We start from the raw sequence: 214086 nt of genomic DNA on the forward strand, positions 1-214086 counted from the left end.
ATCATTAAGCAGCGACGCGAGGCGCTCGTCAACGATCAGCAGCAGCAGCTAAATACTGGCGATGAGGGCAACGTTCCGGGTCAAAAGCGTCGCTTGGCGCTGCTAGATGTGCTGCTGCAGGCCACCGCGTTGAATGGTGCGCCGCTGAGCGATGAAGATATACGCGAAGAGGTGGACACGTTCATGTTCGAGGGCCATGACACAACCACAAGCGGCATATCGTTCTGTTTCTACGAGATCTCACGCCATGCGGCCGTGCAGCAGCGCCTGATCAATGAGATTGACGAGGTGCTCGAGTATTTGGAGTGTGTAATCAAGGAGGCGTTGCGCCTCTATCCACCCGTGCCCATCATAGCGCGCACCTTTAGCGAGGATGTGCAGATACGTAAGTGATGTCACGTAGGGCTATCAAATTTTGATATATACTCAACCTTGGCAGGCGGCAAACGCATTCCCGCCGGCACCGATTTCTTTGTGGGCATCTTTGCGCTGCTAAGGGATGCTCGCGAATTCCAGGCGCCCAATGAATTCCGGCCCGAGCGCTTTGCCAGCGACGTGTTCACGTCGACGACGACAGAATCGCAACCACACCAGGTGCATCCATATGCCAATGTGCCCTTCTCGGCGGGTCCGCGCAACTGCATTGGCCAGAAGTTCGCCATGCTCGAGATGAAGTGCACCATTTGCAGGGTGCTGCAGCATTTCGAGCTGCTGCCGTTGGGCCCACAACCGCGGCCCATGCTTAGCCTCGTCTTGCGATCGGTAAATGGCGTGCACCTGGGCCTGCGTCCACGCCTGGATAAATAGTTAAGCACCATTAATTAAAGCAATTGTAAAAAAATTCAAAAAACTAAATATATCGAAACGCGCCTATTTGTGTTTTTTTCCGCATCAGCTGGCGAGGCAAACATCGGTTATTGTTGCTGTCTCTCATTCTTGCTATCTCCGTCTGTTTTGTTCTCTATGTAAATATACCCTGGCTGCTTTCATTAAACGGGGTGTAATGATTTTCTGTTATTTTAATATTAAATGTTTGTTCTTTCGGCTTTTATCTAATTGGGGGAAAATGAAATCAGATGTCAGCTTGGCAGTGTGACCGTATATATATATATTTTTTAAATACACATATTGCCTATCGATTTTAATATCGCGCCAATATATATCTGCAGTGCTTAACCTTTATGCAGCCTCGTGCCAATATATCGCTGCAGTGCTTAACCTTTATGCGGCCCTACGCATTTTAACCCAGTTCTCAACGTCTCAACTTGGTTATCGTAATTATGAAGTAAGCTTTTAATAATCTATCGGACAAATGCGATGCGGCTGTTGACACTTAATCCAAGCATTGCAATTATTTGTATGTTTACACAATATATTACAGGGCATTAGAGAGTCGACTATTACAGAACCTTTGTCGTCGGTGTTATAAAACAGTTTGTACATATACATATTTCGTGGATTGTCATAGTTACATTGAGTACAACTTACTGCATATCTATTTGCCAAACATGTATATAATTTTTGTATTTTCATTTTACACGGATTCGTTAATATGGTAAGTGCGCGCTTTTTGAATAAGCTCTCCTCTGTTCTATTGAAGCACTTTTAATTGCATTTGAATAATTCAATAAAATATTTGTACAATTTGCGAATGCAGAACGGCCATAAAACATATTATATGAGTGCATAGCTATCTGAGAAATCAGAAATATCTTAAGGTCAAATAAAACAATTTATATTCAATTATTAACAACTTAAGTTTCGACTTAGTGTTGGAAAATAGCACAATATTGAATATGTTTGGCAACAAAAAAACTTCAAACATTACAATTATGCGAATATCTATGATTCTACGATAAAGCACTTTTGAATAAACCAAGTAGTCAGAAAATGATACAAATTTTATATTTGTATTTGGTAAATGAATGCAAGTCTTTCTTTGCAGAGTATGCAAAGATGTTGCTCGTATTGTTAGTGACTGCTTTGGTAGTTTTTTTGTTGCGCTTCCTGTTGCAACTGTTATGGAAGGAGCGCAGGCACCGCCAGCAACTGGAGGGCGTGGCGCCCAATGTGTCCCAAGTGCCGCTCATTGGCACGCTCTGGCAGATGCGTGACTTTCAGCCGGATAGTGAGTAACTGACTGACCCAATACCCTGGGCTGGGCTGGGCTGGGCTAACATATATGTAGTTGTCAAATTGCAGATTTACACGAAAAGTTTGCGGCTTATGTGAAGCGTTACGGGCGCAGTTTTGTGGCCACAACATGCGGCCGCATGGTGCTGGTCACCGCCGAGCCGAGGCATGTGGATGCGCTGCTCTTGAGCAAACAGCAGCTGCGAAAGAGCGTCGTTTATGGCGCCCTGGGCGGCTGGCTGGGCAACGGCTTGCTGCTCAGTCGTGGCGATCGTTGGCATGCCATGCGCAAGATTATAACGCCCACATTTCACTTTAGCATCTTGGAGCAGTACATCGAGGTGTTTGACAGGCAGTGCAATGTGCTGGTGGGCAAACTGAAGCCCCTGGCCGCAGACACCGATCAGCAGGCGTTCAACATATATCCGTATATGTGCCTGGCTGCACTGGACATCATCAGCGAGGCGGCGATGGGCGTCAGTGTCGATGCGCAGCGGAATGTGGATGCGCCGGTGGTGCAGGCTGTTAAGGAGTATAAATTAGTTGCTGTTTAACTAATCAATTGCCTAACATTTGTTCTTCTTGCATACTTGCAGCGTGACCAATATACTGGCGACACGTTTTATGCGACCGCATTTGTTGCCACCGCTGCTGTTCCGCTTGCTCTGGCCCAGCGGCTACCGCAAGCAGTGGGACGGCGTCCAGTGTCTGCACAGCTTCACCGACGACATCATCAAGCGGCGTCGTCAGCTGTTGCTGCATGAGCAGCAGCTGGGCAAACGGTCCGCCTTATTGGATACATTGCTGCAGGCACGCCTGGAGGGCGCACCGCTGACAGACGCACAGATACGCGATGAGGTGAGCACGTTCATCTTTGCGGGCCACGATACGACCACATCAGCCGCCTCCTTCTGCCTGTTTCTGCTGTCGCGCCATGCGGCAGTGCAGCGACGTTTGTTTGAGGAGCTGTATGCCCACTATGGCCCGGCTGTGGATCGTCCGGTTATCTATGGCGACTTTGCGGATCTGCCCTATTTGCACTGCGTGATCAAGGAGTCGCTGCGCCTCTATCCGCCCATACCAGCGGTGGGCCGTTGCCTGGAAAGCGATTTGGTGTTGGGTAAGTGTGCAATAATACATTACAATATGTTTCGACTGGCTGAGTATAATTGGGACACACAGCAGGTGAGGCAGGTGAGGCGCATGTGCCCGCGGGCACCAATGTGATTGTGCTGCTCTGGCAGCTGCTGCACGACGAGCAGCTGTACGAGGACCCGCTGCGCTTCTGGCCGGAGCGGCATTTGGACAGCCATAAAGCGCCAGATGCTGGCGCCGCCAGAGCCTGCTCCAGCTATATACCATTCAGCGCTGGTCCGCGCAATTGCATTGGCCAGCGTTTTGCGCTGCTGGAGCTGAAGACGATTGTCATCAAAATGTTGCGGCATTTCGAGCTGCTGCCACTTGGCGCCGATGTGAAGCCTTCAATTAAAATTGTGCTGCGCTCCGCCACGGGCGTTAATTTGGGCTTAAAGAAGCGTTCGTACGCGAATTGAATGTGATTTAGTTGTTTCGTGGCGTAAACAATAAATACATATGTTTGGTTTAGCTTCAAAATTGAATAACATTATCGGTCATCGATAACTCATCGATTTATAAGTGCAGCAGTGCAACGGTTTATTGATTGCATGCAATACGTGGGAGTTGCCACATCTTTTGCGTATAATCAAAACTGTTCCCGGGCACAGTTTGTTAAAAACAAAAAAAAAAACTAATTGTTTTTCCCCAAACAAATATTGGTACTTTGTTGTTGTATAATTTGTGAAAGCACATGCACATTATTTTGTGTCAATTATTTATTAATTTCTTTTTGTGGCAATTAACAAATACAAGTATTTACCATTCTGTAGATAGTTAACTTGCTTTGCCTTAAAAGTGTTCACACGTGTCCGTAACATTTAAATGGATCTACTTAGTTATAAATTATTATGCGCACAAGCACGTATTTTGTATGTATGTATATATAATTTAAGTATAGGTACACAAGTTTATTTCACTATTTAATTAGTCTAATAGTTAAATTGAATTACAAAAAAAAAAAAAATTTAAATTGGAAAAAAACGAAACGAAAGGCAACAAAATGATATAGAACAAATGCGTAACAAACATTTAACAATTGTGTTTACATTCTCTTATATTATTTGTGTTTACATCGAATTTAATTAGTTATATTGTTGTAAATTGTACTTGGCGCTTGTGAAATTGTTGCCCTGAGCTTAACAACAATTCATATTTGTAGTTGAGGTTATGAAAACCGTTATTGAATTCAAATTGCGCTCCAAAAATTGTTCACAGTGTAACACTAACATTCATTTATTCACCTAACAAATTGTTTATTTAGAGGGGGTTGGGCGAGGGGCGGGGCGAGCTGCATGCAATGCATAACTCTTGCCCCCTCTCTCTCTCTCTCTCTCTCCCTCTCTCTCTCTCTCTTGTAGAGCATAAAACATTTAAAACATTTTAGATTTATATATATATATATATGTATGTATATTATCGTATATGTTTAAAATGTTGGTAAATCGTAAATATTCATTTAAGTGTGCCGTTTGTATTAGACCGTTTTATAAGTGTGTATATATCATATATGTATACATATATATAGATATATATATATATAGTTATTGTATGCTTAGGCTAAAAATTAATTGGTAACAGTCTTTTATCACGGTTAGTTTGTAGTTTGCCAATGCCAATGCCTCAGAGCCATGGTCAGCGGCACATAATGTATATATATATATATATATGTATATATATGCTATTTAAATAAATATACCCAATATATGTAGGGTATATACGGTAGCTAATAATTGTATTCTCTGTATGTGAGTGTTTGACTATAAATTTTAATTTAAATTAATTAACTAGTTGCTTATGCTTGTAAGTGTGTGTGTGTGTGTGTGTGTGTGTGTGTGTGTGTGTGTGTGTGTGTGTGAGTGAGTGTGTGTGTGTGTTCCTACATACAAATTACATTTAAAAACATTATATATATATATATGTATATATATTTATATAAAAATGTTTAGTTATCATTAAAAAAGGAAGAAAATGAAAAGAAACAGCCGCTGGGCGAGTCCAGGAGCCCCAACTAACTAAAGTAGGTTTTTGTTGCATGCTCACTCATTAGTTCGGTTCAACCTATCTGCTCCTAACATATATACATACATATATACGCATATCTACATACATATATAAATATATATAGTATTACATTGATGATGCCCATGCACAATCTGTTTGTAAATAGTTGTTAGCACTTTAAAGTACATTATTCTAGTTGGTTGAACATTTTAAATAAAGTAGCTCAAAGTTGACTGACAAAGATTTCATTTGTGAGCCTCAACTCGCCTTTGCCGTTGGCTGCCACATTTATCACATCAGCTGAAACCCTCAATAATATATATTTGTTTATATATATATATATATATATATATATATAGATGGATAGGTGTGTATGGGCCCCGTTTAGGGTATGCCGCTGTTGCTGTTGTTGCTGCTTTGCGACTCGGCATCCGTTTTCGTTGCGTTCGCCGCCTTGTTCTGTAGCTCCTCGTATTCGCTTTTGATGTCCACAAAGAGTTTGCTCTGCTTCTGATGCTCCTCCTGTTCCAATGGAATTTTGCATTTATCGGCTTGTTTGGCTTGACATTGATTTGAACGGACTCACCAAGATCTCATCTATGCGCTCGTTGGCATGCGGCACCTCGTAACGACTGTTCTGCTCCCGCAGCTGGACAGCCGCACTCAGCTGCTGATCCAGGGTCCGCCCCATCTGCTCCAGCGAACTGCCCAGTACGTGTGTAATTACTGCTAAAAGCAAAACATTCAATCAATTATTCAATTTATCGACTCGAAACTCTGGTATTTCAATATTTTATCTTAATCTTAAACAAAAGATTTGCCCAAATAGCCGGCACAATCCCAATATATATCCCGTATACTGAATGAGAGGAGGAACCATACGAGATCCTACATGCAAAACTTATCTAGCTCTTATAATCTTTGAGTTATGCTTTAAAAAACCATTTCTCAAAATCGATTTTTATCGATGCAAGGAAAATGAGAGGAAATATCGAGAAAAAAAAAGAAAAGATAAGCTCGTGTTCTGCATATGGTGTGGAGCATATATAGCTCGACTCATGTCCTGATCCGTCCATTCCGTGCAATGTCTGACAATATCTGGTGCAGGGACTGAAGTCTGGCTGAAGATATTTAATCTGCTGGAGATGTGCCCGATTAAAAGGGGGAATGAATAGTTTATGGATGAATCCCTTTCGATAATGCGAACTGTGCAACATGCAATCCTGCGCTCACCTGTGCTCGGCATGAAGAGTCGCTTGGCCAGCAACACATTGTCCTGGCCATCTTGGGTGCTGGCGGCGCCGCTGCTGCGTTTTAAGGAGACGGATGTGCTGCCCATAACCGTTTCGGGGGTAAGCGGGCCCTGGCAATAGTCGCAGTTGGCGTCGCTGACGCCGCGGCAGCTGCAGCTTGTGGACTTGGAGCTGGGCGACTGGGCAGCTGATGTTGCGAGATTGCCGCGCAAATGTTTGGCGGCTGTCACATTCACGACGCTGACGCTCTTCGATATTGAGGACTTCACCGATGCCGTCTCCGGCGGCACCAGGGCCAGCGGCGGGGTCTTGGAGCTGCCCATGCCATTGCCGGCGCCCAGCCGCGCCTGTGACATCGTGCTGTCGAGAAAATTGTGATGCGAATGATGACCATGGCCATGGCGATGATGATGTTGATGATGCTGCTGCTGTGAATCGTGCGGTTGGCTTGCATGACTGAAGTTGGTTATGCTGGACAGGCCATCCTCGATATCGTCATCGGTGTCATTATCGTCATCATCATCGTCGGCATCCAGCCGATCGTTGTCGTGATCCGAGCCGCCGCTCTGCAGATTCTGTATGAGACAGAGCACAGCCTTTTCCAACTGTGCGGGATGCTCCGATGCGGGCACATCAATTGTTGACTGCGGTATTTGTGTATTGATGATCACCGAGAATTTCTTCTTCATCTCTTGGACGCGACGCCTGCCCTCCTCATCGCCCAGCAGCGTGTTGACGCACACAAACGAGTGCACCTTGTTCGTCTCCTTGTCAATCTCCAGATACCCCTTCGATTGCAAATAGATGATGTTGCCATTGCGCGTGAACAGGCGATACGTAGACTCGCCATACGAGCTATTGCAGTCGTACACTGGAAACAAAACAGAGTATTTAACAGATGGCAAAACAGTTGGCATCGTTGCGGGGGGCGGACTCACTTTGACGCAGGGCGACAATCACCCAGCGGACATCATCGTTGTGCATAAAGGTAAACGGATTCAGATTCCGCACCTCGTCCGTCATGTAGCCGGCAACAATGCCGATCCGCTGATCGCAATCGATGATCCGTCCATCGATCAGATGCCTGGTGCGATACTCCAGCGTGTTCGCATCGAACAGACGATTCACGATCTTCGGTGGCCTTATAATGCGCGCACACGCGGTCAGCACCTGCAAGCGGAATATATAATATATTATATTATATTATTTCGGATATATGTATATAGATACACATATGTATATCGTCTGAATGCACTCACAATATCGTTGCCGCTTATCGTGTGCAAGGGTATGGCATCGTCACGGCCGCGGGTGCGTCGTATCAGCTGCAGGCTGGAGCTGAACGTGTTCGAGCGTACGCCGCGCGGCGCCTCGTCGCTGCGCCGGAAGCAGCCATCGATTTTGACCACCTCGTAGGCGGTGGGCTCTGAGCGCGGGCCAGCGCGCGCCAAGCTGCACAGCACAGAAGAAAGTGTTTCGAAATTGAGATGGACTTTGATAACATGCATCGAGTTATCGATAAAATTTCTACTGCACATCGAAATATCGTTGCGTGTGCATATATCGATAGGCCAGTGTGGCCAATCGGGGTAGGTTTTGCTTTGCTTTGCAGCAGCTCGCTTAGCGCAAATAGGCAGCACTTTTAGTGACCGTTTTGAAAACAATTTGGGCATCAGCTGCAGTGCTGCCAATCAGTAGCTAGATCTGACTTTTGTTGACTAGCTGACTGGCTGTTGTTTTTGCATTTCCGAACAAATTGGCAGCACTTGTGGCTGTATTTATCAATCGTTTATTCAGCACTTACAGTGAAGCCAATTCGAAAATTTGTTTTCTTTGATTCAATCATTTTTTATAACTGTGTTACTGCCAGTGTTGCCAACTGAATTTTTTGTAAGGCCTTGATAAAGGCTTTTTATGAAGTTTTGATGAGATATGATTGTCTGTCTGTTTAAAGGTTTCGATAAATGGAATGAAGATGCTGGTAGGTATTTGTCTAGCTAGATCTGGCATATAACAAATGTCTGTTTTTATCGATATTTGACGCTCGCAATAGCTGTGCTGCCCATCAGGATTTTAGCTTTTATCTCTGGGTTCTTTTAGTCTGAGTTGTTTGCTTTACTTTTTTTATAGTCGTTCTCTTTGGTACTTACCGCACACGAAAGCTGCGTCGATCATCGCGCAACTTGCGATCAATGTAATCCTCCTCGGATTTGCTGCGCTGGCGCGGCTCACCATCGGCATCCGTTGGTTCCGCATGCGCATCGAAGAGATTCTCGAGCTCGGTGGGTATGAGCTGTTGCTTGAGCATTTCGTGGTCCTCCGGATGTGTGATCTGCAGTATGCTTTGGCCGTACAGGTCTGTCTGACAGTGGCCCAGGTGCTGTTCGATGCTGGACGATATTAACAGTATTTGGCCGTGACAGGTGAGCGTGAGAAAGAAGCTATCCAGCATTCCCATCAGCGTGTCCGTCACTTGGGGTCGCTGTTGATGCAACGTCTTGCCAAACACTAATTGAATAAAGATGTATGCCAATAAGTCTTATTAATAGTGCGGATCTTCAAGTTAAATAAAACGTTTTATATTTTCATTCATTTCATTTAATAAACCGTTATTTTTTTACTGAGCACTAAAATGCTTATTGATTGAAATTAACTCTCGAAGGACTAATTATTCTTTATTTTGCACAAGCTACTCAACTTTTGCAGCAGTCTGGCAGCACTTTATCGAATTCGAATTGGCAGACTGTTAAGCGTTAAAGGTTGCCAGATTGTGCAGTACAATCATTTTAATTAAAAGCTATTGATTGCAAATTGACTCACACACACATATGTATGTATATGTGCATATAAATGCTTACCGTACTTGAGCCGCAGTCCGTGCGCGGCAAAGCGCAGCACCGCCGTCTTGTCAACGCGTCGCGGCGACTCCGCCACATGTGGCACCATGGTGGACAGCTCCTGGATGGAGCCATTCAGCTTGTCCCGTCGATTCTTTTCCGCCCGGTTGCGCGCCTCGCGTCCGCTGCAAAAGACAGCAGGAAGTGCAGGGATTAGTTAGCTTCGCACAATAATGAATACACTCGAATTATACAAGATAAAGAATCTGGGGGAGGGCGGGGGTGGAAAAGGGTGCTGCGCACAGTCGAACGGTGCTAATATTGTTGTTTACTTATGCATATATGTATATAAATATGAACATATATGGCGCATGATACGGCAGTCTAGGCAAGCCCACAAATACACACACACACACACACATAAGCAGACATGACTATGCTTGGAAGCTTAAAATTACAGCGGTATGTGAGAATGTCTAACGGCTCAATAGCTGTTAAAAATTATCACTCCAAATGAGCCGCAACAATGCAACTGACTTCGACGTCGACGTCAGCGTCAGCGTCGGCGTCGGCGATCCAAGTGCACAGCCGAACATGGCGTCAACTTCTCTTGGCTCAGCAGACGTCAACGTCGCCCACGCCATGCAAGCGCATTTTGTTTTGCTAAGCCGCCCATTAAGCTTGCTCTCTCCCACTCTCATTCACTCGCTCTCTTGCTCTCTTGCGCTCTTGAACCGTCTTTTTAGTTGCACGATCGGTTCCTAGGGGGCGTATGAGTAATTTATACGGAAATATGAGAATTTTGCGTTTGATTAGCAATGGCTGCCGTTTTGGTATTGTTGCTATTGCCCGGTTGCATCCCCGGCCACTGATGTACATAAATTTAAAACGCTATTGCAAGAAAAAGAATGAAATAAATAATGTAAGTTCGTAATAGACACGCAAAGCACCAAGTGCGAAATAAAAGGAGAAGCGGCAGCAAAACAACGCAACCAACAATATCAGGCACATGCAAAATTGAAAAGGCGCAAAAACGTTTTATCTATGTAACGAATTTACTTACATACACACACATACACACACACACACACAGGCACTTACAGCAGCTGCAGCGAAATGTTTTCCATTACCCTGTAGCCCAACAAATGCAGCCGGGCATATTTATAAAATTGCACTTTAAGTTTACTTGAAGCCAAGCAATTCGAGTTGAACGTTTGTTTGAATATTCAGAGTGTGATTTATAAGCAACTAGAGTGGAGCGCGCGTCGTGACACGATTGCACGACCTAGAGCTGGAAAAGGTTCCAGAGCTGCAGAAACAAAAAAAAAACTGTCAGTGGTTCGGTTCACGGTTCGAAGCAACTCCGTGCCTTTAGCTGCGGCTCTAGCTAGCTTAAGCTGCCAGTGTTGGGTAGAGGTATAACATACAGATAACTAGCTTAAGCTGCCAGTGTTGGTTAATAGTGCGCCTTCTTGTTATGACGATTTTACATTAAATACTAATTAAATAATATATGATAACTGATTAAACTTTTAGCGGCTATGTGCAGGGTATCCTCTATTGTTTACTAAATATGCACATATGCATATCAAACACAAACACACGGATAAATGACTGCCAAATGCAATTGTGTTGCAAATTTAAATGCAAATGTCAATTAACAGCAATACTCGAAATAATACCCTAACCAAGCCATTCCAAAGTATACGCCCTGTGCACAGGGTGTGTGTGTGTACGTGTGCATAAGGGCGGCAGCAATTGAGCTTCAATATGAATATCTAAATGCATCGATTTGCCAGTGGGCAGACTTTTGCTCAAACTGAGTAGGCGAAGGGGGGTTTGTAGGGCGTGCGTGTGTGTGTGTGTGTGTGTGTGAAGTTCTTTAGCTATTGTGTTATGGGTTTTGCTGCCCTTGAAACGTTCCACTTTGTTTTGAATGGGCCAGCCCAAGTGGTCAGACGAGGAAGTGCAAGGTCTTGACGCCACTCGCGGCGCCAACTTTGTAGCTGATTGTGAGTGCGGTCTCTATCAATGCAATACATGCACACACATACAGTAGTTGCTGTGTGTGTGCGTGTGTGGGCTGTTGCCCCTTGCTCTTTAACTCTGCCTGTTGCTCACGCTCACGCTGTCCCTCTCGCTCGGCCTGTGGCTCTCACGCTCGCTAACGCAATCGCTCTCTGCTTTTCCTTTGCTGCTTCGCCCGATTGTTCTCCTCGGTATTGTTTATTTGTTTTGAATGCGCAACATTGTAACGCCGCAGCGTTATAGGCGGCGCCGACGTTGTCTCGATTACTGTACTTGCATACACTCTGGTCGATCTATTGCTCTCGCTTGCACTTCCTCTTTCCCACTCGCTCTTTCTTACTATCGCAGCCGTGAGCTTGATGCCGTGCAGAAACAAATATAAATCGACTAAAATGCAATCGAACGGATTTGTTTAGCTAAATGATATATGTACAAAGCGCGACTGTTAAATGCCCTATAATCCAATATCAATAAGCAGTATATGTATGAATATGTATATGTCCGTCGGTTTCTGAGGAAGTTAGCTTATGATTTTTGAGATTATGTACTTTTGAGGTTGTGTACTTTCGAGGTTATGTACTTTTAAGGTTATTTACTTTTGAGGTTATGTACTGATGAGGTTATTTACTTTAAAGATTGTGTACTTTCGAGGTTATGTACTTTTGAGGTTATGCAGATGCATTATGATTATCATGTTTTCAGAGCGTTTTTTTTTAGAGTTATTAAAGTCATCAATGTTGGTCTAGGTATTCGAAAAATACATTTAACCGAACGCTTGAGAAATTGTAAACAATGTTTAATTAAAATGTAATAATTTGCAATCGACCGGAAGTGCTCACAGATCAGATGACTATATGACGTAAAGCTGCCCCCTAATTGATTACCACGCCCATCATTAGTTATTAATTGAATTACAGGGTATAGCTTTATGGCAAAAAAATATATTTCAAATGCGTAACAAAGTTGAGTTCAAGTTATTGCAGTAATATTTTTAACAAAACTAATGAATCCCTTTTAATAATTATTTACAATCGCCAACGAGTATCGAGTATTGAGTATTGAGTATTGAGTATTGAGTATTGAGTATTGAGTATTGAGTATTGAGTATTGAGTATTGAGTATTGAGTACTGAGTATTGAGTATTGAGTATTGAGTATTGAGTATTGAGTATTGAGTATTGGATCTATCATGTGAATGTACTCTTATCTCTATTTATAGGCTTGTTTTGCTCCTACGTATTGTTAATGTGGGCACGGTACGTATACGTAATGTTGCAAGAAATCGTTATTATATCTAAGCAGTCATCGGGTAAATGGCGCAAGTTGCGTAAATCGTGGAATTATTTACAGAAATTTGTGAAATTGCAATGTTGATCGGCAAGTCCAGTATTATAATTGCTGGGAATCGGAATTTTCCAGACATTAGAATCACATTTTGCTAGCCCTAGAGGCCAAGTGAATTTGTGTTTTCTTTGAATTTAAATTCCCCACCAAACTGGCAAGCGATTCGAAGAGACATACACTTTCGGTCTCTGCAAATCCCTAAGAATGACTTTTCATAGTTTGTGTGCAGCGAAACAAAAAAAGAAAAAACGTTAACCGCCGATTTTCCACGCTCGTGCGTGGATCCATAGGCGATCTTTAGAGAAAGGATGGCGATTCAAGTGCAAAATGCCGCCAACAGTCCGAAAACATGCACAGAAATTACAATGCTTGTTTATAAGATGATTGCGTATACGTAATATTATAAAAAAAAACAAATCGTAATTACATCAAGTATACGTCGGCTCTATGAGAAATAATGATTGGCATATAATTATTTAGCTAGACGTTAAAGCTAATTACGAGTATAACTGTTAATATTAATAGATGTGCTGCCAGTTAATATGCCCGCTCCGGGCTTGGGGCTTGGGTTTGGGGTGTTGCGCGATATTTTTTTGTTAATATGTAAATAAGGAAATCCATTTGGTATTCAGTATTGCGTATCGTTTCTCTGTTTACGGTGCTGCCAATCAAATTGGCAGGGTGCTGACTTGTTTGTTGTTGTTGCTGTGCTTGTTGTTGACCTATTGAATTGGTGGCCTGTGGTCTGCGGCGGCGGTGCGGCGGCGGTGCGGTGCGGTGCTGTGCTGTGCTGTGCTTGTGGGAGTGACCCAGTGCACGCGTGCCATAAATTTCACTAGACGATAACAAGAATACAACAACAACAAGCACAACAACAAGCACAACAACAAATGCAGCGCATGGGTGCAGTAAGAGAGTTTATTAGCAGGACTTGTTAGTTTCAGCCCCACGTTGGGATTGGGACAGGGTTGAGAACGGGCGGAATACGACTTGTTTTCCCAATGGCCAACTGGGCAAATTGTTGTGTCGTCAATGAGGTACGAAAATAAATATGGCAAAGTCGAAAAAAACATTGATAAAAATACACAAAATAAGCGCGTCGCACGCCACAGGGCTGCGCCGTTCAATTACGTTATGTGGCAAGTGGCATGTGGCATGTGGCATGGGGCATGTTGTGCTCTGGCTGCAACGGGGGTCTTGGCCGCATCAACTGGGCCAATCAGAGCCAGTCGACGCACAGCGGGTCGCCTGCTCAACAAATGTGACCAAATTGGCTGCACGGGTCATAAAGCTGAACAGCGGGTGGGGTGGGGCAGGGGCCAGGGGGCAGGGGGCAGGGGGTTGCAATTGGAGTGTTGTTTACGGCTGCGGTTTGACTTGGCGGAAAAGTGTGCTATGTTGTTGCGAAAATGTACGTGGGAGCCAGAAAAATAGATGTCGAAGGCCATCAAATATGCACATTATACATATGTACAGCCAGATATATGTACATATATATAGTATTTATAATAATCGGGCGGACAAGCTGAGTTTTTGTTATGACCAACGTCCTCATGTCTGCCAGGGCGATTTTAAGGCTTTAAACTCTAAATTTGTTGTGCAGTTGCTTGAAAACGAAACGCAACGAAAACGATAAATATCGATTTGTTATCGAAAATGTTTACAGCACAGCCGCTGGCATAGCTAATGCACAGAACAAGTTGATTTGATTTTGCGATAAACAGTAAATCGATTAATAGCTAATCGAATACTATTATAGATCCCTATTGATTAATAAGCATATCGATTAATAATCGATCAATTTCGATTTCAGCTCCCGCGTTTATTAGTTTATTTACATAGCTCTTGAATATTTAAAAATGCCAAAATTTGTTATTCTGCACGGCAAACGCAACTCGATTTGTATTTTAGATATTTTAAAGCCAAATCGATAAATATCGATTTGTTGTCGAAAATGTTGAGGCACAGCCACTGGCATAGCTAAAGAGCCCAAATGCTCAGCATGCACAGAACAAGTTGATTTGATTTTGCGATAAACAGTAAATCGATTAATAGCTAATCGATTACTATTATAGCTCCATATCGATTGATAATCGATACATTTGGATTTCAGGTCTCACGTCTATACGCTTTATCAACGTAGCTTTTGTGGATCTTAAATGCCTAAAGTTGTTATTCTGCAAGGCAAACGCAGCTCGAATTGTATTTTAAGATATTTCTAAACCAAATCGATAAATATCGATTTGCCAGTTTTGAAGCAGATTTCCGAAAGAGCCAGAGACACAGAGCCACATTTTATAAGTAGTTTCGGGTATAAAAAAATTAACCTCCCCTACATAATATCCCCTTTTGATAACTCTACTCGTACGCTTGCCTATCGATAAATATCGAAATCGGCCCTGGCTCTGGCAGACAGCCCAGTCCAAGCACGTTGAGTTATGGGTTTTTGTGCACTTACCTATTTGAGAGCTGAAACATTTCCATCATCGAATCGTGCGGATGCGGATGATGCGTATGCTGGTGGTGCGGATGTGGATGTGGATGCGGATGATGCAGCGGCGCATGCTGATGCTGGCCATGTGGCAGCATTCCATGAGCTGCCGCTGCCGCTGTCGCTGCCACATATGTGGCGGCGCTCGTCGGCACACCGTAGCCCGCATAGCGACCGTAGACATGACCGGGAACGGTGCTGCCATACGGCGCATTTGGATACCACATGTTCGGATACAAATTGGTCGAGGACGGCGGCGGCAGCGCCAGCGTCTGGGAATGTGCATAGGCGGCATGCAGTCGCCCGCTGCCACTGCCACTGCCACTGCCACCGCCGCCGCCGCCGCCGCCGCTGCCGCCACCGCCGCCGCTGCCGCCGCCGCTGCTGGTGGTACCATTGCTACCATTGCCGGGAGCCGGTCCTGGTCCGGGCGATGAGTAGCTATATTGGAAACTGGAGTTGGATGGCGGGCGTAGCATTATATCGCTATTGGATGGCGTCGGAGATTGGTAATAGCTATTCGCGGCACTGCCGCTGGCACCATAATCGGAATCCGCATAGCTATCGTCCAGCTGCAGCTCCTCCGGTTGCGGTTCCGGTGTGCCCGCCTCCTCGGCCGGCGACCAGGCGGACTCGAAATGCTGCTGCTGGCGCTGCGGATCCGTCTCCGGCTGCTGCGGATCGTCAAAGTAGGGAATGTCTGTATTGAGATCTTCAACGTCCGTCTGCGCCGCATCGCTGGATGGACTGGAGCTCGTCCTGGTCGCCGCTTTCGTCGTCCGCTTCAGATAGGCATCGAGGGTGCTCATTTTGTTGACCGGGGCGCTGCGGGCAAGAGAAGCGTACATCAAGTTGAAGATCAGTTAATGTTATTGTTAATTCTGCTAGCCGATCAAATGTGTGAGAGCGGGTCAGAGGTGGGGTGGTGTGTGTTTATATGGGGATTGGTCAACAACAATAATAACAAGTTGATAAGATTTGAATTTGTTGTTCACGTTCGACAACCATTTAATTATTGCTACCCTGTAGCCAAAGAGTGTCCAAAAAAGTGGGTATATTAAATCTTAAATAATGCTGACTCTCTTTTCCAAAAACTTTGCCTTGGAGAGTGTGGCCACAATTAAAAGATACTAACAAATGGGCAGCACTCAAATTTCACACTTGAACAATAATTAAAACAAGGTGGCAGCACTCGAGGCATAAACAACAATTATTTTGAATATCTTAAAGAAACGCATATCCAAGACTTACAATGTGACTAACAAGATGGCAGCAATAAATTACCTAGAAATATTTTTAATAAGACAAGATAAATTAGCTAAAAGTTCGCACGTTAACTTGTTTATTTGCTTGCTTCAGCAACGTGGCGTTGCCAGACTTTAGCCAGTAGGTTATTAAGTAGGCTGCGGCTCAGCACAATCAGATTTTGTGTGTATTAAGTTGGCTGCGCCTTAAAGCAGTCCGATTTTGTGTATTTTAAGTATCTCTTTTAAAAACAAGATAATAATTAAATAAAGTTTATGCAATGTAAATTTATTTCTAGTTTGTTGAACATCTGTCTGAACTGGTCAATCTCCGTGAATAGCTTCTCCATATAATCTACATAGCTTCATATTTGTAAATAGCTCTTGATCATTTTGCATTTCCAAAAGATATGCGGCATAACTAGAGTTAAGAGAGATTGGAAAAATATATGGAATGACAGTTGATATACCTTAACAGTTTACAGGGTATCGCAGCAAAACCACTTTTAAATAGTTTTGCTTATCGAATAAAATTTGACATTGTTGTTTTATAATTTATTTGATTGTTTAATTTGTTATTGTTGTTGCTGTTGTTGCTGTTGTTGCTGTTGTTGTCGCTGCTTCGTGTCAACTAGTAAATAAATTGTTATTTTGTATAATTTTCTATAGTCAAGCGAAATGTTTTTTCTTTCTTATTTTTGTTTGTCGGTTTTCTTTGTAAATCTATTTTCGTGCAAGGTTACGAATTCAGAATAGATTTAAAACAAGTAAATTTTTGACAGTCGCCTTTTTACGACTACGCGATACGCTGCAAAATGTGTGCAAACGGAAAATGAACTTGAGTTTCCTTCTGGCGTTTATATATCCCTTGATTCTGTGGCAGATTTCTCTAGTCTTGTCTTGTCTTTCATCTTAAGAGGTTTTTGGAGTATATGGGCTTAGTTTGTTTATTCAATATCAACTTCTCATTTGTTTTAAACTGATTTAGATCGATTTTGAGTCTTGTTTTGCCCAGCACAACTCGGAAGTTATGAATAGTTTACCTTCTCCCCTCCCCGCGCTAAGAATTTCATCAAGATCGGACAATAAGCACCGAAGAATGTTGGTAATATTTGCTTGTCGCAGGGTTCAGGGCTTTTACGTTTCTTCCACTAAAACACTTTACAGGGTAGCTGCTAGTCGAGCAGTGCACGACTGCAGATTATTTGCAGATTTTATGATTGGGCTCATAAAATTTAAAAAGCGATAAACGCAACGCTTTATGTGTCATACACATAGTTCCATAATATCTCTGTATACCGATATATATATATATATATATATATATGTATATATATATGTATGTGTATATATAATTACATATATATATGTGTGCATATATAAATTTATGGTATATTAGCAAGTGCTGCCTATAAATAATATCACATGCATACCAAAAACACACACACACACACACACACACATTTATATCCAGATGATATATCTTCGAACTATATTTATATATTTACTTTTCACTCGACATTTCCTCTGCCATTTTTCTTGTCAATGTTAGTTGATTTTTCTTTCCTATTTTTGTTTTTCACATGGAAATGACAATTTGGGGCGAGGCTCTGCGGAAATTCCCAGTCAAAAAGTTTTTATTGACAGATTACTAAACGGATCGTGTATCAAGCTCTATATATATATATATATATATATGCAGGTTCTTCTTTTCGAAGGGGGACACAGGTTCAATCACCCCGAATGGAAAAATATATAAAACAACAAGTTTTGTTTTTGCTTAATGACAATTAAAATCAATACAGGTTCATCAAGTATAAATATATATATATATATATATATTTCATTTTATAAATGTCTGTGAATTGATTAAATGAAAGTTAAAAAAAAAACGTCAATGCCTAGCCGAAGATTGAATACCCTTGCAGACGGCGAATGTATTCAGATGCCAGGCTCAGGCTTTAAATGAAATAATTCTGCAATATTAGACATATATCTCTATCTCTATCTCTATCTCTATCTCTATCTCTATCTCTATCTCTATCTCTATCTCTATCTCTATCTCTATCTCTATCTCTATCTCTATCTCTATCTCTATCTCTATCTCTATCTCTATCTCTATCTCTATCTCTATCTCTATCTCTATCTCTATCTCTATCTCTATCTCTATCTCTATCTCTATCTCTATCTCTATCTCTATCTCTATCTCTATCTCTATCTCTATCTCTATCTCTATCTCTATCTCTATCTCTATCTCTATCTCTATCTCTATCTCTATCTCTATCTCTATCTCTATCTCTATCTCTATCTGTATCTGTATCTGTATCTGTATCTGTATCTGTATCTGTATCTCTATCTCTATCTCTATCTCTATCTCTATCTCTATCTCTTTTTCTTTCTCTATCTCTTTTTCTTTCTCTATCTCTATCTCTTTCCCTTTCTCTATCTCTTTCTCTATCTCTATCTATATCTCTATCTCTATCTCTATCTCTATCTCTATCTCTATCTCTATCTCTATCTCTATCTCTATCTCTATCTCTATCTCTATCTCTATCTCTATCTCTATCTCTATCTCTATCTCTATCTCTATCTCTATCTCTATCTCTATCTCTATCTCTATCTCTATCTCTATCTCTATCTCTATCTCTATCTCTATCTCTATCTCTATCTCTATCTCTATCTCTATCTCTATCTCTATCTCTATCTCTATCTCTATCTCTATCTCTATCTCTATCTCTATCTCTATCTCTATCTCTATCTCTATCTCTATCTCTATCTCTATCTCTATCTCTATCTCTATCTCTATCTCTATCTCTATCTCTATCTCTATCTCTATCTCTATCTCTATCTCTATCTCTATCTCTATCTCTATCTCTATCTCTATCTCTATCTCTATCTCTATCTCTATCTCTATCTCTATCTCTATCTCTATCTGTATCTGTATCTGTATCTGTATCTGTATCTGTATCTGTATCTCTATCTCTATCTCTATCTCTATCTCTATCTCTTTTTCTTTCTCTATCTCTTTTTCTTTCTCTATCTCTATCTCTTTCCCTTTCTCTATCTCTTTCTCTATCTCTATCTATATCTCTATCTCTATCTCTATCTCTATCTCTATCTCTATCTCTATCTCTATCTCTATCTCTATCTCTATCTCTATCTCTATCTCTATCTCTATCTCTATCTCTATCTCTATCTCTATCTCTATCTCTATCTCTATCTCTATCTCTATCTCTATCTCTATCTCTATCTCTATCTCTATCTCTATCTCTATCTCTATCTCTATCTCTATCTCTATCTCTATCTCTATCTCTATCTCTATCTCTATCTCTATCTCTATCTCTATCTCTATCTCTATCTCTATCTCTATCTCTATCTCTATCTCTATCTCTATCTCTTTCTCTATCTCTATCTCTATCTCTTTCTCTTTCTCTACCTCTATCTCTATCTCTATCTCTTTCTCTATCACACAGCACGCCAACATTTTTCGCTAGTCTTATAATTCCCAAGCAGTTCAATCAAGTGGCAGGCCTAGCAAATACCCTTTCGCATGGCTTACAGCATTTCCTATTGCGAAAGGAACAACAACACGTGCACTCGTGCTCGTAGATACTTTTGTTTGTTAACATTTCCAGAGTCAAGATCTGAGCGCTTCAGCAAAGTAAACAAACCACATTGAATTGAACAAATAATACTCCATGTGGCACATGCGATACATGTGCATTTTATGATACCCTATAAATAAATAAGAGCTGAGCACAATTATGCATGGGGTATGCCCAGTCTGTGAGTCATTTGTGTTAAAATAAAGTATTTACAGCGATACTTTCCAGAACCCACCAGATATTGGGTAAAGTCCGTAAAAGGAACTTCTTGATAGAGAAATATAATAATAAATTTGATTTTGTTTACATATAAGAAAACCTTGATAGATGGTTACCTATATATGTATATCTGAAGAGCTGTCCATTTTAAGAAATATGTACAGAAAACTAAGTACAAGAGTCTTTTCTCAATCTTAAAGTTGGCCATAGGACATTTTTAGTAATTGCGCAATTCTGGACGTGAAAAAATTCTATTCATCGAGCACAGTTTCCAGAAATGTTGATGAAAAGCAAACGTCCGTGCTCTTCTTACGAAAAACATAATAGAATTCTTGGTATTTTACAATTCCTTGAAAAATATGAGTAAAGGACTCGTATAATGATGCTTTTGTGGAATCTGCAGTTCTTGTTAAACTAGAAAATGAAACCTATTATTCTGTTTCTAAAGTATTTGTTGAGTCGTTGTTGTTGCCGCTTGTGCCGCACTGTGATGAAAGAAGCAGAGTGACAAAAACAAACTGTGCGAATCGCAGTGAAAACTGCAGATAAATGGCCAATTTTTTATTTATTATTATATTTTTTTTTCAAAACAACTAAAAGATTAGATGAGCTACAATAACAGGCTGAAGTGCCCTGCTAATGGGCGCAACTGACAGAAGTTGCCGATAAATATTAGCTGCTAAATGCTATACATATGAAATGTGAAAAATTTTATAGTAATTTAAATGATGCTCGAAAGTACGAGTCAAAATTGGCACCAAACTCAGCTGCAAATCATGAGCTGCTGTTGCGCAGCCAACTTAACTGGATGTGGGCAGCAGAGAAAGTCTGGCAACGCTGCACTTCTTGTAATGTTATAAGCACGCAACGGCTGCAAAGAGGGGCTTACAGAACGGTCGGCTCAAAAGTATGCTTTAGTTTAGTGCGCCTCACTTTATCTTGATGCAATTGTAGCTCAATAAACTAATTTACATGTTTGTTTTGTTTGTTATACTTATTTAAGTTAATTATGTTCGCCTAGAAATGCTCTGCAAAGGCGTCTATTGTGAATAGATTTTAATTGCCCGATAAAAGCATTGCAAGCCGCAAGAGAAGAGAGCGAGAGGGAGGGAGAGAGAGAGAGCGTGTGTGTGTGTGTGTGTGTGTGCAAATGTCTGACTGCATGCTTATGCAGGTCAAGCGCCTTGAGGTGTCGCTGCCCCTGTCCCTGAACACGCGCCCGCCCTCACCCCCGCTCCGTCCAAGTAAAGCACGCGTATTATGTCCATCATCAATCGCAGGGCAAGCTTTCGGTTCGTTTGCATTGTAATTATGCATATTGCTCTGTATACGTACTTGTGTGCGTGCATGTGTGTGCATGTGTGTGTGCGTGTGCGACAATTATAATATTTATACGCGTGAGCACAGACATTTTACATTAAATCGCTTTGATAAGCCTCAGACGCCGTCGTTGTTGCTCTTTGCTTTGCCTTTCATTTTCTATTTATTGCTGCATCCCGCACTCCCACTTTTTTTTCGGTACGCTCTCTCTCCCTCTCCCTCTCTCTCTCTCTCTCTCTCTCTCTCTGAGATAAGTTACTGTCACCATAACGATCCCAAGTGGTCGCCCACCAGGTACCGTTGCTATTGTTGTTGTTGTTGTTGTTGTTGCTAGAGACTTAATCCGAAACAGACGTTGCCAGACTGACAGCAGCATTACACTGACGCACAGCCCGCAAGGGGGAGAGCGAGCGGGTGCGAGTGAAAGGCACTCAGCATAAAATACTAAATATTTATGTAGGTTAGGAGTCGCAGCAACAATGGCAGCCAGCAACAAGGGCAACCACAACAATACTTCAAACATATATGCATACATACATACATATGTACATATATACTTAGTATGCATACATAAGCAGGCAAGTAAATCAGTTGTAAATGAAATGCAACCGACTGCACGATACTCTGCTTACAGTAGTATAACAAGAGATTCGTCTTGATTATGCAGTCTATCTGGCAGCTTTTTTTTTTTTTAAAGGTGACTCTACAACTGTGGCGAGACTTCGATGGCTTCTAAACTGTGGCTTTAAAACTACAGCATATAGTTGGCATACTCCAAATTCAATGAAAATTTAGGAAATCAATTGGCTTTAGATAAATGTAGGTAACAATCCGAATAAATTGAATACTTGGAAGAAGATGAAGTCAATTGGCTTTAGACAAATGCATGCAACAATCCGAAACAATTCAAGATTTAGAAGAAACAAGAAGTCTAAATCTAAAGAAGTATCTCCGACTATATGGGTATATGTTCTGGGTCATCTAGAGTTTATTAGAACCGGAGACACCAGGCTTGGGATATGGATGCTTGTAGAGTATTTGCAGACCCAGAATATTCAACATTTTGGATAATTTTACTTTTTGAATTCTACTAACACACTACTCCTATTTAAAGGCAGGGCCTTAGCTTCTGATATATAAACACAGTTGGATGCGGTATTTAAATATTGAAAAGTGCATAAGGATCATAATATATAAAAACCCCAAATATAGTTTAGAATTTTCTATTTCAATGGAAGAAGAAGCACAGGCACAGCATGAAGTGCGTAGCTTATGACGTGTCTGTGTAAAAATAAGGAAGTTCGGTATATGTCTAGTCTGATAGGGGATATACGGATCTATACGAGAGTCTAAAGTACACAGAGCGTTCTCTGTTTTTAATTAAATAATTAATTTTATAATTTAAATTTAAAGTTATTTTTATAAAACATATTCTTTGATACATAATAAACCAAATTCTTTTATAAACACACAGGTAAACTCTGTGAGGTCACAATGTAAACCTTAATTAAGGTTAAGTTCACGTTTCTAGCCTTGCCATATCCACAAATCTGAGGTTCTTACATGGTGACGTCACAAGTTTTAAGTATATTAGATGCCTAGCCTTAAGGCTAAGTAGCCGAACCTTTGAAATATTTATTTAATCTCTTATTTTTGTATAGCCAAATGAACATAAACCGCCCTTTCGCTTTGCGAACAGAGTATAAAATCAATTTCACTTACATGGTTTTTGCTGTTTCTTATTTTTCTGCATGAAGTGCGCGTCGCCTGCTTGTTATTGTTGTCGTTATTTTTTTTCCTCTTTCTTTTTTGGAGCTTTTGCTCTGCTACTGCTGCTGCGGCTACTGCTGCTGCGCTGCGGCTGCTGCTGCTGCTGCTGCTTCTGCTAAGCTTTGGCTTAGGTGCTCGCCGCAACGCACTCGCTCTTTGCTTTTTTTTTTTTTTTGTTGTTTGCTCAGCTTTGGTTTGCGTGTTTGTTGCGCACGCCGCAAATTTGTTTGTTTATTTCCTTTTACCTTTGTTGCTGTTGTTGTTTGTGTGGGCGGCAGCGTCGCTGCTTACAAGCTTTTAACGGTTGTTAACGGTTGTTCTTCTCTGTTGAGGGCTGCGCCTGCAGTTTGAGTTTTAGTTTTTGTTTGTTTGTACTTATGTGTTTTGCTGGCTTGTTCTTGTTGTTACGTATATACATATATGTTTGTATGTACATATGTAAAAATATGTAAGCTTTACGATATTTGTTGTTTATACTTTTTATATTTATTATTTGCATATAGAAAAATGCATGCAGTATTTTTAAAACTTCATAATTTGCATTTTTTTTTTTACTTGTTGCTTGTTTAAATTATTTTTGGTATTTATTTGGTTGGTTCTTTGTTGCTGTTGTTTGTGTTTTTATGTGTATTTTGTTGCTGCAGCTGCCGCTATATTCGTAAAGTTGGGAGTTTTGCATTTGTTGTTGTTGTTGTTTTTTATATATTTTTTGTGTTCTTTTTATTAATATTTGTACAGCCGTTGCGGTGCGGAGGTATTTGTTGTTGTTGTTGCTTTGTCACACTGTTTTCTGCAAGTGTACATTGTTGTCGCCTCTGTTACATTAACTCATTGTGAACTCTATGTAAACAAAAACAGAACAAAAAAAAACTTGTAACAAAAAAATGTGGCTTCATTTTGTTGAACTATGTATTTATTTATATGCCCAAGCAAAAGAAACAACAAAAGTTTTCACACACACACACACACACACACACGCACACACACAAAGAAAATACACATAAAAAGAAGTCGCGCACTTTGCGCTTGTTGTTGAAAAGCATTTAAATAGATTTTTAATTTATTTTAAATTACACTTTTCATGTTTTTTTAACTGCTTACTATTTTTTTTATGACTTTATTTAAATTTTAGCTCGCATTTGATTTTGTTGTTGCTAATTAAAACCAGCAACAAAAATGGAAGCAACAACACTTAAATAAATAGCTAATCATTTTTATATATTTTTTGTTTTTTTTTTTATTATTTTTTTTTTTGCCTGTATTGTCACCTGTTGCTGTTGTTGTTTCAGTTTCAGTTTCAGCAAATAACAACAGAAACAAAAACAAAAGCTTTGGTCAAAATGGGAAACCGGTTGAAGCTGCGTCTTCGCTTGTTAATTTAGCACCAAAGCTTGACAGCTGAGCGAGCGGGTGGTGGGTGTGAGCGAGAGAGAGAGAGGGAGAGAGAGAACGAAATACAGCGCAGAGATGGCGAGCGGGGCGAGAGACCAGGCGCTAGTTCTAATTCGAAACTTTTGACTTTCGAGTTTGACTTCGAAATTTTATTGGGCACATGCATTTCCGTGCGTGTGTATGTGTGTGTGCGCTCAAACCAAATAAGAGAAATATAAGAGCATGAAACATGAATTGTAACACTGCGTATGTTGCTTTTGTTGCTTTTCGTACACCCAAAAGCAAAGACGCCAAAAAAGCTCAACAGACAGGCAGACACGCACACGCACACATACACACACAGAAGCATACACAGAAGCATACACAGGCACACGTAGAACAGGGACATGAAAAATACATGTCTACGCAAATTGTTGCCGGCTGCTGGTGTACGGCGACGGGGCAGGGGGTGTTGATAAACAACTAATACAACACAGAATTGCGGAACAAACACGTAAAAGTAAATTAATGAGTAGTAGCAACAGAAAAGGAAGAAGCAGCAGCGCTGCCAGTCGCAGTGACAGTGACACTGGCCTGGGTCAATCACCTGGGTCGCAGTCGCAGTTACGAGCAGTAAAAGCAACAACATCGGCAAACTTAAATATTTTGTTGTTACGCGCGCTCTTTCACTCTCGCCCGCTCTCGCACTCACTCTCTTTCTCTCTCTCTCTCTCTCATTGCCTGCTCGCTTTATTTGCATTGCGAGCAAGAACAGCAAAAACAAAAGCATTCCAAGTGCCATAAAAGCTGGCAAACGAAAGGCCCAGCAATTGTTAGACGGAGACGCAGATTATCAAAAAGAACAACGACAGCCACCGCAGCAGCAGAAGCAAAAGCAGCAGCAGCAGCAACATCAACAGCAGCAACAACAACATTAACGCTATTTGCCGCGAGCGCAAAACAAAATAAATAAATTATATAATATGCTTGCTTGCTCTCGTTTATTCCCGCCGTTTGCCTGTGCGCCCAACACAGTGTTGCCAGACCCATAACCCACCCATTCTCCTCCGCCCCGCCCCATTAAACACTCCTTTGCGGTATTTGTTTACTTCTGCTTTCGGTCTAACGGTAAGGCAGTTAAGAACGGGGCGCATTCAAAACAGAGCGAATTGCTGGCGTTGCCAAATTACGTATACGCCAAACGGTATATACGTGTGTGTGTGTGTGTGTGTGTGACGACTAGTTTATAAATAGAGCTCAAGATGTGACAATTTTTTTCCAGAGCCAAGCATAACTGATAAATCACGCAATTGTGAACATTGCGAGCACTACTGCGACCCACGTCCTGTGCCACCCACACACGCACGCACGCACACGCACGCACCCACGCTCTCGCACCCACGCTCACGCTTATGATGAAGGACAAAGTGCAAGCAACGTCCTTCGAAAAACCATTTAGAAAATTGCGCGCTGTTTTTGTTGTTCTTCTTGATTTTTTTGGTGCTTTGCTGTCAATAGGGCTGCCTCTCTCGCTCACTCTCTTTAGTTTGTGTGCTCTCTGCTGCTGGGCTGCCTCGACCTGGCCTAACGACTAGCTGTAGCGTCGACTGCTACGTTGACGCCAACGGCGACGTCGACGGCACCATCAGGTGGTAGCTGCTGCTGGCAAATTACCGTCGCCGTCGCCGTCGCCGTCACCGTCACCGTCACCGTCACCGTCACCGTTGCCGTTGCCGTCGCCAAACCAAAAATAGCTTTGCACTCATACAAAGTCAGAGAGAGTACAGTACGTATACGTACGCTGGTATGCTTGCATGTATGTATGTATGTAAGTAGCTCTTGTTACTCAATTTAGCACGTTCTATCACTGTTGCTGTCGTAGTGGCTGTTGTTGTAGTTGCTGCTACTGCATAACATTGTTTTCGTTATTAGTTGTTTACATAGCGATCGTCTGCAGTTCGCAGTCCGGCTCACGCTGCGTATGCGTAATCTGTGCAACGAATTTAAGGGAACACTTGTTGTTGCTACCCATCTCTCTCTCACTCTCTCTCGCTCTCCCGCTCACTGCTGCTGCTGCTGCTGCTGCTGCTGCTGCTGCTGCTGCTGCTGCCGTTGACTTGTAGATCAGATTGCGAAAGCTCAGTTCATTTTAGTGATGCTGATAATGATAATAACTGCAAATTGCCAGCTGAGAGAATGCTTCTACTTGAGCTGAACATTTGAGAGTGGGAGAGCGCATTTGACTGAGCTTGCAGTTAAGCGCAACTCACTCGCTTATCTGCACTTACATTGCAGGCTCTGCACTGTGTGAGTTTTGTGTGTGTTTGGCAACGGGGAGGTAAGATATTTCGTGTTGTGCTTTTAGCAGCAGCAGCAGCTGCTGCTGCTGCTGCTACTGCGCTGGTATTGGTAAGCACTTGCTGTATGCGTGTACAAGCTTCGCCTCTCTCAGCTCGGCGCTCTGTTTTGTATGCGAGACGCGAGGCGACGCGCCGCGACGTCGCAGCTGCAGCGACGGCGGCAGATGCGACGTCAGCAATTATTTTGTCGTGTTCGAGGAGACAACAAAATAATAATAATATAAAAACTTTAGCTGTGCTCAAGTGTGTGTGTGTGTGTGTGTGTGTGTGTGTGTGTGTGTGGGAATGTTGTTGTATTGAATATTTTGCAACAAATGCGCAACGTTAATTATTATGAAAATTAATAACTTTTTAAACGTGCTCACTGCGTCGCAGTCGCCGCTGGCTTAGACGCTGGCGTCGCGACGACATTTTGACATGCGTTCGAATCAAAGATGATGAAGAAGAAGCAGAAACACCATTAAAAAAAAACCAAAAACTAACAACAGAAAATCGAACGAAAACGAAATAAAAAAAAATATACGAGCGGCACAGACAACACACACACACACACACACGCACAGCAACAAAAATGAAAAATAAAACCTTGAAAACGAACAACAACAACAAATATAATAAAAAACCGAAAAAACTTTATTAGACTTTTAATGAGTGCGTTTTGTTCATTGTTGTTGTTGTTGTTATTGTTACTGTTGTTACTGTTGATATTACCCATTGTTTTTAATCTCTTGTTCTTTGTTGCTTTTGATTGATTTGGCGGCAAAAATAAATAAATAAATAAATATTTTCAAAAAAATGTACAATATACATTGTATATACATGTATGTGAAGAAATTATATAAATAAATGTATGGAAAATGAAAAGCAATTCGAAAATACGAGCCGAAAGCAAATAAACCAAAAAAATGAAACTGGAAATTCATTAATATGTTAATTTTGGGCTTGTTTCTGCCATACAAAAATTAACACACACACACACACACACAAACCCGCACATGGGCACGTACAAGACACATATATATGCATAGATATGTATCATATACATACATATAAACATGTAAATTTACTGTTGCTGTTTTATTGTTTTTGTTTGTAATCTGATGGTACAGAACGAACATTTGTTGCAGCCGCTCTCAAACGCAAGATGGCGCTTTCTTCAGCTGATTAACCCCACCATCTCTCCGGCACAGGTGCATTCACAAAACAAAAACAAAAAAGAAAGGATTTTCGATCATTTCATGTTGCACATTTTCGAATTTGATACCGATTCCAATTCCAATTGTGATTTTTGAGTTTCGATTATGATGCTGATGCCGATGCGCGCGGTTGCCACTAAGCCGAAACAATAACAAAAAAAATGTAACAACGGCGACAATGACAACGACGGCGAAGACGGCGACGACGACGACGACAACGACGACGGCGACGACGGCTACGATGAACGGAACGCAGAAAACAGAAACTGAAACACAACAGTTAAAGCTGAAGCGAAGCCAGCAATCGAACAAGCGAGCGTGCGAACGGGCGAGCGAGCGAGCGAGCGTACGTTCGACGTCCGAACAAACCGCTACAGAAACAGAAATTAATTATATTGAAATCACAAACTAAACTAATCAGCCAAAGCAGCCCAAGCAGCTAGGCCGCTGCCGTGAGCGAGCTTCGGCAGAGAGCGAGTCTGAGAGGCAGAAAGAGAAAGAGAGAGAGCGAACGAGCGTGCAAACGAGCGAGCGTTAAGCAAAGCGTACCACTTTGCTGAGAGAGCAAAGTGGGCGCCAACAGAGAGCGGAAGAAACCGAAATTTTGACGCTTCGTCAAGCCTTGCCTAAAAGGATAACATGAAAAGCACGCACGTACGCACGCACGCCCACACACACGCGCGCACGCACACGACACAACTTTCATTTTGAAGTTAATTTCTTTATGTACATTTTGTAACTTTTATAGTTTTTTTGTTACTTTTTGTATTTGTTGTCTTCTTTATTTTTATAACAACAACTACGCCGCGGCATAGTGGGAGAGCGCTGCCGTTGAGCTTTCGCAACGGCAGAGCAGCGTACGCGCCAACGTCGCTGTTTTGAAGCTCGAAGCTGACGCTGCTGCTGCTGCTGCCGCTGCTGCCGCTGCTGCTGCCGCTGCCCGCACACTTACACAACAGGCTAGACATGCCGTGCAACAAAACGCACACATAAAAATACAATGTATTTACAAATGTATGCACAAGATTTATGTACACATGTATTAAGTATGAGCTGCATCAGCTGCCTACAGCTGAGTCTCTCTACCTGCGGGCAAATTGAATACGTCGTTTTTAAATTCGCGCTACTGCTGCTGCTACTATAAATGAACTGACTGCGCCGCGAGCATCTGCGACGGCAACGTCTTTGGTCTTGGACTGCTGTCGACCGACTAGCGACGACTGTCAATTGACTCGACAGGCGGCAACACAGCAATTGGCAATGGCAGCGGGACTTCAAGCCCAAACGCGGCCAAAGCAGACTTTTTTGGCCAGGATGCGGGGGCGTACATGTCAGACAGCTGAGATAATTTGGCCCAAGAGCTCACTCAAGCTTTCGGTTTCGGGTTTGCTTATGTTTTGGGTTTAGTTGTTTTTGTTTTCTGCCCAACTTGAGCGCAAGCTTTGTGAGCTTTGACTGCATGGCGTATACGCAATATTTTTGAACTTTGCTCTGGCTTCCGCGCGCGCACTCTTATACGGTGGGCGCTGTAAGAGGCAAAGCGTTGCTGCAGCTGCTGGCGCTTCAAGTTGGAAAACAACATTTTCCTAATTAAACTTAAATTAATTGCTAAATTGGCTCTAAATATTCTCTAAATATTCATAGCATTTACGTTATAATTAGTATTTTAAGCTTGTTTAATTTCCCAAAAGAGCCTAAAAAATACCAAATCTTACTAGAAACTGCCGGCCTTAACAGTTTGCCTGTTTATTTTGTTATGAATATAACGGTTTGGCGGTTTGAAAAAAATAAAGAAAAGGAAAGATCGCTTATTTATCGCTTAATATTTTTAAATATAAAATTGATGCGCAAAATAAACATAACAATTATGAGTTGACTATACTTTAAACAGTTGTGGAAGACAAATTAAAAATGTTTAAGAAATCCTCAGAAGTATGCAACGCTTTATATATATAGCTTTTAAATTTTTTTCACGCATGTTATCAATTAATGCTTTTATAACTACTTTTTGATTTTGTTTACAATTCGATTATTCAAATTTGTAGATTTGCTCGTTTTTTTTTTAACTTTGTTTTCGCCAAGCTCTTATTATGCCCAAATTGAGCGTGATCGACCATATGTCCACATTGACTTTAGTTAAATGACTAACTTATAAAACCTTATCTTGCTTTTGTATTATTTTTATTATAATTTTGCTTGCTTGAGCTTTATGTTAAATATATATTTAACAGCTCTGTTAAAGCTAATAGCATGTGCATTGGTTGTTGGTCGTGAGTATCAGTTCTTACGGCTGCATGGTCACACACTTTTAATTACAAATCGCCAAAAGCAAAGAAGCCAAAAAAATCGAGCCAAGCAGCTAAGTTTATGAAAACAGCATTTCTTATCCTATTAAGTGTTAACAACAACAACTTTTATGGTTTAGTTCGCCGTCTATTAAACAATATTAAGTTTTTAGAACATATATACGTTACATTGCGAATTGATCGTGGAAATACTTTTTGGGATTTTTAGCATGTCAGTATTTATGGCATAAATGTATTAAAACGCACTTCGGTGCAATATTCGATTGCCATAGTTATCGAAATTAAAATATTTGGAAACTCATCGAATATTGGACAAAACTATCGACATTTAATAAACGACTATTTGTTATTCAAATTAAAGCAAAGTAAAAAATTAGCCTACATTTATTATTGTATGTACATAGAATTGATTTTATCTACATAAGTCTTATGCCTCGCGCAGCACGCTAAGCTCCTCGGGCAGCGCGTAAATGCGCAGCTGCTTTTCAGTCATGACATCCTGCAGATTGCCCAACTCCTGAGGCACATAGGTAACGCCATCCATGTAGAGCGCCTTGTCCCAGGGGCACTCGTCAATTGCCATCAGCAGGCAGCGCTTGCTCCGCTCAAAGCTGGTCCGCTCTGTGGATAGGCAGCGCAAATAGAGGCGCCAATACAAGGAGTTGCGGCGCAGGATCGCATACTGTTCGGCCTCAATGCTGGAGCGATGCGGATTGTTGGGCAGAAATGTCTCGAACATGCTCAGCAAGCGATTGTGCACCAGATGCGCACGCTGCTGCCGCTGCAGATCCTCATCAATGTCGCCGGACTTGCCCGCTTGCTGGACGAAGCGGTAATGCGTCGCGATGACCAAATGAAGCAGCGCCAATATGCCCGCCTTTGTGCGGACGAGCCGTGCCCGCAGCTTATACCAGGGCAGCGTGACGAGCGTTGACCAGCGCTGCAGAAACGCCAAATTGCGTGGAAACTCGTCGAGCGACTGCTCCAGCATGCTGACCAGCTGTGGGCCACGCGTGGCCCTCGTCGTGCGCGGCAATTGGAGCAGCAATAGCTGCAGTTCGCGCAGCTGCTCCCGCAGATGACGGCAGCGCGTACGCTCCAGCTGAGTCGGCTCCAGGGCGAACAGCGGCTGGTCAAGCAGCTGCTGCAACAGCTCCTGGGCTGCCTGTGCCTTGTCCAGCACGAACAGCAGCAGGCAATGGGCGCGCAACAGCAACAACAATCGATTGGGCATAAAGTAATCCTCCAGAGGCATGGCCTGCTTCGCTTGAGCACCCTGCTCCGACGCTGCGGCCAATGCAGCATCCAACAGCTGGCGGCTATACGTTAGCACTGTGCTGCACTCCAACGCAATGGACGCATCGTCGCAGTCTGTGCGCCGCTGCAGCGCCAGGCAGCTGAGCAAGTGCAGCGCCTGTTCGGGCTGTTGCAGCGCCAATAGCATCTCGGCGCGCACCACAATCGCCTGCAGCCGCTCCACATCCATGCAGTCTGTGCCAGATGTGGCCAGAATGCGTTCGAAAATGAGCGTGCAGCGCTGCAGTTCCTCGGGATTAGATGCCATCTCATACTCGCACATGGCCATCTCCGTGAACAGGCAGGTGATGTCCCGATTGTCAGGCTGGGCCAACAGCTGTCGCATGCGCTTCCGTGCCTGGCGTCCGTGCTCCAACGTCAGATTGCCGGCCAACTTGTGCAGCGACAGCAGCAAGCGCTCGAAACGGAACCAGAGCAGCAGAAAGACCAAACGTTTCGATCTGTCCTCGGGTGTCGTAAAGGCTGCGCTGCATTTGAGCAGCAGCTGGCCCAGGCAATCCACATAGAGCTCATGCCCAATCACGTGCGGCATAAAGCTGGGACTCACGCACAGCTCCTTCGCCATTTGGAGCATGCCGCTGGTGTAATCCGCACAGCCAACGCCATAGCTATAGCGGTCGGCCAAGCCAGCGAGCAGCATTTCAATGGCCTCCGAGTCACCGATCTGATCGATGCGCGCGCACAGCCGCTCCGCCAGGCAATTGGTGCGCACAAATGGCAGCTTGGTCAGCTGCAATGTCTGCAGCAGCAGCTGCATTGTGTTATCCATGGACTTCAATGGGTATATATAGTGACAGACGTCGTCCGTGTAGATGCAGCGCTGCGGATCGAGACCCACGGCACCGTCCAGCACCATTTGGCCCCGACGCAACTGTGGATAGGGCAGAAAATTGTAAGCCTGCCGCAAACGTTCGATGCGTGTCCATATCTCTGGCATGGGCATGCCAGAGCGCAGCACCAGCTCCTCGTATTCAACCAGTGGCGTCTCCTTCGCCGCGCACGCCTCAAAGCATTCGAAATTCAGATGGTGAAAATTCAGTTCAAGCGCCAGTTTCAGCAGCGAAAACATGTGGCCATAATTCGCTGATTGGCGCAGAAAGAGGACGCAGTTGTGAAAGAGCTTCAGCATCAGTTCATCCGTGTGCTGGCGCTTATCCTTGGGTCCCAGATGCATGCGACGCATGCACTGCTCATATATGTGCAGCACATCCGGCACATTGCAGCGCGCCATGGTGCCCTGGGTGGTCATTATTAGGGCCGTCCACAGGGTATACTCGTATGGTGTGCGCTCCAGCAGCTGTTCGATCTTGGTGGCCACCTGGGAAGGCAGTAAATTGAGTCAATCAATCAGTCAATTACATATTTACTCAGTCAATCAGTCAAGTGTTATCAATCAGTTGATCAGTCGGCCAATCAGTTAGTTTGTCAGCTAATCAATCAATTAGTTGTTTAATTCATCAATTAGTCTGTCGATCAATCAATCAGTCAGCTTATCAGTTAAACAAACTGTTATCAATCAGTTAATCAGTCGGCCAATCAGTTAGTTTGTCAGCTAATCAATCAATTAGTTGTTTAATTCATCAATTAGTCTATCGATCAATCAATCAGTCAACTTATCAGTTAATCAATCTGTCTGTCGGTTTTATAATCAGCGTGTCAGTTATTCAATGAACTTAATAGTCAGTGTTCAATCAATCAGACCGGCAGGCAAATAAAGTCGGTCAATCAGTTAGTCAGTCAAATAATTTATCATTCATCAGTCAGTCAATCAATTAGTCAGGCACTTATTGGTAGATCAAGCATTTAGTCAATTAGTCTATCAGTCAATCGGTTAATCAATCTGTCAATCAATCAATATTTTTATGCTATATATATGGCTATGGAAATCAGTCTCTCATCTCATCACCGACCTGACTATCTGGATACGTGGAACTCGCTGTGTCCACATACAGCTGCAGCAGCTGCTCATTGCCGGGATGATGCTCGAGCGCTGTTTCCAGCCTGTGCAACTGCTGCTCGGCGACGGCCAGGCGATTGCTTTTGGACACATTCTGTCCGAGCAGCTGATGCAGCTCAATCCAATTGCTCAAATATTGCGGATGATTGGCCACCATTGTATTGAGCTCTTGTATGCGCTGCATTTTTGCCGCCAACTCTGCCGTGGTCAGCTTTGGCTCAGCGCCGGGCTGGAGGCTCTTGCTCAGACGTTTACGCTTTTTCACTTTGCGCTGAATTGGCCGCTGGCGACTTGGGTCTGTCAAGCGGCGCATCCTGATCATGTACTTTGGCCGCGACAGTGGCGGCAGCGTGTCCCATTTATCGTGTCGCTTATTGCATGACTTGTCCACATAGAATTCGACAGAGGCATTAAATTCCAGCGGGCGCTGTGTAATGGCATTATTCGGCTTGGGGGTAGGAGAGGAGCATCGGCTCGAATCGGCGCCAGAATGGGATCCGGCATCGGAATCGGATTTGTCGGAGTCGGAGCCACTAGTCGAGTCCAGATTATCCGCAGCTTTCGCTGGCAGCTCGTAGCTGCAATTGGTCTGCCATTTAATTATATCAACATTGACAGAATCTGTAAAAAGTGCCAGTAGAATAAACATAATTCACAATAAATAGCACAAATCACATTACCAGCTGTTTCCGATTGCTGCACTGCAGCATTCACGACATTTGGATTCAACTTTTGCTCACCATCGCCGTATGCCGGAAAAAGCGACATATTGACTACAGGAAAACACTTTAAGTCGTTGACGTTGGAATCCTTTAAGACAATTTAGATAAACAGTTTGTGTTAATCTCAAAGGAATAAAACATCAGGTTCGAATACGTTTTGAAAGAGTATCGATAGGCAATTATGAGAGTGACTGTCACTATGCAAGGCAGTATTGAAATATCGATAGCTATCGAATGTTCAAGGCATACATTGTATCACATTGTATCTTTGGTTAGTGATTGTATTTATTCGTACCACTGCAAAACCATAATAATACGGGTCATCAGCATTTATTATAACAATTATATATATTAATTATTCAATAATTGAAATCTGCATTCGCAGTTTATTAGAACACTAGATTTAAAATTCCTGAAAGAATTTTTCAAAATATTTACTCAATTATTTTTTGTTATTAACGCTTTATATATTTGCCCAAAGAAATTAATAAGCAAATAGCAAATAAAATAAACTATTTATTGGTAAATGCAGCTTGCAGATATCAGAAGCTTAAGCTAATTAAAAAGCTAATCAACGAATGAGCGACCTATTAAGAGAGTATTTGTATATATGGATATTGCTAAATATTCGATTGCAAAAAACGAAACATCGAAAAAAAAATTGCATAACAAAGTGTTCATATATCGATTATTTTCAATATATTGCACATCGCTACAGCGTGTGGCAGCGCCGGTGTTTTGTCAAATTCGCTTACTGCTCGTGCCGATATACGGCCACATTTAACCAGCTGCGGCCATTAAAGCAAATTTCGCAAAATGTTCAAAAAGTATGTATAAAGCAAGCAGCCGCTTTTTTGGCAACTAACATTTGTGGATATATAGATTCGAGGAAAAGGACAGCGTCTCATCGATACAACAGCTTAAATCGTCCGTACAGAAAGGCATACGAGCCCAACTATTGAAGGCATATCCAAAGCTGGAAACGCACATTGATCTAATACTGCCCAAGAAGGACTCATATCGCATTGCAAAATGGTAAGTTATGACTCAGACAGATCAATTCAAGCACTAAGATTCAATTGATTATGCCCTAGCCACGACCACATCGAGCTACTGCTAAATGGTGGCGGCGAGCAGGTATTCTTTAGGCACCGGGATGGCCCATGGATGCCCACGTTGCGTTTGCTGCATAAATTCCCATACTTTGTGATCATGCAGCAGGTGGATAAGGGTGCCATACGATTTGTGTTAAGTGGCGCCAATGTCATGTGTCCCGGCCTAACGTCACCGGGCGCCTGCATGACGCCAGCGGAGAAGGGCACAGTGGTTGCCATTATGGCCGAAGGCAAAGAGCATGCGCTGGCCATTGGCCTGCTGACGCTTTCCACAGAAGATATGTAAGTGTGTGCATATGGTAATCCATTGGCATTCGGCAGCTGCTTTAATCGACATATATCCTTTTTCTGTTTTACACAAATGCAGTTTAAAAGTCAACAAAGGCATCGGCATTGAGACGTATCATTTTCTCAACGACGGCCTCTGGAAATCGAAACCCGTTAAGTAGACAGCACAGCACAGCACAGCACGCCGGGCATGGCTAGTATCGGAGCTGCAGCCGCGTTCGCCATGCACTCGTTCTACTTAGTCTTCGAGAGCAAAAGAATGGTTTTTTTATTTTTTGCATATGCAAAGTCGATTGTATTTAAATAATTTTTGTAATTTAAAAACGTCAGTTAAACTATTTTAAATCAATTCGAAATACATACAATTAAATAATTGCACTTAAAAGCCAAAATGCGTGCGCACTCGACATTTGTTGCATGTTGCAACGCAACCACCTGTGGCAAGTGCCACGACGTGCAGCTAATCAGGGCTGCAGCGAGGGCGGAGTTAATGCACCGTTTTCCAAGCTATCCGATTTTTAACATAATTACCTTATTTCCTGCCGATTTTCGTATTAGCGTTCTGACTTATTCTGTGTGCACAGGATGCGTTCAATTTAACATGTGAATATCGATTTTTCAATTAATTGGCCAGCACAAACAAATCAGCTGTTGAAAGTACAACGTTTGACATTGCAAACATACTGCGCTGCTCCTGCTGAAACAAGAAAACGTGACGTCACAATTCCTGCTGCTATGCTGGGACAAAGCTAAAAGAATATGTATATACATATGCTCAAGCGCCCCGTACATGTATGTATGTTATACAAAACGATAGATTGTAAAATCAAATTGGCAGCTAGCTAAATAAAAAAATTGGCCACAGCACACAAGCATTGTGACGTAGGCACATAATTCTCACAGAGCATACATATATTTTTTTAATTAAACCTTATAGTTTGGGGCACGTGAGAGCGCGCGTTTAATGTTCAAGTCGCATGCGCAAGTAACGGTTCATCTGCAAGTGCGTGTGACGTACGTACGCCTAAATGTGTGCATGTATTGTACGTCAGCAGCAGCAGCAGCAACGTAAAAAGAAATTGTTTTCTGTTTCAGTTGCTGTCAGCATTTGTCGCATAGCACGCAGCCGACGACAATTGCAACGCATTTTGTAAGCAACACAAAAAAAAGATAAGCAAAAAAAAAAAGAACCAAAAAATACATGGGAAAAGCATTGAAAAACCACAAGTGGTAGACAAGAATTGAACAATAGCCGAATTGATAAAAGAAAAATATGAATAGCAGCAGCTTAGCAAGCTGTCGAAAGTGTGGGCAGGCGATTGTGATAGTGTGTGTGTGTGTGTGTGTAGCATATGGAATAAAAAAAAGGACATTCAAATTCAAATTTTCGAACGTTGCAGCAGTGCATGTACTCGTGTATGAGTGTGTATGCGTGTGTCCGTTGTATGCGCCATTTAATGTACGAAAAGTTTTTCAAGGAAAACGGATACACACTGTTCGAACTTTTTTGAAGGTGCAAAGTGCAAGAGCAAAGTTTCCACTTTTCCTTTCCTTTTTTTTTTTTTTTTTGTGTTTTGTTATCGTTCAAGTGGGCGTGTGACTCATGTTGAGATTTGCAAGTGGTCGCCAAGAGCAACGGTGAAAACGTCCGCAAAAACCTGCACGCCACACACATATGTACATGTGTGGGCCTGTCGGCAATAGTATAAACAATATGGCTACAATATGCCGCTAGAATGCATTTCGTAGCCGTTACATTTTATTGATTTTACTCCAATCTTATTAGCATATTTGTATTTTTTGAGCAGGCTCTCTGGTGTTAATTGAGTTGATGTTGATGACATGCAAAGGCGAATCGTTCGCGCCTGCCGTTCGCATTTACAACTGAGCAACAACAACAACGACAGCAGCAAAGGCAAAGAAGGCGCACAAAGGCAACAATAATAACAACAACTACAGCTATACAGTTACAACTAGAAACGCGAGCAACAGCGCCAAACGAAGTTAGCAGGCGACAGACCAAACGAGCAAGCGAGTGACGGAGAGAGAAAGAGAGAGAGGGAGAGAGCACGGGAATCAAGGAGTTGCATGTGTGTGTGTGTGCAATATGGAAGACCTTTTTCTGCTAATTATCAAGGAGTCAACGGGCACCAAGCACAACGCGTTGCGACAAACGGCGCAAATTGCTTACGGTAAATGCTTGCATACATGTGTACATCAATTTAATGTGTTTGTGCGTGTGTGTGTGCGCCATAACAACAACAACCACAACAATAAAAGGCAACGGCAATCAGCAACAACGCGAATTGAAAACATTCAAGAACGTAATTTCCCTTTTTAGCGTTGTTGCTTTTACCGTTCTTCTTCTGCTTTTGTTTTTTATTACTGTTGTTGTTGTCGTGTCCGCCCTTTTGCACATCCGCTGACATTTCCTTTGTTTTTATACCCTGTGCGCATTTGAAATTCTTAGAAAAGAGAGTATTTTGAATCTGTGCAAATGTATGAGCCAAAAAGTACAGTGGTCACTCGTCGAATAGGTCAACGAGATGTTCTGCTATGCGAAAACTGTAAAACTTATGAATATATTATGCAGTATTTGGAGTTTAATAAATTCTTAAGTACAATTCAATAAGATTTTTAAGAGCACTCAATATTTGAAAATTGAGAACTCAACAGCAGAAAACAATATTTTTTAATTATTTTAGATTTAATGTCCGTCTTTGAACTATATAAAATGCATTTAATTAGTTGAGAAAGTTGAGAAAGCAACGTGCTGAAATCAATACAAATGCAATTTGCTGCAATACGTACCTACCTGCATGCATACAGGGTATCATCTAGTCGGTCACAATCGATCAAAGCGCTCCCATTTGTTTTCTGCGCAAAGAATAGTTTTTGCTGTGCACTGCATTTGCTTTTGACCGCAACAGCAGGAAAGTAGGCAACAATTTGTGAGCATTTCTCCATTTCTCCATACGCAGCATTCGTGGCGAGGCTTAATTGTTAGCCTGGTCTTAACGGCTGCGTTTTATGTTTCGATTTCGCTGACCGCCAGTGTGGCCCTTAATGTATTTGCAGATAAACTTTATCGACAGCATGGCATACACAGGGATCCGTCGCACGAGCTGCGCTCCGTTTGCTTTACGGCCCTGCAAATGGCCTTGGACACGAAGCGGCCCAAGTTCATCACGATGGGCCTTAATGGCCTGCATGTAAGTAAAAGCAAAAAACAAAAGACAGAAGAAAACAGAAAAGCAAACATAATAATTGGATGAAAAGTAACAAAATGGCGGACGAGTCAATTATCGAACGGATTCTCAGGCAATTGTGCGCCCGTTTCCGCTCCGGAAACGGAAACGGAAATGCTCCGACTGACGACAGACACGAAATTGCGAAAATTGTGAAAGGGGTTAGCTAATTGCTTAGCCTTACCATGTCAAATCCAAGGGATCTAGGGATTCCATAATTTGTAGGCCAAGGATAACAACTGCGACTCACGCAATTTGTTCGCTTCGAGTTGCTTGAGAAAACAAAAAGTCTTTTACAATTGCACTTAAAGTAATCAAAAGAAAAACTAAGCTTAGAGATTTCAAGTCTAGGTTGTTGCTTGGAACGAAATGGGAAAGGAATAACCTCCAAAGATTATATTCTAGTATTGACAAGTAGTTTCTTAATCAGCTTGGCTTGGAATAAACTGGGATTGGAACAGCTTTGAAAATTCCAAGATGTGGCTTGGAATGAAACGGAAAAGAAACAAACCCTTTGTTGTTGATTCTTGTGAACGATTGCCAATAGCATACTTTAAGGAGCTTGGCAGGAATTCGGCAAATAGGAAATCAAATTAAATATCAATTGTAAATTGTAAAGCAAAGAGCATAAGAACGTGAAGCAAACATTTCCGTTTGTTTTAATAACTGTTTTTAAGATGACATATTGTTGTTTTGCAGCGCGTCATCAAGGACGAACGCTTCTACATTGGCCTGGAGCCGGAGGATGATTCCGTTTGGCTGCCATCGCAGCTGTTGCGCGCCACAAACGGCATTCTGCCGTCGACGAGCAGCGAGGATACCGTGGTGAATGTGCTGCGCCTGTTCCTGGCCATGGCTTGCTCGCCCGCATGCACACTGAACGGGCGGCTGCTCATCGAGATACTCTCGCGCTGCGGCGAATGCTGGGAGCTGGGCTCGAGGGCCATCAAGGCAGCCTCGTTGGCCGCCGCCTCGCAGTGTCTGCGCACCTTTTGCGCCTTTCTCATCGAGGAGGCCGAGGAGGTGAAGAAGACGGCGCCAGCTGGCTTGATGACACAGACCCAGGCGTCGGCCGTTTATAATGAGGTTATACCCGTGATGCAGTGGCTCTGCAGCCGCCTGGTCGAGCCCAATGTCAACAATGCATCGCCAAACAAGAAGTGCGAAAATCCCAGCTCGCTCTACCTAACCGAGTGCATCTTGACGCTCAGCTCGGCGCTGCCACGCAATGTGCACGCCAATCCGCACTTCACCTCGTTCCTCTGGCAAAAGTTCTGCCCGACTTTGGCCGCCGCACTCGGCTCGCCTGGTCGCATCAATTTGGACAAAAAGTTTACCTACAAGTGAGTTAACGAGTTGTCGAATTCCACCCGGAAAGGGTGTTGCAAAATAGGTGGACAATTTGTGTAGCTTATGTTTGAAAAAGCACAGTTTTCCTTCCCAGACTTAGACAATGTTTATATCTGTTTTCGACAGGGATGCTCTGCACATGATTGAGAACGAGGCGCGCGGCTTTTTCACAGGACCTGGCTTGGATGGGCCGCAGGCGCGCTGCGTCTACTTGACGGCCATCCAGCTGCTGCGGATTGCCGGCGCACACGGATCGCTGCGTCCGATGCTGGAGGCGCTGTTCCATCGCATGGTGCTGCTGCCGGCGCCGCTGAATCGCACCGAGCCGCTGCGCTGTGTGCGCGAGATCTTCAAGAGTCCGGAGCGTCTCATCGATCTGGCGGTCATACTCTATGTGGACAAGAATACGGCGCAGGGCTGCAGCGATGAGATGGCGCTCTTCCGACTGTGCGTAACAAGGCCTGCAGCGAGCTAACAATCAACAAAGAAAATAACCAATATTAACTGAATCCTTTGTCTGTTTTGCAGCCTGGTCGATGCCATGGAAGAGTGCGCCTATGGCGCCAGCGCGGGCAGCGCCACGGAGGCCAGCCTGCAGGCGAGCGTCGAGTGCATGGTGGCGCTGCTGGACAGCCTGCAGGTGCTCTGCAGCGGCGAGCTGACCGAGTCGATGATCAGTGACCAGATTGTCCAGGTGGTGAATGCGCGGCACGAGCTGCTCAAGGATGCCGACTACTCGGGTCCGTTGACATATCAGAGCATGGCACGGCTGCCGGCACCGTATCGGGATGCCATTGTTGAGTTTCGTCAGAATGTTTTCGAGACATCGTCCGGTTCGGAGAGCGAATGTGAGCCGCCGCACGAGCAGGATGCCGCCTCGAATGGCTCCGGCGATACGGAGGGGCCGGAGGACGATGAGCACAGCAGCTCCAGCGATGAGACATCGCGCGTAGAGAATCGCTGGCCCTATTCGCACCTGGAGGCGCCCGTCATGCCAATACGCACGGACAGCGACAACGATCGGCAGCATGCACGCGATTTCGCCAAGGCGTTGCGTCAGGATCTGGTGCCAAAGCTGTTGCGTTTGCGCAGCTGCGTTGAACTGGACGAGGCCATGCAGGAGTTCGCATCGGCTGTGTGCCAGGAGAACAGCATGAATTTCTCCGATTTCGATTACAATCTGACGGCCATCAATGCGGATGGCATTTACTTGGCCATCTACTCCTCGCTGCTGCTCAGCCTGCAGCTAATGCGAGCCGGCTACTATGAGCAGCAATCGGTTAAGGAGAGTATATTGGTGCCCATGTCGGAGCAGCAGTTCGTTACATCCGTACAGAATACGGGCGTACTTGTCTATCTATCCTCGCCCTGGCTGTGCGAGCTCTATCAATCGGTAATCATTTGCAATGTCCTGGAGGCCATGACCAGACAGCAGCTGGAGGGGAATGGACCTCGTTGCGCCTTGGTCGATATGCTCTGCGATGCCGGCGGCTTGGCCAGCACCCAAATGCTATCCGAATGGCAGCGACTGCAGACGGCGACAGTGAAGCACAGCGATGACGAACAGCACGATAAACGACGCGAGGCGGCCAAAAAGCTGTGCCGCCGCCTGCTCACCTGCTGCTGGGAGTCCATGGTCATAGTGCTTAGCTCGGGTCTGGGCGATCTGCAGAGCACCGCCTCCAACAAGCTGATGGCCCTCTCCAAGCGCACGCTGCGCGTCAAGGCCAAAGCCAACAAGTCCAATGGCGAGGCCCTTTACGCCATGTGCCTGGATGGACTGCATTCGGTGAGGCATACAATTAGTCATATGCATAAGCTCTGGCTAATCGTTACAGTTTTTGTTACCGATAGGCGGCCACTTTGAGCAACAGCCTCAATCTGCAGCATTTGGCTGGCAAAATACTCAATCTGTTGGCCTCCAATGTGTGCCAGACGAGCGGACCGCGCATCTCGGCCAGCCAGGCCATGTCCATGGATGTGGTGCTCACCGGCGGCCTCAATTTGGGCAGCTACAGCGCCGACTGCTGGCAGAGCATCTTTGCCGTCTGTCGCCATGTCAGCCAGCTGGAGCATGAGATTTTCAGTATGCAGAATCCGTCTATAGCCGCCTCCCCGGGCAGCACACGTCGCGATCTGGAGACGGGCGAGAAGCTTAACAATGGCAATGCTCAGGATAAGCTCAATCTATCCTCGATTCCCATCGACGATGATGAAACGTGGTGAGTTTTGCGATATACACACGAATGATTCGATTTGGTTTGAGTTAGGCGACACAGGGAGATAGTCGTCGATAAGTGAAATATGTTATGGATGTCGATGTAGAGATTTATTTGGGAGTCCCAGCCAAATCGAAACAAATGTCCACAAGCTCATTTTTGCCCAGCTAACTTACTCTTTCATATTTCTTGTACAGCGTGGATGTGTATAGCTTTTTGCAGGCGCCGCTGCAGAGCCCCAATACGAATATCACGTCCATACTGAAGGTTTACTCCGGCACCAATGAGACGGTGCTGCTTAGCCAGAGCGATACATCGAAGGTGCTCTGCGCGCTGTCCCACCAGGCCGAGAATCTGTTTAGCGATGCAGCCGAGCGGCTGAGTCTGCCCTCGCTGTGTCAATTCCTGAAGCATCTGTGCCGCGCCTCACGCGATCAGCTCTACAAGAGTCAGGTGGCACGCAAGGGCGGCGGCACACGCATCTGGTGGCCGAGCAAGGGCTGGAAGAAGCTCGACTCTCTGCCCATGTCCCTGCTATTGCATCGCATCGGCGATGTAACGCTCAAGGTGTTCCGCAGCTCGCGGCCCCTGCTGCACGTGCTCAAGGTGTGGGCCATCACAGGACCGCATCTGATGGACGTAAGTGCATAGTTGAAGTATAGAGTATATAACCAACTAATTATTGTTGCTGCTTTCAGGCTGCCTGTCATCGGGATCGGATGATCTCGAAGCGTGCCATTGAGTACATACACGATATAATAACGGCCCTGCTCGTGGAGCAATCGGAGCTGCCGTATTTCCACTTCAACGAGGCGCTGCTAAAGCCCTTCGAGAATCTGCTGAGCATGGACACCTGCGATGTGGATGTACAGGATCAGATTGTCGCCTGTCTGTATGAGATTGTTGAGGCGCATCGCACCGAAATACGCTCCGGCTGGCGGCCCCTGTTCGGAACGTTGCGCAACGCACGCAGCCGCATGCTCAACATGAGCAACATCATCGACATCTTTCGTGTCTTTCTCGACTCCGATAATACGCTGGTGTTTGCCAATGCCGGTCTCGATTGCATATTGTGTTTGCTCTCCTATTTGGAGATCGGTGGTGGGGGCAGCGGCGGTGGCAGCGGCGGATCCAATAATAACGCATGCGGCGAGGATAATGAAAATACATTTAGGCCAACCGATTTTCTGCATGAAACGCTGCGTTTTCTGGAGCGCTGCTCCAGCATATTGGGCTTTATGTACAGCATGCCCAAATGCCCGAATTTCCATTCGACATACAAGATCAAGGGCATCTCGTATACGCATATCATAGACGCCAATATACCCAGCTCCATGGAGAATTTCACCTACTTTGGCAACGACTATTTGCAAACAAAGAACGAACAGTATATGATCTCATACAGATCGCTGCACATCGACAAGGACACGATTGTGAAGATCGATGAAATGGATAAGCCGTCGGGTGTGCTAAAGGTGTGGTTCCTGCTGCTGGACGGTCTGACCAATTCGTTAATTGTCTGCCCCTACTCACATCAGGCGCCCATCTTGCAGACCATATTCAAGCTCTTCAAGAATCTGCTAGCCAGTCCGGGCATCGATTTCGGCTTCTATTGCATCAATCATCTGCTGATACCGATGATACAGGATTGGTTGCGTTATATCAACAAGACGGCGATCAGCTGGCAGCTGGTCGAGAAGAATTTCAAGCATTGCTGCTGCATGACCACAGATCTGGTTGTGGAGTTTATTGAGAAATCGGTGCCGGAACAGCGACGCCTCGGCGCCAGCTGTAAGACGCGCCTCGCTCAGATCGTTCATCCCGCCGACAATCTGATCTATTCGAAGCTCAAATTTGTGACGGAACAGCTGCCCGTTGCAACGGAAACGCAGACCGCCGGCATCGCCGGCACCGCCGTCACCGCCGGCACACAGTACGACAGCAGCTCGAGCTCGGCCAGCGATGAGCACAACAATCGAACGAATAGCACAAATCCGGCCACAAATCTGAATGTCAATCACAATCTGATTGAGTCGCCCACCAAGATCTCCGGCTCGGCAACGTTGGCGCTAAAGCAGCTGTTGCTCGTCCTGATCGAGTGCGCCGCCCAGTCGCAGGAGGCAATTGCACGCATATCGGTGTCCTGTCTGAAGCACGTCATCCTCTCCACGGGCATGCTGTTCAACGAGTCACAGTGGATGATCGCCTGCTCGGCCATACATCGCGCCTGCACGGTCACAATTGCGCCGTTGCGCCAGCTCTCGTTCGCCTTCCACGAGAAGTCGAACAGCTTTTATGGCGATTGCGCCAATGTCAAGGTGGCCGCACGCCGCGACAGCACTTTGGAGGAGCTGGCACGCATCTATGCCCTCGCCCAGCAGGTCTTCCTCTCCGACAATCAGCGCGAGCCCAACCAGAGCCAGGGCGCCGGACAAACAGCGACGCCCAACACGGCGGCCGGTGCTCAGTGCAAGAGTTCGGCAGGCGGTTCGGCGCAGCTGTCCGACGATCGCAGCTATTCGTTCCTGCTGTATCCGCTGAACAATGGCTTCAATTCCAATTTGGATAACTTTGTCATACGCATACCCTTTAAGAATCTCGTGGTGGGTCTGCTGGCCAACCAAATGCTGCTGCAGCTGGTGGCCAAGCTGCTTCTGTCGCGTCTCAAGTGCGTGCCGCAGGCCGTCTCCACGTGCATATTTGATAACTATGCCGGCTCGGCATCGACGCCCAGTCACGACTACGATTTGGACTTTCGCTCCAAGGAGATCCTGTTGCGCTGTGTCAAACAGTATCTGATGTCCGCACTGGAGTTCGATTCGCGTCCGGGCCTCAAGTTCCTCATGCAGAAGGTCTCGAATATTGAGTATGCGGCCAATTTGTACAAACAAATGACCTCCTCCTGGATGATATACTACATAGCGCTGGTCGACTCGCATCTCAATGATATTGTCGTCTACAATTTGGGCGCCGAGGATTTGAATTTCATATTGGAGTCGTGTTCACGTCTAAACACGACCACCGTCAAGAAGAAGGAGAATTTTGTGCGCTATTTGTTCTGCCTGCAGGACGCCTGGAATCTGGTCTGCGAACTCTATCTGAGCAACTCGGCGCTGCACGATATCGAGAATGGAAAGCTGCGCAGCCAGCAAAAGCAGCCCATGCATCTGGCCGCCAAAACCATGTGCATTGCCATCAATGGCAACGGCGATGCGGCCAGCAGCAGCGCCAATCACACGGACTCGGGCACGGATGCCTGCAATGGCAGCACAAATTCCACGTCGCCAACCAAATGCGTCCAGCTGGAGGAGGAGAATGTGACGATGACAACGTTGATCAGCGAATTCCAGCCCAAGTGCCGCAGCAATCCGTTCGACACGAATCGCCAGGCGGCCAAAACGGAGGCGGAGTCCATTTCACCCGAGATCGAGCAACAGCGCGCGACGAGCATACTGAAGGATTCCAATTATAAGCGGGCAGCGCTCGCCCAGCTCGTGGTCGCCTCCATGGAACTGTTGCGCTCGCTGCCCAACGAGGCTGAGGAAAATCTCAAGCTGCTGATGACGCCCACAATACGGGAGGCATTCCGGCTCGTCCAGCTGCAGGGCAACGAGCTGAAGGTTAACCAGTTTTAGGCAATGCTTGTTGAGTTTTATTTTGATTTGTAGGCGCAGCTAATCGGCCCTACACATTACCTGGCTCACTCACTCACTCTCAACCTTTCAACTCTCTCCCCTCCCCTCCCCCTTCACTCTCTCTCTCTCTCTCTCGCACTCTCTGTCACTCGCTCGATCTGCATGTGTATCCTTCGTAAGCTTTTATGCTATGATGGGAATGACTCAGGTACACACTAATCCACATCCTGACTTTCTGATATTACACAAGTCCACTGTTCAACGGAAACCATAATTTTTAACAAGGTCTAACCTAACCTCTATTTTACCCAGCTCGATGTATATTTGATTTAACTTTATCTAGGTTCAGCCTCATACCAAATTAATTTCAATCAAACCTAAACTCTGTTGAGAGTAAACAGTCAAAACTTGGCCATTTTTCAAGTTTAGCCTTATTAGAATTCCATAATTTAACCAAAACTCAATTTAACCCAAGTTCAACTTAACCTCAATTTAAGTGAACATCAATTCAGTCTATAGTTAAGTTAACGTAATCCAATTCCAACCTAAGCTCAGTTGAAAAGTACACGATTTATCTTCAAATAATTCAGCTTAATTTAAGTTTAAATAATCCTAACTTCAACTTAACCTCAACTTCAATTGAAAGTTGCTTCACTGCGATCAGCTGTGTGGCTTTGCATTACGGTTAATTAAGGCTACGTTTTACGACGCACGCTCTCTCTCTCTCTCTCTCTCCTTCTCTCTCTCTCTCTCACACACGCACGCACGCACACAGACAACCAACCCCGCCCCTTACACAGCAGGCAAACCATTTCAAAGTAAAAGCTCAACATGTCGGCACAAAAAAAAAAGCAAACTGAACGAAAGTACAACTCGAATGCTGCAACAGAACAGGAAGAAGACGTAATTCAAGAAGAAGAGTTAACAATTTGTAAAATGTAGTAAGAAGCAGCAGCAGCAGCAGCAGCAGCAGCAGCAGCGTAGACAACGTAGTCTTGTACATTGTAACTATTTAGCAGAAAACAAAAGAGAACCCTTTTAACCACAACTTCAACAGCCCCACAGCACCTTCTCCCATTAATTCCATTATAGTCATATAGTCTTGCTCTCTCTCTCTCTCTCTCTCCCTATCTCTCTCTCTCTCTCTCTCTCTTATGTGCAGCACTGTAATATTTTCTCTGCCTCTCACTTATTTTAGGCGCTAGTTGCTCCAGTGTCTAGAACTTTTCCAGTACGTAATGTAAAATCAAAAAAAAAAAAAAAACAAAACAAAGAAAATGTTTTATAATAGTGGAACATGTGTAATATAAAGTATATCATCGATCGCTATTATGTGTTGTGCCTAAGTAGCTAACCTAGAAAAAGAAAAACAAAACAAAAATGAAATGAAGGGAATATCAAAAAAAAAAAGAAAAAACAAAGAACAACTTCAAAGTAAAAATCAAAAAAACCAATAATATTTTTGATGGCCTTTAAGCGTAGAGCGCAGCGCCATATTCGATTCAAAACTGTATGCCAGCATATATATATATAAATATACATACATACATACATACATATGTATATATATGTGTATATATATATATGTATATGCTAGCGATATTTGCAATATTCAACTTGAAATATCTTATATCTGGCCTAAGAGCCGCTTCAAAAACTTCTGTATAGCCTGTATATTTTCGATATCGTTAAACTAAGCGATAGCTATAAAAAAACGAATACCAAATTGTAAACATATATCGAAGTTTATATGTATTTCCTATGGAGCAAACTGTAAAAACAAAAAAAAAAAAAACAAAAAAGCTGAGAACAGTTCTTAACTATAGCTAAAGGTAAACATATATGAATCGGATTTCAGCTCAATGTTATAGACATATTTGAAAAGAGAACTAAGTGTAAACTGTATTATAGTTCATAATTTGCCTCAACCAATATCCATATACATATATATACATATATATATATTATAGAGTATATACGAATGTGTACTATCTGCTATACATATACAAATACATGCATATATATATACATATATATATATAAATTATAAATGTAAACATATAGTGAATGTTAACTAACACAAAATCAGTGCCGCCCATTAATCCACGATTACCACCATTAAGAATTAGTCAAACACACACACACACACACATACACACACACACACATATAGACACACACACACGCATATACCTATAAAGCCTAAAGTACTTTATGCATACACTTCACATACTTGTATATATATAAACGATATATATACATATATATGTATGCATATATATATATATATTTGTATGTGATCAGTAGTCCCGCGCTGCCTTTAAACTAGCATACATTTTGTACCAGTGTGCGTACCTAAGAGAAACACAAACCTTACTTACAAAATTCTCGTAACACTTTTGCACTAACTAAATCGTCATCACTTTTAAGCCTTTGTTCAAAACTTGGTCAACATGTAATAGCTTTAAAGTTCGTTTACGCCCAGCTTTTGAAAGCCCCCGATATTGAAATGAAATACATATAGCTACACCATACCATATATACATATACATATACATATACATATACAAATACATATACAAATACATATATACATACACGTATGCGTATTTAAAGAGCTAAAGAGTTATATATGTACATCTCTCTATCTCGCTCTCTCTCTCTCTCTTTCACTATATATATAAATGTACTTATATGTATTATAGTTGCCTCTTAAATATATATACTCTATGTTGTAAATGTCGAAACCGAAAAAAATCATTTTTATATATGACAACTATATGGAAGACTATATATATATATACATATATTAGCTACAGCGCTACAAATCTATACGTACATATTTACGACTATTATATATACATACATATAAACAAGTATATATATTTTTCGCTTCTTATGTTATTTATGTACTTGCCCAACTCTCTCTTTCTCTCTACTTGTATTAACATGTAACTAAAACTAATGTACTTCAGTGCGAAGAGTATGGCAACAACAAAGAAATGAAATACCAGAAATGAGATAGCGAAATTGTTGAATGGCAAACTATGTGTATGTGAACTTCCGCTCTGGAAGAGCGCGATTGTAATATGAATGAAAATACAAAATTAAATAACGCTTTCGCAACTTTACTAAAACACATGCTACCGCTTTCAATTTGTTTTCAAATTCAAAAAATGGCGGGCGCGCTCTGCAAGCGCAGCTCACTTCACTCGTCTAACGGCTGCCCAAGTGGCAACTCTGCGCGAGGACCTTTTCGGCTTCGTTATCGATAAGTCGATACATGCGTGCACATGCGACACAGTTCCAGTCGATAACAGTACGGTAGGAAATTTGTCAGTTGAATTCGATTAACTATTTTAAATGTGTTATTGGAGAATCTTTTTTTCTGCATTCCTCTGAATAATCTTTTCAATATCCTTGATCCGGGAAGTAAAAACGTTTCCAGAGTTTGTGAATTATTGACGTATGCTCGTAATTGATTAAAAAGTACAAGAATTGAAATTGGTTGTGTAATTTTTTTTGCTTTGTTTTATATGCCACAATATCGCGTTTATTAATTTGCGTGTACATACGTGCACGTACTTCATTTGTATTTGTTATATGCATATATGTATATAAATATATATGTGTGCATACATATGTAAATATATACATAGACGCATACATACATATGTGTATATGTATATTAACACCTTTAATGGCTAAGCTTAATTTATTTATTACAGTTAGAGGACCTTAATTAGAAACTGTTTGACTTTTCAATTTCAACTTAAAATTATGTTGACATGAAAAAAAAATGCCTTATCTTGGTTGCGTTAATAATTAACTCTTAAGTGTTCGTTTATATATTATGTTTAGGTTCTTTTTTTGTTTTGTTTTGTATTGTTTCTTGCATTTTGCTTTTTCTTCAACTAGCAAAAAGCTGCGCGCTGCGCTGCAGCTTTCAATTAAAAATTAAATATAAAAAAAAAAAAACAAAAAGAAAAAAGCGTAATTTAAATAAGGTCAGAAATCATATATGGGGGCATTTTACATACATACATACATACATAATAATTATAATAATATGCGTGTGTGTAACTAAAACGTATGCGCAATAAATAGTTAACATTTGCTTGCTGGCATTTCATAGTGTGTGCATGTGTCTGTGTGTGTGTATGTGTGTGTGTGTGTGTTTACTAGCGTAAATGTTAAACTTAGTTAAATTAATTAATATTTAAATCATTAAGAAAAGTCCATATAATAAGCGTTTTCATTTGTTTTCACTATATCTTTTTTATCCATGTCGTTTTTGTGTGTGTATGCGTGTCTGTGTCTGTGTCTGTGTGTGTGTGTCTGTGTGTATGTGTGAGCTAAACAGTTAGAAATTAGAAATGTCGACTTTGAGTTTCTAATAGGCTTGAAAATACATTTCGACTTATGTACGATGCGATTTTACAACTAAAATTACAAAGAATCTATGTAAAAGGTATAAGGAAAATCCATCTAAGTAAACAAAAAAAAAAACCAAAAACAATTAAATCGTAAAAAGAAAATGTAAGCATGAAATGTGAGACAACTATTTTCGCCAACTCCCTTGCTGTTATTGTTGTTGTATGTGTTTTCTGGGTAGGATGTTATTTTGGAAAGAGACAACGACATAGTCTGGATCCGTGTGTTTTTGTTGGTGGGTGGAATTTTGTGTTTTTGTTTTTGTTTCCGTTTTGTTTTGTTTTCTTGCTTTTGTAGTTAGTTTAATAGTTGAATTCCTCCTGCTTCTCGGAGTCGCTGCGCAGATCGTTCATGAGCGGCTCAAAGCATGACTTTGGTATCATGGTGCCGACTATTTTTTCGCCCTCCGTTGTCTTCATGCGTATCACCTGCATTTTGCTATTGGAGCGCGTATTCAGGATATGCTCGACACGGCCCCACACCGACAGCACGGAGCCGGCGAGCACATGATAGAGACGTTGCCGCAAGCCCACCTGCAAATCGAATGAATATATGAATATATATATTGGGATTGGGATTGGGATTGGGCATGCGTCGGCTTACCTCGCAATCGTTGCCCAGACTGACGTTGCGACAGTTGCCGTTCCAGTAGGCGTGCGAGCAGGTGTGCACCGAGGCGTCGTACTGTTCGGTCCAATGCGGTTCGGCCTCCTCGCTGGCCACCTTGCGATACTTCTTCTCCAGTTCGGCGAGCGATTCGTGTCGCACCTGCAGGCCCGTATTGGGCCTGTATATCTGGCACATGATCTCCTTTTTGGTGCGCGACTTCTTCTTTTGCGCCTTGCTGCTGCTGTCCGCATCCGTGGAACTGCGCGCCGGCTGCTGTTCGATGACAACCACCAGGATTGCGGTGCGCTTCTGATTGCGCAGCTGATGCGACGTATAGAAGCCCTCGTGCTCATTGAACAGATCCGCATATCTAGAGGAACGAATGTGCATACGAGTAAGATTAGAGCCTGAGCTTTGCATTCAAGTTGTGCGGATTTTGCATGCTCACTTATCAATCGCCTCCTGCCAGATCATGCCGCGCTCCACGCGCACCGTGTGCAGCTCTGTTGGTGCCACGCCTGTGGCATGTTTGCGCATAAAACGCATCAGACGCACACGGGTCACATTCTCGCCGGCGGCGCCCAAGTCTGTGGAGAGAGAGAGAGAGAGAGAGAGCGTAAGTTGGGATGAAGATAGATCATATATATGTATGTCCACTTTGTGGGATGCCTTGGGTGGTATCGCAACTCACCGACAATGCCCAAATCGAAGCGACCGCCACGCTTGGCCTGATTGATGATGGCCGTCATGGTGTCCGTGAAATACTTGAATAGACGATTCTGCAGATCGACGGGACAGCCGAGAATGCGATTGAGAAACTTGGATATGTTATTGTAGTCCTTGTCCAGGCTGAGCACGCCCGGATGGCTCTCGCTATTGACAATAATGCCAACGCCCACCAAGGCGCCGGCAATATCCTTAAAGAACTCGCCGCTATAATCGGTGGGCGGCGGCACCAGCGGCGACTCATAGCCCATTATGGTGCGCATGACCGTCTCCAGCGCCTGCCGGCCATACTTGTTATCGATGTTGAACTGTGAGAGATCGCGCGTCTCTGTGGCCCGACGATCGCCGTGCGTGAGTGCGCCCAGCGATTCGAGTCGCTTGGCCACCGTCGACGCGAATCGCCGCTCGCCGGCCAGATCCGAGATGAGAAATATATATTCGGGCGCGTTCACCTGATTGGAGCGATGCGTCCGTCCGAATTGCTGTATGGCCCGATCGGCGGACCAGGGCAGCTCGAGCGTGATGTGAACGCGCCGTCGCTGATTGAAGACGCGTCGATCGCTTTGAAGCGAGATGCCGCTGGAGGCGGCCTCCGAGATGATGGCGACATCCTTTTGGCCGTCCATAAAGCGCTGCTTCTCGGTTATGTTGAGCGTCTCGAGCGGCACATCCGACTCCGTGCGCGATTCATACTGTATGGAGCCGTCGTCGCTTTGGACGACACGACCGCGCCGGCCCGTCATTTCGGCCACGTTATCGGGTCCGCCCAGTTCATCGATCAGCTGGTCCAATGTATTGGGCGGCAGCCGGGCGCCGAGACGTTCTATTTTGCGCAACAGCTCCTCCTTCATGGTGCAGGCACGCTCGATCGCATCCTTCGGCGGCGGGCCATAGTTCAGCTTGACCCCATTCACGCCCACCGGCGTCATGGTGCCCTTGAGCTCCTGTTTCTTTTGCAGCAGATCCTGGATCTTGTCCTGTGTGGATTGCTGTTGTGGCTTGCGGCTTTTGGCCGCATTCAAAGCGGCAACCACTGTGGCGGACATGGTCGCATTGTTGTTGTTATTGTTATTGTTGTTGCTGTTGTTGTTGCTGTTGCTGTTGCTGCTCGCTGGAGGCGCGCCGGTGGCTGGCTCCTTTTTGATTTTCGGCTCCTTCTTGATGCTCTTCTTCTTCGTTTTGGACTTCTTTTGGGTCTTCTTGTTGGCGCTGCCGCTGGACTTTTTGCTGCGCGCATTCACCCAGGGATCGATGTCGCTGTCGCTGCCGCTCATGAAGAACGGATTGAAATCGGAGCTATAATCGCTGGCGACACTGTGCCGATCGCTGTCCCCGTCGTGCTTGTCCTCATCATCGTCGGCCTCGTTGTCGTTCTCATCATCGTCGGCCTCGTTGTCGTTGTTGTCGTCGTCGTCGTCGTCATCGTCATCGTCATTGTCGCCACCCGCGTGATCATCATCGCAGGCATCGTCGCTGTCCGCTGCGTTGTCGCTGTTGTTGTCCAAGTCGCCGCTGGATGTGTGCGCCGCCTCCTCGTCGCTGTCGCTGTACTGCCAGGAGCCGCTGCGCTTCTTCTTTTTTGTTTTGCGCCCGCTGCCCTTGCCGGCGCCCTTTCGCTTACTCCGGCTGCTGCTGCTGCCGCCGATGCCGCCACTGCTGCTGTTGTTGTTATTATTGTTGCTATTGTTGTTGTTGTTGAGCAGACTGTGCGGCTCCTGCTTGACGGGCGGCGTCTCGTCGTAGAGGCCCAAAATGCGATTGATACGATTGCGATCGGGCGCCGGAAAATGCCGTTCCACAAACGACTGGAAAACGCCTCTGCAAGGTGTAAAAAAAAATGTGTGAAACAAAAGTTTAAATTTTAATATAATTACATGCGATTCATTTTGGCTTAAGTTGACTAACTGCATTCAAAAGCTTTCAGCAGTCAATAAAAGCTCCTTAAAGCAAGACAAAAGCTGTATTGAACTGTATTGAAAGCACGCTCTACTCAAAATTAAGCTCAGCTTAAAACTTATCGTTTAGTCGATTTTTAGCTTTAGGTAAAAACAAATTAGTTGCACTTAAAAAGAAGAATTGAATTAACATACTTTAGGCTATAGCTCGATATAGCACAAAAGCTCTAATCTAACTCAAATGAAAGCACGCAAAAGCTTCAAACAATATTTGATGTTGTAAAGCACAAAAACATCAAGAAGCATAAATTGCTTTAGCCTAAAATAGGGACACAGTCGAGACAGTGAATACGCTTGAAATAGCTGACAAATACTTAACAAATATTTAACGATCGCAAAAGCACAAAAAAGCTTTAAGACATACAAAATATTTACACTTAAAATGAGTAAAGCTCATGAGCGGGATCAAAGCTTAAATTTAATTTGATGCGATAGCTAAATAAAGATTTAAAATCTTGAAAAACTAAAATCAACCTAAAGCTTTGACTTAAATCAAAGTTAAAGCTCTGGATAGAAGACAGCTTCAACGCCTCGAAAGCACATTAAAGCTTTGGACCTAGCTCAAAGCTCAACTTCAGCCTGCTCTTCACTGTAAACTGGTTTAAAATGTATGTTCAAATTGATTCGCACAAAAACTCACTTGGCTGTGGACACAAAATCGGTCAGTTCACCATCGTCACGCTCCAGCTGATCGAGGGTGCGCGCCTCGCCGGTGGACTGGAGGCCGATGACAACACACTTGCCATATTTGATGGACTCGCGGGCGACAAGGACCGCATGGTTGACCTTGGCCGCAATGCAGAGATATTTAAAGAAACGCTGATGCGAGGACCAGAACTGACCCCACATGGTCTTCTTCATGCGGCTCTCGGCATCGATGAGCTCGGCGGCCTCTGTGAATTTTTGCATGGCCTCCACCCAGAGCTCAACGCTCTGATCATAGATTCTGCGAAACTCCTTGGAGAGCGGCACCTCCTCAATCTTGAAACTGACACCCTTGAAGCTCAGCTGGCGGGCGATGTACATGCCGCGCAGCTTCATGTCCATGGCCACAATTTCCATGGCGCCGACGCCGCTGCAAATGAAACATGGATCAGCATTGGCTAGAAGATTATCGATAGGAAACTTACCGTCGCTCCACGGCGGTAATAAAATCACCGAAACTGCCAAAGGCTGTGCCCTGTCCCCAGAGGCCCAGGCGAACCATATAGGCCATGTTCTTTGGCTCTGAGGCGCCCGTCGCCGAGGCATAAACAACTCGCGCCTTGGGCAGCTTCTGCTGCAGCTCGAGCACCGTTTGGCCCGTCTTTGTTGGCTTGCCGGAGCCAACCGGGCACAGATTCTTCGCCTTGTGGCACTCATCGAATATGATGAGACCCTCAAAGTCCTCGCCGCACCACTGCAACAGCTGCCGGAACCGCGAACGATATTTGCCCGTCTTGTTGTTCGACTCGCCAATCAGGGCCGAGTATGTGCTAAAGATGACGCCACGTTTGCAATTGTTGTTCGCATCCGAGCTAATCTTCGCATATTTAAACTGCAATGCGGAAAAGGATGGTAATTTAATTACGAAGTACAACTACAAATTTGAGTGCTTCAATGCGTACAAATGCTACTAGTAATTACCGCTCAAATGCCATTTAATTACTGGGGAAATTGTAATTACCCAACAATTACTTTAATGGTTGCCCCATACAAATATTTTGGAAATTAGTTTATATAAACTTTGGGCATTCCACAACAATAACCCAATTAATTACTTGGGAAATTCACCAACAATTGCCCAATAAATTACTTGGGAAATTCGCAGACAATTACCTAATAAACTACTTATTACAATTACGACTCTTGATATTGATGACCCAATTAAATAAATTTAAAAACATTAAACTTAAGTAGTTTTCAAATATTATTACAAAATTAAAAAGTTACTTTGCCAAATTATATAAATAAACAACTAATTGCTTGATTTCGAAATTAATAAACAACATTTTCATATTTGTGCCAGACTGATTAATTACTTAAGCGCCAAATGGCATAACTTCTAAATTAATTACCTAAATTATTATATGGCTGCCTGATATTCTCAAGTAATTACATTTTGTGAACGCTCTGCACGGTAGACAATTTTTTCATGCACACAAAATTAAAATTTCCAAACATAATTACTCATGTAATTAAACTAATTAAGTTTAATTACTCTAGTAGTTATATTTACATATTCTTGTACAGTTTTGTCTAGTGCATGATAAACATACTAGCTAAGCAAACATATGAATAGTTAAATTTTCCTAGCGCAATTACTAAAGTAATTAAGATAAATTACTCGAGTAATTAAATGTACAGCTTTTCAAGATCATTTGATATAGAGGAAATTGAAATATATTTCGATAGTTAAGTGTGTCTGGCACAATTACTCGCGTAATTAAATGGGTAATTCTAATAATTGAGACCTATTTTGAAGGTAATTTAAAATGTTGCCCACCTTATTGAGCGCATGGACCTCGATGCGCGTCGCTCCAATGTCGCTGAGATCGCGCTCCGCATCGTATTTGAGATCATTGGAGACGGATATCCAGAGGGCTTTCTTGCGCCCCTTCAGGTAGTTCTCGTAGATGATGCCGGCAATGGTGCGACCCTTGCCAACGCCGGCGCCATCGCCAATCAGGAAGCCGGCACGACTGCCATCGGGCAGGAGATGATCGTGTGCCTGGGATGCGTACGTGATGGACTCCAGCTGTAGGGCGCTCAGCTGGCCGCTGTTAATTGTCTCGGCGGGTATCGACATTTTATAGTAGACATCGCACGGATCCACCGAGCTGAGCGAGGCGGTCTCCACGACCGCATCCGGATGCTTCTTGCCCAGCTTGACTGTGGATCAAATCAAAATAAGATTTAATATTCGGATGCAGCGGATTGTTATTGTTAGCGGGCCAGGAACACTTACGCTTTGCTGGCCAATAGTCGGCATATGTTTCGGCCACGCCCATCTCCTCATAGTCCACCTCATCCTCCTCCTGCTGCACATAGACGGCCGCCGAGGCAGCCGCTGCGGCTGCAGCTGCCGTTGCCGCATTCGCATTCGCGACGGCCGCATTCTGCAGCTGCAACTGTTGCAACTGCTGCTGCTGCTGTTGCTGCTGCTGCGTCATTCGCATCGGTTGCATGAACAGCTGCGTCATCACATGGTTGGGTATGCCGCTGGTCAAGTACTCCGGATTGAGGGCGATCAGCTTCTGCAGCTTCTCCAGCATCATGGTGTTCACCTTCATGCCACCGCCGCCGCCGCCGCCCGCTGCGCCCGCTGCAGCTGCGGCTGTTGCCGTTGCTGCGCTGCCGCCGCCGGCGCCGCTGTTGCTCTTGACTGCGCTGGCGGCAGCGCTTTGTGGCATGCTGCCCGGCGGCAGCTTGTACGGTGCACGCATGGGCGTGGCAGCGCCCGCATAGCTCACTGCAAGACAAGTGTGTTTTTTTGTTTGGTTGTGATTTGTTGTTGTTGTTGTTGTGGTTGTTGTTTTTGGTGTGCGTGTGCGAAAGAGATGGAATGCATGGAAAGAGTTGTATGAATGCAGACAGAGCAAGAGAAAGAGAGAGAGAGAGAGAGAGATGGAATATATTGCATGTGATTAGTAGAGCAAATAAATTGTTTCTTTTTTATTATTTTTAACTCAACTAAAAATCGCAACTAGACTCTAGACTTAATCAAGCTATCAAATGGAGACAGCTATACCCAGTATAAATCATATTTTGATTTGATATACCCTAGAAAAAGTAGGGCTAGGAGAATCAGTTGCAGCTGCCGGCGATTAGTTCAAGGCTTCAAGGCAAACACGGACTCGGCTATTGATCAGGCTGAATATACTCAGCATAGAGCAAGAATATGGCCAATGCTTTATAATTTATACTGCACGAGGTCGGCGAAGCCCTCTTTTGCCCGTATCCCAACCAAATTCAATAAAGGATCTACTTTAGACGAAATGCTATAAAGTGTTAAGCGGAAAGGTTATCAGGAGTTCAGCTGCAGCTCGGACTAGTTAGTCAGCCGCAGTTCGAGTTAGTTAATCGCTCTCTCAATTTCCTTCGCGCCTTCAAACTAGCTGAGACAGAATCGAAATTTAAACAACACAGGTTTTCTACAGCAAATTCGAAGCAACATCATTTTAGCAGTAAAAGTCAAGAAAGTAGTTTACAGTTTACAATCCACCTATGAATCCTATAGAAGCTAGAAGTTGATGCCGGGCGCGGGTCCCAGGTGAATTCCACGATTAACTAGATTTGCTCAGCCGAGCTTGGATACCAGAGAAGGGCTGGGACTTCAATAAAGCGAAATAAAGATCAAACGAGCTATAATAAAGGCCACTCATATAGATCTAGCATAAACGATAAAGGCTTGAGGATTCTCCAAAGTGAAAGTGGGTCAGCGAGAAGTGTAACAGAGAACAGGGTCAAAGTATTTAAAGCGTGACTTCTATTTAATCAAAGAAATTTTAAAAACAATTAAAAGCTCGAAGATTGACGCCGGCATAATACAGTTCTCTTCCCGACACTCCAAATCGAGATGATCAATTGTCGTCCTCCCAGGGCTGCGGCCTGAACACGTTCCTCACGCTCCGCGGCTTGCACCAGCGCGTGTAGGCGTGCGGCCAGGGCGGCGGATACTTGAACCGGTTCATGTACAGCGAAAACGAGGACTTTTTGTACAATAGATTCGTCTCGAGCTGTTTGCGATTTATTGAGTGCGCATCTTCCGATGAACCCGATCCTGATCTCGATCCCGATCCCGATCCTGATCCCGATCCTGACTTGCATTTGCCGGCACTGATGCGATAATCTGCGGCCGCCAAATGTAATTCGCTCGGTTTGCTGAAGGGCGCCGAGCTGAACGCGTGATTTTGATATATTAGTTGTACAACCTTTTTCCGGGTCTTAACCTTAGCCTTATCCTTGTCGGGCTCCGACTGTGACAGCGACTGCGACTGCGACTCGGAACGCTGCGTCTGCGACTCCGAGCCCAATGTCAGCTCCTTGGAGCCGTCAATGCTGCTCGCATTGCTGTCATTTTGCAGCAGGCAGCAGAGACTCGAAGGCCGCAAATCGGCATCCAGGCGGGAGCTACTCGAACTGGAGAGCGACAGTAGCAGCTGCTGATCCTGCCGCCGCTCCAGCTGCTTGTGCTTGCGTTGCCTTTCCAGGTCGAGCTCATTTGCCCGTTGGGGCACGCTGCTCTTGTGCCGACTACTACTGAGGCTTCGATGCAGTCCCGCCTTCATGTGCACCACCGCCGGACGCAGCTTGTTCAGCCGTCGCATTATACGGTCCAGCAGCTGTGCGTGTCCCGGCCGCGCATGACCCAGCCGCGGCACCAGCTCCTCCATTAGCAAGTGCTCCAGCTTGGCCAAGGCGCGCGCGTGCACACGATAGAAACGGCCCATGGCGTGGGCCACCTGCACTCCAATCAAATGCTGCAAATGCTCCCGGGAACATTTGATGCCAAAGGAGACGCGACTCGGCGGGCGTCGCGCTGCGCTGCAGTTTTTGTTGTTGTTGTTGTTGCTGCCGCTGCTGCTGCTGCTCGCCGTCGAGGTGAAGGAGGACGAGTTGAGGCGGCTGCAGCTGTGGCTGCTCTGGATCATTGGAGTGAATTCGCTAGGTGAACCCGTTGGCTTCTTCATCTTGGTACTCATTATGAAAAAAAAATTGTGAAATTGATAGAAAAAAAAAAACGCTAAAACCTAAAAAGATAACAAACGCGTTTTCGATGTACAATTTATCAGTTCTTTTTAAGAATTCAAATTTTTTTTTTATTTTTTTTTTTTTTTTGTACTTAAAATTTTGTAAAAATTCTCGCGTTGTTTCGGATATGTTATTGGATGTAAAACTAAATCGAAAGTAAGCGCCTAAAGTCTACAAATAAAACTGAAAAAGAACCGTACAAAGCAAGGCCTACCGAGTAAAATGTGAGGCGAGTTGGTTCGCGCCAAGCAAAGCAATGCGATCCATTCAAAATTTGAGCTTAAAAACGTCGTAACAATAACATTTACAGGCTAACAGAGCTGGCTGCTGTTATTAACAGCGCTCTGTTTAGCAGTACAAAGCCCATTGAAAGTTAACCAAAGCTCCGCTGAATTTTGCGCTATGTTTACCAGGGCTGCAAATCTATGAAAAAACGGCCGCTGGTTCGATTCACAGTTCGAAAGAGCTATCCAAATTTCGCTTGATCCGAACTTAATTTGATGCTCGACTATACAAAATTGACATCTCACAAATATGTTTGGGTAAAAGGTCCAAAGGTTGAAGTCAAAGTTATATGTATGTATGTATGGCGACCGAGTCTCCATTGAGATTTGAAAGCGTTGCCATACTGCTGCGACCGAGATTTAAGAGGGGTGCCACAAGTCAATATTCAACAATTGTATATTTATGAAGCTTCTCTGCGAATTTACGAAAATACAGTGTTGTCCTTTTTTTAACAGAGAGCTTACAGGGTGGCCATATCGCTGCAATTGAGATTTGACAGCGTTGCCATATTAGAGAAACTGTAAAAAGATATTTCTCATTGTAAGAATTTAGGGAAAAACAGTGATGTAAACAGAGGCTAAACAGTGTTGCCATACTGCTGCGACTGAGATTTAAGAGTGTTGCCACAAGTCAAAATTCAACAATTGCAAATATTTTTAAGCTTTTCTGCGAATTTAATAAAAAACTGGTTTTGCCCTTTAACAGTGTGGACATATGTATTGCTGCAACAGATATTTGACAACGTTGCCATATTGAAACAACTATATCAATGGGCGATAATTGTATAATTTTCAAGTTTTTCTACAAATTGAAGATAAAACAGTGTTGTCCATTTGTAAACAGAGGCTAAACAGTGTTGCCAGATTGCTGCAACTGATATTTAACAGCGTTGCCATATTAAAGCGGTTCTGCGCGAGTTTAAAAACAAAATAGTGTTGTCTATTTATCAAAAAGATACCACACGGTGTTGCCATATTGCTGCAACTTTAAGGAATTTCTAAAAGAGTCTACGAAGATTTGACAGTGTTTGCCAAACCTCTGTCAACTACAACAAATGCAACTAGCTACCAATATTTGTTATGGCTTTTTGCGTGAGTATGAAAAGAGAAATTCATACACGCAACACACACACACACAGGTACACACACTCTCACACACGAACACAGACAAAGAGTTATTAACGGTTATTGTTAGGCAAATTCTTGGTTGTTACCAACATTACAGGACTTACTCTGCGCCAATAAAGACGCGGCCATGTTAAAATTGGCAGCAGAGGCGGCTGAAGTTGAAGCGCCTCCGCCGCTGCCCGAAAAGTAGCTACTGTTGTTGTTGATGTTGTTGTTGTTGCTAATGTTGCTGTTGATGTTGTTGTTGATGTTGTTGTTGTTGTTGCTATTGGGCGCCCCCTTGGAGGCAACATAGGCGGCGAGGCTCATCAGATCGTTGGTGCTCAGGCTGTTCAAATAGTTGCCGGCGCCGCTGCTCAAATAGGCGCTGGCAGCACTCAGGTTTGTGCTGCTGCTGCTGCTGCTGCTGCCAGGGTTGCCACCAGCTGTGCCGCTGATCCTTGTTGTTGCGGTATTCGTGCCGCTGGCGTTGCCCAATGCGGCTGCTGGACCAAAAACGCAAAACAAAACGAAACGAAACGAAAAGAAACAAACGAAGCAACAACCGCAAAACAAAAACCAAAAAACACGACCAAACAAAACATAAATAAAAGAAAAACACAATAGAAAAAGAGCGACAGAGAGAGAGAGAGAGAGGGAGAGCGACAGAGTGTGTGAAAGAGAGTGAGTATGCAGCAGCAGCAAAGTGAAGAGAGAGAGAGAGAGAGAGAGGGAAGAGAGAACAAGAACACAGCAGCATTAATTTAAAATTGAGCTTTTGATTGACTGGCGCAGTGTGTGCGTGTGCGTGTGTGTGTGTGTGTGTGAGTGTGTGTGTGTGCATTCGTATAGAATATGGTCACACTTACCCGTCAATTTCTTTGGCATGTTGTTGTTTAGGCTCTTATCAATGGCGACTTTTGTCGTTATTGTTGTTGGCAGCGCGGTAAATTTGCCGCCCGCAATTGCTGATTTTGTTGTGTGCGTCACAATTGTTGGCCGCAATACGGAAATGTTGTTGTTATTTATGTTGTTGTTGTTGTTGTTGTTGCTGCTGCTGTTGCTGTTGTTGCTAATGTTGCTGCTGTTGCTGTTGTTGCTGAGCAGCAAGGAGGTCGGTTTGCTGATGCTGCTGCTGTTGACTTTGTTGTTGTTGTGGCTGTTGTTGTTGTTGTTGTTGTTGCTGCTGTTGTTGCTGTTGCTGTTGCCAAACTTGAGAAAGGCGGCGCTTATGTTGCTGCCGCTGTGGCTGCCACTTGGGGCGCTATTCGCTTGCTTGTTGACGTTGATGCCAACACCGCTGCGAATGTTTTGCGCGTAGGTAACTGCAGTATTCAGATCACGACCGCCACCTGCAACAAACGGCAACAAAATCAATAAATATCTCGGTTGGAAAACAAATTAGAGTGTGCTCAAGTCGAAAGTGCCGCACGACCAGATACCCTTTATCCTTACAAACATATCTAATGCATTCTTAGAGAGTAGTTTCGGTGCTTAAAGTCCGATCCCTAAGCAATTTTTAGAACTTATAGCCTAACTGTCCACTGTCAACATTTCCTACATTCTTACATTGCGAATGTCACGCTTTTATTTTATTGTGAAAAATGTGGCCCGTCCGTTTTCCCATAAGCAAACACGTTTTTCACATTTGCAAAAAATAGTCAAGCGGTAACTTTTAAATAATAATTTTCAATTTTAATAATGTCACCGATTTTAACATTTAAAGATGTCCAAATCCCGCAGAGAGTCCATTAAATGAACTTCGAGGTCGTATTATTTGACTTTTGGAAGGAAAACTTGGGTAAATCAAACCGATTAGCTGTTTATTTAGAGAAGCGATACTTTTGCCACTCACATGTTACCGACAACGGACACTGGCCAGTGGAACCGCAAAATGTCAAGTTTGAAAATGTAACATTTTTGGAGCAGATTGGTATCAGGCGAAAAATTAATGATTCTGCATATGAGTTTACTATTTTCTCTTAAATGAGATTTTGCATATACAACATATTGATATAATATTATAGATACAGATATATGTATGCACTTATATACTTCTGGAGCTGCATTTGCTGTCTTTGCATTTGCATTTGCTAATCGATTAAATTCCCTTGCTGTAGCTGTTGCCGTTGCCACAGACCAGCCCCAGGCCCAGTCCCAGCCCCAGTCCGAGCGACCTGCCCCTTCGGCGAAGTAATACCCCCATTACACACCCCATGGCTCTCTTTGTTGGTTTAGCTGCTTAGTTGCGTTATGTGCATTATGTGCCCCTTTCCTGTTATATATGCATATCTAGATATATAATGAGTACATAATTAGCAAATGTCTGTGGGAATATGCGTACATGCTTACATGAAGTAGCTGGCGCTGGAAAGGAGGCAGGAGGCTCCGCAACGAGTCTATCTTCTGCATTCACCTGACGCCAATGGGGCGATGCAATGCATAAGTTCGCAGTTCGCAGCTGCGACAAGCTCAAGACGTTGTTTCCTACCGCCCAACTCCACTTACACACACGCACACACACGCACACACACACACGCACACACACAGCCAGTGACAAGTGGACAGCCGTGTTTGACATTGAATTGAAAATTGACTCGCGCTGCCTGCGAGCGGGAACATGGTTCATTACTTATCTATATATTCATTCTATATATTCGTACTGTAAGGAATCAGGGGACACAAACCGATTTGCCAATTGGAACTTGTTTACATAAACAAAGCCATGTCTTCTGCTATGGCAATAATGTACCTAAAATATCTATAGATATGTGTGCAACTAGGAATTACATTGTTTTGCTCACAATTGTAACGCAAACAATTGAACTCTAGATATCAGGCTGCAGCTTTTTCTTTGACCCTCAAAGTGTGAAATACGCCTCAAATGAATTTGAACAGAGCTCTTTGAATATGAATTCAGGGTCCATCGGATAGTAAACAACAAGGTTTCATACAAACGTTTTTCACGATTTTTCCACATTTGCGGGTGGAAGTCAAAGCCAAATCACCTTTATATATATTTTTATATATAAAACTATATATATATATATATATATATATGTATATATATATTCTATATATAGAACTGTTTGAACCCATATAGAAGAGGAAGAAATCAAGGATGCCTCCTTCTGCCTCTTGCATGGATTTTCCATAAGTTCAGGATATAAATATATGGCATCTCTGGCTTAAAGCGTTTCGGCTTAAAACGGTTCACAGTTAAGATTTGTAGTTCAAATATATCATTTCCTATTCATGTTAAGTAAATTTGGATTATCCGACAATCCTTGAAATATTCTAAAGATAGCGCTAAGCACGAGTTTTATACATATGTATAATATGTATAAAGCGGGAAGATTTTCGAAAATTATATTGCATACTAGATTATTTTGTATACTAAATATATTATTTTTTGAAAAACTTCAAAAATGTATAACTCGGAGATTATAAGAACTTTATAATAGATGTTTATTATTTAGATTTGGAATACCTTCAGTAGGTACAGTGAAGCCGCGATAAACGGACAGCTGCCTTGGGCGGAGTTCTCATTTAGTCGACCTTTGGCTCACATTTCCTTTAAATGCAATAAGTTTTTTACCTCTAATTTTTTTGGCTGAGTGTATTTCAACTGCGGCATTTAACTTAAATGAAATTGGTTTACATATTTTTTTGAAATGCTGAGGATATGCGAAATTCTGTGGATCAGAGGCCAAATATGAGGGTCGATTGATGGGATTATTGGGTTTAATTGGCAGACGTACACAAAATGTTGTCGCTGTTGTTGTTATTGCTCATTTATAATAGATAGTTAATTAAGGCCCACTGAGGACGGAGAAGGGGGAGAATTTGCATTGAGCTGACCATCAATACTTAATGCACATATGCCCAAAACCAAATGCAATATAGACAAACAGACGACGCACAGATGGCCACAATTGGATTTATATGTATTGCACCATGTTTATGTCTAAGTATATGTATGTGTATATGTATATGTATGTGTATGTGTATATGTATATGCATATGCATATGTATATGTATATGTATATGTATGTGTATATGTATGTGTATATGTATGTGTATATGTATGTGTATATGTATGTGTATATGTATGTGTATATGTATGTGTATATGTATGTGTATATGTATGTGTATATGTATGTGTTCTTGCGCAGCGCGATACGCATATGAATATCTATCTATATCTATAGTTATAGTTATATCCACATCCACATCTACATCAACATCTATATGAAGACAATAGCGTACATATATGTATATGTATATGGACAGACTATATGTATCTGTGTCCCGGCTTGGATTGAGCTGTGCATCGCATTTATGAGCACATAAATCATATCCATATATAATACAATCTGATTATCTTCGGGTTCTCCCTTGGCCCCCGACCCGACCGCATGCAGGGCTGCACATCGAACTTGCATTTAATTATTTTGATGCAAATTCGATTTTAATTAATATTTGGCCATCGCATACATAGAACTGATTAGGCAGAAACTATGCGAAATATTTGCCCTGGCCAGTGCAAAGAAAATGAAACCTCAATAGGAGATTATTAAACAGCTGAAATAATAATAAAAATAATAAATGTAACAATAAAAACAAACAAAAAAAATGAGTAGAAAATAATCGTAGAAATAATTTAAAAAAATGATTACAAATTATAATGATAATAATAACAAAAATAAAAATAATAATAATAATAATACAAATTAAGTAATAATAATAACGATAATAATAATAATAATGATAATAATAATAATAATGATAATAATAATAATAATAATAATAATAATAATAATAATAATAATAATAATAATAATAATAATAATAATAATAATAATAATGATAATAATAATAATAATAATAATAATAATAATAATAATAATACTAAATACTACAGGTATAATAATAATTATTATTTAAAATAATATTTGTATTTATAATAACAATAATATTAATAATAATAAATGCAACGATAATATATCGAAACAAATCGATTAACTATCGAAAACTAAAGCAAAAAATAGAAAACAGATGCCAAGTAATCGAAGGCATGGAAACAGAATTCAACGCATAAGGAAACGAAAATAACTAAACTTGAAATATATCGCAACTGTAAAAGAAACGATATATATCGATATATCGAGCAAAGAACGATAACGCAAGAATACAAAGAAAAGGATGACTTTTAATAAGGGAACTCATAAAACAAGTTTAAGTCACATGAAACCAAGCTGTGGAATCTTCTAAAACCTAAACAGATACGCCCCTTATTAATGGCGGTTTCTCTCTCTCTCTCTCTCTCTCCCTCTCTCTCTGTGTGTCTGCTCGTTTTATCGGATATTCTGTATAAATTGAGCTGAATTTTAATGCAAATTTTGTCGCAAAGTCCCAAAAATGTTTGCCAGCAAAAAGTTGTTTAATTAAATTGCATTCATTCTGCGCATCAACTAAAAACTGAACCGCAGCTTGAAATATGCACAAACTTTTATGCTGACTACCTGTTATTCGGGCAAAGTTTTCACCTCAATAATCTGATTGCGTGCCATGGCAAAGAAATGTGACAGCAAAAACATATAAAAATTAACAGGGAACTATTCGTAAATACACTGTAATTGAATAGAAAGGGAATGCATATTGCATGCTTGGGATTGCAACGATTTTTATGGATACATTTACTGGAGTATTGAAGCATTGAACAATCCACATACAAATAAGTCTAAATACACGAAATGGGGAAAATGTCGATATTGATTTTCAAGACGTGAAATGTGTAACGCATAAAAGGAAACATCTCCGAGCCCCAAAAGTATATATATATTCTAGATCAGCATCAACAGCCGAGTGTCGACTGTCTGTCTCTCTCTGTCTCTCTCTCTCTCTCTCTCTCTCTCTCTCTCTCTTTCTGTCTGTCTCTCTCTCTCTCTCTCTTTCTGTCTGTCTGTCCTCCCATCAGTAGGCAGTACACATGTTGGAACCAGACCGAATCGGACCACTATATCATATAAGTTCTTGTATTGAAAAGTAGGTTCTAGTATGAAAAGCATCTCTGTTATCAAGATATTAAAGATGCAAAATCTTATCAACATCAGACTACTATGTCATAGGATGGATCGACCGAAAAGATGGTTCTTGTATGGTAAACTATTCTCTTTTCCGGAATATGTTCATCAAACTCAGCATTTTCGAGCTTCACTACGCTCACATACATATCTGCAAAACCGTAAGCTAAATGTCCACAAGGGCATTTAATCTTCGGCGTGCTAAAGATATGCCTATTTTCTCGTTTATCTTTAGCTTGAAAGCGACTGAAGTTGCCCAGTATTTAGATCTGAAGTTTCTCAACAATCACTAAACTTTCAAAATGTAATTTCTGGCTTGATTTCGTGTCAAAGTTTCTAACTCTGGCTTTAATAGTTCCCGAGTAATATCAAAGTGATAACTAAATCAAATTTTGCTGCTATTTCGGCATATGAGGGCTGTGTGGCAATGACCTTTAACCTTTTCCAGCTGTTACATATGTACAAGCTATTGCATAGACAGCTTAATTATGAACTTTCCACGCAATTTCGGAAAACTATTCAAGTCTGCCTGGTCGACCCTCTTTTCGGCCGTGCCCGGCCGAACAAAGGGGACACCGTTTTTGGTTAGCTGAGAGCCGAACGAGAGCCTGCCTAGGTTCGGGCCAAAGGTTCATTTGCCGCTCTTGTGCGCTAAAATTTCAGCATGAAAATGTGGTTTGCGTGTTTTAACAGACAACTCGAAGCATAGAAAGTTGGCACTTACCGGGCACTTCTATTTGATCTGGATCTTCATCGTCATCAAAATCAGAGCCGGAATCATCATCATCAAAATCGTCGTTCTCATCGGCGTCCAAAAGGGTTTTACGCTTCTTTGAAGTCTGCAAATGGCATAAACAAGACAAAGGGAAATCAATAAAATTGCCAAGAATTATTCAAAACTGTGAAACTGTCTCCCGAATGGATTTCAGTGTAACATATTTCCAGGTGCACATTGAAGGTTTACATTGAAGCATGTAAACTGTACTATTTTTTAGAGTTTCGAGCTCAAATTGGGACTTTAAAAGGGCGCTGTTCGTGAAGAGAATATATATATATATATATAAATATACATATATATCAAACGAACTCGCATTTTTGTGCAGTGTACGGCAGACAGCACGCTAAAGAAAACAAATGAACGGCTGCACATTTCCGGGGAATCACCAAATAAAAAACAAAACGGAATGAGGCACATCAAAAAAATGTAGCACATTTTTAAGCGTCGCACACGCACACGCACACAGATAGAGAGAGAGAGAGAGAGAGAGAGAGAGCGAGAAAGTAAACGCACGACTTTCGCACAGTTGTTTAGAAAAAACAGCACAAAAAGCACGAGCCGAGAAAAAAAAGCCACACACACACAGAGAGAGAGAAAAAAAGACGCGAAGCAGCGGAGGCAAGAAAAAAAAAAAACAGAGAATAAGGAGAGAAAAAAACTCACAATTTCGACAGTCTGGCAACATCTGGAGCACGTTGGGTCAGGCAAAGGTCAGTTTCAGATGCTCGCCACTTAACACTTGCCACGGCTTCAACTGCTGCTGCTGCTTTTACTGCTGCTTTTACTGCTGCTGCAATTTGCGACTGTTCCTGCGCTCGTGTTGGAGGCAACTACGCGCTGTGCCGACTCCAGTGTCTCTCTCTGCCCCGGCAACTAGCGAAATTTTCAGGCCAAAACAAGCTTGCAGTTTTTCGGCGCTTCCACACAGTCCACGAACCAACCAACCACCCACTTACCCACCAGTTCTGCCCATATCAACGCTCTAACCCCAATCAACAGACGTCCCCTAGCCCCTTCACCCCTCCCTCGACGCTAACCAGCTAGTCTCTGCAGTGGCAAACACCCCTTGAACGGTGCGATTTGGGGGGCTCGGGTGGTTGGCCCAACTTTGAAGCGGTCAGGAGCGGGCAGGCAACCACCATTCGGTATCAACAACGTTCAACTGGCACCAGCTGCACAGTGGTTCAAGCATCGCTCGAAATTGATTTGAAAAAATTGCATCAAAATGTTTACAATTCAATTTGAATGCATTTAAACGATAAATATTTAGCTTTAAGCAGGCAGAGCTATACGAAAAGGGAAAAGGTATTTCGGATCTGTATTATAGAGCAGCACATAGACGATAGTCCACATACCAAATATGTTGGCTGTAGGTCTTATGAGCTGCGAGATATGCTCAAAAAACAGAATATCGATAACGGTTCTTATCGATCTCATGGCAATGCAGAAAGTTAACGTTGACTTCAGGCGATGATCTTCTAACTAAAGCACACAATATATAAGAGGTAAAGTTACACAACTATCGATATATCCATTATATCATTATATCGTATATCGATACACCTACACATACAAGAGTTGCAGCTACGAAACTATCGATAAACGATATTCTGGGTATATACGATATATTGCACAATTGCACCAATTGACCCTTTTTATTGCTTTACGAGTTTTATGCTACATTTAATAATATTTCTAGAGCACTTTACCCTAATTGGCAACAAGCGAATGTTTCATATATTGTGATAACTCATTATATCATATCGTATATCGATTCACCTATACATACAGCTTCACAACTATCGATAGACGATATTCTGGTTGCACAGGTGCCACTGTGCCGCACAGTTTGTGTAAAGGGTTGAATGTGGAATTTGCTCCCCCTAGCACACGCGCACACACACGCACACACACACTTACACACACAAAGGGCAGCAGTCAAGCACGCAGTGGAAATGTTTGGCATGCAGAGATACCGAACACTACGAACTATGAACAACGAGCTGAACTGAAACTACGTAGCATGTGCAATGGGCCAACCCCCAACAAACACACGCACACACACACGCACACCCATACAGACCCCCGCTACTACTGCGCACCCCTGTGTCGTTGAAACAAAAGGATTGCCAGGCGGCCTACTGATTGAAATGGAGGGGTGGACGCTCGTGCCCAGACCGAGACCGAGACCAAGACCGAGACCAAGACCAAGACCGAGACCGAAAACGAGGCCGAGGCATAGGCAGCGGCAGCGGCAGCGGCAGAGGCAGAGGTTGTGCTAGTGCCAAAGGATACAGAGGACAACGCATGTACAGCGGCAATTAGAGCAAGATAGCAAACAGCACCGTCGACTGGGTGCGACTGGGCTGCCAGGTTGGCGCCGAGCACAACTTGGCTGAAAGTTTGCCGCTGCCTCTGTGGATGGAGATAAATCAATGAGTCGGGCACTTGGAAACTTGGGAAATTGCAGAAACAGAAATAGGCACAGCACAGCACAGCGAGCAGAGCAGAGCACAGCGGGCAGCCCCCCACCCAACCGACCACCCTTGACAACTACAGTAAAGTCTCGGTCGCAGCGACGCCTTTCAGGTGAGGCAGTTATTTGTGGCAAATGTTTCTGAGAATGATTGATTGTACTTTGAATAGAAAGAACAAATTTTGTGGTACACAGTATATACATATATAGTAATATACTTAACATATTTTATTTAACATATATATTTTAAGCTTATCGGGTAAAAGTTTCACAACTGTTTTCCAAGAATTTAACATAGTTGCGGGCGGAGTTTTTCATCATTTTTGACAAATTTCCGCTCCATGGCTCTTAGGCGCGTTGATCATCAGTCAGTCAGTCAGTCAGTCAGTCAGTCAATCAGTCAATCAGTTAGAGCTAACAGTTGTTTATACACATAGATATACCCTATTTGCATTTTAAATTGTCCCGTGCAATCTCTCTTACATTCTACATTTAAAAGTTTTAACAAACCGAACATAATTTGTTTATTTAGACAAAAACGAATGTCTTCCTAATTATTGATGACATCAAATTATGAAAATTAAGTGCTAAAAGCCTAATTAGAATACACAAGTTTCTAATAGCATCACCGAGATGATGGAAAGTCGTAGCGCCTGTTGTTCTCGCAGTTAGACATCGATTTTGAATCGAAAAGATATCTTTTTATAGTTCAATTTGTTTTATCAATATCTTCTGATCTCTCTCAAGCAAAAGACTGTGCTTTATGGGCATAGTTACAATGTTTTGTGGCTAATTGGGTATTTACAATGAAGGCGAAGGAGGACATAATACGTAATACTGTCAGGTATTTAAATGATATCTATATGCATAACGCGATAATCAGCGATCGCATAAATTATATATTACTTAATTATATACTCCTGTTTAGCACAACTTGCTGTATCTACGTATATCCCGTAGTCTACCGATTCGTAGCCCCATGTCATATACCACCTATTAGTTGTCACGATCTTAGGTGTTTTTTATTATCTTTTTAGCTTTCTAACTGTCGCTTTTTCACGCGTGATCATCGCGCTTATCAGCGCATCTATCAACGAGCAGCAACAACAACAAACTAAAGCATGTTATCTATCAATAAGTAGCGCAATATCAACGGGCATTACGACTGTTCACACACGCTTGCAGCTTAAGGTCAGGCTTTCGTTTTAGAAGTTGAACTTTACATAGGAGAGCTTAGAAGAAAAGAACGGGAGGATATCACGCCGAACACAGCCATTCAATCTTTCTAGCTCTCTTCTATGAATGCACAAAGCAGAAGGATTTTCACCAAATTTGTGGAAAATGTGCTTAGATATCCCACAATTTAAATGTTTATGCTCTAAGCACACCAAACAATGCATAACAAAACCAAGTCGCAAGCTCGATTTTGATCGATTTTGATTAAACGGCAGCTGATATCGAAAAGAGATGATATTCTATTTCTGCTTACGATATAGGGGAATGTAACGAATATTTCGAATTTCCTTGCCTAGCTCTTGTAGTTTCTGAAATTGTCCATATATACATATACTTTATACACACGCCTTAGACCCTTTTATCCCAGGCTATAAAATGCAAGCGAATTCAAAAATATTCTGTTATCAAAAAATGCTGTTGCCTGCCCAAATACAATAAATTGCATTCTTTTTTTTTTACCGCTTTTGTGACACAGAAAATAAAAGCAAAGCGAATGACCTTGCAAAAAGAAAACAAAGCTCAAATATTCGCACACACGTGTGTGCGTGTGTGTGTGTGTGTGAGTTTGTCTGAAAAGGAAATACATCAACACGTTGCCAAAAATGGGTGAAGAACAAACAACAAACAACACAAACAAAATAAAAAAAGAACAAGAAGAATAATATAGAGAAAAGATGAGGCAGAGCGAGAGTCGCTTTTAAGGGTTGCAAAATCGCAACAGAAGCGAAAATAAATATAAAAACAAAAAATGCCGGATAAAAAGGCAACAAAAGCAAACCAAATCGAACACAAAACACAAGTGTACAGTGTGTACATATCTAGGCAGACAACAGTGCAACAGTGGGACCAGTGTGTGCAAAAGAATTAGGTGAACAAATAAAATTACGTATTTTCATTACGTATTTTTTGCATTACATGTTTAAAGAATGTTTCCACCCATTTTTCACTCAGAGAAAAGGAGTTATGGATATCGATTGAACACTTATAAATTGGGTCTCTCTTTCGTCTAATGTATAAAAACTGATTAGACAATAATTAAATTATAGTTCAAACAAGCTTGCAGCCACATTTTCCACTTCAAAGTTCTGAATATTCCCAATATTCCCAATATTCCAGCCTTTTAAAGCTCAGTATAATGCATTCAAACAAGTTTGTAGCTTATCGGAAGCAAAAAATATATGAAAAAAATTGTAAACAGCCGTTTTCCACGCATTTTTCGGTTACGAATTCGCTGCAATCGCTGTATTCAGCGAAACGGGTTTAAAGACAAGAGTTTTTCACGGTGAATGAAAATTTCCAAAGTTCCAACTAGAAGCCTTGCTTACAACGCAATAGTTAAAATCCAGCTAGCTCTCTCTATATATATACATACATATATGTATGTATAACTGACTGATTGGTGATCAATGCAATTATATACAGTATACATAAATAAATGGAGAGTTGCAGAGAGAGAGAGAGAGAGAGAAGATATATATGCATATAACTTGTATGCATGCACTAACACAGACTTCAAGCAGGTGGCAGGTGGGCAGATGTGTGTTTTGTGCCTGGACGGACGGTCTGGGCAAAGGGGAGGAGGTGCGTTTGCCCCAGATGCTGACGCATGCGCCACAGGCCGCTGCAAATGCAGCGAATAGAGCAAAATGCAGATGGTAATAAATAAGCTGCGACAGCTGGGGAAATTTTATGTAAAATCGGGACGCTGCAGCAGCGCGTTGCACGTGGGAGTGGCATCAACTGCTGTTGCTGCACACCTTGCACTTTCCACCTTGCACCGCACCGTCCAGGCCTATGTTCAAATTGTTGCACATACAGTGCACACAGGCCAAGGACGAACAGCGAAAGAGAGAGCTCTGCTGCTTGTGGTTTGTGTCTTTGCTAATTGGCCAACAAGATTTGTGCTTGTATTAAGATGAAATGCGTATTGTTCAGCTTTTGGATTTTTGTTCTATATTGGCACGGTCACACTTGGACTGACGAGGCGGAAAACGTGCTTTTCGAAAACTTTGTTTGTCGTTTGCAACGTGAAAGAGAGTATATTGACTCGTTGCGAATACCCATCTAGATCTAATAAGCTTCTAGTTATGTGTTTTTGAATCAGCTTAGAGAGATTTTCATCGGAAATTAATATACCCGGTTCTAAGTGAAGTTTTCGGATTTGCGAAAAATTATATTTTTTTCAGTATTTATGAATGTATGGATGTATATGATACATTTAAAAATGTTTACATGCAAATTTAATGGGTTTTAAATAGAAAACAATTAACTAATTTTGTAGCGCCGAAGTTTGAATACCCTCCCAAGCTTAACCCCACAACCCAGCTGATCAAAACTATATATGTAAGTAGATGCATGCTTTGCGGAAAGTCCATAATATCCTTTATAAGGCTATAAAATCAAATATTCCTAATCTTAAAGAATAAACGATGAAATTCGCTCAACAATCTGGAACATTCTAATCTGTAAATGCTCACACTTTACTGAAAGTCTTCCAGTTTTAAGTGTTTACTTTAACCAGACAATCCGAGGTAGTCCAAGTTTGTGCATACCCTAGGCTTACCATCTTGAAAAGGGTACAAGAAAATGAAACTAAAAGTAAATATTACAAGTGACTGGTCAACATAATGGCGCTAGTTGCGGGGGCTAACTGCGGCAAGAGGGCGCATGGGCTTAACCCTAACCTAGCACAAGCAACGGTTAACGGTTTTCGCCCATAATCTTATGATGAAATGAAAGCCAAAGCGTTGCGGGTGTGAGGAGGAAGACAAACACAAACAAATCAAATAATATAGAAAGAACGAAGAAATGGAAACATGTAAACAAAACAATGCAAATTAATTGTGTCGCTTCATGCACTCTTCTTCCTACCCCCCCGGCTCACTGCTGCTCTCTTCCACACACGAGTTCGCAATTGTCACATTGAAATGTTTTTGTTTTTGCCTTTGCGAATTTGGTTTTTTTTTTATGGCCCCACCATGTGGCTGGGCACGTAGCTAGCAAGTGCGAGCGAGATGGCTAGCGTGTGCACTCTCAGCTGCTGCTGCTGCTGCTGCGTCGGCGGCGCGGACAGTGGCCATTGAATTTTGGCCATCAAATGTTGCGCTTTGACGACATCAACAAAGGAAATGCATAAGTCATGATATGTTCAATAAGAAACAACAAACAAAAAATAAATAAAAAGATTGCATTAACTGTGAACTTACCATTTTGTTGCTGTTATTCGTATCGCAATTTGTTGTTGCTGCTGTTGTTGTTGTTGTTGTTATGATTATTTGCTGTTAACTTCAGCGCGGCCAGGCCGGAAGAGGAAAAGCGAAGAACGCGCGCGTTTAGAGAACAGGCGACGGCAACGGCGACGACAAAGCGAATGACGACGCGCTGACGGACAGGCGGTCGGTCAGCAGCAGCGGCAGAGCGTGCGAGAGAGAGAGAGCCGAGTCGCAACGGCAATTGAACAATTGTTCGCCTACTGCTGCTGCTTCTCCTCCTTCTTCTTCTTCAGCTTCAGCCTCTTGGAGCAGCGAGCACGACTGAGCTCTGGCTCTGCCTTTGGCTCCGCGCTTCGTTTACGGCTGCGGCTCAACACGCTTTTTTTTACTCTTTTTTTGCTTCTCTGCCTTTGGTCTATTTCTTTTGTTTGTTTAAAGTTTTCTGCACATACATTGCCGTAGAACGCTGCAAATACGACTGCAGTTTGCTTGTTGGGGGCTTGTTAAGATTGCGTTATTTTTTATTATTGTCAGGCTGCGCTCAACTGCAGTCACGCACACGCACAATAACAACAACATAAAAAAAAAGAGAGGAAGGAAACAATAAAAAAAAGTTAACAAGCCGAAAACACACGTAACATACGTTCGCAGCGCACGTCGCACGCTAATAAAATATAACTTATCGATATATTTTCAAGTGACGAAAATACTAATTCGGTATTTGCGAAAATCCGTCAAAAATCCTTAGTATTTTTTGATAATTATAAATTATTTTATTGGACGAGACTGGACCTCTATAGTTGAGCTACTAAATATTACCCTTTTTTTACATACACACAAAATTTGAGTTTTCTTTAAAAAAAAAAAATAAAATACTGAATCACACATATATCGATATGGTTAGACCGCGTACCTATAGTATTATGGCTGCCAGATAGTCAAAAAATTCTATAAGTTTATGCACCAAAGTTAAAGATTTCTAAAACTACTTAATTTTACACGCATTTCGGTATATTTTGGTACAGAATCACTTGTCTTGCCTACCCAAATCTAGCCTATTTAAATTAGCGAGTGCTTAACAGTTCGATAATTTTTAACATAGTATGTTAAATTACTGTCGTGTTCTTAGAGATGCGCAAAACTCGTATCGATTATTTTTTCGCAGCACTAGCGTTTTGTTGTTGCGGTCGCGTTGACAGTGCGGCGGTTTATATTTATTAGCTATTACTCAGAATAAAAAAACAGTCATTGTTTTTCGGGCTTAATCGGCAAAATGTGCGCGCCAAGCACTTACACAGCAGCAACGTCCGTTCAATGAGCTACAGTACGGAAAAAAACACTCGCACAAAATAAAAAAAATCAATTTGCAATATTCGTGCCGCCGCTCAGCCCGCCACCGCCACCGTTGCGCCCCTTCATAAACACGCAGAGCAAAAGAAAAATCTACAAATAAAGCGATTACTCGTTGGTGTCTCCTGGTAAAGACGAAAATCGATCGATATCTGTTACAACTAATTGTAGTCAGTGGTGAATTGTTTTGTTGTGTTTTTTTTTGTTGTTTTGTTTTCTGGTAGTGTTTTAACAAAGTTCGTTTCGGTTTTGGCAGTGGGGGAAGACGAGGAGTCGCGCAGACTATAAATCGCTTGCTCGTCGCCGGGTGTGAGGTGTGAGACGAAAAGAGAGCAGCAAAAAAAATAGCAAGGCATATTTAAAATACCGAAAAATATACATACATATGTACATGTACACATACACGTGCAATTTAATATATGTGTGCATTGAATTCAATAAAAATCGCAAATATTAATGAAATTTGTTGTTGCTGCTGCAGCACGCCAAGGAAACATTGAATCTTTTGTGTATAAAAATAAACCAAACAAATCGGCGCCGACGTTGCCACAGCTAGCAACAAGAGAACAGGCAGCGAATTAGCAAAGAGAGCGAGAGCGAGCATCCGCCCAGAGTTCCCCGTTCCCACAGACCCGCGCACCCATAACGCAAACGCCTCTGCTCATCGGGCGTCATCGATATTCGTGTTGGGTTTGTTTACGCGCGGAGCGTGCAGACGAACACACCCTGTGTGCACTTCAACAAGGAGAGGTCAGTCAGCGCCCGACCCCCCTCCCGCGCTGTTAAACATTGCGTGAGTGCATGTCGGTTGGCGCCTTATCGTCCAACACACAGTAACGCCTATTGGCCGCGGACCGCTCCTGCGACGAAAAGACAAACAACACGCCATTGCCATTGTCATTGCCAGTTCCTCTTCCTTGCTTAGTAGGAAGCAGCCATTAGCGTTTTATGTGACCAACAGCATGGTAAGTAAAACAGAGACAGAGAGAAAGAGAGAGAGAGAGAGTGTGTATGTCAAAGAATCAGCGAAAGCTTTCTAACGGATCTGCACCTGCAGCTGCGTGTGTATTAGAATTAGCAATTTTTCCCGTTTGTCTATGACCATCATTCGCATAACACAAGGCCGCCGACGATGCCGGCCCATAATACATGTGCACCAGTCTGTGTGTGTGTGTGTGTGTGTGTGCGTGGACGTGGGTTGTGCCCTAGTGATGTGATTTTATATTAATTGAATATTAGTGTGAGCATATTAAATGATGGAATAAATATGTATGTATATGCATACATATATACACATTTACATGCATGCGTAGAATAAGGTGTGACCCTGCGAGTTTTTGGGGTTGTTTTTGCATTGGAGTCGTTTATGTTTATGTATGCGTTTGCAAGTAATCTCCTTCTCAATTAGCCTCCAGTGTGCCCCTATTTTGAGATTTTCATAACAGAAAAATTCAATTGGATGCAACAATGCAATTTACAGTTAACGGAAGGCGCGATTTGTTTTAAATTCTAATGCATTGGCAACCATTTTTATAAGCTTAAAAAAAACTAGGTAATAAAAGGAAAATTATAAAAACAAAATCAAAAATACAATAATTATATAACATACAAACAATTAAGAATTCTCTAGTTGAGAGTGTCCGACTAGAAGCTACCCTGAACCACAAATATTTTTATCTTTTTTCCAAACATCCACAAAAAAACACAAACAAACACATGCCTCTTCTTTCCTTAATCCAAAACTGTCTAAAATGTTTTAGTGTTTGGCTTGTGTTTATTATCCGATCTTTATGAATTTATTAGAGCATAAATATGGCATTCAGTTGTGTGGAGATAAAAAAGGCTAAACCTCCAAAAATGAAAAAAAAAATTTTTTAATTTATAGGGAAATTGTGAGGTATCCAAATAAAAATGCTATACGCGCATCTACATGCCAAATTTTCCGGTTTTAACACATATAAGCTCCGAGATATGGCTGAAAAACTGGATGTTAATATCGATTATTATCGATTTAAAGGATACGGGGCAAGCTTTCGATAATTGGAAATAAACTCGGTCTTTTCGTACACCTGAAGGGCCTACATTGAATACTTTAAGACTCTAGCTTTACTCGCATTATGAAATTAATATACATTAAGCAGAAAAGGCCAATATATAAAGTAATTATTTGGCTGCGTACTCTAGAAAAATCCGGATTTAATGGAAAATAAACGCAATCACTAAATTGGGCAATAACTAACGATTTTAGGGGCATCGATGCTCTATTTTTTTTTTCTTGTTAATCGATTATTGCGACGGACACACGCACTCAAACCGTTTGCTGAGTTAGTGTGTGTGTGTGAGTTTGTTGTGTGTGTGTGTGCGTTGTTGTTGTTTATATTACAAATGTTACTTAGGCTTTATTTGTAGTTATAATTAACGTACCTTGATTGTATACGCGCTGACGCTTATCTAGCTATATGCACACACACAGACATACATATATACATATAATGGGCAGTGGGAGTGTGCGCGTGTGTGTGTTTGCACAACCTACTGCGATAACGGGGGGCGGCCTCCTGTACTCGCTAAATGTACCCGCAGCGCACCGGCAGCGCGTGACAAAGCCAACGACGACAACAACAACAATAGCAGCAGCAGCAGCAGCTTATGTGTGTGTGTGGGGGGGGGGGGGGTAGCGGGTAATGGTGGACACCTGTTAGTCGCCCAGAAAGGAATGTTCAATAACGCAACTAGAGCCCTCAATTGTCTCTCTTCTTTATTAGTCATAAGTGCATAAATATTAAGAAAAAAACACAGGCACGCACACACACACACACACACCCAGGTATACAGTGAAAGCTCTATTAACGAACAAGCTCCAAATCTAAATAATAAACAAACGCCCCTATATTTGTTAGTGTACAAATTAAACCTAATTGCACGAATTCAAAATTGGTCAATTTTTTCATTAATTTAATCGGTCATAATACAAATATGTAAAAGTTTTGCAGGAGTGTAAAATAATTCATTTGTTTTTATTATAATTTTTATTTTTTTTTATCAACTATCCAAGCAGAACATTGGAGTTTTTACTGTATATGCATGTTTATTTGTATTTGTATGTGCCGGCATTTAATGCACAATTGAATCAAAACGGGCCAACACACAACTTTATAATCAACGTAGCGGCCGTTGTTGTACTTTGATAACGTATTTAATTTATTATTATGACTGCGGCTCACCCATACATGTGCGTCTGTCTGTACACACATATACAATAAACCCGCAGCCTGCTTCACGCACACACACATACAGAGAGTCACAGACGCACAGGCACTCAGCTAAACGCTGGCTCACTCTCTCTCACTCCCTCTCGTTTGGCAGTAGCCACTCGCCATTTTGTGCGGCTCTCTCTTCGCCACCGCCTCAGTGTAACGGCTGCCTTCGAAGTTCAAGCTTCGAAGCTCCCACAAAAAAAAAAAACACAAACTTCAACGAACGAACTTACAAATCTGAACGAAACGCGCGAAAATTGAACGAAGCAACAACAACAAACCACACGCAATGAATTGTTAAACAATAACAACAACAAAATCAAATACAAAAGGCAAAAAGTGCACGGGTGGGTAACCGAAAGAAACATCAAACTCGTAACTCGAAAAAAAGACAGTCAAGTACATACTAGTCATACAAAAATAAGTACATTTGAAAAATCTCGCACATGAGTACAAATATAAGAGGGCGGCAGTCGCGGGGTCGTCGATATTGGCCGTCAAGTACAGCACATAACAATTATTTAGGTACAAACATGTGCACCGAACATGGACTCAAGTCTCTCGGTTTTCGATTTCGATTTCGGACTTTGTGTTCTTATTAGAGTTTAGCACGTGCCATGTTCTGATTTAACGCTTCTGACACGATCACGCACGAGCTAACACGATATTGAAAATATGTCCTGCAAGGAAAATGTAAAACGTTTAAAATTATATTAAAATTTCAAAAGTAACAGAAGTTAATTATTAGAGTTAATTGAGCTCAAATAAAGTCAAGACATCTTAAATCTAGCAAAAAGATTATGATATTGTTTAAAATTCAATTGTTATCTAAATTTTTTTGGATTTGTTTTTTTTTGTTATGGTTTTTTTTTTATCCTTGTGAATAATAACAGTTAACATATATGAAAATTGCTGTTGAATTTGAACCAGCGACATATTACCTGCATGACGTCACGTTAGCAAAGTCATTTTTATATATAATGATAATCGTGTCGTGTTACGATATTGTGTGTCGCGTCGTGTTGAACAAATCGAAACACGAGTCCATCCCTAGTTCTTACCTGCGCATGTACCAAACGCATTTAGAAAATATATGAGTATATATATATATACATATATATATATATATATATATATTAGCTTTACGATCGTTGGGTTTATGGGCCGCTTGTTGTTTAATTGCTCGCCCTGTAAATTACAGGTATTCAGTTTTTATTGTGCCTCCGGGGAATGCCAGTTTTAATTGCGCTTATGCAATATCTATATACTATATATGTACAAAGCTTGTTGTTTACATCTAACAAATAGTTATCTGGACTGCATACAAATTTTCCTTCTATTTTTTTAATACAATTTTGCATTTTTTTTTCGTGCGAAAGTACTTTTCATTTGAGAACAACAATGGACAAAAATCACAAAAAACAAAAACAAAAAAAAACAGTTAAAACAATGAGTGCATCAATGGTCTGTGCTCAGTGAAGCGTCTCGTTGTGTATACCCTGCAATTGAAGAGCTTATACAGGGTATATACATTTGGCATAACCCATTTAACAAACACTTTGAACCGATGCCTTGTACTTTAGTCAAATGATAAATAAGCTCAAAGTTTTCTTTTGAAAAAGAGTATCTGGAACTTTTCTTTAAATGATTGCAATAGTTGTTTAATAAAGAAACTATTGAGAGCTCAGAATTGAAGAGAAGAGTCTTTAATTTAATAATCTTATCTTATTAAAACTTATCTTCTAGAAAACCTATTAGATAATTGAATTTAGTTTTCAGCAGCTTTTGCTCTTACACTTTCAGAAATGTTGTGAAAGATTCAAAGTTTGCAATTCTTCAGTATTTTTCTTATATGCAATCAGATCTAATATTTCACACATTGCTTCAGAAAAACAGATTAAAACGATTTTTACCCTCACTCTATTCTAGCAAGAATGACAAAAGAATCGATTGATAAAGGAATCTTAATATTTGCGAATCTTAATATTTAATTAAATAATCTTTTTAAATTAATTTTTTCTAAAGAGTATATGCCGTGGAGTATCTAGTACAGTTGGGTATTCCAAGAGCTATTCTAAAACATGTTCAACTTATTATATTACTCACGAAATAGTTGGTTAAAGAATTAGTTAGAATAGTGTGTAAATATATATTTAAGAGCTGTGCGCAATGTGTGCTAATGATTCACGCATTGATGAAACGCCTCCCTTCGAATGCTGATGAAAGCATCCACATATATTTGTGAAAAAAAAAAACAAAGAAAGTAGACCTTTAGATTGTTATACAATAGCAGCGGGTACAACAAGCACTTCAACAATTCAGGTAACAATATAATTAATGATTAGTTTCAGCACTCGAATCGCTCAGCTGGAAAAGTTGAATGGATAACGAAGAGTACACAAAAAGCAGCGAAAATGAAACAACAGCAACAACTTTTCAAATCACAAGCCATAAAAACTTTATAACTTTTCTGCGATAACGGCAAATTTCGCGCACAAGGTCACACTTAATCGGCATTTCGTTTCGAATTCTCAAGTGGTTCAAGCACGCGCGTCATCAACTAAACGGTTATGCATTGCTCATGTGCAGGGTATGCGGCAAGTCGAGCTAGCGCAATCGTGCACTTGTTGCTACTCATTTAGTTGTTGTTTAATGCACAAATGCCAAGTCGCTTGTTGGAATTATTTCTGGTTCGCACTTTGAATGGGTTTTTATTTTTACTTGCATTCGTTTTTGTTGTTGTTGTTGTTTTTTTGCGCTTATCGCAAGTGATTCAAGTTCATTACGCCCCCGAACAAAAGCACAACAACAACAGCCGACAGTTAAGGGGTGTTTTTCAAAGGGGATTGTGTTAGGCAATGAACGGGGGGAAGAGAGGGGAGGGGAGGGGAGGTCTATAGGTCTATGAGCCATTTGCCCAGCTATCTGGCCGGAACTGAGGCGCTCTGAGACGCCCGCGAAACAAGCCATGTGAATCATCGGCGCGAGAACTGAACCGAACAGCGGCTGCAGCTGAAGCTGATAAACTTTGACTCAAACGTCAAACTACGTACTCAGTACTCAATTTTAATGGCGTTTGTCTGATTAATTGTTGATCAACGCAGTGCTTTAATTCGAAAATCTGCCAAGTTTCTGTCTTTTGTTTTGTTGAATTCCACTGAAAACGGTGAAAAATTGGTGGAAAACTGCGATTGCCTGGCCATTTCATATTGGTTCTTTAACCAACTGCCATTTAACTAATGCTCGAGGATAAGGAATACATTTAATGCGAGAATTTGGTAATATCTTCGGCATGCCGTAGATTTAATGCGCTTGTATAGCTTTGGCTTTGCCTCTACAAGGCAAATCCACTCCTCAGGGTGAAAAAGGGGTGACAAAAAACAGCATGAAGACATTTTTGTTACTTCATCGATTTGATTCACGAAAAAGTTTCATTTGAGAAGTGTGTGGCCAAAAAGTAAAAAACACTTCAAGTGAAAGAACCGCGCAAAGCCAGTTAATACCATGAATACATATGTTAATATGTACCAAACATTTTATGCGCAATGTCAGCGTCATACGGCAATACGAGTGCGACAATTATTCATCATATATATATATATAATTATATATATATATATACATATATATACAGACACACACACACACACTCAAGTGCCTACTCGGCGCGTATTTATATAAATATAAGCAATTGCAAGATGTATGTACATACATATATAGTTCTTGCCGCTTATCAGGCTGGCAACTCTCGAGTTATATGAGACCCCTCATAATCGTTATCGTAACGCCCAACAAATTCCAAGTAATCGTCGCCGCCGTCGTCGCCGTCGTCTAAATTGCCAGCCAAATACTGTGCGAATCAAGCATTAGGGAACAGCCATTGCTGCCTTAGTATAATAATTGATTGATATTATCCATGATCATATGAGCTCATAAAAAGTATCGCCTGCCTGGTAATGGGGTTCAATGAGAACCCCAACCAAACAAAACAAACGGTTAGACACAACAATATTTAAGTTGTTGCCTTTTCTAAATAAATCTTTTTTTAAGACCCGACAGCTTGTTGCTATTTGCCAAATATTTAAATTTAATTTCAACTAAGTTGAATTTCTCACATAAAGACTAGTCGAAAATGCATGATATAGGCCTATATATATAGCATATATCAGGGATAAAGGCCTATATATATATATATATATATATATATATATATCTCAACTTGTAAGTCTCTAGTTTATTGAGAATATATCGGGAATATATGCATATACATTCAGAGTTCGCAGAACCTCTTGTCTGCCTGCTTTAAGATGCGCTTCTTATACATATTGATTCATAGACTTGTTGGGTTGCATAAACGATGTAATACCCCGTTGAAAGCTAGCGATAAATTTGCTCTTTGGGTTCCGACGGTTAGTCATGCCCCCCGACTCATATTTCGTGCTGCCTGCTTGCTATCACATAATGCCCATAATGTTCCTGTATCAACTCGATCACCCTAACAAAAGTTAAAAAGAAAAAAACAACAAACCAAAAGCTGAAAATACCCTCACGATTGTCAAATTTTGGGTTTTTTTTTTCTTAGATTCTATGCGGGCCTTTTTTTTTTTTTAGATATTACGTAGCGCCATCTCTTTTGGGCATTTTGGTTAATTGAAATTGTGATGAACTTGACTTGTACACTAATTGCTCGCTACCCCCTAGCCTTTACACCCCCCCCCCCCCACTTCTCACCCCCCCTTCGGGCTAGCACTGGACAGTTTTCCTACTGTGGGAAACAACAACAATAGACGCAATTATAATCAAATCGATGGCATTTGAACTGCTTAATTATTGGATATTTGCCCCCACAGAGACCCCATGTAAATTGAAATCTATTTCGATGTGTGTGTGTGTGCCTGTCTGATGTGTGTGTGTGTGTGTGTGTGTGTGTGTGTGTGTGTGTGGTCTGTGTGTGCAGATGTGGGCACATTCCAATGCCCCAATCTCGGTGCAAACAGCAACAACAAACACAATCAAAACATTTTCAGCTGATCGAAGTTGAAATGCTCTATAAAAAATATATATATATATATTTCGATTCGAACTTGAACCAAATTTAAATAGAAAAGAGCATCAGATTTGTGCACAGTTTCTCTACGATTATATTGTACAAAAGTTTTAAAGGCGGACACAATTCTAATTACGGTCTATACCCTGTTTTCCTTGAGAATGGCTAAAGCGAGTTCAATGGGAAGCCTGAAGGAAGCAACTCCGAGCCTCGAAAGTGTATAGTTTATGGATTGGGACGACGAACTGAGGCAGAAACTACAAAAAAATTAGACTTACTATATCATGTGTATTATTGGAATATAAATAATATCAATCGACTAGCTAGAAATATAATCGATAGCTTAAATAATATGATCGATAGTCAATAGGGAACTTTTGTGAAGTACTCTAAGCATCGATATATATCGGCACAAATTCAAGGAGATCGTGGCAGAGTTTTTGTCGAATATAGACGAGTCGAACGATATTGTCTACCATATATATATATTCCCCATTTGCACAATATCGATAAATATCGATTTTGACACTTGGTTTCCCGAACATCAAATAAAAGTTATTAAAGCTAGATACATTAAACCTTTTCTAACACGCACACATAGAGAATATTTCACTATTAGGAGGTTTTCCCCCGAAAATTGAAGAAAGCCTCGCAGAAAACCTACACACAGTTTTGGCATGCCATATGTGAGTCCTGTTAAGTTAAAAAAGATCGGACAATAAGCACCGAAGCTACTTGAGAATGCGTATGGCTTTAAAGGGTAAATATATGCTAAGGTGGAGGAATAAGAGAAAATTACGTGTTATATGTTGTATAGAACGAAGCGAGACGGCAACTCGACGCAGAGTAGAGGGTATTATATATATATATATTTTGCTATGTGCACATGTGCTGCCGTTTTGGTTATTAATCATTTATCGGTGCGTGCGCATATTTTATAGGGAAAATCAGAATAGAAAAGAATTATTGATCGGGCGGGGCTTTTCCAGGCACGGCCCAGAGACGTGCGTGCGTAATATAATTCTTATATAATTCTAAGTCCATTCAATGCGTCACATATGCCAACACATATTTGTAAGATCCCAAAGCCCATTAAGGGCATCGAAAACGGTTGATGGCCAGTTGGAGAGCGCTCCAGCACTTTGACTATAAGTTATACGTTATGGGCTGCTTAGCACGCGATGCCCCTGATAAAGCACTTTACACAGTCGTTAATTCTTGAATGGGGGAACCAAAGTTACTTTTTCCTCGACAAACAAAAGAAACTTTCGCAATTGTTTAACCGAACTTCTTTCTAGTAAAATGAACATATGTTGAGATCTATATTATTCAATTATATCTAAATAAAGCTCAAGTCAACAAATTTTTGTGGGTAAGCCACAGACGAGCTCCTTTGAGGATTGAGCCAAAAGAAATATATATGTATATATATTTTTTTGAGGTAAGGCTTACCTAGAGTTGGGGGAGCTGCCATATATTGTAAACATGATAGATACATGTGTCTGTTACGGCCATAAAATCTGAAATGGCACGGATAGAGCTGGTCTTTGTTCGGCTTATTTCCCGTGTCATGGAATATTAATAGAAATCCATATCATGTTTTTACGATATGTTAATCAAATCAAATCAATTGCTGAGTCTCACTTCGTTTACAATCTTTGCTCAAAAAATTTGTTTACATTTTCACAAACTGTTTGATAATATGGAGCAGACACGAATGAGATACTAGCTCATGCACTGGAAAAGTTTACCCTGGCACGGCCCAACCCAGCTCAGTTATTTTGCATATTATAGTTATAATTCTACATATACATATATGAGTTCAACTTTCTATTCTTAAATTGAAGAACATATATTTTGGGATATGCATTTATTGCATAACTAAATATTTATTTATGTCAATTTTTTTTTTTTACACGAACACGATACTTTTCCAAACACGCACGACAAATATTGATCAAGGCACGGTCGAGTAAAGAGATTTATTGCCTTCTTTTCAAAATTGAGGAACAGAAATGTCGAGATCTGCATAAAATGTATAACATTTTTCTAACTCCATATCTAATATTTAATTTTATTTATTTATTATAAATTGTTTTTCGACTTGTTTCGACAATGAATATAATTAATTATACTTATATTTTATATCAACTATAGCCTGACTAGAAATCGTACTCTTTATATTGCTGAGGCTTGCACGAATCTGCACGAAATAAAGTTTTGCAGCACGAGCCTGTCGTGTCACGAACCAATAACACGGCACATGCTCATCTCTAATGCAGAGTATTCAGTTGCATAGGCCAAAGAGCGGAAAAGAGAGAGAGAGAGAGAGAGACAGAGAGAGAGGGAAAGGAAAAGGGAAAGAGAATGAGAACGAGAGTGATATAGAGAAAGGGGGAGAGAGCGAGAGATCGAGCTAAAGAGAGAGAGAGGAGAGATTGAGAGAGAGAGCGAGAGAGTTTGACAATAAGAGATCGAGAGTGGGAGCATGAGAGAGGGAGAGAAAGAGAGTAAGTGTGAGAGAAAGACAATGAGTGTGAGAGAATGAGAGTGAAAGCAAGATAGATAAAAAGTGAGTGAGTGAGAGATACGGGAGAGTGAGTGAGTGAGAGATAGAGAGAGTGAGTGAGTGAGAGATACGGGAGAGTGAGTGAGAGATAGAGAGAGTGAGTGAGAGATACGGGAGAGTGAGTGAGAGATACGGGAGAGTGAGTGAGAGATACGAGAGAGTGAGTGAGAGATACGGGAGAGTGAGTGAGAGATACGGGAGAGGGAGTGAGAGATACGGGAGAGTGAGTGAGAGATACGGGAGAGTGAGTGAGAGATACGGGAGAGTGAGTGAGAGATACGGGAGAGTGAGTGAGAGATACGGGAGAGTGAGTGAGAGATACGGGAGAGTGAGTGAGAGATACGGGAGAGTGAGTGAGAGATACGGGAGAGTGAGGGAGAGATGCGGGAGAGTGAGTGAGAGATGCGGGAGAGTGAGTGAGTTGTCGCCTTCTCGCTGGGTTGCGCATTAAGTGCCATAGACCTTTTAATATATTTACTAACCGAATGATTCATACCCTTATCTTTGTACCGTTGTGTGCGCTGTGTTTTAATGGAGTTGCATCCGATTTTGATTGATTATTTTGCAGAAATGAGTGCCTCATCAGTGTGCGAGACGGCAACGAATTCAAGCGAATTATCAGCGGCAACAGCCAAGGGCAACAGTTGAACAAGAAGAAGAACAAAAAAAATAAATAAGAAGAGCAACTGCAGCAAATTGTGTTGCAACGAAACGAAACGACCAAAAAAAAAAAAGAGAAAGCAAGAAAGAGTTTAGCTACAGTAAACACCAGCTAAGAGATAAAAGTGATTCACACAGGCACAAAAACCAAAAAAACAATCAAATAAATTAAAGAATTAAGCACAAGCAGAGTCTGGAACGCACGACCCCCCGCCCCCCGCCCCCCCCAGCCTCCAGCCCCCCGGCCGCAACCAGCCTGGAAAAAAAAAACAAGTGGCCCCAAAAACGAAAAATAAATAAACAAAATACAAACAATTGACGAGTAGAAACATAACCTAAAATCAAAATAAAATCCCACACGCACGCACAAAGAGAAGAGAAGAAAAGAAGATAAAGGCAGTCAGTCCAGAGTACAGTGCACACTCAATATGATGAACTCGACAACGAAGCATCTGCTGCACTGCACGCTGCTCTTCACTGTGATAATTGCCTGCGAAGTATTCTCCGGCGGTATTAAGATCGATGAGAACTCCTTCACCCTTATCGATCCATGGACTGAGTATGGCCAATTGGCCACCGTATTGCTGTACTTATTGCGTTTCCTCACCCTGCTCACCCTGCCGCAGGTGATGTTCAATTTCTGTGGCCTCGTCTTCTACAATGCCTTCCCCGAGAAGGTCGTACTCAAGGGCAGCCCCCTGCTGGCCCCCTTCATATGCATACGCGTGGTCACACGGGGCGATTTCCCCGAACTAGTCAAGATGAATGTGTTGCGCAATATAAATACATGCCTCGATACGGGCCTCGAGAATTTCCTGATTGAGGTCGTCACCGACAAGGCGGTGCATCTGGCCCAGCATCGGCGCATCCGTGAGATTGTTGTGCCCAAGGAATATAAGACGCGGACCGGCGCCCTCTTCAAGTCGCGCGCCCTTCAATACTGTCTCGAGGATACGGTGAATGTGCTCAACGATAACGATTGGATTGTCCATCTGGACGAGGAGACTCTGCTCACCGAGAACTCGGTGCGTGGCATTATCAATTTTGTTCTCGATGGCAAGCATCCCTTTGGCCAGGGCCTCATCACCTATGCCAATGAGAACGTTGTCAACTGGCTGACAACCCTGGCGGACAGCTTTCGTGTATCCGACGACATGGGCAAGCTGCGCCTCCAGTTCAAGCTCTTCCACAAGCCACTCTTCAGCTGGAAGGGCAGCTATGTGGTCACCCAGGTGAGTAACAGCCAGGCGGCCCCAAAACAATTACAATTCTATTTAAATGCCGGAATTCTGCCAAAAAACTTGACTTATCATACTTCAAGTAAACTAGATTTCTATAAAAATGAATATATCTCCCATTTGGCATCTAAGTAGTATAGATAGATAATTATGGTTAGCTGCAACTCTTAACTATCTTTTTTTTTATGCACATAACCTCAAAATCTATCAACTTTTGGCAAGGGAATTCGCTTTATTTCCATCTGCTAATTTCTTAATATTCAAGTAGATCAGTTTATTCTATTGATATAACTCTAACAGGTTACAGGAGTTACCTAAAACAAGTAAGAGGTTCTAGTCGGGAGCTCCCGACTAGGGGATACCCTGAACCCTCTTCTTCCGATAGGCGATAGGAAAATATATATATATATATATATATATATATATATACTATTCTAGAAGCTACATGTCAAGTTTGGTAACTCTAGCTTATATTATTTGCCGACTTTGCTTAAAAAACAGGATTTCGATATCGATTACTTGGAAACGGGGAAAGTTATCGAATATCGGAAACAAACTTGATCTGCGCGGGGACAAGGAGGACCTACAGCTAAAATTTCAAGTCTCTAGCTCTTATAGGTTCTGAGATCCTTGCGTTCATACATACGGACGGACGGACAGACGGACGGACAGACAGACGGACATGGCTAGATCGACTCGGCTATTGATGCTGATCAAGAATATATATACTTTATGGGATCGGAGATGCTTCCTTCTGCCTGTTACATACATTTGCACAAATACATTATACCCCCTTTACCCATTTTTAATAGGTTTAGGGTCTAAATAGTTAGAAAATCAAAATTTTAGTTGCCAAAAATATGTTATTATTAAAGAATTCTAATATCTGGAAGCCATAGTTTTTCGTGAGTGAAAACAAATAAGGTTATATTCTTAATTTAAATACTTCAGTAAAATGGTAAAAAAAAAAGGATATGGTAAAAAGAGCTTGAGTTTTTATTCAAGAACTTGATTGGGCATCGATTGTTCCTATGGTAGTTATATGAGAAAGTAGCGTCGAAATGTTCAGTATTCTTAACAAAAGAGAGGGAAACATTATATAGACGTCCAATTCGGCCGATTCCGGTATATCGAATGCCTGCAAAAAAAAAGAGGGATAGCTTTAAAACTGGGAGACAAAAGCGAATACAAACTAAGGTCAAAGACTAAGACTACTTTCTTGCTAAACAGTTTAGAATAGATGACTTTATAAGAGGAAGAGCAGGCTCCGAGATATACATATATACTTTAGGTGGCAGCCGATGGTGTTGCAGTCATTCGCAGGCAAAGACTACTGTAACAGATATATGTACATACATACATATAGTATGTATAGATTCCAAGTGAAATGTGTATTTCAATTGAATTGGCATTGTCTTTGAGCATCATTTGATTTGGGATAGACAGATAGATAGATCGTTATGTATATTAAATTTGTGTTTCTGGCTTTGAACAGGTTGGCGCCGAGCGTTCCGTATCGTTTGACAATGGCATCGATGGCTCCGTGGCGGAGGATTGTTTCTTTGCGATGCGTGCCTTTAGCCAGGGCTACACGTTCAACTTCATCGAGGGCGAGATGTACGAGAAGTCGCCGTTCACGCTGTTGGATCTGCTGCAGCAGCGCAAACGCTGGCTACAGGGCATCCTGCTTGTGGTGCACTCGAAGCTGATACCGTTCCGGCACAAGCTGCTGCTCGGAATTAGCGTTTACTCGTGGGTAACAATGCCGCTGTCCACATCGAACATCATATTCGCCGGCCTCTATCCGATACCCTGTCCCAATTTGGTTGACTTTGTCTGCGCCTTCATTGCGGCCATCAATATCTATATGTATGTGTTTGGTGTCATCAAATCATTTTCACTGTACCGCTTCGGGCTGCTCAAGTTTTTGGCCTGCGTCCTCGGCGCCGTCTGTACGATACCCGTCAATGTGGTCATCGAGAATGTGGCCGTCATTTGGGGCCTGGTTGGCCAGAAGCACAAGTTCTACGTGGTCCAGAAGGATGTGCGTGTCCTCGAGACTGTTTAAGCGGCAGCGCACACTAATCTAACTGTAATTAACACAAATGCAAAATCAATTAATCAAAATGCAAAAAACCAAATGAAACAAATTAATCGCACAACAACAACAGCAACAACACCAGCAACAGCAACAACATCAACAACATCATGATCTTTTTTATTCGTAAGCTTAAGTTGCACACACACAAACACACACACTCTCACACACACACTTATTGTTGTTACGTTCTAAAAAAACACACAAAGAAAAATTTACTTTGGCCGCCCTTTTGCAACACTGTTAAAATTGCCAAAAAAAAAAAACGTTTATAATGCTAGAACAAATAGTTATATATATTTAGTATATATATATATACACACACACACACACATGTGCTATACACTTGTCTTAATATATGCACACACACATGCACACACACACAAACTTAAAGAGAAAAGCTAAAAAAAATTCTAAGTTAATAATAAATTCTGCATTAAGTGTAATTTTTTTTATAGTCATTAGTAGCGAGGTAGAAGAAGAAGCAGCAGCAGCAGCAGCAGCAACAACAACAACAACAACAGTAAAACGCTATAAAAAATATATATATATATATATATATATGTGTATGTTTATATTGTATGTACTATATTATGTAGATTTATATTATTATCATTATTATTATTTAAATTAAAACTGTGTACATTAATGTATTGTAAATTGATAAACTGTTAAATATCATTCACACCAAATCACCAAAACAACAACAACAACAACAACAAAACCGACAACAACAAAAACAAGCGCATAAACCCTCGACTGTTATGTACTTACATACATATGTTTTTATGCATGGCCCTCATATGTATGTATATGTGTATGTTTGTATAGCCCGTATGCTTGTAGGCATGTGTAGCTATACACACGCACGCAACATATACCGTTACAAGCAAACGACAACAACAACAACAACTATGAAGCCCGTCCCCGCGTCGCTTTAGTTTATCCAAAGGAGCAACAATTGCTTTTCATTTGTTAAATCATTTTGTATTTATTATACACACACACACACACACACGCACACACACACACCCAACATACTAAACTTAATGAGAACCGATCAAAGTTGGATATTCCTTAAACTAAACACACACACGCGCACGGTGTGAATGATAGCTATCGTGTTTTTCAACACTGTTCTGGTCGCGGCCCGTCGAATTTTTGCATTAATTTAATGTTTCTATAATTTAATTCAATTTTTTTTTTATTGTTATTGGTGCTTTGAAGAATACAACACACACTCGCGCACACACACACACACACTTGCATAGATAAACAGCCCAAAACGCCGCCGCCAGCAATTAGTCGATATCCCTTAAATGCAACACACACGCACACATACATACACCCACACACGAACACATTGAAAACTGCAAATGAAAAAAAAAAAAGAACCAAATACAAAACGATAATAAAATGAGCAACAAAATATCTATAATAAAAAAAAATTAAATCAAACTTTTGTGTTTTTCTCTTAATATAACATCCAAAAGGAGTTTGGCGGACTATTTAAATCAAAAAATTAAATATATGTATATATTAATAAAAAGTAAATTGATCGAGTCAGCAGTGCGTGCTTTCTCTTTCTTGTCTCACAATGCGCTCTCTTTCATTCCTGTGCACATAGATTGAAAAATACAATTTACTTGACAATGCATGAATATTTTAAATAAATATAATAAATCTCACCAGTTCTGGCAATTAAGAGTACATGAGCATAGGAAAACAGAACTAACTAATATTTATAGAGATATACACGAACAACTTTCAATAAACACAATATTAAAAATACAAAACATTAACGTAATAATTTAAAGTTAAAATCGGCCCTGTAAAAGGGTATAAGGAGCTGGACTTCGCTTAGAAGAATTTCTTTTTAGTTGAGGGCGTATGCAAGAGCAGCTCCGAGTTTCTGTAAGAGGGAAATATCTATATAAAAACGTTGTTTATGAAAATCAATTCTTAATCAGACCTGGGCAGTCGGGAGTTACGCTTCTCCAGCACAGAGTTCGGGCTGGAGAGCGGCCCGGGGTTGGTGTGATCTGTCGATTTGATCACATCCGCATCCTCCTCGACTTCCGTGACGTCGCTGCTCACCGTAACTGTCATATTCTGTGCTGTGCCGGGCGTGGAGTTCTCCTTGTCGGCATTGTTGACTGGATTCTGGCAGTTGCCCCGGCACTTGCAGGAGCTGCTGCAGCCGCTGCTTGTTGAGAAACAGCCGCAGCGCTTCGTGTTGCAATTCGTGCGGCATTTGCAGCGCTTCGCTCCTTTGCGCGTCTCATCCGTCGTCGAGCTCATGTCTATGGAGCCCTGCAGGCTGTTGTTGGCGGTGGTATTGTTGTTGACGCTAGTGCTCCCGTTGGGATTGTCGCCCTCGGCGGCTGCTTCCAGTGTTGCGGTGTCTGAATGCGACTTCTGTGTGAATAAGAAATTGCGAGAATTAGGCAAAGAAGTGCCGGAGTGGAGTGGGGGAGCTATAGACTGCACTCTGGGCATGGCACTTGCCTTGGAACGTTTCTTCAATGGCACCCAGTCGGGATCGCTGTCTGAATCCTCCTGTCCGTCGCTTAGCAGGCTTTCGTTTAGAAAGATAACTGACTTATCGGCGGACTGAGGCTTCTTTGTCGCTTTTTGTTTGGACTTGATGCGATCGAGCTCCTGCTGCAGCGCCTCCTTGGTGCTGAGCAGCTCCTCGACTATTTTCTGGCGCTCCAGATCTTCCGGCTTTTGGGACTCACTGCCACCCAGCGCATGCGAGCTGCGCAGCAGCACCGCGACCTTCTCCTCGTAACTGCGCTGCTGGCTAGCCATCAGTTGCTCGTGCTCTCGCTCCGCCTGGCGCAGGCGTTTGGTCAGCTCCTCGTGCCGCTGCTGCGCTTCGTTCAGCTGGCTGCGCTGCTCGTCCACCAGCACCTTCTGCTCCATGATGCCCTGCGCCTGTTCGCGCCGCTGCTGCACCAGACTCTTGAGCAGCTGCTTATTAATTGCACGCGACTCGCCTATGCTCTGGACGCTGTCGCATAGCGCAGCCATGCGACTGTCTAGATCGTTGGAGCAGACCTTCTGCTGCAGATCCGCTATTTGGGCATTGCGCATCTCCAGTTCCTCCTCGAGGCTGGCCAGTAGCTGAGCCTGTTCTGCGTCTGGCTGCGCCTCCTGCTCCTGCTGCTGCTGCGCTCTGATCTCCGAGCAGTGGGCATTGATGATAGCACGATCCTCCATTAGCTGTTCCAGACTGTGCTCCGCGTCGATCAGCGAGAGAATCACCTCTAGTTCGCGATCCACCAAAGCATCCAGCTTGGCTGCACCCGGCTGATCCTTGGCATGACGCTGACGTTGCGCCTGCGCGGCTCTCTGCCGTTCCAGTGCATCCTTTAGCCTAAAAACAGAAAGCAAGAAGTCAAGAGTTAATTCCTCCCTTCCTTCGAAATATTGCTCCAGCGTTCAATTTAAATTACCGCTTGTTGGTGGCCAGCGCCTCCTCGCACTTGCGCTTGAGCACCAGGCGCTGCTTTGCGTGCAGCGTCTGCTGGCGCGCCATTTCGCTCTGCATCTTGCGATCCTTGCTCTTGAGCTGCGTCAGCTGCTTCTCGCTCATCATTTTCCACTGGCGGAAGCGCTCGGACTCGCCACGCATGGCGCGTATCAGCTTTACCTTCGACTCCTTCATGGCGCGTATCTCGGTGCTGAGGTTCTGGATCTTTTCGCGCTCTTTTTCGCGCATCTTTAACATATTTGCCTGCTGCACGATCTTCCGACGCATGTCGACAATCTCCTGCTCGAGCAGCTGCAGCCGCTTGCGCCGCTCCTCGGCCAGCTTGGCGGATGTGTCCTTTTGCTTGGTGGTACGGAGCTGGTCCATCAGCTCACGTCGCTCCGATTCCAGCTGCTCGATCTTCTGCTCGCACTGCTTGAACTTCTCGTCGATGCCATCGTCTTGGAGTTTGCTAAAGTTGCGCGTAACGCGGTCGTGCAGCTCCTGCTTAATGTCCAGCTGGCGATTTATGTTGCGCAGTTCACCGTTCAGATTCAGCTGCTTCATCGTGTGCTCCTCGGCGCGCGACTGCAGCAGCTCGTGCGTCTCCTCGCTGCCAAAGTTGGAGTCCTCGCTGCTGCTGCTGTTGCCGCCGTTGAGGCATTCCTTGCGATGCGTCTGCAGCGCGGTTTCCGTCTGCTGCAGCTCCTCGTCCACGCACGTCACAAGCTGCGTAATTTCGCGCAGCTGCTCCTGCCACCTCGTGTCTAGGAGCTGTGACTGATCCGTCGGCACCGCTTCCAGCTCCTGCTGCACCCCCTCCTCCGCAGCCTTGGGCATTGCCGTCGCGGTCAGTTTCGTCTTCAGCTCGAGCACGTGCGCTTTGAGCTTGTCGTGTGTGACCTCTGCTATGTGGGCACGCATCTCATTCTCGGCCAGATCGATGAGTGCCTGGTGCAGCTCCTGCTGCAGCCTTTGATTCTTCTTTTCAATGCGTGCGTTCGCCTGCTGCAGCTGCTCCAACTGCTCTTTAAAGCGCTGCTCGTTCGTCCCCGAGGAGCCGTTCAGACAGGGACCGTCAATGCCAAGGCTATTGCTATCGCCGCCGCCACCACAGGCTAGCAGCTTGACGCGCAAGTTCTGTATGATGTCCTTGAGCATCATTACCTCAGCTGCATGCGCATCCATATTCACGACGGGCTTGTTCTTGATCTGCAGTGCGCGATCCGCATACCTCAATGTGCTGAGCGTCTCGGCCACGTTGTAGTCCGCGGGACTGACACAGGCAATCATCAGGGTAATCGAATTGCCACCCAGCGAGTCCTGCAGCAGGCGCGTCAGCTTTGACTGTCGATAGGGCACATAGCCCGCCGTTTGGCCAGCTGCAAAGGGAAAAGTAGATAAGGGTGATAAGATTAGTGAAGTTAGATGCTTGACTCCCATTTTACTTACAGCCCAGCACATTGATAACGTTGCCCAGCGCGAGGAGGCCCTTGTTGATGTTGACGCCTTCCTTGAAACGATCCCCACAAGCGAGAGTCTTCGAGCAGCGCTCAGAGCCCGCCAGATCCACCAGGCTGAATTTGGAAGTCGTCACCGTTTTTCTGAGTAATCAATGCATATTAACAACTTGAAGGGAACTGGGATTAGCCACTTGACTACTCGACTACGCGACTTACTGGCCAGTCTTTTTGGTGGTTATAACAGTCAATGTGAAGATGGCGTGCGAACGGGATGACGTCTCATTCATGGCAGTGGCGGCAACAGCGCGGCCTGAGGAGCCGCGCATCAGTTGGTCGGTGACATGCTTGGCATGCTTCACCTCGACCTCGGTGAGTCCCGGCAGGACAATGCGGTTCTTGTCCTCGCGTATGTCAACAGTGCTGTCCTCGCGCTTGTTGGGCGAGAACAGATCGTAGAACTGCTCTTGATACAGTTCCACAAAGGAGCAGGTGATTTTGAAATGGAACTCCTCCTCCATGGCGGCCGTCTCCTCAAAGATTTCGTGCACTGCACGCGGTATCACGCCCACGTTATCATCCATGACCCCATCGAACGCAGTTCCCATCGTGTAGGTCTTGCCGGAGCCCGTCTGGCCGTAGGCGAGTATCGTCACGTTGTATCCATCGAGCAGCTTCTTCAGCTTGCTCCGCACACACGTCTCGTATACATTCTGCTGCGAATCGCTGCTGTCGAACACGTAGTTGTAGGTGAACGAGTCGCTGCAATTCACGGTCACCTGAGGAATCCCATCCACGGGCCGCTGCACGGCAATGCGGCAGCCGCGCTCCACCTCCGACTTAACCAGCGGGCGCACGCGCAGAGCAACGGCCACAGAGTCTGACATGGTTTGACGTTACAATCGGGCACTACAATTGCAAAACATATATTATTAGTGGAATTATTATTATTGTTGATATTTTTCTGGCGCTCACCTGGATTATCTCTCAATTTGAGTATGTTTTATTTCCACTTGCACTTGCCGAGATGCTGCGACTTGAATATAGAAACATAAAACACTAAATTGCCACTAATATGCCTAGATCCAAGTAACTGCACACTTGTAACTGAATGCAAATATGCATAAATAAATCAACTGGTGCTGTTCACTGATCGCGTCTAAGAAAATTCGAAAAATGGTGGGACAAACGATATTTTTGCGGCAGCGGCGTCAGCGCCAGTGTGCTGCAGCCCCGCAATGCTCAGTGTGTACACACCAGAGACGCTCAAAATAAATGTGTGCTGCCAATGACGATCACTTCTATCGATAGTTCTAGTTCATCGCTTAATTCAAAATGCATTTGTTGAACAGCAACGGAATGTGTTAATTCAAAAAAGTAAACAAAAACGTTTCAATGTCTATAAAATATCAATGGATTTTTCATAATGTTTTTACAAATTAACTTAATAATATTGGTCACTGTGTTTTTATTTATTACTGTTTAATGTCCAAAAACAAAAATGGTTAAAATAAAAGATTTGTTTTGGGTACAGTTGATTTCAACTATGGATAATTGCTAATTAAATTCTATTGATTTGAGCTAAAACTGCAAATAATAAAAGTTAAATGTGACTTAAACCAAGACAGCTATAAGAAATTTGTATATTCTGTTTGGGCTTCTTGTCTTGTCAATCATAAACAAAATTAAAAAAAAAGAACGCAAAAATTCATCTAGATCTATATAGATAGATATATGTAGGTCGTATAATAATAGTGCAAATATGTAATCGACCTCTTACAACATGTTTTGATTTTGCACGGAGCAGCTAATTGGCTAGTCAATTAAAAATCAAACCATGATCGCTCGAGGAAACAACAATTATTAACCATTAACACGAGATACTAGAGATTTGCTGTAGCTGGTCGCGCCTAATGTACACCTGTGGCAGGTTCAGCATGGTCAGGTCGCTGTCGATGAGGTCCAGCTGCTGCTCCAGCTGTATTTTGAGGTTCCGCACACGCAGCGTGCCCATTGAAATGGGCAGCCGATTGTATTCCCAGATGAGCTCCCGGTGGCGCGCCTGCGCCGCTTCCAGCAGTGCGATTCGCTGTGCCTCCGTCAACAGTACCTGATCCTGATCCTGGTACAGCCTGCGCTCGTTCTGGTCTGGCTTGAGCGGCTGCGTCGCTTCGCTGGCTGGCGTCGGCTCAGCCTGTGAGTGGCAGGAGGCATTGGTCCGTGCACTCAAAGACTGATCCAGCTGGGGCTCCGGCTCCACGTCCGTTATGTCCGGTATGGCCAGCTGCAGCACATGCGGCGCGGCTGCCCGTGCACCAATCGATGCGCCATCCTCGCCCCTATCGGCTGGCTGGTCCTCAACATCCAATTGATCCACTTGAGCGGGCACAGTGTCCACCACGCCGCCGAGCGGTCTATGTGGGGTGTGCTTCATTGACTGGTTGCCGCGTTGCGCGGGCACTGTGCCCAGCTCGAAATTGGATGCAGTGCGTCGCAGGCGGCTGGCATTGTTTTGGTCACAGGCCAAGGGGCTCGGTACGGGCAGCTCGTCGCCCTCGCTGTAGCCGCGCATGGATCGCGACGGACCCTGTCCATGTGCCTGCTCCGTGCACTTGAGAAGCGCTGCATTCAGGAACTGCTCATCGCTAATATCCTCCGTTTGTATTTGCTTCTCCGATCGCTGTCCGCCACCGTAGAAAGCTCGGCCCTGGCGTCCGCCATGGATGAGGCGACGCTGCGTCTCGACCAGCGGCAGCGTGCCCGATCGATGCGCCAGCGAAGCGGCTGTGGGCAGTTCATAGCTTGCCGGCGGCCAACGCCATTGCTCCCGCTCCCGCTCCCGATCCCGATCCAGGCGCCGCAGCGTCATCATCGGCGACTGACGGACCAGCAACCTGTTCTCGCGCAGAAAGTTGCGCTGTGTAACCTGGCCCATTGCGGCGGAACGTTTCATCCACATGATGAAAGCCGAAATGCAAAATATAAAAGTCGCAATGTACAAACGAATCAAATGTAAACAACAAATCTGAACAAAATTCAACTGGAAAATGAAATCTATTTGTGTATAACAGTTTGCCCCGACTGACTGATTGACTGACTGACTGACTGACTGACTGACTGCCTGATTGATCAGAGCTCAAGCCGAAGCTAATTGTGATATATTATGCGTGCACACCTAAGACAGAGCTTTCGCAAATTCCAGCAACAACTGCGAGAAAATGGCAACAAGAAATTAAACAAATCCGAGCTTCAAAGATCTTTGTGAAAGTTCATGGAGACGCGTTTCATCCTGTTGGACAAGTTCACCGACCTGGAAAACGGTGGTCAATGATTCAATCCTATATTTTACTTAAAAAATATTAGCCAAGCTTTACAACAAAGGATAATAACACCGAATGTCAATATGAAAATAAAAGGGCTACAGAGGTGGTCAATTGGTATTAAATCATTATCAGTAAAAACACAGTGACCTGAACTATTTAGTTCATTTGTAAAAACATTATGAAAAATGCATTGCTATTTTATAGACATTGAAACGTTTTTGTTTACTTTTTTGAATTAACACATTCCGTTGCTGTTCAACAAATGCATTTTGAATTAAACGATGAACTAGAACTATCGATAGAAGTGATCGTCATTGGCAGCACACATTAATTTTGAGCGTCTCTGGTGTGTACACACTGAGCATTGCGGGGCTGCAGCACACTGGCGCTGACGCCGCTGCCGCAAAAATATCGTTTGTCCCACCATTTTTCGAATTTTCTTAGACGCGATCAGTGAACAGCACCAGTTGATTTATTTATGCATATTTGCATTCAGTTATAAGTGTGCAGTTACTTGGATCTAGGCATATTAGTGGCAATTTAGTGTTTTATGTTTCTATATTCAAGTCGCAGCATCTCGGCAAGTGCAAGTGGAAATAAAACATACTCAAATTGAGAGATAATCCAGGTGAGCGCCAGAAAAATATCAACAATAATAATAATTCCACTAATAATATATGTTTTGCAATTGTAGTGCCCGATTGTAACGTAAAACCATGTCAGACTCTGTGGCCGTTGCTCTGCGCGTGCGCCCGCTGGTTAAGTCGGAGGTGGAGCGCGGCTGCCGCATTGCCGTGCAGCGGCCCGTGGATGGGATTCCTCAGGTGACCGTGAATTGCAGCGACTCGTTCACCTACAACTACGTGTTCGACAGCAGCGATTCGCAGCAGAATGTATACGAGACGTGTGTGCGGAGCAAGCTGAAGAAGCTGCTCGATGGATACAACGTGACGATACTCGCCTACGGCCAGACGGGCTCCGGCAAGACCTACACGATGGGAACTGCGTTCGATGGGGTCATGGATGATAACGTGGGCGTGATACCGCGTGCAGTGCACGAAATCTTTGAGGAGACGGCCGCCATGGAGGAGGAGTTCCATTTCAAAATCACCTGCTCCTTTGTGGAACTGTATCAAGAGCAGTTCTACGATCTGTTCTCGCCCAACAAGCGCGAGGACAGCACTGTTGACATACGCGAGGACAAGAACCGCATCGTCCTGCCGGGCCTCACCGAGGTCGAGGTGAAGCATGCCAAGCATGTCACCGACCAACTGATGCGCGGCTCCTCAGGCCGCGCTGTTGCCGCCACTGCCATGAATGAGACTTCATCCCGTTCGCACGCCATCTTCACATTGACTGTTATAACCACCAAAAAGACTGGCCAGTAAGTCGCGTAGTCGAGTAGTCAAGTGGCTAATCCCAGTTCCCTTCAAGTTGTTAATGTGCATTGATTACTTAGAAAAACAGTGACGACTTCCAAATTCAGCCTGGTGGATCTGGCGGGCTCTGAGCGCTGCTCGAAGACGCTCGCTTGTGGGGATCGTTTCAAGGAAGGCGTCAACATCAACAAGGGCCTCCTCGCGCTGGGCAACGTTATCAATGTGCTGGGCTGTAAGTAAAATGGGAGTCAAGCATCTAACTTAACTAATCTTATCACCTTTATCTATTTCTCCCTTTGCAGCTGGCCAAACGGCGGGCTATGTGCCCTATCGACAGTCAAAGCTGACGCGCCTGCTGCAGGACTCGCTGGGTGGCAATTCGATTACCCTGATGATTGCCTGTGTCAGTCCCGCGGACTACAACGTGGCTGAGACGCTCAGCACATTGAGGTATGCGGATCGCGCACTGCAGATCAAGAACAAGCCCGTCGTGAATATGGATGCGCATGCAGCAGAGGTAATGATGCTCAAGGACATCATACAGAACTTGCGCGTCAAGCTGCTAGCCTGTGGTGGCGGCGGCGATAGCAATAGCCTTGGCATTGACGGTCCCTGTCTGAACGGCTCCTCGGGGACGAACGAGCAGCGCTTTAAAGAGCAGTTGGAGCAGCTGCAGCAGGCGAACGCACGCATTGAAAAGAAGAATCAAAGGCTGCAGCAGGAGCTGCACCAGGCACTCATCGATCTGGCCGAGAATGAGATGCGTGCCCACATAGCAGAGGTCACACACGACAAGCTCAAAGCGCACGTGCTCGAGCTAAAGACGAAACTGACCGCGACGGCAATGCCCAAGGCTGCGGAGGAGGGGGTGCAGCAGGAGCTGGAAGCGGTGCCGACGGATCAGTCACAGCTCCTAGACACGAGGTGGCAGGAGCAGCTGCGCGAAATTACGCAGCTTGTGACGTGCGTGGACGAGGAGCTGCAGCAGACGGAAACCGCGCTGCAGACGCATCGCAAGGAATGCCTCAACGGCGGCAACAGCAGCAGCATCAGCAGCGAGGACTCCAACTTTGGCAGCGAGGAGACGCACGAGCTGCTGCAGTCGCGCGCCGAGGAGCACACGATGAAGCAGCTGAATCTGAACGGTGAACTGCGCAACATAAATCGCCAGCTGGACATTAAGCAGGAGCTGCACGACCGCGTTACGCGCAACTTTAGCAAACTCCAAGACGATGGCATCGACGAGAAGTTCAAGCAGTGCGAGCAGAAGATCGAGCAGCTGGAATCGGAGCGACGTGAGCTGATGGACCAGCTCCGTACCACCAAGCAAAAGGACACATCCGCCAAGCTGGCCGAGGAGCGGCGCAAGCGGCTGCAGCTGCTCGAGCAGGAGATTGTCGACATGCGTCGGAAGATCGTCCAGCAGGCAAATATGTTAAAGATGCGCGAAAAAGAGCGCGAAAAGATCCAGAACCTCAGCACCGAGATACGCGCCATGAAGGAGTCGAAGGTAAAGCTGATACGCGCCATGCGCGGCGAGTCCGAGCGCTTCCGCCAGTGGAAAATGATGAGCGAGAAGCAGCTGACGCAGCTCAAGAGCAAGGATCGCAAGATGCAGAGCGAAATGGCGCGCCAGCAGACGCTGCACGCAAAGCAGCGCCTGGTGCTCAAGCGCAAGTGCGAGGAGGCGCTGGCCACCAACAAGCGGTAATTTAAATTGAACGCTGGAGCAATATTTCGAAGGAAGGGAGGAATTAACTCTTGACTTCTTGCTTTCTGTTTTTAGGCTCAAGGATGCACTGGAACGGCAGAGAGCCGCGCAGGCGCAACGTCAGCGTCATGCCAAGGATCAGCCGGGTGCAGCCAAGCTGGATGCTTTGGTGGATCGCGAACTAGAGGTGATTCTCTCGCTGATCGACGCGGAGCACAGTCTGGAACAGCTAATGGAGGATCGTGCCATCATCAATGCCCACTGCTCGGAGATCAGAGCGCAGCAGCAGCAGGAGCCGGAGGCGCAGCCAGACGCAGAACAGGCTCAGCTACTGGCCAGCCTCGAGGAGGAACTGGAGATGCGCAATGCCCAAATAGCGGATCTGCAGCAGAAGGTCTGCTCCAACGATCTAGACAGTCGCATGGCTGCGCTATGCGACAGCGTCCAGAGCATAGGCGAGTCGCGTGCAATTAATAAGCAGCTGCTCAAGAGTCTGGTGCAGCAGCGGCGCGAACAGGCGCAGGGCATCATGGAGCAGAAGGTGCTGGTGGACGAGCAGCGCAGCCAGCTGAACGAAGCGCAGCAGCGGCACGAGGAGCTGACCAAACGCCTGCGCCAGGCGGAGCGAGAGCACGAGCAACTGATGGCTAGCCAGCAGCGCAGTTACGAGGAGAAGGTCGCGGTGCTGCTGCGCAGCTCGCATGCGCTGGGTGGCAGTGAGTCCCAAAAGCCGGAAGATCTGGAGCGCCAGAAAATAGTCGAGGAGCTGCTCAGCACCAAGGAGGCGCTGCAGCAGGAGCTCGATCGCATCAAGTCCAAACAAAAAGCGACAAAGAAGCCTCAGTCCGCCGATAACTCAGTTATCTTTCTAAACGAAAGCCTGCTAAGCGACGGACAGGAGGATTCAGACAGCGATCCCGACTGGGTGCCATTGAAGAAACGTTCCAAGGCAAGTGCCATGCCCAGAGTGCAGTCTATAGCTCCCCCACTCCACTCCGGCACTTGTTTGCCTAATTCTCGCAATTTCTTATTCACACAGAAGTCGCATTCAGACACCGCAACACTGGAAGCAGCCGCCGAGGGCGACAATCCCAACGGGAGCACTAGCGTCAACAACAATACCACCGCCAACAACAGCCTGCAGGGCTCCATAGACATGAGCTCGACGACGGATGAGACGCGCAAAGGAGCGAAGCGCTGCAAATGCCGCACGAATTGCAACACGAAGCGCTGCGGCTGTTTCTCAACAAGCAGCGGCTGCAGCAGCTCCTGCAAGTGCCGGGGCAACTGCCAGAATCCAGTCAACAATGCCGACAAGGAGAACTCCACGCCCGGCACAGCACAGAATATGACAGTTACGGTGAGCAGCGACGTCACGGAAGTCGAGGAGGATGCGGATGTGATCAAATCGACAGATCACACCAACCCCGGGCCGCTCTCCAGCCCGAACTCTGTGCTGGAGAAGCGTAACTCCCGACTGCCCAGGTCTGATTAAGAATTGATTTTCATAAGCAACGTTTTTATATAGATATTTCTCTCTTACAGAAACTCGGAGCTGCTCTTGCATACGCCCTCAACTAAACAGAAGTTCTTTTGAGCGCAATAGATATACATATATTGCTTTGTCTTAATCTTTTGCTTCATATACAGTTTTAATCGCAAGAGTTTTTATATGATTTTTTAAGCAAACTTTCTATTAATATTAGCATAAGCAGTTAGAAAAATAAACATTGTCAAACCAAATCGTGTTTCCTAATCTTCGCGCACTGGAACGAAAGAGAACGCGTCATTGTGCAAGAAAGGGATGGCAAGCACACGGTGCGATCGGAATGGGATGGTCCATCGAAACTGGCTGATCCTGCCTGCTCTTCAACTTAGCCATACTGAATGATAATATAATAATAACCGAATTCGAACTCCTAAAACAACGTTAACTAAATTAAGTCCTGTTTTATGAATACATTTGCTATATATATTTGTTTAGTATTTGACTCTTTCCGGTCGCCTAGAAAACCCTACAATGTACATCAATTTAAGATTCTTTACTAGCGGGCGTTAGATATTGATAACAAATTACCCGGCGTTGTTCGGTTTAATTGAATTGAATGGAATTTTAATAAAAGAAGTAAACGCTTTTCGAAAATATATAAGAACAGACTTTTCATTTTGAATGATTTTCAATAGTAGATCGATAAATATCGATAATAATATTTGAATGCCATCTATGTGGGTTGACAATTTTGATGAATGATTCGATAGAAACTACGGAATTGATTTAAAAACATATTTTCATAGTGCTAAATTGAAGGTAAGCGAAAACATTTTCAGTTTGCGGCGTATAAGGCTACAGGGTGCAGGCTACAGGGTAGCTCGTAGTCGGGCACTCTTCCCTAGATCACTCGGACTCGGAGCGTGGCAAAAACTTAACGTTTATGCCATCTCGGGAGCGCAACACCATTTGGGCCTGCAGGACCAGCGGCGCCTGCGGCTCGGCTAGCTCCAAGCGGAAACGCTCGACAATGCGAGCGGTGAGCAGCTTCATCAGCAGCAGCGAGTACCTGCGTCCAATGCAGACATGCGGGCCACCCGAATACGGTATATAGCTGTAGGGAGATGCCGCCGCTTCCGACTCCGTGTGCGCCGGCAGCCAGCGCTCTGGCCGGAACTCGTAGGGCTCCGGAAAGTAGCGTGCATCATGGGCCAGGCCGTACATATTGATCCAGAGCGTGACGCCGGCGCAGTAGCGACGCCCTCCAATTGTTGTCGCCTTGGTTGTCTGGCGCCCCGTGCTGGGCACTATGGTGTACATGCGCAGCACCTCCTTGAGCACCGCGTCCAGATAGCATAGCTTATGGAGCGCATCCAGATCCGCTGCGCCGCCGGGCGGCAGCTCTGACAGTTCCGCGTGCAGACGCTCCTGTGCCGACGGCTGCTTGGCCAGCGCGTACAGCACAAAGCCCATGGCTGCCGTTGTGGTGTCCACGCCCTGTTGAGATTCCAAAGGAGAGAGAGGGAGAGGGGGTGAGAGCGAAATGTAGGCGCCACTTGAGCGTGGACTCACCGCAAAGACAAACGTGTTGACCTCGTCGCGTATCTGGCGACGACTCAGCCCCGCCAGCAACATGGCATCCAGCAGGATGCGTGGCTTGGCCTGCGGCTCCGCCAGCTGCTCCCCACGTAGCTGTCTCTCGCGCTGCTGGATGACCCGCTCCATGAGCTCGTGTATCAGCTGCAGCTGGACGCACAGCTCGCGCCAAAGACGCGTGCGCCTGAACACAAAGTCGGAGGACAGCAGAGGATTGATCATTCGCTTGAACAGCAGCTCGCCGCTGCGATGAAAGGCCGCCACAATCTGCGAGTGCTCCACCAGCTGCGTATCCAGCCGATGTCCCATTGAGGTGTCTAAAAAAAAATTAAGTGTGCTGCAGTCGGGCGTGTTCACTAGGCGATACCCTGTGCCCAGCCCACTTTTTCCCTACTCCCAGCTCCGAATGCATTGCAGAATATGCATCGCTGTTGATTACCTTCGCGTGCTCCAAGTTCTGGGAAGCTATTCGAAAGGTGAACTATTTACGATCCGCCTTCATATCAAATGGTTCTCTTGGGTGCGGGGCACAGGGCATACATATGTATATTTAAAGTAAAGCACTCACCGACAATCGCATCCAGCAGGCAGGCAAACAGATGATCCGTCACCTCGATGGCAGCGCCGCCTGTCCGCTGCAGTCTCTCGAGCAGGCGATCCGCATGCGCCGCCACCTTTGGAGCAAAGCTGCGCAGCAGCTGTGGCTGAAGGGCCGGCGTGAGGAGGCGCCGCTGTGCGGCCCATTCGGGGCCATGGCTGATCAGCAGGCCGTTGCCAATGAGCGGCGAGAGCTGTTGGAATGTGGCCGCCTTGCGCAGCGTGGGATCGTGGAGCGCCTGGCGCGTCTCCTCGGGGCTGTGCAGAAAGACCCACAGCTGGGGGCCCACCCAGAGGCGGTAGGTGGCGCCAAAGCGTTCGCGCAGCTCTGTAAACACCAGAAAGATGACTGCGACAACAGAAGCTTCAGGGATTTGGACTGGCCTCTCAGCTGCTCAAAACTCACACTCTGGCTTCAGCTTGCCAATCATTTGGGCATTGCCCAAGCCGGGCAGGGCCCACGGCCCGGGCAGGCTGCTCCCCAGCTGCAGCAGCTGTCGCATGCGCCACAGCAACAGGCACAGCAACAGGCACAGGCACAGTCCCAGGCCGAGCAGCAACGACAAAAGCGCCATCTGTGCGTGACAAGCATTGAAATCCAATTGATTGAATGCCCGCGCAATTGGATTTCCAATTGGATTCGATGAGCACAATCAGTTGCTGATTGCCGCTAATCAGAATGCCCGCGCGCTGCTTGCGAATCCAATTGGATTTCGGTTGCAGATCAGTGCACGATTTAACAGCGCTGCAAATGCGCTTGGCAAATGCGGTTAAACTGTATTAGACGCCATAAATTGATATTTATTTATATGCTCTACATATGTATGGCTTCTAGTATCTAATCAGACGACAATTAACTTGGCCTTGGTCAACTGCAATCTGCTGCTGCTGCTGCTGCTGTGCAGTGGAAAGAAGCTCTAGAAGTGCTTCACAAATCTTATCAGATTCTGTTTTGGGGCGATTTATGTTAACGCCCATAAGAAAGCAATGTAATCTAATTAGATTTGCAGCCAACGGTTGAGTGTTTGAAATTGGGCCAGTGTTGCCACCGTGCAAAAGATTGGCAGCTCTTTAACTGCCTGTTAACTAACATGAACTTTGTCAGAAGGTTAAAGATCAATTGGCAAATTAATTAATAAGCTATATCTTATGGAATTAAACTTGAACATATTGTATGTAATAATGTTTATTCAATAATATTTGTATGTATTTTTCGTATGTATGTATATATATTCTGAAATTTGCATTTCTCTTCTAATATGCAGACACATAAATTTGTAATAATTATTGTTGTTATCCTTTGGTTTGTTTTTTTTTTTTTTAAATATTTTTTTCTCTCTTCAACAGCTATGCTCGTAATGTTCTTGTGGCTTCGTTTTATTGTTGAGAATTGTTACATTTGCCTTATGCAATTGTTTTTTTAACACATAGTTGCTTTAACATTTACAACGATTATAATTTGCGCTTCTATTTGATTTGATTCATCGTTACGTTCATATATACCATATATGGTTTCTTTAAAGCTACAATAACTCATTTTTTCTTTTCTAAAATATCGTTTTGTTTTTTTTTTTGTTTGTTTTTTATTCATTTCACTTGTTTTTTTCTGTTGTGGGTTTGTTTACGTCGTTTACCTTTGGTTGGTTTTGTGTGTTCTTCGATTTTAACAATATTTCGATAGTTATACAAAAGTTAAATATTTCTCTATATATATGTATATGTATATCTATATATATAAAGGGCTTTCTTCGTATTCGCATATTCGAGATAAGAGCTATTTGCAAAAGTAATTGAATTTTAATTAAATATTCTGTTGTATATTTTTAGCATGTGCGTTTCAATACGAATTCAATATCAATATATTTCGATAATCCAATAATTCGATTAAATCTTTTTATTTTTTTTTTCTTTTATATTTCGTTTTATATTTCGTTTACGGATTATAAAGAATAAACGGCATAGACTCGTATAGCTTATGCCGAATTTGACTGCCCGATCGATTTTCGCTCACAATTGTTATCGATAATTGAGAATCATGCTCCCGATAACACGCATCTATTTGATTTCACTTGCAGTCGAATATTTGTGCGTTAAGAAAAAGCGTGAAATTGCTTAGATACGGATTTCGGGAACATGTCTCCAAAAAACAATTTTGCTTAAAAAATAGTTTTAGAATATTTGCCTTTACTATGGGATCTAAGAGATCATTAAACAATTTCTTTTTTTTCGCGCAAATTTTAAGTATTTCGAATTTGTATCGTTTTTTTTGTTTTTTTTTTTCGATTTTAATACAATTGTAACTTTCTAATTAGTAAGATAATAAAGCGTTTTCCTTACTTGGTGTTTGGATTGCTATGGTAGTTAGTTGTTGTAAATCTTTTGTTGTTGTTGTTCTATCTGTTGTTGTTCTATCTGTTGTTGTTGTTGGTTTTGTTTTAGTTTAAACTCCTTTGTAACTCTCGCATCATTGCTTAAGTAAATATATATATATATATATGTATATTTAATAATGTATATAGTTAAGCGTTTGTTAATTGGTGTTTTGAATAGATTTATTTTCGTTATTTAAATATTTATTTAGAACTTGTTTTGATTTGTTTCCATCGATTGAGTATATTTGGTGTTGTTGCTCGGTTGTGCTTTGACATTGCGTTCCTTATCCTGTTATTGTAGTTAATCGCTTGCAGTTCCATTTCCATGTTCCAAATGCCGTTATCCATGTTCCAGATGCCATGTTCCATGTTCCATGTTCCATATATTCAGCGTATTTCATTCGTATTAGCAAAAATCTCAATTATTATAATAAAAGCCGGGCGTTTGCCCAATAAACCACATATTTGCAATTTATATGAATTCGATACATAATAATACCATATAATATGTATATGTATATATGTATGTATATCTATGTATATATCGGTGTGTATATGTATATGTTCGTGTGTTCAGTTTAAAATAAATGTATATACGTTACATTCGAGTCGAGAACTAAAACTAAGGCTAGTACAGCTCCATTAACAAACACGAGAGCGAAGAAGCCAGGCTTCAGCATTACAATTATTCGATAAGAACTAGCTATGAGTGTATGAACGGGTTTCTTTTTCTTTTTTTTTATAGAAAATACGATTAAGTTGATTTTTTGGTTTTTTACTTTTTTACTAATATATTTTTGTTTGTATATGGCTGTATAAATAAGTAACATGCAGGCATATACGAAACAACAATTGCATCGAGAATTGCTTATAGGAAATCTTTGGATTGGGGCGAAAACATAGCCTAACTTGTCTTAAAATCAATGATCAATATATGAGTTTTGGAAGGTTCGCCATTAAAGCATAATATGCACTTGGTTCGATAGTTTCGCATCTCTATATAAGGTAGTCTAAGATCGCAATTTGGTAACTAATATTAAAGTTAGTTCTATTTTTAGTTGCTGAACACGTTCGTGCTTATTGTTTCATCGTTGCTTTTGCCGTTATTTTGCTTTTGTTTTCTTTTTGCTTTTGCTTTTGGTTTTATTTTTGTTGCTTTGGTGTTTTGTCGTTTCAGATCTGCGTTTGCTATTGCTTTTGCTTTTGCTTTTGTTTTTGTTTTTGTGTTTATTTGTTATTTGGTTTTTGGGCTTTTGGTGTTTTGTTGGTCAATCAGTTTGGTTACGCTCGTTATAAGGCCTGATGTGATTGTAAGTGTGGTACTCAACTGAAGCGTAGCTGAATATAAATACATATATGCTTAGAATTGAGGTAATTTGAAAATTGGCAGCGGCGCTTGTTAGTGTGAAATGCGGCAACAGCGCCTAACATTTATTGCTCAACACTGAGAAAATAATCATAAAAAATGTAAAATCAATCAAATAAAAAGAAATCAAATAAAATGTTTGTTGTTGTTGTTTTTTTTGGTTTTTTTTTGTTTTTTTTTGTTTAAATTATTTCATAAAAAATATTTTATTTTTGTGTATAAATACAAATGTAATTTGTGTTTTCGCTTTGTTTTTTGTTTTTTGTTTTCTTTTTTTGTTTCTCTGTTTTCGTTCTGTAAAGACAATAACAATTAAAGCGCTTACAAAAAGCAATCAAATAATATTTTAATTAAATTACAAATTTCGGTTTTCATTTATGTAAATTGATTGCTCAAAATGTTTTCTCTGTATGTATGTGTGTGTGTGTGTTTGTTTGCGAGTAAAAAATCGCAAAAAGTTTGTCGAATGTTTACAAAAATCAAACAAATTTAAGACAATCATGTGTGTGTGTGTGTGTGTGTGTGTGTGTGTGTGTGTGACATACCTAATGCTTTAATATTGCATATTAACTTGGCTTACATTTCGCTTTCCACTTACAAAAATAATAGCACACACACACACACACACACTCACACACACACACACTCACACACACACACACTTATAAACTTAAAGCGTACAATTACGACAAAAAAAATATGTATATTTATAATTATAATAATTATATAATAATAATAATATTAATGCCTAAGTTGATTATCATTTAAAATGTAACACAATAAATTTGATAAGTTATATTCGTACGTACGTAAAATTAAAGCAAAATACAATATTCAAACAAAGAGAGAGAAAGAGAGAGAGAGTGAGAGAGAATACAGATGCAAATAAGAATGTTAACAGAGTGTGTTAACAGTTGGGGCACAAATACATATGCGCACATACATATGTGTGGAAGCAAACAACATTTAATGTGGGATTAGCTGCTGGCTTGGCGCTTGGCTTTTCGCAGAGAAGGGAATAGAGGAGTGGGGATGGGGCAGGGATGGGGGGATTTAGACAATTTAAAAGAGGTTAACAATAAACGTTGCCAATGCAACTATTTTTGCACATAATCTTCTTAAACTAGTTGCATACATTTAAGCATACGCTATTATCATTATCAATATTAAAAAATTATTAACTATATATCTTTTCAGACAAGGCATATTTGACAGAGTTGCTTTTTGTTGCTTCAATAAGTGTTGTTCGTGTATGCATGTGTATGTGTGTGTGTGTGTATGTGTGAGAGTGTGCTTGTGTGTGTGTGTGTATTTTAATTGCCTTCAAATTGATTTCTTATGCGCTTGCCGCTATTCTGTTCTATGCATGGTCTGTTATACTAGGCTAATCTGTTCTATTTTCTGTTCTATTTCGGTTCTCTGTTCTCTGTTCTCATTCTGTTCCGTTTGACGCCGTTATTTGAATCACAATCAACGCTTATTTTTCTTTTAATTTTTCTTTTCGTTTATCAACACTTACAACACTAAAACAATATGCTCCGGCTTCCGTGTGGCCGGTATTATATCATGATTATAGATCATGGATCATCGATCATATATCAAATATTTTAAAGATCAGCTTTTAGTCTGGTGCTGCTGCAGCCCAGTTACAAATTTCGTTTTCTTTTTCTTTGCTTTTCTTTTCTTTTTTCTTTTAACAACTACATACAAACATGGCTGAGGGGGGGGGGGGGGTGGTTGGTTTGGCGGTGTTGATGATAGGGGGACACACTTAAAATTTAAAGCGAGACATAAACACACAAAAAAAAACAATTAAATTAAATTAAATATATATATAGACGCATTTAAAAACAATGGGACACACAACAACGGACAAACAATTGGGATATTTTAAAATATAGGTATATATGTGTAGGTTTTTAATATAAAAAAAAAAATTAAGAGTTTAGAAATCGTTTTTTGCGCTCTGCAGAAACAGGTCGGGTAAGAAGAAGTGAGTGCGTGCGTGCGTGCGCGTGCGTGCGTGCGTGCGTGCGTGCGTGTGTATGTGTGTATGTCAAATGCAGCTGCATATCGAAAATGAAAGTGCGCGTATTTAGAAATTCATTTGTCATGTCTTGCGCGGCGGCGTCGGCGGCGGCGGCAGCGCTGGCGCAGCAGCAACATAGGCAGCGTGCGGCTGCCTTAGACTGTTCATGTCTTTGGGAATGTTTTTGTATTTGGCTGAAAGACGATGGGACTGGTGAGCAACTTGAGTAAACCGCCTGGCCGGCCCTGGCCCTGGCCCTGGCCCAAGACCTGCTTCTGCTTACCTGCTGCTGCTGCTGATGCTGCTGCTGCTGATGCTGCTGCTGCTGTTGCTGCGTCGTGCAACTGTTGCTGCTGCAGTTTAAGAGCTGCTAGCGAATCGCTATAAAAATTTGACTTGCGCATGTTGCTGCCGTTGCCGAGAATGTTGCCATTGCCGTTGGCATTGCTGCTGCTGCTGCTGCTGCTGCTGCTGACGACGCCGTTGCTGTTGCTGCAGTAGCTGCCGCTGTTGCCGCTGTTGCCGCTGCTGCCGCTGCTGTTGTTGTTGTTGCTGGCGCCCAGCGGCGGCAATGGTGGCTGCAATTTGGCGGCATGCTTATTGCCCGCATTCGCTGCTGCTGCTGCTGCTGTTGCCGCAGTCAACGGTTCCGCAACTGCTGACTTACACGAAACTAAGCTTAGATTAGAAATTGCTGGTGGTAGTGGAGATCTTTGTGAATCATTGCCAATTTCGCCGGTATACCTGCAAGACAAACTCATGTTAATATTACCGCAACACACACACACACACACACACACTGGAACACTCACTTGATGTTGGTGTACTCGCGCCCAACCTGGATGCTCTGCTCCTCGGCCCGCTTGCGCGCGATCAGGGTCTGAATGTAATGCTGCACCGCATAGTAGACGAACTTGTACTGGGCCTCTGTCTGCACCATGCCCGAGCGCTGCGAACGCACCATTTGAATAGTGCGTTGGATATCGATTTCAGTGTCCAAACCTGTGATATATAAATATATGTGTTAGATAAATTAATATAAATTATATTGTACAAATGCATAGATGAATATCGTTCGTTTATTCGTTTTACACTTTTCAAATACTGTAAGATCCTTTGCATTTTTCTTCTATATGTCAATTCGTAACAGATCCGCTAACATTCTAACATTGCTTTAAGCAGCTGTTAGTGTATACTAACATTAACACATTTTACATTAAGATGTTAGCTCATAACAGCTCTGCTAATAACATATACTGGGCAGCTACATATGTTGCGCTGTTACTGTAATGTTAAAATGACATAAATTGAGATAACATTTGACTAACAGCTCTGCAACGGTTGCCGTAATATTTATACTTTATGTTAGCATATGTCTTACTGTCCCTACCCCTCGAAAGTGAAGTAAATTAAATGTTTTTTACATTTTATACACTCATCGCTGCATGATGTTAAGCCGCCGTAGCAGAGGTTAAACAGCAACTAACGCCTGTTATATAGCCTTCCTAACTGTTTATAAACAAACTTTTAGGCATATTTAAAGCAAATATCATAAAATTAACATTAACCGATCTATGTTAAGTTCCGTAACTGTAACATTTATGCTGCTAATAAAGCAGTCAATGTTAATGGGTGACATAGAGCTGTTAAAGTGGATGTTATGCTATTTATATACTGCTTACCATTGCGCACTATCTGATCCAGAATCATGTCGATCACAATAAATGTGCCTGTGCGTCCGATGCCCGCCGAGCAGTGCACACAAATGGGACCCTAAGAAGGAAGAGAGACGGAGAGACGGAGAGAGAGAGAGAGAGAGAGAGAGAGTGTGAGTTTCGATAATGAAAATAATCTGATTGTGTATTTTGTTACTTACCGGCTTCTCGCCGGCCTGGGCCAGACTGCTCTGTTTGGTGTTGACATCCTGCAGGAAGTTGAGCACACAGCCAGGATCAGCAGGCACGCCGTGATCGGGCCACACTTGGAAATGATAGTGATAGATGCGTCGCTCGGGCTTGTCGCGCCACGAGAAGAGAAACTCGCGCAGCGTATAATCATTGGTAGAGTTCTCCTTGATGCAGTGCACCTTGGCGTGACCGAATTGCTTGCATTGCCCCTCATCGGGCCAATAGCGTTCGCACTTGGTTTTGCCGCGCTCAATTTCCTTGGTGGTCATGACAATGACGCGCGTATTCTCCTGCCAGATCATGTTCCAGAAGTCCGTCTTCGTGTTGGCCAAGCAGCCCTGGGTCGCGATGTACGTCTTGAACAGATTTCCCTCGCCATTCAGCAGTGAGCCCGTCAAGGGGCCGCTGCACGATGACGATGTCGATGGCGGCGGCGAGGCATCTCCGCAGTGCTTCTTCAGCAGCACAGCCAGGCACCCGTTGAGAGCCGCCGCTGCCGATGTGTTCCCAGCGGCGGTCGGCGTTCCCGGTCCGGTGCCCGCTGCAGAGGCATTCGCCGAGGCTGACATCGATTCGCTGCGCTTGTGCTTGCTCAGCGAATCCGATTTGCGATTGCAGGTGGCACAGTTTGTGGGCAGCGTGGCCGATTTGACCGCACACTTGACACACGTCTTGTTCAGCAGATGACAGTTGGGGCAATTGCGTTGCGTTTGGGCTGCGGTACAGGCCGGACACGCGGCTACCGTGCTATTGAGGCTCTCCGAGGAGCTGCTCATGTTATAGAGATCGCCATCGGTGGGTAAACGTATATAGTTGGCGTTTATGTACTCGGCGCCCGGTGCATTCCGCTCCACATCCTGCAGCTTGACGCGCGTGTGATCGTCTGCAAAGAAGGGGAACGAGAGGGGACGAGACTAGTTAACAAACATGCATCTAGAGCGTAGATGGAGCATTTGCTTACAGGGCAATATGTTGCGGTAGCGATTCTTTAGCCGATTCTCATCCTTGTAGCCCTCGTGGCGCGAGAATGTGTCACGACTGTCCTGTTGCAGCGACTCAAACTCCTCCCAGAAACCGCCCTGCCGTAAAGGAGGAAGTGAAGTTACGTTAGTTTCGATCTTTCCTTCTGCTATTGACTGATCAACTATCTGACTTACCTTTACCAGCTGTTCAACTCGTGCATTGATGCCAGCGGCTGTTATTCGCGTCGCATTGAATGGTTGGCGCAAATGCACCACTGTGCCGCAAGTCTCCACCATTGGATGGCGTTTGTAGTGCTCGATCAGTTCCGAGAGGGTTGCAAACGATTCACCACCGCCAACGTCGTACTTTTTATCCTGCAACAGATAATGTGAAGAATCAGTTGAAAGCAGTTCTCTCATCCAATTACTGCTTAAATGTTAAGAAAGCAGTTCACTGACGATGTTGGCTAACATTGGCATGTTAACTAACGGTCATCAGTGTTAAATGCATACTGATGACAAATAGCTATCGATCGAAGAGCCTGTGATACATCCTACTGAATATCACTGCCGATATACGACTACCGAGAATTTAAGACTTTAATGTACACAAATGGATGCAAATTATATAGATATACACAGATCAAATTTTAATATTCTATGAAAAGAATATATTAATATATATAGTTATTCCTAAAGCACGCTTTGTTAAGTTCCTGTCAAAGCTCTTTCAGCTCCCAACTAAATGTTTAACGGAAAAATGCTGCAATTAACAGCCTTGAAAATTACAAGAAACATCAGCATACCCTTAGCTGGCTGCCTAATTCTAGGGTAGTCGCTAGCAACTTGAGCTGTAGCAATAAAATCGAAATTGAAAAACGCTACAAAATTAGCTAATAAAAGTGCAAACGTGACCGCAATGTCAAATTGAAGTAAAGCCCAACCGGTCATGTAAATCACATTATTCCAAATGGCGTCAAATAGCAACAGCCACAGCAACAGAAAACAAACAACAACAACAACAACAATCAATAGTTTTTGTGGGGATTTACTGTAGTTAGTATATTACAATATGCCGTTTAGAATTCAGCAAATTGACAAATACATGGGATTGTCATGTTTAGGGGGAGCAAAATATAAAAAATCCCATGCCTACATTAGTTTTGAAGTACATTCTGATTATTTTTCTAAATCTGTGTAAAAAATATAATCAGTTTCTAAAAATAAATTAAATAATTTAGGTTAGCTGTAAGTCCCCGATAAGAAAAGATTACTATGAAAAAAAAAAACATGACTAGTTAAAGATATGCTTGCTATAATGCATGCATTGTGTTTTTTGAAGGCATGTAAATCCCACAAATGAATCGGGAATTTCTACATGTATAATTATTTAAACTTTCAGCAATTAATCAAGGCAACTAGCTAACTGAGCGAGTAGTCATAATGTTGCAAATATATTGACAGGATAATAAATTAGATCAGCTAATTAAGTCTGTAAATAACATAGCCTGATCAGAGCAATATAACAGAGACTTAACAGTTGTAAGCCTGTTGGCAAGCAGTGCGCTGCTGCAGCAACATTATCGGCAGTTCCTTGAATAACGGCGACTTGGCAGTTGCCTGCCTAGGTGCCAAGCAGTGCACATATGAAAGCAGTGCATTTGAGTATTACGCATACGCCACCAGCGCGAAATAGGCGTGAAACAAAATTATTGAAATGTGATGACAATAACCAAATATGTAAACACAGCTAAGTGCATTTACAGCACACACACAGACTGAACACATACACATGCCGCTGACACATGCCTGTATATATATATATATACATGTATATACATATATGCAGCTACACACAACTAATTCAAGGTCAAGCGATGAGGAACTTTACGGCCAGTCAGTCGTCATTTACATTACTTGTCTTGGCTATTATTGTTGTAGTTTCTGCTGTGTAGTTAGTAGTTGTTGTCGAGCACACAAATCGATTTGCATTTGCATTCAGTATTGGCCACTATTAGTAAGAACAGCACTTGGGGGCAGCAGGTCGAGCTGCTGTCAAGTTTTGGCACTTACCTGCCATCTAATCATGACATGCGTCACTTTATCGTCTGTACGCACGGATAGGACAAAATCACCAGGTTTACTTTGAGATTCACGCACGAGAAATGAACCATTCTTGCCACGCTCCAATATCAATTTTTCAGCTTCTTTGCCAGAAAGATTGCCGTGAAACCATCTGCAATGATAAATAAAAAATTAAGTAAATGCATATTAGACTATTTAGTTTGTTGCCATAAGCATTATCAATTTGTATAGTTACGCGTGTATTTAGCTTAAGCAGCTGTTTCCGACTGCAGCTAACCGACTGACTGACTGTCTGACTGCCACTGACTCCCGCTGGACTGACTCGGTAGCTGGCCGGCTGACTTTTGTTGTACGTGCGCGCTTGAAATGCGGCTATGAACTGCACAAATTGCAGGCATGTGTGCCAAATGACAGCAACAGCTCAAAACGATGCCGACAACAGCGACGAGCAACCAGTAGGAAATCAAACACGAATACACGAATACACAAAAACGAAAACGAAAACAAAAACGAATACAAATCGAATTCAATCGCATCGCATACGAGCGCAAAAATGCACAACACCAGCAAAATGCGAAGAAAACAGACAAATGCAAGGCAAACAGCAACAACAGCAACAACGACAAAAGTGCAAGTTGTTGCTGTTGCTTTGAGCTAACGTATAAGGCTTTAACGTTGTCGCCTGGCCAGGCCAGTTGGACATGGACATAGACTAAATAAATGTGCTTATATATAAATATATACGTGTATATATATATATCTATATATGTATATATATGTATATAAATGTGCATCTATGTACGCAACAGCCTTAAACAGTTGACACAGAAAGCAAGAGCCATCAAAAAGTTGTTGCTGTTGCTGGCGACGTCTAATTGAAAGCTATTTCAAATGCACTGCTTGACAAGTGGCGCCGACAGCGCCAAGCAGTTCCGATGGCAAGCAGTGCGAGGCGTTGTCTTGCTGGAAATGCTCTATTAGAAAAGAATATTCGGTTTGTGCAGAGCATACGCAAATAATTTCTTATTGCCACGCCTTTGTTGCTTTCCACCTGGCTCAAGTTTAATTTTGACTTATATCAAATACAATTTTTAAGATGGGTTAATTTTTGTTGATGTTTTTCGTGTGGTTTTACGTTTTATAAACTAGTTATGCACACTAATTTGAGCCAGTCACAAGACAGTTTACAGAGTATCTCTTTTCAGCTGTGGTTCTGACACCTTCGGATTTGTTTTTTGTTTTGTTTTTCATTTTTTGCTGTTGCTTAAATTGGCTTTGAAATTTGTTTGTTGTTGGCTCGCAGCGCTTCTCATTTGCATAAATAACACTAACTCAAAAAACTTGCTTTGAATTTGAATGCGAGCAAGACAGTACAAAACAGAACAGAACAGAACAGAATAGTAGAGTAGTATTCAGAAATTTAAGTTTCAGTTTCAGTTTCAGTTAGTCGAATCAGTTGTAGTTGTTATGGCCGGAGTCAACGTCATCTAGTTTTTAGCACTTGTAGAGTTCGACGGCATCTCGTAAATCGAGCAGAGGAGAGGCACACACAATAAGCCCACAAATCAATCGCATTTGTCCTTAAGCCGGTTTCAATTTAACTGCCCGCCTGTTCTCTCCATTGCTGTTGTTATTGATTTTGGGGTCATAGTTATCATAAAACACGGCTGCGAACTCATGCCTTATGTCTAAGAGCGTGTGCAAGCATGCATATTTATGTAGAGAGTAGTTCCCCTCCTCTCTCTAACGATCGATTATCGATTCTATCTTCCGCATGTAAGTATGCGAGTGCTATTAATAGCTATAAAGTCATATAAATAATTGACTTTACATTAGATCGTAGGCTCACACAGATATATGTACATATGTATGTGTATATATACATATATCGTGCATTTCAATGTCTGATCGTTACATATTCAAGGTGTTTCGGCCGGAATGATAGGGATAAGAGTTCGTCATGTTTATGTTATTTTTAGCACCGGAAATGGCATTGAATCGACACTGTCGATAGTTCGATTAACGATAGTTTTGTAATAAGTCGTACTTATCCAGGCAAATTGCAAGCTCATCCAAGCTATTAACTTAATAAAGTTGTCATTTTGGCATCATTTTGGCATTATTTTGCGATTTGTTGCTGATGTTTCCCAAATGCAAATGAAACATGAAATGCATGCCAAGCGCTTGCGCAACACTGGCCAATGGCTAATGCTGCCACAGCAGTCAGCTTTCTGTCAGCGAGCGGAATTTCTGGCAGCTCTCTGGTGCGTAATTTCCAGAGGATTCATACTTCGACAATCTCTAACGTCTGTCGACTATATAGTATATCTATATCTACATATATATATATATATATATATATCTATATATATTATGTATGTATGTGACTGCGCATTATTTAAATTTCTTGTTTTTGTTGATTTGTTGCTGTTGCCGTTGTTCTCTGTGTTTTTGCACTGTGATTCAACACAATCGACTTGGCTTTTGGGGCAGCCGCCGCCAGCAGCAACCAGTCAACAGTCAACAGAGCAATTAGCACCTTTCTTAGTGTCGACTTTTATTGTATCTAGTATAGCTTTTATTCCTGGCCGACTGGTGGCTAAAGCAGATGCGTTAACGGCATAACTGTTTAATTTCTCAGCTGCAATTACTTTTCACTTTAATAAAACGTCGTTTTTTATTTGGAGACTTTCATCAAGTTGGTTTCTGGCAGCACAGACTGTTGTGAAATTGCATGTATACCCTGTAAAAGAGGGCCAGTTTAATCTGCTGACAAGATCTGGCGGCTTTAGCATTTTATAGGGCATCTGCAAGTCGTGCTTTATGCAGCCATGACCGTTGCATTATTACAGTTATTACAGTTACGCACAGGAAATCAGCTGGACAGGAATTGTATCTCGAGCATCTTAAAGCTGAACCTGTTGGCCATTCATGAAACGCTACCAAAAAGGTCAACAAACAGCTCAGCGCAAAAATATATTCACATAATTATGTATACACACACACACACATATATGCATATATATATATATGAATATTTTTGATAAACAAATATATCGTACATCGCATAAATTAACATTTGTCACAAGTTGATAATTTTGTGTGCCAACGCACCTGCAAAACGAGCTGCGAGTCAAGAGCTCAAATCTGACAACTGGAGGCTGGAGGCTGGACATATTTTGGTGTAGACTGTACTCTAGCTGACGAGAGGGGGAGGCAGTGGAGTGGGGTTGGTGGGTTGGTGGGTTTGGTGGTTTTGGGGGGTTGGGGGGGTTGGGCGGTTGGGTGGTCTGTTCTCGCTGAAGGCAATTTCCATTTCAAGTGCAGGCTGTAAGCTCGTAAATTTAATGGCCCTTTACAAATAAGGCGGGCATTAAAACTGATTCCATGGCATGCCGTAACACAGCAAAAAAGAAAAGCCAGAAGTCGCTCGACTAGCAGATACCCTAAGCCCAGGCAAAGGTTGAGTTTATCCTATACACATAGACACATCTACATATAGACAGGCATATAGTATATTATATATATTTCCGCTCGGGATATATGCAATCTTGATTAACTTCGGTGCTTATGATCCGATCTTTATTCGTTTTACATTTTCAGCTCTCGCAAGTTCGTTCGAACTTTGCGTAATAAGTTCAACCAACTTTATATAAGATATTTCAAGATCAATATTAATCGATATTATGGAAATAAATGAAAGAAACGTTGGAGAATGCCTTCTGCCAATATACCCCTTTTGCCCATTTTCAATTTTCAATGCGCAGAGATCTCTCCGAGCTCTGCTCGTAGCTCGGTGAACCCGCTAGAGTACACAAAACGTGGGGCTAGCCCCACGATAAATGAAACACAAAACGAAAAAAAAAGCTCATTAAATTAGTTTTTTTTTTTTTTTGCATATTGAATTTTGCGCAAATTAAAACATTTATTTATTTGCTTAGCAAAATCATATTAAGCCAACAACAACAAGGAAAACCCTGTGGCAGTTGTTGCTGTCGTTTTGCAATGCATTTAACGGAAATATGCAAACAAAAAAAAAATAAATTAAAAATAATAATAATAAATAAACGAAAAGAAAACACAGCCCGCAACCATTAAAAATTCGCGTAGTTAGTTAACAAAATGTAAAACAATTTACATTTGACAGACTGCACTTGAAGCTGTCAAGCAAAACCAGCCAAAAGGGGGGGGGGGAGGGTGGAGGGTGGTGGAGGGCAGTTAAAATGGGGGGCTGTTGGCATTAGGTTGGGCACACTGTGTGCACGCTGTTAATTGGGACACGCCGCACTCTAACGGTAAACAGCGAAATGGCCCACTGTGTGTGTGTGTGTGTGTGTGTGTGTGAGGGGTGGAGAAGGGGGGGTGGGGGTGGGGGGTTGGAGTGGGCTAAAGCTGTTCGTTTAATCAACTGATGGCGATTACGGAAGCACCATAAAGTGACCATGGAGGTGACATGGAGTGTGTAAAAGTGAACGTGGAGGTGAAAATGGTATGTTTATTATTTGGGGCAAAATTATTTGGGAAGAGCTGTTTATAATATCTACAGTTTCTATCGAAAAGTTGTAAAGAAACAGCTCAAAGGAACCGATAATTATCGTAAAAAAATCTATCGATAAATAGTTTTGAATATCAATTCTTTTATTAGAATAAAAGTGAACATGGAGGTGAAAATTGTATGTTTATTAATTGGGGCAAAATTATTTGGAAAGAGTTGTGAATAATATCTAGAGTTTCGATGGAAAAGTTCTAAAGAAACAGCTTTAGAAGAACCGATAATTATACGTAACGAGAATCTATCGATAAATAGTTTTGATTACGATTTCTAATGTAGAACAAAAATGAACATGGAGGTGAAAATTGTTGTTATTTTAGTTGGGAGGAATGCAATAGAGAAACTGATAATTGTAACAACAGATTCTATCGAAAATTCATATTGAATGCTGATTTTCTGTAGAATAAAGTGACCATGGAGTTGATATTGTGTCTTTTGATGTTCAAGGCAGCAGCAGTTGAAGAACTGATATTTATATGTTTAGAATCTATCGAAAACTAGTTTTAAATTCTGTTTTTTCTGAAAAAAAAAAATTGACCATGGAGGTGAACATTGTATTTTTAGGCTGGGACAATAATAAAAGAGTAAAAAGAGTCTGTTTGAGAAACCTGGCCGATATACAAGAAATACAAGATGGCAGTTAGAATAAAGTGACCATGGAGGTGAGAAAACTGTACTTAGGCTGGTTAAGTTCCTGTAGAAGAACTGTGTGGCCTTTAGAAGAATGCAAGGAGTTTAGCATTATGCCCAATAATGTCACATATGTACATACATACATACATACATACATACATACATACATACCTACATACCCACATAACTACATAACTACATACCTCCAAACCTCCAAACATACGCCTCCTGCTCCGCCCCATTGGTGCTCCTCCGCCATCCTCCTCCGGCTCCTCAGCTTCCAGCGTTGAAGCCGCCTGCACCTCATTCATAGGAGAAGCATGCAGGCCTTACTTAGATTTATGAGAATCGAGGAGGAGGGCAGCCTTAATAAATACGTTTTTCTTATTTAAATTTGCCGCGCAACAAGACAAATTGGTCTGCTATTGGTATTTTATAAGACAATTTACATGCATACATACATACGCACACACATACACACACATTCACACACCCATACATACATACAAAAATATATCAACATATACATAGATTAATTTATTCATACATGCATGCATATATATACACATTCATACATATGTACATACATATATACAAAATCAATTTGGCATCTAAATCGGACAACATTAATTTTGGTCGAAATTCAAGTGATAAAATGGTACCCTCAAACATCCTATATAGACATAGGTCAAAATTTCCCAACCCCATAACTTGGTCAAATCTCATCAGATTTGCACGAGCTTTGGCTGTTTGTTCATGGTTCGTCCATTATTCTAGTATATACACACATATATATATATATATATATATATATATATATATATATATTTGCGTATCGAAAGCAAGCGAGAATGTGGGCTAATAATGCCACAAAGTACTTGGCACTAGCTGTATCAAATGATGCTTCTTTTTTTTATCTAATGCAAAAGAGTTTGCACACACACACACACACGCACGCACAGACACGTGTGTGTGTGACTGTGATTAACACAAACAGCGACGAGACGAGACAGCGCAAAGAATTGAACGCGACATCTGTGGTTGGGATTGGCAAACAAAAAGATAAGCAAAGAGTTTGCACAGCATTGTGGGGGGGGGGGGGGGGGGGCGTGTTGAGCCTGCGACAGATAGAGTTCCCGGTACGTTCTGTTTGTATCTGATTTATATAGCCGCCTGTGTGCTCAGCTATTTACGAGTGAGCGGAATTCGGTGCGCTAAATGGCGTGGATTATTTCATTAGAACTTCGTCGCAGCACGCAGCCTCTAAATGCAAAAATCAATAAGAAATGAAAAGATTAAAAACAAATCCGACAGAGAGCTCGACGAGCAGATGCCCTGTAGGCCAATCAATAGGCAACGAATTTCGGCACTCTTGCTGATTGACAATCAAATTGATTGAGCAACAATTGATTGACTATCGAATTGATAAGCACAACATTTAAACTAATTGTTGGATTAGGGCTCAGTTTAATCAGTTGCTAAATTATGTGTATCAAAAGTAAGAATATTAAGAGATGATAATAGGGCGAGAGTAGAGCAGCTTGAATTGAGTAGAAATGACATTAAATAAGAATTAATGGACGACTTTTGAACCCAACAAATTCTCAGAGAAACCAACAAACACAGCGCGACATTGACGGTTCGTCTACGGGAGCTTTTACTGTACTCAGGTAAATGCATAAAGAACTTGAGCCCAAAGTCGCCTTGGCTAAGCTTTTGAAAAGTTTAAAGTAATTCTTAGTAACTTGGTTGATAGTTTATACTCTATAGTATGTCAAGTCTATAAGTACGAAAGCGAATACAAACTAAAACCAGAGACTAAGATTATCTACTTGCTAGTTTAGAATAGATGTCTTTAGACGGGGAAGAGGAGAAGAAGACTCCGAGCAGAATACTCTGTAATGCTTGTAATTCAGGCAAGGGGCATGCCCGCCTTAAGGCCCGCCTCTGCGGGCCCAAAATCTGGCTGTCAATCATATTGAATGCCATTCAAATCATAAATATAAACAAGAAAGCACCAAATATGCGCGCAGGCGTTTGTTTACTTCTAGCTGCCATATACGTACATATATATATAATATAGATATATAGGTGTGTGTGTGTGTGTGTGTCACACATATATCTATTAGAATGTCACTAGCCCCACTCATTTTAATGTTTAGCTTAAATATTTATTCATTTGCGTGGCAATTTTAGGCACATGACAATTTGTTGTTCGCGTTGTTCTCGTTGTTGTTGTTGTTGCTTATTAGATTGTTGTTAATGCCAAAGCAACAACAACAACAACAAAAACAATTATTAATTTGTGGCTCGCACGCGCCTCAAACAGCTTCAGGCCAACAAAAAAAAAAACACTTAATTATAAAAATTAATATTAAAAAATGTGTGTATGACGCGCGCGACTTAAAACGCGTTCGCTTTTCATTTCTCTCGCGTTTCTTATCGCTTTTCGTCGCCTATTGTGACTTACGTGTAGCCGTAGAGTTGCACACGCATGGCCGCCAGGAGCGCCAGTGTGCCGCTGGAGCCGCCAAAGCTTTGGCCAAAGCTGGGCGGCGACGCAGACCACGATGTGGGCGTTACCGGATAGGATGAGTAGGCGTGGCCGTCGCTGCTATTATTGCTGCTGCTGCTGCCGCTGCTGTTGCTGCCGCGCGGCGCCATCGCCAGCTGCAGGTGCAGCGACTCCGTCGAGGAGCAGCTAGAGGAGGCGCCTGTGTAGGTGCTGGTGCGACGTCTGTTCGCCCTGCTGTACTTGTGCTTGTTGTTGTTGTTGTTGTTGTTGTGGGCAACGCCTCTGATGATCATGGCCAGCTCATCGTTGCTCATGCAATTTTTGCACTCGCCTGTGTTTGTTGTTGTTGCTGTTGCTGTTGTCGTTGCGGCCGTGCCTGTTGCCTTTGACTTGTGACCTTTGCTGGCCTTGGACTTTGAGTTGCTGCGCGTCCTGCCGTTGCCATAGTGCGCCTGTATGGCGCGTTCGTATTCAAAGTTGCGTTGCATGTTGTACACACTGTTGTTGTTGTTGTTGTTGTTTGTGTCGTTGTCGTTGTTAGTTGTGTGGCTGTTGTTGCTGTTGTAGACGTGCTTCTCCTGCAGCTTGTGATTAACAACATGTCCCAGCGAATTGGACAGTTTCTCGAGACACTTGTTGAATAGCATTTTGTTGCTGTTGTTGTTTAATTGAATTAAGTTTGTTTGTTTGATTTAGTGCACTTTGTTGTCAATGCAACTTTCTCAACACTTGTTTAGACAGCGGAAAAAAAAAAACACCATAAAAAAATATTTAACAAAAATGCAATAAATAAATACGAGAAAAAAAAGGCAACAAATTGCGAAAACTTTTACGTTGGAAAAAACGCGTTATGTGCTTAAGCTCTTAATATTGTTGTTTATTGTTGTTTTATGTAACAACTAGCTCGGCAAATCACGCACACATATGTATACACTTTGTATAAAAACAACAAGTTGTTGTTGCTTTAGTTCTAATAAGAAAATTAAATGCTTTGCATATGTTTAAAATGTTTCTTGTTTTTTATTGCACAAATTTCTTAAAGACCGACAGCAATTTCTTCTCTTTGGCTACCGTTGTTTTGATTGTTGTTGTTTTAATTGTTGTTGTTTTAATTGTTGTTGTTGTTGTTGCCAGCTTAGCCGCTGCTGTTGCTGCCTCGTCGTCCAGTCGCGTTTGTGCCGCAATTAAATGCTCCAAAACGAATGCGGCCGAAGGCATAATAGTTTATCGCGTATTCAATTCAATATTACCAATAAATATATGATAATTGACAAAATTCTTTGTTCTTTTGTTTGTTTTTTTGCACAAAATTGCAATTAAAATATTCGCCCACGCACTACTCCACTGCTTGCCGACTGCCGTTGTCTGCTTGCACTGCTTGAAGCGCGTGCTTCTTTCTTTTTTTTTTAATATGTTCTGTGTGTTTTTTTTCAAACACCTTCGTGTTGTTTAGCCGCTGAACCGCAACTCGAGAATGAAGCTCCAGCAGCCAAGTGCTAAGCTTTTTGCTCAAGTCTGTCGTTTGCTTCGTATGCGCCTCGTCGTCGTCGTCGTCGTCGTCGTCGCTGCTGCTGTTGCTGCTGTTACGGCTACTGCTGCTGCTGCTCTCGTCGTCGACGTCGTCGTCGCTGTTACTCTTCTTGTTGTTGCTGTTGTTGTCTCTTTTGCTTGCTTTTGCGCTCTGCCGCTGTTCTAAGCGCTCAGATCGTGTGCTCGTGCATGAATGAATGTTGCCTGACTGCGTGCGGCGCTTTTTGTTTTAAATGCACAAAAGCCGAGCCGGGCTGGGATTACAAGCAACAAAAAAAACAACAAAATACGAAGAAAAAAAAACTCAAGCTCGTCTCAAGCTTGGTCCATAACATGTTAACGTAAATTTAATCACAGAGGTTGCCTTCTTTGTGGGGGCGTTGGCGTCAGCGCGCATTATTTGTTATTGTTGTGCTGCTGCTACGTCCGCTGCTCTGTCCACTGCTGTGTTCGCTGCTGCGCTCGTTGCTGTTGCGCATGAGCCTTTGCCCTTGCTGTTGTTTTTGTAGCTGCTTGGCTTGCACTGCTTGACAAATCCGAGCTATTTGAAAGTGCATAGCCTCAGCAGCTTACATGATCGATACAATGAAAGCGTTTGCATATGTATGTATGAGTGTAAGCAAGAACCGTTTGAAAGTTGCCCATCATATCCAGGCGAAGGTACTTTTACTTTTACGTTGGCGTTGGCAACGCAGTCGCAGACGCAGGCGCCGGCGCCGACGCAGGCGTTGCCTCCGGCTTTGGCTTTGGCTATGGCTTTGGCGTTGGCGGGCGGCGGTGACTAACTTAATTGAACTGCTTACATATGCGACATTTTTACTGTACTTAGTTAACAGCTATTTGAATGCTACGCGCTCGATCTGACAACATGTCAGCAGACACATGAATCAGAACCCGAATTCGCCTTTAAGTATATTTTCTGTGAGCGTGTGTGTGTGTGTGTGTTCGTGTATGTATATGGTCATAATGTAGATGGTATAGCAGCGTGTAAGCGCCGCCAGTTACCTGCCACCGGAAATGAAATTGAAACCGAATAACAATGCGGGCAATTTTTCGTGTTGCGTCTTTGGGGATTTTGTTGTTGCGAGCAAGCGAACACATACACACACAGAGACGGAGAGAGAGATAGAGAGGAAGAGAGAGAGGGGGATGATGGGCTGGCAGGTTATTGTGAGAGAGACAGAGACAGAGCAACTCTTCTACTTTGGCGCAGGCGCAGACGTCAGAGGCGAACGTGCTGCGCATATTTGGCAGCCAATTTTGCTTGCGCCGAGATCTCATGACGACGTGTGACAGCCCCAGGCACAGCCCCAGCCCCAGCCCAAGTCCCATTCCAAGCACCAGCAACTGTGGACTGGCGGTCCGAACCGTGGGGGTTGTTGGCGATGACAAACCGTTTGGTTGCGAACGGCTCATCATCAAAATTCGTTGGAACAACGTCAAACAGAAATGTTTCAAAGTCGAAAGCTACAATAACAAATCGCATCAATCAGCTTCAATATTGTGTAAAAGATAATAAAAATTAAAATTAAAAATAAAAAAAATAAACAAATCAGTCGACTTACAACTATTTCAAGTTTCAGAAAATGTCATAAAAACGTGTAAAGTCTAAGCCGAATGGAAATATTCTAATAAGCATATACAACTCGTTGTTATCCTAGCAAGATGAGCTGGCCAGGTGTGTCATTGAGCTAAGATCAACAATGAGGATCGTGTCGATTGTAAGGGCTTAAGTATCCAATAATATGGATTAGAATTCGCGACATTAGTTTACATGTTATAATAGTTTTGTTAAGAAATTCTCAGAGCTGAGTTTATCGAATTCGCACCTGATTTATTGATAAGATATTGTTGATATTTACAAGGCAGTTACAAGGCCCACCACGCCTACACACACGCCTCTGTTCGAGTGTTAAAGGTTCTTCGAATCAGTTCCATTTAAGAGAACCCAAGCGACGACCTTCGTTCGCCCCAAAATGTTGCCCAAAAGTAGAAGCTATGCAAAAATCATAATAATGAAAAAAAGCAACAACAACAACCACAACAATAACAATTATAATAGTAATAATAATAATGGTAATAATAATAAGTACAATACATAAAACACAGCGATCGCATTTGGGCACGACGAGCGACAACAACAACACGAGCCAAAAATAAGCAAGTGTGATATGAGCGAAGGGCACGACTGGCAGATACCCTGTAACTGTATCTGATGTCAGATCAGTGCGCTTCTAAATAGCTTTACTGACATTCTCGTGAAATAAACATTAAAATGGAACTAAAAATGTATATTTAATGATTTTGAATATCAAAACAGGACTTTAATCGATTCAGCTCCTTATTCCGATCAAAAGTATGCATATATATATTGTATATATATATCTTGATCTCGGAGCTGCCTGTTACCCAAATGTGCAACACTTTATTATACCCTGCTCATGTGCCAGGGTATAGAAACGATCACATAAAAAAAATAAATAAACATAATTTATGGTTTAATAACATTTTCATATTGTGCGCAAATGTCGGCATTTAATATGCGAGCCGCGATACTATGCGACGCATTCGGTTGCCCATAGCCCGGGTCTCCGGTCCGCGTTCCCCGTAACCCGTAACCCGTACCCTGTATCCCCCCGTCTAGCCAGCGGGTCCCCCGTTGCCCAGCTGCCAGCTACCAGTCCCCAATTACCAATTGCTTATAGGCATGTGCATATATGGCACGTTATCTGAGACTCTGGAGTCCGTTGTTCAATGGGACTTGGCATTGAGGCGCCTGTGGGCCGGGGACACAGCTGGGCGTGCAACTGGCCTGGGGCCTGAGGTTATTAGCCGCTGTTAAACGGGCCCAAAGAAAGCGCTGGTCAAGTTCAGGGTAAGGTAACAGATTTAACTAAAACTAAATCTCAAACTGCAACTATGAGACTTGCATAGAGAGGCATACAAGCAGCTAACTGCTTGCAGCAAATCAAAGCAGAGAGAGAGAGAGAGAGAGAGAGAGCAGTGCGCCAGCATAAACTTGAGTGAGCTTTAAGTCGCCATTGTGTGAGTCACATTCACACTTACTGAGCATATTTTGCATAAACATTGTGAATCAATGCATGACTGCGCCCGGTGACTCAACAGCTCGTGCTATCAAAGTGCTAAGCCAAGCAGGCGGGACTATCAACTACCCTGTACTTTATGTTATTTTTGTTTCTTTGAAGTTCCTGCATTTTTGGGAAATTTTTTAAATTTAAGGGAAGCTATTCAATAAATAAGAGATACATTGATGAGCTGCAATAAGCCCTTAGGCATAAAGCACATACATGAAGTATATATAATCTATGTAAACCTACGATTTACAATTGCCTGCTTAGAAAAACTCTTCGAATAAAATACAAACAATGCACTGTAGCCCTAAAATTAGTTTGTATTTCATTTCCATATTATTTATAACTTTTCCTATGCATAACAGGTTTTTTGGGCCATATACAATGTTTGAAAGGGACTTGATCTATGGCATAGAAACAGCTGCATACAACGTTTTTTTTTCCAGTTTTAGCTACCATAGAGCCCCAGCTTGATTTGTGCAAGCAAATTTCGACTCGTTCGACACGGCCGTTCATCAAAACCCGATGGGTTTGCAGCCTGTAATTTCGTACACACTTTTCGGACAGTATTTATACCCTGAACCCATTTAAAACGGGTAAACAGGGTATATTCTATTTGTGCAAATGTATGTAACAGGCAGAAGGAAGCATCTCCGATCCCATAAAGTATATATATTCTTGATCAGCATCAATAGCCGAGTCGATCTAGCCATGTCCGTCTGTCAGTCCGTCTGTCTGTCCGTCCGTCAGTATGTATGAACGCAAGGATCTCAGAACCTATAAGAGCTAGAGACTTGAAATTTTAGCTGTAGGTCCTCCTAGTCCCCGCGCAGTCGATAACTTGTCCCGTTTCCAAGTAATCGATAAAAATCGATATCGAAATCCTGTTTTTTGAGCAATTTCTGCAAATAATATGAGCTAGAGTCACCAATCTTGACATGTAGCTTCTAGAATAGTATATATGTATATATCAAGTATCTTTCATTTTATACCTATCGTGGGAAGAATAGGGTTCAGGATATCCCCTAGTCGGGAGCTCCCGACTAGAACCTCTTACTTGTTTTTTTTTCGATATGTGTACAGGGTATGAGCTATGTGAGGCAGTTAAGCTTTAGAAGTTTAGTATTATTGCGTATTTTGCATTATCTTGCTTTGAATTATGGGCCTGTTCAGAGACAACTAGTATTATTAACAAGCTAGCTCTACAATATGCATACGAGCTATTTTTGGGTGTACGTGCGCACAACGGATTACAAAGTGAATGTAAACCAGGTCAGCTCTCTGGGCGATAGAAAACGATTCCAAAAGAGAGTGGGAGAGTGAGCATAAATATAAAAAAAACAATGTTGCCAACACATTTGCTTTCTCTTCCGGGTCTCCGGGTTCAATTATTCTATTCAATGTGCTGAAGGACAACCTTTCGCCGATGATCGCACGTTTTTCCGTACCGAATTCGTGTGAGGGATTTACCTGAATCAGTAATCATGCACATGTCCGCCTGACCACCCCCGATACGCTCCTCCTCCCCTCCACCTCCCCTGGGCCAGACGTCTTTGTCCAGTTGTCCATTTGCGGTTAGCCGCACGTTCGTGCCGTGCGCTTTTAATTATCTGGCCGAGCCATTTAGGATACAGTTTATACACGTCTCCATATAACAAGACTCATATTCAAACATCTAACTGTTTCGAGGTTCGTGCGCACGCATTCGACTTCTCAGGCGATATTAACCACTCGGCTACACCTGAATCGCAATTGCAATTACACCTGCCATTGCCAAATCAGCCAGAAAGTTACATCAATCTCATGACAAAACAACAAGTTCAATTCGTTTGAGTTGATTGAATAAAACAAATTGATAAGCAGGGGGCTTCGAAGGGGGCGAATAAAGTTGCATGCTCTAGGAACGTTGTTTCGCCAAACTTCCTTATAATTCTCAACCACTTCCAACGAGTAAGAGATGGTTTGTCGTTTGGAAGCATACTCCTGATAGCAAGGTCTGCTGATCATAGAATATGAGTTGCCCAATTCCTTGCCCAAATACTCTAAAACGAAGCCTAGCGAAAGTTAAGCTAACCTTAGCTCTCAATAGAATAATATTATTTAGATTTAGCTTAGAGTTTAATTAAAGATTACATTTTTATGCACCTATAGAGGACAATATAATATTGCCGTGAAATGTGAATAGAAGGATTTTAATCAAACTCAGCATTTACTCACATATCTGGAAAAACGTATTAAATCTCGGCGTGCCGAAGATATTCTTACTTTCTCGTTAATTCTTAGTTAAATTTCAGTTATTTAATTCGAAAATTAACTGCAAAAATATACATATTTTTCTTTTATTAAGAACGATTTCTACCCTAAAATGAAACTGTGCCCAATTCTAATTTCTGCATACTTATATTTTGCCTTTTCACTAGATTTAATTATACCCTGAACCCATTAAAAATGGGTAAATGGGGTATAATGTATTTGTGCAAATGTATGTAACAGGCAGAAGGAAGCATCTTCGACCCCATAAAGTATATATATTCTTGATCAGCATCAATAGCCGAGTCGATCTAGCCATGTCCGTCTGTCTGTCCGTCTGTCCGTCCGTCTGTCCGTTCGTCCGTCCGTATGTATGAACGCAAGGATCTCAGAACCTATAAGAGCTAGAGACTTGAAATTTTAGCTGTAGGTCCTCCTAGTCCCCGCGCAGATCGAGTTTGTTTCCGATAGTCGATAACTTGTCCCGTTTCCAAGTAATCGATAAAAATCGATATCGAAATCCCGTTTTTTGAGCAATTTCTGCAAATAATATGAGCTAGAGTCACCAAACTTGACATGTAGCTTCTAGAATAGTATATATATATCAAGTATCTTTCATTTTATACCTATCGTGGGAAGAATAGGGTTTAGGGTATCCCCTAGTCGGGAGCTCCCGACTAGAACCTCTTACTTGTTTTGATTTATTATACTGAGAGCCGAACAACGACATGTGATCAAATGAAACTATGGTTCTTCCCTGGCTAAACACAAGGTGATATATGTATATAGATAAAAATTTATTCACAGATCTGATAGCACAAGATGTTAATTGCATTTTGAAGATCAAGATCAGATCGTCGAAGATCGTTATAAAGCACTAACATCATGTTGCATGCACTTAAAGTGTCATGTCAATCGGCAGTTAGTTCGGCAGTCAGCATTTAACACAAACAGATCATTTCAGCATTTGCATTCACGAGGGGAACTACTTTTGGCAGGGCAACTGCGCCATTTCGGAACCAGCAGGATTTCCATGAGCAGCTTTGGAACCAATTCGAACGAGCTGCTGATCATGTGATCAAACGCGAAATGTGACAGCCAAATGGCCTAAATAAATATGTATATATGTATGACAAAATGCTAAGCGATTATAGTTGAGTGGCCGATCAGGATGTCGGTATGTAAACGACAAAGTGGTCTATGTGACTACGGGCACGCACCACAATTATAGAGATGGTGTGTGTGTGTGTGTGTGTGCGATGGGGCGGTGCGGGGCGATCAGAGATGTGTGTTAAGTGAGCTCAAGTGTAGGCAGTTGCCAGCATCGAATTAATATGCCATCTGAGCACGATTAAAGCGGCAATATACATAGACAGCCAGAGATACAGATTTCAATTCTCAGATACGGATACACAGGCAGAGCCAGCCAAAGCTATAGACAGACAACAATATATATAAATACATATATATAGTTATATGTAAACATATATATGTATGTATATATATATGGGTACGATTACGATTACGAAGCTGTCAACGTGCCCGGCATAATTTATAAAGCATTTGTAGGCTTGTCTTAATGGCGAAAATTGAAAAACATTTAGCATTTCAAGCACTTCCACACACTGCCGCTAAGGGGCAGTTTAGAAGGTGTGCGGATCGGTGTGTGTGTGTGTGTGTGGGGGGGGGTGGTATATAGCGGGGGTTACAGGTGTTTACGATAAGCGACCCATTGCCCAACACGCCACACAAAACGCAACAAAACAAAACAAATTGAAAGCCTAATTGATTATTGTCAGATTCACAGTAAATGCCGACCCTCAAGCGCTCAGCTCTAGGCTATAGAACTATATACACCTATAAATATACATATATACATATATATAGATATAGATACAGATACAGATATAGATATATATGTATATACATTTGCTTGAAGAAAGTAAGTTGCAATTAACAATTATCACATTTAATTGCAACTATTAAAAATGCAATAACAACAAATTAATTGCAAATTGCGTTACAGTTGATTCGGTTCAGAACGGATTTGCTTGTTGTATTTGTTGTTGTTGTTTTTCATATTGTTCAAATACGTTTGGTCAAAGGTCAAGATAGATAGATGGATAGATAGATATGCAATGCGAATGAAAAGCACACACAGCCCAAACCAATAATTCAAGAGCTCAAGACAGTCAAGTTAACCTTCTTGAAGGATCAACTATTGTGTCTAAGTTGATTTCTTTGCAGACTTTCAGACTAATTTCTATATTCTATATAATAATTGTAATTATTGACTTATCTTCTGTATAATCGATAAGCAAGTGAAACCTATAAAGACAAGAATACTCTAGCTGAGAGTGCCCGACTGGGAGTTGGAACGGAGTTGCTAATAATAAAATTGAACTTTGGTATTTGTCATCCCATCCTCAAAGATTGAATATGGCATTTAAATATGTGTTTGCACTTAAGCCCAAGGCTACAGCTCCAAAAATGCATTGGTTTTCAAAATTTGGTAAAAAAAACCAAATCTGCAAATCGATAGTTATCGATTGTCTTAAAGGCTTCAAAATGTAATCAATAACACTCTGAAAATCGATATCTATCGATGGTTCGAAGCGTTCGCGCAGACGAACTGACAGACAGAAAGTCTTCATATTTTTTTTACCTGGCTTGCACCCTGGGCGGCTTACCTCTTGTCATATATAGAGTTTCATATAAAGTGCTGCCAAATTAACACCTTCTTCTAGCTAAAGCTAAATCCCACTTCTGTTTAAAGCCAAACAAGGAATGGGTCAGCGCATCATTGGTGGAAATGGGGGTCAGTGGTAAATTGGCGGAAAACGGTTGTATGCAAATTTGTTTGTTGTCCGTCCGATCGGTTTGAAACTCATTTTCAAAGATCTAAGAGAGATTTTATTTTAAACGTGCCACGGACAAGGCCTGGCAACATAACTCTTGGTCAAAATTAATGTGAAAATATGTACATATATACATTTACACACCATACATATATACACACATACATACATACATTTGTACATACATAAATACACACACACATAAATACATACATACATAAATACATACAAACATACATACATACATACATACATACATATGTACATACATACATACATACATACATACCTACATACATACATACATACATACATACGTACATACATACATACGTACATACATACCTACATACCTACATACCTACGTACTTACGCCTCTTGCCCCGCCCCATTGGTGCTCCTCCGCCATGCTCCTCCGGCTCCTCAGCTTCCAGCGTTGATTCATAGGTGAAGCCTGCAGGCCTTACTTAGATTTTTGAGAATCGAGGAGGAGGGCAACGCTTTCTTATTTAAATTTGCAGCGCAACAAGACTAATTGGTCTGCTATTGGTATTTTATAAGACAATTTACATGCATACATACATACATTTATACGCACATACATACACACACACACATACACACACATTCACACACATATATACATACATAAACAAATTTACACATATTCATAGATTTATTCATTCATACATGCATGCATATATAAACACATGCATACATTCATACATACATAGATATATATGTACATTATGTACATACATATATATAAAATCAATTTGGCATCTAAATCTGGCAACATAATTCTTAGTCAAAATTCAAGTGATAAAATGGGTACCAGAATATCCTATATAGACAGAGGTTAAAATTTCCCATCCCCATAACTCGGTCAAATCCCGCCCGATTTCTACGAGGTTTGGCTTTTTTTTCGTGGTTTAGATCAAATTGGCATCTAAATCTGGCAACACTATTTTTGGTCAAAATATGGTATCCTCAAATATACTATATAGACGTAGGTAAGGTGAAACGAGATATAATATTTTCCTATACATGTCGTGGGAAAGATTCCTTCATAAATTGCTTCAGTTTAGGTTAATTAATTAATTTTGTAATTGTGCTTATATTAAGGCCACAAAATGATTGTTAAACAATCCCAATTGTTCTATTTAATGAAACAATTGAAAGACAGATATTGGTATCTGGAGAATTACACAAAGCTTAAGAGATAGATGATCATTTTATAGGATGATAAAAGGAGAGTTGAATCGAATTGAAACAAGCTGAAAGCCGCAATCATGTAGATGATGCGATAGGAATCACATTAGAGCACATTCCGTGCAGATGACGTGCACTTCGCATCTGGAGTTTTACAAGCCTTAATCGAATGGAAGAGCGATCCGAAATTTGCATCATCATCGCATAAAATATATAAATAAGACGTTCAGGATCAAAGGCATTTTTGCAACGTGTGAATCCCCACGAGTCGAATTTGATTGCCGATGGGTTCGGTTCTTTTGATTACATCACATTAAACAATCAATGGAAAGGTAATAAAACGACTTTAAGGCAAAAGCTACAAGACAGTGAGAGGGAGGTGGAGATAGAGCTAAAAGCTCTGTGCAATTAATTAATAAAGCTTAGAGCTTGATTCACAAAATTTAAAACCTTAAATATACGAGTGAATAAATTTGAGAGCTAGCCTAAAGATCAGCAATTACATTATTTTCTTTTTGATTGCTTGGACCGAAGCCTGGAATAAAGCTACATAAAAACTTAAAGCTGATGTCAGCTTAAAGCTCGCCTCTCTTAGTTTTGAAGGCTAGCGCCTACAAGTGAGCTGTAACCCAATGTCAGCTTAGAGGACTCTGATTAGAAAGCTCTTGGAAAACGAGTAAGGCTCTTTCTAGAGCGGAGGTGAACATGCGAAGCATTTCGTCCTGAGCTTGTTGATAATGCTGAACATGAGCTGAAAACTTGCTCAAGCGAGAAAAGAGCAAAGAAAGCTCTGTCTAATCTAAAAGCTGCTCTAATCCAAAAGCTTACGCTAGCAAGGAAGTAAGAATAAATACAACAACAACAAAGGTCTGCCCACACAGCTTTCAACTAATTTTAGAGGAATTCAAAAGTAAACTCCGACGTCAGCTGGATGAGCGTCACGTGCGACTGACGGGACATATCGACGTAATGAGATCAGTTAAGGGCGCAAATGAAAATGAGATGTACGCGCAGATTGTTATTATTACACAAGCTTTTTTTTCGCCACTTATAAATAAAGTACGCCAAAAATTATGCGCTGGCTAAATTAAAAAAAAAAAAAAACAGAAAATGTAATGAAAATTATAAATAACCAAACAATCAACAACATATCGAATAATTCGACCCACAGAACGTCACAATGCCAAAAATTGCATTTGGGTGTGGATTGCGCTGGCTGGGTTGAGCGGAGCGTCGCGGCAGCGGGAGTTCAGTGTGTGCGCGCGTGTGTGTGTGTGTGTGTGTGTGCCTGTGTGTGCGAGGGGAGCAGCCGTTAAGCGTCAGAGATGCGCGCACTTAACACAGTTAAAAAACGCGCGCGACAGATGATGATGATTTTTGATTTCCAGTTTCCAGTTGAAATTTGCCAGTTGGGTATATTTTTAAGTGCCCAGCCGAAATTAGCCAAAGAGGCAGACGGTCAAAGTCAGTGGGCGTGGCGCAAAGGTGGCTGACCGTTAGGATGCGGAAAACGCAAAACAACAACAATGCACACAATAAATTGGAAACGCATTTAACAAAGAGAGAGCGAGCGTGAGAGAGAGAGCGCGTGAGTAGTTGAGCGGCAGCAAGAGCGAGAGAAATACGCTGAGTGGTAATAAAATATTTGACAGTCAGACAAAAAAAATGTTAATAAGCAATAAATAAGAAAAAAATTACTTTTCTCTGTGTCCGTGTGGGCTGCAAAGAAGCAATAACAGCACCAGCCACAACAATGCAACGCATTTATGGGCAAAGTCTGGTAGGTGTTCGTACACATACATACATATATACTATATATTTCTGCGCATACATATTTCTTTGTTTCTGTATATGCTGCTGCATTAAATCGCATTTATTGAATTCACATTTAACCGTGTTCTGCTGAGAAAATATATTTATGCGCCTTAACAGATCCTTTGCATGCGCACTAACAGTGCACTGTTAATGCTACGCACGCACTGTTAACGCCGCAGACAGCACGTCTCTTGCGTGCGTTGTGCGTCGTGTATGTCGCGTGCGATCGCGCGTACGCTTTTTGACGCTCAGCATAATTTGCAAAATCTGCCTTATTTGCAAACAACAATTTGCGTATAGCTTATTAATTTTGATTATTTGCGAAGCAACGTGTCGAATTGATTGTGCCAATAGATTGTTTAATCAAAAACTTGCACAAAAAGCACAAAAGAAGAAAGTTTAACTGTTCAACGAAATGTTTGCTCTGCTTTCGTTTATTGAGGTTATGTTTTTGCGTATTCCGAGTGTCCTGCTTTACACAACTGCACAAAAATACATGCTCACATAAAATATTCGTCCCAAATGCTTGCCAAAGATCATAAAATTCTGGACACATGCATTCCGAAAGCCTTCAATTGATTCAAAGTAGACTTTGAATATCCCATTGCTTTGTTGAAACTACACTAATTTTCATGGGAGTATCATTTTGGCCAGGGATATGCCTTAAGATAAAGCACGATATATGTAACGCATAGACACATACATATGTATCTCCGAGCTCATAAATCTTTTATTATGAGAGTTTTTATAGATTCGTCTTTTTGCTTGTCTGATCTCAATATCATATAATTGCCACAGGAATCGGTCAAATAATCAATGCAAATCAGTACTACGCAAATATAAAAATATGTGTATCCATATAGAAGCTAAGAGTCTGTTATAAATAGACCCAATGCATGACGTATATCAATCGAGAAGATATCAAGCGTATGCATTTTTAAAGTGTTGCGAATTTAATTGCAAAATTATAAAAAACTCGAGTAAAAGTGTATTTAAAAATGGGTCAAGAAAATTGGGAGCACAAGCATAGATTGCATATCACGCATACATACAAAAATACATGCGCACATACATGCACATAGACATACACACATACACATGTATGTATTGTGCATGCACGTACTTTGTATAATAGACAGCATGGCGGCGACATCGGCCGCGACATCAGCTGCGCTACGTATATTGATAACATAATGTAAACATAAGCAGCTGTTAACCGCTGCAGCTGTTGTTGATGCTGCGCTGTTAAGGCACCTGGCTTGGGGTCTTCCAGGTGCGGGTGCGGGTGCAGGTGCGGATGCACTTACCTTTCCGTCGTGGGCTCGGCGCAAATGAGCGCCTGCTTCAGCTCAATGGCCTGGCCATTTTTCTCCTTCAGCTCCCCATTTTCACTGTAGTATTGTACCAGCTCCGGCAATGTTGCGAACTTTTCACCTGTAACAGGTAGAGAAATGTTTGTACTTGTTACAATGCTATTGTTGTTGGTGTTGTTTTAGTGTTGTTTTGGACACTTACCGCCATAAAGATCGAAGAAATCACCATTGTTTTGGATTTTGATGTGTGTTACCTCGTTGCCACGACGCACGGAAAGCGTGAATGCGCCCGGATTTGAAGATGATAGACGCGCTAAATATGAACCGTCGTAGCCCTGTTCCTGCAATAATTTTTCAGCTTCGATGCCCGATATCGTTGGGTGGAACCATCTATAAAACGTGCAGGGAAACATATGTATGTATGTATATAAAACGGCACCAAATAAAACGGTGTATGTGTGCGTGTATATGCTCGTCTGCGTGCGAGTGTGTGTGTGTGTGTGCAAGGCAGACATCAAAGAGCATTGTAAATAATCGTGTCACGATTATTAAAGCTCTACTACAATTTACAGCTGCGTGAGTCGCGCGATCGTGAGCACATCTTTAATATGGTACAACACATAAAGTAGTCCGTAAAGGCAGCAAACGCTTTTGACCCAGCCACCTGCCTTACCACGCCCCTCCCCGAGTACCGCTGCCGTAACGTGACAGTAGCAACAGCGGCGGCAGCGGCAGCGCCAGCGGCAGCAGCAACAGCAGCAGCAGCAGCAGCAACAGAGGTGGCAGACAGCAACAGCTGTAGCTGTAGCACAAGCGATACTTTTGCAAATTGTGAGCCGGCTGGCGGGGTGGGGCAGTGTTTGCGGGGGGTAATTTACTTTTAGCACTTTGTTGCACTTTTTTATCTCAATGTTGTTGTTTCTGTTTTTTCTCGCAGCTTTGCTTTTTTGATTTTTTTTTTTGTATATACTTATACATATGTAAATAGACCCAGAGTGTATCTATGTGTATGTGTGTGTGCGTGTGTGCGAATGTGTGCGTGTGTGTGTGTATGGTACATATGTGTTGACAGTGTGTGTGTGCGTTCGCTTGCGTGTGTTGGTGTGTGTGTACATTGTCGTTTTTCCTATTGGATTTACCTTCGCGATGACATTTTCTTATTAAACGCGCACTTAAAAAATAAATAAATTGTACACTTAACGAAAAAAAAAAAATGAAACTTATGTGTATATGCTTTTGTTTAAACTTATTTTTACTGTTTGGATACAAAAAAAAAAACTATGGATAGGCAAGGCTAGTTGACGTAGTGATGGGAGCTATCGAGCACGATTGCTATCGATGCCAATCAGCCACCTATCGATGTTGGCTGTAAGCTGCAAATAGCGTGTACACACTGGCGAACAACAATGCGCGATCCATAAAAGTAATCGTTACACAAAAAAAGACAGTACAATTTTGATGATTAAAAATATGTTTGATCGTAACGCTACTTACCACTCACTTTTTTACAAATAATAATGCACAACAATGGCCACTTTAAACCGCCATTTGAAATGTGGCAGCTGGTCGATAACTTTTGTAACTGCCACTGGGCCCTGCCTTAATGGGACAACATTGAGATACAATTTGTTGTTGTAAGTTCCAATTGGAAATGGAGACAAGAGTTTTTTGGCTTTTGTAATTTTGTTTTTTATTTAAGCAATTTAAAAGTTTTTTCCTTTTGTATATAGAGCATTGCATTGCATATATACAGATATATATTTATATATATATATATAATGCATTTTATTTGTGTTGGTTTTTATTTGTTTCTTTCTCTGGTTTTTGGTTTTTTACTAATTTATCAAATAAATATAATTTCCATGCTTTGCTTTCATTTTTAGCATGGACTTTTCAATTAAATTTACAAACACGTTCGCTTGATTTACATGTTTAGTTATTATTTTTTTATTTCATTTTTGTTGACACCTAAAAAAAAAATGTTTGCCATTGAAATTTGCATTTTAGTTAATATTTGTTTGTTTCTTTCTTTTTTTCTTCTTAATAAAGCGCGCTCATATATATATATATTTTTTTATATGTATATATATAGTATATGAATCGTAAACATTTATGCAGTTATATTTTGTATGTTGTTGTTCAAGTTTAGGTTAGTTTTGGTATGAATGCATATTTGACTTTATTTGTTTATTTCTGTTGTTTTTTTTTTCTTCGTTTTTGTTTTTGTTCATCAAAGGTACCTAAGATTTGCGTTAATTGTGGTGCAAACGCCTACGAAATTGCCCCAAAAAGATCAGCGTCGATAAAGTAGCCTTCGAAAAAAAGTGTATGCAATCTTCGGTTAGCCGAAGTTAACAAAATTCGCTTTTTCATTTTGTGATTTGTTTTTGTTTGTTGTATGTGAGATGTGAAACATGATATAAATGTTGTTCTTGTTGTTCTTGTTGTTTGGTTGTTTGGACTGTTTATGCTTTGTTTTTGTAGTTAACATAAGGCATATATGTATATATATTTATATATATATAAATGTGTATATATTTAATTAAATAAAAGCACTGTGCGCCTGACTCGATTTTAATCTATTTATTTGTGTTCTTATTTTGCCTTTTGTTTTTAGTTTATATATTATATTTGTAGTTGTATATTGTAAGTTTTTAAAGTGTATTTGAATTTGCATTCAAGCATATTTATTGATAAAAAGTAGATAACACAGCGTTTTGCATGCAAATTATTTAAAATTAAAATTACATTTTTAATGAATTTTAAAAATTGTAAACAGAGCGAAATGCGCTGTTTTTTTTTTGCTTTTTTTTATGGCAACGCGCGCGCCTCGAGCATTAAATAAACATAATAATAATTATAATAATAGTAATAATAATAATTATAATAACAAAAAAATTATATTTGAGTGCCTTTGTATTGCAGTAGCTTAAAGCAAAATGAAATAAAAAAATTATAATAATAATAATAATAATAATAAAATTGCAACAAAATGGAAAACAATTGTTTAGACATTATACAATAATATTAATAATAATAATAAACCTGATGCTGAGTTGAGTTGATTTATCAAAATGCAAACTCGTTGGGGAGCACAGCTTGAAGCAAAAGTCGAGCAAGGAGCCAACATTCAGTTAGTTGCATACATATATATGTATATATATATATATGGTGTGTGTATAGATTAACAACTTTTGTTTCTTTTACGATATTTACTTATGCTGAAACTGTTTCCAAATCGATTGGTTACCAGTTTAAAACAGCGACGTTCACATATATGTATATATATATATATTTATATATATAGAGAGAGACAATTATTTAAATGTTTTTTTTTTTTTTTTTTTTTTAGTTTACATGCATATATGTTTATGGCATTACAATACATACGCATGCGCTCATCTATATATGCTAGCTATTACAATTTGTTTTATTTAGTATTTCTTGAAGCTTAACAACATTTCGACTATGCGACATTGTCTTTAAATATGGTAAATTGTTTTTGCATATTTTTTTTTTTTTATATTTTTGTATATTTTTGCATTGTTTCTTTAGTTAAGAATTTTGCATATAGGTTTGAGTATTGCGTACTTTGCTTAAACACATTCACTTTCTCTTTCTTAATACTCTAGCTCGTTCTGTCTAGCTCGCGATATAGCTATATCTGGCTAGATATCTGGGTTTAGCTCGTTTAGTTTGAAGCGTTTGCATATGACAAATAGAGTTTGGGTTTGCGTTTAGGGCGTTTTTGCTCATATCATATCGAATATATTATTCGTATGTGGTACATTTATAAGTAATATAAACTAATTATTAAATAATATATATCGTTTAAACACAGACAAAGAGATAGAGCGTATATTGTTGCTGTAGCTATTGTTGCTGTTCTTGTTGTTGTTGTTGTAGTTGTTGTTGTCATTTATGTGGGGCAGAGCACCTTCAATATGTAATCCGTTAGCAGCGTCGGCACAGTCGGACTGTCCTCATTTATAGCCTTGAGTACTGCAAGAAAGTAAGAGTATAGTATATGAGCATATATTTGAAGAGTCATAGAGTATATTGTGGGAAATATATTTAAGATCGAACCAAACATGAAACTTCGTCCAAGAAAGCTTTGCCTTCCATGTCCAAAAAGTGTGTAACACATCTCAAATAAGTTATCAGATATTTGAAAAGGGTGAACCTAAAAAACGTCTACAATTGTTTTTTGCGATTTTTCAAACACTTGCGAATGGAATTTACTAAAAGGTCAATTGGTTTTTATATAGGAATATATTATGACTTATTATTATGTATAGGGATATCAGAATATTTGGCGCGAATGAAAAAAGAAGCAGATATATTTTGCAATTACCTTGCAATTACCTCCCTTGTATATAGTCTATACTCTACTATATTGATATATTAGGTATATCTGATTTCTGATCCCTTGAGGTATATACACATATGCATATTCTTCATCAGTATGAAGTGCTGCCTTCGTTCTAGCCTGGATAAATGTTTTTCCCAAAATCGATAAATATCGATTATCAGCATATCTAGACTACGTTATGTCTTTGTACGTTAAGAATACATTTTCTACTTTTGAATACACAAGCAAAGGCAAATCCTTAATTTTTAGTGTAAACACATAACTGAATGTCATATTAATGCCTTGTATAGCTTTGGCTGAAGAAAGAAGCGGCAAATAAAAAAAAATGCTGTCCTTTCAAGTAGTCCCTTTTGTTAACCCAAGGAATATATAGCTTATCTCAGCTGGACATTGAACCTGCAGCTCTCTTAAACATAGACATCTTTTTGATTTATATACATATATATAAAGATTGGGATTCCCGCGTAACTGTCAGTTCGCCAGCTCCTTCGCAAGCGGACACTCACTTTTGATCAACACCTGCAGCGACTGATTGTTGGGTGTGCCATTCTCCAGATGATACGGTATGACAGTGGTCAAATACTTGGGCTCCGGACCTGGAGCAGAAACACAAATATATTAGAACTGAATTATATACATATAAGCTTTCTATGTAGTAGTTTATTGGTAATTGCTTTTACCTTGGAATTTGCCGCGCTTCTTCTCGACATGGTATTGTCGACGCTTGTTTTGGACTGCCAGCAGCAAGGATATGAAGGAGTTCTTCAGCTCCTTCTCGTACTCGAGCTCGTCGCGCAGCGCCAGCTCATTGATCAGTGTCTCGCTCAGCTCCTGGATGAGCATCTCCATTTCCATATACAGCTCGTTCAGCTGTGTGCTGCTCAGATATTGTAATTCTAGGCAAAAAGAGATCAGAGTTTAGCTATCGAACTGACTTCGCGTGCGAATGACTCACTCTCTGCATAAAGCGGGGCGCCGAGCACCTCGCGCGCCTTCTCAATGACCTCCGAATCACAGGTCTCGGGCTCATCCAGCGGACTCTCGGCCTCATCCATGATGTCATCAATTTCCTTGATCACCTCCTCCACCGTCTTGATGGGATGATCGTCGGCATCCCCGTTCAGGCCGTTCAATATCAAGGCATGCATGTCCAAGTCGTTGGCCACCGCCTCATCCTCGCTGGCCAAGTCGTTGAACTCATCCACTGGCGTTTGTGCATCCAGCGTGTTAGACTGTTGTTGTTGGTTTTGTTGTTGCTGCTGCTGCTGTTGCAGCTGGTTGCGCTGCTGCTGCTGCTGCTTTGTTCGGCTCTGACCCAGATTGAGGGTCGGCATGTGCATCTGGCGTGTATACGACTTGGACCAGTCAATGGGCAGAATGTTGCCAAAGTTCCCAGTTATGGTCCACCACATTCTGCAATAGATAATTAAATATCATGTGAAAATTATTCCAAAGATTAAAGAAAATAAGATAACAAGGACAAGCAATAATATTTGAATCTATATTTGGGCAAATTCAAAACCCACAAAGGGAAAACAAAGAGACAAAGAGAGAGAGAGAGAGTGAGAGAGAGAGAGAGTGAGAGAGAGAGAGAGAGAGAGAGAGAGAGGGAGAGTTAAAGCAAGAGAGAGGGAAAGACATAAAGAGCGACAGGCATAAAGAGAAGACAGAGAGAAAGTAAGAGAGGGCGAAACACAAAGGGAAGACACAGTAAGAGAGAGACAAAAAGAGAGAGTGACACAAAGAGAAAACATGGAGAGAAAAAAGAGGGAAGACGAAGAGGGAGAGTGAGTCAGAGACACAAACAAAAGACAGAGAGAGAGAGAGAGAGAGGAAGATAATAAATACTGTGCGTGTAACGGAGAGAAAGAGTGAGAGAGAGTCTGACATAGAAGGAGAGAAGAAAATAAAGAATACGAGTCAGCGAGAGAACGAAATAGAATTTGTGAATTCTGTAAAAGTGGAGTTAGAAAGGAAAAGACAGAGAACTAGAGTAAGAGTATGAAAATTAAAGAGAGTGAGAGAATAAAGGGAAGAGTGAGAGTCAGAGAAATTCAACAAACAATATAGACTCGACAAGAGATTAACAGATTGAGACAGAGACTAAGAGCGAAAGTCAGAGAAAGAGAGCGAAAGACTGCGAGAGAGTGAGAGAGGTAAAGGAAGCTGAGAGTGGTCCACTTTTGATACACACACACCAATACAAAAATACCTCAGAAAGTGCCAGCCCCTAATTGAAATTATGAGAATCGCATAGAAGGGCATGCACACAAATTCGTTATATTTCGAATTTTGCAGCTGGGAAAAAGACATTGAAATTTGATTTAAGTGCGGCATACGTGCATTTATATGCCACACTCGAGCACACTAGAACCAGGTGGACGGACGAACCGATAGACAGATGTGTCGGCTGATCGTACTGATCGAGAATATATATAATTACATATTATATATATACCTGTGCGCAAAACTTAAATAATGAACTTTAAATGGAAGCAGGGTTTAATGTAGAAACTACGAAACGTTTTGGGTAAATTGTTTTAAAAGTACTTTTAACATGCACAACTTAGATTTTTGTTTGCCTTTTTTTGCCCCGCCCCCCGCCAGTGGGTCAACGATTCTATGAGGCAGTATTCCATAAATTCCAATGCACACTTTTAATGGCGTCTGGCGGCGCCCAGTTGAATTTCTTGGCTATTTATTGCGGATGAGAGCAAATGTTTCGTATGCCACCCACTCCAAGTGCAACAAGAGCGACAAACAAAAGGCACAACAGCGGCGAGTGGCACACGTTAAATGTGGTGCAATGTGCTGCGACTTACGGCTAACAACAACAACAACAACAACAAACAACAACAACAAACAACAAAAAAGGCAGCAGCAAAAAGAGGAGTGAAAAAAACTGGCACAATAAACTGGCAAGTGCCTTGGTGACGACTTACAAGGAGGCTAAGTGAACAGCTGGCAAAGATTACAAGGCGCATGCGACTGTGGCATGCCGGCATGTTGGTGCGGCAGGGGAAGGGGAAGGGGAAGGGTGGTTGGCTTGCTGCAATTGCACTGGTTGCTGTCTCGGCTAAGCGGCTGATAAAATGCCTCATTAGGCAGCCGCCAACGCACGAGCCATGCAAATGAGATGCAATTGCAATTAAGATTGGAGATGGCAGAAACCACCAAAGATAAAACAAATGGCAATGCAGGAGACGAGCAAGCTAGACTGACAGTTACCCTGTAAATGTGAAGCAATTCAAATTGAGTGTTAGGCGGGCAGACACACCTTGTAAGATTGGAAATGAAAGCAACCCGTAAAGACGAGACAAATGGCAATGAAACAGACGTGGTTGCTAGACTGGGAGATACGCTCTAAGTGGATGGAAGTGAAACAATGGAGCATTACACTGATAGATAGCCTGTCAGGGAGATTGGATGTAAGACGCGAATGAAACAGTTATGAATGAAACAGAAGAAACAAATGGGATTGAAACAGTCGAATGTGCCAGACGCGGAGTTACCCGTTCTGATTGCTGCTATTCCGATTGAAATGGAATGCTGGAATGCCTGAAAGACGCGAATGAAACAGAAGAAACAAATGGGATTGAAACAGTCGAATGTGCCAGACGCGGAGTTGCCCCGCACACAGATTGCAATTGAGATTAAAATTAAGACTGAAATGTATACAAAATAAATGAGGACCTTTAGAAAACTGAAAAGCGAAACAAATGGACATGAAACAGACGATTTGCTACACTGGCAGTTACCCTGTACCCTCGTTCAATTCTGACAAAAATAAGGAAAACAAAGCGAGAGTAAGCAAACGAATGCCAAGTTTCAACATGTAATATGCCACAGAGCTAAAAGGAACTGATAGAGAATTCAAAACTGGCAGATACCCTGTAACAATACATACTGAAAACGGAAATCACAAAGTGAAATATCCTGTAATAAGCCCAAAGAGATACAAATACAAACTAAACACTATCAAAAATCAAGCTGAAAATTATGAGGAGGAGATTGCGTAATTGGGAAAAACCCCTGTAGAAAGGCCTGACTAATATACCTCTAGATTCTCTGGGCTGTAAGAACAAAGAACTTACATAGACACTCATATATATACATATGTATGTTTGTATAGGTAATAAAATTTCTCTAAATGCCCCACTAAAATACCCTGTATCAGTCAATTTAATTGGCACAGGGTATGCAGAATTGTGCGACGAGTGTCTCAAGTTGCAATTGGCATTTTGCCCAGAGTTTCCGCCCAGAGTTTCGTTTGTTTTTTGTTTTTTTTTTCTTTGCGCCGTCAGACAGTTTGTCTGCGTTGGAAGTGTATGTAAATTGTCTGTGTGGCACAATTGCTATCAAATTTCACGATCAATGCCAATCATTTAATTGCCAGATGGCTTGTAGATGCTCTCTCGCTTCTTCACTATTTGTTTTTTTCATTTTCGGTTTTATGTTACTCTGCAATTGCTGTTGCTGTTGCTGCTGTTGTTGTTGTCTTCCCATAATTATTCATGCTCTACATTTTAGCAATTGTCGGGTGTCGTTGTTGTAGTTGTTGATTAGCTGATGATGTTAGCTGTTGTTGATAATGATGATGATGATGATGATGATGAGCATTTTGCACTTGAGCGCTTTTGCAGCACAATCTCAAATGCCCTAAGCAATATAAGAGCTGATAATTAAACGGTCGTTGTTGATAGCTACGAGGCGCTGCGCTCTAGAAATTGTTATAATAGTATCGAGAGTTTTACACAATGTGATTCTTCAAAAAATGTTAACAAGAAGATGTCTATAGCTTGTCAAAATTGGTATAAACTCGTTGTTTATAACGAGTAACTCATAACGAGTAGTTTGTGCCGAGGAACTCGTAACTAAGAACGAGTAGTTCATAGCGAGTAAATTATAGCGATTCATTTGTAACGAGTAGTTGAAAACGAGTTATATAAAGTGAATAGATTGCAATGAAAAGTTGCAGTTGAATCAATTGCAACGAGAGGTGATTGAAACTAACAGCTTTTTGCGAGTAACTCGTAGCGAGTGTCTGAGGCAATTAGCTTATAAGGTGTAGTTTTCTTCTTGCCATCTTGCCATATTAGTTTTGAGAAGATTTCTGTAGCGAGCAGTTTGTCACAATTGATTATGGCTGGTAATTAATAACGAGTAACTTATAACGAGTGGGTAATAGCGAGTTGTCTGTGTAAAGAAACTCGTAGCTTAAAACGAGCAGTTTATAGCGAGTAGCTTATGGCGAGTAGTTTACAACGAGTAGCAGCTTATAACGAGTAGCTTATAACAAATAGTTTATAAGAGGTAGTACCTTATGCCGAGCATGTCAAAAAAAAAGGGAGCTTCTGATGCAGAACGAATAATTTTCCACACGCTGCTGACCCATCAATTAAATGTTGGCCAGAGTTTTTCTATTTTTGCATATGCATCCAGCTGGCAAACTCTTTTTGCCCCAGTCGCTCGTTGCAATCACATTTTGTGAATTCCGTACATCCGTAATGACGTTCGTGCTAAGAATTTTTGGTATTTCCTTGTGTTTCATTTAAATTTGTATTAATTCTTTTTATTTCGTATGACTGCTTGTTTCGTTTCGCTGGAAATGAATTATTTGTTGTGTCGGCTGTGTTTTTTTTACTTTGCTTTCAATATGTACATACATACATATATTTCTCTTCTTTGCCATTTGCCATGTGTAAATAAAAATCACAGGAATAAATATCTGTGACGAAAGTAATCAAGTTGGAGAAGATTGAATTGCTCTGACTTCCTAAGGAATGGGCCACGGTTATTTCAGCTGAAGGCCCACATTTATCGATAGTCGATATTTTGTAGTTTTCCTCGATAACGAACTAATTGCTGGTCAAGAAGACATTTCCCCATTTAGTAAAAACTGCGCATACAAATAGCAAAGTAAATAAATTACATTTTCGAAAGAGACAACTATGAAGAGTCCAGAGCCACATATATGCACACATGGCACATGGACCATGAAATACCCTTTCGTGAGAGATGATAAATAGTGTTAAATACTGTAGTATTTTATTGCCGAGTAGGGAGGATTGATATATTCTTAGGTTCAGTTTTTAATACGTTAAATTTATATTGATTTACAAACGAATTGCTATATCCTTTTCTTCAGTTTTTTAAACAATGAACTTATATTTATTGGTAAATTGATCTTATAATCGGGCGATAAGTCTATACGAGGAATCATTAATGAGGCTGAGTTTTTGGGTTATCTATTTTCCCTACATTTTGCTTTTCTATATATATACATATATATTCGCTATATATATTTTCTATAATATACAAATTGAAAGCTGATTGCTTTGTGGAACGCGGAATTGGAACGCCTCTTAATACAAATTGCGTTTATGAAGCAAGCACTGATTAATTGCACATATACCCTGTTAGCATTACATTTACAGGGTATATAAAAAGCAAATAAATAGCAGCAAAAAGCAAAGGCCAAAGATGAAAAATGTGCGAAACAAGCGAAGCGGGCAAATCGTTTGCGACACTCGGAAAAATGCGTCAGGTAAATGAATGTCTCTCTGGCTGTCTGTCTGTCTGTCTGCCTGTGTGTGTGTAGGCAGACACACACACACACACACACATACACACACACAGAGAGATACCCCTGGTTATATATACGTAAATGGTGCATGGGGATGGGGCTGTGGTATGTGTCGAGGCCGCCATTTAAATTATATGTAGGTCTTTAAAGCTGCACACACATCAGAATGTATGGCATATACACATATATATATATGTCTATATATATATATATGTATATATATATACATGAATGTGTGGGCTAAATATTGGGAGCGTTCGCTTGCACTTGGCAAATGAGTCTTGTGAATGAAAGCAACTAAAGTTGATTTGCTCTCAAGTTGATTAGCCAGTTCTTGGACTAAACTTGTGTATAGTTCGAACATGGGTAAAACAATTGGCAATTAGCCACGTTTAGATGTGCATATGCACGCCCTCAGCAAGTCTTGTCATACGGAAGAAAAATATGTCCACATTTGCATAATGCGCACTTGATATGAAATATTTAAGAATGGGAACATTGTGTGCGGAACGTTCTGTGAGCCAAACATTTCCGCTTCGCATCAAAAGACAACAATATATATGCCTATGTATAAATATATTAAAGATATAAACATTTTAAATGAAATTATTAAAGAAAATTTCCAAAGAACTTCCGATCTATTGCCTATGATATCATTGACGCTTAGAGCTCAACACAAAGTTGAGTAGACAAAAACACTGGTTCTCGTGCTATTACAAAAGAACCAATATGAACTAGTTCGCAAGCGAACTATAATTGTTATCCATTTTCCATCAGGTTTCGTCAAGTTTCGTGCATATTCCTCCAGTTATATTATCCTACATATTCCTAAGTTTACCATCCCTAACGTTTCTCTTTGTTTTCTACAACTTTTGCAGTTTTCTCCTTTCCACCAATTCGTTCTCTTTGCCGTTTCTTTTCATATCGATTTCTCAAAGTTCGAATAGTTCCTTTTTTTGGTTTCTCTAAGTTGTATTTATTGCACATTTTTTGAAATTTTCCACCTTTTGAACCTTTTTCCCAATGTTCCTTCAGTTGCTGCCAGTTCCTTTAGTTTCCTTAGTTCATATAATGGCTCCAGTTCCAGTTTGCACAGTTCCTCCGTTCCCTTGTTCCTTCAGCTGCTTCACTTTCAGTTTCCCCATATTCCTATAGTTTTCATTCATTTCCTTCAATTACTCCAGCATCTTTCATCTTCCATACACTCCCTACCTTCCGCTGAAGTCTCTCATTTTCTCATGATATGCTCTAGTTCAAGTTCATCTGTCCCACATATTGAACCGGTTCAGTTACACTTTGAACATGTACATTTTGTACCAGTTCTAGTTCGCAGTTTCCCTAGATTCCCAATACAAATTTTCGACAAGTTTCCTACAACATCCTCTCGCTGCTTACACTTCCTCCAGTTGCCCTGATTGCTTCCGCTTCAAGTTCGTCCGTTCTGAATAGAGCTCAGATATTGAACTGGTACAGTTACACTTTGAATCTACAACATTTTTGGCTCAGTTCCAGTTCACAGTTCACCAAGTTCGTACAGTTTTCCCGCACAGTTCTCACTCTCGCTCTGGCACACTTCTCAAATAGATATTTCCATCATCGCGACTGGCAATTAAGACATTTATTTTTTGATTAGCGCATAATTCATATGGAAAACAGATCACATCTCGTTCACTTATCAGGAATGTTAAATCAACGCAACAACAGCCAAATGAACCCTGAACTCTTCTTTCGACATGCTGGACCAGTCCTATCTGCGGCCATTTGGGCTATGTGAGTGTGTGTGTGAGTGTGTGAGTGAGTGTGTGTGTGAGTGTGTGGGTGTGTTTTTGTTTTGTGTCTAGTTGATGATATGCATGGGGCACATGTTGAGCTTGTGTGCAGCGACAATTAGCGGCTCAATTTCAGCGGCAAAACATTATTTTTTATTTGTTTCTTTTTTTTTTTTTAATATCATTTTTTGAAGCAACGCCCACGAAATGAGCTCATGCCCGAACGCCGTAAGGCGGACGACGGTGGCCCATTCCATTGTTCCTTGGCTGTCAATTCCCATATGAAAATTAATGCGTAAATATATTAATGAATTTTAATTGCGGTACTCAGATAACGCAATCAATTTGTGGCCAACTGATGAATCAGACGACAGCGTCACATGATCTTTGCGACGAACATCATAAGCGGCATTTTGATTAATTTGATCAAGTTGAATATTCATCACATTCACGTGATCATCGAGACGAACATCATCCACAGCATTGTTATAAGATGATTCATGATGAATATTCATCACATTCACGTGATCATCGGGACGAACATCATCCACGGCCTTATGATTAGTTAGATCATGATGAATATGATGAATCCATTCACATGATCATCGAGACGAACATCATCCACAGCATTGTTATAAGATGATTCATGATGAATATTCATCACATTCACGTGATCATCGGGACGAACATCATCCACGGCCTAATGATTAGTTAGATCAAGATGAATCTGATGAATCCATTCACATGATCATGGAGACGAACATCATCCACAGCATTGTTATAAGATAATTCATGATGAATATTCATCATATTCACGTGATCATCGGGACGAACATCATCCACGGCCTAATGATTAGTTAGATCAAGATGAATCTGATGAATATAGTGAATACATTCACATGATCATCGGGACGAACATCATCCACAGCATTTTTATAACATAATTCATGATGAATATTCATCACATTCACGTGATCATCGGGACGAACATCATCCACGGCCTTATGATTAGTTAGATCATGATGAATATGATGAATCTATTCACATGATCATTGGGACGAACATATTGAATGTATTCACATGATCGTCGAGACGAACAACATCCACGGCATTTTGATTAGTTTGAACATGTTATTAATCATCACATGCACATGATCATCGAGACGTACTTAATCATCGACATTATGATTAGTTTGATCATGATGAATATTCATTCATTCGCCAACGCGCTACGAGTGGCATTTCATTCACTTGACTTCACCTCGCTCGCCCACGTTACGTTTGACGTTATTTTTTTCATTTCATTTATATTTTGAATTTAATTGTGCTTGGTATTTCTTAAGTTTTTCTATTTTGCATCATTTTGTTGTTGTTCGATTTTACTTTCTTCCTGTCGCAACGACTTTCTAATGCGTTGGCACAAGAGTTTCATCTCGATAATAGTTAATTTTCGGAGTGACCCTTTATCTCTGCCTCTCACTGTGTTCACTTTCTTTTAAAGAGAGCAAGGAGTTCTTTATTTATTTATTCTATGAGCTGCCTCTCTTCAGCTTGTTCTGATTATTTAGTTATACTTTCAATGCTCCGCTTTGCTGTCTTTATTCACCCCTTTGCCTCTCCCAGTCTCTCTCTCTCTTTTTAATGCCACCTTCTCTAATTTTTTTCAGCTTAATCTCTTTTTCCTTCTCGCTCTCCCTCCGATTCCCTTCCACACACTTTCTGCTTTGTGCTTTGATTTCGTAAACGTTGTGACTTTTCTCTCATTTTGCTGCTTACTCTCTCTCTCTCTCTCGCGCTCTCGCTCTATTTCTCTCTCACACACTTATGCACAGACGCTTGTTTTTTTGCTGCTTACTCTTTCAAGAGAGCAGTTGATGTGTCAATTCTGCTTTGTGCTTTGCTTTCGTAAACGTTTGGACTGGCAACGAAAGAAAGTTAGAACTTGACTTCGAATTTAGATTCTGTTATATATTATGTTATATTATATAGTTAATGTACATTTGTGCTAAATGTTTTATAAAAAGCACTTAATAGCTGACTTAAGATCAAAGTAACTGGGCAAAGCACATTCAAAATTGATAACGTATACTAATAAATAAATGAAGAATACTATTTTTTTGTTAATTTTATATTTCGTTGATAATATGTTCACCTAATTAATTAGCAAAAAGCACTTGCAATTGGCACGTTATATTCAAAGTGCTTTATTGATTCGCCCATTTATAATTGTAAATAATTTATGCAACGCTTTAGCCGTGGATGTTTTGTAGCCTCCAGCTTGGATAATGGCTATGGGTTTGGCTTTTGGGGCTCTGCGCTGCGGTTCGTTCACACGGATTTTCACTCAAGCGCAGCCCAACATTCACATGTTTTATTTTCGGCGTTAGGCAACAGAGGGGGGGGGGGGGGGGGGGCGCGCGAGAGAGCGGGGGCAGTGCAAGTCATGGGCATAACAAATTTTGTATGCCCTGTAAAAAGAGCTTGTGCGTTGTAATGCATACAAAAATAAACTTAAAAAGTAATAAAATAAATTTCAAATGCAATTGTCAAGTCGTGAATGAGTCGGTCGCCAATGTTGAGAGAGCTTTCGAATAAATAATGTAACGCCTCGATATGAGAGTAAATATTGTATAAAATATATGTCGGAGCAGTTAAGTTATATTCCTTGTAGTTAGGCATATTGGTAGCACAGCAAATCTCGAGGGTCCTTCTTCGAAAAGGGACGATATTCGTCTCAATCTCAGATTTTTCTCTGTCTGTTAGTACTGTTAGTCAACACTGAACACTTAACTGAACGTTACACAACACAGTCTATCAGTTTTTTACTTGACACTCGATCGTTAACATTCAAACATAATAATAATAATCGATCCCCTATATATACAAATATATATATATATATATATATATATAATTAAGTATTTACTTAAAATAACAATTCTATATAAATTGAAACATGTGCAAATGTCTTGAAAAACCTGAAAAAGTGGCTTTATAGACAGATGTGCCAGCGCCATTGTAAAAGCCTAGAAAAAATATAGAGGAAGACTGATAAGTAAAGTCTTTAGAAGAAACCTAAACATGCTCAACTAAGTAGATGACATAGCTAAAAGACCCTTAGCAAAAAACGTGGCAACGTATCTGACACAGAGTAACACACGGTGGGGGGGGGGGGGGAAGCTACATTTCAATACAATCATTGTGCATTGTGCAAGAGTGTGAAAGTTTTCGCTGGGCCCAACGATGATTATACCCAAAGCCCAGACATAAATTAAAAGTAAGTAAAATACATATATGCATAAATATATGTGTATATAAATAAAAAATATAAATTTATAAATCTGTATATTGATGTGCTGCTGGATTAGTTGGCTAGTTGGGGAAAAGGTGGCTGAAAATTGAAACCGAAACTAAACACGAAAATGCTGCAAACACACATCAAAGCGCATTCTAAATTTAGTTGGTTCAAACTTTGCGTTGGCATCACACAATGCACATGCAGATACATAGATACAGATACAGATACAGATACAGATACAAAGATACAGATACAAAATGGGGACAGCAGCGTTGACAAACTTAGCGTTACGTTTGCCTCTTCTAGTTTTTGCTCTCGTTGGCCTGATAATTCCCAAGGGATTGACTCCATGGCAGTTAGTTATTTTTATTTTGCTGTGTTGTGTTTCGTTTTATAGTTAATTATTGTTATTATTTTCTCTCGCCCTCTCTCTCTCTCTCTCTCTCTCTCTATTTTTTATAAATAGGCCATTAGCGGCAGCAGCGACGGGGGGCGTTGCGTTGAGCGTGGCGAAACGCTTCTTTGGCTTCCATTTCGAGCCAAATCAGTTTAGAGCTGAGCTGTCAGTTATGTGGCCCACAAATACAAACGGCCCAAATGGCCCAAACGGCAAATGTGGCCAAAATTGTAACTGCGACCAACTGGGCCAAACTAATGTTCATTCTATATGGGCAATCAATCAATCAATCAATCAATTAACAAAATCTGCAAATTGTTGCCCAACTAGCTCAGCTCAAGCAAAGCTGACAAACAATTCAAGAGATTGTTCATAAGAAGTTCTTATATATATATATATATATTCTGTATTCTTTTCCTTGTTAAATACATTTGCATTAAGCCATTTTCCATATCTCTCTATATATATATATATATATATATACCTTATTTCCATGTCTGTCTGTATAATATATATATATATACTTATATATATATTCCCATATACGATGCCCAATTCGTCCTCATCATTTCTTTGGATATCTTTTCCCATTTTAATAATATTTAGTTTTCATAAAGCATAACTCGAAGATTATATTCAATTCCGACAATTCCCCTTAATTTCATACACTTTTGTATGCCATATGTAAAAATTGCATAAAAATCGGACTTTAAGCACCGAAGCTATGTTGGCAATTTAGCCTATTTAGCTTATTTCTAGCTAAATGTAGCTATTTTTTGGTAGTTCGTCAACTGATTTAGCTATTTCTGTGCAATTCAATGATAGCCATAGCAAAATTTTATCATTAGTCCTGCTTGCCTATACTCCTATATATATATATAATGTGATATATGTACATAAAGAAATATTATATATTATTAGATTTCATAAGAAACCCATTTCAATAAGTATTAAAATATGGGAAGCTGAAGCTGAAGCTGAGTTATTGAATTGTAGCTCTTTTGCAGCTCTTTGTCACATCTCTCATTGATTGCCTTTTTCAGCGACAACCTAGGGCAATTGTAGGCGAGAGAATGGGAGGGGGTGGAGACGGGCAAATGAAGTGCCAATTCAATTTGGCACAAACCCTTTTCAATTTCAACAATTTATGTTTTTGCTACTTTTCGTAGCCGCCGGCTTGGCGATGTCCTTGACAGCCTTTTTGTTCGTTTGCTTTCCCTCTTCGTCTCTTTTCTCTCCATTTCTCTGTCGCTATCTTCATATTTCTCGCTCTTTTTCTGGCGTCTATTATTGTTGTTGTTGCCGATGATGTAATAGCCAAGCTTTGTCGATTCGCTGTTTGGGCGTGCGAGCCTCTGTAGATTAGTCATATGTATCTGTATCTATAGCTGTATCTATAGCTGTGTCTATAGCTGTATCTATAGCTGTATCTATAGCTGTATCTATAGCTGTATCTATAGCTGTATCTATAGCTGTATCTATAGCTGTATCTATAGCTGTATCTATAGCTGTATCTATAGCTGTATCTATAGCTGTATCTATAGCTGTATCTATAGCTGTATCTATAGCTGTATCTATAGCTGTATCTATAGCTGTATCTATAGCTGTATCTATAGCTGTATCTATAGCTGTATCTATAGCTGTATCTATAGCTGTATCTATAGCTGTATCTATAGCTGTATCTATAGCTGTATCTATAGCTGTATCTATAGCTGTATCTATAGCTGTATCTATAGCTGTATCTATAGCTGTATCTATAGCTGTATCTATAGCTGTATCTATAGCTGTATCTATAGCTGTATCTATAGCTGTATCTATAGCTGTATCTATAGCTGTATCTATAGCTGTATCTATAGCTGTATCTATAGCTGTATCTATAGCTGTATCTATAGCTGTATCTATAGCTGTATCTATAGCTGTATCTATAGCTGTATCTATAGCTGTATCTATAGCTGTATCTATAGCTGTATCTATAGCTGTATCTATAGCTGTATCTATAGCTGTATCTATAGCTGTATCTATAGCTGTATCTATAGCTGTATCTATAGCTGTATCTATAGCTGTATCTATAGCTGTATCTATAGCTGTATCTATAGCTGTATCTATAGCTGTATCTATAGCTGTATCTATAGCTGTATCTATAGCTGTATCTATAGCTGTATCTATAGCTGTATCTATAGCTGTATCTATAGCTGTATCTATAGCTGTATCTGTATCTGTATCTGTATCTGTATCTGTATCTGTATCTGTATCTGTATCTGTATCTGTATCTGTATCTGTATCTGTATCTGTATCTGTATCTGTATCTGTATCTGTATCTGTATCTGTATCTGTATCTGTATCTGTATCTGTATCTGTATCTGTATCTGTATCTGTATCTGTATCTGTATCTGTATCTGTATCTGTATCTGTATCTGTATCTGTATCTGTATCTGTATCTGTATCTGTATCTGTATCTGTATCTGTATCTGTATCTGTATCTGTATCTGTATCTGTATCTGTATCTGTATCTGTATCTGTATCTGTATCTGTATCTATATCTGTATCTGTATCTGTATTTGTATCTGTATCTGTATCTGTAGCTAGCATTTGCAGCTACCTAGATACCTTGGTCACACGAAATTCAGAGCCATCCGCCTTCAGAATTTATCAGAAATTAGCATTGTCATTAACTGTTTAATAAACCATTTTCCTTATTCAATAATGTGGCTTGCATTATATATAAAAAACTAAACAGGTACATTACAAGAAAAAAATTATTTTCGTTAGCTTTCCAGCTGCCATACATAGAAATTGCATTGGGAAACTGAGACTGTTTTTATAGAAAACGAGAAAACCCTCTGCGTATATACTGTACGAAAACTTATACCTATACCCAGTTTGTTGCATCTAGCTCTCATAAAGATAGAGTTTGGTTTAAAAGAAAATGTCCCAAAATCGATATTTATCGATATTCCGATAATGGAAGTATCAAAAGCAAAGTACGATAAACGCGATCTGCATATGGTATGCGAGAATGTATAATTTTTAGAATTTAGAAGTCCCTAGCTTTTTTAAATAGATTCCAAGATCGTCGTCTTGATTATCACATTTACACATAAAGCACAAGACAGCATACCCTTTTAACCCCTTTTCAATGGGTATTTGTAGAGTAATACAATGATTATTAGAAATTCGAAAATTTAGGCAAATACAAAGTCAGCTGTCGAATCGCAGAGCTTCAAATAGCGAGTGACTACTGTACAGTAGTGTATCTACAGCTATATCGACATAATGCAGTACAAGAGCTGTATGTGTGTGTGTGGGTGTGTGTTGTGGGGGGAGGGCAGGACAATTAGCTGCAAAAGTGCACAGTGCACAGTGCAAGAGGTTAATGTCCTTTGGCGAATTTCGCGCTCGGACAGGAAATGCCTTTCGAGCAACCCGAATAACAACAGCAACTCGAAACCCAAAACTCGCTTGGGGTCTAACGGCAGGCCTTTCGACTCCTGCCTCGACTCCACCACAACCACCCACCCTCGCTGCCCCCTGCTTTCTGCTTTCCTTGTTTTCGTAACACGCATACGCCATGTTGGCATGACTCATTTGACCCTCAGCGAGCAGGCGGCGGGATTTGGCGTTCAGGGCGGTTGGTTATTGTTGTTGTCGCTATTGCAAAACTACCCCCGTCTATATATATATATAATTTTATTTTATTGTTTTAGCTGTCACAACGCCGAGTCAGGCTCTGTGTTGCTTTTAAGTATACGTCAGCAGCCACTTCCTGCGAAGCTCCTAACCCCCCACCCCCCTTACCCCACTCTGCATACCCCTCTGTGTTATACAAGCACTCAATTGAGTATTTATAGTAGTTGGTTAGGAGCAGCCACCTTACATAATTGATTAAACCGAACGTAATTCGATATCCAGTCACGAGGCAAGCGACTTCAATAAGGGCTCTTAACTTGTCTAAAAAAAATATAACTAGGGGTTAAAGTAAACAACTTATTGCTAATTTAACAGCGAATTTGACAGACTGGTAAAGCAATATGCAGTATCAAAGAATTGCAACCATTATTTTTTCTACTTTTAAGTTTTAATTGGCGAAAAAATAGTTGGAGCTGGCAAAAATATATTTAACTGCCAGCTAAACTGCCTGGTAAATAATAAATAACAGCTCAGTTGTGTAAAATATGAACAACACATGTGACGATAAGTTCAAGTAGGCGTCGAGTATAAAAATCAGCCAATTTAAGCAGCAAACTTTTTTTTAACTTTTTCGTATGCCTAAAGGGCAGGCAGATGAGCTAAAAGGCACTTGAAAATAACGCAACACATTTGACATCATGACCAAGTAATTTGTCAAACTTAAAAGGCAGCCTATTTACAATCGAAATGATATAGACTTGTTGCATATTCATGAGGCTAAACTGCCTGTTAAATGTGCACCGGCAGATTTGCTAGGGGAAAGGGAGAAAACTCTAGATAAAACATCATGACAAGAGTAATTGTCAGGTTTGTTCGGCAGCCTTCTGACATCACAGAACCCGCAGAAGCATGGCATATTTATGGAGATAAACTGCTTGGTAAATGTTAACATGCGGATAAACTAGAAGAACATGTAAGACAAGCAAAACATTTGACAACCAGCCAAAAGTATTTGTCCGACACAGAATTCAGCGAGTTGTTGCATATTTATGGAGACTGGCTGTCAAAATTAATGGCCCACACATCATGCGATAGCCAGAAATGGCAGCTCGTATTTACGGCGCTTCTTGCAAGCGATTTGGCCAAAACGGGTTTCGGCTTTTTGGGAGCCTCTGCTGCGAACAAGCGCTGAGCTGCAGGCAGGATTTGGCGACAGGACATTGAACTTAGGCGCAAAGTAGGTCGCCAGCTGGAAGCCAGCTGCACAACTAACCGTTCCAGCTTCAGTTCCAGCTCCAGTTCCAGTTCCAGCTGCTGTCAATTGCATCAGCGACAATTGCAGGCAAGGAAAATTGAAGAAAATGAAAAGAAATTGCAATCAAAGAAAATAAAAGCTGATTATGTCAACATGGAAAAAACAAACCCGGTTTAGGGGCGCGCTGCAAGGAGGGGAAATGCTGGGCGCGTTTGTCAAATGCAAATCGCTGGCAAACCGGAAAGCGGATCCACAACTGTTAACCAACTGACGGGTCAGGCCATATGCGGACAGCGGACAGCGGACAGCGGACAGCGGACATGGCACATATGGCCAGCCTTTAAGTGGCACACAAATGCGGTCGTTTTAATGTCACCGCCGCATGAAACAACAACAACAACAACAATAACAGCAATAACAACAAACGAGAGCCGTACACTTGGTTATAATGGGTCTATAAAAGCGCTGGGGACAGCAAATTTGGTATGCGGCTACTCATATATATATTATATGCAGCTCAGGTTTAATCCAAAGTGCCGCAAATCAATACAAAAAAAAAAAAACGCATCAGCACGCCGAAGAGTAAATACCCTTTGCAGTCAAATAGCTTAAGGGCTTGCAGATATACTAAAAGACATGTAAGGCTAAGATAGATATTATATCTTTAATATAATAACTCGATCTTTGGCCGATACTGCCTGTGGGGCTATACGATGTTTTGATCCGATTTTAAGCAGATTTTGCCTTTATGTGTGAGGTGCATAATGGCACCAATAAATGTCCAGATTGGTCCAGATATGTCTTGAGAGACAAAGAAGCTTTTCATATATTCAGCTATATGATATAGTGAACCGATCCGAGCAATTCCTGAGACGCTAGCTTGCGTAGAACAGGTAGACATACAGCCTGGCATGGCTATATAACAGTTCGTGGAAGTCTCCTGCTGTGCGTAACACATGTTATAACAGTAAGAACATTGCATTTGCATATGTATAACGGTTCGTCGAAATCTCCTGCTGTGCATTACACATTTTATAATAACAATAGCCAAGAACATTGGTTTTGTATGTAACCAATACAAAAAGAACACTCGAACAATCTGCCAAGAAATGCATTTCCCAAGATGTTTTCTATGCCATTCTATTCGCTCAGTGTAGTCTTAGTTACTGTTGTTTTTGTTGCTGTGGCTATTGCGACGAAAAAAATGCCGCAAAAGTTTGCCGGTTTGCAAATGTTGCAGTTGCCGTTGTAGTTGTTGTCACTGTTGTTGTTTTTGTAAAATAAACAGCAACAACATAAGAACATGTAAAACTGCTACAGCGCTGCGAGGCAGAAGAAGAAGAACCTTTCTACGCAGCAAATCATGTCACACACGCAGATGGGGCTGCTGCACACACACACACACACGTGCACGCAAACACAAACGCACCTACACAATGCTCGACCTTCGTTCAAAATGAGAGCGTGCGAGAGCGAGAGAAAGAGAGAATATTTTTAGTAATGTGTAACGTAAATATTGACAAAGTGCTGCCTGAAGCGACAGACTCGTATTTGACGCGCAGGTAAACAAGAACAAAAACAAAAGAAATAAAGCGTTGACAAACACAGTTATGTAGATGACGGCAGCATCAACCAGCAACCAGCAACCAGCGGTGCATTTCGATGCATCAGCGACAGCAGTGCGTAACGATGTGAGCAAGACAGCCCAAGCCGCTAAGCAAAGCAATTAAAGCAGTGCATCATCATGCACGTAGCGAATGCCCGAGCGAGCGCGAGGGTAAAGGGTGTTAAGTGCTCGCTCTCAACGTCAATGTTAACCTGGCGTGGGAAGCTGATAAAAGCAAGCAAGCAAAAAGAGAGAGGAAGTGAGAGCGAGAGCGTGCAAGGCACACATTCGGATGTTGCCATACAGTACGAAAACAACAAAAAAAAAAACAGTTTTGAGTGTGAGTGTGAACGTTGAGTATGAGTGCGAATTTTTAGCCGCACTTTCATGAATAGCCCAATTCAAGTACTCATGAAAATTGTTATAGAGTGCATCTTTTGGCACGGCAAATGAAAGTGCTTAAGCGAACGTTTGCTTAATTGCAACTATATTTGCATTCAGATTTGCGTGTATCATTAAACTCATAATTCAGCCTCGCTGCACATTATGCATCAATTTCAGTCATGAATATGCCATGTAGATTTATGAATACAATTTGAATATGTGCATTTGGAATAATTGTTTACGACACATGCACAGCCGGGCAGAGAGCGGCAGAGAGAGGTTCGTTAAGTTGCGAGCGATTATCAAATTTATTGACTGATGTCAGCGCGAACAGCAACAACAACAACAGAACAGACATAATATAAATTTTGCTTTATTTGCGCACAGTGGCAACGCTCTCACTCTCCTTCTGTCTCTCGCCTTCTCACCCACTCACTCAAGCTCTCTGCACTTCCTGCTCTCCAAGGCAAAGTTTAACTCTCGACTTTCCAGGCAAATGCACTTTCAAGTGCTTTTATCAGCGGTCAACGCCGCTGCCGCTGCCAGCGCCGATGCTCATTGTTGCTGCTTGTTGCTATGATTTATAATCTACGCAATGGGAAACGCAGCCAATTCCAGCTTTTGAATTGCTTTGCTTGACAGCGCTGATTGCGACTTCCCGCCTACCGCCCATTGCGTACAGAGAGACAATTGGGCCACTGTTTATCATTGAGTTGATTATTTTTGACGGGAGGTGGTTGTTTTTTTTAGGATGCGCTTCCGCGAGACGCTGAGACGCCTGGTCAAGGGTTGCCTTTCAATTGGGATGCAGCATGCTTCAGATGCAGCAATCGTCTCAGCGGCAGCCGTCATCTTTTATCGATCCAACAATGTGCCATCCCCCACCCCCGTCGCTTCCACCCGCCTGGCAGCGACAGGATTACGTCGTTATGTGGCGCCAGGGTTGGTTGGGTTGGTTGGGTCTGACGGGCGCGGCGGTGCGGGGGGCGGGCGGCGAGCGGCTGGTGGTTGAGTCTCAGGGTGGCTTAGCTGGCGCATGCGCCGTAAAAAGCATCGCGCAATGCATTTTATGTAACTTTTATAAAAAACTGGTTCACAATTGAACCGTTCCAGAGAGCGTGGCAGATGCACCTTAAGTTTTGGTAAGCTGAGCTTAAAGCTTTCAAAGCTGCTCTTAAGGGTTTAGGATAACTGTAAGTTGTGCGCAGTACGCAGCTTAAGCCAAGCTTCCAGTCGCAGACAGATCTCGCAAATTATAAGGCTCAAGGAAAGTCTAAGATGAACCAATAGGTGCTAGCAAAAAGAAGCCAGAGAGTCGGAGTAAAAGTTGTTAGATCAAGTGGAAAACCGAATGCCTTTGGTATAAAAGTCACAAGCTAAGCTTCAAGCTCGTCAAAATAAGTTCCAGGCCCTTAAAAAGCTTCGTTGCCAGTTGCAAGCTCCACGAAAAGCTCGATAAACACAAACCTAGCGAGTCAGAGCTGAGCTCAAAGCTTTTGAAAGCTTCTCTTCCAGCCGATAAAGGAGCTAAAAGTGCAGTTAAAACCGCTGCAAAGTCGTAATTGAGCACAAAGCTTTGAAGTCCTCTCTTGAGCCAAGCTTAAAGCTTGGCGAAAGTCTCAGCTTGAAGCGGCTTGAACAAAGCGTTTGAATAGATTCGCATACTCACTGGCATTCATTCATGATCTCCTCCTGGCTGCGCACCTGAACCGGTGCCAGCTCCTCGACGTTCTCCTCGTAGTTGCCGAAGCATTTGGTTATTTTCTCATCGAACGTATTGACCAAATCCTCCAGACTGCCGCCGAAAGTCTCCGTAAAGTTGTCCACATTGTCAGCGCCGCGTTTATCCTGGCCACCGGACGACATATCGGCCAGGCCCAATTCCCCAAGATTGTGCGTATTGCAATTGGGGCTTATGTTGCCGGCGGCACCGGCACCGGCACCAGCACCGGCACCGGCGCCACATCCACCTCCACCTCCTCCGCCTCCGCCATTTTTGCTGATGTGCGCATCGCGCACCGCATCCTCGAGCAGACGCAGCTTGTCCTGCTGCTGTTGCTTGGCGTTGCCATCCTTTTGATTCCGATTGGAGCTCAAGTTCAAATTGAGCGTATCGTTGAGCGCATTCTGATTGGAAATAAAATCGCAGCCACCCCACTCGTCCGTCTCCTCGAACTTCGCCAATGGAGCCTCAAATTTTAGCTCGGCCATTTTGGTGCCGAGGTCACGCATGGCACGCGGCACACGCAGTTGGGGAGGGGGGGGCGGTGCTGGGCGGTTTGTGCGGTCTTCACACAGGGGGGCTTAGATATTGGTGGCTGGCAAAGATATTGCGAGCGATTTCAAATTAAAAGCAGGCTCTGTCGGACTGCGGTTTGTTTTTGTTATGGGCTACTTTTAAGAGACACAATCACACTCGCACACGCACACACACACACACAGGCGCACCTGTGTTGGAAAAATTCGCAACCCCTATTTAATGGCAACGCAAACGCACTTGTGTCACCCACCGTGCTGTTCGGTTGAGTGTTTGTATATTTTGATAGCAAATCTTGCTATTTTTTTTTTTGCCTTAACACTGCTGTCTGGTCACAATAAACAAAAACAACTGTTAAAAAAAGACTGTCGTGCGTTGAACACTGTTTCTATTAGCTTAATAAAATTGAATAACGAACGTTGATGGCTGTTATTGTTGTTGTGCACGCAAACGCAAACGCAAATAAAATAAACACAGCAGAGTCGACGAAACGCGCAACACGACGGTAGCGACGAGACCAAAACACAACGAAGATTTCTTGCGACTGCACAGCAGCAGTGTGACCGCATGCGATAAGCAGCAAAATGCGCACGTTTATCGAAAAACGCTGAATACTGCACATTATTATAACAAATTCAAAATAGCAGCCACGGTCATTCCGCGTGATATATTTATTAATTCTCGCGTAAAAACAATGTATGCATCAAAGACAATGCGTTATTTTGCACTTTAGAACCTAAATTCTTGTCAGTCAACAAAGCTGTTGTCATCGATATGATATGGCGCATTTAACAATCGATAGCTATTCAAACACTTTGCAGCACTACTAGGCTGAGCGGGCTTATTTAAATGCTGCTAATGTGATTTTGCTAATTGGAATAATACACAACACAATTCCCGCTTTTCAATACCAATTCCCAAGAACAACATTTGTTTATACTCAGTTTTATTACAATATAAATTAATATTTATATTAAATAATACATTTATTAGATTCAGAGTCCTAACATTTTGTTTTGTTTTGTTTTTTTTTTAATTTTCCTTTTGTTTATACTGCGTAATATCGAAGCACTCTGCCCAGCGGCAATATTTGTTTTATTGTAATTCTGTTGTTTCATTGTTTTAAACATTGTTTTACTTTTTAATTAGCATTTGGGTCAAAAAAATAGGGTTAGTTTTTTTAATATATATATATATAGTAAGTAGGCCGCTTGTCTAGCCCATTTTCTGTGGGTTATCTTTTAGTGCTCTTGAGAAATGCATTTAATAACAGAACTTTAAAACATTTGGGAATTTCGGTTAAATATCTTAAGAGAAGCACATGCATACGCATGTGTGTGTGTGTATAGATATGCAAATACATACGCACACACTCACACACTCACACACACGCACACATACGTGTGCATTAAGGCTAAGCTACATTTTCTTTCAGTTTTCTTTTAGTTTTTATAATTTGCTTAAAAGCAGACTTTCTTTTGGGTGTGTGTGTGTGTGTGTGTGCGTGTAGGTGTGTGTTCAGTGTCTTTTATGTCTTTGTTAGATAAGCATTAAATATAAAATAAATATTAGTACATAATTTAAACGCTAACAAGAAATGCAAAAAACATTATCTCCAATCTCACAACTGCACTTAAAGTTGATTTTCCTTCTTTCAATGCTTGCTAAAAATGAATTATAGATTTATATATATATATATGTATATGTAGAAAATAAAACGAGAAAAGTTCGACTGGAAAATGGCGTCTAAATTCTTCTTGAATCAACAACTAAATTAAGCCAAAACAAAAAAAAATTATTATAATAGTATAATAGTAGTCAGTTAATCGAAAGTATTGTTTAAAAAAAAAATTGATATTGATATTTTTATGTTTATGTTTAATGAGTAACAAATATATATAGCAATACGTAAATTGGTTTTGGTGCGGGTATTATTTTTAATAAATTAATACAAATTAAATACAGTTTTTGTGGCCCTTTTTTGTTTTTGTTGTTTTTTGTTTTTAAATAAATACAATGTGTAATTATCAAATAGTTGTAAATTGTAATCAGACAGCAAGAAATTGAATGGAATCTCATATTATGTTAAAAATATGTTTAGTATTATTATTATGTATATATTATTATTATATGTATAAAAATAAATGTCTTTTTCTTTTGACACGAACAAAAAACGCATTTTTTAGGCATATTTGCTGAATTCTGTTGTTCTTTAACGCCAATATTATATAAACTGTGCATATATATATATATATATGTATGCAACATTTGTTGTTCTTTTGTAATTGTTTTTAAATTGTTTCTATTGCTACATTTTTATTGTTGCTTTCAATTTCTATGCGCGTGTGTGTATGAGAAAGAGAGAGAGAGACAGAGAGAGAGAGAGTGTGAACGAGTTAACAGTTAAATGGATTTGCGTGTGCAGCGGCCTGTCCTTGTTCGCTGCAGCGGCGTTCAGTGTTGCGAAATGCGTGAAGTCTTTTTCGGTTTTTTTCTTTTTCAAATAATGGGAACAATGACAAATTCGATATTACTGGGAACACTTTAAAAATTCTTCGTTTTTCTTTTGTTGTTTTATTGATGTGCAGTTGAAAAAAAATGCCCCAAAATAAAAATTTTAAAAATTTCTAAAAAAAAAAACAAACAAGAGAATGTTTTGACAGTGTGCGCGGGGGGGGGGGGGGGGGTGTATATATGTATGTGTGTGTGTGTGTGTGTTTGGTTTATCTAAAAATCAACTACATATGCCAGCCAGCGTATTTATGACAAAAGATTTGGGATATATGAATATTCAGTTGATAAGAAACGGAACAAGCGCAAAAAAATAATGCAAAAATACTAAAAAGCTGGCATAGTGGTTGGGTGTTGTTGTTGTTGTTGTTGCTGTTGCTGATACTGTTGTTGTTGCTGTTGCTGTTGCTGTTGTTATTGTTTGTTTGTTTGTTAACGCTTATTAGTGGGCTTAAAGTTGCAGGACAACATCTCCTCCTTGGCCAATTTGGTGCGATATTCGGCCATCATATCACGGCATTGTATGGCAATATCTAACAGCGTGGAGAACATTGTCTCGCCGCGCTTACAATACGCATCCTGATCATAATCCACATAATTGGTTAAATCATATAGGGCCTTCGAGTCGGCTAGGAAATTCTCCAGAGTTGCGTTCACGCTGCGATGAAATTCAACGACCATTTCCTCGGTCTGTTGCAGATCATCGATAGCCTGATGTTGTACAATTAGCTCGTCCGACATTTCGTGTTCCTGCAAGATCGATATATAACCGATAAATCAGTATATACATACATATATATATATACATATACATATATACACACATGTGTGTGTGTGTGTGTGTGTGTGCGAATATGATTAAAATGAATGCCATGCTTTTTGTCGTTATCGAAACTTTTATTTGAAACATTCGCTGCATATATACATATATATATATATATATACATATATATATATATATATATGGTGGTGGTATACATATAGATAGATATATATACACACATAAACTAAATAATCGTTAGAATTTTGTTGCTCCACTTGTCAAATTGATAATTTTTCATGTTTAGCATTATAATTAAGATTTGGGTCATATTTGGTGGCTTGCTTGCGCTTGGTTCTCTCCAGAATTTTGAATGGATGCGCTTCCAAAAACCATGATAAAAGATATATATATTATATATATACATATATAAATATATATATATGTATATATAGACATATATACATTTATTCATACATGGATACGATAGATATATAGATATATGTATCAAACGAATAGTTCTTCCTCGTATGCATTTTGCCTGTGCTGATTTTGCGTTCGATCTAATCATATTTCATTCGAGCATTTTTCACATATATACATATTAATTTGTTTTTGGTTCATAGGATTAATTATACGCGTTTGTATATATATATATATATACATACTTATATAGGGGGGGGTGGCATATATACACATATATATATATATACTTATATATATATATATATGGGAGAAGATATTAACGTCGTGCTGCTGGACTGCCAGGATTGCAGACTTGAAGGTGAACTTTCGGTTTAGACTTGTTACGTATCTAGCGATAGAAAGGGCAGTTAACGATTTCGGTCACGTTTACGTAATCTATATATATAAATATATGTATATATATATATATGTGTGCGTGTGTGTGTGTGTGTGTGTGTGTGTGTGCAAAGCAATATAAACAAGCAAAGGTGTCAACTAGTTGTTATATGGCAAAAGCTAGGGTATATCAAGCGTCCACGCACCAAGTTTCCTAACTCTAGCTCTGCTGCTGGCCGAGATTCGTACAGACCGACGGCTAAGTGTAGGGTATACAGCTATACAGGGTATACAGACAGACGCTACCTGCCCAATATTCAGATGTGTATAGCTAATATTCGATTCGAAGAGGTGACCCTACACGCACACACATACATTCACACTGGGGAGGGGACGGGGGGGGGATATGTCGCTACGGCGGCGGGCTCTTCACGGGCAAGCGTCCAGCATATTCGCGTACTAATAGCTTACGCTCCCAGGTCGGAAAATTGCACAGTGTGACCGTATCGTTGCGATGCATACGATATTTCCATACATTATCGTCGGCATTGTCATCGGCGAATTGGGGCGGCGGCGGCGGCGGCAACAGCTCATCCAGCGGCAACCATTGCGGCAAGAGGGGCCGTGTGGCAGCCACCAATGCAATCAGTTCGGCCTTCTGGCCCGCCTCCTCGATCCTGTTGCGCTGCAGCTTGTGCCTGTAGCGCTGGCCGGCGGGACGCAGGCGCTGAAAATCGCGCGGCGAGACCAGTTTCTGCAACGGCACAAAGAAACGCTTCTGCGTATTGTAGGCTCGGCGCGGCTGGGTCAGCACCTGAACCGGGCCAATGATGAGATCCAGATCGATTTGCGAATTGGCATCCGTTGGCATTTTCTGCGCCTGCTGCTGCTGCTGCTGCTGACACTTGCCCGCCTGCTGCTTGTCGTAGACCGCATAGCTGCGACTCTTGATCAGGCTGGCGGCGTTCGGCCTGCCTTCGGTGCTGGCCTTGGGAACAGGCTGCTGCTGCTGCTGCTGCTGCTGCTTCTGCTTCTGCCGCGTGGCGAGTGCAGCAGCTGCAGCAACCTTCTGCGGCTGCACCTGGGCACAGCTGCGGCCATAGATCAAAGCCGTTTGCCTGCCAACGCCCGCGTTGCTGCGCAGCACGTTGGAGCCACGTGTAAAGGGAGCTGCTGCTGCTGCTGTAGTCGTCGTCGTCGTCGTTCGTGCCGCTGCGCTTCTGCGCTGCTGGGCGGCCGCTGCTGCTCTGGCTGCCTCGACTGCCAGACGCTGGCTCGCCGCCTGCGCTGCCTTGATAGCATTCGCCTTGGATGCACAGTGTCCGGTTAGGGGCGTGGAGCGTTGGCCGCTAGCAATGCGCTTGTTGCTGCCCTTTTGGGCAACGTTTCCCAATCCGCTGGCCATCTTGCTTCTTGCCGCGCGCTGCATTCCGTTGCTTAACGCTTTTGGTTTGTTTGCTTTTTACAAATGAATCTTTCTATACACACACTGAATAAAATAAACTGAACTCAATTCCTGAACAGAAAGTAACTGAAACGCTTGCTAAAATGCCCACTGGAAAAACCCTATATATTGTTTATCTTTGAGTTTCCCTTTTTGAAATATGGGGCGAGGGTATCTACGCTTTTTTTTTTTTTTTTTTTTTGTCAGCCCTTGCAGAGTGTGTACAATAGAATATATAACAATGTGAGCCAGACCTTGACACATATTGTCATTTAAGAGAGAGAAAATGTGAAGCAAGCTTCATACTATTTATACAAAAATAAAAAATAGTACATTATTCCGTGCCAGAGCAAGTGTATCTAGTAGAAAACTATATAGGCGCTAGCAGGAAAAACAAAGCATTTCAAATGGCGCCCGAGCAGGGACCGAGTATTCTACATACATATATCAAAATATGCAAAACAATGAAGCTCTTGCAATCGATTAACAAAAAGAAAGGCGCAACAAATAACTGCTTAAAGTACGTCTGCAAGGGCCTAGCACAATCGGTTGGCCGAAAGCTGTTTGAATGAATATATAGCTAAAGATAAACAATAATGGTTAATATACTTACGCTCAGCGAACTAAGCATGGCTAGGTCCATATTGGCTGCATTGCCGTTCTTGCTATTGTTGTTGTTATTGTTGTGGCCGCGCTGCAGCGACTGCTGATGATGATGATGATGATGGTGATGATGGGCCGAATGATGTGGCAGGCCCACAACGCCATGCTCTGTCAGTTGTTGCTCCTCTTCCTCCTCGTCGTCCATGATCTCGATGGGATCACCATCACCATGTCCGATTTCGGCAATATCCTTGACAACCAGCTCCTTGACGCGATCCGCATAACGCAGCGTATTTAGCGTATGCTCGCAACTGCTCAAGCCGGGCGATATCATGGCAATCATGCATGTCTTGCTCTTCTCTCCGATGAACGAGTCGCGCAGCACTTGCGTCAGCTTTGAGACACGAAATGGTAAATGTGACGACTGTTTGCCCAACGCCCGAATGCACTCCTTGAGAGCGAGCAGAGATTTGTTGATTTCGGCACCCTCCATTCGGGTCTGACGATCCGCCGATGATGTGTCCACACCACGCTCATTGCCCGCCAGGTCAATGAATGAGAATTTGCCGTGTATTTTGCTGCTGCCCATCGGACGCAAAACAATTTGGAATACGGCATGTGAACGCGACGAATTTGAATTGGCCGATGTTTGGCCAGATGTACGCGCCGCATTGCCGTGTTGTATAAGCTTAAGTACCTCCTCGACGCTGTCGACCACCTTTTCGGTTAGCCCAACGATCTGTACCTGTTGCTTTCCGTCCTCCAAAACGCGCAGCTTTTGCTTATCAGCCAGCAAATCAAAGACCTGTGCGCGAATTGAAAAATGTTGTATTTTATCCAGAAATCAAAAATCTATATATTGTTAAAGGCTCACCTTGCCGCTGTATATTTCAAAGAAACTAGCCGAAACGACCAAGTTCAGCGAGCGATAACGGGGTCCATTGAGCGTGACAAAGACATCCTTGGCGGCCATGGCGTATATACCATTTTTGCAATCCTGCACTTTGCCATTGAATTCACCTCCCATCGTGTGCGTTTTACCCGATCCTGTCTGTCCGTACGCAAAGCACGTTGCCATTCCCCCCTCAAAAATAGTTTTTACCAGCGGCTTTGCTGTGTATCTGTGTGGATAACAAAATAACACAAAAATTAACAAATGAAATGTCGATAATCCCTCTGAAAGCTTGTAAGCTTTAAATCAATTTGAGCTTTGGCTAATCAAGCTGAAAGCTTTTAGCTACTTGCAAAAGCTGCATTGACAATATGCACTTGAAAAGCTTTCCGAATTGAAATGTGCGAAATTTTGCCGAAACTTTTTGAACTGAATGCAACGCTTTCAAAAGCTTTATGGCACTTTCAAAAGCACATTTTTGGTTGACTTTGCACTTGAGCAAAATGCATGAAAAATACATAAATTCCTCAAAAATTCTGCATTTCTCTGGTGTGTTTTTAGTCTATTCGAAACTAGCATGCATATTATATGTACTAGGACAGTGAACGTGTGTAATGCGTTTTTATATCCTTGTAGAGGCCTATTACAATTTTGTCTGACTGAAGGAGACGTCTCGGAATCCATATGGAATTCTAGCTCTGCATCAACGATCCGAGTTGATATATATTCATGGCCGTCTGTCTGTCCGCCTGTTTCTATGCGAACTAGTCCCTCAATCTTAAAGCTGTCCTCTTGAAACTTTTTGAAAGGTAGGTTCTTGTATAGTAAACTTTGTTAACCAAGATATCTTATAGTATATTTTTTTTTGTTTATCAAGATATCTTGACCAAACTCGGCATTTATACGTTTCATTAAGCTTCAACAATCTTATTAACATCGGACCACTATATCATATAGCTGACATAGGAACGATCGGTGGAAATGTAGGTTCTTGTATAGCAAAATATTCTGCTTTTTTGTGATATTTTTATCGAACTCGGCATTTGCGAGCTTCAGTGTACTCGCATATCTGGAAAACTGTTAGGAAAAGATATGCAAGGGTATTAAATCTTCGGCATTCTGAAGATATCCTTACTTTTTCGTTTTTTTTTTTTTTTTTGCCAAGAAACGTATTTGAAACATTTTGTATATCTGAAAACTAATTGCTTTACTTCCATTTGGGAAGCTTTCGTAAATTTCCAACTAAATGAATATTGCTAGCTTTGCTTATTTTTTACTTGATTAAATTTATGGAAGAACCAACATTTGCCGCTATTCAATATCAATACTATAGCATATATATAAGGCTATTCATACAAATATCTTTGTGCGGTTGGTTGGTTTGTGGCTATTATTGAGAAATAAATATTCGCACACACACACACACACACTCACACATACAGACGTTGCTTATCAAAACTGATGATTAAATTTCACCGTTATTTAGGTACGTGGCGCAGCAGTTGCTAATGCCATTGACTCATGCGCAAAAGCCGGAAGGAAGCGGCATTAGAAATGTGGGCCAGAAAAGGGGGAGGGGGAGGGCAAGACGCAAGACGCAAGCGTAACGCGAACGAGAACAGGCAAAAGCAGCCAAAAGCGCGAATTATAGAGGGAAAGGGAGAGAGCGAGAGAGAAAGAAAAAACTGAGCTGCTAATTCATTCACTTTTGAGTCAAATGCTGCTGCGACGGTTACTTTTTGAAATGTGAAAAAAAAAAACAGATAAGAGCAATGCACTTGGGTGTAAGCGACGGCGCCATACTCTGTTCAATTCAAAGGAGTTTTTGATAGCGGGCTGCAGAGCTTTAGAGATTGGTGTGGTATATATATATATATATATCAGATCGAGAGTTCACTCCTTGGCGTTAAAAACTGTTGTAAGCGATGTAAAGTAAAAGGAAACGGACGGACACTGCACACAGCCAATATACCCTATAATTCCTTGACAAACGGAGATGGAAAAGCATTCATATATATATTTAATTTTTGCTTTACATCTTTGATGAGAAATCAAAGCTGAGACACGGACCAAGTTCATTGAGGCGAGCTCAAACGAAACGAAACGAAACACAAAACGAAACGAACGAGCAGACAAACGGACAGACGGACAAACAAACAGATGGAACAACTTTCTGCGTTTAGTCATACGGCAACAACAACAAGAACAGCAACAACACGGCGCAGAAGAAGAAGAAGAAGAACGGAACAACTTGGCTATTTCGGGAGCGAACGTTTTGAGTTTGCGCGCCTCTAAGCAAGTATGTGTCTGTGTGCGTGTGTGTGGTGTGCTTGCACGCGTGTGTGTGTGTGTGTGTGTGTGTGAGTCAGTTGCTATTGAGCTGAACTTGTGCGCATTTCGTGTGTCGCCAACGCAACAAAAACAACAGCAGCAACAACAAAAGCAACAACAACAACAACAAGGCGCGCGCGCACAGCTGTTCAAATCGATTGCTGGCTGCCAGACAAGGACAGCCTCAGGATGACATCGCATACGTTGGCCCAGAAATCTGTTCTTATATCAGCGCCCTATATAACAGAACATGAGCTGTTTTTTAGTTGAAAATATGCCAGCATAGAAGTGCATTCCAATGAAATCTTGTTTTCGTTTAAATAGTTCCTGATATGTGATGCGATCCGGACGACTTCGAAAAGTCCATCCAAGTTCTTCGTGCGGCTTACGAAAACGCACACTTGTCAAATTTCGAGTCTTTAGCTCGATAAATGACCGAGATTGGACAGGCAGACGGGCATAGCTTGAGCTTGGCTGTTGCTACTGAAGATATACACATATACTACCCTCTAGAATGGTATAAAAAGGGGCAATAGAATAGATAGACATACATGTATATAGACATTTTAAACAACGAACAGTTAATGTCTAAGGCAAGTGTTCGGCAATGTATTCAAGAACGCAAGAAATCCTAAAAGGTTCTTTAAGAGATTCTCCACAGTTTTCAAATAGAGTTCTTTAAGAATGTACCTTACATAAAAATTCGGACATATATCAAAGTTATATATATATATATAAAATACCAAGTTATGAGTTCAAAAAGAAAAAACCGTATTAAAAAGATCCTTGACAAGACTTGAAATCTAACTAGTACTCTGCATAAGGTAAGAAAGTCCTTAAAGCAAAATCCATTTTCAGTTTCAAGAAATCCTAGACTGCATTACAGGAGCCCAAAATCCTAGCTGAACCTCACATACCGATGGGTGACTAAATTGGGAATGGTATTGGGATTTTGTCAGATGTATAGCATATATAGATATTAATATAGATGGGCAAATACTCACTTGTATACCATAGCATTGTCGCATGTATCGTTGAATGCGTAGTCGAAGCGAAATTTGTGATTCTCAAGGAATTTGGTAAGATCGACCTTGTTGCGCGGTTCATGGACCAGGAGCATATCCTTGCGCGGCACGGATATGACATCGATCTCCTTGCGATTCAATTCCTTGCGACTAAGCGGACGCTTGCGCACACAAACAGTTATCCGATGATCGTCGACCACTTGGCCATCGAGCAGCGGCACAAATTCGAGGGTATTCTGATATTCGCGTATCATTTGCGCTGTCTCCCAATTTGGATTGCCTGGATCCTGGTTCATTAATGCGACCTTCTCCTCCTTTATTTCAGCCTGGCGTGCCCGACGCTTCTCGCGATTCTCCTTAAGGCGTTCCACCTCCTTCAGGGCATGGGAACGACGGGCACCGGCAGCATTGGCAGCTGTTGTTGAATTATTTGAATTATTGGTTGCGGCTGCCGCTGCTGCTGATGTTGTTGTTGCTGTTGTCGCTGTCGAATTGCCACCGCCACCGCCACCGCCACGCTCGTTGTTAATGTTGTTGCTGTTGCTGGGCACCGCCGATGCGATGCGCGTCTGTGCATTGCTATTGACCTGGGCATGTGCATAACGGGGCCGCATCATGCCGCTGGCTGTGGCGCCAACGCCAGTTGACTGGATGCTGCTGCTATTGGCGGTTGTCATGTTGCCAACACTCTGGCTATTGCCCAACTGAGGCGGCAAATCGCGACTGTTCGTCTCGCTGATCTTGTTCAGCTGTGTGCCGGTCATGGTCATCCGTGCGGTTGAGCTACCGCCGCCGCCGCCACCGCCGCCGCTGCTGCTGCCAGCGCCACCGCCAATGGCAGACTGTGTGGGATTGCGCGATAAATTGATGGGCGCCGTTGCCTGTTTCTTCGGTTCGGGTGCTGTGTGCTGCATTTCATTGGCATCGGACATTGCCAGCTCCGGATTAAGCGAGAGTATGGCCTCCAGTTCGACCTCCTTGCCTTTCGTCTCGCCACGCTCATACCATTCGACGGTGATGCAGCGTGCCGACGGATTCAATTTGGATACAACGGCGCCATGGATGCGTCCATCGGTGCGTTTGATTTTAACGCTCTGTCCAATGTTTATTATATCCATTATTGTATCTAATACTTGCCCGGGCTTTGCACAAGTCCTTGCTTCGTTTTCGATGGTGAGCGATGTTGTTGTTTATGCTGGTGAACCAGTTCCAGTTCCAGTTCTAGACCCAGATCTGATCCTGTTTAATGCCGTTTGGTATGTATGCCTGGTGTCTATATATATGTATATATTTATTTATATATATAATATTTATGTATGTGTATTTATATGTATATGTGTATATATATATATATATATACGTATTATTGCTATGCCATAATTCCGTTACCGCTTTCGTTCACAAACTAAATCATACGAAATATAATAAAAATTAATTAATATAAATTTCCTATTTTTTCCCCGTCCTCTGTGTACGCTCGTACAATAAGTCTGTAAATGAGGCAAAACGTCAAGCGAGCTGCCTGTAGTTCAACTGACAGTGCAGTCAACGCTTACTCACATCAAACAATTTTGCTGCCTGCTACTTTTTTTGTTTTTTGTTTTTGGTTTCCAACAACAATAACAACAATAAACTAAAAATCAAATAACGTTCGAAATGCTAGAGCGAGACAGCGATACATTAAAATGGCTGCGTTCACCGACTGCTGTTTACCGCCTGCTGCTGCTACCGCTGCTACGGAATGACGACGACTGCTTTGGCTTTGGCTTTGGCGTTGGCTTCTTCTATGTCGAGGTCGCAAAAAAAAAAAAAAAAAAAAAAACGGCGTCGTTCAGCGCGCCTCTGTGTGTGTTTTCACACAAAATTCAAATGCTCAACTGTCACTTTCCTATCGATAACAACAACAAAAATCAAACATATGCATATACATGTACATATGTTGATGAGCGACGCGCCGCTAGGCTTTGACCAATTGTGATTTGTGCGCCGTTTTTATTTTTGCATGCATTTAAAGCGGCATTGTGCAACACTGTTCGCGTATGCGGCACATAGCGACAGTGACACAAACTTACACGCACCACATACATATGTAACATGCACAGGCACACACACATGGATATATATGCATGTGCATATGCATACATATAAGGCGCGTGTAAAAGTGCCAAAAACACTTTAAACAGCCGCTAATCAATGCCAGCAGCTTTACGTTGTTAACTATACACACACATGTTAGTGCATACGTATGCCACAGCAGTAGCAGCGGCACCTTTACGTCATGCAATAGCTGACGGCTGCGGCTCCCACATATAAAACACTCGCACTCACACACATGCAGACGCAGCCAAAGATATTGGCTTAGCAGGCAGGCCTTCAGGGCTTATATGCACATGCACACATACACACAGCAGACGCATTTCTTGCATACGCGGAAATGTAATTGGAAATTTGCAAAACTTCTATGGTGCTGAAGTCGCGGCAGCGGCAGCGGCTAACGTTGCAGGCAACACAACGTGTAATTTACGCTCACCTCGACAAACTCGCTTATTTGAACACACGCGCTGTTTCTTCTTCAAACTATTTAATAGCACAATCCATAAAATTACTAAAAGGATTTTTTTTTATTTTTGGAATTAATCACAACTAGATATCACAAGAGTGTGTTCGAAATAAATTTACAAAGCGACCAGATGTCAACAACAGAATTTTAGTTCAGAGTTTGCTTCGCCATTGTTTTTTTTTTCTTTTTCTTCTTAGTGCCAGCCAGTCATCATGTGTATTTTACAGCACTGGCACGCCGACAGACAATGCTGTCCGTTAGAATCAAATATATGTAAAATTGATGCAGCTCAAAAGTTGCAAATATTTGTAAGAAATTTATTCACACACTCTAAGCATTAATTTGAATAATAAACTATATTTTTTCACATGCAAGTCAATGCAACTAACTTAAAGCGCAACAGCTGCTTATAATCGCAGTCTAGTATGTTTTGGTATTTTTAGTTTAGTGACAAGTGCATTCACGAGTAAATATCGATACACCGATATCACAAACACTAACCCTGTGTACGTGTTTGTTTGTGGTGGTTGCAATAAATTTGTTTGTGCGTAGAAAGTGTAAATTATTACAACGAAAAACGCAAAAATTCTGCACGATATAAAACACTTGCAGTTTGCCAACTGAATACGGTGAGTACTTGCCACACTTCCGTAAATGTCATTCATCAATCGCAATTGATTTTTGTACACTGACATTTGTCATTTACAGCAGCAGAATGGACATCATGGACATACAGGCTGTCGAATCGAAGTTAAGTGACGTCACAGTGACACCAATACCACGCTCGCAAGTACAAAACTTTTACAACTATCAGCAGCAGCGCGAACAGCGCGAACAACAGCCCCAAATACAAATATCTGCAATACATCATTCACGCAGCGGCGCCAGCAGCACTGGCAGCAACAATAACATGACCGCCACAGATTATGCGACCAGCAGCAGCAGCGGCGGCGGCGCCGGCGGCAGCGGTGGCAGCAGCAAACGTGACCGCAACAATGCACAGAGCAGCGCCGCAGCGACAGCAGCAGCAGCAGCTGCCGTTGCCGCATTGCAGTATTCGCCACAATTTCTACAGGCACAGCTGGCGCTGTTGCAGAAACAGTCGAACACCACTGCCACACCGTCAGCCTCGACGGCCGCTGCGGCGGCCGCGGCGGCCCTATCGCTGGCTAACATTGCAGCCGCCAGCAATGGGCGCAACCTCTCGAACTCGGCCAACAGCGGCAACAGCAACAGCAATGCCAATGCCGGCAGCAGCAGCAGCACAATTAATCTGGGCTTGAATCTCACACAATCACAGCTCAAATATCCGCCGCCATCGACCTCGCCGGTGGTTGTTACCACACAGACATCAGCGAATATAACAACGCCGCTGACCTCCACTGCCAATCTGCCGACGGCGGGCAGCATGGTCGGTGGCAATGGGCTGAGCAAGTATGCCCAGCTGCTGGCGGTTATTGAGGAAATGGGCCGTGATATAAGACCCACATATACGGGCTCGCGCAGCTCCACGGAACGCTTGAAGCGTGGCATTGTCCATGCACGGATTCTGGTGCGCGAGTGCCTTATGGAAACGGAGCGTGCCGCGCGTCAATGAGAGGAGGAGGAGTGCGGCAGCGTGCCGCCATTGACGTCACCGGATTAAGCTCTACACCATAAAATACACTACACTACAAAAACACAAGCACTTGACATGGGCATGGTGAAAAATATTCTAGCATTTAAGTGTGACCAGACTAATGGCAATGAAAGCCAATTATATTCAAGAGAATTTCTTTACGGTTTTTTTTTTGTTTTGCCCTCCAAACAACACAATTTCAAGAACTAGGCGAATTTATGTTCGAAGCTTAAAAAACTATTATATATTGATGCTTCTTGAGATCTGTTCCTATATACCATAACACATTTTCTATGCAAACGAATACTGTGTGGTCCAATACTGATCTGAACCCAGTCTTATATATACATACATCCTGTACATTGATCTGGATTATACGATCACTCTGCTGGTATATTGTAGGATGTCTGCGTTTACAACTACACAGTATTCTTGAAGCATGAGAAAATGTGCACAAAACGCATATACTAACTATATCATTGGAGTACACAGATGCTATTGCTTTCACTATGCCTGTAAAGTAACGAGTAGACGTAACGAGTAGAAGTAACGAGTGTTGAGCTAAATTAGTTACTTAAGGCACTCGTTAGATTTAACAAAATGTGCTTTCATTTATTATTTAAGCACCTAATTTTAATATATCATATTTCATTATTAAACAATAGCAAATTGTATGAGCTTCTGTTTCTCTTTTTATTTTCTGTTGACTATTATTTTAATTGTTTGTATTGCTTTCTTAATACTCGACAAAACTGGCCAATTGGTGCCGCCGGACCATAGTTAAAAAATGTTTAGACTAGCTCAGGTTATACAAGTTATATATAATATGCATATATATTATATATAATGCATACGAGTATGTATACAAATATGAAGCGAGCCAGAGACAGCTTCAGATTTTATAGAAATAAACAATATATATATATATATATATATACATATATGTGTGTATATATGTTCTTATGCATAAGTCTAGGCTAAGTTGCACCTGCGTATTTTTTGTGTGTGTGTTCCAAACGTTGATGTTGTACAGCTTTAAGTAGGACACTGCTTCCAAACACTCACTGTGTATGCTATATACACTCTATATGTCAGGACAAATTGCACAGTTATTTTAGATAACTATACAAACCTATATATACAGACCTATACATGTATATACATGTATGCATTTGTTATAAAGGAGGTTAGTTGAACCAAATAATTGAACGACCTTCCTTTAAACATAAATACCTACAGATATATATATATATCTATATACATATATGCGAGCATATGGCTAAGTTCAAGCGTGTATACCAAACCAAAATTGGAATAAAGATATTTTGGTTTTTATAAAGCAACAAAAAGAAAAAAAGAAAAAACAAATGAATATTTTCATTTACCTTTTAATGAGCCCTCGCAAAACACATGTCTTCACAATTACTTTTGAACTGTAATTTTTGTTTAATTTTTTTTATTTTAATTGTTTTTGGTAAAAAATGCAAATTCTTTGTTTTAAAATCGAAATTTGTTTTTACGTTTACAGCACTACTACAAATTTAAAAATGAATGCTATCAACATTTTTTGAATACAACTGACAGCAAAATCGATGCCCGTTACAAATTCAAAAAAAAAAAAAATACTATACAAAGCTCGGGCTTTCTAAACATGCTGCCACACTGTGATTACTATTTAGACTAAACAAAACATCTGGCAGCTCTGTGCACTGAAATAACAACAAGGATCGTCAATTTGCCATATTGTCTGATGGCGTTAAAGTTTTAATATTATTTCAGTTTATTTATAGTTTGACATTATTGTCACAATCGTAATATGGACAGCATTTGGGGAAGGGCTCATTGACATTCTCGACTCGTTTGCACGGCTTTAGGGCGGCCACAGACGGGCAGCTATAAACGGATATTATTTTAATTATGTTATTTAATGATTATGTTATTCAAGCAGTTTTTAATTAACTTACGTTTTGCCCTTAATTGAGCCGTTAGCTTGGCAGGTGTGCTCAATACAACGACCTGGTGGCTGATATGTCTGACCCACCTTCAAGTTCTGGCCGCCCACCTCACAATCTGTCCGATTTTTGGCCATATGAATATAGTACGTACATTTAAATCCAGACTTGGGCAGACTTACCGCTCAGAACCAACAGCATATGGGCGCCCAGCACCAGAATACAAAGCACAAATGTCACCGGCTGCATTATAGGCCCTAGATCTCGAATAGTGAAGATCTTTCAATGCGATTCTATAACAAACTGAATGCTCGACCGTAAAGCCAGACTAATTATATAGGTTTATTTCATTTCGATTTGTTAGTTCAAGCTGACCTTTTCACACGGCACACTGATATTTCTCTGGGGTCGCCGGGTATCTCCGGGTGTATCAGCACGATTCTGACTGGAACTGAAACTGAAACGAATCTGTTTTATATGCTTAGCAGCTGTTAATTTCATTTATTATTTCATTCCACTTAGCTTAATTCTCTGTGTCCATATTCCATATTTTTCCCCAAATATAATATCCTTCACTTTCTGAATGTTATACATTCCATTTTGTATACATTCCATTACGTCAATGTACCATATCAATATACAACAATGTTTTTTTTCTAATCTTTTTTCTATTTTTTTTTTCATTGAGCTCAGAATTCTTTGCCCTGAACTATGTCAGCTGATAATTGTTTTTAATTTTTATTGGAAAACTTTTTTTCCATGTTCAAGTAAATGTTTTTATCTGGACTTAAGATCAGAGTATATAATTCCACAATTTTTTCTTTTATTAAATTCTTTACTAATAATAAAAATCAAATATTAATATTTTTCCCAACATTTTTAAAAAAGATTTAAATTTTTTCTCAGTATCTTTTCAAAGAATATCCTCCTGACATTCTCATAGAAATCGTTTTAATTATTATTAATCTTCAGAAATTATCCTCCGAACATTTTAAGTCCTATAAATATTAGAGAGTTTAAGATTTTTAGTCTAGAATTAAATTGTATACTTTCATTTTTATTTCCATTCATGAGTTTTAAGGAAGAAATGTATTTCCTCTTGCCAGCTTATTATTTATCCTCTGGTTAAATATATGAATCGAAATTGTAAGTCTTCGGAAAACTTTATTCATTCTTATTTTAATGGGTTTTTGATAAGCTTTCGACTGATCTGTTAACGCATGCAAATTTTCAAGTCAGACTCGAACTGATCAAGAATATATATGTATACTTTACGACTGTAATAATCTCCACAAGGATGTATCAAAACCTTTTCGCACTCATTTTAAAAAAAGTTCCCCTTTATAGACAAGATTAGGTATAAAGATATATCTATATATATATATATGTATACAGCTGAGGGCATCAATCGCCGGAACAAATACGTGTGGGACAGCAATCCGGATACGGTTTTGTGTAGTCATTGGGCGTAAAGTGACAGCCATCGGCCAGTTGCATGCGATCGCAGCTAGTGTTAAGCATTATATCAGTCGCGATCATAAACGATATATGTATGTAGATAGAAAGTACTCACTGCTTGATCATGAGCACATAGTCCTCACGGCAATACACCTGGGCACAAAAATCCAGCCGATCCACCGGAAAGACGGTGCCGTTCCGCGGCACGGCCAGCTCCAGTTCCGCGTAGTAGCAATGCTCGGAGATGGCTGGTTCGATTCAGAAGGGATTCACATCCAAATCATGTACTATATATACATATATATATATATGTGTGTGTGTGTGTGTGTGTACTTACTGGGATGCTGCGTATGGCCGCGATACTGTGTGCTGAAGCCGAGCAGCGGAGCAGCTGCCAGGATCAGGAGCAAACCGATCAAAGACCAACAAATTTCCAGCTTCCGTTTGCGCATCGCGAGTTCTCCGATTGAGCTGCTCGAATGCTGAGAATTATGGGCTTTATATGGCAGCGGATGTGACACCGAGAACTAAGCTATCAGCTCTTCAAATTTCATTTGTCTGCTGTTCTCACACTTTTTGTTTTGTAGAGTATACATATATATGTATATATGTATAGAGTATACTCGTTGTACTCTCAGCGCGGCACGTTCGTGACTCTCCAGCGTTTGTTGAGTTTTTTTTTTTTTTTATTCCTATGTCAAGTCTTGTAATTCCCACATCTCCAAGCTGGAGTCGTTTTGGAGCTGTAGTTCCAACTAGAACTACATCTAGTTCCGAACCGAACCATATTTGATAGAAAAAACAAGTTCAACATTTTATATTTTCGGACAAAACTGAACGTATTGAACCAAAGCTCGAACCCATATTTGGGTTCATGTTACTAGTTCACAAATTTACGTTTAAATTGGTTCAAGCCGTGAACCGAACCAGTTTCAATGAGCCAGTATAGCTAGCCTCTATTCTATTTTGATACTAATAAATATTATGTGGGAATCGAAAATGGAAACAAGTTTTCCTATTTGCATTTGCTTGATATAAATATATACTTATTTTATAATATTTATACTTCATTTTATTAGCTTTATTATAGTACAATTATAATTTCTGTAGAAAATAATATTATTTTTATTATAATATATAACTATCTATTTAATTTGTAGAGTATAAAACTTTCGCGCAGTTCGGGTTTTGTTCAATCATTTTTGTTAATAAACTTAACAAATAAATAAATATTACGTACATACTCGCGCTGCCGTACTATATAATATATTGTATTTCGTATCTTGTTCAGGCGATAAATAGTGATTAATCATACAATACTTATAAGCACGCTTCTTCTTTTTTTTATCTCACGACCTGTTATTATCCATTGTTTTTGTATTTCTTTCGATTTCAAGTTTTTTCCCAAAGACTAAGCAAATTTTTGTCTTACATATGTATATATACTTTCCCTACAAACTCTATAAGAAAGAGGAAGAGCGAGAGAGAGAGAGAGACTTAACTTACAAAACAAAAAAAAAACATTTAGACAAGCTGAAGAAGTACGTAAAATTTTAAATTATTCTGTCTCTATACATAAAACTGCTTGTCCTGACTGACCGATTGACTGATTGACTGACTAAGTGACTGATTGAGTAACTGACTGATTGAATGACTGACTGACTGACTGACTGACCGAATGACTGATTTACTGACTGACTGACTAACTGATTGACTGCCTAACTGATTGACTGAGTGATTGACTGACTGAATAACTAACTAACTGACTGACTGATTGACTGACTGACTGAATAACTAACTAACTGACTGACTGATTTACTGACTGAATGACTGACTAACTAATTTACTGACTGACTGATTGACCGACTTAATGACTGACTGATTGACTGCCTAACTGATTTATTGACTGACTGATTGACCGACTGAAATCCATTCCTATTTGGTGGAAATGGGGGTCAAACAATTGGTAGGTTGAATTTTGCGTTCAAATTAATATTCAAGGCTCTTCTATGAAATTCCAGCTGAGACTTGTTTCACACTAGCACAAAACTTGCCACGGACAAGGCCGGGTAACCCCAGCTCGTTGAGCTAAGTATAAAGTACTCGAAACAGATTGATTAGGATTGATTTTGATTATTTCTTTCTCTTTACTCAGAGTGACTATTATTCAAGTCAAGTTTTTGATGCGAACTCAAGCAACATGCGGCTAAATGCGGAAATAATGCAAATGCAGTCGAGATCGTAATGCGCATTTGCGCCCTAAATCCCGCGCAAATTGACTTGCCCAAAAGCTAAATAAATGTTTTAAATATATGTATGTATATAAAAATATATATTTGTACAAAAAGCTGATAAGATTTTGCGACCTTGCCAGAGTTTGGTAAACTGGGTCAGCGGCAGTGTTGCCACTTTAGCTTTTTTTTTTTAAGCCAAACTAGCCTTTAAGCTATTGTATTTCCTACCCAGTTTGGCTATTTCTAGCCGCGGCTTAGCTTTAAAAGCAGAGTTTGTTTTTTATAGTTAACAACATTTTGGCATTTTTTTCTTAGTATAGAATTTGCATCAAGTTGTATATAGATTTTGGTGGATTGTGGGCGTGGTATATGCCAGTGTGCCCCGTTTTGAGCATATTAAATTTAGCCTGAACAGTAAACTAGCTTGAAAATCGTAAAGCAAATCAATCGAAACGCATGCACAGGGTATCTGCTAGTCGAGCACCGAGCTGACGCACCCAGCTGACGCCCCCGCGCAAATGGACTCTCGCTTTCAGGGCTGGCAACTGGTCGGGCTTAATTAATACAAACTAGATCTAAAAAGCTGAAACTGTGCACATGCCCCACATACAGAAGCAGAGATACATACATACATACATACATACATACATTCATTTATGTGCCAGCTTTATTATTAATTTTATATAAAAGCAACAACAATTAATTGCAATTGACTCAGTCGCACGTTCGGCGCTCGTCTATTCGCCAACTTTATTTCCCTCGTGGAGTATTTCTGCTTTTTTTTTCAGCTTTTTTCTTCGTTTTTTTTTTTGGTTTTCATGATGATTTTGGACTTACCCGGAGCCCACGTGCTGCTGCTGCTGCTGCTGGCGCTGCTCTGCGCTGGCGCCGCCGCCGACCTGGGCTATCGGGCCAATGCCGTGCATCCAGGTGAGAGCGTGAGAATCTCGTGCCGTTTTCATGCCCTAAAACTGCCTTCTGTCCAGACTATCCGGGCCAGTGCTACCTTGAGGAACTGAAACAGCCGATACCCAAATATCAATCGTACAAGCCGATCAATCGGGCGGGCCACTGCAACTCCTTCTATTGCCGACCGGACTATGTTCTCGAGATTGGCTAGTAAGTCGGCGAATGCCTTCCATTTGAATACTCTTCACACATTCCTCCAAATATGTGCAATATTCCTTCACGATATGCCTAAGATTTACATACATATTCCATTGAGCGTAGCTACAGAGAATTACGAACTATTTAGCTGCATATCGCATGTATTTACTTAAGCTTCATATATTCTAAATCCTCTATATATACATATATATATTTATATGGCTGAAATATCTACTCAAGCTAAGACGAACTCTTGGAAGAATCGCTTAGCTATCTGAGCGTCAGACTAACAAAACAGAAGTCGCTGGCTCAAATTCAACGGCAATTTGCAATTCTAATATTTATGTTTTTATAGCACTACTATACCCTGATATATATATATATATAAATATTCTTGATTAGCATCAAAAGCCGCCTCGATCTAGCCATGTCCGTCCGTTAGAGCTAAACACTAGAAATACTTTTGAACGCAGTTCCTCCCAGTGCTAAGTTTCGATAATCGATAACTTTTTTCCGTTACCAGGCAATCGGTAAAAATCGATTATCGAAATCATGCTTACACAAAAAAAAGGCTAGATTCGCCGAATTTGACATGTAGCATCTAGAATAGTGTATACAGATCATTTTATGTACTCTATATATTTATCATATCTCTGAAATGAGTTCCATATGTCTATGCCATATATAGCCAAGTCTTATATGCATTGCATATATTATATTTAATGATTTCCAACCAATTATATATATTACTTGCACTTTATTCTTTTAAGCTCGATGTACATTAAAATAGAAGTACATTCGCTTTATATCTGAATTCGATTTGCTTGATTTATAATATGTGGTATTATTTTTTCGCAGCTGCGGTCGACACAATCTGATGCCCACGGAGAACTGTAAAATTGGCACCGATATGCGACTCATTTTTCCACACTGTTGTCCCAAGCTGATCTGTCAAGAGCCGGAGTCCAATGATATTTAGTTCTATATACATATATATTCCTATACAAATCATATTATGCCTCCCATACTAAATATTTTCAATAAACTTTACATTGCTTAACTGCTGAGTTTCTGAATGTTCCGAAAGCAGCTGTCGCTTCTCATTGTACTCTATGATATTAAAAGCACCTGCCAGACAATAGGGTTTATTTCTGGTTTCCCAGACAATGGATATATGTAGTACCTGGGCCTAAGCGAATAGCTCTACCTATGCCTGCCTATAGTTTCTTTATACTTCAGCTAAAAAGCTGCAATTTTTCACAAATTTTAAAAGCTAACCTCAAAATAGTTTTCCATTCATTGTTTATGCTCTTGAATAGCTTTTGATATGCGTGGCAGATCTTTCATGCGAATGCCAAATAAACCATATATATACTAAACAGATATATCTATATATATGTATATGGGTAAATTTAATTCCTGGTTAGAAGAAACTAGTATTTTTTTCTTTAACGATTATTCTAAGAATCTCTAAGAAATTGGTAAGAAAGAAGGCGCAAGAATTATAAGGCCACGCCCACGGAGGGGAACGAACAATATCAATATCTGTCACAGTTTTCAAGCTAAACTAATCAAATACGGAATAAAGACTACTGACACGCTGTCCCATCGATCGAGTGATAGATAAATATAAAATAGAAATAGCCATAATTATGGTCAAAATTCGCAGCTCTTTCTATTTACATATGTATCGACTGAAGCCTGAAATTTCGAATACCCATCCAATACTACGTTAATACTTAGTTATGCTAAATACTGGATAGCACATTTTCCCTTTAGTCATCAATCGACCTAGCTGTAACTCATATGTGAGAGCAGCGATGTCTATCAAATTTTGGATATTTACTCCGACAATCAATTGGTTCCTATAAACAACAACAATAGTTTGTTTGTAGTATATGAGCGTAATGTAAAAACAAAAAAATATGAAAAAACTCTCGATGCAATTAACTCAATCAGAGCCTGTTGGCGGCTGGGCGGGAAAGAGAGGGGGGGGGGGGTGTGTGCATCAGTCGGGGGCAGGCTGCTAAATAGTGAACAATTAAACAATTAAAATGCGAATTGTGTTGGAAATTGAAAACAAACAACAAAAAGCACCAACTAACGAATACGCTACGTTGGCTGAAAATCAAGATGATGCGAACCGGTTCGTGTTCCAATTCCAATTTAATTCTCATTATGAACTGAGCCTAAAATTTGAACCAGTTTTTGTCAAAATAAAAAAATATGTTCAGGCATATCGAATTTAAATGGGATATTCGAAAATAGACGAACCGATCTTTAGCTCGAAAAAATGTTCAGGCATACCGAAAATATATGGTATATTCCAGGGAGCCGGGTAATATTGGTTCGAACCGTGAACCGAACCAGCGGCAATTTCTATGCTCTTTGAGGGGGGGGGGGGGGGGGTATAATATATCTGATATTATACAAGAGTTATGTTCCTCTGTCAGTTGCAGTGCAAACTATATCATATTGATCTATAAAAAAAAAACGATATACTTTTTTTTACTGAAATCCTTTGAGATAATTTCAGCAAACTTCAGTAATTATGAGCTCCACAATTCCTCGCCCATATCTGCCGAAAAGTAAGTCATATTTCATGTTGAATCTTCAATTTTGCTAGGATTTAAAAAACTCGCAACTCGTGTAGCGCACATCTGAAAGTCGAGCTAAACGATCTAAAATAAACAAATTAGTTTTTTTCTCTCTTTGTTTTGCAAATTAGAATTGTAAATTTGCGTAACTGTAGGTAGACATGGTTGGGGGTATAAATAGCAAACTGGTTGAGCCAAAGGGGCTTCAGTCGATCCAAACAATTCCACAAAGATGCGCAACAACAAATCAACTTGGCTGGGCGCAACTGTTGGGCTGCTGCTGCTGCTGCAGATGCTGTTGTTGATGATGATGCTCGGCGGCAGTGAGGCAGGTGAGTTGCTGGCGCTGCATGCCCTAAAGGAAGCTTCCGGCAGCAGGTTGTAAGTTGACTCGTTTTCTTTTTTTGTTTTAAACAGTCAGCGAGCCCGTGTGCACCTATCGCAATGCCGAGGACGAGACCGTGTTTCTCAAGTATTTGCCGCTGTTGAAGAAGGGACAGGATTATGTGGACTTTGGCAAGGAGGGCAAATGCCTGAAGCGCGCCATTTGCACGGATACGTTCAAGACCATTGTCGAGGAGTGAGTATATGCGCCTATATAGTTGTCCGATCTGTGTATATGACGTCATCGATCAATCAAAACAGATGCGCCGACCAAAAAGTCACCTGTCTCAACAAGCAGCGCTACACGGGCGTCTTTCCCGCCTGCTGTGTCAAATGCCCCTAGATGAGGATGCGCCTCCCTCTCTCCCTCTCTCGCTCTCTCTCTTCCTCTCGGGCTGGATACAGGCCATATACAATAACAATATAAATATATCTATATATACATATGTGTATGTATAGTCTAAACAAAATATGATTAATAATAATGACAACATTTCTTGGTATACCGTTTTAGTTCTTTCTGGTTTCGTTTTTATTTCTCTTAGCTATTTATTTATCCATTTAATCGCAATAATTATTTGTTTTTATTTGTTGTTGCTGCTGCTGATGTATTTGTTGTTACTTTGTTGTTGTTGTTGTTACTTTGTTGTTGTTGTGGTTTCAATGTTGCCTTAGAGTTTGTCAATTTCACAATTACTCTAAGCCATATCTGTTCAGCAGTTGTGTGTCTTGGGCTGCCGTTGACCAACGCTTAATTCTCTTAATTAATTCTGGATATTTATATAGTTTCTTCTTCTTCTTCTTCAAATTTTTCCCTTTTTTTCTTTTATGTTATATAAGCTTTTTTTTTTTTTTTAAGTTTCTGTTAAAACATAATTCTGCTGCGTGCCACCAAAATTTTGTCATGCCACCAGACAGCAGAGTTGAAAAACAAAAAAAAAAAAAAAAATTAAACGAAAATCGTAATTACACAATATGATAATAATAATTTGGGGCCAGAGTTATGCTCTCTCTCTGTGTGTGTGCCTGTGTGTGAGTGTAGGTGTGTAGGGGCGGGGGGGGTTTGTGAGTGTGGGTGCTGCTTATGGTAATCCCGGCGCTGCAGTTCTGCTGTTGTTTTATCGCTTAGCTTGCTGATGTTGCTGTTGCTGTTGCTATTGTTAGTTAACCCTGTTGTCTGCTGTTTGTTTGCATTTCTTCATTCATTTATTGTTTATATTCTGTATAGAGCTATAGCTTATAGATCCTCATCCTCATCGGGCAAGGCGGTCGCCTGCGCCTCCTGCAAGTCGCGCTCAATTTGCAGCTGCCAGTCTTTATCCATTTTGACCTCCGGTGGCAGCAGTGCCGGCATTGCCACAAACTCCAGATTTGGATCGCCGACCAGCTTGCGGGCCAGCCAAAGGAATGGTTTCTCAAAGTTGTAATTCGATTTGGCAGAGATGTCGTAGTACTGCATAAAGAAATGAGAAATTGAACGAGATTAGCAAAAATTGTACAAGGTTACGGAATGTTTCTATTAGAAACCAACTCTTCCTGTTCTCGCGCAAAGCATCAACAATCGATATCTTTCAATTGCGTGTTTTTATCGATACTCCAAATATAGACACTAATTCGTTATATTTGGGAGACAGAGAATATCTCTTGTGGTCAGTTAATGTTAATATCTTGTTAACTGTGCAATTACAGAAATTTGAAGATAAACAAAGGAAAATTCAATTGTTTTGTCTGTTAAATGTAAAAGCAGAACTACGTGTTTAAATTATGTATGTTCTCGCCATATTTATAATCTACTCCATTCACATTATCTGAATATAGTTTTGTATAAATTTAGTTTTATTTACTTTTTGAAAGAGAGGATTTATGATACTTGCACATTAGGCAGCATATTTTTAGCAGAAAATTGATAACAAATTGCTTGGAAACAATTTACTAGCAATATTTCAACTGAAAATCAAATAATTTGAGTATATATTTTCATTCAATGGGTCAAAGTGGTTAAAAAAAAAAAAGAGAAAATACTAGAAACTGTATTTTTTGTATGTGACCCACTGTCGATAACATTTTTGTTTTGAGCTATCTCTGTCTCCCTCACTCTGCCATCTATCTCTGTTACATTCATTTTTGACATGTCTGTGCATGTTGTTGATGCTTTTTCATTTTATGGAACAGGCTTTATTAAGTTTAAACACTCACCTGCAAGTTTTTCTTTCGGTGAAACACAATGCTTTTGGCCTTGACCTTACGATCCTTGATATCAACTTTATTGCCACAAAGGACAATGGGTATATTCTCGCAGACACGCACCAGATCCCTATGCCAGTTGGGCACATTCTTGTAGGTGACACGCGATGTTACATCAAACATAATGACGGCACATTGTCCCTGTATGTAATAGCCATCGCGCAAACCGCCAAATTTCTCCTGTCCGGCTGTGTCCCACACATTGAAACGGATGGCGCCTCGATTGGTGTGAAAGATCAATGGATGCACCTCAACGCCCAGTGTGGCAACATATTTCTTTTCAAATTCGCCGGTCATGTGACGTTTGACGAACGTTGTTTTGCCGGTGCCACCATCGCCGACCAGCACGCACTTGAATGTGGGCATATCCTGTACTTCCTGAGCCATGTTGCCTGCTGTTGTTATTGTTGTGCTTCTTTCAAGTTATGCTCTACAGCACTGTACAAAATTACAATTCACACACGGTCCTCTGGAGTTGCTGCTGCTGTTTTCTGTTGAAGATGCGTTTGAATTAATATCGTTTTAGATTTTGTGTACAATTTTGGGTTGTTCGATTTTTACGGTACGAGGACTGATGTTAGACGTGCGGCGGGCGCAATGCGAATGCGAACACCACAAGCAGCGCACAAGAAACGAAAGGTAGAGGTCAAAGCAGAATGGCCAATGCCAAAGGCCGCAGTAAAGCGCGCCAAAGGACAACAACAGCTGTTCTCAGTTGCGGGGTCTCTTTTAAGAGAGAAAAGAGAGCGAGACAGAAGTGAATGCAAGAGAGCGGGCTACAGGGCAACAAAAGTGCAGCTGCCGTCACTGGGTGTGTGTGTGTGTGTGTGTGTACAGGCAGGTAGCATGCGACCATGCCGTGAGAGAAGGCTGACATACAATTGTTGTTCTTGTCGGCTTTATGTAAGCGCAATAACGGAATCATATATTCAGTTTTTGTTTTTGTTTCAATTGCAACCCTAAAATGTCAGCACTGCAAAATGGTTTAATTGTATATTGACGCTTTAAATACGCGCAAGAAACTGGGTTCCGTTTAAAATTTATAATACTTTAATCAAGCTTCAAATCAGACATAAACAATACGCGTAAACACTAAAATGCTCTTGAAATTGTATTCTATATTGCACTAATTCATATTTTTGTATATAACAAAGTTTTTACTTGGGCTGGTATTAGGAAATTGAACTAAAAAATAGAAGTAAGTGAACTGTGTGTCATTCCAGTATAAATTGCAGATATTGTTGAAATGCGTTGCTTAGCTGGCGCACGCACACAAGAAAACGGTGGAGGCAACAGCCCTCCTGCGAGTGCGAGCGAGCAAGCGAAATGTATAGCGAGTGGCTGCTACTGTAGCAGACGCAACCAAAGCGCGCCAAAAACGTAAACCAAGCAAACAAAGAGTATGCCAACTGCAATGCAATGTTAATTCACATGAAGAAACGCAATGCAAATCCAATTCGCATTTGTCTTATTAATAAACACAATCAACTAACAAATGCTAACGTATATTCTCACACACCAATGCACACAAGCATGGGCTATTGCCGACTTATACACACGCACACGCACACACACATGCCTAAACGCCAATACACGCGCCAGTCTGAAACATGACGCAAATTTTTTTTCCTACTTATTCAGGTTTAACCTCACAAATTTGTGCGAATGGCCGTCGTTTGTGTGCAGTTCTTTTTTGGCATTTCCAAAAGGCAAATTAAACGAAAATTTGATTTTAAGTTTACTTTTAATAAATGTGTCCAGGGTTGCAACTATTTACGTTTGCATATCCCTCATAATTCTGAATCCATGCCAACACACGCGGCGGCGGCGGCGGCTGCAGCACCACGTCGTGCGACGCCGGCCTTAAGTGGCCTTCTAGCAGAGGCTGGAGAAACAACAATAGCTTCAGCTATGTAGTTAGCAACAGATTGTGGAATAGGGCAAGCACATTCGCAACATATAAATGCAAATATATATATATATATGCTTATGCGTATATATTAAATTGAATTGAATTGTGCACACTTGAACACCGTCAGCAGACAGACCCTAGACCACCCACCGATAAACGTATTGCGACGCCGTCATCATCGCATTTGAGACGTCTGCAAATTTCACATCTATTCGCAAGCGAGCGAACAGCGTGTGTAGTGTGTATTTTGGCTTTACTTACATGCTGGCTTTCTTTTTGTTTCAACAATTAGCAAGAGCACACAGACTAAATGTTTCTTTCAACAGCACGGACACAGAAATGACAAAGGTATTGCTTCTCTTATCGAGTATTACTTCGCATCAACCTTACTTTTTTCTCGTGATCCTGTTTGCAACTAACAAATATATCGATATAGCTTTTGTGTCGATAATTCCAAGATGATGTTTCAGAGCGACAGTGTTACCAAAGGTAACTTGTTCACTTCAGATAACTGGGCTGTGCGTATAATCAGTATTTATTAATTACTGAAAACCGTAGACATATTGTTATCGATATATCAAGTGCAATACGCTCAATTTATAAACAGATAGTAATCGATAAGCCGTTGTTTTGCTTTTTATTTGTTAACATCACTAGATTGTACTTTTCAACAAAAATAATCAATACGATTATTATCAATTAAAATCAACTTTAAATAATATATATTTCTTGTTGTCCACACACAACAAATACAAAGATGTCGACACGTCGCCAGGCAATTACATTGTATCGGAATTTGTTGCGTGAATCCGAGAAGCTGCCCTCCTACAACTTTAGGTGCGTGTGTATTGTGAAATAGCTTAACATAACAGCAAATTGTGTCAATTATGTATAAATATTTTTTTTTGTGGACAGAATGTATGCGCTACGTAAGATACGCGACACATTTCGGGCCAATAGGATGGTAAATGATTTCAAGGAAATCGATCGGCATATGGCAAATGCCAAGCAAAGTTTGGAGTTGATTCGTCGACAGGTGAGCTTGTGCCGGGTCATAAAATTGGGAAAACAGCTGTACATGTGAGCACATGCACACAAGCACACACGCACACAGACCAATTTACATGGCCAATTGCCTAATTGTTATCGCACTGCAGCACGTCACTTTTGACGTCAGCGTTGCTAACGATAACAATACGATATCAGGATTGTATTTAATTAACACCCTCTCCCCTTATAGGTAATTATCGGTCATCTTTACACAACGGATAAGCTGGTTATCGAGCAAACAAAGACGCTGCGGCCATCAGACGACTAAAAAGTTGCATCTCTATCATCCACTCAAACACACACATACAAAGGCAAATGGCACCTGGACAATAGCCGGCGCGGGCGGCCTAAAACTCGAAAGACTCGTTAAATTTGAATGTTGCTTTTTGCTGTTTTTGTTATGTTCATGTTAGTTGCCGCCGAAAAAAACCAAATCAAATCAATCACTGAAGATTGTAGAGAAAAAAAACACCAGTTTAATAATATATTAATTACAATGAAATTATATACGTGTACATATACTTTAATTACATTATTGTATAATTAAGTACTGCCTTAAAGTACTTGAAACGAAAACATAAAAAAAGCAATAGAAAAATGAAAATAGAATAGAAATAGAATAGAAAAAAGAGGCCAGCCTATTGATATAAGAGTATACAAACTGTAGATATGGAATGTGTGTTATGTATATCTATGCCTGATAGGTGCTTGCCGAAACATTGCCGCCTGTGCCCGTCCAGTTGGTATGATGGAATTGCCCCTCCTTGCCCAGCAGCTCGTATGTGTGGGCGCCAAAATAATCACGCTGTGCCTGCAACAGATTCGCCGGCAGCTTGGCCGTCCGATATCCATCGTAGAAACTGAGCGCCGTAGATAGCGCCGGCACGGGTATGCCCCAGAGGAAAGCATTGGCCACCACCTGACGCCACGAGTCCTGTCCGCTCTCAATGGCGCGCTTGAAGAAATCGTCGAGCAGCAGATTGGGTAGTGTCGGCTGGCGTGTATACGCATCCTTGATGTTGCCCAGGAATACGCTGCGTATGATGCAGCCGCCGCGCCACATGAGCGCAATGCCGCCATAATTTAAGCTCCAGCTATTCTCGCTGGCCGCCTCCCGCATCAGCATAAAGCCCTGCGCATAGCTGACAATCTTGGCACAGTACAGCGCGTATTTGAGGCTATTGAGGAACTTTTTCAAATCCGGCACGCTCGGCTTGCAGCCGGGTCCCTTCAGCACGCTGCTGGCGCGCACCCGCTCATCCTTGAGCGCGGAAAGGCAGCGCGAGAAGACCGCCTCGCCGATTAGCGTGACGGGCACACCATATTGCAGTGCCGCAATTGCTGTCCACTTGCCGGTGCCCTTTTGACCGGCGGTGTCACGTATGCGCTCCAGCAGATAGCCCTCGCTGTCGTTGTACTGCAAAATATCCCGTGTAATTTCAATGAGAAACGAGTCCAGCTCGGCGCCATTCCATTGGCCAAATGCCTCAGACATTTGCGGCGCTGTGAGGCCCAGACTCTTCATAATGTGATATGCCTCACAGATAAGCTGCATGTCGCCATACTCGATGCCATTGTGCACCATTTTGACGAAATGACCGGCGCCGCCATCGCCCACCCACTCGCAGCACGGCTCGCCATCGGCCTTGGCGCATATGGCCTGAAAGATGGGTTTGATCAGTGGCCATGCGGCGGCATGACCGCCCGGCATCAGCGACGGTCCATGTCGTGCGCCCTCCTCGCCGCCGCTAACACCGGAACCCACATAGAGCAGACCCAGCTTTTGCAGCTCATCGCAGCGGCGCGATGTGTCCTGATACTCAGAGTTGCCACCGTCGATGATAACATCGCCCGGCGACAGCAGCGGCACTAGTTGCTCTATAAAATCATCCACAGCACTGCCAGCTGCCGAGAAAAAGAACGTAATGTGTGATTAGACAAGGCCAAGTGTTTTTTTGATTGTTTTGAAAGTCAATGCCAGAGATGGGCGTGTGCTGAAAGGCAAGTATGCTGCACTCACGAAATGCCTGTAAGGCCAAATACTATCGTGCAACATCGGTCCACATTGTCTAAATAAATACTAAGGCTAATCTAGTGTTGTGCTGTGGCTCAATTAGTGCTGCGAACCGCGATACACAACTTTTTAATTTTCGTACAAGGTTAATTTTATTTTATTTATTTATTTATTTTATTGATATTTTAAAGCGCTTTTTTGAAAATGTTTCTTTTTTTTCGAACAACAGTAGAATTTGCTTCGTTTTTTTTTTACTCAAGTGTATTGTCACGCGTCCATCTCTAGTTGCAGCTGCACTGCCTGTGTTAAAGTCGACCTTGACTTAAGGTCAGCCCAAAGTCGCGAGTTTCTGCGCTTTAGTGAGATAATTACAACAAGTTTTGATAGCATTTGATAGCCTGACGGCAAAACCTTATCGCGGGCATTGATCTTGACCCAAGTGCTAAGCACCTGTTGAGTCGTGTTTGTTTTATATGACCTACATATATTGAATGTCACTGCCTTTGGAGTGAGTGTGTGTGTGTGTGTAAGAGAATGGTTATCCGGCGTGAAGGAACTAAAAAGGCCCTGTATGCTGCTTCAGTTGCCATGCAAAATGTAAACACTCGGCCTAGCAGGAATTTACCGACTTGTTTGTTTGTACTAGTTTGGCAGCATTAAGCTGCGTATTGAGCTTAAGCGATAACTAACCGAATAAGCACTATTAATCGATAGCGTGCATATCGTTATAGGTAAACAAAAACAAATAGTAAATTATATTTGCACTCTCTTTCTCTCTCTCACACACACACGCAGCCAAATGCTCTCCCGCTGTTTTTTGACAGGCCGCAACAAAACGAAAAGCTATGCAATTTTTGTGTGCATGACTTTGCTTTGACTTCCACACACACACACACACAGACACATAGCGCGATCACTGCACGCCACTCCACAATATTACAGCAGCAATGACAACAACAACAACAACAACACACAACTTACCCTTGACAAGCAGCATGACTTTGCGTGGCCTTTTCAGTTTGTCGACCATGTCCTTCAATGACTCGGCGCCAATCACTTTGGTGCCTTTGGCCTCGTTGTTTAGAAAGTCTTGTACCTTCGAGACGGTGCGATTATATGCGCAGACCACGAAGCCCTTCTCGTCCATGTTCAGTATGAGATTTTGACCCATTACGGCCAGGCCGATGAGTGCAATATCAGCTTTGCTGCATTTACAAAAATACAAAACAAAAACAACATTGACACGTTGCAAAACAAAATCGGGCAAATTGACAGTGAAATTTGCTTACCCGCTCATATTTGTCTTTCTTTTTTTTTTTTATTACTAAATGATTTATGTAAAAAAAAAGGTTATTAGTTGTGAATTTTACGCGAATAACTCGTTTTATTATCGCCTTTGTCACTTTCACTGCGCTGCCGCCTTCTGGCCGTTTGCGTTCGCCGACTGAAACTGACGCACGATGCGCAAAGCAAAAACGATAAATGCCAAAAAGCCGAAAAGCTTTCCGCTAGAACTGAGCGCGTATCGTGCTTGAAGCGTGTCACGCAGACGCAGGGCTGCAGGCACGAATATGCGAGTGTTTAGTTTGTGTGGGTAATGCAATTGACGAAACTCGAATTACAATTTATTCATTTATGTGATTTAAGCAAAAAAGACTTTAATTAAATATATGTAGCTGCACTTTACAAAGTAAACTCATTTTATGTTGATAAAAATAATTAAGTTTCCACAAGACTTTTTAGCACGTTATTATTCTACTATAAATATTTATTGTTAAATTATTTTCAATTTAAAACGTTTGACTTTTATCCGCAAAATTACTTTTAAAGTTTGTAAGCGAAAAAAAAACAGTTAATTTGCCTGTCTTGCTGCGTGTCGTGCGTGACAAAAGTTTGCGCCGCGCCCATCTCTAACGGCTCAAAGCTTTTTGCACGATCAAGCCAATGCAATGACAAATGCGAGCAGCAAGCAACAACAAAACAGAAGACAAACAACATTTTTGACACCACCTTGAGCCGCCCTCTAGTCCAGCTCTAACCGATAACTCGGCGATCGATAGGCGATAACTGCAGCGGAATGTATGATGAAATGCTTGAAACGCTTGAATTTAATACACAAACAAGTAAATGCACATTTATTGGAAGCTTTACACTTTACATTTGTAACAATATGATTATAAGAGACAAAAAAAAAATAACCGTATATATGTATTGTGAGGTAGTGCTGCTTTTAATTAAGCATTTTGTAGGGATTGAGTATGCCGTTGGGATCAAACATTTTCTTCATGTCGCGCATCCAGTCAATGGCCACCGGATTCTTGGAATAATGCAGATAATCCTTTTTGAGAAAACCGATGCCATGCTCGGCACTGATGCTGCCCTTCAACTTGGATGTGTACTCGTAGACAAATGGCTCGACACGCTTGTAGATGGCCTCGTTGAACTGCTCACAGGACACGTTCAGATGCAGATTGGAGTCGCCCAGATGGCCATAGCCGCACACGACTGTGGCCAGAGGACCGCATCGCTCCCGCATGACGTCCACAATGCCATAGAAATCGCGCAGCGGCAGCGAAATGTCATACTTGAAGCAGAAGCTCTTCTCGATGAGGCCCAGCGGCACCATTTCGCGAATTTTCCAAATCTCCTGCACCTTGCCGGGCTCCCCAGTGACGGTGCCATCCAATATTTCGCCACGTTCCATGCCCTCGCTTATGAACTGATTGATCTTCTCCTCGTCATGCGCGCCATTGCTGCCCGAGGTCTCGATGAGCATGTAGAAGGGATAGCCAGAGATGGGCGAGCTAAGGGTTGAATGTTCAAATCTTTATTACACTGTGAGAACAAGAAGGGGGAGGTTTCCTTAGTAAAAAGTAAAAGGTCAGCTTAAGAGCCCAGTCGCATCGAACTTGAAAATTCGAAGAGCTACAGGCACAAAATTGGGTTTATAAGTTCTCGATTACCATACGCCCGCCAAAGCTTTGACAAATTATCGATAACTTTTGTCGTTTGCCCAACATTGTTATATAATCAACTGCCTAGCCCCTGTTTTTAAGCATATCTCGAGAACTTTAAGAGCTAGAGACACCAAATTTGTAATTTAGGTTCTTGTTAAGTAACACAGGGCAAAGACATTTCATTTTTTTTGGATACCTTCTCTAAAATTCTCCCCAAAATTGAAAAGAAGAATTGAATTAGTCTGTTAGCACTGAAAATTGCAAAGCGATCGGACAATAAAGGCCGAAGATATTAAAAAATGTTTTTTGGTGAGGATAGATGATGTCTGGGTACAGGGTACAGGGTATCTGTCTGGGTACAGGGTATCTTGTCGAGCACTTTCACTTACTTAAGAAACTTGAACTGGGTTAGCGCCGTGTTGAGGGCCAGCTCATCGATGAGCTCACACGAGCTGAGAATCTCGCCCAGATTGCGTTTGGCGCTGACAAATGTCTTGAGCACATCCTCAAACGAATTGAGTCCAATAAAGGCGACATTTACCGCCTTGGAGACATGTGGACACAGCATGGACAGCTTGGTAACGACGCCCAGCGTGCCCTCGGAGCCAATGAACAGATGCTTCATATGATAGCCGGTGTTGTCCTTCTTGAAATTGGACATCAGATCGAGCACCTGACCGTTGGCCAGCACCGCCTCCACGCCCAGCACAGAGCCATGCAGATTGCCATAGCGTACGACACGCACGCCGCCGGCATTGGTGGACACATTGCCGCCAATATGGCAACTGGCCTTGGCGCCCAAATCCAAAGGCACGGTCAGACCCACATCCCGGGCACGCTGATCAAAGTTCTCCAGAATGCAGCCGGCCTCGACAATGGCAATGCCCGTCACCTCGTCCACGGAGAGCACCTTGTTCAGGCGCTGCAGCGACAGCACGATCTCATCGCAAATGGGCACCGAGCCGCCCACCAGGCCAGTGTTGCCACCCTGCGGCACCACCGCCAGCCGACGCTCATTGCAGTAGCGCAATATGGCGGCCACCTCCGCCGTGCTGCCCGGCTTGAGGACCAGCTTGCTGTTGCCTGGAACACATTTGGAAGGCGACACAAATGAGAGTTGTTCGGCGTTAGACGCTTTTGCTCGGGACACTCACCGCGTATGCGCTTTAGAAAGCATATATTGTAGCCCTCCAGATCCTCGGTGAGCACATGATTCTTGCCCAGCAGCTGCTCAAACTGCGACACATCCTTGTCGTTCAGCTCTGCGTAGTTGCCGCGCTGCACATGGTCCGAGATCTGCGGTGGGAAAATGGGAAAACTTAATAAAAATCGAAGAAGCGCATCGAACTTCGGTGTCGAATCTTAAGTCGAATCTTAACCCCAAAGTCTAAACTATGCCTGGCTCGAGGGGGTTCGAATTCTGTATCAAATCTGAACTCAAAACTCCTTTTTCTTAATTTCCCGGTAAATGTTTGTTTTTTTTTTTTAAATAGAATTTACTTTTTTTGAGAATATTTTCTTCCAGTTTCAAAAACTTTTTCGTTCTAGTATTTTTTGTCTACCATTTAGCAAATATGTTTTCGATATTTTTGAAAGCATTTTTTACTTTTTTGAAACAAATTTTGATTCTAAAAATATTCTTTTTGCCGTTTGAAAAAAGGTAATCTTTAGAAAGTTTTTCTGTAGTTTGGTAAACATTTTCTACATTTTTTTTTTGTTTATTGAAAATTGTGATTATTGGTATTATATTATTATTATTTTTTCCATGCCCTTGTGGAGAGCATTATAATTATGTCATGAAATGTGTAACGCATAGAAAGAGACCCCATAAACTATATATATATATATTCTATATCAGCATCAACAGACGAGTTGATATAGTTAACTCCGTCTATCCGTCCGAACTTTTATTTGAGTTTTAATTATATTAATTATATATATTTTTTTTAATATATTGCAAAAATCATATCCAGATCGCACTACAATAGTATATAGCTATAAAGGAAGAATCGGTCGAAAAATTAATTTTTGTACGTCAAATATTCTGTGTATTAAATCGTCGGCGTGCCAAAGATATCCTAACTTTCTCGTTATTATTATTATTATTTTTATTCTTATTCTTATTAATATAAAATTATTAATGTTATTATTATTGATATTGTTTTTATTATTTACAAATAATTGAAAAGAAAATATATATACTAACTGACAGGGGAACAGGGGAACAGGGGCTTATAGTTTCTAGACTTAAAAAAAATGTGGATTTCAGTTTTAGAATTTATATATTTTAAATATTCTTTTAAATATATTAAATATTCCCTATTTGCAGACTAATCGCCCAATTTTATGTTCAATTCGATTAAACTTTCCAGAGTTACGTTTTTTTTTTTTATACTTTGATCATAAACAACTTCATATTTATCATTATGGCACAAATGGAAGCTTTATTTAGTATTCAAGTATTTAGTATCAGGTAATTAAGCAAAATCTGAACAATAGGAATTGCGATAACATTTGGCAACCATAGAAAAAACCGTTATAAAATGGGGAAGTATACAAATATTGTTCAAAAAGAAATTTTTTTTTTAGTGGTATATTTTAATCGTTTACTTTTAAGAAAAGACTGTTGTTTATTTTTGTTAAATACGGAGTTTGCCATTCACAGCAATGTGCGCAACTGTACATAGCGGTTAATTTTGCAACCACCATTTGCAAAGCGGCGATTGGGCCTTGGTGGCCACAAAGTCAACTCACCACAGAGCCAAGACTCACACTCTCGCTCCCTCCCGCCCTCTCGCTTGCTCTGCCTCACTCTCTCTCTCTCTCTCTCGCTCTCTCTCTCTCTCTTTGTCTGTCTGTCTGTTTCTCTTACCTGTGTCAGTTCCGGCAGCGGCGATGCGCTGCTCGCCAGCGTGCGCAGCGTGGTGTGTGTGCGTGTGTGTGCGCGCGCGTATGTGTGTGCGATTTGACTGAGGGTGGCGGCTGTCGCATATCTGCGCATTTGCATTAGACCCTGGAAGCGCATGGTGGCTGCCACAGTATAACGGGGCGGCAAACGTTAAGAAATTCAGCGGCTCAGCTCAACTGGGAAGGTTTTCCTCTATAAAGATAAGGCATGGCGATGATTTAGAATATATCGACTATAATAATGTTGCGAAAACCTAAGCAATATAATTTCCATCTAAACTATTTGTAGCCCGCAATTTGACGATTCTCTTCTCATCTTTTGTGTTCTTGCTTCGTAAACGTTTCACCACTTTTAGAAACCCACAATTTGACGACTTTCCTCCCTCTCTCTACTGAAAAACATTAATCTTTTGATTGCCTATTGAGTTCTTTCTTCGTAAACGTTTCACTGATCGTAGCCCGCAATTTTACGATTCTCTTTTTTTCATTTGTGTTCTTGTTTCGTAAACGTTTCACCACTTTTAGAAACCCACAATTTGACGACTTTCCTCCCTCTCTCTACTGAAAAAAATTAATCTTTTGATTGCCTTTTAAGTTCTTCCTTCGTAAACGTTTCACTAATTGTAGCCCCCAATTGTACGATTCTCCCTCTCGCCCATTTTTATCTCTCTCTCGCGCAATCCCTTTATCTTTCGATTGGCTTCTGTGTTTTGGGTTCGTTAACGTTTTACTATTTGTAGCCTGGAACAAGACGAACCTACCTCTCGCCTACTTTTATCTCTCTACCAACAAACTTATTTTTTTGATTGTCTTTTGCGTTCTTGCTTCGTAAACGTTTCACTGTCTGTAACTCAATATTTGCCCACCTTTATCTCTCTTGCGTAATCTCTTAATTTTTGTATTGCCTTTTGTGTTCTTGCTTCGTAAACGTTTCACTGTCTGTTCCCCTATAGCTAGCAATGAATTTTGCTACATCAAAATACGCTTGTTAAAAGTAATATGAATTTGTCCTTAAAGGTAAGCTTATTTATTAGATTCATTTCGATTTTAAAATTACTGCAAAATTTTTTATCGCAACAATAGGTCCTAGTTCCTATGTTATGCGAAGGGAAAGCGCGGAGAAGAATGAAATATTAAAATGTTGTATATAGACTTCCGGTTCAAGTCTGACTGAGCGTTCAAAAGTTTCCCAAAGAGCTAAGCAAATCTAATCAAATGTCGTGTTACAGTAGCCACTCGTAAATAAGAACTGCTCGAAATAAATATTTCTCTTTTCTTTGAATCAGACGCCTTGAATCGAAAAAAAAAAATTATTTTGTAGAGCAGAAAAATTGTTGCCTGAGAAACCTTGCTGCAGCTTTTCTTCAACCCGATTTTACCTGATTTTATGTGATATTTTCAGGTACTTTCTCAGCTGCTGTACTTCAATTTCGGCGTTCACACTTCGTCCAGATATAATTGTGTGTCCACAATCGAGTCTCGCTCAATGCGAATGTAGTTTAATTATAAAATAACGAATGTGTGAGCTTTTTTTGTTGTGCGCTGTCAGTGGGAAAATAAGAAGAAGAAGAAGAATTAGCATGGTCGATATTTGGTTGGGAGCGTGTGGACAGACGGTAAACAATGAGAGCAGCTTGTCCCACGATCTCGAATGTGAAACGGATCCGGGCCGAAAAGCAGAGTGCTGTTAAAGTCAATATCTTTATGACCGCGACCGGGTTTACTTTGTCAATATGCATAAGCGTATGTATGTGTGTACACGAAATTTCCAGGTATAAAGGTAAACGGCAAAGAAAAACTGCATAATCATAAACTCATTTACGACCCATCGAGTTACCTGCCTCTGCAATTGTTCTGGTCTGGCTCTGTGGGTTTTTGTTTGGTGATCGAGAACTGAATTGAGCGGAAGGTTAACAAAAACTTCAGTCATGGGCATATAACTACATGCCGGATCAACCAGATCTTCCAGATCTGTCATGCCAAGTAAATCCATTGAGTTGCTTTCCTACACTTGTTTCATAAGCTTGCTTTCATTTTAAGAACATTTTCATGCACTTTTTCTAAGTCCAATTTAGAAATATGAGTTCGAATCAGTATTTTTAAATGCCCTAGAATCTATAGTTCTTATAAATAAAGTCCTCTTTCCTTTTTTTTTTTACATTGTGCAACACTTTTAATCACAAAATTTGTTTGTTTTACATTTATAGTTTTTTGCTTTACGCTGTGCAACACTTTTAACTAAAGAATTAGTATGTCTTAAAGCCCATCAATCCAACAAATTGATAGTTTTCAAAAATTAGAATAAACCTTGGCATCAGAACCTTGAAATTTATGAGCACCCACTGCAGTATGAAATCTATGATAACGGTCACAGAGAGGGCGGTCACACTTGATTAGCTAATTGTAACCATAATGTATGACAAACATGCATGACAGTGTTCGTCGGAGCAGAAGAAATACAGCTGCTAATAAAGTTTCGTCTGTGCCTTACACACATGTCTATGTCGATCACAGATATGTGTGTCATACATGTATGAAGTTAACAGCGCCACGTAACAGCTTCATGCGCAAGCTTTAAGCATTTGTATGTTTGCATAGTTCGGCCACACAGATTATTGACAAGCTATCAGCCCTGTTGTCCACGTTTGTTTTTGTTTACATTTGTCGTCTTTCATATGCCCTGTACCTCTGTGTGTATATGTGTGTGTGTGTGTGTGTGCGTTTGGGCTTGTGCTTTGATTACGTCAAAAGCTTGCGTGTGGCATTGTGTGTATTTGACAGCTATTGATAAGCGACATTTTTGGACTTTTATGTTATCTCAATACGTTTATTTAATCAATATTTTATTATAAATACTTAAATTCGCTATGCATACATATATACAAATATATGCACATACACATATGCACGCATGCTAGAGATGGCATTTATTGGCGTCACCTGTTGCACACGCGCCTTTCACGCACACAGATAAGCAAACGAGTGACTGCTCTCACACACACAGGCACACACACACACACGCAGCCACCGCACGCGCCAACAATTTGCATTTGGTATGAGCTTTAGTTCGGTCTGTTATGGAAAATAACCGCAAAGAAGCAGCGCAAAAAAAAACAACAACAACAAGCGCGCAGCTTTTAATGCTCGGGCAATATAAAAGACACCAATATGGCAGGAACATACACGCTCTCTGTATATATGTATATGTATTTATATATACGTATATACGTATGCACATATATGTTCTTTTGCGGTTATTTTCCATGCATATGTATTTATGCATATATGTTTACATATATGTATATGGATATGTAACCGCACCTGCACCAGTATTCTGCCTGCGTCGAGCACTCGTCCAGTTTCGTCGAGTCGCTGGTCTCGCGCAAATCGTAAACACAACCAAAACAAAACTAAAACTAAAACGAAACGACAAGCGCTGAAATAAGAGCAAGCGGCGCATAGCGTACGACGAAAAAGAGCGCAAAAGCTAGCAAAAGCGCCAGCTGAGCGCCACAAACAAAAGCTTTCTTCGCTCCGATCAGCTGTTGCCGAGCTTTGCGTCTCTTTTCGGCTAGCAACATGTGGCCGTTCACTCGCCTACAACAATAATAACAACAACAACAACAACACCAACAACAGCAGCAGCAGCCACAAATTTTGAATTTTATTATAACAAAAGCTTAAGATTTGAAATTCAAATCGTCGCATCCATGGAAAATGAGTGTAAAATAAGGTTTAATAATTTTGTGAAAACTCCCATTGAAAATGGGTAAAAAGGGTATTATGTATGTATTTGTGCAAATGTATGTAACAGGCAGAAGGAAGCATCTCCGATCCCATAAAGTATATATATTCTTGGTCAGCATCAACGTCCGAGTCGATCTAGCCGTGTCCGTCTGTCCGTATGTATGAACGCAAGGATCTCAGAACCTAGAAGAGCTAGAGACTTGACATTTTAGCTGAAGGTCCTCCTAGTACGAGTTTGTTTCCGATATTCGATAACTTGTTCCGTTTCCAAGTAATCGATAAAAATCGTTATCGAAACCCTGTTTTTTGATCAATTATGGTAAATAATATGAGCTAGAGTCACCAAACTTGACATATAGCTTCTAGAATAGTATATATGTATGAAGTATCTTTCCTTTTTTAGCTATCGCCTGTTGGAAGAAGAGGGTTCAGGGTATCCCCTAGTCGGGTGCTCCCGACTAGAACCTCTTACTTGTTTGATATTAGCTCATCTAACTTTGCAATAACGCGCCTATTTGTCATAAAATCGATAATTATCGATCTTACACCAAGGATCTTTAAGCAAATCTCAAAGATTATAAGACCTAGAGACCCCAATTATAGTTTGTAGATTCAGAATCAGAACATATACATATATATGTATATATATGTATGTATATACTAGCGGGTATAACCCGGCCTTGCCCGTGGCAAGTATGTTATAAAATCAATGTTCTCAAAAAAATTTAAAATGATTTTGAAACTGATCGGACGGTAAACAAATAACTTTCATACAAACGTTTTCCGCCAATTTACCACTGTTGCGAGTGGAATTTCCCAAATCGCTGAAACACGTATTCATTACATTCTTATGTAGAGCTTTGAAAATAAGTTTGAAGCAAATCGGAGACAACATAAAACTTCGCCCAAAAAATCTTTAAATCGCATTCCCTCCGAAGAAGTTTGGATTCTGCGAAAAGTGTGAAACCCGTCTCAAATGATTTTTCTTATAGATCTTTGGAAACGAATTTGAGCGCGAAACGTCACCCACCAATTTTTTGACCTCCATTTCCACCAAAGAGGAACGGATTTTTCTAAAAGTGTGAAACACCACTCAAATGAATTTGAACAAAGATCCTTGAAAATTAGTTTGGGGCCGATCGGATGGTAAACAAAAAAGTTACATACAAACGTTTTTCGCGATTTTTCCACACTTGCTGGTGGAATTTCCCGAAACCCCGTCTTAACGTGCACCTACATCACATAAGGTAGCTACAGTGAAAATTTCAGCTTCCTAGCTCTTACGGTCCAACCTGTCAGTCAGTCAGTCAGTCAGGACAAACAGTTTTATATATAGAGATATATATACATATACACATATGATATCTCGACTTCACTCTACAATTGAAAATATATTAATTTGTTTGTATATCTAAGTATAGACTTCTACCATATATTATTATTATATATTATTAAAAAACGTTTCCATGATCTTTAATCCTAAGTGATAAAGAGAAAAGGAGAGAAAAGAAAGAAAACAACATGGAAATATATACATACATATTTGGCAGGATTTGTAGTCCAAAATAATTATAGCCAATTCGTATTAATTCGAAATCTATTTTAAATTAATTAAATTGTTGTTCAATAAAATTCATTTCAAAAAACAATCTTTGAATGTTTTAAAATTGGTTCGTGCCCCTAACTAAAGTGATTTTCATTAGACTTTATAAGCATAAAATATGCTATGCATTGTTGAATGTCTTTATGTCCACATAAATGTGCAATAATAAATGTGTGCCAAATGTTTGCTAAACGATTTTGCAGTTCAAAAAGAGTAAAAAACACAATTGACAAACGAATCACAGATCAAATTCAACTGTATAACAGTTCGATTCACCATGTTGAGGCTGAACTCACCACGGAACCGCCCATCAGTTGGCAGCACACCACCACCACCAACAGCGATATGTGCCTGTGCATATGTATGGCTGTCTCGCTTGCGCTCGTTGCGCAGCGCTGTTTGTTGTTGTTGTTGTTTCGCTTGCACAAAAGCGTGCTGGCTTCGGTTGACACCCACCCCAAAACCGGCGAGCAGCGCGCCCATTTTTCGCCGTCGGCATTTTGTATTGGACGCAGCCGCGATACCAACTGCAATTAGACAGCGACAGTTAAATCAAAATGGCGACACGTTTCTATTTTATAACTGTTGTTGCCTCCAACGACCAACCAAACGTTATGCAATACTGTTACAGTATTGCGGCGCGAATTGCAAATCGTATAAAAAGGCGCAGTTTATATATGATAGAGGATAGGTATTGAATATAAAATGAATGTTATATACATAGAGAGTACTCTATATGTATCTTCAATTTAGAAATGAATGAGTTTTGAATATGAGAACTTATTCCGTGTGTTCCTTAAACTGGAACGCAATATCTTAAATATATAGTATCGAAATTAACCAAGAAATTTGATATTGTCGAGTTAAACGAAATTTAAAGGGAAATGTTTATGCTTTGAACTTAACGAAATCCAATTTATATGCATTAAGACATGATTCATTCAGAATTGATTTGAATTTTATGCAAACACTATCTCCATCAAATTATACATATGTACATATGTTCATATGAAAACCTTATAATAATTATTAAGACTGCAAACCGATAAAAAGCAATTGTTGTTGGTTCAATTCTACTCGTTAACCTGGTTTTTCATGTTTGCAAAGCTTGGCTTTAGTTCGAATCTTAGTTTTCAAATGTTATAAAACAAAAATTAAAATGTTGGTGCATTTTGTTCCAAGTTGGATAGCAGCACCATGTATCCATACATACATACATATGTACATCAACTACATCAATTTCTATATATGCATACATATGTACATGTATTAACACACATTCTTGCATATACATGTACATATGCATTCATGTAAATATGTGGATTAAAAATGCGCCTCATAACTTTTTAGTTAATTGTAAGCCAACTAGAAGAATGTCAACATAAATACATATACATATATGTATGTACCTGTGTACGTATATATACACACATATGTACATATATACATACATACATACATAAATGCATACATACATACATACATACATACATGCATACATACATACATATATAAATACATACATATGCATATAAACACTTATGTATACATATATCATACATACATATGTACGTATATACATACATATGTATCTCCGTGTACCTAAGTATATAGAAGCTTATGTACATTACAGATACATATATACATACATATATACATACATTATATATACATACATACATACATTAAACATACATCTTGTTCATAAATATATATGTACATACATATGTATGTACCTACATATGTGCACACATATGTACATACATACATATATGCATAACTATGTACATATATATATACATACATACATATGTATTTTCATACATACATCAATGCATACATACATACATGTATATATACATATGAAGTATTGCCAACAAATTAAACTCACAAATATGCATATATGTACATACATATGTTTGTATGAAAATGTGCATATGTACATACATTGTACATATTTAAAATATGAAAAATCCATTTTAAAAAAAATGAAAAAAAAAACAACTTAAGACGAACTATTATTTGAAGAAATATGTTTGGGTTTTGGGCTTGGGTTCGAAAATAATTTGTGGAACAGCTTCGACTCATGTCAAGCAAAAAAAATGAGTTCCGAGTTCGAACTGGTTTGGTTCAAACCCGGCTTGCAGCCTTGTTAATTGTGTGATAAATATTCCATAGAATGATATCTATTGTCAATTTTGAAACGGTTTTTATATATCCAGATAAGATAAAACAGCGAAATGATTTTCAAACTATGTTTCCAAAGTCAGATTAAAATTTTGGATCTGAATATCTCAAATAGTTTGCAGCATTGGATCTCGATTTAATTCTTTTTAAACTAGTTCAAAGAATTTTTTATTTTTAAAAATATATTTTTGAACATGGCATCCACATAAGAAGGGTAATAAATCGATATAAAATATATAGTTAACATTTTAAAAAACAAATTTAATTAATTTGAATATTCAACTAGAAAATATGAATTTTTAGCTTTGTCAAAACTATTTCGATCCGAACTTTTCCAACATAAAGACGAATCGATTCCAAGTTTTGATAAGATAGTTTCAAGAGCAGGACGCAAGTTTGTTTAGGAACCGTCAGGGTATAATGTATTTGTGCAAATGTATGTAACAGGCAGAAGGAAGCATCTCCGACCCCATAAAGTATATATATTCTTGATCAGCATCAACAGCCGAGTCGATCTAGCCATGTCCGTCTGTACCTCCTGGACCTCCTATTCCCCGCGCAGATCGAGTTTGTTTCTGATATTCGATAACTTGCCCCGTTTCCAAGTAATCGATAAAAATCGATATCGAAATCCTGTTTTTTTATCAATTTTGGTAAATAATAAGAGCTAAAATCACCAAACTTGACATGTAGCTTCAGAATAGTATATACATATATATCAAGTATCTTTCATTTTAACAGGGTTCAGGGTATCCCCTAGTCGGGTGCTCCCGACTAGAACCTCTTACTTGTTATAATTTATATTATTATAAATTGAATATATCATAATTTCTGTAAGCTCCAAATTCCGAGCGTCTACTTTTTCCCATACATATATAATTTAGCATAGACTCCAAAACCAAAGGAAAATCATTTGATCCTCAATAAAAAATCTCGGAGCACGCAGAAACAGTTTCAATATGAAAGAATCTTTAAATTGTTGACTGTTTTCAGTCGAAAAGTTCTTGTGTAGAAATATTAATGCACACTATGGTATAGATTATAAACGATTCTTTCGGTGATCAGGAAAATCAAGAATAAGGGCTATTTAGCCGAGTCGAAGATGGGATACCCTTTCTGTCTGAAAGGCTAAAAGCTTAGAAATGTTTTTGGATAAAAAGTTTATCTTTTTCATAGAATCCATAATTTATGATAATCAAATCTGTTCGGCTTAGCGTAACTGTTAAGGATATGGCACAGTAAAGCTTGCAATAGTCGACTTTGGTCAAGATTTCGGGGAAAGCGCAGAGGTATTTCACGTAAAAGCTTTTGTTTCAACCGATTCTGCTCCGTTAGCTATATAGAATAGAGTATAAATCGTAAATGACGAGATTTGTTGTTAAATGATGATATGAAGAAAAACTTGTTCATAGCAGAACTTAACCTTCAACCGATCATATTAAGATCCGATCCGACTCGGCTGCTGATGCGGATCAAGAATATATATGCCTAAAGACTACTTTGGTATCAAAGATCTGCTCATATTATGCTCTATCAAACGAAAAGGCCATACAAATGTTTCTCACAAAAAGTTTCAATATGATGGAAAATTATAATATTGTTGATATTAATCTGTTTAAAATCGTTTCGAGTAATTCATAAACTTGAAATTTGTTCAACAATTTTTAAGTTTAAGTTTTAAGCCTGGCTCAAAATCCAATTGCCTTCAAAATGCCTAATGTCGGTGGAAAATCTTTTGGAAAATTGAAAAACTAACTTGATTTAAGTTTCTGTAGCTTCTTGAGTTTGAGCTTACAAATTGGTTAAATCATCTAAATTTATAAATTTATAAATCTATGAGCATTCAAAATATATTACAAATTCTGTTAAGGATTTTTTAAAAACATTTTCGGAGTTTTTTTTTACTTAAAACACGTTAACACATCAAATACTTAAAAAAAAAGTTCAATATTTTGATTTTTTTTTTTTTTTCTTATTCGTTTCTTTCTTTGGAAATTTTTTTGTTGCTTTTAATTCCTGATGCAATATTTCAATTCAAAGCAAAAACTAAGAATATTTATAATGATAAATGACTTCAATATTTGTAGATTCAGCAAATGTCGGATAATTTATTTTAAAACAAATTTACTTTGGATTTATGTATTATAAAATTGACTTAAAAATATGACAATAAGAAACAATATACAAAAAAGAAATCAAATTATGAATCTGTATAAAGAATATTTGATCTGTTGAATTTGAAGATTTGTTTGGGTAAACAAATTTGAGCTAAGGACTTGAACCGTTAAGGCTCAACCCGGATTTCCAAAAGTATTTTTTCACTGTGAACCAAAAACCGAACCGCACCAAATTATTTTTGAACAATTTTTTGCTTTAAAATAAGAAAAAAAAACTATATTTGATGGCCGCCAATTCAAGGTGGATATCAAATTTTTTATTTACTTGCTAGCAATATTTTCAGTACACTGCGTTGGTTCGAACCGTGAACCGGTTCGTTATTTTGGTTCTACTCCCATAAGCGAAATGGAATTGTTTCAAATTTTGAAAATAGATAACAATGTTTTGAAATAAGATCTGAGTTCAAGGATGTGGAGAGCTAGTTTTAACTAACCAAAGCCGAAGACGGGGTGCTGGTTCAAGCCGTGAACCGGTTCGATAGTTTGGTTCCACTGCCATGTCCAAATGGAAAAGTCTTTAAATATGGCCTAAGTTTAAGGATGTGGAGAGCCAGTTTTATGAACCAGACCCGTATACTGGGTGCTCATTCGAACCGTGAACCGGTTCGGTGGACAGTGCACATTTCGGTACGGTAACACTGCCATGTACTAGGTTTCGAACCTTGTCTTTGTCACATTTTTACTTCTTACCATATTTCTTCCCATGTTTCATAATTTGAAGCAAACTAAGAATAAGGTTATCTTTCAGCAATGCTGCTTTTGAAAACGAAGAGGTTAATCTGAATATATTTCATAGATAGTTCTGCTCCGGTTTGTTCGGTTAAGGTACGTATCAAGTTCGAATGCGCAGGTTCGAGCAGGTTCGGTTCGATGTCTTGATACAACATGACGCTACTCGCTGGCTTTTGAGTATATCTATTGCCTAATAATTTGACTAAGATGTATTCATTTTGATTGAGCAAATCTACTGCTTATCAAGTTGTCGGAATATTGAATATTCAAAAGATAAATCATAGTCCAGGCTAGTCGCTGTCCTCTGTGCGGAACCACTCGAAGATCTTTTGGGGTTGCCTTTGCTCGCAGAAAACCCAATGCTGTCTTGCCAACCACCCCACCCTTAAGTCATCATGCCACAGCCAAGATCGTTGTCGGCTTGGGTTAGTTCCGGTCCAGGCTCAACTTATTTTCTATGGCCTGGGCAGGCGGCATACAAGCAGCGGCGGAGGCAGCGGCAGAGGCAGCGGCAGATACACGAAACAGCCCTTAACGCGATTAGGGGTTGCATTTGCACATTCCTCTTAATAGTTGCAATTTTGGGGGTAATTGTTGAATATTTGCTTTGGAAACGCGTTCGTAGCAGTGCGTAAAATGGAGAAAGAAAAAAAAAACAGGAAAAAAGGGTGTGTGTTGTGCAGAGGGTCGAGGTCGCAGCAGACGTTCCATAAAGCATACCCCAGGCAAGTGTCAAAGTTCAACCCTTTTCGAAAAGCGTCCAAGCCGAAGGTGGACTCGAACCACCCTGCTGCCCAACTACGGCTGTAGCGCATTCGAGCCTCGGTACAGTTCGTGCATGTTCGATGGGTTCTCATTAATTCTCAAGAGGGTCGGCGGCAACAAAATTATATGACAGGGGTTGCCGAAATATTATGGGCAGGGTAGGCAACTAAAATCCAAAAAACATATATTGTGTTTTGTTTCCTTTTCTTTTCTTTCTTTCTTTTTTTTTTTTTGATCTTGATTTGGTTTTGATATTATTGGGCACATTGATATGTTTTTTGGATTTAGTTTGTGTGATTGGGAAAATTTTGAAAAAATTTAAATTAATATTAACATAAAAGATTAATATATTATATACACAGTGAAAGCTCTCATAATGGAGAACTCCAGTAGCCGGATCAATTTCGTAAGCTTTTCATTATTTTGTCCCATTCCCATAACCGGACATCGCCCATAACCGGACTAAAACACAGCATCAATGTGCGTCCGCTTATAGGAGCTTTTACTGTAGCGCAGTTGTATTCCCATTCCCAGCTTATCGTGAAGATTTGCCCAATTTAATCTGCCGATGAAAAGTGCATTTGAATACTTGGAAATGTAGGGTATAGTACAAATGACTTATAGTATCAGCTCAGTAGTTCACACTGTAGCATAAAGCCCTGCTTTCTCCCTGTTACATCTATTAGGTTAACAGAGCTATAAAACTATTCCATCAAGCGCATACAATTGTCACCCTGACCGAAGCTGAATTCAATGAAAAAAAAACTGGAACAGCATTGAACCTGGGCGTGCACTGTGCGTGCGTGCGGCCGCAACGACTGCGTGTGTGCGCCACACAGGAGCTGAGAGGACACTTTTCTGTGCTGCCAAGGGTGAGTTGATCACTTGGTTATTGAATGTGTGTGTAGGTTGAAATACGAGAGGTTAATAAGCAGCAGCAAATGTGTTGACAAGAAAATCACACACATGTACATGAATTCGCGCATGATGTCGGCATTGGGAGAGTTTGTAGAGTCTATTGAGTGCTGAGAGAGTAGGCTAGCGGATTTATAGATCAAAGATTCGTCCAGTTCGAACTAGCGGAACAGTTGACGTTGAGCTGACCACGCCTAAGAGCGG

General features: G+C 41.3%; 23 protein-coding genes across 38 annotated transcripts in view; 9 read left to right on the top strand and 14 right to left on the bottom strand.

Annotated features, from left to right (window-relative positions):
* LOC135440255 (uncharacterized) overlaps positions 1-3738 on the top strand; it is a 4879-nt gene extending 1141 nt beyond the window's left edge. The window contains 7 exon segments of the mRNA XM_064699324.1: positions 1-385; positions 440-806; positions 1188-1210; positions 1862-2128; positions 2203-2665; positions 2730-3253; positions 3316-3738. The exon segment at positions 1-385 is cut by the window's left edge and continues 133 nt beyond it. Coding sequence (XP_064555394.1) covers positions 1-385; positions 440-806; positions 1188-1210; positions 1862-2128; positions 2203-2665; positions 2730-3253; positions 3316-3686 — 2400 coding nt within the window. The 3' untranslated portion in view covers positions 3687-3738.
* A 1401-nt stretch (positions 3739-5139) lies between these two features.
* Positions 5140-23479, bottom strand: gce (germ cell-expressed bHLH-PAS). 3 transcript variants are annotated; one of them, XM_064699403.1, is made up of 9 exons: positions 23334-23479; positions 15191-16048; positions 9383-9546; positions 8675-9032; positions 7784-7976; positions 7463-7694; positions 6505-7395; positions 5858-5997; positions 5140-5793 (listed from the first exon to the last, which is right to left on the bottom strand). In XM_064699403.1, exons 2-9 carry the CDS (start codon positions 16030-16032, stop codon positions 5656-5658), a joined length of 2958 nt encoding a protein of 985 aa, XP_064555473.1. In that variant the 5' UTR covers positions 16033-16048; positions 23334-23479; the 3' UTR covers positions 5140-5655. The 3 variants fall into 3 exon arrangements, with proteins under 3 accessions (XP_064555473.1, XP_064555472.1, XP_064555474.1); XM_064699402.1 differs by having other exon boundaries at positions 5858-6000; XM_064699404.1 differs by lacking the exons at positions 15191-16048; positions 23334-23479 and adding an exon at positions 10463-10503 and having other exon boundaries at positions 5858-6000.
* A 7505-nt stretch (positions 23480-30984) lies between these two features.
* Positions 30985-34769, bottom strand: LOC135440306 (nuclear exosome regulator NRDE2). Its single transcript, XM_064699401.1, has 3 exons — positions 34569-34769; positions 33842-34509; positions 30985-33249 (listed from the first exon to the last, which is right to left on the bottom strand). Exons 1-3 carry the CDS (start codon positions 34654-34656, stop codon positions 31042-31044), a joined length of 2964 nt encoding a protein of 987 aa, XP_064555471.1. The 5' UTR covers positions 34657-34769; the 3' UTR covers positions 30985-31041.
* Positions 34770-35283: 514 nt separating this feature from the next.
* MCTS1 (malignant T-cell-amplified sequence 1 homolog) lies at positions 35284-36405 on the top strand. The gene is made up of 4 exons (XM_064699441.1): positions 35284-35437; positions 35493-35645; positions 35705-36007; positions 36093-36405. Exons 1-4 carry the CDS (start codon positions 35427-35429, stop codon positions 36172-36174), a joined length of 549 nt encoding a protein of 182 aa, XP_064555511.1. The 5' UTR covers positions 35284-35426; the 3' UTR covers positions 36175-36405.
* A 1423-nt stretch (positions 36406-37828) lies between these two features.
* Positions 37829-47777, top strand: LOC135440340 (brefeldin A-inhibited guanine nucleotide-exchange protein 3). The gene is made up of 8 exons (XM_064699449.1): positions 37829-38205; positions 39092-39225; positions 39961-40604; positions 40738-41058; positions 41140-42400; positions 42466-42833; positions 43028-43469; positions 43529-47777. Exons 1-8 carry the CDS (start codon positions 38121-38123, stop codon positions 46463-46465), a joined length of 6192 nt encoding a protein of 2063 aa, XP_064555519.1. The 5' UTR covers positions 37829-38120; the 3' UTR covers positions 46466-47777.
* A 2996-nt stretch (positions 47778-50773) lies between these two features.
* sno (strawberry notch) lies at positions 50774-75691 on the bottom strand. 3 transcript variants are annotated; one of them, XM_064699395.1, is made up of 12 exons: positions 75096-75691; positions 68124-68238; positions 62183-62665; positions 61439-61816; positions 57137-57640; positions 56675-57060; positions 55320-55726; positions 54830-55264; positions 52200-54052; positions 51957-52095; positions 51503-51878; positions 50774-51432 (listed from the first exon to the last, which is right to left on the bottom strand). In XM_064699395.1, the coding sequence occupies exons 1-12, from the start codon at positions 75096-75098 to the stop codon at positions 51202-51204; spliced, it is 5310 nt and encodes a 1769-aa protein (XP_064555465.1). In that variant the 5' UTR covers positions 75099-75691; the 3' UTR covers positions 50774-51201. The 3 variants fall into 3 exon arrangements, with proteins under 3 accessions (XP_064555465.1, XP_064555464.1, XP_064555466.1); XM_064699394.1 differs by having other exon boundaries at positions 61439-61819; XM_064699396.1 differs by lacking the exon at positions 61439-61816 and having other exon boundaries at positions 75096-75688.
* A 590-nt stretch (positions 75692-76281) lies between these two features.
* Positions 76282-91654, top strand: egh (beta-1,4-mannosyltransferase egh). Of its 3 annotated transcripts, none has more exons than XM_064699426.1 (3): positions 76282-77416; positions 87893-89216; positions 90718-91654. In XM_064699426.1, exons 2-3 carry the CDS (start codon positions 88413-88415, stop codon positions 91288-91290), a joined length of 1377 nt encoding a protein of 458 aa, XP_064555496.1. In that variant the 5' UTR covers positions 76282-77416; positions 87893-88412; the 3' UTR covers positions 91291-91654. The 3 variants fall into 3 exon arrangements, with proteins under 3 accessions (XP_064555496.1, XP_064555497.1, XP_064555498.1); XM_064699427.1 differs by having other exon boundaries at positions 76282-76579; XM_064699428.1 differs by lacking the exon at positions 76282-77416 and adding an exon at positions 79912-80055.
* Positions 91655-92961: 1307 nt separating this feature from the next.
* Klp3A (kinesin-like protein 3A) lies at positions 92962-97570 on the bottom strand. Its single transcript, XM_064699400.1, has 7 exons — positions 97234-97570; positions 96478-97167; positions 96251-96402; positions 94782-96180; positions 93829-94702; positions 93293-93738; positions 92962-93232 (listed from the first exon to the last, which is right to left on the bottom strand). The coding sequence occupies exons 2-7, from the start codon at positions 97143-97145 to the stop codon at positions 93181-93183; spliced, it is 3591 nt and encodes a 1196-aa protein (XP_064555470.1). The 5' UTR covers positions 97146-97167; positions 97234-97570; the 3' UTR covers positions 92962-93180.
* A 395-nt stretch (positions 97571-97965) lies between these two features.
* LOC135440323 (uncharacterized) lies at positions 97966-99329 on the bottom strand. The gene has a single exon (XM_064699429.1). The coding sequence runs from the start codon at positions 99215-99217 to the stop codon at positions 98129-98131; it is 1089 nt and encodes a 362-aa protein (XP_064555499.1). The 5' UTR covers positions 99218-99329; the 3' UTR covers positions 97966-98128.
* Positions 99330-99946: 617 nt separating this feature from the next.
* LOC135440304 (chromosome-associated kinesin KIF4A-like) lies at positions 99947-104414 on the top strand. The gene is made up of 7 exons (XM_064699399.1): positions 99947-100209; positions 100276-100965; positions 101041-101192; positions 101263-102667; positions 102747-103620; positions 103711-104156; positions 104217-104414. The coding sequence occupies exons 2-7, from the start codon at positions 100298-100300 to the stop codon at positions 104266-104268; spliced, it is 3597 nt and encodes a 1198-aa protein (XP_064555469.1). The 5' UTR covers positions 99947-100209; positions 100276-100297; the 3' UTR covers positions 104269-104414.
* Positions 104415-104635: 221 nt separating this feature from the next.
* Positions 104636-107001, bottom strand: LOC135440318 (probable cytochrome P450 311a1). Its single transcript, XM_064699421.1, has 4 exons — positions 106760-107001; positions 106325-106702; positions 105733-106073; positions 104636-105657 (listed from the first exon to the last, which is right to left on the bottom strand). Exons 1-4 carry the CDS (start codon positions 106926-106928, stop codon positions 105067-105069), a joined length of 1479 nt encoding a protein of 492 aa, XP_064555491.1. The 5' UTR covers positions 106929-107001; the 3' UTR covers positions 104636-105066.
* A 4907-nt stretch (positions 107002-111908) lies between these two features.
* csw (corkscrew) lies at positions 111909-140136 on the bottom strand. Of its 3 annotated transcripts, XM_064699407.1 has the most exons (12): positions 139984-140136; positions 139047-139234; positions 138839-138965; positions 117063-117225; positions 115185-115364; positions 114989-115106; positions 113997-114910; positions 113803-113893; positions 112933-113122; positions 112492-112864; positions 112404-112430; positions 111909-112330 (listed from the first exon to the last, which is right to left on the bottom strand). In XM_064699407.1, the coding sequence occupies exons 1-12, from the start codon at positions 139995-139997 to the stop codon at positions 112202-112204; spliced, it is 2514 nt and encodes an 837-aa protein (XP_064555477.1). In that variant the 5' UTR covers positions 139998-140136; the 3' UTR covers positions 111909-112201. The 3 variants fall into 3 exon arrangements, with proteins under 3 accessions (XP_064555477.1, XP_064555476.1, XP_064555475.1); XM_064699406.1 differs by having other exon boundaries at positions 111909-112864; XM_064699405.1 differs by lacking the exons at positions 138839-138965; positions 139047-139234; positions 139984-140136 and adding an exon at positions 124730-125447 and having other exon boundaries at positions 111909-112864.
* Positions 140137-141058: 922 nt separating this feature from the next.
* Unc-76 (fasciculation and elongation protein Unc-76) lies at positions 141059-170668 on the bottom strand. Of its 2 annotated transcripts, none has more exons than XM_064699424.1 (5): positions 163808-164925; positions 144172-144629; positions 143897-144112; positions 143723-143812; positions 141059-142846 (listed from the first exon to the last, which is right to left on the bottom strand). In XM_064699424.1, the coding sequence occupies exons 1-5, from the start codon at positions 164368-164370 to the stop codon at positions 142764-142766; spliced, it is 1410 nt and encodes a 469-aa protein (XP_064555494.1). In that variant the 5' UTR covers positions 164371-164925; the 3' UTR covers positions 141059-142763. The 2 variants fall into 2 exon arrangements, with proteins under 2 accessions (XP_064555494.1, XP_064555495.1); XM_064699425.1 differs by lacking the exon at positions 163808-164925 and adding an exon at positions 170525-170668 and having other exon boundaries at positions 141726-142846.
* Positions 144489-180467, bottom strand: Klp10A (kinesin-like protein 10A). 5 transcript variants are annotated; one of them, XM_064699416.1, is made up of 5 exons: positions 177293-177462; positions 174742-176035; positions 171389-171635; positions 170525-171319; positions 144489-144629 (listed from the first exon to the last, which is right to left on the bottom strand). In XM_064699416.1, the coding sequence occupies exons 2-5, from the start codon at positions 175878-175880 to the stop codon at positions 144582-144584; spliced, it is 2229 nt and encodes a 742-aa protein (XP_064555486.1). In that variant the 5' UTR covers positions 175881-176035; positions 177293-177462; the 3' UTR covers positions 144489-144581. The 5 variants fall into 5 exon arrangements, with proteins under 5 accessions (XP_064555486.1, XP_064555483.1, XP_064555482.1 ...); XM_064699413.1 differs by lacking the exons at positions 144489-144629; positions 177293-177462 and adding exons at positions 167091-167656; positions 180326-180467; XM_064699412.1 differs by lacking the exon at positions 144489-144629 and adding an exon at positions 167091-167656 and having other exon boundaries at positions 177293-177458.
* Positions 177791-179266, top strand: CDK2AP1 (CDK2-associated protein 1). Of its 2 annotated transcripts, none has more exons than XM_064699436.1 (2): positions 177791-177951; positions 178031-179266. In XM_064699436.1, exon 2 carries the CDS (start codon positions 178038-178040, stop codon positions 178917-178919), a length of 882 nt encoding a protein of 293 aa, XP_064555506.1. In that variant the 5' UTR covers positions 177791-177951; positions 178031-178037; the 3' UTR covers positions 178920-179266. The 2 variants fall into 2 exon arrangements, with proteins under 2 accessions (XP_064555506.1, XP_064555507.1); XM_064699437.1 differs by having other exon boundaries at positions 177806-177951; positions 178034-179266.
* A 203-nt stretch (positions 180468-180670) lies between the features above and the next one.
* ssp7 (short spindle 7) lies at positions 180671-181233 on the bottom strand. The gene is made up of 3 exons (XM_064699447.1): positions 181075-181233; positions 180905-181010; positions 180671-180833 (listed from the first exon to the last, which is right to left on the bottom strand). The coding sequence occupies exons 1-3, from the start codon at positions 181139-181141 to the stop codon at positions 180725-180727; spliced, it is 282 nt and encodes a 93-aa protein (XP_064555517.1). The 5' UTR covers positions 181142-181233; the 3' UTR covers positions 180671-180724.
* A 695-nt stretch (positions 181234-181928) lies between these two features.
* On the bottom strand, positions 181929-182847 carry LOC135440335 (venom peptide HsVx1). The gene is made up of 3 exons (XM_064699445.1): positions 182688-182847; positions 182466-182598; positions 181929-182399 (listed from the first exon to the last, which is right to left on the bottom strand). Exons 1-3 carry the CDS (start codon positions 182800-182802, stop codon positions 182297-182299), a joined length of 351 nt encoding a protein of 116 aa, XP_064555515.1. The 5' UTR covers positions 182803-182847; the 3' UTR covers positions 181929-182296.
* A 2481-nt stretch (positions 182848-185328) lies between these two features.
* On the top strand, positions 185329-186780 carry LOC135440334 (uncharacterized). Its single transcript, XM_064699444.1, has 3 exons — positions 185329-185514; positions 185571-185703; positions 186550-186780. The coding sequence occupies exons 1-3, from the start codon at positions 185403-185405 to the stop codon at positions 186668-186670; spliced, it is 366 nt and encodes a 121-aa protein (XP_064555514.1). The 5' UTR covers positions 185329-185402; the 3' UTR covers positions 186671-186780.
* Positions 186781-188480: 1700 nt separating this feature from the next.
* LOC135440336 (uncharacterized) lies at positions 188481-189175 on the top strand. Its single transcript, XM_064699446.1, has 3 exons — positions 188481-188620; positions 188706-188868; positions 188934-189175. The coding sequence occupies exons 1-3, from the start codon at positions 188521-188523 to the stop codon at positions 189013-189015; spliced, it is 345 nt and encodes a 114-aa protein (XP_064555516.1). The 5' UTR covers positions 188481-188520; the 3' UTR covers positions 189016-189175.
* On the bottom strand, positions 189166-193249 carry Ran (RAN, member RAS oncogene family). Its single transcript, XM_064699439.1, has 3 exons — positions 193090-193249; positions 190869-191407; positions 189166-190125 (listed from the first exon to the last, which is right to left on the bottom strand). Exons 2-3 carry the CDS (start codon positions 191301-191303, stop codon positions 189910-189912), a joined length of 651 nt encoding a protein of 216 aa, XP_064555509.1. The 5' UTR covers positions 191304-191407; positions 193090-193249; the 3' UTR covers positions 189166-189909.
* A 218-nt stretch (positions 193250-193467) lies between these two features.
* Positions 193468-194405, top strand: bcn92 (LYR motif-containing protein bcn92). The gene is made up of 3 exons (XM_064699448.1): positions 193468-193665; positions 193744-193864; positions 194069-194405. Exons 1-3 carry the CDS (start codon positions 193586-193588, stop codon positions 194144-194146), a joined length of 279 nt encoding a protein of 92 aa, XP_064555518.1. The 5' UTR covers positions 193468-193585; the 3' UTR covers positions 194147-194405.
* Pgd (phosphogluconate dehydrogenase) lies at positions 194332-197343 on the bottom strand. The gene is made up of 3 exons (XM_064699423.1): positions 197182-197343; positions 196874-197097; positions 194332-195783 (listed from the first exon to the last, which is right to left on the bottom strand). The coding sequence occupies exons 1-3, from the start codon at positions 197187-197189 to the stop codon at positions 194570-194572; spliced, it is 1446 nt and encodes a 481-aa protein (XP_064555493.1). The 5' UTR covers positions 197190-197343; the 3' UTR covers positions 194332-194569.
* A 656-nt stretch (positions 197344-197999) lies between these two features.
* On the bottom strand, positions 198000-205184 carry D2hgdh (D-2-hydroxyglutaric acid dehydrogenase). Of its 2 annotated transcripts, XM_064699418.1 has the most exons (6): positions 205078-205184; positions 203136-203298; positions 201722-201949; positions 200004-200145; positions 199239-199932; positions 198000-198696 (listed from the first exon to the last, which is right to left on the bottom strand). In XM_064699418.1, the coding sequence occupies exons 3-6, from the start codon at positions 201872-201874 to the stop codon at positions 198123-198125; spliced, it is 1563 nt and encodes a 520-aa protein (XP_064555488.1). In that variant the 5' UTR covers positions 201875-201949; positions 203136-203298; positions 205078-205184; the 3' UTR covers positions 198000-198122. The 2 variants fall into 2 exon arrangements, with proteins under 2 accessions (XP_064555488.1, XP_064555489.1); XM_064699419.1 differs by lacking the exon at positions 203136-203298 and having other exon boundaries at positions 205078-205173.
* Between the last annotated feature and the right edge of the window lie 8902 nt (positions 205185-214086).

This window comes from Drosophila montana, unplaced genomic scaffold (genome assembly GCF_035044405.1).
Source record: "Drosophila montana isolate Dmon_TW-CO22-7 unplaced genomic scaffold, ASM3504440v1 contig_920_1, whole genome shotgun sequence".
Classification (NCBI taxonomy): Eukaryota; Metazoa; Arthropoda; class Insecta; order Diptera; family Drosophilidae; genus Drosophila; species Drosophila montana.

Coding starts and splice junctions, on each gene's coding strand:
- gce (XM_064699402.1), bottom strand. CDS start 16,032: ATGAGCACCCTCGATGCCTATCTGAAGCGGACGACGAAAGCGGCGACC. Junction 7,695..7,783: donor CGATAAGCGGCAACGATATT/GTGAGTGCATTC, acceptor TTCCGCTTGCAG/GTGCTGACCGCGTGTGCGCG. Junction 6,001..6,504: donor ACTCTTCATGCCGAGCACAG/GTGAGCGCAGGA, acceptor TTTTGCTTTTAG/CAGTAATTACACACGTACTG.
- LOC135440306 (XM_064699401.1), bottom strand. CDS start 34,656: ATGTCGCTTTTTCCGGCATACGGCGATGGTGAGCAAAAGTTGAATCCA. Junction 34,510..34,568: donor GCAGCAATCGGAAACAGCTG/GTAATGTGATTT, acceptor CACTTTTTACAG/ATTCTGTCAATGTTGATATA. Junction 33,250..33,841: donor CCACGTATCCAGATAGTCAG/GTCGGTGATGAG, acceptor CTGCCTTCCCAG/GTGGCCACCAAGATCGAACA.
- MCTS1 (XM_064699441.1), top strand. Junction 35,646..35,704: donor TCATATCGCATTGCAAAATG/GTAAGTTATGAC, acceptor ATTATGCCCTAG/CCACGACCACATCGAGCTAC. Junction 36,008..36,092: donor ACGCTTTCCACAGAAGATAT/GTAAGTGTGTGC, acceptor ACACAAATGCAG/TTTAAAAGTCAACAAAGGCA.
- LOC135440340 (XM_064699449.1), top strand. CDS start 38,121: ATGGAAGACCTTTTTCTGCTAATTATCAAGGAGTCAACGGGCACCAAG. Junction 41,059..41,139: donor GAGATGGCGCTCTTCCGACT/GTGCGTAACAAG, acceptor TCTGTTTTGCAG/CCTGGTCGATGCCATGGAAG. Junction 43,470..43,528: donor CAGGACCGCATCTGATGGAC/GTAAGTGCATAG, acceptor TGCTGCTTTCAG/GCTGCCTGTCATCGGGATCG.
- sno (XM_064699394.1), bottom strand. Junction 54,053..54,829: donor GATTTTGTGTCCACAGCCAA/GTGAGTTTTTGT, acceptor TACACCTTGCAG/AGGCGTTTTCCAGTCGTTTG. Junction 51,879..51,956: donor TGGCAGGAGGCGATTGATAA/GTGAGCATGCAA, acceptor TCGTTCCTCTAG/ATATGCGGATCTGTTCAATG.
- egh (XM_064699426.1), top strand. CDS start 88,413: ATGATGAACTCGACAACGAAGCATCTGCTGCACTGCACGCTGCTCTTC. Junction 89,217..90,717: donor GCAGCTATGTGGTCACCCAG/GTGAGTAACAGC, acceptor GGCTTTGAACAG/GTTGGCGCCGAGCGTTCCGT.
- Klp3A (XM_064699400.1), bottom strand. CDS start 97,145: ATGTCAGACTCTGTGGCCGTTGCTCTGCGCGTGCGCCCGCTGGTTAAG. Junction 96,403..96,477: donor ACCACCAAAAAGACTGGCCA/GTAAGTCGCGTA, acceptor TTGATTACTCAG/AAAAACGGTGACGACTTCCA. Junction 94,703..94,781: donor GCGCTGGCCACCAACAAGCG/GTAATTTAAATT, acceptor TTCTGTTTTTAG/GCTAAAGGATGCACTGGAAC.
- LOC135440323 (XM_064699429.1), bottom strand. CDS start 99,217: ATGTGGATGAAACGTTCCGCCGCAATGGGCCAGGTTACACAGCGCAAC.
- LOC135440304 (XM_064699399.1), top strand. CDS start 100,298: ATGTCAGACTCTGTGGCCGTTGCTCTGCGCGTGCGCCCGCTGGTTAAG. Junction 102,668..102,746: donor GCGCTGGCCACCAACAAGCG/GTAATTTAAATT, acceptor TTCTGTTTTTAG/GCTCAAGGATGCACTGGAAC. Junction 103,621..103,710: donor CATTGAAGAAACGTTCCAAG/GCAAGTGCCATG, acceptor TTATTCACACAG/AAGTCGCATTCAGACACCGC.
- LOC135440318 (XM_064699421.1), bottom strand. CDS start 106,928: ATGGCGCTTTTGTCGTTGCTGCTCGGCCTGGGACTGTGCCTGTGCCTG. Junction 106,703..106,759: donor TGGCAAGCTGAAGCCAGAGT/GTGAGTTTTGAG, acceptor CTGTTGTCGCAG/TCATCTTTCTGGTGTTTACA. Junction 106,074..106,324: donor CCTGCTGGATGCGATTGTCG/GTGAGTGCTTTA, acceptor ATTTTTTTTTAG/ACACCTCAATGGGACATCGG.
- csw (XM_064699405.1), bottom strand. CDS start 125,421: ATGCTATTCAACAAGTGTCTCGAGAAACTGTCCAATTCGCTGGGACAT. Junction 117,226..124,729: donor GTGCAACTCTACGGCTACAC/GTAAGTCACAAT, acceptor TTATCATTGCAG/ATGGTTTCACGGCAATCTTT. Junction 114,911..114,988: donor CTACCGCAACATATTGCCCT/GTAAGCAAATGC, acceptor CCTTCTTTGCAG/ACGATCACACGCGCGTCAAG.
- Unc-76 (XM_064699424.1), bottom strand. CDS start 164,370: ATGCGTGACCTCGGCACCAAAATGGCCGAGCTAAAATTTGAGGCTCCA. Junction 144,630..163,807: donor GAGATCATGAATGAATGCCA/GTGAGTATGCGA, acceptor TATCTATTGCAG/AATGTGGTGGACCATAACTG. Junction 142,847..143,722: donor GCTGCAGGTGTTGATCAAAA/GTGAGTGTCCGC, acceptor ACTTTCTTGCAG/TACTCAAGGCTATAAATGAG.
- Klp10A (XM_064699413.1), bottom strand. CDS start 175,880: ATGGATATAATAAACATTGGACAGAGCGTTAAAATCAAACGCACCGAT. Junction 171,636..174,741: donor GACAATGCTATGGTATACAA/GTGAGTATTTGC, acceptor TTATCCACACAG/ATACACAGCAAAGCCGCTGG. Junction 167,657..170,524: donor CCATGCTTAGTTCGCTGAGC/GTAAGTATATTA, acceptor TCGATCTTGCAG/GAACACGAAATGTCGGACGA.
- CDK2AP1 (XM_064699436.1), top strand. CDS start 178,038: ATGGACATCATGGACATACAGGCTGTCGAATCGAAGTTAAGTGACGTC.
- ssp7 (XM_064699447.1), bottom strand. CDS start 181,141: ATGCAGCCGGTGACATTTGTGCTTTGTATTCTGGTGCTGGGCGCCCAT. Junction 181,011..181,074: donor TATGCTGTTGGTTCTGAGCG/GTAAGTCTGCCC, acceptor AAAATCGGACAG/ATTGTGAGGTGGGCGGCCAG. Junction 180,834..180,904: donor GGCTCAATTAAGGGCAAAAC/GTAAGTTAATTA, acceptor ATCCGTTTATAG/CTGCCCGTCTGTGGCCGCCC.
- LOC135440335 (XM_064699445.1), bottom strand. CDS start 182,802: ATGCGCAAACGGAAGCTGGAAATTTGTTGGTCTTTGATCGGTTTGCTC. Junction 182,599..182,687: donor CGGCCATACGCAGCATCCCA/GTAAGTACACAC, acceptor GAATCGAACCAG/CCATCTCCGAGCATTGCTAC. Junction 182,400..182,465: donor TATGTGCTCATGATCAAGCA/GTGAGTACTTTC, acceptor GCTTAACACTAG/CTGCGATCGCATGCAACTGG.
- LOC135440334 (XM_064699444.1), top strand. CDS start 185,403: ATGATGATTTTGGACTTACCCGGAGCCCACGTGCTGCTGCTGCTGCTG. Junction 185,515..185,570: donor GGCCAATGCCGTGCATCCAG/GTGAGAGCGTGA, acceptor CCTTCTGTCCAG/ACTATCCGGGCCAGTGCTAC. Junction 185,704..186,549: donor TATGTTCTCGAGATTGGCTA/GTAAGTCGGCGA, acceptor ATTTTTTCGCAG/CTGCGGTCGACACAATCTGA.
- LOC135440336 (XM_064699446.1), top strand. CDS start 188,521: ATGCGCAACAACAAATCAACTTGGCTGGGCGCAACTGTTGGGCTGCTG. Junction 188,621..188,705: donor GCTCGGCGGCAGTGAGGCAG/GTGAGTTGCTGG, acceptor TGTTTTAAACAG/TCAGCGAGCCCGTGTGCACC. Junction 188,869..188,933: donor TTCAAGACCATTGTCGAGGA/GTGAGTATATGC, acceptor CAATCAAAACAG/ATGCGCCGACCAAAAAGTCA.
- Ran (XM_064699439.1), bottom strand. CDS start 191,303: ATGGCTCAGGAAGTACAGGATATGCCCACATTCAAGTGCGTGCTGGTC. Junction 190,126..190,868: donor ACCGAAAGAAAAACTTGCAG/GTGAGTGTTTAA, acceptor TTCTTTATGCAG/TACTACGACATCTCTGCCAA.
- bcn92 (XM_064699448.1), top strand. CDS start 193,586: ATGTCGACACGTCGCCAGGCAATTACATTGTATCGGAATTTGTTGCGT. Junction 193,666..193,743: donor CTGCCCTCCTACAACTTTAG/GTGCGTGTGTAT, acceptor TTTTGTGGACAG/AATGTATGCGCTACGTAAGA. Junction 193,865..194,068: donor TGGAGTTGATTCGTCGACAG/GTGAGCTTGTGC, acceptor CTCCCCTTATAG/GTAATTATCGGTCATCTTTA.
- Pgd (XM_064699423.1), bottom strand. Junction 195,784..196,873: donor AGTCATGCTGCTTGTCAAGG/GTAAGTTGTGTG, acceptor TTTTCTCGGCAG/CTGGCAGTGCTGTGGATGAT.
- D2hgdh (XM_064699418.1), bottom strand. CDS start 201,874: ATGCGCTTCCAGGGTCTAATGCAAATGCGCAGATATGCGACAGCCGCC. Junction 200,146..201,721: donor CGCTGCCGGAACTGACACAG/GTAAGAGAAACA, acceptor TTCCCACCGCAG/ATCTCGGACCATGTGCAGCG. Junction 198,697..199,238: donor ACCCAGTTCAAGTTTCTTAA/GTAAGTGAAAGT, acceptor TTCAACCCTTAG/CTCGCCCATCTCTGGCTATC.